This window comes from Pituophis catenifer, unplaced genomic scaffold (assembly GCF_029215685.1).
Source record: "Pituophis catenifer annectens isolate HBS135680 unplaced genomic scaffold, rPitCat1.0.hap2 SCAF_3, whole genome shotgun sequence".
Classification (NCBI taxonomy): domain Eukaryota; kingdom Metazoa; phylum Chordata; class Lepidosauria; order Squamata; family Colubridae; genus Pituophis; species Pituophis catenifer.
In genome coordinates this window covers 199,111,946-199,400,303 of record NW_027256883.1, presented here as the reverse complement: position 1 = coordinate 199,400,303, position 288,358 = coordinate 199,111,946, and the positions used below count along the sequence as shown (strand labels likewise).

General features: G+C 40.6%; 7 protein-coding genes and 1 pseudogene across 9 annotated transcripts; 2 read left to right on the top strand and 6 right to left on the bottom strand.

The window, feature by feature from the left end:
- Positions 1–49,117: 49,117 nt before the first annotated feature.
- Positions 49,118–114,733, bottom strand: RTF2 (replication termination factor 2). Its single transcript, XM_070940068.1, has 9 exons — positions 114,620–114,733; positions 109,950–110,044; positions 109,765–109,858; positions 108,789–108,928; positions 103,484–103,562; positions 56,820–56,933; positions 52,943–52,997; positions 52,076–52,162; positions 49,118–50,046 (listed from the first exon to the last, which is right to left on the bottom strand). The coding sequence occupies exons 1-9, from the start codon at positions 114,686–114,688 to the stop codon at positions 49,859–49,861; spliced, it is 921 nt and encodes a 306-aa protein (XP_070796169.1). The 5' UTR covers positions 114,689–114,733; the 3' UTR covers positions 49,118–49,858.
- On the top strand, positions 70,212–82,235 carry LOC139314442 (beta-1,3-galactosyl-O-glycosyl-glycoprotein beta-1,6-N-acetylglucosaminyltransferase 7-like). 2 transcript variants are annotated; one of them, XM_070940067.1, is made up of 5 exons: positions 70,212–70,277; positions 75,316–75,466; positions 76,726–77,777; positions 80,588–80,683; positions 81,304–82,235. In XM_070940067.1, exons 3-5 carry the CDS (start codon positions 76,808–76,810, stop codon positions 81,498–81,500), a joined length of 1,263 nt encoding a protein of 420 aa, XP_070796168.1. In that variant the 5' UTR covers positions 70,212–70,277; positions 75,316–75,466; positions 76,726–76,807; the 3' UTR covers positions 81,501–82,235. The 2 variants fall into 2 exon arrangements, with proteins under 2 accessions (XP_070796168.1, XP_070796167.1); XM_070940066.1 differs by lacking the exon at positions 70,212–70,277 and having other exon boundaries at positions 75,064–75,466.
- Positions 114,734–120,003: 5,270 nt separating the features above from the next.
- CASS4 (Cas scaffold protein family member 4) lies at positions 120,004–174,814 on the bottom strand. The gene is made up of 7 exons (XM_070940064.1): positions 174,746–174,814; positions 139,524–139,949; positions 133,717–133,821; positions 129,921–130,070; positions 125,150–126,472; positions 123,533–123,601; positions 120,004–120,417 (listed from the first exon to the last, which is right to left on the bottom strand). Exons 1-7 carry the CDS (start codon positions 174,812–174,814, stop codon positions 120,004–120,006), a joined length of 2,556 nt encoding a protein of 851 aa, XP_070796165.1.
- Positions 174,815–181,085: 6,271 nt separating this feature from the next.
- CSTF1 (cleavage stimulation factor subunit 1) lies at positions 181,086–195,021 on the bottom strand. The gene is made up of 6 exons (XM_070940063.1): positions 194,918–195,021; positions 189,485–189,680; positions 187,138–187,415; positions 185,411–185,608; positions 184,358–184,748; positions 181,086–181,726 (listed from the first exon to the last, which is right to left on the bottom strand). The coding sequence occupies exons 2-6, from the start codon at positions 189,651–189,653 to the stop codon at positions 181,467–181,469; spliced, it is 1,296 nt and encodes a 431-aa protein (XP_070796164.1). The 5' UTR covers positions 189,654–189,680; positions 194,918–195,021; the 3' UTR covers positions 181,086–181,466.
- LOC139315099 (uncharacterized) lies at positions 190,434–195,115 on the bottom strand (annotated as a pseudogene).
- Positions 195,116–198,688: 3,573 nt separating this feature from the next.
- Positions 198,689–211,542, top strand: AURKA (aurora kinase A). 2 transcript variants are annotated; one of them, XM_070941760.1, is made up of 9 exons: positions 198,689–198,713; positions 200,696–200,748; positions 201,271–201,526; positions 204,299–204,404; positions 206,133–206,324; positions 206,903–207,041; positions 209,325–209,473; positions 210,288–210,462; positions 210,776–211,542. In XM_070941760.1, the coding sequence occupies exons 1-9, from the start codon at positions 198,689–198,691 to the stop codon at positions 210,965–210,967; spliced, it is 1,287 nt and encodes a 428-aa protein (XP_070797861.1). In that variant the 3' UTR covers positions 210,968–211,542. The 2 variants fall into 2 exon arrangements, with proteins under 2 accessions (XP_070797861.1, XP_070797860.1); XM_070941759.1 differs by lacking the exon at positions 198,689–198,713 and having other exon boundaries at positions 200,698–200,748; positions 204,263–204,404.
- A 1,659-nt stretch (positions 211,543–213,201) lies between these two features.
- FAM210B (family with sequence similarity 210 member B) lies at positions 213,202–228,114 on the bottom strand. Its single transcript, XM_070941761.1, has 3 exons — positions 227,547–228,114; positions 216,207–216,379; positions 213,202–213,919 (listed from the first exon to the last, which is right to left on the bottom strand). Exons 1-3 carry the CDS (start codon positions 228,042–228,044, stop codon positions 213,703–213,705), a joined length of 888 nt encoding a protein of 295 aa, XP_070797862.1. The 5' UTR covers positions 228,045–228,114; the 3' UTR covers positions 213,202–213,702.
- A 55,599-nt stretch (positions 228,115–283,713) lies between these two features.
- MC3R (melanocortin 3 receptor) lies at positions 283,714–284,691 on the bottom strand. Its single transcript, XM_070940062.1, has one exon. It carries the CDS (start codon positions 284,689–284,691, stop codon positions 283,714–283,716), a length of 978 nt encoding a protein of 325 aa, XP_070796163.1.
- Between the last annotated feature and the right edge of the window lie 3,667 nt (positions 284,692–288,358).

Sequence of the window (288,358 nt, the reverse complement as noted above, 5' to 3'; positions counted from 1 at the left end):
ATTTTTTTTTTTGGGAGTTACTCTGATATTACATTAGATCTAATCAGGAATGGTTATCTTTCCCAAAACTATCATCTCCATCTTTTTGCAACATTCCTTTGCCATCCTGATCTAATATTGCACATCAAACAGTTGAAGGATAAGTAAACTTATAACCTATGCAGAATCTTCCTAGAACTGTTAAATTCCAACCACACAAGAACCTGTTTTTCCCCCCTCTGGAATACACTACATTGGCCCAGAGACATTCAGACTTTTGTGGCTGGCCATTGAATAAATCTGATTTAGGTTCAACATATTAACCATTACACCAATGTTATGCCACCATTGCAAACCCAAAATATTTTAAAGACTTGTTAGGGATACAATGCAAACTAAATTTTCTTGGAATTTTTCCCCTCTTACAAACCCTTAGTCAATTATGTGAGATGCAATTTGCTTCCTGGAGGAAGGGAATTGTGCAAAAACTATCACAGGTCAAGCATAGGATGAAAGTAGTGGTGAAGATATCAAGCCAGAAACTGGGAGATTGTGAGTTCTAATCTTGCCTTAGGCACAAAGCCAACTGTGTGAACTTGGGTCAGGCATTTTTTTTCAGCCTTAGGAAACAAGCAATGGCAAACCACTTCTGAAAAAAAAAATTGCCAAGAAAACTGCAGGGACTACTCCATGCAGTCTGCAAGAATTAGACTATTCTCCAAAGCACCTGAAGGCAGGACAAGAAGCAATGGATGGAAACTAATCAAGGAGAGAAGCAACCTAGAACTAAGGAAGAATTTCCTGACAGTGAGAACAATTAATCAGTGGAACGACTTGCCTCCAGAAGTTGTGGATGCTCCAACACTGGAGGTTTTTAAGAAGAGATTGGACAACCATTGGTCTGAAATGATATAAGGTTTCCTGCCTGAGCAGGGAGTTGGACTAGAAGACCTTCAAAGTCCCTTCCAACTCTGTTACTCTGTTATGATTAAATTGAAGAGAGGGGGGGAAAGCATAGGATGTTTCCATGAAGTTATGGGATAGACAAAATATGTGTGTGACTCTCTCTTTCTGTGTATGTGTGTATTCCCTCATCTTTCCCAATTTTCTGTTTTCCACTAAATTCCAAGGATAGACTTTAAGAAGGAATTTCTCCCATGGTGCTTTTCAATAGCACTGTTGGAGAACTAATGATATCTGACTTTAAATGGCTTGCCTTGGCTTGGCAAAAGCAGATGTCATTATTTTTCAATAATTCACTGATAAATAAGCATGCAAATGCAAATTCAGCTGGATTTTAAGAATTCAAACTTTGATTGCTTCTAAAAGGCGTCTTAACTACAAGCAGAATTGTATTCATTGAGTGGGTTATCTTCAGATCTAGCAAGTGATTGTGAATCCATTCAAAGTATAATACATTTATTATTTGTATAGAAGATGGAAATGAGAGCGAAACTGTAAACACTCATAGTGAAACTAAAACTTAACTATTTTGGGCACACAGTACAAAGAGAAGAGCAACCCTGGAAAATTTGAAAGCTAGCAATAAAAAGTTTGACAGAAGACATTTACTAAATATGTAGGCCATCCATTTTAGCATCAAGTGACTCTGAAAGATGTAAGTGTGTGTTATGAGAACTCATAAAAAAAGTTAAGGAAAGTCCTGGCAGAATAATGTCCATCAATTCACAAAGATTTGGAAGATACTGAACAACAATCATAACTGGATTATAATAATGTGGACAATCAAAAGAAGGTGGAAAAGTGATTAAGGGGAACTAATTTTTTCCCATCTAATGGTCTCTAATGATATACAGATGATACCAATCTAATGGCAGAAAGTGAAGAGGAACTAAAGAGCCCTTTGATGTGGGTGAAGGAGAAGAGTGCAAAAATTGGCTTGAAACTCAACATTAAGAAAACTAAGATCATGGCTCCCGGCCCTCTCAATTCCTGGCAAATAGATGGGGAAGAAATGGAGGAAGTGACAGATTTTATTTTCCTGGGCTCCAAGATCACTGCAGATGGGGACTGCAGCCAAGAAATTAAAAGACACTTGCTCCTGAGGAAGAAAGTTATGGCAAATCTAGACAGCATACTAAAAAGCAGAGACATCACTCTGCCAACAAAAGTGCGTATAGTCAAAGCTATGATTTTCCCAGTCGCAATGTGAAAGTTGGACCATATGAAAGGCTGAGCGCCAAAGAATTGAGGCCTTTGAACTATGGTGCTTGAGAAGACTCCTGTGAGTTCCTTGGACTGCAAGGTGATCAAACTGGTCAGTCCTAGAGGAGATCAACCTTGACTGCTTTTTAGAAGGCCAGATCCTGAAGATGAAACTGAAATATTTTGGCCACTTAATAAGAAGGAAGGACTCACTGGAGAATAACCTAATGCTGGGAACTACATTGAGGGGATTGAGGGCAAAAGAAGAAGGGGATGCCAGAGAATGAGGTGGCTGGAGTCACTGAAGCAGTAGGCGTGAGCTTAAATGGTCTCTGGGGGATGGTAGAGGACAGGAAGGCCTGGAGGAATGTTGTCCATGGGGTCATGATGGGTCGGACACAACTTCACAACTAACAACAACAATGGTCTCCTGGATTTTTGTAGCCAAATATAGTATCTTTCATTTGTTTAGTGCCTTTTAGTGAGTGTTGCCTGGACTAGTCCCTGCAGTTTTATTGGAAGCATTTTCAGACATGGTTTGTCACTGCCCTCTCCTTCCAAAGCCACCCAGCTGGCTTCATGCCTAAAATGGGACTAGAACTCATGGTCTTCTCATTTCTAGCCTGGTGCCATAATCACTCCACCAAATTGATATTTTTTTTAAAAAAAATGCCAATCAATTGTTTTGTTCATGACAGCAATTCTATGTCCTCAAGCATTTTGAAAGACATTTCTGCTTTTTTTCCCCCTTGCATTTAATTTTGCCCTTGGAAAATTAAATGAGAGCTGTTCCCAGTTGCAAAATTGTAGATGGTTACTGGACCATAACCCTATTTGTATGTACAATCAGGCAAACCTAACGTAGGAGCTTAGAGTTTTCTGGGGATTATGGGGGATAAAGGCCAAGTAATTGAAGGATACCAAGGGGAGGAAAGGCTGTTTTCAATGCTCAGCATCTTCCCCAAACACCAATCAGTGTCCATCTTCCTCGGGTACCACAAAACTGATACTTCATGAAGAGGAACAGCTGGAGCCTACCTGACTGCATGCGGCCAACAGCTATTTAAAGGGCGAGTGAGGTGCCAATATAATAAACAAAATCCAAACAATCCTGTGTGCAATCCACAGAGGTGTGAAATTGTGAGGGATGCAATAATTATTAGATCAGATTAAGCAGCTGCCTGAGTTGTTGAGCTGCAATTTTATAGATAATGAATAGGACTCATTTCTAGGTTGAAGGGTTTTCCTTTTATCTATGTTAATTTTCATTTGCAGCACTGTACTATCAAGAATATTCAAATGGAGGCCATGAACAATACCATTTATTTATTCATTTGTTTGTTTGTTGCTGGAACAATAAATTTATATAGCTCCATCACGGACTCCTCCACTCATAGAAGAATCATAGAAGAATCACAAGCTACACGCAAGTGAAAGTATTTGGTGCTTAGTCGCTTTGACTACAGGTAGTCCTCAATTTAGGGCCACAACTGAGCCCAAAATTTCTGTTGTTAAGTGAGACATTTCTTAAATGGGTTTTGCCCCAGTTTACGACTTTTCTTGCCACTGTTAAGTGAATCATTGCAGTTGATAAGTTAGTAACCTGGTTGTTAAGTGAATCTGGCTTCTCCATTGACTTTGTCAGAAGATCACAAAAAGGTGATCACATGACTTTGGGACATTGCAACCATAAAAATGAACCAGTTGCCAAGCGGCTGAATTTTGATCACATGATCATAGGGATGCTGAAAAGGTCATAACAATGAAAAAGGACCACCTGTATTTTGTTTTTTCTCCAAGTCCATCCAGCCAAAAACTTAAGCACGATTCTTTAAAGGGGAATCCATTGATTCCACAAGCTGAAATTCTTGATCCTTTAAAGGAGAATCCATTGATTCCACAAGCAGAAATTCTTCAGGGGCAAAAGAATGAATGATCAAAGGAATTATAGAGGGTGCCTTTCAAGCTATGATATTTTGCTGTATATATGTTAACATTGAAATCAGTTGAATGAAGAAGGTGTGTACATGTTTGTGAATGTTCACCAAACACAGGTGAAGGTACATCTGCTAACATGAAAGAGTGGTTTCAGTAATTTTATACATTTGTCTGATGTGCTATATATAATGTCTCAAAGAAGTGTGTGCAAGCAATATTTTAGTTACTGTTTTTATTTTATTTATCATATTTAGAACTGGTAAATCTCCCACACAGAGCAACTTTCTTCTTGTTACATATATTGTCATGTATTGTCAAATGCTTCCAAATTAGTGGCTATCATATAGAAAATGCTACTTGCCCTTTTAATTTTTCAATCCATCTTTTACTTGCCTTTTATTGATATACAGTATTGTCTATGGTTGCCAATGTATGGCTGTGAAAGTTGGACTATAGGAAAGGCTGAGCGCCAAAGAATGGAGGTCTTTGAACTATGGTGCTGGAGAAGACTCCTGCGAGTCCCTTGGACTGCAAGGCGATCAAACCAGTCAGTCCTAGAGGAGATCAACCCTGACTGCTTTTTAGAAGTCCAGATCCTGAAGAGGAAACTCAAATACTTTGCCACCTAATGAGAAGGAGAGGGCTCATTTGAGAAGAGCCTAAATTTGGGAAAGATTGAGGGCAAAAGAAGAAGGGGATGACAGAGAATGAGGTAGCTGGATGGAGTCACTGAAGTAGTAGGCGTGAGCTTAAATGGACTCCGGGGGATGGTAGAGGACAGGAAGGCCTGGAAGAAAGTTGTCCATGGGGTTGCAATGGGTCGGACACGACTTCACAAAAATTGTATATGATTTTTATGTTTTTAGTTGTATACCACTCAAAATAGGTCTGAGTGTAAGATGGGTGGTCTGTAAATTTGATTGATAAACACATATTAGGTATGATGGTTTATTATAGTGCTTTTAAACATAGCAACTTTAATGTGTATGGTCTTCGGTTTTCAGAATTCCCCAGCCAGTCCATGCAACTTGGCAAATTGCCGAGTTTAAAAAAACACTGGTTCATTGAATTGCTATTATTCAATAAACCATTGTTAAATAAATCATGACTTAAAGGGATATATGAATTAAACCAATCATGGTTTAATGCAAATCAAGCCACAACCCAAAAGGTAAAGCCAAACACTATGTAATTCTCACACACCCCAATCCCCATGAACAGCTATATTTTTTATCACAAGGATCAAAAGTCTATTATCTATTCCAGACGGAACTTTCTTAACAAGTCAAGAATAGTAAACACCAACAGAGATAATCTATCAAATTGGTTACATGAATTAGTTTCGATGCCAATGTACAAGAAGAGATATGACTTTAATCTTATCTTTTGGTTTTAAATATATAAATCTATTACATTTTCAATTAGGTAAATACACTAAAGCTGAAGTCTTTGGTGTTGTAGGAGGTTATTATTTTTTTTAAAAAATCAAATAAAGTCCAACAAGCACAGACAAAATTAAACTGGTGTAGTTTTGAAACGCCCAAACAAGAGAATTTAATTTTACTAATTTATGTATCTACTTCCCTTCTGACAGTGAGTCACAACTTAAAACAACACCTTGCAAGTTCAGGAATGGATAAGGATAGTCACTTTCATCTCACCCAAATACAGTTTGTATTTCCTGGGTTGAAAGAAAAGAATGAAAATATCTATAAGGGACAGCTTTGTCTTTTGGCTGATCTGGAACCCGTCTGTTTCACAACATTTCATTTGCATTGTGATTTCCAATCTCCTGCACTGGAATTCCCATTTCCCTAATGACACTACTTAGCTTGACATAGCTAACACAAAGGCCTTTACAATCAATGGAACTCACATTGACATATTTTTTTGGTATTCTTTGGCTTTCTCCAACATGCATTATCAAAAATGTCTCTAAAGCAGGGGTATAAAACTCGATTTCATTGAGGGCTGCATCAGGGTTGTGTTGGATCTTGGGGGGCTGGAGTGGGTGTGGCCAGGGTGAGCGTGGCCAGCTTGACATCACTCATGTCGGGGGTGCCTGTGGTGGCTCAAGCGCTCTGCCAGAGAAAACAGAGTCCATTTTTGCTTGTAGAGCGCTTGGGCCACTACAGGTGCCCCCGACACGAATGATGTCAAGCTGGCCATGACATGAGCTTTGTTTTCAGCTGTGACGACCTCTGCGGCCCTCTCAAGCTCCGTTTTCGCTGGCAGAGGCACCACGTGCCAGTGCTTCGCTGTTTCCAGGGCAGCCCCATGGACCAGATCTAAGCACTTCATGGGCTGGATCCGGCCTGCAGGCCTTGAGTTTGACACCTCTGCTCTAAAGGATGTGCTTGTATACAGTTTATAAAAAAAGCCATTTACTCTGCTGTAACATTACCTGCTAAAATTCTTTTTGTGATTTTAATATCCCAAAGGTGCTTTTTCAACCATGACCTGGATGACTGAGCATCTCCATAAACACCTGATTGTAACGTACTGACAATCACTCAGCTATAAACATCAATCTGATAAAGTGGTTTCTTAAAATCATCTAGGAAAGCTTATGTCTTACTAGTGAATATAACCATTCATTGCATCAAATGATGGTTTGAGTTTTGTTTAGCATGTATTCAAATTCAGTTATTACAGTATATAGGCTTATGAGTTATCACTTCCTGTAGGAACTAACTAATTCAATTTCTTCAACAAACCACAGATAAAATCTCCCAAGACTTAAGGCAGTGCATGGTATCAAATTTTATGCTACTTGTTAAGGTAGCTCAAAGCGTCTTTAGCTGCTTCTGGAAGAAGTTTTCATTCGAAGCCAATATGGTTGAGGTTTTTTTCACAAGTGAAGTTAGAGGAGATGCTGACATTTCCACTGAGCTGACATTAATAGTTCAGTTTCACCTTAGGCTGTGAACCCATTCAGGACCTTCTCACTGACCCATCGTAATTATTTAAACAAGGAATTTAATTTAAATAAATGTGAGAATGCCAGGAGGTCATGTACTTCAGTCTTATTCATAGAGTCAGTAACTCCTGTGTAATAAAGTCCTTGCTCAGGGAATATTAAAAAGGAAACGTAAAAAGTTTTCTCATTAGTGATTATCATTACCTTCTACCATGTTGGTTTTTCAAAAATGCATACCTTTACCTCCTATGTCACCAACAATCACCAGGTACATACTATCACATGTGGTGGACCTGTAAAAAAGAAAGGAAATTTTGGTTACAAATTCAGATGTGGCTAGAAAGAATGGTTGGACAATGTATAGAATTTAAACCAGAATTTAAACCTATTTCTTTTTTTTTTTAAATTATTTTATACACAAACAAACATTTAATACATCAGTCATTCCTTCCATGCGACATCTCGGTGTTTTTTCCATGACTTCATCTTTTTGTTGTTTCTTCTGTCTTCATTTTCACCACATCTATTACAGCATTTCTCCAAAAGTACAATATTCTAATTATACCATTTTCTTACATAATTATTAGTTTGCTTATCTATATCTCTTTTCTAACCAATGATAAAATTGATCCCATATCTTAAAATAGTCTAAATCCTCTCTTTCTTTGATCATCAGAATTAATCTATTCATTTCTGCACAGTCTAAATTTTTTTTAATTATTTCTCCTTCCAAAGGTATTTTCTCTGCTTTCCAGTTTTGTGCAAAAACAATCCTTGCAGCTGTTATTACATGTATAATCAAATAAATATTTTCTTTGCTAATTTTCTCTGGAAGAATACCTAGTAGGAGCAACTCTGGTTTTAAATCAATACGTTGTATCATTTCTTCCAACCATGTTTCAATTTTATTCCAATAGTTTTTAGCTTCTGGACATGTCCACCACATATGATAATAAGATCCTGGTAACTGGTGACATTTCCAACATTTAGCTGATTTATCTTTAAACGTTTTTGCCAGTTTCTCAGGGGGCGTATGCCATCTGTAAAACATTTTATATAAACCAGAACTATTTCTATTAGGCATTATAACAGATGGCTAGAGTAAAGGATCTATATACCTAATACTACACATCCTGATGGCAGTGAGAATGGTGTATGCACAGCAATGGAAAAGTGAAAACACCCCTTCAGAATGGGAGATAGTAAGCAAGAAATGAATATGCGCAGAAATGGATAGATTAATGTTAGAATTAAAAAACAAAGGAGAGACAGAATATTATGACACATGGAACAGATTTTATCAATGGCTGGAAACACAGGGTGGGAGCTGGAACACGAAACAATTAGGCTAAGTACCAGAATGAAAACGCTGGTCAAAAATAATTGTACAAAACTAGTGTAAGTAGTATATATGTTATTTGTCTTTCACTTTGGTTTTTATGACGGATGAATTGCCAGGATGGCCACCCTGTGTTCGATATACTTGTGTGTAAATAATAAAAATAATAAAATTACCTCCTATGTCAAATACATACAGCATCCTGGCATATTGGATTCTGTCACTATTCTTTTTTTAAAAAAAAATTATTAAATTTTATTAGAGCATCAAAAAGAAAAAGAAAATATATATATATAATAATTTTTCTATCACGGTGTAACATCGCCAAAATATCCATATATATATATATATACACCAGTATTCAGAGAGTAAAAATAGAGAATATTTACAGATTCTTGTATACAAATTTACCTTTCCAATACTTATTGATTACCATAAATATACAATCATCTATAATTATAAACCAACATTATCCTTTATCTCTCTCCCATCGTTTCTGGGTCCAATCATACCACATATTCCAATTACCATAAAAATCTGAGTCTCTTTTACCCTTGATCAGTTTTGTAAGTCTGTCGGACTCTGCACATTCCATGATTTTATAAATTATTTTTGCGTCTGTTGGTAAGTCCTCATTCTTCCAGACTCTGTCACTATTCTTAAAAGCCCTGGAAATTTCCTTCTGAGGGAGGATAAAAGTGACCTGGTGACCAATTTCTGGGAGAGCCAGACAGAAGAGATAATTACACCATCCATAGCAGTCAGGTGGACTCCTCCAAAGCTACTGCTGTGCCTTTAAAATGTAAATGCAGCTGTGTCTTTGTAAAAACAACACAAAATACCCAACCAGTGTCATTGAAATTTATTGTGAAATATTTTATGTTGCTAATTAGGTAATAATGATGGATGGAGAGAACATTTCCTGACTATTAAGTCAAACCCTTATGACCTTTGAGGTCAGTATCGGTTAGGAAGAAATTACTGCTTTTAAAAAGCGGTGGAATTTTTAAAAAAACCAAAACAAAACGACATTACCTTTTAAGGTTTTTGAACCTTGACCATGCTAAATTGCAAAAGATGTTATTTTGCAAGATACCCAATTATCTGACTTGCAGGTTTGTAATAGGATGGCGCAAAATACATCAAATAACGAATGTATCTTTTATTTTATGTACCCTGAGAGCATATGCACCAAGACAATTTCCTTGTGTGTCCAATCACACTTCGCCAATAAAGAATTCTATTCTATTCTATTCTATTCTATTCTATTCTATTCTATTCTATTCTATTCTATTCTATTCTATTCATACTAATAATAATGGGCATTGGAAAAATATCTTAGGGACAATAAAGAAGATGCACAGAAGGTAGTACACCGTGAAGGCTTGTGGAGTCTTGGGTAGATCAAACTGACCTACAAGAAAGCCCAACTAAATAAATAAATAAATAAGAAGACATGGGAAGGAAGAAGACATAGCAGGCAAAGTAAATAACAAGACCTGGCAATGGCTAAGAGCAGGAAAGATGAAGAAAGAGAGAGATGTGTTCTGGCTGTACAAGACCAAGCCTTAAGAAAAAATGCATACAGTATAAAGCAAGAAATGAGAAGACAGCAACAGGCAACAAATGCTGTGTCTGCAAAGAAATGAAAGAAACAGTGAACCGCCTAGTTATTTGCTGCAAGAAGATCACTCAAACTGACTACAAACAACAGCACGAGAAAGCAGAAACAATAGTGCATTGGAATATCTGCAAAGATACCATTTGCCTGCAAGTAAGAAGAGGCAGGACCACAAAACAGACAAATAGAAAACGCAGAAGCAAAATTGCTTTGGGACTTTAGAATTCAAATAGGCACCTGTCACATTACTCCTCAGGCTTCAAAATTGTTGCTAAGAAAGACAAAAAAAAAGTCTGGACAGTGAACATGACAACACTTGAGACAACAGAATAGCAGAGGAAGAACTGGAGAAAATTATAACATAAAGAAAAAGGAGAATAACAGTTGGAAGGGAACTTGGAGGTCTTCTAGTTCAGCCCTCTTCTCAGGCAGGAAACCCGACACCATTTCAGACAAATGGTTGCCCAATTTCTTCTTACAAACCTCCAATGTTGGAGCACCCACAACTTTTGAAGGCAAGCCATTCCACGGGTTTATTCTTCTCACTTCTCAGTACGAACCTCCTACAACATTTTTTCCAGTCCTCCAAATATCTTTGTTGCTCTGCAAATTGAAATAGACTGGGGCAAAAGAAAGCAACGATAGTACCAGTAGTAATAAGTATCTTGGATGCAATTCCAAAACAACTGGAACATTACATGAATAGCACCAGCATTGAGAAAATCACCATCACCCAACTGCAAGAAGCAACTTTACTTGGAACAGCTTACATCTTAGAACAGGGGTGTCAAACTCAAGGCCCGTGGGCCAAATCTGGCCCGTGATGTGGTCGGATCCGGCCCATGGGGCTATCCTGGAAATGTAAGGGACCGGCCCGTGTTGCTTTGGCCCGGTCTACCCAATGTGAAGAGGAAACATCGGGCCAGTGTGGCTTCGGTCCAGTCTACCCAGTGCGAAAAAAAAACATGACAGCAGTTTGGGGAGTGGCGTCAAGCTGACCAAGCCCACCCAGTTGGCCACACCCACCCAGTTGGCCATGCCCACCTGGCCCCCCAAGGTCAACCACAGCCCTGATGCTGTCCTCAATGACATTGAATTTGAGACCTCAGACTTAGAAAGATATCTTTAACACATCAAACAACGTCTGCCTATCCCAGGTCCTTGGGAAAGACTAGATAGGCTGATAAAAATGCCAAGTCTAAACATCTGGCTGGCTGTGCAAGGATCCAATCATATCCTTTCTTCTTAGATGTTTATGGAATCATTCACACCCAAGTAGAACATGTTTGCTCATTATGTGCAAGCCATATGGGTATATACTAAGGATTACCTTCCTTTAAGATGTTGAAGAAAGAAACCCTCTCAGTTGTTTTCCCCTTGCTCGGAATAGATTGTCCCACCAGATTAAAATGGTTCCTTCCCTGTTGCTTTTTCGGGAAGTCACAACTGCCTTTGGAGCAGGAAGTGAATAATCAGAGGTAGATATAGGAGAATGGATTGGTAGTTTGAAACCAGATAACTTTGGGTGAATGAATGAACAAATATATCCCAGCTTTTATTCAGGAGCTGAAGGAAGAATATGTAGAATTTTCTACTCTTAATTTTTCTCCACAGCTTTGTGTGGTGATTGGGCTGATTGATGATCAATCCAGGATTATTTGTGGCTGAGGCAAACAATAAACATGGGTCTCCCTGCTCATAGTCCAATACCTTAAACATGATTACACTATGTTTGGGTTAAATAACCATCCTAATTTTGCCTAAAACTCAAAAGAGATTCTTGCTCCAATCAAGAATCCTATCCCACTTTTTTCTACTGGGATTAGACTATATTACAATTCCATGTTGGGATGCTGTTCCCATCGCTTTTTGCTACACTTTATTTGAAAGGAGATGCCAGAGATCGGGTTTACAGTGTGGAAGTATGAAGTCCTTATTTCTAGGCTCTCAGCCTTCTTTTTCTTCTGGTCACCCTCCATTTTAAAGAATGGCCTTCATGAATCCTGTGTTACAATTATAGTCTAGATGAAACTGATGTTTCCAGATGTTTTGCATTGTAACTCAATTGTTATGATGTAACAATGGGAATTGTGATATAACATGGAAGGAAAGTTTTAGGTTACATCTGAAACTCTGACTTGTTCTTGATAGGGTCTTAGACAAGGAAACTTTTCTCTTATTATGTATTATTAGGAGCTGTGCAGGGTGGGTGTGGCCATGGTGGGCGTGGCCTAGCCAGCCTTCTGCACCACTGGGGGGGGGCATTTTTTCCCTCCCCAGGCTCCAGAGGCTTTTTTTGAGCCTCCGGGAGGGTGAAAACGGCCTCCCCAGGCTCTGGAGGCCCTCTGGAGGCTAGAAACGGGCCTGTTTCCAGCCTTCCCGAACTTCCAGTAGGCCTGTTTTTCACCCTCCCTGAGCCTTTGCGCATGCCCTGCATTTACCTGCATCCAAAACAGGCCTTATGGGGACTCCTAGGGAGGGGAGGGGTGGAATGGGAGGGCCAGCCAGGAGTGGGATTTGGGGGTTGTCCGAACTGCACAGAATCTTAGCTAGAGGTTCTTCTGAACCCCTGCGAACCCCCAGCAGCCCACCCCTGGAGCCATGTTAGTACAGTGGTTAGAATGCAGTATTATTGCAGACTAACTCTGTCCACAGTCTGGAGTTCAGTTCTGACAAGGCTAAAGGTTGACTCAGCCTTCCATCTTCTGAGGTCGGTAAAATGAGCACCTAGATTGTTGGGGCCAATATGCTGACACTAAACCACTTAGAGAGTACTGTAAAGCACTATGTAGTAGTACGTAAGTGTAAGTGTTATTGCTCTGTGAAATATGACTAGCACCTTCATTTTCTGGACAGACCTCTTTCATGATATTAAGCTAGGACGCTGATGTAGGACCCCTTTCCCACATCAAATTTCTCTAGTCTCTCTGACCATGCTGCCTGGAGAAGTAAGGAAGCTGAAATTTAACATTTCTGGAGATCTTCTAATTAGGAAAGACTACCTAGAAATAAAATGCATAATTTTCTGTTGCATCCCGAAGTCGGGTTGCCAGTCATTTTTAATAAAAGTTTGCTTAGGACTTACTGAAATCTACACATCATAGGCAGGCAGGTCTTTGACTATTTTCCAAGAAATTTTCTGCATAGGTAATTTTCTGAATGTAAAAAGAGAAAATAATAAGCAGGAATGTCCTTCAGAGGCACGTCAGAAAAAAACAATCTTGCTGACTCTGAGGAGTTTTAAAGGTGGCTTTAAACCTTTTAGGGAACAGTGAAAACAGATGCTTTGAGGGAACCGCATATTTGATTTTTGTATATCTGGGGAAGGGAGCAAAAACAGATCAAGTTGCTTTGTACTATCAGATTATTGGTCCATCTAGTTTAGGGATAACCTGTAGCGCACTAAATAATATTTAATAACAACTTCCAGCATCCTTCACCACTGGCCATGCTGACTGGTAACTCAACATTTAGCCTTTTGAGGAGGCTCACAAAATGCCTACTTCTGGTTTAAATTGTCAAGAAGTGACACACACAACCACCAGACTTGTTGCCTAATCCCACATAGATATGCCATCAATCAAACTTGAAATCTTCTGCATGTGAGGCAGATGTTCTGCTAAATTAATCATGTTGGCTGAACTCCATCAATATATAGTCTCTACTGGTTCAATTGCTCATTAACCTATTTTGTGTTGGTCCTTAGGCATGTTTGCTGTTCCCTTCTCCTCAGTTTCCTTGGCCCTCAGGCTTAAGTTGGTATAATGACCTTTGGCAAACATTTGTTCCTCACCTTCAGTTTCTGCTTGCTTCCCTTGAAACATGGGAGTAATAATTGGGGTCAACACCTCTCACCATCATTAAACCTGCTAATGCTTTGAGGCAGTGGTGAAATGTAAAATTTGTTACTACTGGTTCTGTGGGCGTGGCTTGGTGGGGAGTAATATGACTGAGTGGGCGTGGCCAACTTTTTTTTTTTTTACTTTTAAAACCATTTTTTCTACAACCTCTTTGGCAAAGAGGTTGTAAAAAAAATGCTTTTAAACCTATGACAATCCCAATTGACTTGCCTGATTGGCAGAGGCTTTTTTTTTTCAAAGCCTCTGATGATCCCAGCTGTCTTGCCTGATTGGCAGAGGCTTTCTTTTTTTTTTTTAAAGCCTCTGATGATCCCAGCTAACTTGCCTGATTGCCAGAGGCTTTTTTTCATTTTGAAAACATTTTTTCTATAATTCTTCGACCAAAGAGGTTGTAGAAAAAGTGCTTTTAAAAGCCTCTGATGATCCCAGCTGAGCTGCGCGATCATCAGAGGCTTTTTTTTTACTTTTAAAAGCATTTTTTCGACCAAAGAGTTTGTAGAAAAAATGCTTTTAAAAATAAAAAAAAGTCTCTGATGATAGCGCGGCTCAGCTGGGCAATGGGGGGAGGGGCAGGGATTTTTGCTACCGGTTCTCCGAACCACCTGCCCCCATCGCTACCAGATCAGGTGATCTGGTCCAAACTGGGAACATTTCACCCCTGCTTTGAGGGCACCTTATCTGGGCTTCATAGCCAAGCAGAATTGGACCTGGTCTGTTCTTGGATTTATTTATTTTATTTTATTATATTTCTATACCGCCCTTCTCCAGAAGGATGACGAACTAGAAGGGAATTCCAAGGCTATAGGTTAAAGTAGGATGTAAAAAAAAAAATACTGGAAGAAAGAGCCTGGTGGCGCAGCAGACTAATAGCCTGTTATTAACATCCAGCTGCCTGCAATTACTGCAGGTTTGAATCTCCCCAGGCTCAAGGTTGACTCAGCCTTCCATCCTTTCTAAGGTAGGTAAATTGAGGACCCAGTTTGTGGGGGCAATAAGCTGACTTTGTATAAATACACAAAAGTATGAAGGCTATTGCTTAACGCATTGTAAGCCGCCCTGAGTCTCTGGAGAAGGGCGGCATATAAATCAAATTAAAAAAAAAAAGCTTTATCAAGCCACTTCTGTATTTTTTTCAAGGATTTTTTGTATTAGTTTATAATATAATTTTAAAAAAAATTCAAAAGAGAATAGTGGGAAAGTAAGGAAGCAGGATGGGGAAAGTGTAGGGCAAAAGGAAAAAAGAAAGAAAGAAAAGGTATTGACTTACGACTCCCTTTGGTGCAGTAGAGTAAGATAATCGCATCAAACCTCAACTTTTTACTATTACGTAGTAATATAAACTAGCCTTTGCTAAAACAACAAATCTATCTAAGCGGTAAAACCCAAAACCAAACTTTCATATTTTTTCCACCTCAAGCACAAAGTCCAGAAGCGGTTTCCAAGTAGAAACAAAAGTAATTGTTGGGTTTTTTTCCCCTTTAATCAAAGCAGTCAATTTAGCCATTTCTGCTAACTTCATCGACTTTTGCAGCCATTCGTCCATTATGGGAATCGAAGTGTCCTTCCATGTTTGTGCCTAAACTTGCTGCCGTCAACATTAAAGTTCCAATTTTTTCCCCAAGTCTTTATCCATTTCTTTTATCCAAAAGAAAAATTTCTGGTTTTATCTTTATATTCACGTTGAGAATCTTCTGCATTAAGATGTGAATCTTATTCCAATATTTCTTTGCTGCAAGCCACTTGTGTTTTGTGACTAAAGAAAATTTATGGTTATATCTACAAAATGACTTGGAGCTGAACTCAACTCCAAGGAAATATTATCGTTCTTTTAATGGAAAATGAACCAAAGGGAACTACTAACTTCCTACCTTGTATGTGCTTTGCTTCTCTTTGTATTTTATGGTGAAGGAGAGTGAATGGACAATAACTCTGGGAAGCAAATACTGCTACCTTTATCTCCTGAGGTCTTCATCTGATATCCAGTAGCCATGTTATAGTGGTCAAATTTACAGCATTTATTATAAGGATTATTGAGATTGTATCTGCAAGGAATCTTGTGTGATGAAATGTAAGCTATAAATGCCAAGGATCTGAGGTTGTAACAATGCAGAGAGAATGAAAACCAAAGTTAGACCTTTCCCCTCCTATCCCCCCCCCTCACAAATGTTCAGCAGAAGCTCATGGAAATTCATGAAGCAGGTTGTGAAGGTATAAAACTGTCCTGTTTGTGAGTTGAAGGGAAGGTCCATGTTGATACACAGACAAACAGAAGTACATTTGAGTGAAACATAGATATACAGGATAGAAAAAAAGGCAGAAGATAGGAATACTTTTGTTATGGCGTTTCCTATGGCAAACAACTTTCAGTGTGTGATACAGTCATTCTCAAGCAGCCCACCTCAATGGAGGACAATATAACAATAAATTATCTACCTTTATTTATCCAATTTTGATGAATGGCACGGTGGCCTAGAGGCCTTCCCCCTCGGAAGGTTGAGAGTTCAATCCTAGGCAGTGACAGATGTTTCTCTATCAGGGCACAAAGAGAAAATATCTGCTGTGAGCTCCACATAGGCATCAGGAAGGGCATCCGGCCAGTAAACGCTCAGCTCCATTCAGTCGCCCTGACTCCACCCCAATAAAAAGGATTACAGCATCGTAAAAATAAAAAAATAAAAAAATCCAATTTGATATCTAATTTTAGCTAACTACAAATTACTTTACACCTGTCTTTAAAAGATGCCTCTTTCATTTCCTTCTCTATTCTCCAGAATAACTGCACACCACGGGACCAGAGAGATTGACAGAGGAGAGCTAAATTTGCAAGATGGCAAATTCCACATATAAAGGGGAAAGGGCTTTGATTGTAACATTGGTTGCTATCTTGCACATTCCCTCAGGGCAACAGGAGTGGTGGTGGAAGTGTGTCAAAATCTGCAAGATGGCAGATGCGGTATTGCAACTAAAATCTTTTTTCTTAAATCTTTCCTCAAAATTCATTTTTCCATCTAGAGGAGGGATGTCCAACCTTAGCAACTTTAAGGCTTGTGGACTTTAACTCCTAGAATTTTGGGAGTTCATGCAATCTGGGGAATTCTGGGAGTTGAAGTCTACAGGTCTTAAAGTTGCAAGGTTGGACATCCCTGATCTAGAGTTTATTTTGTAAATTCTTTGAAGCCAACATCTTTAAGGAAAACTTCTTTCCTGCTTGTACATGGGGTATATTAAAAAGAAATATATATTTGTTCCTGCTGCTGCTGAAATCATTGTCTGTTGTCTTTCCTTCTGTTTCTCTAAAATCTTTCCAGACGAAGATAAAAATGGAGCTCTCCCAAACTTTATTTGCTAATTAATTTTTTGCCATCAATTTTATTTTTATTCCTATGGCTGTTGCTGGATTGCTGGCCGATGTTTGGCCAGTTGTTGTAATTATCATATGTTTAGATTTCTTTATTTTAAGTTGGTTTATTTACTGTCGAAGTGTTAATTGTTAATTATACAGTGAAGGTTTTAATTATCAGTTGTAAACCGTGAGTCCATGGTGGATTTGGCAGTGTAAAAAATATAATAAAGAAATATATATTACTTTATCATCATTATTATTACTATTATCTTCTCTATTATTTTCTATTATATTATTAATCCTATTAAAAGTTCCTTGAAAAGAGCTCAGGAGTTCATACTATTTTTATCATCACAATTTATATAAAGGATGCTAGGAAAGCCATTGACTAGGGCAAGTTCTGTTTTCTATAAAAAACCCAAGTAGAATGATAGAAAGATGCTCCTGTCTAAACAAGCCTATGAATTGGCCTGGAGGATATAACTCTACTCTAAAAAGGCAACTGCTACTGCATGAATATATGTGTTATGGAGCACTCAGATTTGCACACGAGAGTTCCCATCGCAAAGTTGATGGAGCATGCTCTAAAAGAGTATGGCTTATTTTTCATTAGTTCTGAAACAGAGATTAAGATGACGCCAAAGCCTGCATCTTTCAGATCTCTACTATCACACCAAAAATGGTGCAATTGCCCAAGGTATCAATTTACCTACCCGTCTCTTACCTTTGCACACATTGCTACCTTCTCCAGAGAAGAAAACAACACCCACAGCTTCTAAGCAATGTTTACGGCAACTCCAGATCTAGCAACGATCACATTCCTGTAATATTTCTTTCTAAATAGCCACATCATAAAACTTGCAGCTGGACAGCTACTTTCTAGAGTGACAGTAAAAAATGGGAAGATATGTGGAAAGAATTTGTGGGGGAGGAAAAAAAAATTCTTTTCTGAACAAACAAGTCAATAGGTTGCACCTCTGACCTCTTTTCTCTTTCTTTTCTTGCAGGTTGAGGGGCAGGATTATTGTAGTGATATTACGGTCAGGAAAGGCAGGGCTGCTGGACAAACTAAGGGTCAGTCTGCAGCATAAGGAACAAGTCCCCCTTTGGGCCAGCATCATTTTCAACGTTGGCTAGTTGAAACACTGCACATTCAGACAGTTGGACTAGATATACAAACTATTATTATTATTTAAGATTTAATCTTCAATTTGATTCATAGTCTGGGACTGGTAAAAATTTAATAGTTCAAGTCAGCGTTGAAATGCACATACCTTCACTACCGGTTCGGAAATGGGAGCGTGCACGCCTCTTCTGAGCATGCACAGAGCCTTCTGCGCATGTGCAGAGGGTCAAAAACGGGACGTAATGATTTCCCGGTGGATGGGTGGAGCCTCCTGCCACCAGTGCTACCAGCTTGCGCGAGCCAGATGGATGCGGCCGGATTTCACCACTGATTCAAGTCCTAACCAAGGACTTAACAGCTATTCAGGTAACATCTGAGTATATAGGCAGTTCCGAGTAAGATGGTTTTTTTACACAGTCAGACTAGGTGTAATAAATTCTAAATTTCCATGTATCTAGGAAGTCCTTTGGGTATTGCTCCAAGGGCTCCTATTCCTATTGTTACAACCATTGATGCCTTCCTCCACAATTGCTCAACGTCGATTTGCAAATCATTTTTCCCTTCAATTCATGCATCACCTGGTATTATTATTATTTAAGATTTAATCTTCGATTCACACTCTGGGACTGCTGAAAATTTAACAGTTCAAATCCTAACCAAGGACCTGAGAGCTGTTCAGGTAACGTCTGAGTATATAGGTAATTCTGAGTAAGGTTGTTGTTGTTGTTTTGCAAAATCAGAATATTCAGGTCTAATAAGTTCAAAATTTCCATGTATCTAAGCAGATAATCACATTATGATTATCATTATTATTTACACAACAATGTAAAATCAAAGTTGCCAGTTCTTCGACTGGCATTATTCTTCATACACATCTGGTTCTTTCCAAGAACCTAGGATGGCAGCTGTGATTTACATTGTTATACAATATATATAGTAATAGTAGTAATTGATGGTCTTTGTGATCCCTTATAATTTTGTTGTTCTGTGACTCAATTAGAGCTGATGGGCAAGCAACAGCCTTTCTCCATTGTTTGCCTTCAGAAATTGCCTCTACACATGAAGATTCAAACTCCCCAACCACTTTCCCTCTTCTTCCTAATTAGCTAATTAGCAAGATACTTCCTAATGTCCCCATTTAACATCACCATTGTCCTAAGTAGTGCGGCACTCTTTCACACAAAACATTGGGGTGCAACCACCTGTCATTTGGGGTGGATCACTACTTGAGACTACCAAACTTTTAAAGAAAGAGATGACAGCACTAGAAAAGATGCAAAGAAAAGTAAAAAGGAAATCAAAATGTTTATACTGTAGAGCTCCTCTAAGATGAAAAACTGTAACAATTGGATTTCTCTAGCTTGGAATGAAGGAGATTAAGATGACAAAAGTGCCTACAATTAGACATGCATGTCATAGCATGAATAGAGACAAGCTTTCTTTCCTTCTTACATGTTGGAATTCCACAATACTTTGACACATGTGAAGATCTAACTCTAAAGAAGTTTCTAAGATGGAAGGAAAGAGAAGAGAAGAGGATAATCAGCAGCAAGGTGAATGGACTTAATTATAGTGACACTTTTGACACACCTGAAGGATCAAGTTAGGGATAAATCATAAAGGGGAAAAAAATCTATGTGGTCACTAAGAGTTTACAGCACATTGATGACACAAAATCAATCAATGTTGGAATTCAAGGTTATTCATTGCAATCAAATGCAAGGAGATTCAGGACAGATAGAAAGAAATGTTTATTGTTATTTGTACACAGAGTTAAAGGGTGGATTTTGTTGCCAGCAGGTGTGCGAATTTCAGGCAATCTGAAAGGATTTAAAAGGCGACTGGCATGAAGGATCAGGCTATTCTTGGCTACTAATTTTGATAATGGTTTACTGTCTCCTGTATTGTAGGCAGTAGACCTTAAATGCCGGGAGGCAACCCTTGAAGGGGGCTATTGCCCTTCAGCCCAGGCTTTTAAAAAAACAATTATTTGAATATAATTGTTTGGTTTATCTTTTAATGTACAATGGAAAGAAAATGAAGGGAAGGACCTGGAAAAGCATTCAAAAAATACACATTGTGCTTCAAAAATACTTAAAAGACTGATCACATGAAATAAAATCCTGTCAACCTTTCAGTCCTGTCATCACATCACTAAAAACTTAGGTCAGTGATGGCTAACCTTTTCCAGACCGAGTGCCCAAAATGTGTGTGCACGTGGATGCGTGCGAATCCCCAAATTGCAATGCGTGCACGGCCCCATGCATGCATCCCGCCCCCACACATGTGCACATGGCCCCCTGCACACACCCCATGCCCATGCGCACTCCATGCATGCACCCCTACACATGCGTGCATGCCCCACACATGCCCCCTGCCCCCGTGAATGCGTGGCAGAGACCTGAAGACCAGTTGGCCGGCAGGAGGCGCATGCACATGCGCAGCAGAGCTGAACTGGGGTGACGGTTTGTGTGCCATCAGAGAGGGCGCTGCGTGCCACCTGTGACAAGCATGCCATAAGTTCACCATCACGCACCTAGGTCAAAGCAGGTCAGAAACCATGAATTTCATGATCCAAAACTGTAAGTCTGGGGCAAGTTCATCTATCTAATGAACACTGAACTGAGCTCTGACCTTTTTTGCCACCCTTCATGCTCAATAAGTCCATCATTATTCATATCCTGAAAAATCCTGATATTTCCATGCCTTTAAATGTAATGCTCCTTGTAATGACACATTAACAATCCTTTTAAAAAAAATTTTTTTTTAAACTTTTATTAATTTAAGAAACCACATAATACATTTATAAATGCAAGTAAAACAATTTACAACAAGCATCATCTTAATGACATCTACCTATAATATCTGAATTGTTACAATATCAATATCCTATATTCTTCAGTATACATTATTTCTCTCACCTTATATAATGATATTATTTTATTGATATCTGGTGTCTCTTTCTTAAATTTCATTTGATGTAAAAATTTATTTTACTCTATTGATATCTTTTATTTAATTTTAATAACACATTAACAATTCTATTGATAGTAAGCCACAATGGAATATTAATAGAACAAATCCATATTATTTGCATAAGTCCATTTATATAAAAATGTCCATGTACAGTATGTAAGTTTTACACTTCCAAACCTAATAAAGCTGATAATTAGTCCTTTAAAAAACATTATCTGGAGAATCCAATAAACATGAATAAGTATATTTTGGGAAATCAACCTTATCTTAATATAAGGAGAAATATATTTAATATTTTCAAAAACTCTTTACCTAATATAGGATATGGGAACTCATTATTCTAAAGGTCTTGCAAATATGTAACTTATACTTTAGTATAACTTTGATTGTTCATATATAATATGGTAGGTTTAGGAGTTTCTAAATTATGCTCCAGTAGTAATAATAATACAGAGGTTTTATTGGTGCCAACTGCAAAATCAAGAGGTGTTTTAGAGGAATATTTTGACATTTTAGTTTACCTAAATTCTTCCTGCAATTGCTCTAGTGGTTTGACGTCTTTACAGGAAATAAACTGATCTAAGGGATATACCTTGTTGTTCATGACTCTTCTTCCACACCCAAATGTTTACCAGCTCTTTTTAAATGGTGACTATTCCAACATGTAACTTAATACCACAAATAAAGCTCAAAATTATATTTCCCCCCAACAATTTCCAATGTGCCCTGCAGCTTTTAAGGCAGGAAATACCTATAGCAAAAGCCAAGCACTTGCTATGATTTCAAAGGTTTAAAATAACTTTCCAACTCTGCCGAAATAGCTTTTAAATCTGAAATCTATAAGAAAAAAATTGGTAATAATCGTAATAGTCAAAGCAGTAGTAATAGTACCTCTATATAATAAACCTTCAATCAGGACAATTAAAGCCGTATGATAAAGTCATATGATAACCATAAAATAGTTAATCTAGGAGTTTTTCCCCATAAAACATTTTGTAATAACTTATCCAACTTCTTGAACTAAAGTTATTAATGTGTGAATACAAATAAAATAAGTTTGAAGTAATATGAATTCACAATACGATTTATAATATTTCTTTGTGTTGATTTTCATCTGAGAATTTAAAATTTTTAAGCTACTGATACATGCCAACTGTAATAGTCTATTCAGAATCTGCTCTAAATATAATTGATGATTGCGAATTCTGCTAATTTTTGATTTATATGAAAAAAGAGCAGCCCGTTTGCTGGTGTGCAGAAATAACATTAGGAAAAGACTAAAAAAAAAAGCCCTCCATCCTAATGTATTGAAAGGTAAAGTGGATTGAAAAGTAACAGTAATTCAGATGCTGTAACATTATCGTCACATCAAATGTCTTTTCCATATTTAAAAAACTAGTGCTATTGATTGTGTTTTTTCTGAATATGACAGTTCACATTATGAGATGCTCTAACCCTTTTATAGAACTCGATTGGGCAGATTAATAACTGAAGATGAAATCATCTTTAATTTACATGCCAGTATCACTGTCAATATTTTTAAATCAATATTGAACAAAGAAATTGAATGATAGCCTTGAACATAGTCATTCACCTCTGCATAGGTTTTTAAGATTTTTAATTTTTAAGTGTTTTTATAGTGATTTTTTGAGTGTATTGTGAGCTGCCCTGGGTCTTCGGAGAAGGGCGGCATATAAATTGAATAAATAAATAAATAAATAGAGTAAATATCCAAACCAGGAGTAATTTGCTTGCTGGTTGTTGTTTTTTTAATGAATATTTATTCTTTCTAGAAGATATAGACATTCAACTATAGAGGAAGTTTTATCTATGGTATGTCAAATGGGACTGAAATCTTAATAATTTAGAAAAAGGTGAGAAATTCTCTCTTTTACTTTTGTCTCCACTTTCTGGATTGAAACAGTAGTTCATCAGAAAAGTAATAGTACTTACAGGAAGTATTACCCTTGAGGCATTCCAAAGGATCTTTGAAGAAAGAAAGTTACAGCTACAATGACAGCAGAGATAACTGCTTATTAGGTGAATGCATCATTTAAAAGAGATCTGAAAGAAGAAATAAAACAATGGATGAAAAATAACTTTGAAGAATTTGCAGGACAACGAAGGGGGGAGGCAAAGCAAATGAAAATCAAGGTGGAACTATTTATTTAAAAACTAAAATAGAAAATAATAAAACAGAGGAAATACAAACAATATGATGGATTACTATTACATTTACAAAAGGAAGAATTCTATTTGAGACCAAGACTACTTATAGAACAATCTGGTGAAAATAGTAAGTCGAAAGCTGTTTTTACGTTAAAAAAAATTAGGATGGAAGGAAAAGGATATTGCTGGTGATCAAGATCTATGATAGCATCTTAATGTCAAATTAAGTATTAACAATGCTATTATATTACGTAACAGAAATAAAGACAAAATTGTTGTTTTAGTTGTCCTGCAGAGTCTTTAGTTATTTTTCATCCATTTTAAAAAATTTCTTCTTTCAGATCTCTTTTAAATGATGCATTCATACCGGTAAGCAGTTATGAGATAAGAAAATAACTATAAATAGAAATCCTTTTTAAACTTTTTGTTGAAAATGGATAGAACTGAGTTAATGATTTTTTTGATTTATCACATGACTATACAGTATTAAATACACACACACACACACACACACACACACACACTAATGCAATTTCAAAGGGGGAGGTATATTAAGTCGGTTTTTAATTCCTATAAAAAGATTAGAAGTCATTTCTTTTTTCTTTTCTTTTAACCATATTTTACTTTTTTCTATTTTCTGCATCTTCCTTTCTTTCTATTTTTCTTCCCTTTTTCTTTTCTGTCTTAATCTTATTTTATATTACATTTTACTATGATTAAAATCTTTAATAAAATTATTTTTTTATGTCTAGTTTAATCAAAAGAAGGAGTATGGGTGACATGATTAGGGTTGCCAGGTCTGCTTCCAAAAAATAGCAGACAAGCGGGGGGGGGGGGGGGGGTGTTTAAGTAGTAAAAAAAAAAATATTTTTACAACTAAATTATATATTTTCTTACAAACATTTTAACACATATTAAAATAATCACTTCAAAACTTTACTTAAAATTCAAAACATCAAATATATTATAATAATATGTAAAATATTAAATTACATTTTACTTTGCTGTCGTGTGTATTTTTTATTTGACTGCGCAGCTTTGATCAATTCTTTGTGTTTAAGGAATAATTCTTTAATTTCAGTACAACGTTGAGAAATATTAAAAAATATACAAAGTTCACTTCGAACTGATGGTACAAGCAGTCGGTTACGTTCATCAATCAACAAATTTCCCATGACACTGAAAATTCGTTCAATGTTTGCATTTGATACCGGAATTGATGCACAATACTGGAACAGTTTCAGTAAACTCGGAACTGTCTCTTTCCTGAAAAAGTACATCCACTTATCAAGGGATGAATCGCCCCGCAGATGAACATAAACTTCTTCTAAGGCAGAAATTTCATCGAAGAGAGTGTTGGGTGGAAGTTCTTCTCGCCATGGTGATAATAACCAGATGTTCGTCATTTCTTCTAAAGTTGGAGGATTATTGCGATCAATTAGATTGAAACAACTTAGCGTCTCATATACTGAATCGGTGAAATTATACCACTTTTCTAGGTACACAATGGCACTTTGATACGCATTGATGGCTTCTTTCTTGAACTTTTGCATGGCATTCTCAGGCAAATGTTTTTTATGTAAGGCAAATAAAACTTTCATTCCAAAGAACTGCTCATCGTATTTTTTGTCTCATTCTAATTTATGAAAAAAAAAGACAAAACGCGATTCTCCTATCCTTATTCTCTTAGACTGTACAGCTTTAGATTACGTACCATTTCATCATAAAGCTTTTGAATAAAAAAAATGTCCACTATTTTGTGAAAAAAAATAGTGAACATAATGTGAAAGAAGCGGACTGTCCACTCAAATAGTGGACACCTGGCAAGCCTAACACATGATAGCAATGTTGCAATATCTCAGGGGCTGTCACAAAGAAGAGGGAGTCAAGCTATTCTCCAAAGCACCTGAGGGTAGGACAAGAAGCAATCTAATCAAGGAGAGAAGCAACTTAGAAATAAGGAGAAATTTTCTGACAGTGAGAACCAATGGAACAGAAGTTGCCTGCAGAAGTTGTGAATGCTCCAACCCTGGAAGTTTTTAAGAAGATGTTGGGTAACTATTTGTCTGAAGTGGTGTAGGGTTTCCTGCCTAAGCAGGGGATTGGACTAGAAGACCTCCAAGGTCCCTTCCAACTCTGTTATTCTATTCTATTCTATTCTATTCTATTCTATTCTATTCTATTCTATTCTATTCTATTCTATTCTATTCTATTCTATTCTATTCTATTCTATTCTATTCTATTCTATTAAGAAACATGTCCCTTCTCTGTGAGCAATAGAGAAACACAACTCCAACCAATTCAACGAACATTGGAAGTGACAGGATCATTGAACTCAGAATCTTGCTTGTTCTCTATTCTACCAGAGGACATATAATTGTAATCTACACAAACCATGGACTAGCATGCTCTATCAAACCAGGCATAGACTAGATCTCTGTATTTCCAGCCAACTCTGTGAATGTATTTTATCATTTGCATAGTTGACTCACATCACCTGCTGTCAAGCCAACTTTGATCTTGGCTGCTTGAAACAAATGTTGCCATTCTCGATCAGACTTGCCGTTGACGCACAACTCATCCCATAAGACTTTGTATTCTTATTATAAATTGTCATAAGTCTCCTTTGTGATGTGCTGGAAATGTTCCCTGGGGGCAGAGTTTAAAGGTGTCATATATCAGAATGAGTATGGAGCCAATCACAGTCACCAGGGAACATCCAGCACAATTTGAAAAGAAATTCAAGCTCCTAAGACGTTCTCTAAATGAATACTTGATGCTCTGTAATGTCTGCACAAAAATGATGATGATGAAAAAAAATATAAATCACCTAATCCTCTCCAATCCCTTCTATTGTAGAATGCTGAAGGAGCATCTTGTTTTGTGATTAGATGTCTCTTAGCTAGTTGAGCTACTTAATGAAACATAGAAGCTCCCGTCTTACATATTACAGGTAGTCTTCAATTTATGACCAAAATTATTATTATTATTATTATTAATTAAATTTCTATACCGCCCTTCTCCAGAAAGGACTCAGGGCAGTGCACAGCCAAAGTAAAAACAGAGCATACAAAATTTAAAAACAGTATTAAAATAATTAAATATTTTGGCCATAAATTAAAACAACCCAATTTAAAATCAATTTAAAATTAAACTCAAGCCAGCCCAGCTAGTTGAAATAAATAGGTTTTCAGGGCCCGCCGAAAAATCCAGAGGTCTGTTATTGTACGTAACTCTGGGGGAAGGTTGTTCCAGAGGGTGGGCGCTGTCACAGAGAAGGCTCTCCCCCTGGGGGTCGCTAGCCGACATTGTCTGGCGGACGGCACCCTGAGGAGGCCCACTCTGTGTGAGCATACTGGCCGGTGGGAGGCTATTGGTGGCAGAAGGCGGTCTCGTAAGTACCCCGGCCCTAAGCCATGGAGCGCTTTAAAGGTGGTCACCAACACCTTGAAGCGCACCCGGAAGACCACCGGGAGCCAGTGCAGCTCGCGCAGGAGAGGTGTCACATGGGAGCGCCTCGTTGCCCCCATAATCCCCCGCGTGGCCACGTTCTGGACCAGCTGGAGCCTCCGGGTGCACCCCAGGGGGAGCCCCATGTAGAGAGCGTTGCAGTAGTCCAGGCGGGAAGTGACTAGTGCCTGAGTGACTGTGCGTAGAGAGTCCTGATCTAGAAAGGGACGCAACTGGCGTATCAGGCGAACCTGATAAAAAGCCCCCCTGGCCACGGCCGTCAAATGGTCTTCTAAAGACAGCCGTGCATCCAGGAGGACGCCCAAGTTATGAGCCCTCTCCGTGGGGGCGAGTGATTTGCCCCCAATAGCCAGCGATGGCGTCAGCTGGCTATATCGGGACGCTGGAAGCCACAGCCACTCGGTCTTGAAGGGGTTGAGTCGGAGCCTGTTTCTCCCCATCCAGGCCCGCACGGCCTCCAGGCACTGGGACATCACTTCAAGGGCATCGTTGGGATGGCCTGGGGTGGAGATGTACAGCTGGGTGTCATCAGCGTACTGATGGAACTCCACCCCGAAGCCACGGATGATCTCACCCAGCGGCTTTACATAAATGTTGAACAGAAGGGGCGAGAGGACCGACCCTTGTGGCACCCCACAAGCAAGGTGCCTCAGGGTCAACCGCTGCCCCCCCATCAACACAGATTGCGACCGGTCAGAAAGGTAGGAGGAGAACCACCACAGAACGGTGCCCCCTACCCCCAACCCCGCCAACCGGTGCAACATGATACCATGGTCGATGATATCAAAAGCCGCTGAGAGGTCTAACAGGACCAGGATAGAGGAGCAACCCCTATCCCAGGCCCTCCAGAGATCATCCACCAACGCGACCAATGCCGTTTCCGTGCTGTACCCAGGCCGGAAGCCGGACTGGAGCGGGTCTAGATAGACAGCTTCATCCAGGTACCGGGGAAGCTGTTGCGCTACCACACTCTCAACAACCTTCGCAACGAAGCGAAGGTTGGAGACTGGACGATAGTTAGCCAAAACAGCCGGATCCAGAGAGGGCTTCTTGAGGATTGAGCCCAAGACTTCTGTTGCTAAGCTGTCGTTAGGTGAGTTTTGTCACATTTTATGACTTTTCTTGTCACGGGTGTAAAGTGAATCACTGAATTTGTTAAGTTGGTAATTTGGCTGTTAAGTGAATCTGACTATTGTGGCCTGCCAGATGCCAGCGGAGCTGGTGGCAAACTCGGATAATGAGGAGGTTGGGGAGGAACTTGGGCCAGTCCTGGAGTCTGGAGAAGGCTCTAATGGATGCTCTGTGTCAAAAGCAGAGATAGAGCCGGGCCATCTGACATTTCCCAGCTGCCTTCGGAGTCGGAAATAAGTGGGGAGGAAGAATAGCTGGGGCCTGTTCCAGATGTGCCATTGCACAGAGCTGTTAGGAGAGGAGAACAACTGAGGACAAGGAGCTGACTCGGGAAGAAAGGCACATGTGGACGCTCCCTGGCTGGGGAATAAATAGAAGGAAAGGGAAGGGGTGGTTGTAGGAGACAACCGTTCGGATTTCTTTCAGAAGGTTTGCTTATCGTGGTTCGTGCCTCAGAGACTGCTTGCCAGAACTTAATTTACAGCTTTGCGACTGGAAGCTCCCAGCCTGGCAAGTATCCCAAGGAACTGATAAAAGGTCTATTACTGCAATTAACCCTCTGAAGGATTATTGCCTGGACTTTTCAGTGTGTGAATGCCAGTAATTCACAGGAGCTAAATAAAGAGGGGTTTTTCGGAACAAGGAGTCCGTTTCTTGGTTCTGCTAAGTCTGGGTCAGAACACTGGCTTCCCCATTGACTTTGCTCATTGTAAAAAGTGATCATATGAGCCTGGGACAGTTAAGTCCATGCAAGGCACAGTCAACTAGGCTCATACAATACTTGAACTAAAAACATATAAAACATATTATGATTTAGCATAATATATGAACTGAATTAGAGAATTGTTTCTTGGGAAATAAACCAACAGGAATTACTATATGTTCCTGAACTTGCCTTGAACACCTGGAAGAAAAAATGAGTATAAATCTAACACAAGGAAGGAAGGAAAGAAAAAATATCACTACTAGTTAGCATGGTCAATTATAGATTTATAAAACCCACACTTCTGGAGGATTACAATTTATCTCTAAAACTTAGACACAAAAGCTAAGCAAGGGAGCCCTTGGACAGAAGGGAGATATAGACTGCCCATATCTCACTGCCCATATCTCACTGGACGATGACTCCTATTGCCGTTGACCAAGCTGATAATGGGGTCCTCAATATCTGAACAACAAAGGTTTTGACCACCTTTCTAATGACATATATTATCTGATGTTCAAGAAGAAAACATGGTGTTAGGCAAGTGTTGGCCAGACCTTAAAGTATGTCCTCACCTCAAAATGACCTTGGAAATGCTGTGTTGAAAAAGTAACAGAGATGTTTGCTATTAAAAAGACTCAGAAAGCACAATATGTAATACTCTTTCAAAATGTCTATGGAAATTCTCAGTCATCCAAGTCATGGTTGTCCCAAAGATGCTTTTTCAAAAGGCAACTGGATTCTCTTTGTTTTTTTTCTTGAAGATATTTTGTTTCTCATTCAAGAAGCTTCTTCAGTTCTGGAAGAAGCTTCTTGAATGAGAAGCGAAACATCTTCAAGGAAAAACAAAGGAAGTCCAGTTGCCGTATGAAACAGCATCTTTGGGACAACCATGATCTGGATGACTGAGAATTTCCATAGATTTTCAGCATCTTTCAACATATTCTGAAACGGTGCAGGTAAGTGAGTACATGAGGCTGGACATTGAGTTTTCTATCACTCTTTTATCAACTTTAATTTTTACTGTGTTGGGGGAAAATCTCTTTCCTTATAACTAACATAGAAATATAGTAATAAAGCATTCATATAGGACAAGTCATAGTTTGTTTAATCATAATTAAATGATTAAACCTTTTAAATGAATGAACCACAACTGGCTAGGATCACACAAAATGTTAAGCACAAAGCAACCAAACCATAAAATGAGTTAATATGATGTGTGAATTAAGTCCCTGTTTCTTTGATAGTTACAGAAGTAACTTTGAGTCATGGTGGTTGATTATAATGGACATTTTAATACAACAGATCTCAAGGTCATTTGAAGAAGGTGACTTAGGTAAGAGGCATGCTATGTATTCTACTTTGAGAGTCTGGCAGAAATATAGGACACAAACCTTTTATTTAAAATAAAACATCTCGAATTGCTACAATAACCTGAAATCAATAAAAACTAGTGCCTAACTGAGAAATTATTTTTCTCTGGTAGTCCTCACCCAGTTTAACAAAGGACGATTTGCTTCAGGTTTGTTTTTGTTTTTTTAGAAGCAAAAGGCATTGACATTCTCACAAATGCAGTGTAGTAAGTTTGTCCTGAGTTTGGAAATGGCCAGGTTGTGTATGTATGTGGTGTGTGTGTGTGTGTGTGTGTGTGTGTGTGTGTGTGTGTGTATCAGGGGTGGGCTGCTGCCGGTTGTAACAACCGGTTCGTCCAGAACCGAAAATATGAGCGAAAATGTCTCGCTTTGCTTGTGTACGCGCCTTCCCCACATGCATGTGGCATTGAAAAAACAGCAATTATATAGGACGTGATAGTGCCAGGGTGGGTGGGTGGGGCCAGCCCTGGTTGGAACTATCGGCTCGCCCGAACCTGTCTGAACTGGCAGCAGCCCACCACTGTGTGTGTATACTGTATTTTTCGGAGTATAAGATGCACCTTTCCCTGCCTAAAAAAGGCTGAAAATTTGAGTGTGTCTTATACTCCGAATGTAGCTTTTTTGAAGCTTTTTTCCAGCCCTAATGATGCGCTAACGAGGTGCTAACGAGTGAAGCTTCCCAGCTTTGCCTGCTCCCTCAACTCTCACTGTACTTTAACGAGGCACTAGCGAGTGAAGCGATCTCCATGCTTTGCTCCAACTCTCAGCTGTTCTTTAGAAGGTTTTTTTTAAGGCCTAACTAGGCACTAGCCAAGTGAAGCGATCTCCCCACTCCCACCAGCTTTGCCTACTTTTCTCATTGCCGCATCCTCTCAGCTGTGCCTTAGAAGCTGTTTTTTATCCCCAAGCAGGGGATAAAAAACCAGCAAACTAATGTGCTGAAGCTGACCAGACTAAGGACACTAGCCCAATGAATACCTGGTAGGCAGATTTTTTTTTTCCTATTTTCCTCCCCAAAAACTAAGCTGTATCTGATACTCTGGTGCGTCTTATACGCCGAAAAATATGGTATATATGCTGCTTTTATTGTATAATCTCTCCAGCATTCTGAAACATTCCTGAGTTTCCAAACTTCTCTTAAATCACATGGGAAAGCAACATAGAGGGAATTCCTCTCATGAAGCCTTTTCACTAGTGGTGTCCTTGTTCACACCCTGAGGAATACCTGGAGAAGTTCTCTTTTTCTTGGAAAAAATGAGAAAAATACTTCACCCAACCTTGCCACCAACAAATTCAGAGGAGAATTTGAAGGCGAATAATAATAAACGTATTAATAATTAAGTTTTGCACATAAGTGAGCCTTGGGTAGCTTTAGACACAAACCTAGACATAGAAGAGATTGGGATGCTTGTTTGAGTATCTTCCCAGTATTTTATCCTGAGGACAAATTAGTTTCACTGCCCCCCCTCCTGCTTATGTTTCTTGAAAAGAAGATAGGTAATTACTTTTTGCTGATCTCTGAGTGGAAAAGCCAACATGAGTGTGAAGTATGATTATCCCATTTTTCCTCAATTTGGTGGCGCCCTTAATGAACATTTAATGAAGGCTGTGACATTTGAAATTGTCTGAAGCATCCCAGGATGAGCAAGATAACAGGGGCAGAACCAACTCCGGCAGATTGTCTGTGGTCTTTAATTAGAGCTAGTGTGTGTGTGTTTTTAATTCATTTAATTTGTACTCTCTGTTTAAATAACCCCTTGGCAACAGTTGAAAAGGATCACACTTCTTTTTTTTTTTTTTAATTTGAGGATTTAGGCAGAACCCAGTGAACACTTGACTTCATCAGACAAGAGTCACGGCACAATTTTGCAAGGCACTAGAAGTCCAGGTTCAAAAAGGGCAAGGGAAGGGTTGAGGAATTCAGGTCAGAAAAGTTGCTGGAACAGCTTTCCAGAGCTGGGATGACACCACTCAGAATGAACTTCCCTCTGTAAAGCCTCCATAGTCTGGCATCCATGTTTTAAAGACAGAAAAAGGAGAAGGGTGAGAGAATGCTACAACCTCTTTTCCTGCATGAAATGGGGAGAATCCAAGGGTTAACTCAGACATGATGTCCATCAGAGGTGCCAACTTGTGGCATGAGCTTGGGAGGTTCAGAAGAGTGATCCCCATACAAGGTTGGGAGGATGGTTAAATGCCAGGTCTACCAATGGAAAGGAAAAAGACACAAGAGCCTGACACACCCTGCAGAAGACTTCTCAGAAACTTTGGCTCCTGGTTGTCTCGGGGCAAGAAGCTACCTAAACATTTCAGATGATTGCAGGGATGTGGTTTTCTCCTAAACCTAATCCATGGTTTGCTTAATTATGGTTTGTTGAATGAGCCACAATGGACAGAATTCTTACCTTGGGCCAAGACTTAATCTTGGTTTGCAATCAAGAGTAGTTGGCTACACAGATTTTATTTCTTAAATTTATATGCCACCCATCTCATTGTCAAGTGACTCTGGCTATTTTACAATGCCATAAAAGAATAATATAAAACAATTAGAATATTAAATGAATCAAAAGACATTGAGCATTAAAATTAGGACATCAAAATATACCATCCCAATTCAAACCAAACCAAAACCATTTTATGACTTTGTGCTGTGTTTTTTGACATTAGCCACTTAAAAAGGTCTGGACTTCAACTCCCAGAATTCCCCAGCCAGCATGACAGTACGGCTATCATCATAGCTCTTTGCCAGGAAGGAAACCAGGTGAATATGCAGTGACGATAAAGAGAGGAATTTCTCCTCCTTGCAATGTTGGATTTTGAGATGAGGCTCAACCTAGTGCATTAAAGTAGCCCTATCCTACCTTCTGCATGTTAATTTATTCCTCATCCTCCAGTGGTCTTGGTTCTCAGTAGCCTCCTCCCATCCTTTTGAATCAGTTCCATGACTCGCTGGATGCCTATACTATACACATGGAATAATACCCTAGCCTTCTCAAAATATTACACTTGGAGTCTACATCAAGGAATAAAATAGAGCTTTGAGTAATTCCTACAACCCCAAAGCCAAACTGTAGCAGGTAGTCTTCCTGCAATTTAAGAAGCTTTTTCTAACTTAAGGCCACTCTGACTAGAAAGATGGGCCCTGAAAGCAAATAAAATCTGAAGGTTGCTGGGTTGGGAAAGATGTCTCTATCCCAGGGGCATCTATAGGGGCAGGGAATGTACAAAATCTTCAAGATGGTTTTCAAGTGAAACTTTGATCCCCAAACCATTCCTACCATCTTGTAGATTTTGCCTCATCCCCACTCTGGGTTGCCTCTTCTCTTTACACTCACTTCTGATGGAGCTTAGGCAGTGGTGGAATTCAATTTCTTTACTACCGATTCTGTGGGCGTGGTGTAGCTTGGTGGGCGTGGCTTCGTGGGCAATGGCAGGGGAAGGATACTGCAAAATCCCCATTCCCATCCCATTCTGATTAGCCAGAGGTGGCTCTGACTAGCCAGAGGTGGTATTTGCCGGTTCTCCAAACTACTCAAAATTTCTGCTACCGGTTCTCCAGAATCTGTCAGAACCTGCTGGATTTCACTCCTGAGCTTAGGGGTTCACAGCCCAAACTGCAATTCCTTATTCACAATTCTTTTGTTTCTTGCAATATCTGAGAGCAGCACCTGTGGAAGATTGGTTCCAGTGACCTGACAACTAACTTAAGAATCATCCTGCAGTTGGATTGGGGAGGAAAAATGCTTTAGATCTTTGTAAAGCAAACTTTGTTCCATCTTATCACTGTTTCTTTAACAGCTTTTTAATGGAAGAAATCAGCCAGGGAAGGACTTCACAACATGGTGATCATCATTATCACTCGCTAATGCCTGCAATGTTCAAGAGCTGTTTCAAAGGATTTGGATCAAAATTGGCATCTCTAGTTATAAAAGAAGCAATTTGAACAAAGCAAGAGTTTTTAAGCTCAGAAACAACCCAGCCTTTTAAGACAATAGACAACTGTGGGTGATCTTTATTTTAGAACTGTCTGATGTTTCTCAAATTACAAATTACTAAGACTACTAATTTTGGAAACAGTGGGGTATGAAAGCATTCATAACTATAATATTGTGGGAAAATTTGTCCCACCTCCCCTGCAGGACATGATGAAGTACTTACTCCCTTGCAACTATTCACTCTATAGGGCAGCATGATTCCTAGAAAATCAGGCTGAGAGCATAGTTGGATTCAGCATCCTGCTTTCAACAAACACACATCAGCTATCTATTACAGAAAAGTTGAGAAACAGAGCATGGAGTCAACTTGCTTCTGCTTTTCCGTTCCTCTTGCCTTTGATATTCAAGGAGCTCCAGGAAGTTCAAAGCCAGAGAGGGTATAAAACCCAGGGGCTCTCAGCATTTCTGCCATTTTCTGCTCAGGAACTCAAACCATGTGATCCCGTCCACCATTAAACCATCTTTCCAAGCGGTCTCCATGTTTCCAGTGTCTTTTTCCCCACTTGGAGCTGAACCCAAAAGGATATTTCTTCCAACACTTCCCACCAAAGTGGTCCCTACTTTTCTACTTGCATTTTTTTATGTGCTTTCGAACTGCTAGGTTGGCAGAAGCTGGGATACGTAACGGGAGCTCACTCCATTACGCTGAACTGTTGACCTTCTGATCGACAAGCTCAGCATCTTAGCCACTGAGCCACTGTGTCTGGTATACAACTACTTACATGTAAAAAACCATAATCGACCTATAAATATATCACTCTGTAGAAGTGACAGGGGAAGGAGTTTACCTGCCTATTATCAATGTGTAGATAGTCCAACTAGATGGACTACATCATCTACCCAAACGAGCTCTGCTGATATACTGGGATCACATTTGCCAGAAATCTACACCAGGCTAACTGCAAACTATCAAACTGGAAGATGTCAGACTGTGTGATGTTAGTTCTCACATTAGGGTAGTACTTTGGGCAAAAGTTTAGGGTCACAGTTGTATAAGAGGTGGGATGTCAAATATAGCAGCACTGAAGCACTGGAATAACAAAAACCATAGAGTGGGAATTAAATGACATAATTAAATCCAGAGCAGGCCCTTCCCTTTTAAGATCATGAAATCCTTATTTCCTGCTTTCTACTGTCACTTTACTCCAGACAGGTCCAGTCTAGAATTCAGAATCTAAAGTTCTCTAATGTCTCCATTGAGTAATTTTATTCATTTTAATTTTCACCCCACTCGCATCACTTCTGAGACTTTTATTTTGACTGATCTCTCCTCACAAAACCCATTTTCCCAAAAAGGCTGTGCTGAGATTGCCATCATATGGACAAAGCTAACAACTGCAATTTAGCAGTATTGGGCCAGTGCTCTGTGCTAAAGAGATGCATATTTTGAATTATGGAAATTTGACCTCCTTAGCCACAGGTTTAGTTTCAAAAGCTAAAATGAATTTGGGCAAAAGGTGTTAGCAGAGTTTCAAATTTGTGTACACACATTCACTCCAACCCATAAATCAGCATTTGGAGACAAGCCCCACCCCCACAAGTCACTTCCTACAGTCTTTCTTTCAAGCCCTAATTTTGGATTAAAACCATTCCTAACGCTACCATTGATTACAAAATGCAATCACATGAAAAACAGTAGGACTGCAGGAGCTACAGAAACCTATGAAAGAAATCAGTTTTGATGAATGTAACAAGAATGGAAACAGTGCCCTACAATTAAATTGGAAAATGGTTGAGTTCATTAAGCATGGGCAAGAAATAGATGCATTGCTTATCTCTATATATAAAAGCGAAAACCACTCATGCATTAATCACAAAATCTCCAGAATCGTAAAGCCTACGAACTTGAAATTTGCCATGTATGTTCCTCTTGGCTTCTAGGTGCTCACTAAGAAAGGATTTTTCGAAATGACCATCAGAGCATTAGTATTTCCTATATTATTATAACACACTCTGATGCTAATTAGTTAGACGTTCTACTCCCCCTCCCAACTTGAAAATAACTCTGGAGAAAATGGGATAGCATAGGACAGGCTTCTATGGGGCAAGCCTCATGGAGAGAAGGGGCTAGAAAGCCTGAGGGAGAGAATGGGATAGGATAGGAGATGTTTCTATGGGGCAAGGCTGAGGGAGAGAAGGGGAGAGGATAGGGGATGATTCAAGCTGTAAGTGTCGATTTATCAAACCCGATCACATAGTTTCGTAGTAAAGCACGGGGATCCAGCTAGTTTTCAATAACTACATTTTAACATTCAACTGATAGAAAGAGATAACTGCTGAGGGACCACAGACGGGTCATTTTCAGGAGAATCTTCTGTTTTCATGGAAGAGACATTTATACTTCCTCAGCTCTCATCTGGCAGGAATAACCAGTCTAGCTGATCATCTTCAAGCTTTATTGGAGAGAAGAGTTATGGACAAGATGCGGGAGATGTTGAGTCCATACCAGATGTTGGAAGGAGGGTGGACTTGTAGCGGGAGCCTGTCAGAATGTGCTTCCAGAAACGGTGGTATTGCAAACTGGGGGGGGGAAATGCCCCCTCAAATTTGTTTGTGCCCTGACAGTGGGCTGGAATCCATAGTTTGAGACACCCCCAGAGGTAGGTTTCACATAATTTTACCACCGGTTCGTCCAGCACCGGAAATGTGAGTGCGTGCGCGGCATCACAAAACACAGCAATTCGCTCGCACGTGCAGTCCACACATGCATGCGTGTGATGTGTGTGATGCATGAAACCTGATGAAATCCAGCAGGTTCTGACAGGTTCTGGAGAACCGGCAGTGGAAATTTTGATTAGTTGGAGAACCGGCAAATGCCACCTCTGGCTGGCCCCAGAGTGGGATGGGAATGGGGATTTTGCAATATCCTTCCCCTGCCACACCACCAAGCCATGCCCATCAAGCACATCACGCCCACCAAGCCACGCCCACAGAACGGGTAGTAAAAAAATTTGGATTTCACCACTGATGCGACGTGAAAAACACAGCGATATAGGATGAGATTGCGCCTGGCCCACCCGCAGGTCGTCACTGAACCGGCTAAATACCACCTCTGCTCCCCTCCCCCAACAAAGCTTATTACTAGAAAGAGCATTGAAAGTTAGTTTGGAGGTAGGCATAGCAAACTTCCCAGTTTGAGAATTTTTTTAAAAAGAACATGATCAGAAGTGAACAGGGGTTTATTATAATATTCTGTCAATTGTTCCAATGTATTTATCTACTGCCCATGAAAGAAAATTGTCTCTGGAATTCGTAGCTGACATTCAGATGAAATCTGTCACGACAAAGTCTCATGGAAACAGATGGAATTTTCAGGTGGCCATGACAATCTGCCTCAATGTTTACAACAGGACTCCTCTAGAGTAATTTCAATCAATCAGAAAAGGGACCTTGGAGGTCTTTTAGTCTAGCCCCTTGCTCAAGCAGGAGACCCTATACTATTTCAGACAAGTGACTGTCAAGTCTCTTTTTAAAACCCCCCAGTCATGAAGCATCCACAACTTCTGAAGGCAAGCTGTTCCACTGGTTAATTGTCCTCATTGTTAGGAAGTTTTTCCTTAATTCCAGTTGCTTCTCTCCTTGATTAGTTTCCATCCATTGTTTCTTGTTCTGCCCTCTGCTGCTTTGGAAAATAAATTGATCCTCTCCTCTTTGTGGTAGCCTCTCAAATATTGGAATACTGCTATCATATCCCCACCCCACAGTTCTTCTTTTCTCTAGACTAGCCAAACCCAAATCCTACAACCGTTCTTCATATGATTTCGTCTCCAGGTCTTTAATCATCTTTGGTGCTCTTTTCACTTTTTCCAAAGTCTCAACATCTTTTTTTTTTTGTAATGTGGTGACCAAAACTGGATGCAGTATTCCCGTTGTGGCCTTAGAATAGAATAGAATAGAATAGAATAGAATAGAATAGAATAGAATAGAATAGAATAGAATAGAATAGATTTTTTTTATTGGCCAATATGATTGGACACACAAGGAATTTGTCTTTGGTGCATATGCTCTCAGTGTACATAAAAGAAAAGATACGTGCATCAAGAATCATAAAGTACAACACTTAATAATAGTCATAGGGTACAAATAAGCAACCAGGAAACAATATCAATATAAATTGTAAGGATACCAGCAACAAAATTACAGTCATACAGTCATAAATGGAAGGAAATGGGTGGTGGGAACGATGAGAAGATTAATAGTAGTGCAGACTTAGTAAATAGTTTGTCAATGTTGAGTGAATTATTTGTTTAGTAGAGTGATGGCATTCGGGAAAAAACTGTTCTTGTGTCTAGTTGTTCTGATGTGCAGTGCTCTATAGCACCATTTTGAGGGTAGGAGTTGAAACAGTTTATGTCCAGGATGTGAGGGGTCTGTAAATATTTTCACAATCTTTTTTACTAAGGCTTTATAAAGCAGAACTAATACCGTACTTCATGTGATTTTGATTCTGTGCCTTCGTTTATACAACCAAGGATTGTATTAGCTTTTTTGGCTGGTGCTGCACACGGCTGACTCATGTTTAAGTGTTTGTCCACTAGGAAGCCAGGGTCCCTTTCACAGTTACTGTTTTTGAGCCAGATTTCGCTTAATCTGTACTTGTACTTCTGGTTTTTTTCCTGTCCAGGTGTAAAACCTTGCTTTTCTCCACATTAAATTTCATATTTTTGGATAGGGCCCATTGTTCAAGTCTGTCAAGATGTTTTTGGATCCTAAGCTTGTTTTCTGGGGTGTTGGCTATTCCTGCCAGCTTAGTGTCATCTGCAAATTTGATAAATTTCCCTTCTATTCTCTCATCTAAGTCATTGATGAAAATATTGAAAAATATCTTAACATGAATACTGTCCTAATCCATTTTTTTAAAAGATTTTAAAAATCTTTTTGTGGGGACAATAAGCTGACTTTGTAAATAAAAGAACACCGCTTTGGGGGGGGGAGCGAAAGCCCTACTAAGCAGGTATATACAAAAGTATGAAGGCTATTGCTTAACGCATTGTAAGCCGCCCTGAGTCTCTGGTGAAGGGCGGCATATAAAAATCAAACCAATAAATAAATAAACTTTGAAGTCCACTGTTAAAAGATTGGCATTATTGAATAAGAATATCTCTGCAAGTCATACAGATGTTAAATGTCTTGTGCACCTATGGTTCCACAAAATTGCAAATAAAAGGAACACTATATATAATCCTACAATGATTTCCACAGCAACAATGATTTGATTAATGTATTGGATTAACCAGTGTGAATTGGCTTGTTTTGATTTATTGCATTGTGAAGTGCAACAATTGTGGTTTGTAATCTATCTGTACCATTATGGATCCGAATAGCATCCATTCCGTTTCTTTAAATAAAACATAGTTAAAATAAGTCAGTTTTAGTATGATGTGTGTTATCGAAACAAATACCGTGAAGTTCATTACACAGATATTAATGAGGAAAATTGGGGCACAAATAGGATAAGGATTTCAGGCCTTTGTTTTTTTTCTTCTGTGTCACGATTATCTTTATTATTTGTTATTTGTTGTTGTATGCTGTCTGGAATCAAATTGTTTAAGTTGGATGGCCTTATACAGCTGGTTAATAAATAAATAATAAATAATTTGAAAAACCTTTTAACATTTTATTTATGTCACCCTTTCACTTATGATTTCCCTAAATAGAGTACATTTTATTTTTATTTTACTCTAATCGGGCAGTGTTCCTATATTTCAGGGGCTGCCACAGAGAGAAAGGGGGTCAAACTATTCTCCAAAGCATCCAAAGGCCAGGCAAGGAATGGAAACTGAACAAGGAGAGGTTCAACCTGGAAATGAGAAATTTTCTGACAGTGAGAGCAATCAGCAGTGGAACAGAAGTTGCCTTCCGAAGTTGTGGGAGCTTCATCACTGGAAGCTTTCAAGAAGAGACTGGACTGCCATCTGTCAGAAATGGTGTTGGGTGTGCTTGGGCGGGGGGTGGGGGGGACTAGATGACCTACAAGGTCCCTTCCAACTCTGTTAATCTGTATCTTAGACAATGACTAGTGGAGTAAAATCTGCAGGGATTCCTTTACCTTTTTTTTTTTTAGTCTACATGTCTTTAATTTTAACTCCAATTTCACACATTCCTTGCAAAATGGAGAGACCGGTAAGGATTTAGGATTTAGGATTTATTAGATTTCTATACCGCCCTTCTCCCAAAGGACTCAGGGCAGTGTACAGCCATATTAAAATACATATAAATATACAAAATTTAAAACAATTTAAAATTGAATATATAAAAATTTGGCCCATAGATTAAAACACACATACACCCATTCTAAAATTTGTATTAGGCCAGGCCGGCTTGTTGGACCAAGAGGGTCTTCTAGGCGCGGCGAAAGGTACGCAGGTCGGGGATGAGACGAATCTCAAGGGGCAGCTCATTCCAGAGGGCTGGTGCTCCCACAGAGAAGGCTCTCCCCCTGGGTGTCGCCAGTCGGCATTGTCTGGCCAACGGCACCCTGAGGAGCCCCTCTCTGTGGGAGCGTATTAGCCGGTGGGAGGCTGTTGCTGGCAGCAGGGGGTCTCGTATATAAGCAGTTATACAATAAACTCAATAAATCAGAATAAGATAAACTATAGCTTATAGAATTATCCCAATTTGGGACATCTGGTACAATCCACTGACCTCTAACTAGGTGAGCTAAATTTGCACAATGAGCTAGGCTAAACTGTAGGTGGCTCATTGTTGGGGCTCAGTTTGTCATGCAAGTAAGTAATTATATACAACTGGGAAAAAAGCAGTCAGTATTAGTGGAACTTGCAAGTCAGAAAAAAGAAATATTTTTTTTTTCTGGTTTGCTTGCCTGCCCCTCCCCTCCAAATATGTGAACAAGCTCAAAGTTTGCTTACACCCACATCATTCTGTCCAAGAGCTCATAACAGAAAAGTGCTTATAAGATTTAAACCTGCGAAAGAATATTAAAAGATAATTATCCCTTTTCTTCCAATTAAACTGAGCTGAGCTGAGCCTCTTAGGATGAAAATGTGACACTGGGAATGGGAGTTAAGCTCCAGCAGGTGTCTGCTCTGTTTCGAGGGTTGTTTGAAAGCACAAGAACATTTGCTCCTGAGACAGTCCAGACACACAGCTTAAGGCAAAAATCATATTTCTCACTCCAACTTTCCATACAAGATAATTGCTAATGAGCAAAAGGTGCAGTCACAGCACAACTATTCTACATCAAGTTTGATTTCCAGTGGAACCCAGGGTTTCAGTTCCCAGCATTTGTATGTTTGTGTGTGTGTTTAATTCTTAATTTTAAAGAAGGTGTTATGTCTACAATGCAAACCATCTGGGAATTCTCTCTTTTTTAAAAAAAGCTTTTTTAAAGCTGAGACAGTAGTTGCCAACAACCAAACATGCTGTCCCAAAGATGTTTGGCCAAGGGAGAACCAAGTTGAATCCCTGCTTCAGCCATGGAACCTCATTGTGTAAATGTGAATCATTTTCTTTCCATCCAATCTATCTCACAGAGAATTATCATACAACAATTATCAATTCAATTCAATTCAAACTTTTACTGTCAATGCACAACATGTGTACAATGAGATTGGATGAGCCTTCCTTAGTGCAGCCCCCCCAAACACCTCAATAACTCATAAGTAGAAGAAAGAAGGGGGAAAAAACCTAACCCAGATCAATTTCCCCCCACAATAATAATAATTGTATGATCTATTGGGTTAGGGTTTTTTTTCCCTTTCTTTCTTTTACTTATGAGTTATTGAGATGTATTCTGTGTTTGGGGGACTGCACTAAGGAAAATCTCATTGTACACATGTTGTGCATTGACAATAAAGGTTGGAATTGAAATGAATTGATAATTGTATGATAATTCTCCGTGAGATAGATTGGATGGAAAGAAAATGATTCACATTCATGCAAGGAGGTTGTATGAATTCAACTTGGTTCTCCGTTGGCCAAGTTCAATAGTTTAACCACTCACTTCACTAGCTCTCTTGTTCATTTTGCTGACTGGGATTTTGGATTGATACCCCTGAATCCTGTTCTGATGATTTCACTGGCTGGAATTCTGGAAAAACTTATAGAGGCCAACGTGAGAAGCCTATGTGAGCCTGTGTGAGAAGCCTCCACCCAATTCAGTGTGTTTAGTCTTTGACTTTCTTTGAGCTCTGCTCATTTCCAAGTATCATTTGGAGAGCATCAACCTTCCTTGGCCTTCTAAATGGTTTATGATTGGAGCTAACAGTTTTGGAAAAGAAATGGGTAGGATCAAGTGTCTATGGAGATTCTCAGACAACTGGATTATGCTTGTCCCAAAGGTGCTTTTTCAAAAGTCAACTGGACTTGTTTTTCCTTGAAGACATTTTGCCTTCTCATCCAAGAAGCTTCTTCAGTTCTGACTGAAGACTGAGTCAGAACCGAAGAAGCTTCTTGGATGAGCAGTGAAATGTCTTCAGGGAAAAACAAGTCTAGTTGGATCAAGAAAAAAAAAATCTTAATTTTTATCTTTGTCATTTCGTTCATGTTTCATTTATAAGTTTACTAAAATTGAATGTAGCTGACTTGCAATACTGCATTTAGGATATATATATATATATATATATATATATATATATATATATATATATATATATATATATATATATATATATATATATATTATTTATTTATTTATTTATTTATTTATTTATTTATTTATTTTATTCAATTTGTATACCGCCCTTCTCCTAGTGGACTCAGGGCAGTGCACAGCCAGAACTAAAACACATAACAATACAAAATTTAAAATTATTAAAAGAATTATATACTTTGGCCCAAATTTAAAACAATTTGAATTAAAACCCATTAACAGATTAAAAGCTAAACAATTAAAAAACTAAAAAAGGGGGCGGGGTTCACGCCAGTGGTTTTTGGTAATAAATGTATTAATTTAAATTTAATTTTGGGAAATATTGGGTGGATGAACCCAAAGATTTTAGGGTCTACATGCAGCTCTTGAAGTCCGGATAGGATTTCTCTATTGTACATCATTGTTGCTTTGTTCTGTTTGTGAATTCCGCCCACACTGTTAACTAGCTTCTGGCTCCTGTTTTATATAAACTTGGATTTATAGAATACAAGCAGCCCCCTTTTAAATTGTTGCCTGTCATTGAACTGAGTAGGTGGATGAGCCTGTTACAGTTCTTCCATCCCAAATTATGCTGACAGCAACTGGCGCCTCAACATTGAAAAATTAAGCCACGCCACTTATGAAAGAAGTAATGTTGATCCTATAATCCAGCTAAGAACGTGACAATGAAAGGAGAAAAACATTCATCTTGCTATATTGGAGATGCATTTGACCTTGTGGGGATCTCCACCACTCACAGAAATCAGTAAACTGTACGCTCATAAAATTGTCTTAGACCCCATCCACACATCCTCTAGCATTGACTTGAACGTGTCTCAATAACAGTTCTACAGGGGCCCGTCTGTTATGACCCTTGTCTTTGTCCCCAGACATAGCTGAGGACAGCTAACATAGGGCATCCCTGAACTGATGTGGAAGGAATGTTTCCTATCTTTTCCTCACACCACCTTTGCAAAATGCATGATTTGCGTTGCACTGATGGTAACAGAAATGATGAACTAACTGGAACTGGAATCTATCCAGTTTCTATTGGCTGCTTCTCCTTTCCAGTAGCTGATAACTTTCTTTCACGACTATTTTGTACTTCCAAACTAATAGAAGGAACAGCAGGACCACCAATGTCACTTAAAAAAAAAAGTGGTAGATAGGGACAACTTTAAGGTGACTTGCCCATTAGACTGAGAGGCAGATCGTTTAGACCAGGGATCTTCAACCTTGGCAACTTTAAGACTTGTGGACTTCAACTCTCAGAATTCCTCAGCCAGCTTTGCTCTTAATATACACTTTTTAAGATTTTCTGGACATCTGCTTCCATGGTTGGGCAAGAGGTTATAAGCAAAACTCATCCTCCATTCCACTTAGTTGCCTTAAAATTTATTAATTATGGATTAACCTAACTTTGAAATTAACACTTCTTAGCAATGCATAGCATGATTTTGTAACAAAGCTCACGGGTGATGAAGTGTTGTTGTTAAGAAACAGAAAATTTCTGGCTAAGCTGCACTCACTACTCAGATGGGCTATTGAGAATTATGATCCAACAATATCTGAATATTCCTATGAACCAAAAGGTAGCTAAGTCAGATATAAACAGACATTTACATTATTTCTCTAAGATTAACTGCCTCTTTCGAGAAAAGCTAAGGAGATGTTGTCAAAACATATCTATGCTGTGAATCAGACTGTCATATTCTGCCTTCTATAATGAGAAATTAGCTTCTGTGCTTCACAATCGAAAAGAAAAAAGGAAGAGAAGAACAAAGAGGAAAAGGTCAAACACTCATTTATAAATAGAATAGAGCAGAATGAGGAAGCCTCACAATGTTTTGATCTGGGAGAAAATTCTCAAGGACGTAAAATTGTTTTTTATGGGTTAATAACTTAGAAGAAAAAATATTATGCAAATGATATGACAAACAGAGCGTGAAAAATATGACTAATTATGTATATAAAATGGGAAAAAATCTTGCAGCTACTGAAGCTGGTACTTGTATAGTAGGAATGTTGCTCAAATAGTAAACACAGTTGTCTGATTTTGTACTCAGATAAAAGGTAAAGATTCCCCTCACACATATGTGCTAGTCATTTCCGGCTCTAGGGGGCAGTGCTCATCTCCGTTTCAAAGCCGAAGAGCCAGCGCTGTCCGAAGACATCTCCGTGGCCATGTGGCCAGCATGACGAAATACCAAAGGCGCATGGAACGCTGTTACCTTCCCACCAAAGGTGGTCCTATTTTTCTACTTGCATTTTTTTACATGCTTTCAGACTGCTAGGTTGGCAGAAGCTGGGACAAGTAACGGGAGTGTAGGAAGTTAGCACCCACCCCTTTCCTGGAAGAGTGAAATATTTTAGGAAATATGAAAAAGGCAGAATATTATATTTCCCTGGGATAAGCATGTTTTGAAGACCCCCACCCCCTGGGAGTCTGACAACCAATCAGGATACTCTTTCGGGGCCCTAAGAAATGCAGAGCCAGAGAGAGCATAAAAACCCGAGGATTTACTGTATCGGCCCTTTTCTGTTCAGGAACTCAAGCCATGTGATCCTGTCCACCATTAAACCATCTTTCCAAGCAGTCTCCATGTCTCCAGTGTCTTTTTCCCCACTTGGAGCAGAACCTAGAAGGAGATTTCTTCCAACAGGAGCTCACCCCATTACGTGGCACTAGGGATTCAAACCACTGAACTCCGGACCTTTCAATCGACAAGTTCAGTGTCTTAGCCAATGAGCCACCGCGTCCCTTTTGTACTCAAGTTAGTTTTAATATTAGGGGAAGAAACACAAAAAGCATCTTAAGGCAATATCATTGTTAGTAACATCTCAAATGTCTATGAAGATTCTCAGTCATCCAAAGGGGCTTTTCAAAAGGCAACTGGACTTTCTTGGATGGAAAGTAAAATGTTTTCAAGGAAAAAAACCCAAGCCCAGTTGTTTTTCAAAAAGTACCTTTCTGATAACATCTCAAATGCCATATAATTGCACATGCTTTTAAAAATGCCGGAACTTGTGACATTTGTTTCCCCCCCAGTTTTTAACTATACAAAGAATCATCGCTAGGCAGTCCAAAATTCCTATTTGCATTAATCTTGCATTAATTTTCAAAAACTCTTTCTGGAAACCAACACAAGGTGGCAGTACTGTTTCTGTCTGTATTGGTGCATTTGTCTGTATTTGTGCTCTTCAAATGTATAGGAGTTCAGCTCTCATCATCCCCGGATAGCATGGCCATGTTGCGCTGGAAGGCATTGTGGAAACAGGACATAATGGTCTGCTTTGTCTTTTTGGCAAAAAGAGGTGATGAGTTAATTCATCTGGAAACTTAACACTACTGAGGAGCAACTGAGGAAGTACTGCCAAATTAAACGGAATCAGTTTTTGAAAAACTCCATTTCAATTGCCCTTCGGTCCTGACAAAAAATTGAGCAGTGCTAATCCAAGATCAAGATAACCTGGTTATGATAGTAATCCATAGCTGGATATCTAGTACTACTGTGATATTAATGCAGTAAAAATGATTGTTGGGAGGTGGGGGGGTGGGGAAGGACTAGAATTTTATGTACTCTTTCTCACTCTTCCTCTGTATGACAATAGTTTATTATTAACAATTCTTTTCAAATGCATTGTGTTACTTTTAATATTCAGGCATTTCTTTACAGGTGTTGTTGGTTTGCATTTTGACTTTCTCCTTTCTGACTCACCTGAATGTTCTTTGATACACTCAACTCAGCTACTTATATTGGAAAAGAGCAAAATAATACTCTTGTGATGTTTAGGAATTTCAACAGTTTTGTCAAACTGTCTTTCCTGATCTCTGGCCTATCCTTTCCAACTGAAGTATTCTTTGCCACTAGTTAAGCTGTTCTATAGATGTCTCTCTCTGATTCTGCTTGACCACTGAGTTCTCAACTGCAGATTTCTCCTCCAACTATACCTGGATTCACAAAAACACCCTCCACCCCCAAATACAACTCTAGCAATGTCTATGAGTCAATCAACATTTCCTTCTGTAGGAAGTTAGCAATCACTCCTCTCCTAGAAAAATGAAATATTCTAGGAAATATTAAAAAGGCAGAATATTTTATTTCCCTGGATGAGAAATGGAGAAACACGTTTTTAGGCAGGAAACAGACTCACTCTTATTTATTTATTTGTTTGTTTGTTTTAATTTGTATACTGCCCTTCTCCAGCAGGACTCAGGGCGGTGAACAGCCAGAATAAAACAGAACATACAAAATTTAAAAACAGTTTAAAAATAATTAAATATTTTTGGCCGCAATTTAAATCAAACCCAATTAAAATCAATTAAAATTAACCAAAACTGTGGGATCAAGCCAGCCCGGCTAGGTGAAATAAATAAGTTTTCAGGGCCCGACGAAAAGTCCGGAGGTCTGATATTGTACGTATCTCTGGGGGGAGGTTGTTCCAGAGGGCGGGCGCCACCACAGAGAAGGCTCTCCCCCTGGGGGTCGCCAGCCGACACTGTTTGGCGGACGGCACCCTGAGGAGGCCCTCTCTGTGCGAGCGTAATAGCCCCCACCCCCCTCAATAGCCCACAGCAGATGTCCACACTTAAGAGATAAAGAGATAGCTAGGTCTATTCATAGGCAAATGCCCTCACCACATGGAACCTGGGAAGATTACATCGCCGAGCAAGGCTCAACCAAGCTTGGGACTCAGGACAGCCTACAGAGTTGCCCCTGCATGGCCCCATGAGAGTCTGAGAACCAATCAGAATACAAGCTCTAATTCAAAAGCCCAAAAGAGGGCATAAAACCAAGGCATCTCAGCATTAGCCCCTTTTCTGCTCAGGAACTCAAGCCGTGTGATCCTGTTTATCAATAAACCTTCTTTCCAAGCAACTTCCATGAATCCAGTGTCTTTTTCACCACTTGAAACTGAACCCAGATGGACATTTCTTCCAACACTTCATTGCTGAACAGTTCTGTCCTTTGTAGCCTCTCCTAAAAAGGAGATGTTGCTTAGGCAGAAACGTAAATGTCTATGTGACTTTTTTCCAGGAGCTGGCAAACGAGCAGTGGACAACTGCTATCTTTTAATCTGGAGATCACTTCATGATCAGATCACATCATGCTACCATGGCACACAGTGAAGCAGTAGTTCTCAAGTTCTCTAGAACAGTGGTGACCAACTGGTGGTCCGTGGACCACTGGTGGTCCATGAGAAAATGTTGGTGGTCCGCAGAAAAATTATTTGCATTTTTTATATTGCACTAAATCAGGGGTCTCAAACTACAGCCCCTGGGCTGGATATATGCAATGAACGTTTGTGTTGCTGCAGAGTCTCCCACTTCAGGGTCTTTTGTGTGGGTCAGAGGGAGGCAGAAATTCTGACTTGGGGTCTGCTTCAGCCTCCTGGTGTGGGGCTTTGGGCGAAGGCTAGAAGGAACTGCTGCTGGTGGTGAAGAGCTGGAGGACTTTGTTTCAGTGGGACTGCATCATGGCCTGGAACTGCTGATCATCTCATCCTGCTGAGCCTCCAAATGCCAGTACCTGGCCTTGCACTCCCGCAGGTCTTCCCTCTGCTTGGAAAGCCTATGCTCCTAGTCCTCAGTGGGGTGCTTCTGCTGAGCCTCCTTCTCAGTCAGATCCAATTTGAACTGAGCCAGCTGTTTTGCCAACTCTTTCTCATGATGGCTGCTTAGCTCCAGTGACTGCTTCCTGTTGGGGCCTTAAGGAGCCCAGGTGGGGAGGCAAGGAGTGGCTGGCAAGGCACCCCTCAACATGAGTGACATTGAGTTGGCCATGCCCACCCAGTCATATGACCACCTAGCCACACCCACCCAGCCGGTCATTAGGCAGGTCCCTGAGATCCGAAAGTTTGGTGACCCCTGCTCTAGAAGAAATCTTGAAAGTTTATACACTCACTTGTGCATTCTTGGTTGTCCTAATAAAGGCCTTAAAAATCAATGGTGTGGTGTTTACTTTTCATGGAATTACATTGGGTGTTCCAATTTCTCAGATGGAGGGGAGAGGATGGGACAATCCTCTAGAGCAGGGCTCTCAAACTCACAACCCGCGGGCCAGATGCATCTCAACGCTGGCCACGGCCACTTTAGCAAAGGGGGAAAAAGTTGTGATATGTCACGTGACCACGTGAGTTTGACACCCCTGCTCTAGAGACTCCAATGCTCTGGAAAATACTCCCTATTGCAGCATTGATGAAATACTGTAAATACTGTAAATAAATAAAATAAAATAAATAAATCCAACTTCTAATAAATTATGGTCCTACACTTTGCAAATTCTAGATTCCAGAAGAGTTCGGAAGTCACAATGATATTTTCTTTTTCTGATTGCAATTCTTTTGATCCAAAAATCTAAAAAAAAAGTTGTGCTGAATTTCATAAATCTGGATCACATACTAGACTGCAAGATAAATTATTCAATTATTGTTTTATTTTAACATACAAGGTGTCAGAATGTTACAAAACATTGTTAGCTCTTTTTTAAAAACTGCAGAATTAAGGTGATAATTTAATAATCAGCAATATAAGAACTCTTAGATCAATAACAGCTACATCATGAAAGATGAACAAGCTAGAATAAAGACTGCAAAAGTGTAACTGTGCCTCATCACTCCACAAACATTCTTGGACACGTCGTTCATGAATCTGCTTCAGGATTAAGACCTATTAAATTAATGTCAAATTTGGACCACAGGATGGGGAAATGTCTCAACTGGCATCTGTTACAATCTACACAAAAACTGAATAGGATGATGTAATCTATCTTTCTACTCACAATTTTGACATTTCCCACTATGGTAAATGTATAGAAAATACTTATGAGACACCAATTGTGCCTCTGCACTCAGATGCAGCCTAATTATTCAGATTAAACAAACCTAGTTGAAGTAAACAGAGTTCCCCACTTCGAAAAGGACATCAAGCAGTCATGTTATGATGAGTACTTACTCAAAGTAGATGTCCTTTAAAACTTAAAGTAAACTTCAGCTACCTTTTTTTTAAATTATCTCCTCTTCAAAACTGTTGGGTTGTTTTCAAAGCTGTTTTGTTGTTTTAAAAGCACTATTTCCTATAGCAAAAGCTTCTCCTATAAAAAGAAAGCAACAGGTGGCAAAAAACAGGGCGCGCTCAAAATCATACAATTTTCTATTTCAGAAATAGTATGCGGTGTGTGTGATCCAATTGGAAGACTCTTCCTTTGAGCGTTTGGCCGAGCTGTGGGAAGTAAAAATAGACTTGTACGCTTCTGATTTCTCCCCACTGGCTACAGAGGGCCTCTTCACAGGTTCAGGTGCACCTTTGATGCTTTTTTCGGAGAAAGATGGCGCTTTTTCATTGACTGCCATAGAACAGAGGACAAAGAAAATAGGCTGCATGAGTCCTCCATTGATAAAGTAGCATGTACATACAAATAAACAATATATTTCTTAGTAAATAGTCATACCCCAATTTTTAGCTTAGTTGAAAGTATTAGTTTTCCTATTTTTAAAAAACATTTTTATCTAAATATTATTATTTTAAGGGCAGAATAACTTTTTATTCAAAAAGTTTGATAATCATGTAAAGATACATAATAATCATCACCTCTGTAATTATTTAAATTTAATTTAAATTATTATTTAATTTAATTTAATTATTTAAATGTGGATATACTATACCTGTGATGGCGAACCTATGGCACACATGCCAGAAGTGGCACACAGAGTCCTCTCTGTGGACATGCGTGCTGTCGCCAGCTGCTTTTCTGGCCAGTTGGTCTTCGCGGGCACCAGAGCGCTGGAAAATGGCCCAAAAACAAAATGGCCTGAAAATGGCCAAAAAACCGGCCTGAAAGTAGCCCAAAAAACAGCCTGAAAACGGCCCAAAAACCAGCCTGAAAATGGCCAAAAAACAGGCATGCACACTGGCCAGCTGGTCTTCAGGTTTCCGGCGTGTGCATATGCACGTGTGTTCCGGTTTGGGTACTCGGTGACGAAAAGGTTCGCCATCACTGCACTATACTTTTCACAGAAATATTTACATCCCAAAAGTTTGGTCCCCTGAGGAATAAGAGGGAATCCTTCAGGCATTTCCTGCATCAAATGAGGAGAGCACATATTTCTCCTTCTGTCGTGGCCATTTTTTACAGAGGCACGATTGAGAGCGTTTTAACAAACTGCATCACTGTTTGGTGCCTCAGATAGAAAGTCGATACAGAGAGTGGTAAGGACAGCTGAGAAGATTATAGGAAGCTCTCTTCCCGTTATTCAGGATACTGCTTATAAAAGCTATGTGCTTAGACCTCAAAGCATTGTTAGAAACTCCACACACCCACTTTACGGTCTGTTTCTGTTGCTCTCCTCTGGGAGGAGGTTTCAAAGTATTTTTAGCAGGACTACCAGATTCTGTAACAGCTTTGTTCCCTATGCCATCCATCTGGTAAACTCACAAGATCCATTTTTCTCGTTATGTAAATGTACACATCCGAACTAGACTGTGTTGTTTCTCTGTCTCATATAATATATGTGGGTATATGCATAATTTTGTATTTATTTATTAATTTAGTTTGTCATGTTTATGTAGTGTATAGTAGAGGTGGTGACCCTTTGAGAGCTGTACGTAACAAAATTTCATTTTAATGTATGCCGATTAGTATACATTCAAAGTGACAATAAAGTTAGTCTAAATCTAAGTCTATTGCTAACTTAAAGAAAACACAGCAGCTTAATAAATCTGCCAAGAACCAAGTCCAAGCAAGCATAGTTAAATACTTCATTTTCAATTTTTACTTAAGCTGGAAGCCTGGTTAGTTTGCGTATGTTTAAAACTCAACACATAATACTTAACCATGATTAACAGCAATAGGGAAAGTACTCTCAGTAAGAAAGGAGCTTAATTCTGTAAACTCCGATCTTTCAGTTTACGGAAGTGAAGAAGATGCTTGGCTGCAAGAACTTCATCTGTACTATGGTATTGAATGGAGTACAGGTAATCCTCGAGTTACGACTACAATTGAGCTCAAAATGTATGTTGCTAAGTGAAACATTTGTTAAGTGAGTTTTGCCCCATTTTACAACCTTGATTGGTACAGTTGTTAAGTAAACCACTTCAGTTGTTAAGTTAGTAACATGGTTGTTAAATGACTTGTCAGAAGGTTGTAAAAGTTTATCACATGACCCCAGGACATTGCAACCGTCATAAATATGAACCAGTTGCCAAGCATCTGAATTTTGATCATGTGACCATGGGGATGCTGCCATGGTCATGTGAAAAACGGTCATAAGTTACTTTTTTCAGCCACACTGTAACTTTGAACGGTCACTAAATGACCTGTTATAAGTCAAGGACTACCTGCATTTATAAATTAGGTTTGGAAATATTACACCAACCTGAACTCTTGCAGAAGGCAATGCTCCTCTTTTCTCCAGTTTGTGTAGCATCCTTTGCAGTATTTACTTGAGATGGACTCTGTGAATCTGTATAATGGGGGGGGGGGAAGGTAAAATGGTGCAACATGGATTAGTTTTATTATTGAAACTCTTTTTTCAATTAGATTACTTTGTGACACAGGAAGACAAGCTTCCATCAGGCTATTCTTGAGAAGCAATAACTGGCTGAATTTTGAAATGTTTGCCTCCTTGTTTTTTGCAGAATGAAGACATTTGTGTTAAGTTCTAACAGCGCAAACATTGCACCTACTTTTTTCCAATCTCATTACTAGAGATTCAACTATCACATTTTAACAAGCACATTGCACCTAGCACTAATAAATCAGAAAGGATGGGAAAGCTAAAGACAGAAATATTTGTGCAACTTGATAATCTTTGTGGTAACCTTGGTTAATCTTCTTTGGCGTAGCCATGTGTAATAACCTTCTGGTTAATTTATGATTCAATATACTCTAAAAAGCCAAAAACAATCACTTAATTCAATAAGAAAGTTCTGCAGGCTCACTCAAATTGTTCTGTACTGAAAACAATGTATGAGAGTGGAGGCAAGGCGAATTAATAATAACTTTTATTAATAACAACAGCTAACATCAGACCTGCTCGCTGCTGAGGACCTTGGAGAGCGGGCAGCTTCTGAGGCACTGACAGCTCTTACAATATATCAATATATAGTTTCCATACAATAAAATAGCTCACAAGCCTTGCAAATAATAACAGAATAAAAACATAGGTTTTATTTATTTTTGATTTATAAGACCTGTAATCTTTTCTCCGCATTAATAACTGAACCCAGTGTAAACAATTCACCTTCAGCAGCTTCTGATTTCACAATGGTCTCTGCTGCCTTAATTTTCTTGGATTTCTGAAACAAAAGAAACAAACCAGAAATGATTTAAGAAGCTCAAAGACTAGCAAAATCCAAACATACATATGATAACTAGGAATATACTTGACTTAAGAGTGCTTTATTCATCCTTGCTTTTGACTTACAAAACTACACACTCTACTCAGCTAAAGGCAAGGCTATATATTTCTAAGTCCATTTTTATTTTATAATATTGAAAGGCAAGTATATAAGTAGGTATTGGAAAAAATTATGAAGCAAACATGCTTGTCCTAAGAGAAAATTTGTATCCTGAATCCAGATGTATCGTCAATATGAACTTCTGGCAGGTATTCCATAAGGCAGGAGTGTCAAACTCAAGGCCCGCAGGCCAGATCCGGCCTGCGGGGCCACCCTGGAAACACCAAAGGACCAGCCCTCAGTGCCTCTGCCAGCAAAAACGGAACTTGGCCCTCAGTGTGCGGCCCTCCCGAGCTTTGTTTTCACTGGCAGAGGATTGCAGGAGGCCGTCACAGCCGGAAACGGAACTTGGGAGCCCATTTTCACTGGCAGAGCACTTGGGCCACTACACGAGTGACATTTTTTTTTTCAAAAAAGTTTTTTATTTTTATTTCTCACAAACACATTTACATGTACAGTCATTTATCCATCATTTTTCATTCATCTTATCTTTTAACTTTCATTTTTCATTTTTACTTTTTCGGGGCTGCTCTTTTACTATTTACCTTTAATCCAACCTTTCTTCTTCTCTTCCCCTTCTCTTCCTTCCTCTTTCTCCTCCAACTTTCTTCTTTCTTCCTCTCCTTCTCTTTCCTACTTCCCCTTCCCTTCCCCCACTCCTCTCTTCTTCCCCCTTCTAACCTTCTCTTCTACTCCTCTTTCCCCTCACTTTTCTTCCGCTCCTTTTCCCTTTCTTCTTTCTCTCCCTCTCCTCTCCTCTCTTCTCCCTTCCTCTCTCTACTCTTCGCCCTCTCTCTTGTTGTTTCCCTTTTCAGTTCAATCTAAAGTGGTATTCGAACAGCCCCGATTTTCTAATTATCTTTATTCTCATTTCAATTTCTTATTCAATTAATATTTATTTTTATTTCATCATTTGTGTACATTTTTATAATATCTCACTTTTTCCCTCTTTGCCCCTCCCCCTTCCTCCTTTTACTTGGCATTATCTATTTTTAAAATTGTTTTCTCCCATCTGTTCTCTATACCCTTATTCATATTTCCTTTCTAATCAATCATAGAATGTTTCCCATGTCTTGAAATACACGAATGACATTGAAGTGGCCACGCCCACCCCGGCCTCCCAAGGTCAAACATAGCCCTGATGCGCCCCTCAATGAAATTGAGTTTGACATCCCTGCAGTAAGGGGCTCATAGGTCTACTGAGCAAAGTTAGCATGAAAAGTATGCAGTCGACTTCATTTTCTGGGCCAAAGAAGGGCAGTTGCTATATCTGAGTTTGGAAATAAACAGAATTGTCTCTTATATGAGGTTTAGGTTGTCTGAGTTTTCAAAAAAGAAGAAAACTACTCAACAAAATCAAATGTACCATAACAATGCATCGGAAGTACACACAGAAATATGTCAAAGAAGTTTAATTTTGAGAGATGGACAACCCTGTAGGTTTGTATCACTGGTCATCCACTAGATGGCATACTACCTTTTCATTCTAGAGAAAAAAATTAAGAGCAGATGGCTTTTGATTAAAATCCTTTTCTCACTCCTGAGTAGGTCGATAATTGACCTTAAAAGGTATTATTGATTGAACTCAGTGTGATCACTAAGCACCTTACAGCACCTTGAAACCTTAACAAGATTCTTAAAAAACTTGTATTTTGAAATAACACAAAACAATTATTTGCTGGAGTGGGTCAACTGCAAAATCTAAGACTAACTTCACCAGTCTCTTCTAAAATTCAATAGGGAAATGAAACATAATGCCTATCTAACGACCTACAGGCTGCAAGAAAACAAGCAAGCTCCAAGAGCACCCAGGATCCCAGAGTCCCCCCTCCTCCTGCTCCCCTTCCTCCCTTTCGTTAGATAGGTAGTGTGCTAAAGTGTTTTTCTTTTTTTAAAGTTGCATGCATGAAAAGACCAGTAGTAGAGAGTGAATCAGTATTATAGTGAATAAACTGCCTGCAATTTGGCAGATTGAATCTCACCAGGCTCAAGGTTGACTCAGCCTTCCATCCTTTCCAAGGTGGGTAAAATGAGGACACAAATTGTTGGGGGCAATATGCTGATTCTGTAAACCGCTTAGAGAGGGCTGGAAAGCGCTATGAAGCGGTATATAAGTCTAAGTGCTATTGTTATTGCTAAACAATGCGTCCATCAACACTTTTAGGCTTCAAAACCAGGATATTACATACAGATATACACAGTCTATATATGGCTACCGTGTTTCCCCCAAAATAAGACAGGGTCTTATTTTCTTTTGACCCCTGAAATAAGCGCTTGGCCTTATTTTCGGGGACGTCTTACTTTTTTTGAGGTGCAGGAGGAGCGAGCTCACCATACCTGATGGGTGGGTGGGTGGGTGGGTGGGTGGGGGCATAGAGCTGCAACAATTGGAGCTGGCAAATTGAACGATGAGCAAGATGGTGGTGGCAACACACGTCAGGACAGCGCCAGCCAGCTGCTCATCAGCAGGCCGCTCTCCTGGCCGGGTCTGGCAGCATGCGGCACCGGCAGGCAATGAGGAGCGCAGCCGGAATGAAGAACAGGGAGGCGGCGGGAGCGACAGGACTTCCGGCGGCAGCACAACAACTGCACATCAGCTGTTCACCCCTGCGGCTGTGCACGCGCTTCCAGCCATGCTTCTCAGGACTCTGCACCATGCCGTCAGCCTGGCCACACTGCTGGGTTTGCGGGAGCGGCCTCTGCGAGGCCGTTCCCTGTGGATGGCAGGTGTGGGGGGCATGTTCCCCCTCCTTATCCCCCCAAGGAAATGGCGGGGGTCGACTGTGCAGGTGCTTCAAATGCCTTATTTTCGGGGGAGGGCTTATTTTAGCGCATGCGCTCAAAAGCCCGATTGGGCTTATTATCCAGAGGGGTCTTAGTTTTGGGGAAACCCGGTAGTATGTTGTTTGGTGGCATAATCCAAGACTTTATAAATTATTACAAGGCAAGATATTAATTCAATGTTCTTTCATATTTAATATTGTAAATCAATGTGAAACTCATCCTTCTTTTGATCAGTGATAGAATGGGCTGAAAACAACAGAATGGCTTCTTAGGGTAAAGTTGGCCTAATCAGAGTGGGGTTAGGGGACCTTCTGAAAAGAATGGAGCTGGCTACAGACATGGCTCAACTCCATCCATATTTTTTTCCCCCTTCTCTCCCCACTGTTCACATACCATTTGGTCTTATTGCACATTTTTTGGAAATTCAGAAGCGGGCACCATACAGCTTACTGAAGAGTTCTGTCTCTAAATAGAGGTCAGATTTTTTTATGATAATCAACAGCTGCTACATTCTTTATGGACCAAACATTGGAGAAAATGTAGTCAAGGATCTAACAGGTTGTGAACTTGTATTGGCTGAAATCCAATGAACCATGTTAAGTGTCTTGAACGGAAGCCAATGTTTTCAGCACGTAAAATTGCTTATTCAACAGCTATTGTGAAGCCATTTATATTACGCCCTAGTGTTCTGTTATGAGTTCCCCAGGATACAGTAATATTATTGGGGAGCAGAAATTATTTGAATGACATTTATTATTGTAAAGACCGAAGTGTTCCAGGTAACCCCCATTGCTCCAAAACCAAGAACTTCCAACCCTGTCCTTATTTTATCCTTGTTATCTGCATATAACTTCAGAAAATGTATTGAGACCTTACCTTCCCTACTTTACTTTTCAGCCTTCGCTCCTCCATTCTTTTCTTTAGCATCTCTACGTCCTCTTTACTGCCATTAAGGACAATCACATCGTCATCTTGAAAGGGGATCCCACACTTTAATAACGGGGAAAAAAAGAGACACTGTTTATGATGCAGTACACTTCCAAACAGAAGCACTAGAAAGTAAAAGACATGTTATTCATATTGCAAATATTTTATTAACCAAAAATCAAAACTAGATTTAAATGTGTACCTTGTACTACCCTGTTTCCCACAAATTAAGACATCCCCTGATTATAAGCCCAATCGGGCTTTTGAGTGCATAGCAATAAGGCCAAGTGCTTATTTCAGGCTTCAAAAAAATATAAGACAGTGTCTTCTTTTTGGGGAAACACGGTACATATCTGTAAATCAGGTGTCTGCTTTCTCTGCCATGATTAATTCATCAGACGGAGCCACATAACTTTTTATTCATTTTCATTCATTAAGTAAGGATGTTTAAAAAGAAATACCTATAGGGTTGGACCAATATTCTTCCCTCCCCTCAAACTTTATTAAAATTCTACTCCTAAAATACATAACAAACATAATTCTTCAAACGAAGTCACTGGGGAAAACTGAATCCGTTTAACAACAATGTGATTCACTTAATGACTGTGACGATTTGCTTAATGACCATACCGAAAAGGTAGTAAAATCGGGTACAAATCATTTAATGACTGCTTCACTTAATGACAGAAGTTCTGGTCCCACATGTGATCATAAGTCAAAGACTACCTGTAGCACATAAGTAGGACCTAATGAAACATGTCAACATATTTTTGTTGTGGCCCGTACGCGGCCTGGGCAGCTAGTAACTGATTCAGATAGCGAGGAGGCTGGTGTGGTGCTGCGCCAGCAGTCTGTGCAGCTGGCACTCGAGTTGGACAATGAGGAGGCTGGAGAAGATGTGGTGCCAGAGGCAGGGATTCAGCCAGGGCCTTCAAAACCTCCAGAAGCTCCCTTAAGTGAAGAGGACGAAGAGGAGGAGCCTCTTCTCAATGCACAGGCACGCAGCGCTGCCAAAAGGCAGGAGTGGCTTCTCAGGAGGAGGTCTCCTCGAGAGTAAGGCTTGGGGTTAATTGGCCACTCCCTTAGCCTATTTAAGGAGGAACGCCGACTGAAGCAATTTGCAGGGAACAACTTAGTTCACATACCTTCCTGTCTTGTCTTGCTTATCTTATCAGCTTCCTGCAAATTGCTTCTGGGCATTCTGCCAACCATAGTAAGTTTTCAGTTATTATTCTTTGAATTCTTGGTGGCTGTTAATGCAATTAATTAACAGCCGGTGTTGTAAAAGACTGGTTTATTCAGTAAACTAAGGTTTGAACGGACTTTGTGTGTGCTGCGTTCTTTGGGTTCCGTAGCTGGGGCAGAACAATTTTATAGAACTAACACGACTTAAAAAACAGTCTGCAGCTTTACTTTTTCTGGGACTCAGCATCCCTCCTACCAAAGAAATATATTAAGCTACCTTATCAGCAGATGAATATGTTTCTTTCTCCAACAGTTATTATAAATCTGATATAGGTAGTCCTCGACTTACGTCCACAATTGAGCCCAAACTTTGTTGCTAAGCGAGATATTTGTTAAGTGAGTTTTGCCCCATTTTGCAATCTTTCTTGCCACAGTTGTTAAGTGAATCCCTGCAGCTGATAAGTTACTAACCTCGTTGTTAAGCGAATCTGGCTTCCCCACTGATTTTCCTTGTCAGAAGGTCGCAAAAGGAGATCACACGACTTATGACACAGCAACAGTCATAAGTATGAACCAATTGCCAAGCACCTGAATTGGGGATGCTTCAAAGGTCGCAACTGTGAAAAACGGTCATAAGTCACTTTTTTCAGTATTGTTGTAACTTTGAACGGTCACTAAATGAACTGTTGCAACTCGAGGACTACCTGTATTGGAATTTCCAGGGGAAAGTACTTGTTACTAAAAAAAAAAATCTCCCTGAAAAGGCTAAAACCAGCTCCTACAGAGGAAAAAAGAAAGGATTAAAACACTAACGACATTATTTGGAGGTGAGTGAATTACATTCCAAGGAGGAATGAAGAGAGAAGGCACGTATCTGAACAATAAGGAAATTGGCTAAGAAATCGGCATTACCAAATTCATCAGCATTGTGTACTGCGAATTGGCAAGCTGTAAATTGTATTTCCTGTTCTGGACAGGGTTTCTCCCTATTCTCTCAAACTGTCATGTTGCTGGGAAATTGGGGGAGTGATAAGGAGAGCCTGAAATTGTTGGGCATCTATCTTATTACATCAGGGAAGTTTTGTCGTTGCTAAAACTCAGGGACTTCCTCTTTATTTCTCTTATTTGCTTAGAGAATCCCATGGTTTGTTGTATACAGGATTTCCTTTAATACATTCTTTGCCTCCTTACCAAAGTTGTGCAACAGAAAGCTTTTTCAGGAGACGCTATCTCCTGTGTGAACTGTTGATCAAAACAAATTGGAAAGGCTTAAAGAGGAAAGTGAAGGTCTGTAAGTGGAATCCATTAAATGGCTAAGTTAAGAGTTATACGACACCCGAATTTTCCCTCTTCCTTTTTAAAATGGTGGGGCCCAGCACTGAAAATAACCTTCTATGTGTATGCAAATAATACACAAATTCGGAATGACTACTAATATGATTGCATTGTCCAGAAGTATCAGATACCAATACTCTTCAACATCTTCATGAATGATCTAGATGTATGAAAGGGAACTCATCAAATTTGCAGACAACACCCAACTGGTGGGAATAGCTAACCCTTTATATCAGGGGTATCAAACTCAAAGGCCCCGGGGCCGGATGTAACCCATGGGACTGCCCTGGAAACTGCAAAAGACCAGCCCTGCTGCCTCTGCCAGTGAAAACAGAGTTTGGGAGGGCCGCCTGCAGCCCTCCTGAGCTCCGTTTTCGCTTGCAGAGGGTTGCGGGAGGCCGTCGCAGCTGAAAATGGAGCTCGGGAGCTCATTTTCGCTGGCAGAGCACTCAGGCCACCACAGACACCCCCCCCGACATGAGTGATGTCGAGCTGGCCATGCCCAACCCAGCCATGCCCACCCTGGCCACACCCACCCGGCCCCCTGAGGTCAAACACAACCCTGATGCGGCCCTCAATAAAATTGAATTTGACATCCCTGCTTTATATGATAGACTCAACATTCAACTGACTTGAACACTGAGCCCTATCCAACAAAATGTAATTCAGTGGTGACACATAGGCATGAAAAACCAAATGCACTGATACAGAATGGCTCAACAGTACCAACTCTGAGAGGGGATCTAGGTGTCCTAGTAGATCACCACTTAAGTATAAGCCAGCAGTGTGCTGCAGCTGCCAAAACATCTAATGCATCAACAGAGGGATAGTTTCAAGATCACATGAAGTATACTAGACCCTACAAAGAATGTAGAGAAGAACAACAAAGCTAATAACAGGTCCGGAGGCTAAACCATACAATGAACGAACGAAGGCAAATATACGTGTCACAGGATAATGTTGCAGGATCCAATCTGAGTTGGTCACTAGGACCAGAGGTTTAGTTTTCTGAGCTTTCGGACTTGTGCTGGAGCCCATCCTCAGGGAACTCCTCTCTACCAGAATGTGTATTGGTATTAATTAAACAGCACATTCAGAGCTGTTGCTTGTGGCTTTCCGTTACTTGATTTATTGTAGCCTTAAATTCTGTTTTTCCTGTTCTAGCGTGTCCGCCTTGCTATACAATTGTGGCTGTGGTCTATGTGCAGCAAACCGTTACAGTGGATTTAAGATTTTTATATCAGAATACTGTAAGCAGAGTGCTGGAGATACGCTGAAGGATAAAAGAAGTGATGAATTTCTGGTATAATCTTCATCTGAAAAGAAGAAACACCAAATATAAAACAATCCCTCCTTCCCCACCCACCAACCAACCCACAAAAAGAGATCTGGGAAGAATAAACAGACAAACAAACAAACAAACTGCTTCCATTATCATAACTTCATCAGATCTAATAGAATGGTCACATTTTAAAAGTCTTGGGAAAAATATCTGGTTTTTGTTTTGATGGATAAACAGTAGTAAGAATACAGAAGGATGGATGAGATATCAAGACAAAGTGAAATGAGGTTCATGCAAAGAATAGCTATGGCTTCTGTCAACAACAGAACTCACTTAGTGTCGGGCCTGCCTGAGCTTGATCCTCAACTCCATTTATTGAGAAAAGGTATCGTTTATTAAGAGGTCAGATGAAACACAATAAGACAAAGCCAGAACTGAAATCCCCAAGTGTAACTCTTCCCTCTTCTAGGTTCTTCCCATTGCTTGCCCCCATTGTCCAATCAAATTCAAAGAAAATGTTTTTGGAAAGGTCACTAGATTTGGTATGCAGCTGTACTGTTCTCAGCCGTTTGACCTTGAAGCTCTTCTTGGAAAGATGCAGATAACTTTCATTTCCCTTGAAGCCTCCTCCCTCGTATCTGACCTCCCTTGAGTTCGTGGTAGCTGATACTGAATGATTGGAAAGTGCAAGCGTGAGATGGAAGCTGACACTCAGGCTAAATTATATTTGGAATGTAAAAAAAAAATAAATGTCAGAGCCAAAAGGCTTTAACAAAAGACAACCCCATTAAGAAAATAAAAACCAATAGCTCCTAGATTCTTTGCTATTTTCACCTGTTTTGTTCTCGCTTAGGAACTGGTTTCTATTTCATTCATGGTCAACATTTTGGAAATACTTGAATGCCTGCTATAGCTGAAAGGCTGAGAACTAGTGAACTAGTGTACTTCTGTGGAGAGCCAAGGAAAAGACAATGATGGGGGAGATCAAATAACCCATTATGGGGTTTGTGCTCATCTTTCTGAGCTTACTTTTGCAAATACCCCTTCTTTTGATTGCCTGTGCAGCGAGTAACATGGTCTGATGTAACAGGAAGCCAGTACAAGAGAACTTTGAAGTGCGGTAAGCTTATTTCCTTTTATTGTTAATGACCGTCTTGGGGTAAGTGTTTCTCTGCGAGATTTTCTAATGAACTTATCTCTATGTTTGATTTATTTTGAAGTAAGCATGCTGCTTTGTTTGTTTTATCACAGAGCAGTAGAGTTGGGAGGGAGAATCCACTAGAAGACCTTTTATTTATTTGATATCCGTAAAACGTATTTTTTCTGGCCCCGGATTGTGGGATACGATACCAACGGTAGAGTCATAGAACAGGCAAAAGAGACCATTTGCACAGAATAGACAAAAACCTGGGGAGAAACGTTATTTTCTCCCATGAGAGCTTATTCAGATTCAGTGCACCTTGCGTATCTTTCGGTTATACAATTTGTTCCGTTTGAGGATTTTGCTTGGTGACGTTACGAGCTGCTGAGAATAGAGAAGGATGCAGAGAGTGAGTGATTTATACAGATCCGCAGAGCAACCGTAATGGGAAATACAGTAGGTTAAGCTTGCCAAGTGCTGTGCATTCACCATTGGGAGTTTATAGTAACAATTGCATGGTTTTTTGTATATCTTTTTGTTTACTATTTTCAGGCTCCTAGGCGGTGTATCTTAAAAAGCAGTTGCTAACTTAGGGATAACAGTAGAAGAGACACTTCAATCCGTGCGTTTGAAAGCTTTGCCAATGTTATCCGGCTGGTCATTTTGAAGGATTCTAGGATTAGATGGATCAACTGGCCTGAACAGGTAAGGCTCAAAATGTTGTGTTCAGGATCGAGCTGTAAAGACACGGTGTGTCAAAATGAGACAGGAAGCAACCATGCTGACTCTATAAACTGCTTAGAGAAGGGCTGAAGAGCAACATGAAGCAATATATAAGTTTAAGTGCTATTGCTGTTCACTTTTTCTTCATTTGTTTAAACATCTTGCACAATTTTACATCAGTTGTTACTCTATGCCAGTGTCATTTTCTCAAGCTCCATGCTATACAGATGCCCTTAGTGTAGCATTTTACCCAGCTGGGAAGGTAAAACTAGATTATTCTCTCAATAAGACCCTGTCTTTAACAATAATCTTAGACCACATGGGCCTGATGCAAACCTGAATAGGCCAGGTCTTTGTTCTTGAATGTACATTCTCATTTAAGCAATTCATCAAATGAGAAAAATATCTAATCTTCTTTTTAAAAAATGGTGATACCACAGCTTGTAGCAAGAAAACTAACTGAAAAACAGTTGAGCTACTACAGTTAAAGATTAGAAAATTGCTACTGCCAGGTAGGTTTTTTCAAATCTTTTTGAACTGCTTCATATGAATTATAATCTGCTTCTCTCTTCTGAAAACCTACAATTTTCAACTCTTGTTTTTCAGATTCTGGTTATTTAAAAATATGTACATGTTTTATCTGAAATATGCATTTTATATACATGCAGACATCACCCTAAATTACACCATCAAACCTATTAAAGCTTCTTCAAAAGAACCTAAATAAATTCCTAACTAAAGTCACAATATTTTTGTATCACTTTTCCTAATGGTAGAAGTAAGGAAGGAAGGAAGGAAGGAAGATAAAAGAGAAAGAATAGAAAAGAGAAGGGAAGGGAAGGGAAGGGAGGAAGGGAGGAAGGAAGGAAGGAAGGAAGGAAGGAAGGAAGGAAGGAAGGAAGGAAGGAAGAGGACGAGAACAGGAAGAACGTCAGAGTCTGTTTCACTCATACTGTATAAATAACAGTTTTTGATTATGTGTCATCAAGTTGTGCTTGACTCATTGTAACCACAGATTTTCTCTTATTATGATCTGTCCCTAACCTGATCTTTTAGATCTTCCAATGCTGCACACTCGCCACCTCTGTAACTAAATCCACCCACCTTTCTGCTTTTTTGTCTTCTCTCTTTTCGTCTTTCTCAGCATTAGGGATCCATTTATTTGCTTTCTTGCCTGTCCACATTCTCCAACACAAAAGTCCATCACTATTTTTCCCATTCTAATTTTTCAAAGTCCCAACTTTGACTTCCATAGGGTAGCACAGAAAATACCACAATTTGCACCATTCTGCTCTTTGCAGGTACCTATAATTCCTAAATATTATACTATTACAATTGCCAGTGCAAATCACTAGAATGTCAATAAAAGGAATTTGCTTTTAAAAAGTTTGGAAATCCAGGAAGAGCATATTTATCAAAAGCATACTTCAGAAATTCTACTCAAGTATTTTAATGTATTTTTTCTGGAGTGGAAAAAAACTTTAAACCAACTTTTATGAGTCAGGTTTTCTTTCCTTTTTAATTTGTTAAAGTCAGAACTAGAGCTTCATAGATTGGTGGTTGTTTTGGAATAAAACTAAAATAGGTTGTAATAATGCTACACAAATCAAGTCTCATTACGGTGCCTACAAGAAATGAAACTAAAACAGAATGATTTTAGGTAAGAGTTGGCCAATAGCTCATTTGTTGTTTGCATAATGAAGGGGGTGGGGGGAGCTTACTTTTCTATTGTCCTGTTCTGAAATATACCGGGTTTTGTACTCTCACAATAGATGAAACTTTCTAAAAATGAACAAGGCCAAGGCAGAAAGAGAACAGAAACATGGTAAAAAACCGGGTGAAGCTAATGATCAGTTGTGGTATTTCTCTATCAAATCTAAGAATATTAGTCACACTATTCATAGCTAACATATACTGTACTTAATACAATACATAAATATACTGTATTAAGTACAATATAATTACAATTGAAACTTGTAAACGTTTCATTACTGACTATCCCTAGTAAGCCAGCACTTACCAGTGCATAATTGCTCTTTGTTTTATGTCTGCCATTCAGTACTGTTATTGCTGTTATACAAATTACGCAATTGTTGATACTTTTCTATTGAAAAATGAAGCACTGTTTTTTTTTTTTTTTTAAATTTGATTTATATGCCGCCCTTCTCCGGAGACTCAGGGCGGCTTACAATGCGTTAAGCAATAGCCTTCATTCTTTTGTATATTTTATACAAAGTCAGCTTATTGCCCCCACAAACTGGGTCCTCATTTCACCTACCTTAGAAAGGATGGAAGGCTGAGTCAACCTTGAGCCTTGGAGAGATTCGAACCAGCAGAAATTGCAGGCAGCTGTGTTAATAACAGGGTGCATTAAACCACTGTACTATCAAGGCTCTTGTTAAATGCTATTGCCAATTATTTTGCCAAACAAAATAGCTTTCATTTCGGCTGAAGTTAATTCATCAGCTTTGAAAAGCACTCTCTATGCGCCTCCTTATCAACAAAGGTTCATCGTGTTTGCAAGCTGCAGGTAAGTCCATCAAGAATGCTGCCAGTGTGTCCTTAAATGGAAGCTTATCTGTAGTTTCCTCCAATTCTTGACTTATAACTGATTGTTTAACAACTAACAGCCGTGGTGGTGTAGTGGTTACAATGTAGTATGGCAGGACAACTCACTGCCGACTGCCAGCAGTTCGATCCTGACCGGCTCAAGGTTGACTCAGTCTTCCACCCTTCCAAGGACCCAGATTGATGGGGGCAATATGCTGACTCTGTAAACCGCTTAGAGAGGGCTGTAAAGCCCTGTGAAGCGGTATACAAGTCTAAGTGATGTTGCTAGTCAAAGGTATAACAGCTTTGGAAAAGCACTTCTTCCGGCTGCTTTAAAATGCCATACTGAACCCTGCGCTGTGGTGACATGAACACAATCTGGGAGTTTGGCCAAGTGGTTTTGTGATTGCCATTTGCAATCTTCTCTGCCGGCTTCTTCAGAAAGTTAATGGGGACGCTGGCAGGGAAGGTTGTAAGCTGCTGCTGCTGCTGTCTGCCAAAAAGGACTCCCTCTTGTCTCTGGGCCTGGCTGAAAAAGGGAAACTGGACTCTTTCGGTGGGGTGCAGAAACGGAGCAGAGTTTGCAAAGATTCGAGCTCTGTACCCACTGCCTAACGGAGTGGTGTCCTTCCACACAAGGAGGGGAACCAAACTCCCCTGGTGGGCTGCACAGACCAGAGCTCTGATCCCAAAGATACGGGCTCCATTCCTGCAGTCCACCAAAGCAATTCCCTTCCGAGCATTGAGAGGAACTAGGCTCGGCAGGCAGCTCTTTCACTCTGTCCATTTAACAACCTGGGAGATTGCTTACCGATGGCAATTGGGAGTGCCAGGATTGAGGTTGTTGAGCAAAGCAGTCATCTGGGCATCTCACTTAACCACCACTTCATTCAATGAGCAAGAATTTCGCCCCAATTGTGGTCTAAGTTGAGGATTACTTGTAAGAAGCAGAATCAGGCAAAAAAGTCCAAAAAAGCAATTTTGGAACTCAAATGTCCCAAAGGTGCTTTTTCAAGAGACAAACTGGACTTTCTGGTTTTTCTTTGAAAATGTCTCACTTCTCATCAAAGAAGCTTCTTCAGCTCTAAAGCTTCTTGGATGAGAAGTGAAACGTCTTCAAAGAAAAACCAGAAAGTCCAGTTGCCTCTTGAAAAAACACTTTGGGACAACCACAACCTGGATGACTGGAAAATCTCCATAGACATTTGGAACTCAAATGTTACCTAATGTGACAGCAAGATGCAGTAACAATCCAACATCATTTTACACATTGAAACCCAGAGGTTGCCCCTGACAAAAGCTACAAGTTGTAAAATAGTTTGGATTGCGTAAAAGTATCTTAGAATTGTAGAATGTAGCACATGAAGGCTGTGAACTGCCCATTTTCAGCAAAACTAAACAGCATTTCACAAATGAAGACAAATATATGTGTCCCAGGATCAGGGGTGAAATCCAGCAGGTTCTGGAGAACCGGTAGCGGAAATTTTGAGTATGTCAGAGAAACAGCAAATATCACTTCTGGCTGGCCCCAGAGTGGGGTGGGAATGGAGATTTTGCAGTATCCTTCCCCCAGAAGTGGGGAGGGAATGGGGATTTTGCAGTATCCTTCCCCTGCCATGCCCACCAAGCCATGCCCACCAAGCCACACCCACAGAACCGGTAGTAAAAAAAAATTGGATTTCACCACTGCCCAGGATAATATTGCAATCTGGGTCAATCACCGGAACCAGAGATTAATTCAACATTCTTCCATATTTACTACTGTAAATCACTGTGAAACTTGTGTTTCTTTTGACCAGTGATAGAATGCAGGATCCAATCTGGGTCGGTGAGAGACACATTCTGGTGAGAGAGAGAAGTTCCCTGAGGATGGGCTCCAGCAGCTCCAAAAGCTCAGAAGAGTCCAAAAGATCAGAAGACTAAACTTCTGGCCCTGGTGACCCGACCCAGATTGGATCCTGCAAAACATCATTTAGTCAAAGATAAAGTAATCTTATTTTAGGATATAATGATTCTTTTACTTCTCGAGGGATGCACACATGAAATTGGGTACAAAAATCACACCATCCTTGAGAAAGCAGTTAATTAGATTTTTATCACATATAAACTGGTTTATGATCAGTGGTGGGTTTCTACCGGTTTGCCCTGGTTCGGACAAACCGGTAGCAGTGGCGGCGGGAGGCTCCGCCCACCCATCCGGACATCATCACAGACGCTCTGCGCATGCACAGAAAATTCTGCGCATGCGCAGAAGCACCGTGCATGAACGAAGCAAGCACGCACGCTCACAATTCTGAACTGGTAGTGAAGGTAAGTGAAACCCACTACTGTTTATGATGCAAATTATGTTTTAAAAAAATGAAGTCTGCTTTGTATATCTGGAGTTTCCTTAATCCAGCTCTACAAAGTGGGGTAGATGAAAAGGAAAGAACAAAATAAGGGAGGGACCTGGAATCATTCTTAAACTAAACTGCACCTTGGTGGCGCAGCAGACTAAAGTGCTGTTAAGTAGCACCAGCTGCCTGCAATTACTGCAAGTTCAAATCTCACCAGGCTCAAGGTTGACTCAACCTTCCATCCTTCTGAGGTAGATAAAATGAGGAACCGGATTGTGGGGGCAATAAGCTGACTTTGTATAAAAAAGAACACCGCTTAGGGGGGGCCGAAAGCCCTACTAAGCAGGTATATACAAAAGAATGAAAGCTATTGCTTAACACATTGTAAGGCGTCCTGAGTCTCCGGAGAAGGGTGGCATATAAATCGAACAAACAAACAAACAAACAAACAAACAAACAAACAAATTGCCTCATATGGCTTCTACTCAAAGGTATCTCACCCAGATTTAAAACTATCGGAATCTTATTATTATTCTTTAAAAAAAACAAAACGGTAAAATGAATGAGAGGAAGGAAAGGGGAAAAACAAAACAGAAAAAGCAAACCAGTAAGGAAGGTTAAATCATTCATATCTGGAGTCATCTTCATTTAATTTTGCATTCAAAAATCACATGGAGGGGATGTCATGTTAGAATAGGTATAAAGAAGTTAGTAAATTGTAAACAATTCCTTGTACTGAACTTAAAAAATTGCACATTTTTTTGCAACTTATTTGCCACCCCCTCCCAAAAAGGGTCCCCTAAACTACCAATTTTCTTATTTTTTTTTCTCTCCAGTACATTGATAAAAATTTATCCATGTTGTGGATATGAACTGTAATTACAGGTAGTCCTTGATTACAATGAAAATTGGGACCAGAATTGCCATTGCTGAGTGCTACAGATGTAAAGTACAGGTAGTCCTTGACTTACAACAGTTCACTTAGTGAACCATTCGAAGTTACAACGGCACTGAAAAAAGTGACTTATGATTGTTTTTCACACGTAGGACCGTTGTAGCATCCCCATGGTCACATTCTGATGCTTGACAGCTGATTCACATTTACGACGGTTGCAGTATCCTGGGGTCACGTGATGACCTTCTGACAAGCAAACTTCAATGGGGAAACCAGATTTACTTAACAACTAATGTCACTAATTTTTACAACTGCAGTTGTAAAATGTGGCAAGGAAAGTCGTAAAATGGGAGAAACTCACTTAACAAATGTTTCACTCAGCAACATAAACTTTCGGGCTCAATTGTGGTCGTAACTCAAGGACTACCTGTATATCACCTAACTGGGCCACTCAGTCATAGCAATTCTGGCATGCTCAGCTGCCATTGATAAACGAAGACCTCATTGTGACTGCAACATCTGACTTCCTTGCCAGCTTCCCCCTTGACTTTGCTTGTGGGAAGCTGGCATGGAATCGTGATTGATGGCTCGCTGGAAGCCAGGTGCTGAGTGCCTGGATTGCGACTGTGTGACTGTTAGGATGCTTACAACAGCCAGAATTCTGAGGACTGGTTAGAACTCATTCGGTGCCATTGTAAGTTTGAATGGTTGCTGAACAAGTGATTGAGGAAAAACAAAAATGATCCAGAGAGCAGACTCTGTAATCAAAAAAGATAAATTTCCTGGTTCCTGCAAGATGACATTGTTTAATTGACAGGACCTAGATCTAATCTAATAAGATCTCATCTTATTAGATCTTTGCTAGATCTAATAAGATGAGTAGAGACTACTGGAGAGAGAAGTTCTTCAAGTATCTGACCCCATGCCATGAAGGGCTTTATAGCAGTGGTGAAATCCAATATTTTTTTTACTACCGGTTCTGTGGGCGTGGCTTGGTGGGCATGGCAGGGGAAGGATACTGCCAAATCTCCATTCCCTCCCCACTCCTGGAGGAAGGATATTGCAAAATCTCCATTCCCACCCCACTCTGGGGCCAGCCAGAGGTGGTATTTGCCGGTTCTCCAAACCGCTCAAAATATCCGCTACCGGTTCTCCAGAATCTGTCAGAACCTGCTGGATTTCATTCCTGCTTTATAGATCAGTGCCCCCAACCTTTTGGGCGCCGGGGACTGAATCTGTGGAGAGAGGTTTTTCTGTGGACCAGAGGGGGCGTGGTTTTGTGTGCCACCTGCATCCCACTGATGGGGCTTTGCTTGTTTGCACGACCAGGTTTCTGGTATACTGGACTGTGGGTTGGAGACCCCTGTAATAGATGACAACCACTACCTTAAATTGCACTTGGAAATCTGCTAGGAGGCAGAGCAGCTTGAAAAATAAAGGTATAACGTGGGCAAAGCAGGAAATGTTCATGAGTATTCTCTTATACAAATCTTTTAGCAGTTAAAAAGTTCAAAGAGAAAGAAGAATAATGCAGGATTATTTTTCCCCGCAATGTTGCCTATTCGCTGCTGAAAGCCTAATGGCTGAAATAAGCCTATTTATAATCAACAGCCCAGTACTATCTACACATCTTGTTTTCCCAAAGCTGGTTTGCTTCCTTAAAAGGTCATCAGAATGAGAGTGGGGAAAAAAAAATCCAGAAAAAAAAAATCAGGTTTCAATATCATTATTTGAATTGATATTTTTGCTGGATGCCCAAACGAGGGACATAAGTGGTTAAGGAAAACCATCACAAAATGCTCACATTTCATGTTAACAATTAACTTCTTTCATGTGACTGAAACCACTTATAAAATGGACAAGCTTAAAGGCTGAACTTGCCTGAAAGGCAATGGATCCTAAAAACATTTCTACCCATTTCTTAAGTTTGGCTCCAAACCATCTGTCTTCGCAATACTGGGTGAGTGCGTGATTTCTGAATTTTTAAGAATGAATTCTTTTAAAATTTAAACCAGCTGTAACATTACTAGAAATTCTGTGGTACGGTCATTTACTTTGGCAACAAGCCCCACTGAACTCAGAGGAATTTAGGGCTGATAATTGCATTCAAAACTGGTCTATATCCAGATTCAATCATTCTCTACTTAATTGCAGTGCAAAACATTTTGCTGAATATAAGTGTTTTCAAAGTACTCCTCTTTAGAAAAAAATAAATTAAATAGAAGAAATATGTTTAACCAAATTATAAGGATTTTTACTGTCTACAATCTAGATCCTTGAGAAGAACTGCTGGTTTGTAAATTCCTCCCTTTTTAAGCTCTTCCAAATAAGGAACTCCTCTAAGTTGATAGATCAAATGTTTTAAATACGATTTTATGATCATTTATATTGGGAGTGATTAAATGTGAGTGGACCCTTCCCAACTTTCCTAAAGGTCTTGATGCCTAATTTCAATTTTATTTTTTATGAGAGAGGGAGATTTAAATAATAAGCAAAAGTATACTACATTGGTGGTCATCACTTCTGTTGAAGAACTTGGCAATTCTTATACATCTTTTGTATCAAATAATTTTCTGTACGGCAATGATTTCTTTTTTAAAAAAAATTTAAACACTTTCATTTGCTCCAGAATTCACTAATTCAGCTCACCAATTATAGAACAGTGGAAGTATTGTTGCTTATAACACCAGTTTCTCAACCAAATTCTGTTTGGAAAATTGTTCACTGTTAATCCCAATTTAGACTTCATGCTAAATGATACTTGTCCCATAATTAAATATTATGGGAATACACCAAGAAGCTCCCTGACTCTGAACTGGGCCATCTGTCTGTATGTTCTAAAATATGTGTAATCAAAATTAAATCTCAATCTACATATTTTATACAAAGTATTATGCATGTATAATGGTAATAATAGTCCAAAACTGATTATGTACCATATAAGGAAACTATAAATATATACTTATGATACTTCCCCCCTACCCCATTATTATCAATACATGGAGTTACTCTGTATTGCACTTTTAGATTTTTTTTTATTTAATCCAGTACTGTTTGTCCTGATTAGCAAAAGCCTTCCAAAGTCCTCCTGAAAAATTATATAACGGTATTGTTTATCTGAAACTCTAAGAAGCTGTGAATTGCAGTCTGTGATTTTCTGCATAAATCCATGCTTCACCACTCACCTTTGAGGTTTTTTTTTTTTAAAAAAATGTTTATTTGTATTCCACCTTTTATTATTTTTACAAATCACTCAAGGCAGCCAAAATATCTAACACATTTTCCACATATTTTCCCCACAACAACCCTGAAAGGTGGGTTGGGCTGAGAGAGAGAGTGACTTTCATGGCTAAGGTTTTTCTCTTTAATAACAATTAATGCAATCACTGAAAGTTCTGATAGTTAAGAATGAAGGAAATTAGCACTTTGTTAAATAAAAGTTTGCTTCTCTGAGAAATCCTGTCCCCTTCAATACTGCCAGCTGTTGGGCTGTGCCGATTTAGTGCAAAATTATGGCAGGCAACTTGTATGGATGAAGCTTTTAAAATGTTCAGCTCTTTATCCATTATCTAAATATCAATTTATCCATATGAATTGATGCAGGAAACATATCTCATTCTGGCATTGAAGGATGCCTTAGTTGACATCCTTCCTAAAGGATGGGCTTTAAACTCAACCATCATCCCAGTCAAGGCCATATTGGCTGTGAATGATGAATATTTAGGTCTGACACAGCTGGAAAACACTAACTATTCAAACACAATTATATCTTCTAGCACATCTTTCTGCAAAAGAATTAATATTTTTGTTTTTAAACCCCCCCCCACCCCCCGTGACTTATTATCAGCAGTTGTTGGGCAGAAAATAGGTTAAGAAACTAAATAGTAAGTGGAGAAATCCCAGGATTAACTACTAGAATCAGACAAAACTAGTTGGGCCTTCATCAAATCCAAAAAAAGACTCAGCAAGCGCTCCTCCATTACAGATAAAGAAGAGAACAACAAAGGTAGCAATGTTGAATTCATTCCATACGTTGCAGGAATATCTGAAAAGCTCAGGAGGATTTTCAAACAACACAAGATGCATGGTACACTTTAAACCCAAGAATACGCTAAGGCAGAAGCTTGTCTACCCCAAGGATAAAACACCCAGACAAAAGCTGAGCAACGTGATATATGCAATACAATGAGACATGTGCAGATCTGTACACTGGCGCAACAAAACAACTACTTCACAAGCACATGGCACAATATAGGAGATCACACCCATCGGGACAAGATTCAGCGGTCCATCTGTATTTGAAAGACAAAGGTCACCCTTTTGAAAGCAGCAAGGTCCACATTTTGGATAGAGAAGACCATTGGTTTGAGAGAGAGGCAAAATAATCCATCTATGTTAGAACTGAACAACCCTTCCTCAACAGAAGGGAAGGAATAAGACACCATCTATCTCCAGTTAACAACATAGCCCTTGCAGCAATTCCAAGGAGATTCCACAATTAACTGCACTCTGATTCAGGTGACCCTGACCCACACGTTGGCTCAAGAGCTCTCAGAGAGAGTGCTAATGACCAGATGACTGCAAAGAAATTCCATCCCTCTTGCCCCACCATCCAGTCTCAACTGTCAGTACCTATCCTTCCATTCCCCCACCATCAAAACCACTGAAGCTTCTTGGATAAGAAGCAAAATGTTTTATTCTTCCCTCAAGGGGAAAAAAACAGTTCAGGTGTCTTTTTTGGTGGTGGTGGTGGGGGAAGCACCTTTGAGACAACTATGAACTGGATGACTGAGAATCTCCACAGACATTGGTTGGGCAGTTAACCTACTAAATTATTATGATGAAAGGTCCCTAAAAACAGAGCTCCAGTGCTATTACAGTTTATTATAATTGAACCCTCCACTCTTATATTATGGGATAGACAAGATGTCCTACGCAGGTATAAAGTTTGGATCAATCATTTTCCTCCTCCTCTGTTTGAATATTGTATAAAAGGCTAAGGTGACAAGCAGTGAGTGTACAGTCTTTATTGCTGCAGTAACCAACAAGTTGGCTTGGATTTCTCTTGTCCTGTGTGTTATTTAGAACCCCTCATGATGGATCCTCGTACTTATAACGGTTTTATGGCCAACACATAAAACTTCAAGAATACAATATTTATTTATTTCATTTAAATTATTAAATTTGTTTGCATGCCCATGTCACTAGGAGGTGACTCTGCCTTAACATAACAGTGCCTTAAGAGCTAAGAAAACCTTCTGCAATTTATTTTTGGGGCTATTACTAGTGGAATACTAATAAAGGTGTTCTCATTTCCACTTCTGAAATGATGAAGACTGTCCAGTATTATTGACCAGCAAAACTCCAGGGATGTAATCCATGCCCCACCAAAGTGTGTCCTTAAATGCATTGATTATTCTCTCTCTCTCTCTCTCAAGTTCTGGCTTTATTTTCCATTTTTAACTTTTCATAAAAAAAAAAAAAACCCTGTCCCTTTAAGCTATCAAACTGATGAAAGGTTGCGAGTCATACAGAGGATTGACAAAGGCATGTGGGGGGAAAAAGATAAGACACGAATTCACACTTCTGAGTTGCACAGACTCCTTAATGACGAAAGTGCTGAGTACAAACTCAAGACGTTCCAGGTAGCTTGCAGGATATTCACTCAGGAGCTGTGATATATTTTAACAGAAGCCTAGCACTCTGACAAATCAGCCATCAACAGACACATAGACATTAGCAACGTCTACAGACTACGCAAAAGAGACTATCAACCAGCCCCAAAAGGAACAAAAAGACTCCAGCACCTCTCTAACAGCAATCAGCACTCAGATCAGCATAGATTAACTCCAAGATTAACATCAGACCAACAATCAAGCAAACAATACCTGATCAAGAAACTGCCAAAGAGCATCAGTAAACAGCCCAATTGAACAATCTGTTAAAACCGCCCCCACCCATACCTACAGGCAAGCCACCAGAATATAAACTGACAGCAAACAGCACTCCTTCCTAGCACTGATGAGGTTACCTACTTAAGGTAATGAAACGTCTGCAAGAAAACAAGCAAGCTCAGAGAGCACCAAGGATCCCTCGTGTCAACCCTGAGCTACAAACATTCTCCTTTACTGATAAATGTAAAGGTAAAGGTTCTCCTCGCACATATGTGCTAGTCGCTCCTGACTCTAGGGGTCGGTGCTCATCTCCGTTTCAAAGCCAAAGAGCCAGCGCTGTCTGAAGACGTCTCTGTGGTCATGTCACCGGCATGACTAAACGGCAAAGGCGCACGGAATGCTGTTACCTTCCTACCAAAGGTGGTCCCTGTTTTTCTACTTGCATTTTTTACGTGCTTTCGAACTGCTAGGTTGGCAGAAGCCTTTACTGGTACCTCTTAACAATTCAAACTGTTTCCTTTTACTCTTTCAAAGTAAAGATTACAAATGGGCTTGAAGCACGGCATTTGCTGCCCTTTTCGTGCTCTTATCTCCCCAGTGACAGGCAACAACATCGACCGGCAACAACAAAGACTGCAGACCTTCTACAGAGATCATTTTTTTAAATTATTCGCTGTCACACAGCCATTTTTGACCGGAGCCAGTAATACACAACTATTCTTCTCCCCTCCCACACACAGAGCTCTTTTTCAGCTCCTAACCCTCATTATAGTGTAAGCAAGGTCCATTATATTAATCTATTCCTGGCTGTGTTAGTCATTTTGCAGAAGGCGGCAGTTCAAGAGCGTGATTCTGCTTTCCTCAGAAACCTTTGCATTCACCTTCCAAATCTTGCGTTCTCCCCCCACCTCCTTTTTTTCCCACATCAACGAAAGGCTGGTGAGGGAGCAGAACGCTTGCTGATTCAATGGATACTTACAGCTTGTCCTATTAAGAAGATGCTGTGTAGATGTTTACATACTAAGGCTAACTCCTATGAGCCTCCAGGCAAGAAGCAATTCTATTGGGAACTGATTTTCCTGATGTATTTTCTTCGACCTGCAGAAGCAGCAACACCGAAGAACGCTGTGGCTGGGGGAAAAAAAGGGATCGGGCTAACCAGCAAAATGAATGCATCCTTCTTCTAGCCCTCCACACACAGCAGTCAGCACTGCGAACAGGAGAATTTTCTGACTTGAAAGCCCAGGTCTTAGCAGTAAGGACAATGAACCACATTCTGTATATTATTGCATTGTTATTGTTGTTGTTGTTGTTTTTATAACTGTACGAGTCAAACGGGAGCATGTTGTTCTTGATGTGCCAGGTTGAAAAAAAACGTGATCTCAACTAAAATGAAGCTTTGAGATGTATGGGTGCGTGGGGTTGGCAGGCAGACACATCAATGCATGGTCAAAATCATTTAAGAGAGATAGATTATTAGAGGGTTTTTTTGCTACTGTATGTCATATCGTGAGATTAAAAAAATCGTTCGAGTTAAGAAGATAAAGACATGCGTATAATGAGTTACACATCATATGCGAGCATAATCTCTGCTCAACAGGGTGGTTGAGTGTTTGTTGTAGCAGGAAAAATCAATACAAAATAATTGCTGGTTTGAATCTCAGTATTTCAACAAGCTGTCCCTTTTCCTGCATCTTCCCCCCTCCCCCCCAGGGCTGCATATACTTAGCATCTAAGAATTCAAGGATGAAGACTTTATTCCTGAGCTCTAAAGAAACATACTGCTATACTGAGGCACTGCTAATATTTCAACAAAGCCACACTTGTGGGAAAACATATTCAGAAAGGTAAAAATATGCAACTGTATTCCCCCACCCCCAAAACTGCTCTGAAAGCCTCTTTAAACAGCAGTGCAAGGCAATGCAGTGTTGCTAAGGTCACAATTTCTTCCAAGCAGAATAAATATGAACTGCATTCAAGACCACTTCCTTTCTATTTTATACCATGCGTTTGAAAACAATACTAATTCAGGCAATTCAAAGAAAAAAAACAAAACAATTTATGGTTTAGATTTTATGATGATGATGATGGTAAAAACTTCAGTCTTTTCTGACGTCTCCCCATAAAATCAACAGTTAAAAAAAACAACAAACCACACTAGATCCAATTCTGGTTATGCTTCAAATATATTTTTGAAATCCATAACAAGGTTTCTATCTAATCCAAAAGATTATCAGCTAGTTGTATGAAAGAACAGTTTATCTCTATTCATGTCAGTGAAAGAGAGAAAGATTCCATAATCAAAACCACAAGAGGTAAAAGCAGATTAATTGTTAAAGCAGAGTTAAGCCAGTCTTCAAGAACACCTGCATTTGTAATATGAAACCTTAACAGCAAAGCAATGGAAGTATTTTTTTTTCCCCTTTCAAATTGAATGAAGCATCGACTGAACTTCATTTAAATTTAACGATTAAAATGCTGTTGTTGTTGTTGTTGTTTTCTAACCTTTCCTAGGTAATACAGTTTCAGGGAACTGTGGCCAGGAGAAAACCGCAGAGAACATTTGGAGCTCCAGAAAACATCTGGAAAGCCAAAGATGAACCTACTTGAGAAAGCCAAATCAGGGTTTCTAGTGTGTATCGTGGTTTGCATTTTCCTCTTTGGTGTTTTCTATCTACGGAATACAATCTTCAAGGCAGACAAGGAAAAACTCATCTCAAAAGAGTGTGGCTTTTATCCAGATGAACTATGCTCGGCCCTTTTTGATGGGAAACGAGTTGCTTTTCACATTGGCCAGCTGTGCCAGGAGGCTTTAAGGGGAAAAGACATGTCTCCCTGCATACAAACACCGTGCAACTGTTCTACGCTGCAGAAGAAGCTCCACTTCATTACAAGGCCATTGTCAGAAGAAGAAAGGAATTTTTCCTTGGCTTACATCGTCACCATTCACAAGGAACTGGGCATGTTTATAAAACTACTCAGAGCCATTTACATGCCTCAGAACGTTTACTGCATACACGTTGATGAGAAATCATCAAAGGATTTTAAGCAAGCGGTCCAAACCTTGGTCAACTGCTTCGAAAACATTTTTATTGCTTCAAAGAGAGAGAACGTTGTCTACGCAGGATTCTCCAGGCTGCAAGCAGATATCAACTGCATGAAGGACTTGATCCATTTAAATAATCAATGGAATTATGTTATTAATCTCTGCGGTCAGGATTATCCCATCAAAACTAACAAGGAACTTATACACTATATTAAAAGCAAATGGAATGGTAAAAATATAACCCCAGGAATTGTTCAACCACCTCATATGAAATACAGAACTAATTTCATTTACCAAGAATTAGTACGTTTTGGAAAATCATTTGTCTATCCAACTAATAATGTGAAAAGTGAACCACCCCACAATTTGACTATATATTTTGGGACTGCGTACTATGTACTCACAAGAAAATTTGTAGAGTTTACACTGACTGATGAACGTGCAAAAGATTTGCTTGAATGGTCAAGAGACACCTACAGTCCAGACGAGCATTACTGGGTCACCCTGAATCATATACCAGGTAAGCAGAATTATAGAATTATCTTGTCTACTGTACATTGTTCACAAAGATTGCTTATCAGACAACCCATGATCCCTTGGCTCCCCCTTTCAGAAATATTTCATTACCAGATTCTCAATGCCTTCAACAATGACAGAACTTTTAATGTACTGCCTTCACTGGAAAATTGGGTTACATTCAGACATGCATCTGCTGTGAAAATAGACCATGTTGAACTATATGAGCGGTGGTGCAGTGGTTAGAGTGCAGTACTGCAGGCTACTTCTGCTGACTGCCGGCTGCCTGCAATTTGGCAGTTCAAATCTCACCAGGTTCAAGGTTGACTCAGCCTTCCATTCTTCTCAGGTGGGTAAAATGGGGACCCAAATTGTTGGGGGCAATATGCTGACTCTGTGAACCGCTTAGAGAGGGCTGTAAAGCACTATAAAGCGGTATATAAGTCTAAACGCTATTGCTATATAGCAGAGTTAATTAGCAGAGAAAATGTTTTATGGCATTTTTGTATTTATTATGTCATATATATTTTAATACTTTCAATGTCATAACTTTTTTAAAATAAAATTTGCCAAATTTCAATTCCATGGGAGCATGGGTCCCATATTTTGGTCCCATTCTGTAAGTTAGCCCATTTGAGGTACTTTAATTCAAAATTGTTGCCCTGTGATGCATTGTTTTGTCCACTTAAAGGTTTCAGGAATAAGAGGGTTTAGTAATATATTGATAGATGTAAGCTAAGGAGAATCTAATGGAAACCATTAACCAAATTCCAAAATCTATTTTCAGTCTGCCTTTCAGGTTTAGAAAATAATAAATTCACAATACACCATGAATTGGAGGACTTTTCCTTAACCTGTGAGTTAAGTCGGGGGTGGGTGGGTGGGAAATAAAGAAAAGCAATAAAACAAACCAAAATAAAATTAAGTAAAAAAGTAAGATTTCACATTGTTTCAATCCCTATGGTTTAAATTATATACCGTATTTTTTGTTCCATAAGACACACTTTTTTGTCCCACAAAAGTGGGTGGAAATGTCTGTGCGTCTTATGGAGCGAATATTGTGTCACAGACTGGGCCGCAACCGGGGGAGGGGGTTGGTGCACTGGCTGCGACAGGCAGCAACATTGAACAGCTGCCTATTGGCAGTTGGATCAGCCTCCCAGAATACCACCGATCAGCTGTTCCAGGCAACAGGGATCACCGCCGCTCCTGTTGCCACCGCCGTTGTTTGTGTGCTGATCCAGGAGGCCGATCCAACCACCAATAGGCAGCGGCAGATAGGTGGTGGCAAGTGGCAATCCCCACTGCCTGAAAAATCAGAAGACACCAACAGCTTGGCTACCCATCTCACAGAAGCTATTCTACATGGCTCACAACAAACAAAAGCATAACTAAAATGACATTAAAGCACAAGAAGAAATCCTATTAACAACAGCAGAGATAAAAAGGCCATAAGGTTGCCTTTATTGGGCTTCACCTTACTGCCTGACTCCTAGTCCTAGGAAAGTTTTTCGGTCTTTGAAGGCGAAATACAACCTATTTGGTTATTGATATACTAGCTATCAACTATGCCGTTATATGTTCCAGACTTTTCTTGGCAAATATTACATTCCCACCAACAATGAGTTTCACCCACTTTTGGCGGTTTGAGAAACATATGATCTGTTACCCAAATATCATGTTGACATATCTAAAAGTTGAAGACTGGGACTGGACAGGTTCTGACCAGTTGCGACTCACAAGCATACAGTAAATGATACAATTTGTTTTAGAATGGGGGAATCTGTTTCAGATATGGTTCTGTAGCCTGAGTTTGGGAAAGTGGGTTGGAGATCCTCCCATATCTGCAGTTTCTCAAATTCTCAATGATTTGCCTACTAACCTGACTGAAGAAATCACAGAGATAGCAGTACTCATCTGCATTGCATCTACTAGAGTTCCTTTGTTTTTTTCTTCCAAAGAACACACCCCAAAGAAAGTAGTTAGTTTTTATAATAGAAGGCATTAGCTCTGCCCTGAATCAGTTTCCCTAAGGGCAGGTATCATCAAATCCTTGTGGATTGAATCTGTATTGAGAATTTGCATTCTTGTTCTTATTTTAAAATAGAAATGTACTTTTATTCCAAATCAAAGGCTTATTAGCTTTGATTGGTGTGCCAAAGATTGGACTCCAAAATGTAGAGAAACCAGAGCAATTTAAATTTGATATTGATTTGTGCTAAATCTTAACAAAAATGCAATTTTGTAGTAACTTTTGATGGGGTTCAGGGGACTTCACCCAAATTTTTTTAGAGGCTTCAAAGCCTACACTTCATTTAAAAAAATAGCACACTCATATTTGCACACTTTCATAAAAAACTTTCTTTTTGTATTGCAACTGTAAATGCAACTATAATTGTGTTGCAACTGTAATCACATCCTTTAGTAACCACAACAAAAACTTTACGGCATCTTAAACACTAACACATTTATTACTGCAAAAACTTTCATGGCCCTTAGTCTGCTTAAAAATAGCATCTTCATAAGTGGTCTTTTTTGCTTCACTGAGATGAACTAGAATTAATTTCATTTATTAATGGTTTTAAGCTGCCACTTACAAGTTCACAAAGTAATGATTCATAGATATTGCTTTAAGAGGCAGTACAGTGACATACTTAAAAATAAGTAAAGGCAGATGTAATATGTTATGGGGAACTCACTACTATTTGTTACCCTGGGAACAGCAATACTAGAAGAGTAATTCATACATCCAAAGCTAAATATGTTTTTCAAAATGCAAAACGTGTATAACAAGCTTTCCAATTGGTTGTACAGATGCTCCTGGCGCTACACTAAACACAACTTGGCAAGGAAATATACGAGCAATCAAGTGGAAAAATCAAGAAGGAGAAGCCCACAATGGCTGCAAAGGTAATTACTGAATATGACACAATCCTAGTTTAGGAACCACTGAGAAGTCATCACCTGTCAGGTGCTCAACTATGCATGACATTCTGGTCATTCTGATGGGAATGAAGGGATAAAGTCCACAAAATCTCACTGAAGCAATGCTAAGAAATCTACTGTATTAGACGACACTAGATGACTCAACAAGCTGCAATACAGAATAATCCTAATTGTGAATTTAATTACAATGTGGGGCACAAAGAATTTGCACCTACAGACATTTCCAATACAAATAATTGACTGAGTTTTATCCAACTAGTCAAATTTTGTGGCTCCTTTTTTTTTAAAGCAGCTTTATTCTTCCCAACTTCTTTCAAAGGAAACAAAAATATAGATTTTTCCTTCTTATTCCCCCATTTCACACATATATGCCATGTGTGTCCATGTCACATATGGACGTATCTGTGATCAAAAGCAAAATTAGGGTAAAAAGTAACTAGTCTTTATAGGTTATTACGTTAAAGGGCCGTTCCTTTCCTTTCTCCTTCCCCCAATTCTGATCTATGATTCCTACAGCGTATTTCATTTGCTGAATGGTATCCAGCCTGGGATTATCAATTTACAGTGCAATTTCTCTTTTGTAGGACATTATGTCAGGGATATTTGCATCTATGGACTTGGAGATTTGGAGTGGATTATTAACTCTCCACATTTATTTGCCAATAAATTTGAGCCAGCAACATACCCGCTTGTCATGGACTGTCTAGAAAGGCATTACAGAACAAAGCTGCTCCAGGAAGCTGAAGTTCCTTTGGAAGCACACTGGCATTTGGAAGAATAGACTGCTCTGCACATCTGGATTAACCATAATCTCTATGGAGGGCAAAGCAGAACCAAAGACATGCTACATTTCAAAATATATGTTCCAAAGATGGGATACCACATCATCAGTATTTAGCATCTTGGACCTGAGAACAGAAAGGAAAATTCTGAACATGAAGATTCAATATGCACAGCTCCAGTGTCTTTACGAACATTAACTTCTCTGGGCCTGATTTTTTTTTCCTCCTACACAGTTGATCTGAAACATATAATTGATGTATATTGTCTTACATACTTGGACAATAGTTTTCCGTCCTTGTTTAGCAACTGCTGGCAGTTATGAAGATGATGTAAAAATAATTTTATGACCAATTCTTGCATTTACAACTTTGGCAACTTTATAAAGCAAAGAAAAACTGCAGTAAAATGATAAGCACAATGGCAATTTACTTAATGATGACTGCTTCGCTTAACAACTGAGTTGTGGTCAACAAAAAAGGACTAAAAAATACTTGTACTCTTTCGCATAAATCTTTAATAGAATGCTTGCTCTTTTAAATGGACTGTGTAAAAATAGCCTCCTGACTTAAGTCTGGACCGCACCCTCTGAAGTTAAAGGCACCTAAATGAATCATGATTAACTTGTCCCACTTGGTCTAATAAGTATATCTAAATCCATATGTAAATATAATTCATACATTGTTTATCCTTCTTTAACATCATTTTTCTACGTGCAATTTTATGTAAAATTTAATTAATAAATTGCTGAATAAAAAGTCATAAAATTAATCAAAATAAAATTCAGGATTCCATAAATCTTAATTCAGACAGAAGAGAAAATGAAGTAAGAAAAATTAGGTAGACAAAATTAAAAGTATATGGGACACTGAATTAAATCTTTATACATCAACAATCCAGATTTCACTTGAATCTGTATGTCCTGAACTGAAAGTTTATACACAGAACAGTATTAATGAAAATATGCTGTATATTATTAATTTACCATTTGAGTTCCTCTATAGGTAAAATAATATACAGCATATTTTCATTAATACTGTTCTGTGTATAAACTTTCAGTTCGGGACACACAGATTCAGGTAAAATCTGGATTGTTGATGTATAAAGATTTAGTTCACTGCCCCATATACTTTTCCATATTTCCATATTTAATGAAAATATGCTGTATATTATTAATTTACCATTTGAGTTCCTCTACAGGTGAAATGGGGATGTGGTGGCTCAGTGGCTAAGACGCTCAACAGTTGATGAAGATGTTAAACAACTGTTCAAACTTACTATCGGTACTGAATGAGGGCACTTAGGACCTGTGCCCAACGTTATGGCCGTTGCAACCCCCACATGACCAAAGTTTGCTTGCTTGGCAGCCTGCCAGCACTTATGATTGGCCACAGAGGTGCTGAAACTCCTCCCATCTGCCTATCTCCACCCCCCAGCTCCACCCTTAAATGTCGGGAAAGTCCCAATAGCGCAGCACAAAGCAGCCACACTCCCAAGAGACTTCAGTGGTTCAAAGCAATCACTTGTACCCATGAACCTCCCCAAAGGCCTGGGAAGCTCCAGCCAAGCTGCTTTTGCTGCCCTGCCTTGCAGTCATAAAGTTGAGTCAGTCACCTGCTAATCTGCTTAATGGGTGCAACGACTTTATGACTAAAATGTCAGGCTCAATTGTGGTTAAATTGAGGACTACCCATATCCCAAAGTGTAATAGCTACTAGCTTAACCAGCAACAATCTACCAACATATTCCATGTACCGCATAACTGTTTAACACATAACTGTTTTGTTCCAAGTGATGGCTGGAGGGGGCTTCAGTATGAAAAAAAACACTCCGTATCATGGTTTACATTTGCTTCTGTCAGTACTTTTTACAAATTTAACTTGAATTTTTAGAAAAGAGGCCCATAGGTCAAATAAAAGTCACAAAAAAAAAATAATTTATTCTCAATCAAGGTGTGGCATTTCCCGTACACTTCTAAAGGGAAATTCTTTACAGATTTCTTAAGCAGATGAGCTCAACTTTTAATGCTATCTGTCTCTTAATTCCTCTAACAAAGACTCGATCATTTAGATATATGCAGGTTTTGTTAAGTAAGGTGGCACTGGGCTGGTTTGTATCTTAACAATGAAGGGCAAAATATTTCTCTTTTCCCAAGAACACAGAAGGTAGATGTAACTGCTCTCATGTGATTTGGTTACATAAGTAAAATGGGCTCTTGTCCCTAAAAAGACTTTGGAAATTAGGAGCACTACATGGGATAGTCAGAAAACAATTTGATTTGCGCTTTAAAAACTCTGTATTTACTGTACTTGAGCCAACTGGGCTTTTGTTCATTTCCAAGCAAACTAAAACTTGTGGGATTGGATTTATAAAATTCTAAAGTGTGCAAATAGGATACCTGAAAGTCTGCCTCCTCCTCTACATGTACCTGTTGCAATTTCTGAAATGAGGCTTTATTTTAATTCTAGAAAAGTTGGTTTGGGTTCCTCTCCACTGAGTTCTTAAGGGGAGGAAAAAAATTCAAAAGTTTCACAAAGATTGTAATGGCTTCAGATGGATTTGATCCATATACACAATCATCTCACTATTCCCTTCCAAAATATGTAATGTTATGAAAAGCACAGAAAAAAGACCAAGGAGTGTTTTGCAAAGGGAATTAAAGGCATTGACTGGAGAGAGAAAAGAAAATCTAATTAATAGTATAAACCAACACCACTCACTATCCTCCATAGCAATAGCACTTAGACTTATAAACTGCTTCACAGTGCTTTACAGACAAATGGTTATCCAACCTCTTCTTAAAAACAGTGTTGGAGCATTCACAACTTCTGAAGGCAAGTTGTTCCACTGATTAATTGTTCTGTCAGGAAATTTCTTAGTTCTAAGTTGCTTCTCTCCTTGATTAGTTTCCACCCATTGCTTCTTGTTCTACCCTCAGGTGCTTTGGAGAATCGCTTGACTCCCTCTTCTTTGTGGCAGCCCCTGAGATATTGGAACACTGCTATCATGTCCCCTAGTCCTTCTTCTCCTTAAACTAGACATACCCATTTCCTGCAACCGTTCTTCATATGTTTTAGCCTCCAATCCCCTAATCATCTTTGTTGCTCTTCTCTGCACTCTTTCTAGAGTCCCAACATCTTTTTTACATCATTGAGACTGAAACTGGACGTAGTATCCCAAGCATGACCTTACCAAGGTATTATAAAGTGGTATTAACACTTCACATGATCTTGATTCTATCCCTCTGTTTATGCAGCCTAGAACTGTTTTGGCTTTTTTGGCAGCTGCTGCACACTGCTGGCTCATGTTTAAAAAGTTGTCCACTAGGACTCCAAGATCCCTCTCAAGAATTACTACTTATTGAGCGAGGTATCACATATACTGTACCTGTGCATTTTGTTTTTCTTGCCTAAATATAGAACCTTACTTTTTTCACCGTTGAATTTCATTCTGTTAGATAGCACCCAATGTTCAAGTCTGTCAAGATCCTTCTGTATCTTAAGCCTATCTTCTGGAGCGTTGGCTATTCCTGCCAGCGTGGTGTCATCTGCAAGCTCTTTAAGTGGTTTACAGAGTCAGTGTATTGCCCCCAACAATCTGGGCCCTCATTTTACCGACCTCTTAAGGATGGAAGGCTGAGTCAGTTATGATCAAACTTCTGGCAGTGGGCAGAATAGAGCCTGCAATACTGCATTCTAATCACTGCATCACCACAGCTCTATAACTTTTTATCTTTGCAAACCATTCCACCTATCTATTCTATTTAATACATTGCCTTTAAACTTTAGATTTCCCTCTCTCTGAAGTTCTCATTAGATCCTTACAGTCATGCCTTTCTCATATTTCTGCTTCTTCTCAGCCTGTTTCTCAGAAGAGAATAAGCGAGCATGATGAAACAGTCTATGGATTATGATTAGCAGGACCCAGGTTTTGGTGGTCTTCTGCTACAGATGCTCACTGGACAGTCACTTTCTTACTCCAAACTGCCTCACAGGGGTATTCTTGTAGCAAAAACAAAAAAAAGCACTATGGAACGTCCTTGTACTTCTGAAGAAGAATACATACGGGTAGGAAGGAGTACTAGGTATATGCATCGCTTTTTTATTTTATTTATTTAAATTTATTGGATTGTTATAAAGTAATACCGGTGGGATAAAAATCAGCTAACTAACTAAACAAACAAACAAACAAACAAACAAACATTTATTTTATCATTCAACACTAATTCATTCTCTCTGTATGAGTAAACACAACAGTACATTTATTTATATTGGCCATTGATTTTAATAATTACTCCATGTTTATTCTTGAAGTAACAGAAAATAAGCAACTGATGTTGTTGATGATGATGATGATTAGTGTATGGTGTTGTTACAGTAGGCAGGAGACCACAATGCTATTGCAGTAGACTGGCTTGCCAAGGTACAGCCGTGTTATAGGAAACACTTGCATCCTTCCCAAGGTGTGCCACAGAAGGGCAAGCTGGCTTTGCACCAGACTGAAAGACCAGTGGTCCTTCCTGCAGCGTCACCCAAAGCCCTTCCCTTCCCGGAGCTGCCTCGCAAGCGGGCACCACAACAGGGAAAGTTCAGAGCCATCAAAAATCTGACTGCCTGCATGGAGCACCAGCTTGTCTCTCCGTTGAAGTGGTACCTATTTTATTTACTCGCATTGAACATGCTTTCGAACTGTTAGGTGGACCGAAGCTGAGGTGAATGATGGGAGCTCATTCACTACACAGAGCTCCGGCTCAAACCGCTAGAGCTGAGACCATCTCCTTCATCATTAAGCCACTGAGTCAAAGTGCCTCTTCATGTTGCCCATCCCGGATTTAGACCGATTCATAATCAAAGCAATACAGCTATTAAAGCAATATCAACCAGATGAAGAAGGGAAAATGCAGTCTGTTTTTACACTCAGGCTGAAATGGCATTCAACTGAATCAAATTCTTCTTGCCTTCCTTTGTTTATGTTGAAGGAAGGATATCATTTTGCAATTCAATAGACGTTGCTTCTTGCCAAACATTGAAGAATTGTTCTTTATTCCTCATACTTGCCCCACTGTGTATCAGTAATGAAGCTTATCCTACTTTTATAACTGGACACAGCATTATATCTTTTCAATGGGGTTCATTCACAGCTTGAAAATATCTCATTACGAGAAAGATGTGGAAATGCCTTGCCTAACGTCCAGTAAAACAGTTCATCGGCAGCGAGAAGTTGATTAAACCTTCCATTTCGGTTACCTCTGGCTTAGTCGAAAGGCCATTAATTATTAAACATTTTCCCACAGCTATGAGCATTTTCTTCAGCAGCTGTGCTTATTTTAAATAATCTCTAACCTTACTATTGGTCATTTGTTCCATTATTTATGTGAGAAACTAAGTCCAAATAAACTTCAAGGAAAGGAAAGTCGTTATTGTTTTTCCAAGCATAAATTGTCTACTTCCTCCCATCATGGAACTGTAGACATAATTTAGAAGGATTTTCTTCATGAAAAACAATGGATGGCAATGATTTGTTGACTGGGTTTATGTTACACAAACTGGCTGAAAGCTGATATTGCAATGGAGAACTCTTCTGAAGTGTAACGGTAATTTTGAAGTCATTTTCATAGTAATATAACCATAAAATATCAGCAATGCTTTTGACATCATTATACTTTTCAAGAAAATACACATGATGCAGGCTTTCTTGAGAGGGATCATGAAAAAGAATAGATAATGTTTATTTTTCAAGACCAAGAATTTAGAACAAAGCAAACAGAAACATTAGAGGAATAGAGAAATATTGATCAGGATGAGGGGCTCTGTTTATTTTCCTCCTCTGAAGCAAATGGTTATGCTTTTAAATTATCAATTTCTAATGGCAAAGTGTATTTTAAAAATCATTAGTACCTTTCAGTATGCCTAACAACGTCTCTGGGTAAAGCTCAACAATTAAATTAGAGATGTTGTTTAGTTACTTTCAAGCTAACAATGCATTTCCAAGATAAACCTTGATTACCAATCCCCCCCCCACCTATCTAAATTGGAGTTCAACAACTATATGTTTAAGTTTAAGTTTAAGTTTTAAGTTTTATTAAATTTCTATACCGCCCTTCTCCCGAGGGACTCAGGGAGGTGTACAGCCATATTAAAACACATGAATTTATAAAATTTAAAACCAATTAAAATCAGATATATAAAATTTGGCCATCAATCTAAAACACACATACACCCATTTAAAATTCATATTAGGACAGTCTGGCTTGCTGAAACAGGAAGGTCTTTAGGGCACGGCGAAAAGTACGCAGGTTGGGGCTAAGACGAAGCTCTAGGGGCAGCTCATTCCAAAGGGCTGGTGCCCCCACAGAGAAGGCTCTTCCCCTGGGTGTCGCCAGTTGGCATTGTTTGGCCGACGGCACCCTGAGGAGCCCCTCTCTGTGGGAGCGAATTGGCCAGTGGGAGGTTGTTGCTGGCAGAAGGCGGTCTCATATATACCCCGGTCCTAAACCATGGAGTGCTTTAAAGGTGGTAACCAACACCTTGAATCGCACTCGGAAGACCAGCGGAAGCCAGTGCAGCTCACACTGGAGGGGTGTTACGTGGGTATGCCGAGTCGCACCCATAACCATAATATAATTATATTTATAATTAATGTACTAGGGGAGAGGAATGGTAGGTGATACAATTAACCCTCAGGATATTTCACCTATAATAACACACTTTTCTAATATTTTTCCAAAGCAAAGTAAGCTGAGTGCATAAATTAAGAGTTCAACAACTATACTTATCCTTAGGAGAGGAATAGGCAGATGATACAATTTATCCTCAGGAAATATTGCATACAATAATACAGTTTTCTACAATTTTCTCAAATCAAAGTAAGTTGATTTAGGTTAAAAACAATTGTGACAGAACAACTATTAGCTTGTTTTATTTAATTTACTTATCAAATTTATAGTGTTCCTTTGACAGACACGAATTTGTACCAATTAATGATTGATATGTAGTATATCAACATTACTATTATCTACTATTAGACAGTTGGTGTTACAACGGGCACATTGACAGCATTGGACTGAGGTTTAATGGAAATTTACCTCCAAAATGTACATAGAGCATTGAGCTGCCTATTCCTGCTACACAGGCATTTGTTTTTGATCAAATAGAGACCAGTCGTGTTTATAGAACATGTCGCTGACATAAATAGAATATTAGAACATTTCCGTTTCTATTCCCCGCACAAGAAATATGGCATAGAATGTCTACCTGCAAAGCAAAGCTGAGTTGATTTAAGACTCCTTGCCCTCAGTAAACTCAGTGGGACAGACTATAATTTTACTTTTGCTAAATCAGCACGCAGTTCATACGAAAAAGTAAAATTCAGAATAAAGATCTTGCAATATCTGAAAAGTGCACAGACTATTCTGCATAGGAAGCTAGAGGTGAAAATCTATTTTAGGGGGGGGGGAAACGCTGTACTGTATAGGACCTTATTATCACAACAGAAATGAATCTTTGATGCCTGTAATACAGTAATATTAATCTGTCATTCTACCATTAAAAGTGGCATGTCACAGTCACCATGCCTGAAATTTTTCACATGTCAGCACTCCTCATTAAAGTGTGACAAAGATTCTTGTTTGTTCCATTGGAAGAGCTGTAGAACAGCATCTCAAATACTTTTTGATAAAATGTTTTATAAATAACGTGGAATGAACAGAGGCAATACATGGACCATATGAAGAGTAAGTAAGCAACAAACTCATATTAATGATTGGGAGATATTATTTGTAAATGTTTATGAATGGACAGTTTGGTTATTTGCATTTATTTATTAAAGACATTTCTATACTGCTTCCCCTAAGATGTAAGATGAGACTCCACAGCCATTTGTCTGAAATGGTATAGGGCAGTGATGGTTAACTTTTTGCCATCGCGTGCCAAAAGCAGGGGGAGTGCGGGGTGGTCGCGCACCCGCATTCCCACACCCATAATTCAATGCCTCCCTGCCCCCTGTGCATGCGTGCGTGACCCCCCCCCCGCTACGCCCGCTTTTGGCACACGATGGCAGAAAGGTTACCAGTGGGCCCAGTAGGCCCGCTTTTCACCCTCCCCTGGCTCCAGAGGCTTTCTTAGAGCCTGGGGAGGGCGAAAACGGCCTTCCCCACCCCCCTGGAGGCTCTCCAGAGCCCAGAAATGGCCCATTTACTGACTTCCGGTGGGACCAGTAGGCCCGTTTTCCACCCTCCCCAGGCTCCAGAGGCTTTCTTGGAGCCTGGGGAGGGTGAAAACAGCCTTCCTCACACACACACACACCCCGGAGGCCCTCTGGATGGTGGAAATAGCCCATTTCCCGACTTCCGGTGGGCCTGGAAGGCCCGAAAATCAGCTGGCTGGCGCATGCATGCATGCTGGAGCTGAGCTAGGGCAACGCTTGCGTGCCCACAGATATGGCTCCGCGTGCCACCTGTGGCATGCCTGCTATAGGTTCGCAATCATGGGTATAGGATCTCCTGTTTGAGCAGGGGGTTGGATTAGAAGACCTCCAAGGTCCCTTCCAACTCTGTTATTCTGTTACGAAAATGTAAAAACAACCACAAGATTAATACTCTGCAATTCATTAGAACCTCTCTGAATCATGCAGGTTTTTAATGAGGAAAACAATTTACTAGGTATTTTAGTCTAGATTTTTTAAAGGTTAATAATAAAACTGGAAGCTGGCTTCAGCAGAGGTATTAAAAAAATGCAGATGGGTCCTGCTCAGACACCTGACAACATTTTGTACCCAAACAAACAGAAAGATTGCCCCAAATACCACATGAAACACCCAACATAAATATTATAAAATACAAAGTATAAAATTCAAACAAAAAACAGGAAATAGAAAGAAAAACGAAAACACAAAGCAAGATAGCATCACATATAAACTTAAGAAAAAACCCTCTGAAATAATACAGTGTTTAATATTTTCTGGAAAACCAGCAGGGGAGGGGCACATGATCTCTGCCAGGAGTCTGGTCCAAAACATTGGCACTCTCACATAAAAGCTGCATTTTCTCACTTCAGGGCCCTCAAACGTCTTGAAATGCGGGACTGTTAGTTGTCTCCTCCCTGGCTGTTTTAATAGGTCAGGCTGATGCTGATTGGGGCGGTCCTGAAGATATCCAGGCACCCAGCCATAAAGAGATTTATAAGTCAAAACGAGCATCTTTCATTTGTAATGGATTAACTATCTACTTCTTTCTTAAACAGTTTTATATAGCCTCTCAACTCATACATACGTGATTTCATGTGATTTACAAATTTTTTTAAAATCCACCATACAATAAAATCCATTACAAAAAAAAAAAAAAAAAAAAAACCATACTCCCATAGCAGCAACAGCACAATCAAATCAGCCACTTGATCAGTTCTGTCTCCATTCATGGTCCCTGGCCTGATGTTGTGGCCCGCCAGTGGCCAGCGGAGCTGGTGGCAGACTCAAGGACAGTGAGGAGGTTGGGGAGGAACGTGGGCCAGTCCTTGAGTCTGGGGAAGGCTCTGATGAGTGCTCTGTGTCGGAGGCAGAGATGGGGCCAGGGCTGTCCGACAGTTATCAGCTGCCTTCAGAGTCGGATATCAGTGCAGCAGAAGAACAGCTGGAGCCTGTTCCCGATGTGCACATTCGCAGAGCTGCCAGGAGAAGGGAACAGCTAAGGAACAAGGGCAAAGTCAGGAGTAAAGGCACAGATGGACGGTGAATGGCCCCTCCCATAGGGAATAAAGAGGAGCAAAGGGGAGTTTGCAGGAGACAATTAGTTCAATTCATTAGGGTGAAGATCTGTTCCTGACTTCTTGCCATGTAATTGCTGGTAGTTTGGAAGGCATTGGCCTGGCCACTCTCCAAGCCTGATAAAGGTCTGTAGTTGTGATATCTCTTGAAAGACTGTTTGCCGAGACTTTGCTGGACAGGAATTCCCTTTAATCTAAATAAAAGAGGTTTTATCGGGATGAGGAGTCTGCTTCATGATCTTGGGAGGCCTAGGTCAGAACACCTGATGACGAAACCACGTTTTAAGGGCCTTTTGGAAAAGCAACAGGCTCAGAGCTAACCATAATTCAGGGGGAATGATGTTCTGTACAGAAGAGGCCACCACCAAGAAGGCACTTTTTCATGATCTGGCTATGCCATGGCCCCGTCGGAGCCAAGGTCCTAGGAAGAGGAGGAATGGGAGCCTGGGCCGATGGAGTGGGATGGTGGCACAGTCTCTATGGCCCATGAGGAATGACTTGGGGATGAGGACGAGGCAGTTCCAGGTCCCTTGGGCCTCGGAAGAGTAGACAAGGAGGGTGCAGGCTGACCGAAGGGGGGAAGAGATGGAAAGGGTAGGCAGTGGACCACAGGAGCGGCAGAGCTCCGGAGACAAGCAAATGCCTCCCCCGCTTGATCCCCGAGTGCGGAGAATGGAGAGGAGGCAGAGTCAGCACAGGGCAAACCGACTACTTGGGAGGAGGGTGCCCCGCCGCTCCTCACAAGGTTCACCTGGAGAGTAGAATTTAAGGAGATGCCGCGAGGAGGGGCTTTTGCCAGGAACAGGTGTTTGTTTCGGATTATACTCCCCCCGGCTTTGATTCAGACCTTTTGCCTTGCTTTGAGGACTGTCCTTGTCTTGCCTTAGCCTTGAAGACTTTGCCTCTGGAACTGCTTTTGCCTTGCACCCCATTTTGCATTATGGCCTGCTGTTTGTCTTGCCCTAGCCCTGAAGACTTTGAAACTGCCTTTGTCTTGTGCTTGGACTTTTTGCCTTGTGTGCTCTGAGGCCTGCCCTTATCTTATGCTTGGAGTTTTGCCTTGTGAAGTTGCCAGGTAATCTATGGGCTGTTGTTTGGGGGTGAGCCTTACTGGTCAGTGGAGGGCTATTTGTTTAACCATTCCCAAGAGAAATAAAGAACTCTCTGGAAGCCTGCCTAACCATGACCACCTGGGTCATAACAGGTTAGATGACTATCCCTACACTGAGGACACCCATAACGTACTCTGCCTTACCATCACTGGTGGGCTGAGTGGATGAAATAGGGGAGAAGCAGTCTTTCAAATAATCTGGCCCAAAGCCATGTAGGGCTTTAACGGCGATAACCAGCACGTTGACTTGTACCCGGAAGCAGACTGGCAGCCAGTGCAGCTCCTGCAGAAGAGGTGACACACGCACAAACCTAGCCTTGCACAAAAATGTCCTAGCTGCTTCATTCTGAACTGACTGAAGCTGAAAAATCATGAAGAATCAGTAAAAGAATCATGGAGAAGATAAGGAAGTTAGCAAAAACGTGATTTAAGCCTGGGACAGAAAGAACATTTTAGGAACTACTCTATTTAGTATAACAGGGAAAAGGGAAGATGCTGTCAGGTTTTCAAGATTCTGTTACAACAACACAAACGTAAAAAGGGTGGCCTTTTTACGACCCTGTGTAATCCCTTAATTTGGAATACAGTCGGGTTGACAGGATGGAATTGAATATTTACTATCCAGATGCCCTTCCTGACAACACAGAGTTGCAGGAAATCTTGTGGAGTCTGTTTCTTGTACGCAGAAGCCAATGAGTGCAGGGCCTGCAGAATCAGTATTGTATGCTCCCTGCAGCAGGAGCCAGTACACACACAGGCTGCAGTGTGGCAAAATTTAATCTTAATTTATTAGCCTTCATCTAACTATAATCATTGCAGCCAGTTGATAGTTCAGGGCATAGGCACAGCATGGATAGCTTCGAATGATTCAGATTTTATGGCAAGTTAGAGCTGGATGCCATCAGCATAATGAAGACCAACCCCAGATGCTTCACACAGACATTAAAGAGCATTAAATAGCACACTGTGGCAGGATAAAGAGGCACAACTGAAACTGTCTTTGTAATTACCATGTTTCCCAAAAAATAAGAGCCTGTTTTATATTTTTTTGAACCCTGAAATAAGCGCTTAGCCTTATTGCCATGCACTCAAAAGCCCGATTATCGGGGGGGGGGGGTATTTATTTATTGAGTTGTCTTATTTTGGGGAAAACAGGGTAGGATTGAAATCAAAGTAGGGCAGCACTTCCAACCTCCAGCTCACGGAGACAACTCAAGAGGGATTGTGTAGCTGATAGTACCAAAGGTCCCGAAATATCTCACAGGCTCAACAAAATTCCATTTTGTTTCTTCTTTTCTTTGTTTTTCTTTTTTTTTTTTGCGGGATAACAGCCATGAAGCAACCAAAGTGATTTATTCCCCAAATCGCCAGGCTGGAAAACTCCTGCTTCAAGCCTCAGTTGGTATCAATTAAGCAACATTTGTATGGTTAGGCTAGGAGGGGAGGGGAACACAATGATATGATTCAGATTCAACAAAAATGATGATAAAAAAAAAAAATACAATGGAGATCCAAGGCAAACAATACAAGCGGAGTGGAACAATTTAATATGAATGTGTCAGAACAGCGCTAAATTGTGTAAGCCCAAGGATCTCTAGTCCACATCTCCATCAGTGTAGATAGAGGTGATAAATAAATCAAGAGCACTTAATGATCCTCTAATATCGGAGTTTCTCAATGTAGCTTTGAACTAGTGTCAGTAAGTAAAGTTAACGTCTAACTTAATTCTAAAGGATGCATAATTTTTAAATAAAATTAACCTCAAGACTGAAGAGATTGGAGATGCAGTCTACAAATGGTGGTAGCCCTCGACTGATGACCACAATCGGACCTAAAATTTCTGTTGTTAAGGGAGATGTTTGTTAAGTGAATTGTGCCCTGCTTTACGACCTTTCCTGTCATGCTTAAGTGAATCACTGCAGTTTGCTACATTAGTAACACGGTTGCTAAGTGAATCTTGACTTCCCTCTTGATTTTGCTTGTCAGAAGGTCGTGAAAGGTGAGCACATGGGCCCAGGACACTGCAACGGTCATAAATATGAGTCGGGTGCCAAGCATCTGAATATTGATCACGCAACTACGGGGATGCCACAACTGTTGTAAGTATGAAAAATGATCCTAACCCACATTTTTCAGGGCCGTTGTAACTTTGAACGGTCACTAAACAAACTGTTGTAAGTCGAGGACTGCTTGTATTATATATCGTATCCAATAAATGAAGGATATCTAAAGTGCGTGTACTTCATTGCGGTGTGGCAAGTTTTTTCTCTTTTCTTAACAAGTTCAGATTGGGCTGAGTAAATGTCTTTAAAGATTTCAAAGAGATAGCACACTTGGGGAACACTGCTAATTGCTAATAAAAAACAAACAATAACTACCAGAAACATAGCAACCAACTCCTGCAGGACACATTTGTCTCACACATATGTCAGCAGTCTTACTTTTGTAGATAACTAGTGGTTTGTTTTCATCTTAACAGAGCAAAAAAAAAAAAAAAAAAAAAATCCAAACAAATCAAAACAACCTCATGAAATTACAAGTATTTTGATTTATTAATGCGTGCATTTGACGCCTTTGTCTGCATTCCTCTGAACCAAAGAAAGCCTGTTCTTTGCCAGGCCAACCATGAAACATTCCTTCCACCTAAATAAAGGATCGAATCATCGAATCATAGGCCTAGAAGGGACCTTGGAGGTCTTCCAGTCCAAATCCCTCCCTGCCCAAGGCAGGCTCAAATTCAAAAAAAAAAAAAAAAATCCATGAAGTTCCCAAAAAAATGAGGATACTCAACTTGGGCTGTGTTTAATTGCAAATGTGTGTCCGTCCTGCGCAGTGTAAACCATTGGGTAATGAGAAACCTACTATTGTTGTTTATTCAAAATCATTCAATAAATCATAAACATGGTTTATTGTGATGTGTAAATCAGAATTTTGCTTTCAGTTAAGCAAGTTTCTGAGCCTTTTGAAAAGGGGTTTTGGTTACATAAACAACATCTTCATTTGCCCTTAAATTCTAATTATTGCTATTTATTCATATTTGTTCTCTTTTATTCTTTAAACAATTCATTCTTTATCTTAATATCTTTATATTTGTTCGGGGTTGCCTTTCTTCCATTTCATCTTTTTTATTGTACAGCAAACTTTCTCCTCAAGCCTACCACCTCTCTCTTTTCTTTCCTTCTTACTTTCTCTTCCCCCCCCCTTTTCTTCTCCTCCCTACTTCCTCTTCCTTTCTCCTTCTCCTCCTCTTTCCCTCCCTCTCTTACCCTCACTCCTACTCTAATTTCCCTTCCCTTCCTTCCCTCTCTCTCTTTCCTTCTCTCTTCCATCTCTCTTCTCCTTCCTTCATCCCTCTCTATTGCTGTATTCATTTTCAATTTTATATTTTCCACTATTTATTTCCACTGTTTATGTAAGCAAGCATAGAAATATTGAGACATGATAAAAGAAAAGGGAAAAAAAGATTTTGGCAAAAACTGTAATTGAGTAAAATGTATTTGAATTTGATTAATTGTATAAGTTAAGATATGGCCAAATACTCTGTTCAAAAAAAAAATGTGGCTAAATGGGGGGGGGAGGGGCAATAAAACTTGTTTTTAAAAACAGAAAAAAGAAAAGGGGTTTTGGGACAACTGTATTGAACTACACAACTGTTGTTGTTTTTTTAAAAAAAAATATCTACTGGCAAGAGAAAATATATTAAATTAATTAAATTAAATGAGCCCACCTCGGAATTTCTAGTTGAAGCCCACAATTACATTAGGAATTATGACCAGTAGGCTGTTTTTAGTCTGAAAGAAGACCATACATTTTTCTTTGATTTTTTTTTCATTTTAAAAGAATTTACAATTAATCTACTGCCAATTAAGTATTGCTGACTTTCTTTAGATAAAACTAGTTTCAACTTACGCCTTCTCGCATAAGGTGGCTGTAGATAGCATGGCCCTTGAAAATACTTTGGCTCATGGGCGTGCAAATGCCTGACAATGTGAAGGTATACATTAAAGCACACAGCGAATGTCCTGTACAGTATGGCTTCAGAGATGTATACTTCCCCAGGCTCAATTGATCACATCCCAGTACAGTGCAGAATGTACAAATCTTTATCACGGTTATCTCTGTGATACTTTTTCTTTAGCTTCTTTGCTTTTGCTTATCAACTTTTGACTTTGTGATGTTAGATTCAAAGAAACAGGGAGATAGGGAAACTTCTGTTTGCTCTACTTTATCTCATCCTCTCTTCATCTCACCAAGTAGGCAAGCTGTGAAAGTTAGCCATAAGAAAGGCTGAGTGCCAAAGTATAGAGGCCTCTGAACTATGGTGCTGGAGAAGACTCCTGCGAGTCCCTTGGGCTGCAAGGCAGTCAGTCCTAGAGGAGATCAATCCTGACTGATCTCTAGAAGGTCAGATCTTGAAGACGAAACTCAAATACTTTGGCCACCTAATGAGAAGGAAGGACTCACTGGAGAAGAGCCTAATGCTGGGAAAGATTGAAGGGAAAAGAAGAAGGGGACAACAGAGAACGTGGCGGCTGGATGGAGTCACTGAAACAGTAAGTGTGAGCTTAAATGGACTCCAGAGGATGGTAGAGGACAGGAAGGCCTGGAGGAATGTTGCCCATGGGGTTGCGATGGGTCGGACACAACTTCGCAACTAACAACAAGGCAAGCCTACATTACAACACATAGGGGAAAAAATGATATAGTCACACTGCCTTCAAATGAACCAATATTTATTCACATGCTACTGTGTTAGTCAAGCAGTATCTCAATTAAGGGAAACCTTACTTTGGAAAGTTAGGAATGAATCAACTCATATCTGCTTATACTAACACAACTGGTTTCCCAGCATCCATCCTTCCGAGGTCTATAAAATGAGGACCCAGATTGTTGGAGACAATATGCTGATTCTGTAAACCAGTTAGAGAGGGCTGTAAAGTACTGTGAAGTGATATATATATACCAGGTAAGTCTTATTGCTATATCTTAATGACTAAATGACTTAATGGCTAAACAATTTAAAATCTGCTTTAACAGATTTTTATATGTCCTTGTCTGACCATAAGACTACATAAAAATGTTAATATCCAGAGTGGTTTTTTTCTCTCTCAGTAAGATCAAGCTGTTGCACATAATTCTCATTTTAACCTTAAATACTGTAAAATGGTCAATTCTGCTTTTTAGGCTGCTTTTACAGTCTATTCCTTCCGTTTGTCTTAAAATAGATTTTTATGTGAAAATGATCGTTTGAAACGAATCATCCGAACTCCCACTCCGTGAGGATGTTTCGAGGGAAAAAATGATCTTGCTGCCTTCCAGATACCAAACATTACTGCAAGATTTTATAAAATGAGAGCATACATGAAAATGTAAACAAACACTAGGAAGTTTACAGTAGAAGACAGCACGTCCTTGCATATGTGCTGGAATTCAGAAATGTTTGAACATTTTTCCCACACTTAGTGAAAACACAGATATATCTAAAAGAAGACAAGACTCCCAATTTAACTTAGAATGCGTTCTGTTTAACGGAATCCAGAAAGATCTGGATCATTCCTCTGCCTATTGAGAACATGCCTAATCTTCAGAAGGACACGTAAACCCTATCTGAACTGATGCAGAAGAGAAAAAAAAGTTCCTATAGATAACAGTTTTTTTTGTTTTAGAAGAGAAGCTCCCAAGTTGCCAAAATGTTATAGGACCATAGCAAATTTCCTTAATTCTCAACAGACTCTGCTGCCAAGCAGGAAGAAGCTGAAGAGAGACGCCTGGAAACATCCAGAGGTTATGAAAAAAAAATGAAATCCACAGTTAATGGACACCTGACAGAGCAGCAGTGGTGAATGGAGGCAATTTATTAATACTAATAAGGGCTAAGACATAGATTCTCAGTCATCCAGGTCATGGTTGCCCCAAAAGTGCTTTTTCCAGGAGGCAACTGGACTTTGTTTTTTCATCCAAGAAGCTTCTTCAGCTCTGACAGGATAGTGGAGAATTATATTCCTTGCAGACAGTTGGCCATTTGCATCCTTTTAGACCAGGGGTGTCAAACTCAAGGCCCAGGGACCGGATCTGACCTGTGGGGTTCTTAGATCTGGCCCAAGGGGCCACCCTGGAAACAGCAAAGGACTGGCCCACAGTGCCTCTGCCAGTGAAAACGGAGCTTGAGAGGGCTGCGTGCGGCACTCCCAAGATCCGTTTTCCCTGACAGAGGGTTGCAGGAGGCCGTTGCAGCCGAAATGGAGCTCAGCAGCCCATTTTTGCTGGCAGGCCGCTCGGACCACCACAGGTATCCCCAACACAAAGTATTCCCGACACAAGTGACGTCAACCTGCCCATGCATTTCTTCGAAAGATAAATTAAAATGATATAATTTTTTTTCTGAATTATTCTAAAATAGATGACGCTTCTGAAAGTATTACCTACTCCTTTATTTTTGCATTATGTACCATGTGTTTTATTCTACACATTAATATATTAAACTTTAATGAAAAGAAGAAAGACAAAAGGGGGGGAGGGGCAGGATCTTATGCCTGAATGATATAACAATGAATGGATGGTTGATAGCAATAGCAATAGCATTTAGACTGATATACTGCCCCATATCGCTTTACAGCACTCTTTGGGCAGTTTACAATGTCAGCGTATAGTCGCCCTCCTCCAACGATCTGGGTCCTCGTTTTACCAACCTCAGAAGGATGGAAGGTTGAGTCAACCTCGAGCCCCATCAGGATCGAACTCCAGACTGTGGGCCGATTTAGGCTGCAATACTGCATTCTAACCATTGCGCCTCCAGGGCCCTTGATGGTTGTTTTTGTATTAGATTTCATAAATTCTTATGCAAGATCCTTTCATAAGCAGCTTTGAGAGAGCCTAGGGCTATAAAATAGATATCAACTTTTTAATTTAAAAAAATCGTACTACCCCAGTAAGGTTTATCTCTCACAATATTCTTCTGTGAAATGAAGTTTTGACTGGGGTCCACAATCAGCTGATTAAGCAATCAAAAGTAATACAAGCTGTAAAAATTCAGAAATGCTATGTACTAAAAACAAAAGAGTTGTACCAATATCCAGATGTTTCAAATCTGGTCCCTGCCCAGCAACCCTAATCTAAAACAGCAACCATGCACACTATATTTAATCTTTTTTTTCTACCCCACAGAGATGCAATCAAAGTAATTTGTTAAGTTTTTTTTCTTCCAAATGGGATAGCAACAAGCTTGAGCAGACCATCCCTTCTGCACATACCCCCTTGCATACAGCCAAGGCAAGTGATTAAAGAGAAGGTTCTTTCAATGGTTCAAGGGAGCTTGTTATTAGGGCAACAAGATAATTTGGGGGGAAATGGGGAAACAAGAGAGAGAGAGAAAAATAATTGCCTTTACTCCATATGTACAATATACTGCCAAAGAGCCATAGTAAATAGCCCAACCAAAGCCCAAAAGAGAAAAAGACTCCAGCTCCTCTCCACCAGTAATCAGCATCTAGATCAGCAATATACTGTATTTTTCGAAGTGTAAAATGTACTCCCCCCCTCCAAAGAGGATGAAAAGAGTCTTATACACTGAATGTAGCCCCATCCACCGCTGGCCCACATCCTTTGGCCTCTGCCTCCTAGCAATTTACCTCCTTGCAGCAAACAGCCCGTTTCAGCTTCAGCACAGCCTGATTAGCACAAGCAGCTGATTGTCAGTTGGATCTGCCTCCCGACCCTCAGCTGTTTCAGGCTACAGGGATTGCCATTGCCTATTGCCACATGGGACTCCTGCAAGCAGGCAAATTGCTGGGAGGCAGATTTTTTTTTTCCTTCTGCTAATCAGGCTGTGCTGATTATTTTCAGGCTGTGCTGAAAATAAAACTAAAGCAGGCTGTTTGCTGCAACGAGGCAAATTGTTGGGAGGCAGAGTTATTGTGAGTGTTTTATGAGCCTTATTTTCTTCTTTGTGTCCTTTTGTTGTAAAATTTCTGTCTAGAATCAACGATTAGCTGGAATTTAAAAAGCATTTCACTAACAAAATGTTACCTGAAGGAAAATAAAGAGAGGGGGAAAAAGCTTTACATCTAACAGATTGCTTGCTGAATAACTTACTAATTCTGATTACAATATCAATCTATGCAAAGAAAAAAACATAAAACAGTTCCAAACTGGTAAAATTTCATATTTCTTCCCATATTCATGCACTAGCGTATATCTTGTTTTCCTCCCCAAAAAAGGTAGATGTTAGTCCAGAGCATCTTATACTCCGAAAAATACGATACTTACTCCAAGGTCAACTTCAGACCAACAATCAAGTAAGCAATACCCCAATCAAGAAACTGCCAAAGAGTCATCAGTAAACAGCTCAACCAAAGAATTTCAACGACCGCCTTCACCCAAACAGACAGGCAAGTCACCAGAATATAAACTGACAGCAAACAGCACTCCTTACTAGCACTGATGATCTAGTTTGAGTAATGAAACGTTTGCAAGAAAACAAGCAAGCTCAGAGAGTACCAATATTCTCCTTTATTGGTACAATATACTTACTCTGCATCTGTGATCATCAATGTGCAGTACAAGAATGATGTGCATCCAAATGCTACCGTGAGGATGCAAAAATATAGTCTAGGGCTAAGCATAACTTGATATGCATAGGGTGCATATCACCCTTTGATGGCCCCAAGAGTTTCTTCCGCAGAACATCTAAGATTGACGCTTTCAGTCGTCTTCTCTTTTTCGGTTACGGTGGAAAATGAGTGCTCAAAGCAAGGGAAATGCTTAATATTTGCATTTGATCCTTAAAATCCCCCAAACAAAACAACATTAAACCTAATCTTGCTCACTTTTGAAGTAAAAATTTGGTAGTTTGGTATGTCACACAAAGTGTTGAAGTTATAGGAGTTCTATACTTTTTTGCTGCAGTTTCAGTTATTCCTATTAGGTATTGCATCTAGCCATCCATCCATCACTGTCTTCCTTCCCATTTTTCCCAGGGAAAACAACTGTCCCAAAGCTCTAGAAGACATGTCCATCAGCATGCCCACCAAAGCATGTCCTTGCTGTGAAGAAATTGCCCACTTATGTATTAGAACAAAGGAGGGAGACCCACAGTTTCACGAAAAGCCTTTCCATTTTCGCTATCTGCCTCATCTCAGGAAAACAGAATATTGGGGGGGGGGACTCTCAATAAATTACTTAATCAAGGGCAGGGGAGTAACAGAGAGGGGTGTCAAACTGGTGGCCCACACAGCCAGCATCCCATGCAGGCCACACCCACCCCAACTCCACGAAGGGAAAAAACATTGTGATACGTCACGTGACAGCAGCGTGACGCCGTGGGTTTGACACCTGTGCACTAGAGTCTAGACTGACAACACTGCATAAAAGGGAACTAAAGAAATTGCAGAGCTCAGTAATTTTATACACATATACTCTACAGATATTTATGTTTAGCAATTCTTTCACAGACTTTGAGACTGGATATTGATGTCTGTCAAGCCACTCTCCTTCAGATCTAATTTTCGTTTAAAATGTAGGCATTGATCAGAATTTGAAAAGAATTCTGCAACACGCAAAATGATCATTACAAATGCATTTAATGATACAAAGAACGTTCATAATCTCTCTTTCCAAGGAATATTTTAAGATGATTTATTTCACCAGGCGGGCCTGGCCTAATCTTTTCCCTCTTTTTAATTTTAATCGGTTTTTAAATGATTGGGGTGTTTTAATTTGTCTGGGCCAAATTGTTTAATTCGATTTTACTTTGTTTTTTAAATTTTGTATCTATGTATTTTTACTGTTTGGCTGTTCACCGCCCTGAGTCCTTCGGGAGTAGCGCGGTATATAAATCAAATGAATAAATAATTCAACAATGTCTGTCACTCTGATTTCTTTATCTCAATCACCTAACAATCAAGTAGCCTCAGTGAAGAGGACAACTGTAAGGATGTTTAAGCTTGTTTTGTGAAGGATCACGAGAAATAAAGACAAGAACCACTACAGCTAAAGGAACCATTTTTAAAGAAATTCAGTACAATAAACAAAACCTAAAATACCAATACATCATTGTCTATCGACATTTGTATTTCAAACTCAAGAAGCATCACCATGTCAAAGCTCTGCATTTACTGCAGTAGTAAAAAGGAAACAAATTTAGAAACCACACTGTTCAATGCTCTGTTCATTTTATATGTGGACAATCACAGAATTTATGTTACTACGAATAACTATGAACCATGAAAAGCCAAGGCTGTCCATATTGCAAGGTTATTCAGTGGGTTGGTTATGGGTTTACAGCATAGGGTTTATTGTCAGGTGCAAGCAACTAGATCCACACATGCAGAGTTTAACCTAATATTTCATTATATTCTGCCTATTACACAGAAATATTCCAGACTGCTTGCTTTCTCTTGGGAATAGACAGATAAGACTCTATGGAGCTGGGGATGCAAGTGGACCTCTTGTGGTTGCACAATGATTCAAGGCTAATCTCCCATTTGAGTCCTCCTGCCTGCCTAGTTAGGCATTTCCTGAAACACAAAGGAACTAAAACTTCAAAGACCTGTGAACTCAAAGTGACACTAGAACTAGTTCTATAGCAACCATTCATATTACCAAAAAGTAAGTATCTAGATTCGGGGGTAATACTGAGATCTTCAGAATGAAGAACAGAGCAATTTTGTCAGCAGAGTTCCTTAAAGAGTAGAGCCGAATAAACGAAACTGGAAAAAAAAACCAGGAAAACAAAATCCCAGTTCTAGAGACAGATGTCAATTTGGCTAAAAGTAAAAAGCTTTGCGCTTGAATGAATTTTTATTGGGCTGCCAAGACAAAAGACAAAGATTCCCATTGAGTAAACAACCAGTGTCCTTTTTTCAATAACCACATGCATCCAAAACCAAAAGGAGGAAGTGAGGATAAGTATTTCCCTAACTTACAACTGCAGTCTAGTTAGCTAATATAAAAGCTTTGTTAAAATCCACAGGATTTAAGACAGTGTTTCTCAACCTTGGTAGCTTCCAAGGTTGAGAAACACTGATTTAAGATAAAGGAACACAGGACAAAGTTATCCTAGAATAGTGCGTGAGAGAGAGACACACACACAGGGAACAATCGGAGGAGGTAACGTACCTTGTGACAAGTTTCCATTTTAATTTCTTTGAGAGCACGTTCAGAAAACACACACCCACAGTTGCGCAGGAAGCAAAAGCTGAGAAAAGCAAAGGAAAAGAGATTTAGTAAATTGAACACATAACTCTTAGTGCAGCTAAAGCAACTCTGATTAGAACAGTAATCCTATACAGGTAGTCTTTGACTTATGACCACAATTGAGCCCAAAATTTCTGTTGCTAAGCGAGACGTTAGTTCACTGAGTTGTGCCCCATTTTACAACCTTGCTTGCCGCAGTTGTTAAGTGAATCACTGCAGCAGTTAAGTTAGTAACATGGCTGTTAAGTCAATCTGGCTTCCCCATTGACTGTGCTTGTCAGAAGGTCAGAAAAGGCGATCCCGTGACCCTGGGACACTGCAACCGTCTTAAGTACGAGTCAGTTGCCAAGCATCTGAATTTTGATCACGTGACCGCGGGGATGCTGCAACGGTTGTAAGTGTGGGAAATGGTCATAAATCACTTTTTTCAGTCCTGTTGTAATTTTGAATGGTCATTAAGGTTGTAAGTCAAGGACTACCTGTATATTTAAAGCTAGTAACAAGACCAACAGAATTCATGTATACTTATTTCTGTGAAAACATATATAGGATCCCGCTGTAGGTAATGTTATTCAGGCTAATTTTTAATCAATACACTATTTGTTTCAAAGGTAACCTAGTTGCAATGTTGCACACTCCTTGTTAGGAATTAAATCTCTTTGCAAGGCCAGATTTTCTAAGCAAATCTCTGACTAGCAACAATTTGCAGATGGAGTAGGGAAGTTGTATCCTGTTGCAGCAAAAAATTTTTTTCCAGAGTTTACTGGATAGACAAAACAAGGAAATATTACTCTCATGCTCCATCTGATCAACTCGGAAACTTCTACTTTCAATTTGTCTTCAGAAAAAAAAAAAATTATATATTTTTGGCAAAACTGCCAATTGATCATCCTGTATTTCCCGGAACGACTGCGTACTTAACATAGATTAATATGTTTTTTTTCTTAAAATGTTCATTTTAGCATTTTAAGAAAAAACATTTTAAGAAAAAAAAACATTGCAAGGCTACAATATTTGCTATTACATTTCAGTAAACTAATAAACATCAGTATCTCTTTACTTCCATCAACATGGGTGTTTCTTAGATTTAACATTTTCTTCACCAATTGTTAAAATATTGGGTTACAGGTACCGTGTTTCCCCAAAAATAAGACATCCCCTGATAATAAGCCCAAACAGGCTTTTGAGCACATGTGCTAAAATAAATCCTTCCTGAACATAAGCCCTCCCCAAAAACATTTAAACGCATGCGCAGCCAATCCCCACCATTTCCTCTGGTTAGGGTTAAGGAGACAGAGCTGGAAATCAGGTAAGACAGCAAAAGGAGTCCTGTTTTGCTCCACGTGCCCCAAAACAATAAGACCTCCCCGAAAATGAGGCCAAGCACTTATTTTGGGATCCAAAAAAATATAAGACTATAAGGGTCTTATTTTCGGGGAAACACGGTAGATCCAGATATTTCAGATGTAAGCCTGTAAGTCATTCTTGGATGAGGTTCACAAACATTCATCAATAAGATTGATTTCTTTGATAATGTAAAGGTAAGAATTTTGGTAATTAATATGTATTTGCAACAAAGTCTTACTGAATACATTGAGAGCTAATTGTACAAATTCTAAGGCTGCTGTAAACAATCTACTGTAAATACTAATGACTGCGTAATCATATGTTACGTTTGGCTTACTGTGAAGGAAAAAGGGAGGGCTAACAAGGATCTGAATGAAATAAGGAAGAGTCAAGCATGACACATTTTCCAGGACCTAACAGTAAAACCAGTGAGAATAGTACTTACTGCTGCGTATATTTATTTCTTTAAAAAGTGTATTCAAAAGAAATTGGGTATCTGGCAGTTCCTTATGTTTGTGAGAACAGAAAGATGCAAGAAGAAAGGGAAAAAAATAAGACCACCTTCAGTGTGTATTTTCTGTCTTGTTTGGAGTTTCTATTTTGTATCTACATTACTCTTTTTCATTTTAACACACAATTGTATAGTTAGGGCAGGTGTCAGCAACCTGCAGCTCCGGAGCCGCATGTGGCTCTTTGGGACCTCTGCTGTAGCTCCCTGTCAGATGATCCCACCACTGGCTGGCTCCACCCCTCACCCTCCCCTCCCAGTCACTCCTCGCCTGGCCTGAGAAGGCAAGGGCGACTGCAGGGGATGGAGAAGTGGCCAGAGCAGGGATAGAGAGATACAGAGAGGGTGGGGTGGGGAGAGAGACATAGAGAGATACAGAGATGGGGGGGGAGAGAGAAGGAGAGAGAGGGGGAGAGGAAGGGGGAGACAGAGATGTCAAAAGGATTTTGTGGTTCCCGGTGTTTTTTAACAACCGGTTCTCTGCCCTAATGACCAGCTGGATAGGGGGGGTCATGTGACTGGTGGAAGGGAGTGACATCGAGTTGGCCACGCCCACCCAGGTTTTGTGGCTCCCAGTGTTTACTTTTCTGTGGGAAATGGGTCCAAATGGCTCTTTGAGTGTTTAAGGTTGCAGACTCCTGAGTTAGGGACTGTGGATAATCAATTTCATAATTTATACTATTGATAATAAATTATCTGCATTTGCCTTGAAGCCATTTGATGTTACATCACAGGGTTTTTTTATGAAAAAAACAACAACTATGCTCCAGGGAGTTCATAAGAGACTAAAGACTAAGGATGAAAGAAGAAGAGTTCACTCAAGTACAGCCAATTTTCCATTTTTAATAGAGTTTTGCTCCTTCACTAGCAGTTCCAGAATTCTTTTTTTAATATAAATTCTTAATTAAAAAAATAATCCAATAAGAACTTAAAACCCCTGTCACAGGGTATTGCAAATATGGTCTTCATTGCTGTGACATACTGAGTAATAAATCTGCCTGGGTAAATATGCTTGTATGTGGATTTCAGACTGGCCTATGTGCTGCTTCTCCAACCTTCAAACCACAGCATAAATAATTCTAACCTGCTCAGAACTATTTTTAAAAAATCACATGCTAAGTAAGAGCACAAATAAACCTTTTAGTCCCATCTAGTTTAAGCTGCAACTTTAATCACATTGGCTAGGAAACAAGTAACATTGGATTTAACATATAAAAACATTTTAGGACTAAATATTCAGCTGAGTTCTGTCTATATATGGGTGTTTTTAAAAAAACTTTTCTTTGATTTGCTTAAGAATTTGGATTTACTAACTCAATGTCATCAAAGGTTTCTTAGCCAAGGAATCTTGTACAGCAGGAATAGGAAAAATTTCAGATGCCAGAAGCCATCACAATGGAGCAAATACTGTAATATAATTGGACTTTTTAGCATTCATGAAGTCTTGTCAGATTTCAACAATCTGCTGGTTGGCCTGAAGTCCTGAAGTACTTTCACTTTGCTTAACCTTCCATTTTGTGGGATTCAGCCGGTTCGGGCGAATGGTAGTTCCAACGATCAACTGGTCCTGCCCACCCACACCCACCCTATCCTGTCTTATATTTCCTTCTTTCTCGCTCAGCTGATTCCCGTGCCTCTGCTGTTCTACTTACCGGGGCTGCCATAGAAGATAAGCATCTGAGCTTCAAATTGCTGTATTTTGAACGCTGCGCACATGCGCGTTAGACACAAGCGCAAAGTACGTGCTCACCGAACCGATGGTTAAACCGGTTGCATCCCACCACTGCCTGGCATCCACCAAATGGAGGCCCCTACCTGATCGTACATACAGCATGTCTCTTCTGCCAGATCTAATGGGACAGGCTGAAATAACTGGAGAGGCAGTCCCTCAGACACCTGGTCCCATGCCATGAAGGACTTCAAAAGTCAAAACCAGCACCATGAGTTGGAGCTGAAAGCAAACTGGCAACCAATGTAGCTCATGGAGCAGAGGTGTAATGTGTAATGTTCAGGGGCAGGTTTCAAAACCCGTCGCTACTGGTTTGCTTGTGGGCGCGTGCGCAACACTTCTGTGCATGTGCAGAAGCGTCCGGGTGGGTGGGCGGAGCCTCCCGCCATCGCCACTACTGTTTCGCCCAAACCGGGGCAAACTGGTAGCAACCCACCACTGTCTCTGTTGTAGAGACATGTACATGTAGTGTATGTAGTCCAATTTGGAGGTGACTAAGGCATGAGTGACTGTAAACAGAGTCTGCCAATCCAAGAATGGCACAAAAGAAGGAGCTGTACAAAGGACCTCCTAGCCATGACTGCCACCTGCTTATCGAGCTGGAGTCGAACAGAGTAGTTAAGGAACAGCACTGTGAGTAGGCTTCCAGGTGCTTCTGATAACATTTAAAATGGACCAGGAACCAGAAACCTTGGTATGTTTGAGACAGATATGACTGTCTCATATAGTGGGAGGTCCGTTATTTCGTGGCATCAAATGTTGTTGAGTGGTAACACCTGGGGCAACGGTAAAGCAAATGTTTCATTGGGAGTGATGACAGCAGCTGTTACTTACTGCTTGGTGATGGCAACAATCAAGATATACTGGCCTTTGTATTCCAAATAGAGTGACTTGATATTGCTAAGCAGCAGCAGTAAGTAGGAGTAGGCAGTATCTGAGTACGGGCCTGAATCCTGTGTCTGCAATGGAATCCATCAACCTGGGCAACAATTGCAGTATCTTGCCTCTCTCATATTTTATGAAGACTGAAGCAAGCGAACAAATGGCTATTTAGTGCAATCACTGACAAGTGTTTTTTGTTGTGAACATTAGAGGAATCTTTACCTGACAGAATTACAACATTCAATCTTCGTTCGAAAATATCATGGTGGATGTTTTCTGGAGTGGAAGAGAGATGGAGGGAGGCAACTGTGTCCCTCTCAAATCATCCCACTCTGTCCTTGGTGCCTGAGTTTGGTTGTTTGTTTGTCTCTATCTTTTAGTCACGATTCCACGCATCATTCAAACAAATCTTACCAAAGATTTGTACATAAATAATGTCATATTAACAGTTTTCTTTATTTTTCTTAATGATATCTGACATGGAATATTGTTTTTCACAGGGATATTATTTTCACTGAGCTATTTGTTACTACCTCATCAAATATTGGAGTCACACATAATTATAACTTCTTGCACTGTAAATCATACATCTACTGAACAGTTTTTATAAAGCTAGCATTCAATATCATTTTACGAATTCTATTTTCATAGTTTGGAAAGATTATGGAACACAACAAGCAATCTTTTTATGAAAAAGGCCATACTTGAAAAAAGACAGCAAAGCATGTTATTTATAACCTAATTAAATTGGAAACACTTACCGATGCCTTCCATTCATTTCCAATCCAACCACAGGGCAAATAAAACGTGCACTTTGGATGTCAGCATATTTATCCCCTTTTGTATTACCCTTGTCACCAGTCCAAGCTGGATTGTCTGAGAGATTCAATTCTATGACATTCTGCAAGAAATGAATCATACGTTACGTAAATTGATTTGACACTATGATAAAGAAAGTATCACCTAAATTGGAAGACAACAGTAGGGTATGAAAAATACAAATATTCTAGAAGGAAATCTATTTGGTCATAGGGTGTAGATGCAAGCAGGAAGTTTCTGGTGATAAAAGCATTTTTCTCAAATTAGGGTAAACAACACCAATGGACCTTTATAAGTTTAAAAGCATAAGGGAAGGAGAAAATCTCTCTTCTTTATAGGAAGAATTGTGACAGTGTTTAGGCATAAGAAGCAAAAAGGAGGCAGTATAGGCAAAAAGAAGCAGTCTAACAGCATATATTTATGTCACAGAAGCAAAAAAGAAACATGTTGGTGTTTGCTTTTTGGAAGAAAATGCATTTCGCGTATCCCCAATTTTTTCTTTAAAAAACCCATACTGTGTAAATTTAAATTTTACCGAGAAATAAATTTGTCGGTAAATTTAAATTTAACACAAAATAGTTTCTTGCGGAAGCAACTGCCTGCGAAGGCTCCTGGATTTATTTATTTATTTATTGAATTTATATCCCGCCCTTCTCCCCGAAGGGACTCAGGGCGGTGAGGATTGGGACTGAAAGATGAAAGCGGAAACAGTATGCTCCGTCCCGTATTTGGGTAGACCAGGTTGCCCTGATAGACGGGTCTCACTGGAAAAACACTTCATACTGTGTAAATAAGATGCTTCAAAGTTTCATTAATATCAAGGAAGTTTATGTCAAGAAAATAAAGATAAATTTTGTAACTCTCCGTTTCACTTGTGTACTATAATCATTAACATGTATTGTTAATAACTTAACATACCTTAATACTCTTGATATGGGATGCAGCCTCCACAAGGACTTTATCAGAAGATTTATCCAGCAAAAATTCAATGACTGCATCTTTGTTGTACAGCCTATAGCAAAAAATATATTGTGAAAAATAGGCTAACTTTCCAATTCAAATTTATTCAAAAATTTGAAAAAGAATTTAAAATGTAATCTTACCTGCCAAGTTCACAAGCTACTATAGGTCTGCTTAATTTTTCTTGACTTAGAGTGCAATAGTACCATTGGGCTACTAATTCTGCATTTTTGTCAACCTGGGGAATGTAACAAATTATATACAATTTTAGAAAAAGAAATAATAGTTAAAATCAAAATCTTTGTACTTACTTTCTATGCTTTTTTTTTTTTGACCCATTTCAATTTGCATAGATATCCTATAGTTGGTCAACTAAGCTACATACGTTCTCCTGTATTGGAGTCTACGTAACACATGTAAATATTACTGTGTGCCATGATCTATGTAGATGTAATATTTTCTTAGGCTATGCTGGCTTTTTTAGTTACAGCATCACATCACACCAATTACTTTCAGGATGCTACATTTCTACTTTATAGGTTGTTTTTATTTTATTATCAAATGTTTAACCTCCTTATTCCTTGTGACCCTGGGCAGCACCCAGATAAAAACATAAGAGAGCAATAATACTGTAATAAGAACAAAACAAAAAATGGCACAAACCAAGCAACAACCAGCAAAGCCCTCTACCAGAAAAGGGCTTCAATCACCTTCACAAAAATAATAATAACTTTATTGTCATTGTACATGTATACACAGTATATCCATACAACGGTTGCAGCCCTTCCTGGATCGGGACGCCCTGCGCACGGTCACTCACGCCCTTGTCACCTCCCGACTGGACTATTGTAATGCTCTCTACATGGGGCTCCCCTTGAAGAGCACTCGGAGGCTCCAACTGGTCCAGAATGCGGCCGCGCGGGTGGTTATGGGTGCAACTCGTTGCGTCCACGTGACACCCCTCCTGCGCGAGCTGCACTAGCTCCCAGTGGTCTTCCAGGTGCGATTCAAGGTGTTGGTTACCACCTTTAAAGCGCTCCATGGCATAGGACCTGGGTACCTTCGAGACCGACTTCTGCCACCAATAGCCTCCCACCGACCAGTCCGCTCCCACAGAGAGGGTCTCCTCAGGGTGCCATCGGCCAAGTTATGTCGGCTGGCGACACCCAGGGGGAGGGCCTTCTCTGTGGGAGCCCCAGCCCTGTGGAATGAACTGCCCCCGGAAATACGTAAGATCTCCGACCTCCGGGTGTTTCGCTGCGCACTGAAGAACCTGTTGTTCTGCCAGGCCGGGCTATTAACATAACGATTTTTTTTTTTTTTTTTTTATTAAATTTTTATACTGCCCCCTCTCCCGAAGGACTCGGGGCGGTGAACAGCCAAAATTAAAAACACACAATACAAATATTAAAATACATTAAAACAGAATTAAATTATCTTAGGCTTCTCCAATTTAAAACCCCATTACCCATAAAATTCACCAATTAAAACTTTTTTAACCCAGCCCGGCTTGCTGAAATAAAAACGTCTTCAGGGCCCGGCGGAAGGTCCGGAGATCCGGGATTAGTCGTATCCCTGGGGGCAGCTCATTCCAGAGGGCGGGTGCCCCCACAGAGAAGGCTCTTCCCCGGGGGGTCGCCAGCCGACATTGCCTGACAGACGGCACCCTGAGGAGACCCTCTCTGTGGGAGCGTGTTGGCCGGTGGGAGGTTATCGGAGGCAGAAGGTGGTCTCGTAAATAACTGGGTCCTAAGCCATGGAGCGCTTTGAAGATGAGAACCAACACCTTGAAGCGCACTCGGAAGACCACCGGAAGCCAATGCAGCTCGCGCAGGAGAGGTGTCACGTGGGAGCGCCATGCCGCCCCCATAAGTACCCGCGCGGCCGCATTCTGCACCAGTTGGAGCCTCCGAGTGCTCCTCAAGGGGAGCCCCATGTAGAGAGCATTACAGTAGTCAAGGCGGGAAGTAACGAGGGCATGAGTGACCGTGCATAGGGAGTCCCGATCCAGAAAGGGGCGCAACTGGCGTATCAGGCGGACCTGATAGAAAGCCCCCCTGGCCACGGCCGTCAAATGCTCTTCTAAGGACAGCCGTGCGTCCAGGAGGACACCCAAGTTACGCACCCTCTCCGTGGGGGCCAATGTCTCGCCCCCAATAGTCAGCGATGGCACCAGCTGACTATATCGGGACGCCGGCAGCCACAGCCACTCAGTCTTGGAGGGATTGAGTCGGAGCCTGTTCCGCCCCATCCAGACCCGCACCGCCTCCAGGCACCGGGACATCACTTCAAGGGCATCGTTGGGGTGGTCTGGGGTGGAGATGTACAGCTGGGTGTCATCAGCGTACAGATGGCACTGCACCCCAAAACCACGGATGATCTCGCCCAGCGGCTTCACATAAATGTTGAACAGGAGAGGCGAGAGGACCGACCCTTGTGGCACCCCACAAACCAAGTGCCTTGAGGTCGACCTCTGCCCTCCAGCCAACACAGACTGCGACCTGTCGGAGAGATAGGAGGAGAACCACCGTAAAACAGTGCCTCCCACTCCCAACCCCTCCAACCGGCGCAGCATGATACCATGGTCGATGGTATCAAAAGCCGCTGAGAGGTCTAATAGGACCAGAACAGAGGAGCAACCTCTGTCCCGAGCCCTCCAGAGATCATCAACCAACACGACCAATGCCGTTTCCGTGCTGTACCCAGGCCTGAAGCCGGACTGGAACGGATCTAGATAGACGGTTTCCTCCAGGTACTGGGGGAGCTGTCGCGCAACCACACTCTCAACAACCTTCGCCAGAAAGCGAAGGTTGGAAACTGGACGATAGTTTGCTAAAACAGCTGGGTCCAGAGAGGGCTTCTTGAGGAGGGGCCTCACCACCGCCTCTTTCAAGGCGGGAGGCAAGAACCCCTCACTCAAGGAAGCGTTTATAATCCTCTGGAGCCAGCCTCGTGTAACCTCCCGGGTAGCCAGCACCAACCAGGAGGGACACGGGTCCAATAAACATGTGGTTGCGTTCAACCTCACCAGCATCCTGTCCACGTCCTCGGGAGTCACAGGGTCAAACTCATCCCAGATAACCATCTCAAGACAGACCTCGGACAACCCGCCCGTACCTACCCAGTCGGAGTCCAAGCCTTCCCGAATCTGAGCGACTTTATCGTGCAGATAATGCGCAAAATCCTCAGCACGACCTTGCAAGGGGTCTTCCCGCGCTCCCAGATGGAGAAGGGAGCGAGTCACCCTAAACAAGGCAGCTGGGCGATTTTCTGCCGACGCGATAAGAGCGGAAAAGTAATTACACTTCGCCGCCTTTATCGCCACTAAGTAGGTCTTGATATAAGACCTCACTAGTGTACGGTCAGATTCGGAGCGACTGGCCCTCCAACTACTCTCTAGGCATCTTTTCCGGCGTTTCATCCCCCTCAGCTCCTCGGAGAACCAAGGAGCTGGGCAGATTCGGCGCCGGGTCAGAGGCCGCATTTTAAATTGGGGTATTTTAAATTTCTGGGATTTTAATTGGAGCCTAATTATTTAATGATTTTAAATTTTAATTGTTGTTTTGTTCTGTGTTTTTAAATAGGCTGTACACCGCCCTGAGTCTATTATTATTATTATTTATTATTATTATTATTATTATTATTATTATTATTATTATTATTATTATTATTATTATTATTATTATTAACAAAATTCACTTAACACCCAAAGACCAGGTCCAACACACATAACAATCCCCAAACACACTCCCACCCACCACAAATTCCCCACCCCTAAACCACCCAAACATCCACATAACAGTCCAAATAATGCTGTCCAACAGCTCACTGATGGTGGCCCTTTAGTTCATTGTTCAGTGCAATTATAGCTCCGGAATAAAAATTGTTCAGAAAACGTATCTCCTGCCAGAAGGCAACAGTCAAAAATGAAGTAATCACAGAAGCAGGTGCCCACTTGCTGGGTGTTTATTTCACCATGCTTATTCACCACTGGAGTAAAAACTGAGTCTAGTTGTTGAGACAATGACAAGTATATGCCCATCTGGATATTTCTAATGTTGAAGAGCAAGTTGTAATCCCACATATATATCTAAAATCAATCACGTAAAAACACAGTACAATAATCTGATCATGATGGAAAATATGCTCTCCTGACAGCCTGAGGACAGCAAATCCCACCCATGCAACCCCATTAAAAAGAAACACTTGCCGTTTTAATCAAACCGATTCCTAGCTGCCTCGTTACTCCTGGAATTACTTCTCCCTAAGCGGGTTAACATTATGAAATTCGATGAAACTCTCGTCTGCTGTACAGGTAGTCCTCGACTTACGATCAAAATTGAACCCAACATTTCTGTTGTTAAGTGAGAAATTTTTGTCCCATTTTACGACCTTCCTTGCCACAGTTGTTAAGTTGTTAAGTGAATCACTGCAGCGGATAAGTTAGTAACCCGGTTATTATCTAAGCCTTCCCATTGACTTTCCTTGTGAGGTCACCAAAGGTGATCACATGACCCTGGGACACAGCAACGGTCATAAATATGAATCAGTAACCAAGCACTTGAATTTTGATCACCTGATCATGGGGCAAGCTGCAAAGATCATAAGGTGAAAAACGGTCATAAGTCACATTTTTCACCGCCGCTGTAACTTCGAACGGTCACTGAATGAACTGTTATAAATCGAGGTCTACCTGTACTTGCAAAAAGGACCCAAAACTCAGGTAGTGGATCTATTTGGACCACCATTTCTCTGTTCCAGAACGGAATTCCCCCCCCCCAGCCTGAGCTCTCCTTTCTGAACCCGGTCTCACCTTCTCCACCTTACGAGGGCCCTTCACCAGCTCGTGCCGTTTCGGGATGGTTCCTCCATCGCAACCCATTTCGCCTCCAACTATCTTTCTGGAAGTTCCGGGTTGCCAAGGCAGAAAGACTCTTCCGGTCAGGTGACCCAAGCTCTTCCGGCGCAGACCGAAGAAATAGGGGCAAGGAGTGATGACGTTTGCAGTTACGTCACTCGGGTAACCTAGCAACGAAGCTGCTTTCCCAAAGGCGGAAGTGTCTCCTTAGGGCTGTATTCGCACTGCAGCAGAGGTCTCCAACCTTGGCAACTTTAAGATTTGTGGACTTCAACTCTGGGAGTTGAAGTCCACAAGTCTTAAAGTTGCCAAGGTTGGAGACCCCTGCACTGCAGACTGAGACATGAATTAGGCAACCACATGTTATCTCTAGGGCGGCGTTTCTCAACCTTGTCCACGGGAAGAGGTGTGGACTTCGGCTTCAAGCCTGGCTGCGGAATTGTGGGAATTGAAGTACAAACATCTTCCAGTGGCCAAAGTTGAGCAAACGCTGCCCTATTGCCCTGCGCTCGCTCAGCCGGTAGGTGGAGTTCAGGAATCAGCATTTGGTGCGAATTCACTAACCTGCGTTTTGTGGCTGACTCAGTATGGGGGTGATGATGTGAAACTAATGCACCAAGACAAATTCCTTGTGTGTCCAATCACACTTGGCCAATAAAGAATTCTAATCTATTGTATGTGAAACTCAAGATTCTGACCCCAACTACACTTACTAGGCAAATTTGACCCAATAACAGAGTTGGAAGGGACCTTGAAGGTCATCTAGTCCAGGGGTGGGCAATTGTGGCTCTTTTACAACCTGTGGATTTCAACTCCCAGAATTCCTGAGAAAGCCATGCTGTCCACAGGTTGTAAAAGAGCCACAATTGCCCACCCCTGATCTAGTCCAACCTCCGTTCAATCATTAATGTTGCCAGGTGTCCACTATTTGAGCGGACAGTCCGCTTTTTTCACATTATGTTCACTATTTTTTTTCACAAAATAGTGGACATTTTTTTATTCAAAAGCTTTATGATGAAATTAAAATGTAATTTAATATTTTACATACTATTATAATATATTTGATGTTTTGAATTTTAAGTAAAGTTTTGAAGTGATTTTAATACGTGTTAAAATGTTTGTAAGAAAATATATAATTTAATTGTAATTTTTTTTTATTTTTTTACTACTTAACCCCCCCACCCCCCCACCCTCCACCCCCACCCCCGCTTGTCCGCTATTTTTTGGAAGCAGACCTGGCAACCCTATTCAATCTGGAAACCCTACTACACCATTTCTGACAAATGGCTGTCCAATTTCTTCTTTAAAATCTCCAGTGCACCTTTAACTTCTGAAGGCAAGCTGTCCCACTGATTAATCATTCTAATGGTCATGAAGTTTCTCCTTATTTCTAGGTTAGTTCTCTCCTTCATTACCTTCCATCCATTGTTTCTTGTTCTGCCTTCAGGTGAGCCCCGTGGGACTCGCAGTGGAGGAATAAAATAAGGGAGGATCTGCTGGTAAGATGGGAATTGCTTGGTGAATTTAAACTTCTGTGTGCAGTTTCTATGATCTGTAAACTTCAAACTTTAGAAAGAACAAAATATTTAATTTCTGGCGCTCAGGGTTTGGTGCTGAGCTTGGTTGTTTCCTTGAAGATGTTTTATTTCCCAACTAGATAACATCATCAGTGCCAGTGAGGGTGGGGTTTGTCCCTGTTTATATAGCAATAGCACTTAGACGTATACCTAGTTTGCCCTGCCAATGTTGGTGGGAACATGGTTTTTTTATATCCCAATCAAGAAACTATCAATCAAGAAACTGCCAGAAAGACTTCAGTAAACAGCCCAACCAAAGAATCTCTAAGACCACCCCCACCCACACAGACTGGCAAGACACCAGAATATAAACTGACAGCAAACAGCACTCATTACTAGCACTAATGACATTACCTAGTTAGGGTAATGAAACGTCTACAAGAAAACAAGCAAGCTCAGAGACCACCAAGGACCTCTCTTTTCACCCCTGAGCTACAAATATTCTCCTTTATTGGTTTTCTTTTTGATAGTTCCTTGATTAGGATATTAGATGATTCATTGTTTGTGTGGTGTTGATCCTTGCTTATCTGAATATGGGAATGTGTCTAGTCTTTTTGATTCAATGTTTTTTTTTTATTTACTCTTTTGAATAGTGTGTAAATGTGGCTTATCTGTATTGAGACTAGTATGTCTACACGTCAAGCTTCCTAGAATTCACTGGCATTTTTGGTTTGAGCTTGATCTAAGATGCTAATAGTAGCCCAGTTGAAACTCTGATTTGTTCTGTCTATTATTTGTTGTGAGATGAGTTTTCATTATGAAAGGAAACAACCAAGCTTAGAGAGCACCAAGAACTCCATAGTTCAACCCCCTCAGATACATATTAAATAGCACTTAGTCTAATAAGCTTGAAAAGATTTATGTTCACTGTAATGAACAGATTCCTTTAACATCAGCATGTGATATTTTCTGACAAAGCTTTTAATAAATATTGAACTTTTTAAATTAATAGCAGAGTAAACTAAAAATCTTCTATTTTATCTTCTAAAAGTTTTCTATTGAAGATGGAAGGAGCAGTGGCAAAGGGGTTACAAATGAGTAATAGCTTTTCCTTTTAAAATATAGTGAATTAGAAAAGACTTGTTGCACAACAAAAGATGCCTCTTCAATACTCTGTATTTATATTTACGCAATGTATTTCCATAAGGGCAGGTAATACCTTAATGGACACAGTCATATAACATAGTAAGTTCAGTTAGTGTTAACCTTGGTAACATTTCTTGTATGTTAGTGTGTTCAGCATAGGCCATTTTGTTTATGGTTCAGTGTAAAGCAGAGGTGAAATCCAAATTTTTTTACTACCAGTTCTGTGGGCGTGGCTTGGACATGGTGTGGCTTGGTGGGCGTGGCTTGATGGGTGTGGCAGGGGAAGGATACTGTAAAATCTCCATTCCCACCCCACTCCAGGGGAAGCATACTGCAAAATCCCCATTCCCTCCCCACTCCTGGGGGAAGGATATTGCAAAATCTCCATTCCCACCCCACTCTGGGGCCAGGCAGAGGTGGTATTTGCCGGTTCTCCAAACTACTCAAAATTTCTGCTACCGGTTCTCCGAACTGCTCAAAATTTCCGTTACCAGTTCTCCAGAACCTGTCAGAACCTGCTAGATTTCACCCTGGTGTAAAGTTATGTAAAGCCAGAAAATGGGTTAATTCAGTAACCTGATAAAATAACATCCTGCCTTTTGCCCTAAAAAGAACTATACTGTTGCTATGTATACATGCTGGGGGAGGGCTGAACATCATTTTATGAACTTCTGCTTACTCCTCATCACTATAAGAGCAAACTCAGCTTTTCTCAAAGACTTCCTCTTGAAGTTCATTGGGCTTTTAATACTGGTCTTCAAATCCATAATTCATGATATCTACCTTTTTTATGTTGAATATCCTAAAAGCAAGAGACTAATAGTTATTTTGCAAACATTTACATTGATTTTTACCTATTATAGAACAAGTAAATCCTTCTTGGGCTAAACAACCTTACATACACAAGGAAGGATTAATTTTACCTAGTACCTTCTTTTTACATACATACACTTACACATACGCATACACATATACACACATTAGGCAGTCCCTTGGAGGTTGTAAGGGTCTGGAAGATTCCCTTTTATTTGTTGTCTGTTACTTTTCCTTTTTTTTAAAAAAAAATCTTTCATTGTACAGTCCCACAGAATGATGTCTTTTCTCCTGTTTGTGAATAGTGCTCCTGTTTGAACTGTAAGTAAAATGCATGTTGTTGATATTAAGATAGTGTAATTCTTTAAAAGGAGCAATTGTCTCAAGAAGGAAATGAGAAGAGAAATTAAGACAAATAACAGACCTGAGACCAATTAGTAATCACGAGACTGTTGAATAATTTCTATTGTTTACCGTGCTTTTTGCTACATAAATAATTCATACTATACCATTACACCTGAAATCATGGTTAGTCACAGTAGCATTTGCACCATCTTAAAGAGTCCACCAGAGTTTGTCACACCAAGTGAATGGTTGCAAGAATGGCTAATAGCCTGAGCAGTATTGTAACAGTTCATAACAAGTCCTCTAAATAGCCCTAATCTTGTCATATCAATTTACTGCTAGGTTCTTCTTAAATGTATATCTTCTCACCCCATATCTCTATGGGGTAGAATGCTACAGTACAGTTACCTTCAAGCAGTCAGACGTACATGCTTTGTAATAATAAAAACCCTAACATGTCTAAAAATCCGACACAGTTTTTGTGAACACGCTGTTGTGGTCCGCCAGCAGCCTGTGGAGCTGGCAGCAGAGTCAGACAGCGATGAGGCTGAGGAAGAACAGGGGCCAATCCTGGAGGCTGGGAAAGGCCCAGATGAGGGCTCTGCGTCAGAGTGATGTGCGGCCACCGGGGAATGATGTTCGGACTTCGGAGCTTCCAGAGGCTGACAGTAGAGAGGCAGAGGAACAGGAGGAGCGTGTTCCTAGTGCACGTATGAGAAGAGCTGCCAGAAGACAGGATCAGATAAAGCAGAGAGGATGACTCGGGAGTAGGACAAGAGATGATTGGCCCCTCCCATAGGGCTTAAAAGACCAGCAATGGCTCTTGGCCTCTTTGCCGGAAAACAACGTTGAGAGAATTGCTTCTTGTTTCACTGTATTCATTTCTTGTCGGCGTCTTCTGCTTCTGAACTTTTGCCAAGAAAAGCCTTTGGCAGCTTGCCTAATTATCCCAAGGTCGGTGATAAATTGAGGAATGGTGTTTTGAAGAATTTGCTTTAATTTAGTTTGGACTACGCTGAGAATGAGTTAATTCTGAGTTAACAGCTGAGTTAATTCTCAGCTGTTCTAATAAAGTCTGTTTGTTTTCGAACTGTTTGTATTTAATACTAACTATTTGGGCCTGGGTCACAACACACGCTTAGAGTCTTAATGAAACATTATGCCTCAACAGAACACACAATTTAAATGGAGTTGTATAAACTGAACCTTGACCCCAAGCTACCTATGATCAAGGCTGATGTCTGTACAGATGTTCAGGATAAATGTCAAGATGATACAAAGAAAAGCTTCTGCTCAGAAAGTCTTTATATCCGGATTCCTGACAACGGGAAGAATTTAATCATGCTTAAACATTTGAGAGAAGACACTCTTGGAGGCCTCTCGCTCAGCATTGCCTGAAGTTGTATTAAGAGACACAGAGAGGGGAGTCGACATACATCCCCACCCCCACATGGGTGTACTTTACCCCGTCCAAGCACTAACATCTAAATTTGCCTTTTGAACTGTTCCAGTATTCCTTCATTCCATCGTATCTCGAAATTGCTGTGTGAATTGAGATAATTCATCGGCTTGATCCTGAAGGTCTTTAACTGCCTCAGGATTTGGATATTTCATTGCGGCATTTTTGGTTGCAATTGCCAGGCTTTTCAGCAAGCCACAAAATGTGCTACTGCCACGCAAGACATCATTCCGGTTAGTTTTTTCAAGGGCTTCCTGACACAAGGTGTCCACCAACTTTTGGCCTATCATAATGATCAGCTTGCTCTTGGCAATGAAGATTTCAGGAGTCCGGTTATCACTAAGAGTTTTGTGGAAAACACCAATGGCTTTCTGGACAGCTCCAAAATACAGTCTGGAGAGGCTGGAGAGTATCATTCTGTTATCTGGATCTTGTTTGCTGAGAGTCCTTTCTTTCATTATAGGTGGAGAACTCTAGAGAGAAAATGCAAAGAAGAAAAACGTTGAGAATTCCTACTATAAATATTGTGTAGCTTGTCCTGGAAATCCTATCAGTGGTTGTGCTGGCTGTAGGAAGATCTTTTACTCTAGTACAGGGGTGTCAAACTCAATTTCATTGAGAGCCCATCAGGGTTGTGCTTGACCTCGGGGGGCCGGGGTGGGCATGGCCAGCTCGACGTCACTCATGTGGAGTGTGCCTTTGATGGCCTGAGTGCTCTGCCAGCGAAAATGGGATCCCGAGCTCCGTTTCTCAGCTGGGACAGCCTCCTGCAATTCTCTGCCAGTGAAAATAGAGCCCGGGAGGGCCAAACACAGCCCTTGTGAGCTCAGTTTTTGCTGGCAGAAGGCACCATAGGCCGTTCTTTCGCTGTTTCCAGGGCAGCCCCGCTGGCCAGATCTAACCACCCCACGGGCCAGATCCGGCCCCCAGGCCTTGAATTTGACACCCTGCTCTAGTATAAGGGCATCAAGATGAGAAAGGCTGTTTAAAATGCTTCCTCTCATCAGAAATATGAAGTACATGGAAATACTGCAATTAAGAAGGTAGAAAAATGTCTTAGTGATAAGGCTATTTGTCCAACTAGCCCAGTGTGTTGGCAGCAGGTCTCCAAAATGTCAAGGAACTGTCCCTTGCTTGTGTGGGAAGAAAAATCCAGGCACCAGAGACAAAATGGAGGCAGAAGGGTAATTGGAAAGAGGGCCCATTTATTGATGAAGCAGAACCACATGGGTTTGTGGTTTTGGGCAGCTGACAAAATGGAGTTGAGAATGGATGGCTTTTATACCTTCTTTTTGGCTTTTCACTTGAGCTTCCTGTTCCTGTGCAAGAACATGTATTCTATTGGCTGTCATCAGACTACGTATGGGTTATGTAGGGGTCATAACTGACTCTATAGTGGGCTGTCAAACTCGCAGCCCGCAGGCTAGATGCGTCACGCACAGACCACACCCACGCCTGGTTTAGCAAAGGGGAAAAAAGTCCCGATATGTCACATGCCGATGCTGTGACGATGCAAGTTTGACATCCCTACTCTATAGGCAAAGTACAAATCCTAGGTGTTTGTCTGAGCTAAGTTTGATTGAACTTTGGACTGCTCTGAGGGTGATGCAATGAAGGGGCTTGTGTTCCGAAAGGGTGTTGGGTAATTCCTATTGTGGCTTAATGGCTTACATTCTGTTTTGGCTCTTGGGTGAGGGTATTTGCTTATGAATAGAGCTATCTAGATACTTGTCATCTTTCAATAAGCTCTTTATCTCTTAAATGTTGACGTTTGCTATGGGCTATTAAGGAAAGTGGGGGCTGCTTTCTGCCTCTAAAAAAACATGTTTCTCCATTTCTCCCTTTGGGAAGTATAATAATCTGCCTTTTTTAGTATTCCTCAAAATATTTCATTCTTCTAGCGGTGTGTGTGTGTGTGTGGCTTCCCATACTTCATAAGTCAGCCAGGGACTTTTCTCACCATCTTTAACTATCATTTGGCTACATTTGAAATGATCTGTTCCCAGCCTGATAAGGATTCAAGAGATGGCTGGGAAAGGTGCCTGTGTCATCTGGGAAATGGGCCAACAGCCTGCTGATACAGGGAAGGTGTGAGTGAAAGAAACCAAAGAAGACTCTGCACTAGCAAGATGAAAGAGAAATTTAAGTTCTAACATTAAACTAATCCAGTTGTTGGAATTTCTGTAATGGTATCCCTTTCTCAATAAATCTCAATAAAAAAAGAACTTGGTGAAAATCTTATTTTTAGCTACCAGAAGCCCCGGATGAAGTTGTTTGTTTGTTTGTTTGTTTGTTTGTTTGTTTGTTTGTTTGTGTGTGTATGATAACATTCTCTACAACATGTAGACTTTTGAATTGGGATTCCTTGTAAGGGTATTTCTACACTGGCTCCAATTCAGCGCTCTTGAAGCAATCTCCCCTATTCACTCTCCCATGTTACTTTAAATGGAAGAGGAAAGAACTGGAAAGCCTGATTGATCTTGCAAACAGAAAGGGAGAAATAGACAAAACTGTGGCAAATTTTGCTCGGATATGTCCAAGTTTTTCCACTGGAACTCAGGAATTCCAAAGTGGGATAGAGCAGAGGTGAAATGTTCCTGGTTTGAACCGGTTTGTCCAAACCGGTAGTGATGGCGGCCGGTGGTTTAGGTTTAGGTTTTAGGTTTAGGTTTTATTAAATTTGTATACCGCCCTACTCCCGAAGGACTCAGGGCGGTGAACAGGCACAGGATAAAATACAGAAATACAAAAGTTAAAAACAATTTAAAACCAAATTAAATAATTTGGCCCACGACAATTAAAATCCCAATAAATTTAAAACAAATTAAAATTTCAATTTAAAATTTAAAAGAAAGGGGAGAAAAATTAGGCCAGGCTGGCTTGCTGGAATAAGAGGGTCTTAAGAGCTCGGCGGAAGGCGTGCAGATCCGGGATCCTCCGTATCTCCGGGGGGAGCTCGTTCCAGATAGTGGGTGCCCCCACAGAGAAGGCCCTCCCCCTGGGGGCCGCCAGTCGACACTGCTTGGCTGACGGCACCTGGAGGAGCCCCTCTCCATGAGAGTGTACCGGCCGGTGGGAGGCTATTTGTGGTAGTAGGCGGTCCCGTAAATAACCAGGTCCTAAGCCATGGAGCGCTTTAAAGGTGGTAACCAAAACTGGTTCGGAGAACCAGCGATGGTGGCGCGAGGCTCCACCCACCTGCCCGGTCGTCATTACATTACAAACAACAGCATGACAAATGCTTGCTACATGAAGCAGCTTCTATGTGGTTGAATTCAGATAGTAACCACACTATAGGTTGAATGTATAAAGCAATCAGTCATTGTCCGAGATGACTGTGGTGGATTTAAAAGATTTTCCATGTTTTTTAATCTTCTTTTCCCAAATCAGCAAGGGCCAAATGACAGAACATAATCCTGTAAAGTGCCTATTCAGATGTAAGTACCAGTGAGTTCAATGAAAAATTCTTAATACAAATTATGAATACACAGGCAGGCAGCTAATATGTTTTTTCATCACAAAAATCTAATTTCCAAATTTTAGGTAATGATTAAATTCTAACAATTTCAGTGTTACAGTATATTTTACCTTTAATTTAAATTCTTCATGCTTCTTTGTCTTAGACGTTGGCTGTGTTTGTTCCATTTGTAATGGTTTCTGCAAAAGGGAAGGCAGCTATAATACTCAAAAAAATTAAAGGGTGGTCATCCTTAAACAGATAAAGATTATGGGTTATATGATCCAACATTTTGCTTCCAAAACATTGGAAACGCTGCCTACTTCCATTCCTAAAATTGGTCAGGAAAATTCTTAATTATATGGTTTGTTCTCAAGAACCTCAACAGTTTTTAGCGAAAAAAACCCTGAAATTTTCTGAGCACTAAGAATGACAAAATTCTCTGTCAACAAAGAAGTGACCCTAAGAAAATTTATGTTATTACTTAGGCTGGGTTTCCCAACTACTCAACTTCATCATCTCCAGATTGGCTTTTCCATTCCCAAAGGAGCCTTGGAACTCTGGGAAAAGAGACGCTGTCTATGCTACTCTGGGTCCCGTTGCAATTTCTTTTCAGGATGCCTCAAAGAGCATAGGCAACATTCATCTCAGTCACTGATACTATTGCGTCTCTGAGATTATGTTCCCAGTGGGGTATTTGTGCAACTGTTGGTGGACTTGCATGGTCTTAAGCCAGGAAATGCTTTAGAAGAGACAAAATCATCATGTTGAATTAAATCCGTAAACAATCCATGTACTAGTGCAGCGGAGGACACACTGGTAAAAATCAGCTGTAAAGCTCAGCTATACAGTAAGTTTTCCTGAACGATTTATTGGTCTTCCAGGCTATTAGTGTAGCCAAGCTCTAACTGAATACTTTCACAATCTCAGAATACTTAGCAGAGCTGCAGGCAAATAAGCAATCTATAATTGTCCTAGGCCCGTGATGGCGAACCTATGGCACACATGCCAGAAGGGGCACGCAGAGCCATCCCTCCGGGCACATGAGCCGTCACCCGTTGCTCTTCCGGGTTCCGGCACACTGGCCAGCTGGTCTTCACATACATGGGAGCGCCAGAAACTGGAAGATGCGCACTGGGAAGATGATCTTCCAGTTTCCTGTGCGCGCATGTGCACCAGCCAGCTGGTCTTCACGCGTGCATGTATGCCAGAAACCGGAAGACCAGGAGGCCGGTGCACATGCGAGCGCCGGAAACCGGAAGGTCATCTTCCCGGCATGCACATGAGCACTGGATGGCTGCTCTTCTGGTTTCCGGCACATGCACTCCCCCCATTTCGGCACTCTGTGCCAAAAAGGTTCACCAATACTGTCCTGGGCACTCAACCAGTTCCCATTATCTATCCCATTGCATTACTCCATCCCTAGCCATTGCAGGTGTGTGGATTCAGTCACATGTTTTTTTTGTACCTTAAAGTTAATACTGACTCCTGCCAAATGTCTGGACAAGTCCTTGCATTTTTCTTGGCAAGGTTTTCAGAAGTGGCCTACTATTTCCTCCTTCCAGGGGCTCAGAGAAAGTGACAGGCCCAAGGTCACCTAGCTGTCTTTATGCCTAAGGCAGGACTAGAACTCATGGTCTCTCAGTTTCTAGTCTAGTGGCCTTAACCTCTACACCAAACTGGGTCTCGGCCACATATTAATCATTTTAAAATGTTGTCATTTGTACAGTAATTCCAACCACACCAACCTGTAGATGAGTAGAGCAGTCTTCGGGGACAGAAACAGGTGAATAGAGATCGTTTTCTTTTGCTTTGTCCAAACTACTGATTAGAACAGAATTATTTTCTCCTGGCTTTTCATGACCAAATTTCTTCATTTTAAGCTCTACGCCAGCTTTAGAATCCTTGCTATTTTTATCTTTGCAGCTCTTTTTGAAAAGTAGCTTCCCATTAGCTATAATAATAGATGAAAATCTTTTAATGTCATCAGGAAGGGTACGAGCCACCATAACAAACTGATCCAGATAATCTGGGTTACTCTGAGGTTTCTTAATAGCTAGAATCTCAAGTGTCCACTTGCATTTGTTTAAAGCATCTCTGGTTTGTACCAGAATCTGAAAGGAATCTGAGAGAACATTCAGCTGTTTTTTAATTCTTTCCTGAAGTTTATTGTCTGATCCCAAAACTGCATTTCTTTCAATAGTTTGAGCAAATTTCAAAAACTCTCCCAAAGACACCTTTATGTGATCGATTGCTCGGTGGATTTCCTCAATGTTTCCTTCTAAATATTCTGGGTATCGCCACTTACTGCTCACAAAAATCATTAGACTTGCAACGGAACTGGACACGCCATGCTGTAGTTTAGTCAGGGTGTCTATAGCCAACTCAAGCTCCATAGTTGTCTCTTTTATGTGTTCTTCTGAAAACGCTGATGAAATTGAAGATGAAAAGGACTCGGTAGAAGAACTTGACAATGTGGAGATGGTGCTGGTCCTGCTATTTTCACTTGAAACAGACAATCTATCTTGGTCCACATTGCATTCTGTGGATGATGGAATAGGGATGATGTATGGGTTATCTCCCAAATTATAATTATTTTCTTTCTGTGGTGCCAAAGCAACAGGTGTTCCTTTTGGAATATCATAATGAGTCAATTTTTGGCTCTCCTTTTCAATCCTGGTAGACAAAACTTTGGAAGGAACATCATAATTGCTGGCTGGACGCTGCACAAATGTATCGCGGGTGGATGGTACATCATAAAGAGGAAGCTCCGGGCAAGTTAATTTCCTATGTACAGGTGGAATATTATATGATTTCGGATCTATTGATTTTCCTTTATTATTTATTGGAGATATTTTTGGGGTATTAGAATTGAACCTGCTTGGGGGTATATCATAAAGTGCATGTTTCTGTGGGGAATGATTCTGAGAAGTTTGTATTAATTTTGCTTTGTCTGGTGCCACAGGTACATCATAGATCCATTCTGATTTCCAAAGGTTTGGTAACGTTTTATAATGCTTTTCTGCAGAATTAGCAATGGGTTTAGTTGACAGTGTGGGGATGACATACACCTGGAGAGGAGAACAAAATTTTTTAGATTATTTCTATAATTAATCTCCTTCTTCATTTCTGTTCTCTTCTTCTCTAATATTTATATTCATATATATTCATACACACACACACACACACACACACACACAGTATTTTTCGGAGTATAAGACGCACTGGACTATAAGATGCACCTACATTTTTGGTGAGGAAAACAAGAAAAAGAAATCTGCCTCTGCCTCCCAGCAATTTTGCCTTGTTGCAGCAAACAGCAAACAGCCTGCTTTACTTTCATTTTCGTTTTCAGCATAGCTTGATTAGCACAAGAAAAAAAAAATCTGCTCCAGTTTACATCCTTGCAGCAAGTAACAGAGGCCGTCGCAAAACAGCTGAGAGCAAAACAGCTGAGAATCGGGAGGCCGATCCAATCAACTTGTGCTAATTAGGCTGTGCTGGAGCTGAAAGGAGCTATTTCTTCTTGCTGTTTGCTGCAAGGAGGTAACTGCTGGGAGGCAGAGGCCAAAGGGTGGGGGCCAATGGGTGGGCGGGGCTATATTTGGTGTATAAGACACAGCTAAATTTTCACCCTCTTTTAGGGGGGAAAAAGGTGCGTCTTACACTCCGAAAAATACAGTTTATATATATATATACTGTATGTATATACTCCCAGTCACACCACTCCAGGTGCAGGCTGAACGTCCTTGACTCTCAGAGAAAAGAACATTGTTATGGCTAAATACTTCTACCAACTCCATACAAACCCCGCTCCCACTTTCTCACAGCACTAAGTGTAGCAGCCCTGAAGATCCAAGAGAAAAGATGGCCTCCGGGGCTGTCAACCTCTTGACTACCAAGGTTTCTGTAACCTATCCCCTGTGATTCTACCTAGAAGTATGGTCAGGATTTTGACCTTTTCCAGATCCATCCTGCTCAAAGAAAACAAATAGGTATCTTTTGCTGTTTCTGGTCAACAGCTGAAGATAGAGAAGTGTCAACTAATCATTGCTGAGCTATTAGCAAGTAAATGACTCATTCTCTTTGCCTCTCAGTTTTGCACCTCAACATACCCATCTTAAAAAGTAGCCACGGTGGATTGTTCCTACATAGCAACATTACTCCGTTGTGTTCAGATTGGCCTATCCTGGGTGATGGCTTTTTATTACTCCAATATTACAGGATCAGATTGCTTGTTCAAGTATCCCCTTAGTATCTCCATCACAAGTATCCCCATCACAAACTTCAGTGGATTTTAAGATTTTCATTCTTGCAGGAAACAATGTTCCTTGTTGAAGATTTGAACCCGCACTGCATATCGGACATAAATACAATTGAGAGAGTCCAGAGATATTTTACAAGAAGAGTTCTCCATTCCTCTAACCGCAATAAAATACCTTATGCCAGTGGTCCCCAACCTTTTTATCGCCGCGGACCAATCAGCCTTTGATAATTTTACCGTGGCCCGCTGAGCGCGCGCAGGAGCTTTTGCGCACGGCCCAGGAGCCTTTGCGTTGCAGCGTTCATGTCCCCCGGCCGCTGCGCGGCCCGGTGCCAGGTACTCCACGGCCCGGCACCGGTCCGCAGACCGGGGGTTGGGGACCACTGCCTTATGCCACCAGATTCCAAATTTTGGGCTTAGACAACTTAGAACTACGCTGACTTCAGTCTGATCTAAGCATAATACGTAAAACTATATGCCACAATGTCCTTCCTGTCAACGACTACTTCAGCTTCAACCACAACAATACACGAGCAAATAATAGATACAAACTCAAGGTAAACCGCTCCAAACTCAATTGCAGAAAATATGACTTCAGTAACAGAGTGGTCAATGCCTGGAATGCACTACTTGACTCCGTAGTTTCTTCCCCAAACTCCCCAAACTTTAACCTTAGACTGTCTACTGTTGACCTCACCCCATTCCTAAGAGGTCTGTAAGGGGTGTTAGGAAATGGTTATTTGTTGGACAGGCAATATATAAACCAACAATGTATGTTTGCAGTCAGAAAGGTATTATATAGCTTTAAGACTGTATTGCATCATCCTGTATCCTGATTGGCTAAGCTCTGTAGCCAATGTACTTAAGGGAAGTCAGGATCATGGCTTGTGTGGATATTACACCATTTTACCTGCTTATTTGCTGTAACTCTCTACCTGATCTCTCTGCATGATCACTGTTTGATCATAGCTACATGTTGCTTTCTACTATTTATTGAATATTGAACTTGTTCCTGTTTTGAAACTCAAGAAGAACTGTTATATTGTGTATGACTACAATTGGTAAGAAGACTTTGTACTTAAAATATCCCTGGATTGATCTTTTAACTCTCGTCTTATCTGTGCATGACTTGGATTGTTTTTGGACTTTGCTTTACTTTTTTCTAAAAGTAAAAGACTACAACAACTCAGTATGTTTGTATTTTTAAGTGTGATTGTTCACAACCACTCCCAGTTGCTTTTCATGCGTTTACTCAAAGGGTACTCTGCTCAATAACCCACAACATCTGTTATGAGCCAAGAATATCCTTAACAAGGGGCGTGCATAAGTGCACCAGCGTGCCTACTGTCCCTGTTCTAATATTCCTTTTTACTTACTCTTTTCATGTATTTAAATTATGTTTATACTTTTATCTGTTATCTTATATATGCTTGACAAATAAACTTATGATTATGATTAAAATTGTAGAATGTTAAACACTCAGTTGTGAGCTTATATGATCAGTACGGAGTTTAGTTAATCGGGTCTGCATCACTTCCTGGAAGAGTCCAAAGTCCAGAGAAAGTCCATATACCATAATGTGTTTGCTTGTCTTTAAGAAGAGAGGAGACTTCAAGTTTTGTTTCGAGAAAAACAGCTTTTTTTATCCTTTGTGTTATTGATGTTACACTTCACTTCTACAATTACAGTCAATCCTGTGTTAACGGGCACTAGGAAGCATTTAGACGAAGAACTGGTAGCGGAAATTTTGAGTAGTTTGGAGAACGGTAAATATCACCTCTGACTGGCCCCGCCCCCAACTATTCTCTGCCTCCCGAGTCCCAGCTGATCGGGAGGAAATGGAGATTTTACAGTATCCTTCCCCTGGAGTGAGGAGGGAATGAAGATTTTACAGTATCCTTCCCCTGGAGTGGGGAGGGAATGGAGATTTTACAGTATCCTTCCCCTGCCCCACCCACCAAGCCATGCCCACCAAGCCACACCCACAGAACCGGTAGTAAAAAAATTTGAATCCCACCACTGCTTCCCTAGCTTGATATAAATCTAAGTTTATACCCGACTTTTGCAGTTCAGATTTTAACTGCTTGCTCCTACTCCAAATCCTAGCCCTTCTTAAATTCAAGAGCTACACTCACTATATACTGTAGATCTGAGTTCCCCATAGGTGCCACGGTATGCCTCTTGAACAATTAACAGAGCTTCACATATCTGTATGATTCAGAACAACATATTTGTTTAAGTATGATCAAACTTACATCTTCCACTACAGAGTCTTGCCATGGGCAAGATCTTGGCTTTTCAGGGTTTGATGGGATATCATAAAGTTGCTGCACCTTTTCTGGGCACCATTCCATGAAAGGAAATGTTCTGGAGTCCTTTCTAGAAGATGGTGGAGTGGCAAGATCCTAATGAAAGAGTTCAACATAAAAAAAAATCTGTTAGTAGCCATTCATTTATATGTTTCCTTTAGCTGATAAACAACTTATACAGAGTTTCTTTGATTTGGCTCTCTTTTGCATTCTTAGATGAACGTTGGAATGAGAGCATGGATATCTATGACAACTACAACAGCTTTCTCCAGCCTGACCTCTTCTTGATGGGTGAATTTGCACATCTATCAATCAGAGTTGATTGATGTGCAAGAGTTGATAGTATCAAGTGAGGAAAGATGATCCTTTGGTCACTATGTGGGACTTTTCTAAGCAAGTTAAGTTGGAACAGGATTTAGCAATCCAAGTATGAAGTTGAAGTTCACCAGGCAGTAACATAGGACAACAGTGGAGGTCAGAACTCAAGCAAGGGCCAACAATTGTGGCATTATTTTATTTCCATTTCACTTAACTATATCGCTTTGGGTCACTATGGAAACCTAAAATGGAAACCACTGTCACCGAATACATTCAGAGTGGAAAGACTGGCATAGAGGAACTAACCAGAGGCTGCTGCCCTAGATACCACTTAAGCCTGGAACTGGCTTATTAGGGACTGCTAAACTGAAGCTTAGAAGGTTAAAAGAAGATTTAGTCCAGTGTTGTTTAAAATTTAGAATGAGAAATAAACAGCACTGTGAAATGTTAGCCTACAAGATTGGCAGGAGGTGAATTGGCTCAATAATCTCATTATACTGTACTTCACATTCCATGGTGGGTGGATGGTGGGTTTTGTAGTTTAGTGAACCACTCTGGAGTTGTGTGAAAAGCATCATTGTGAAGCATCTTGGTTCTAATGTCAAGCAAAATCCAGCTCTTAGTACAGTACATTTCAGCAAAATAACATGTTTAATCTTTAGGAGATTAAAAGTTTTCCCATTCCTAACTTAAAGAATGTGTACCAAAGAGTCTGAATTCAGATATGCATGTCCAATTGTGGACTGGCATATTTCAAGTTCTTCAATTTCATCCTTTTGGAACTAAACATAAATGTGCTAACATACAAAGATACCCAGAGAAAAGCTAAATAGAGGTCTAAGCACATATTAAGGAAAGAGCCCTGAGGCTTGCATAGCTTAGTATATGACCATCTTCTCTTTGTCTCGTCTAGATACAGTACGTGAGCTGCACCTGCCTCATCTCCATCCAGAATCCAGGCTGGAGAAGGCTACTAATGCACTGAAAGAATATGGGCACTAGATGGCAGAGTATCTTAAAATAAAACAAAACAAAAAATGAACCTTGACGAACCCAAACAGATTTTGTAAGTGAAGTGTTACAAAAGACACATTCAAACTCTAAAAACAAAATACACAACTTTAAGGAGCTTGTCCAAAATTAGTGCAAATGTAACATGTTCATATGTTACAGCACCAAAGATGTCACAGGTTGTCATGAATAAGTATACATGATCAAAACATACGAAAATGGAAGCAGGAATTGGGTATGGCCAGTCTAGAGAAAAAAATGACTATGGGTGACATGATATCAGTAATCCAGTATTGAAGAGAGAGGGGGCAACTTATTTTCCAAAGCATCAGAAGGCAAGAAAAGAAACAATGGATGGAAACTAATCAAGGAGAGAAGCAACCTGATATTAAGGAGAAACTTCCTAACAGTGAGGACAATTAATCAGTGGAATAGCTTGCCTTCAGAAGTTGTAGGTGCTTCATCAGGTGGAGGTTTTTAAGAAATGACTGGACAGCCACCTATCTGAAATGATATAGGGTCTCCTGTTTGAACAGGGGGTTGGACTAGAAAAGGGGTGAACAACCTGCAGCTTTGGAGCCGCATGTGGCTCTTTCATCCCTCTGCTGCAGCTCCCTGTCGCTGGTTGGCTCCACAATTGATAGGGCTTTTGGTTAGGGCAGGTAGAGGAAAAAGGATGCCATACTAGGAGGAGACTCTATGGTGGGGGAACTGGACTTCGGTCAGCAGAGGAAAAAGGACGCTACGCTAGGAGGAGACTCTGATGGGAGAACTGGAGTTCCGGTCAGCAAAGAAAAAAGGGCGCCGCACTAGGAGGAGTCTCTATGGTGGGGGAACTAGACTTCGGGTCGGCTCCAGAATTGAATGGGTGGCTTTCGGTTAGGACCTTTGTGGTTCTTTGAGGTTGCGGCTGTTTAAGGTTGCCGACCCCTGGACTAGAACATATCAAACTTGCCACGTCACGTTGCCGTCACATGATGTTTCGGGATGTTTTTCCCCTTCGTGGAGCTATGGTGGGCATGGCCTCCCCTTGACACATCAGGCCCATGGGCCGCCAGCTTGACACCCCTGGACTAGAAGACCCCAAGTCTCTTCCAATTCTATTCTGGCTGATGGATTGATCAGGCTACTTGTTCATAATATGTGTCAGTTGTTGTGGAGAGGCAGGAGGCTGTAAATTGTTATAAAGGCAGGAGTTTGTTGAATTCTGTAGTGATATTTCCCTGTACTTGCTATGGAACAGTGCTAGATATGCTTACACCAGTGGTGGGTTGCTCCTGGTTCTGTCCGGTTCTATAGAACTGGTAGTAAAACCGGCAGGAGACTTTGCCCACCCGCCCTGACGTCATTAAGGGTGATCTGTGCATGCGCAGAAGTGTGAGTGCACGCTCCCATTGTGAACCGGTAGTAAAGGTAAGTAGAACCCACACCCCTGGCTTACATAATTTAGAAAGGTTATATTCCAGTAAAAATAAGGTTGAAGTAGCAACCTACAAACACAGGAAACAATTACACAATAAGGTTTGATTTCATGATTCTCATCTAAGAGTTTCAGCAGTATTGAGCAAAAATAGTTCAGACTGAAGTGGTAAGCAAGGAACAGGCTGGCACACCTTGGGGAATAGCAATAGCACATAGACTTATATACAGTGCTTTACAGCCCTCTCTAATTGGTTTACAGAATCAGCATATTTCTCCCAATAATCTGGGTCCTCATTTTCCCGATCTCAGAAAGATGGAAGGCTGAGTCAACCTTGAGCCAGTGAGGATGGTGTAAGGCAGCCTTTTTAGTGGCAGCAATAATGCTAGGGCTGAAGTGGTGCGGTGACCTAGACATGGAGCTCTCGGCTCACAATCAGGAGGCTGTGAGTTCAATCCTAGGTAGAGGCAGATATTTCTCTCTCTGGGCACAATGAGAATGTATCTGCCGAAAAAAACTCCGTATTGGCAACAGAAAGGGCATCCGGCCAGTAAACACTCAGTTCATTCAGTTGCCCAGACTCCAACCCGCAAGGGATCATGGGGTCATTAAAAGAAGATGAATAATGCTAGGGCTGAAGTGAAAGCCTGGGGCCTCTACTTCAGGCCCAGCCTTAGCAATGCTATTAAGTGCCACTATTCAGGGTACCCTACAGGGGAAACATAGAGAATTGTTTCTCTTTTGTTGGTGGTGTGTGTATGTGTGTGTGAGAGAGAGGGAATGAGACCCAACATGCCAGCAGAGTCAAGTTAGGAATTTTCCAGATTTTTGACATGCTGAGCTCAAAAGAGATCGCCCATCCAAGTTATAGAATAAATCTATATCTACCCAATTTTTCAGATTTCCTCCATTTTCTTTTCTGATAAGTGCCAATCAAGCAATGATGGCAACTATTCTCAACTATCTGCTTGCCACGTCCACCATTATGCCCACCTGAGTCAACAGGGATCCAGGATGCTGGGATGTTGGAATGTCATAGACGTCGTTTCTTTTCTCTGGAGCTGATGCCCAAATTGCTCTCGGAAGAGTGAAGAGGTGCTTGGGAGAAGAAGGGGGAAAGGATGAAATCAAAATGACACTGATATTACCTGTGAACATTTTACGAGCTGCAGTTCTTTCAAGTTGATGCTGCATCGGTATTTGTTAACCATTTAATAAAAAGGCGCTTCTCCTACAGACAGTTATTAACCTTGAAAAGAGTTTGTTGTTTGCTCAGGAAATTGCTAGTTTTTTTAAACTAACCTCTTAATTGCTGGTGAATGAAATTAAGGTCACACAAAAGAAGCAAAATGTCCTTTGTGATTATTGAATAGTGTGTAAATTAGAGAATTCAATCTAGTGAAAAGGTAACCAAAAATTTATGCTGTTTCATTTTATCTAAGTATTTGGCTGATCCATCAAGGAAACTGGATAAACCTGAATTTTTTTTTTTACAATTAGGTTTGTTATTGATGGCTAAAGTTTGCTAGCTGTTTAGAACAAAAACATAAAATCAATTTAAACTTTGTTAAAGTTCAAATGATCAACAATTAAAGTCTTTTACAAAATGATGTGTTGGAGTATTTTAAAAGGATGGCTAATGGATCAATTTTATCAATTTTTGACCACAATTCAGCCCAGAATTTCTGTTGCTAAGTGAGACAGTTATTAAGTGAGTTTTGCCCCGTTTTATGAACTTTCTTGCCACAGATGTCAAGTGAATCACTGTAGTTGTTAAATTAGTAAGTGGGACGTTAAGTGAATGTGGCTTCACCATTGATTTTGCTTATCAGAAAGTCGCAAAAGGAGATGATATGACCCCAGGATGCTGCAACAGACATAAGTACGAGTCAGTTGCCAAGCATCTGAATTTTGATGATGTGACCATGGGGATGCTGCAATGGTCGTAAACAGGGATGAAATGCTCCCGGTTCGGACCGGATCACCTGATCCGGTAGCAATGGAGGTGGGTGGTTCGGAGAACTGGTAGCAAAAATCCCTGCCCCCCCCCCCATGCCCAGCTGAGCCGCACAATCATCAGGGGCTTTTTTTTTACTTTTAAAAGCATTTTTTCTACAACCGAAAAAATGCTTTTAAAAGTAAAAAAAAAAAAGCCTCTGATGATCGCGCAGCTCAGCTTGGATCGTCAGAGGCATTTAAAAGAAAAAAGCTCTTTTTTTCTTTTAAATGCCTCTGACGATCCAAGTTGAATTGCCTGATCGCCAGAAGCTTTTTTTCTTTTAAAAGTTGCACGATCATCAGAGGCATTTAAAAGAAAAAAAAAACCTTTTTTTTCTTTTAAATGCCTCTGACAATCCAAGCTGAGTTGCCTGATTGTCAGAGGCATTTAAAAGAAAAAGAGCCTCTGCCGATCAGGCTACTCAGCTGGGATCGTCAGAGCCTTTTGAAAGCATTTTTTTACAACCTCTTCACCGAAGAGGTTGTAGAAAAAATGGTTTTAAAAGTAAAAAAAAGAAAATTGGCCATGCCCACCCAGTCACATTACCCCTCCCCACCAAGTCACTACCACAGAACTGGTAGTAACAAATTACACCACTAGTCGTAAATGTGAAAAACAATCTTGACATTTTTCAATACCGTTGTGATTTTGAATGGTCACTAAATGAACTGATGTAACTTGAGGTCTACTTGTACATCAGATTTCTTAAATGATCTTTAGTAGTGTAGAGATTCACACAGAAAAAAGTTATTCCTTTAACTAGGTGACATAAATAACCTATAGCCGCTCATATCCCTTTTCCATGACCAAAGAACAGTAAATCCATGCTTTCTTGTGTAACTATAGAAGTACAGGTTTTAAAATGTAAAAGACACAATTCCCAAGTGAGTAAAAGTAAAGGTATCCCTTGTGCAGTTGTTTTCAACTCTAAGATGTGGTACAAATCTCTATTTCTTATTCAAGGGATCTAGCATTATCCAAAGACAATTTTGGTGGACATGTAGCTAGCATGACTATATGCTGAGGCACACGGAACACTGTTACCTTCCCACTGAAATGGTACCTATTTATCTACTTGCATTTGCATGCTTTCGAACTGCTAGGTGGGCAGGAGCTGGGAATTAGAATTAGATATCCATAAAAAAAGAATCTGGAACAGAGTTTTCATAAAATATTATTGGGAGAGGAGCATAAATGCATAACCAAAATGTATGCACAATTGCTTGAGAGAATGATAGAGGAGGTTGTAAAAGATACTATGATTGCCTGGGGGAGGAATTTTGGGTACTTGATTCCTTTAGAAAAATGGCAACAAATGTGGGGGGAAAATATTAAAATGACTACGGCAACGTCTTTCAAGGAAAATGTATATAAAATGTTGTATAGGTGGCACCTCTCACCAGCAAGAATTGCTAAAATGTGTCTGGGTGCATCAGAGTTATGTTGGAAATGTGGGAAAACCAGAGGTACATATTTCCATCAATGGTGGACTTGCATAATGGCAAAGAAGTATTGGAGAAGGATTAGGAATTGGATTAAGGAAATTACTAATGTGGACCTCCAATGGAAAGCTGAGATATATTTTCTAGGTATTCGCCCAGAGGGGCTGAGTAAGAAAAAATGGTATCTCACTCTACATATTTTAGTCACAGCTAGAATAGTGTTCGCCCAACAGTGGAAAGAAAAAGAGATACCGGCTAGTGCCCAAATTATAAATAAAGTATTAGAGTGCGCTGAGGCGGACAGAATGACTTATATATTGAAAGAAAAAGAGGATTCTGAATTTTTTCAAAGTTGGGACAGTTGGTATCGGTGGTTGAATAAAAGGATTGAGATGAAGTGAGGGCCTAAGTCAATATGAGGAGAGATATTCTTATCTAGATTGAAAGATAATTGTATGAAAACCATATTTGGGGATTATTTACTTTATTCTGTGTTGTGGGCGTAATTATTTATTAATGAGAGCAGGAATATTATCTGCCAGGATAGACGTGTTTGTATGTTTAGTGTTATGAATGGGGGAGGGAGGGAGGGGAATGTATGGTTTTTGTTTTTATCTATAATCAATGTTTTTGTCTCATGTTGATTTTAACCTGGAAAACTTAATAAAATTTATTTTAAAAAAAAATCTTTAGTCACTTTTTTTAATTACAAAGAAAAGGAAAGGAAGGACAAATACACATTTCTTGATTTTAAGTATCCACTTCCTTCTGCCCCATTCCAAATTAAAATTGAATGCGGGGAGATATTGCAGATCTGAAACTTATCATTCTTTGAGGATAACAATGTCTATATAATTCAGTAATGCAGGGAAACCACAATAATCAGCCAAAAAACCCTATCATGATGAAGATGGGAGAGGCAGTGATAAGAGAACACTGTCAAGAAAATAGATTGTGTTGGATTGTGCATCAGTGATATAAAAGTTGCAACACTGAGGAAAGAGTAGCCTATCATTTATTTCATGAATGAACAGAGGTTTAAACCAAGATCTCCTTGAACTTATTCTAGTACTCTTAACTGTTGTACCACTTTGGTATTAAATACTAGTGATTCTTCAAAGCTAGAATTTGAATAATTCTCAGATACTCCAGCTTCTTAAAATTTTGATTGGGCTAAGAAATCTGATTTAAATAAATGCAAAGGTTACACACTAGCACTCAGCCTTCTTTCATCGCATACAAAAACAGGCATGAAGAAGATATCAATCATTTCAAGCAAGGGTCTGAAGAATAGATTAGATGTACAGATGTTAATTTTACAGGTGTTTAATAGCTCAATTATAAAGAAGTGGCTGACTAGGTACCCTAGTACCCTGACTAGGTGGCTCAGTGGCTAAGACACTGAACTTGTCGATCAGAAAGGTTGACAGTTCGGCGGTTCGAATCCCTAGTACAGGTCTCCTGCGTGAGCAGGGGGTTGGACTAGATGACCTCCAACGTCCCTTTAACTCTGTTACTGTTACCCTCAGAAAAATTTTCAAGTAAATGGGGTTTTTGGGGGTGGGTAGGAAGCACTGTGTTGTGAATTATCTACTGTTTAGTAGGAAATTTCAAAGAAACACTAAGGATTGAAGCATATGCCAAATGTCATTTTAGACTCTAAAAAAGATGGATAGCAGTCTATCCGGTTGTCAGCAACAGCTGATGCTACTACAGCTGACTGTGTGATTCTAGCCTACTACTCTATTTCTATTCCTGCACTAGCTGGGCATTTCATCACATGTGTTTTTTAAGCATATGCGTTGTGGTGAAGAATTGCCACAGGACATTTGTTCTCTGTGGAAACAACTGCAGTCATAAACCAGATGTAGCCTGAGAAAACTTTACGTCCACAGGATTAACATTTGAAAGTTTTTTTTTTTATCACTTCTTTCACAGAACTGGTAGAACTAGTTATAATTACCATATTTTATCAGCCTTATCAAGTGCTTAAGATCATGGATTTATCTTATCAGATCAGCCCCAAAATGCCACCTAGCTTGCCATTCTACTTCCAATAGTGATTTAGGTAAATAATAATAATAATAATAATAATAATAATAATAATAATAATAATAATAGTAGTAGTAGTAGTAGTAGTAGTAGTAGTAAGTAGTAGTAGTATAAAATAATTTGTGATGCATTTTTGAATATTCAGTTGACTGAATTTCATGTTTGATGAATAAAGTATATATAAAATAATAAAAATAAAAATTGTTAGGGCAATTTCTTTCACTCTTGGTTTTGGTTTTTCTGGTGTTCTTAAGTAACTTTTCATTGCAATTCTCATATCATTATATTGCCCAAAAAGTCTATGGAGTTTATGGAAATTATATTCCAAACCATCTGGAAGAAATTAGGCTACATAATTCTGTGCTTTTTTTTAACTCCCCAAGTTAAATTTTATTGATGTAACACTATTTATTAATTCTATTTATATTAACTTTAACTAGCTAAATTTATATTTAAATGTATATTAAATTTATATCAGTAATTATGTTTTTATTACTATCCATTCTATCTAACTTTATTCACTCATTTTATTAACTTCTACAATTGATTCAACTATCATTAATTTTGGGGGGGGGAACCCCACCAATTCTGTGTAAAGTAGCTCAAAATTAATGATTCATTGGAAATTCTGAAGTGGTCTATCAGTGGACTGCAATTTCTGTGTATAAGTACATTGTTTATATATCTAACACAGCCTTCTTCAACTCGGTGTCCTGTGGATATGTGGGATCACAACTCCTTAGTCCTCCAAACGTCATGGACAATGAGAGTTAAAATTCAATGTTTTTAAACTAAGCAGACAGACATAAATTTCTGTTTCTTTGTGTATGCCTACAAACAAAAGGGAAACAGCTGGAGAGTTGATGTAAAAGAAAGATTTAATCTATTCCTTCCTACCTTTATTACATTTTTCCATTTGACAAGTAGGAAGCACCTATGGGATGCAGTGGCTCAGTGACTAAGATGCTGAGCTTGTCGATCAAAAGGTTGGCAGTTCAGTGGTTCGAATCCCTACTGTTGCGGAATGGGGTGAGCTCCCGTTACTTGTCCCAGCTTCTGCCAACCTAGCAGTTCGAAAGCACATAAAAAATGCAAGTAGAAAAATAGGGACCACCTTTGGTGGGAAGGTAACAACGTTCCGTGTGCCTTTGGGGTTTAGTCATGCCGGCCACATGACCACGGAGACGTCTTCAGACAGCACTGGCTCTTCGGCTTTGAAACAGAGATGAGCACCATCCCCTAGAGTCGGGAACGACTAACACATATGTGCGAGCTGAATCTTTACCTTTATCTTTATGTACCTTTACCTGATTTGATGAAGTCTCAGTCTTTTCACTGAGCAGCTTGGCAGCCAGAGCTGGTCCTTGGTACCCTTCTTGTGTTGGCGACAATAAAGTAGAAGATGAAGATGAAGGCGGATTAATCCAGCCATCCATTTTTTCATAGACAGCTAATGGGGCAGCAGTTCCATGTACTGAAGGAACCTGGTAGGTAGTCCAAGGGTTGGTTGGCAGTTCTTGAAAATCTTGTTCAATGGAAGGAACCTGTGATGAAGTAAGAAGCTGGAGGCGATTGGCTGGTGCCAAGCCCTGCTTCCCATGAAGTGAACATTTCCACCAACCTTCACTCCCAAGGAGATTCTGTTCAAGAACTACAAGAATGTCTCCTTTGCGAAAGGCCAGCTCATCTGGACACTCAGCTTTGTTGTCATATAAAGCCTTGGCCAAGGTATTCTGAAGAAAAACAAATGAAAAGTAAGGGAAACTGCTTCTTTTCATAATTACTAAATTTATATTTAAGTCGCAGTAAAAGTTTAAATGAGACAGGGTTCAATTCCATATTGTTCTGGAAGTCCTCTGTGCCCCATTATTCACTTAAGATTTAATCAAGTTTTTTGGGGGTTACATAAATTTTGGGGTTTCAAAGCTGCTAATTGCCATTCTCATTCAATTGCAGATGCAAGGCTGATAGAGATGCTCTCACAAGTAAATGATCTTCTGTTACAAAAAGCACATTGGGCTTTCTGTTTTAAATGTACAGTAATGGCAATACTGCAATGTGTTTAAATAAATCTGTAATACACACTGAGCCTGCACAACTTATGTGCTGTGTGTGTGATCTATTAGATTTGGCCTGATCCACAAAAGCTTTTTCTTATCATCAGTTGTATTTTCTACTCCTATTTTTAAGAGGTAACTTCCAAGTATATGGAGATGCGAATATAATCACACGTAAAAATGAATAGGCAATGTCTGCAGAAATCCTTCGTTTTGCATTATCCCATACATAAATGTTTAAATCTAACTTCATAAGAGATGCTCTAAAACCACATGTTTTCAAAGACTTTGTGGCTTCCCAGATCTTGTTACATGCACAATACCAATTTGTAGAAGCAGTTCTTTTGACTCGGCATTCCCTAGTTGCCTACATAAATGAGGAAATATTTCTTGGTTAGTTTCTACGTTGCCCATAAATACCTTGTCTTTCTTTTATGTGGGACCTTTTGAGAAGACCATGAGAAATCAAAAATAAAAGTTACTATGACAATAGAAGAAACACAGGAAATGGAGATATTACTATCTAACGTATCTTGAAACCAATGTGAAAACCCCAAAAATTGATACCGATCAGACTCCCACAAAGAAAGAAAAAAAAATCTTAAACTGTTAGAAATAGAATTTTGTTAGAGATAAAATTCATCAACCATATACAGAATGTGAGAAATGAGTAATGGGTAATTAATATCGTAGAATGTGAACTTCAACACATAACCTTTATTAGGTACTAAACTTAGTATTAAAATATACCAATGTGGGAACAAGTCACCCTTCGTATCTTTTCCACAGGGCTATCTAATCTTACTAATAAACAGGATTTTTTCACTTGAATGTGTGACGGCAACTCTTAAGGTTGTGTGCAAGGGTACAGCTGGTTGAACAAGTTACACATTGCTCATTTTTTTCTACAAATGTATTTATTCCTTGATTTAGAGAAGAACCTGTTCACTAGTTTTATTTATTTTATTTATTTATTTATTTATTATATTTCTATACCGCCTTTCTCCCGTAGGACTCAAGGCGGTGTACAGTCAAGAAAAATATAGACACACAAACATCATAAAATTGCTAATTAAAATTGTTACTTAGTTTGGTCAATTAAATAAAACCCAGAATTAGATAACATTTAAAAAATCATTCGCATGTTTGTATGTTTAGCCCTGCCTGTTGGAACATCAGGGTTTTGAGGGCACGGCGGAAAGCACGGAGATCAGGGATATTCCGTATCTCCGGGGGCAGTTCATTCCAAAGGGTTGGAGCCTCCACAGAGAAGGCCCTCCCCCTGGGAGTTGCCAGTCGACATAATTTGACTGACGGTACCCTGAGTAGTCCCTCCCTGTGAGAACGAACTGGTCGGTTTTTCAGTTTTCAGTGTAATGAAAGAAACTTTGGTTTTGAAATTCTACAAAACGAGAAGGGAATGTTGGAAAAAATATTGGGATTGATACGGTGTTGGTGGTACAACCCTTACTTAGTTACCTCAGTTGTTAAAGAGCCCTCGTTTTCACTGAAAAGTTCTCTCTTGGTTTTCACCAGCTTTTCCCACATTCCTTAAATTCTAACAGAAGAAATCAGGAGGTTGCTCCTCCTATGGGATTTTTTTCCCCAAAAGAAAAGTATGGACATTCTAGAATGGCTTTAGAACAACACAAGTAAATATGGAACAGGGAAAAAAAATGTTGTGCATAGCAGGTGGAAAACACCCCATCTCTGACGTATGGTATATAACAATTGAGTTAGATGTAATATTTCCTTGGGTTCTTCCTAAAAGAAACTGTATTTTTATGTCTCGTATCTGTTTGTCATAGAGAAAACTATGTTGTCAATAGGAGTCAACAATGACTTGATGGCTTAGTCAATTTCATATCTTGTTTTTGAAGGAATGCATTTGCTTTTCAGATAGGGAAGAGAGCTCCTGGCTTCCTAACTGGATGATTGAGAACTTCAGCAATGGAAGGTTTACAGAAGACCAGCCAGCTAAATTTGTTTTCTATTGGAGACAACTTGCAGTCTTGGCCAGCTATTGTAGGGGTAGAATGTCAACCTTGAGAAATAGTTGGACAAATGTCTTCCTTCCCCTGGAGAAATTCAAAGAAAGCTTCCAGCCAACCTTTTCCTCTCCACAAATTTGGGAGAGGATTTCAGATCTGCTACCTACAGATTTTCTTTAGCCCAGGCTGTCCAAATGACAAGGCTGCCATCGACAGCAGGTGCTGTGGATGAGTCCCTTAAACCAGCCAGCTGCTCTCAGGTTTTGCTGGGATTAAATAAGATTTAATTATCAGACCGACTGGCTTCTATCAACAATAAAGAGAGGAAGATAGTCATTTTGATCTTGTCTTCAAACTGGGCCGACTTTACCTATGAGCTATTTTTATTTCCAATTAGCAATGAAATCTACAATAACATAGTGGAAGATGTTGACACAAGCAGTAAAATCAAGGCTTTTTAATTTGGGATCTACTGTGGCAGCTCATGGCTGAAGGAATCACTGTTGATCTCTTTGGGAGCTGGATTTGGAATGGAGGGAGTGCATTCTGCAGTTCATAACAATGAAACTTTGACCCAATCTGATCAGCTCTGCATAACTATAAACCTAGGACTGACTTCTCAGCCTGAACAACTCATCTTATTGAGTTACCATGAAGATGATCTGACTTCATTTCCCATGTTTGGCTTCAGATGTCTTTACTTGACAATATGAATACCTGCTCTCACATAAGATATGAACATGGACTAACCAGAATCATTGGCTGTTGAAATATGCTGTTTGCCTCAAGTACTGATTAAAAACATGAAAGAAACATCTAGGACTGATCGCTAATCAAGGAGAGAAGCAACCTAGAACTAAGGAGAAATTTCCTGATGGTTAGAACAATAAATCAGTGGGACAACTTGCCTCCAGAAGTTGTAAATGCTCCAACACTGGACGTTTTTAAGAAGAGATTGGATAACCATTTGTCTGAAATGGTATAGGGCCGTGATGGTGAACCTATGGCACGCGTGCCACAGGTGGCACGCATAGCCATATCAGTGGGCATGCGAGCTCAGCTCCGGCACACATGCGCTCGCCAGCAGGCTGATTTTCGGGCCTTCTGGGACCACCAGAAGTAGGGAAATGGGCTGATTTCTGCCTCTAGAGGGCCTCCGGGGGAGGGGGGAGGCCGTTTTCACCCTCCCCAGACTCCTAGAGAGGCTCTGGAGACTGGGGAGAGCAAAAAATGGGCCTTCAGGTCCCACCGGAAATTGGCAAATGGGCCTTTTCTGGCCTCTGGAGGGCCTCCGGGGGGGGAGAAGGCCATTTTTGCCCTCCCCAGACTCCTAGAAAGGCTCTGGAGCCAGGTGAGAGAGAAAAATGGGTTTACTGGACCATCGTGAGCCAGGAGCAGGGGGAGCGGGGAGGTCGCGTGCATGGGGACGGGGTGCATAGAATTATGGGTGTGGGCACACATGCGTATGACCCCCCCCAGCCCCTCCTTCCTGGCACACAATGGCAAAAAGGTTAACCATCATTGGTATAGGGTTTCCTGCCTAAGCAGGGAGTTGGACTAGAAGACCTCCAAGGTTCCTTCCAACTCTGTTATTCTGTTGACTTCTATTACAAAGTATTATTCTTTCCTATTCACAATATTGTCAAGAGCCATTACATCCATAATCATCATGGGCTTTGAAGATTGAGGAAGGAAATTCAAGAATTGGGGAACTCAGGCTTTCACCCATTCTTTCAATTTATAGAAAAAAAGAGTGGGTGGAAAGCAGAATTCATGAAAAGATTTGAGTTCTTGCACCACTATCAGCTTTTTATGTCTTGGTGGTTGAAGGTCTGGAAAGAAAATGTCTAGCAAAGACATCTTGACTTAGGGCTTCAAATTGAATCTCATGAGGATTGGAGATGAAGATACTAAAATAACAACTTCAAACCAAACTTTGATTGTTGTAAGAGGAAGTGAGAGTGTTGCTAAGTGGGGGGCCTAATAAGTTACTTAATGAAAAATCAGGAAGATCATTGACTCATAAAGTTCATGACCTTGGCTGTCCATACATTAATGCAGAGCCTAAGGAAAATAAAAAGATGCACTTTAATTTTCAACAAAGAATGCAAATACACCTTTATAGATGTAAGAGAGAGTTGATGGGTATCATAACTGAAAAGTACAGTTTATTAAAAAGAACGGAAGCGATAGAAAGAGAGTAATGGCACTACATGTTAAAATATCTGCACCTATTCAGATGCAGCTAACATGGTGTTATTGTTAACAGAAACAGATGTTTATTAAACCAGCCCAAGGTTTTCTGGAATTTCTATAACCCTGAACTTAGAATAACTTTATTGTCACTTTAATGTACACTGATCAGCATACATTAAAATGAAATTTCATTGCATACAGCTCTCAAAGGGTCACAACCTCCAATATACACTACATAAACATGACAAAAAATATGCATATACCTCAGTGGTGGGTTCCTCCTGGTTCAGGCCGTTTCAGCCGAGCCGGTAGCGGTTACGATATGACGTCACCAAACCGGTTCTCTTTGTCCAGGAGCTGGGCCCTCCCGCCCTCCCACCCACCCCCGTGTTATTCCTACCTTATATGTCTTTATTTTTAGCCCAGCTGATAGGGGCGGCAAAGTGAATTGCCACACCTCAGCTGGGCATATTCATAACGCACTTGCGCAGAGCACAATTTTGGCGCGCATGCGAGGGAAGCGAGTATGTGTGCAGCGATCAAGCGTGCACGAAGAGAACCGGTAGTAAAGCTGGTTAGAATCCACCACTGATATACCTACATACCCACATATATTATATGACACAGAGACACTACACAGTCTAGTAAACGTGTACATGGTGAGAAAAACGAACCTTGCGAGTTTACCAGACTGATGGCATTGGGAACAAAGCTGTTACAGAATCTGGTAGTCCTGCTAGAAATGCTTTGAAACCTCCCCCCAGAGCAACAGAAATAGACCATAAAGTGGATGTGTGAGGTCACTAACAATGCGTCGAACGCTAAGAAAAGGATGAAATTAATTTTTGTTTAAGTAGATTAGCGGTTATCTGAAATACTGTACCTCAGAATTGAGTTATTATTCTTTGGATTCTTGTCGGCTGTTAATGTAGTTAAATTAACAGCCCTTGTTCAGAAAAGACTGATTTAAACTGTACTTGTGTTCGAACAACTACTAAGAAAGCTCATTAGTAGTCTTTAATTAGTAAGGTTTGTACGGACCTTGTGTGTGCTGCGTTCTTTGGGGTCCGTAGATGGGGCAGAACAAGACTGGAGGCTAAAACAGACTTGAAGAGATTCAAGCTGGCTCCTCTCTGACTCATTGTGGAGCAGGGCAGGGCGAGGCTGCGATAAAATACAAAACGAAGGTTCTGTTATTGTAGCCTATCTCAATAAAGGAGGGGTGTCAAACTCAAAGCCTGCTGGCCGGATCTGGCCCAAGGGCCTGTCCTGGAAAATTTAAGGAGCCGGCCCACGTCACTTCGGCCTGGTCTACCCAATACGGCTTCGGCCTGGTCTACCCAATGAAAGAGGAAACATGCCAGCAGTTTGGGAAGTGGCATCAAGCTGGCCACGCCCACCCAGTGGGCCACGCCCAGTGGGTGGCATCAAACTGGCCATGCCCAGCCAGTCAGCCACACCCAGCCGGCCCCCCGAGGTCAACCGCGGCCCTCAATGAAATTGAGTTTGACAACCCTGCAATAAAGTATAGTTGTGGTCCTCTTATGGAATTGGTCTCTTGATCTGGTCTATCTTGTAGGACTGACAGAGGCTGAAAAAAAACCAGAAGCTAAGAGACAAAGGGCAGGGCAGGCAGACTTTCCAATTCAATCAACAACGAAACCAGGCACTCACAACCATAATGAATAAACATCATGGAAACACATTTGTCAGTTTCTAAAATAAGAGTGTGCATTCGTGGAAAAACAACCTGCTTTGCTTCGAGTTTCCTTCAGTTTTCACTGTAGTACCTCTGGTTTGATAACAGCTCTTTGCGACTAACCTCAGCAGGGGTGTCTTCCACTTTGGCAGCCTCCTCTGCTGATATGGCTGAGCAAAAGCTCCATCGTTATTTCCAGTGTATTTGATTCTTTTCCCATAAAGAAAATTGTTGCACATAATTTGCCTGACTACCTACAAAGGATTGTCCAACGTAATCCATGCGAGTATTCCACCGAGATTAGAATTTCATGCCTTCTTGGGCTGTTTGCCCTTTAGATATCTGTGGCATGACAGTAGCATCAGTCCTAGAAGCAGTTCAAAGGGATGTAAGAGGACTTCAGGGGACATCTCAATACTGGCCGCTCTCTTTTCCCCAACGGAAGAATTAACAGTATGTAAAGCATGATAAGATGTCTCGGAGGTTTGCTGAGGACAACTGGTTAGAGAAGGTGGTATTGCTAGAACTTCTTATTGTTACTGTGCCAAAGCCTAACACAATAAAACACATTAAAAGACTGAATATTGATGCAGAGAAGCAGGAAAAATGGAGGCAATGCAGCACTGCAGACCTGCAACCAACAAGTTAATTCAGGGATGTCAAACTCAATTTCATTGAGGGCCACATCAGGGTTGTGTTTTGGCTGGCAGAGGCACCACAAGCCGATCCTTTGATATTTCCAGGCCAGCCCCACAGGCCAGATTTAAGCACTCCGGGGGCCAGATCCAGCCCACAGGCCTTAGTTTGACACTCATGAGTTAACTGCACAACAATCAAAGCATTGGATACGTCATTCCCATCCACCAAATCGATTCCTTCATGGCGCAGAATCAAGGAGTGAACACTTGGCATCCCATCTGCTATCTCTTTTCTATAAATTCTCAGCTTAAAACCAAAAGTGGGACCAGAATTTCCATTGCTAAGCAGGGCGTTTATTTAGTGTTTATTATTTAAAACATTTGGTTTTACAACCTTTTTTTGCCCTGGTGGTTAAAGTGAACCACTGTTAAGTGACTCATACGTTTGTTAAGTGAAACTGGCTCCCTCCGTTGACTTTGCTTGATGGAAACCAACTGGGAAGGTCATACATGATGATCACACAAAGCCAGGACACTGCATGCCATTTGCCAAGTGCCCAAATTTTGATCATGTGACCATGGGAATGCTGCCACAGACATTTGTGTGAGAACTGTAATTTCAAACAGTAACTAAATGAGTGGTTGTAAATCAAGGACTACTGCAATGTTATGCAGTATGCATAAAAAAGTTCAGGTTGTAGTATCCAAAGGCCATTCCCTCTGTGACAGTCCAAACTAACTATCCACAGTATGGTTTCCAGTGCCTATGAGAAACTCTCTAGCTTTTGACATGGGGACAATGTAAATAATGTAGATGCCTGTGGTTCATCTCTTAGAAGAGAATATTTGCAGTTCAGGGTTGAACTGTGCACGGTGCGCTGAGGGCTGTCAGCCCTGGAGGCCATCTTTTTCTTTGGATCTTCAGGGCTGCCACACTTAGTGCTCTTGGAAAGTGGGAGGGGGTTTGCATGGAGTTCGTAGAGCTATTTAGCCATAACAACATTCTTTTCTCTGAGAGTCAAGGACATTCAGCCTGCACCTGGAGAGGCTTGACTGGGAGGCATCTCAAGTTGGATTGATTGGACCACGTGATGGACATGTGGGTGCAGGGGAAGGGACTTTGACTTTCTTTTGAGTGGGGAAAACCCAGGAACTTTCAGATTCGGGTTTTTCCCAGATGTGCCAATATGACATCTCTAATAACATGGTCTGCCTCGGAGTCTTACTTGGTTGGGGGTGTTATTTGGAACCCTGACATTGGTATTACCTAGTTTGGTAATGAAAGTTCTGCAAGAAAATCACCAACCTCAGAGAGCACCAGTGACCCCAGAGTTCATTTCCTCATTGTCCAGGTACCTATCTCTACTTTGTTGCCCACCTTTGGCCTTCTTTTTGCCAGTTAACTATTTTTTTTTATGCTTGCTAATATTTAAGATATAAACATCAAGTCATATTTTTTGCTAGCTTAGCTGAGTGGCATGTCTGCTTGCTCTGATCTGTGTGTTGCCTATAAACTAAATGGGAAATTACTACCCACTTGTTCTTCCAACATCGCAGAATAGGAATGCCTGTCTTAGCAATTCTTAGTGGTTTGCAACCATTTTTAACTGCTTCCTTTACTGCTTCCTGGGGCAGTGAGGTGGGTGAGAGCTTGCTGTAGATATAGGAGCTGCCTGGTTATGGCATCATCTTTATTCCAGTATCACCATCCAAAATAGGACAGCGTGTGTATATTAGGGCTGAATTCCAGGACTTTCTAAGAAAAAAAAATAGAAGAGCTTTCTACTAAACCAGTATTTAAATAAGAGTAAAGCATCACACAAGTTCTGTTGAGATTGGTAGTTTGCATCAGAAGCACACGGCTTATATTTTTACCATCACATTTGCTGAACAGGAACAGCTGCTCTAGTGAATTAAGAGAAGAAATGCATTTGCCAGCTCAGATTGTATCAGTGTCCTGTTGTTGATAACATCCATTTCGTCTGCTGAGATGGCTTAGAAACAATGAGCTCCTTCTTCTCCCTGCTTGATCATCTCTCCCTTTGCCTGTCATAACAGCTGCCAGAGAAGGACGACAGGCCTGCTTGCCTCATGGAATAATTATTTTAATCAAATTGAGGTGTTCCGACGAATACGTCATGCTAACATTCTATTTTTCCAATTCCCAAAAAAAAAAAGCCTTGATCTTGCCAAATAGCGCAATTGCTTTCTGACGAACCCTTCATGCACATTGCACTGCGGAAATGAAAAGTTACATTTTTAATGTCAGAATTAATTTTTTACAAGGGTCAGGTGTTGCATGAAGATACGACATTCTCTGGTTATTTGGATAGGTAATGAAATGTCGGCCAATGAAAAAATCAAGCGAAGAGAAATTCTACAACCCTGCATGCCAACCCTGAGCTGCATACAAATGAGATAAGATAACTTTTATTGTCATTTTTATTTTTACTGTGAGCACACTGGCCCACATTAAAAATGAAATTCTGTTGCCAGCTTTCAAGAGAAAGTATATATCTGACCAAACACATAGATAACACACATATACAACATCAGGGGTGCTATTCAGCAGGTTCTGACAGGTTCGGGAGAACCGGTAGCAGAAAGTATGAGTAGTTCAGAGAACCGGCAAATACTATCTCTGGCTGGCTCCAGAGTGAGGTGGGAATGGAGATTTTGCAATATCCTTCCCCCAGGAGTGGGGAGGGAATAGGGATTTTGCAGTATCCTTCCCCTGGAGTGGGCTGGGAATGGAGATTTTGCAGTATCCTTCCCCTGCCACGGCCACCGAGCCATTCCCACAGAACCGGTAGTAAAAAAAATTGAATTCCACTGCTGATACACATTCTATATACATATGGTACATATACATACAGTACATAAGTATATACCTGCACGTATATATACTTTTTCGCACTATATATTTCGCACCCGCAATATTTCGCAATATATATTTTTCGCACTATAAGATGCACCCGACCATAAGACGCACCTAGGTTTAGAGGAGGAAAACAAGCAAAAAAATACGAATATGGAGCGCCATCTCACTGTGAATATGGAGCGTCGAAGCAGTGTAGTGAGGGCAGGAGGCAGAGCCTGAGAGGACCACAGATAGGTGTCCTCTTACGTGCCAGCTCTGCCTATTGACTCCTGCACTCCTGAGGCGTTCAGCACTGTAAAGGGACCCCACCGCTGCGGCCTAGCGGTGATGTTCGCTCCATAAGACGCACAGATATTTCTACCCACATTTTTTGGAGGGGGGGAAAGGTGCATTTTATGGAGTGAAAAATACGGTATATATATTAATCACTGTCCATTTCGAATACGTAGCAGAAAGAGGAAACTTGAGCATTCTCAAAGTTGATGCTATATGGAACAAAATTGTGACTGAATCTAGATGTTCTGTTTTGGATACCACGAATCCTTCTCCCAGAAGGTAACAAGGAAAACAGGGTGTGAAGAGGATGTGCAGTATCCCAGACAATCCTGTGGACTCTGTTGAAGCATCGCTTATATGAGCTGAATACTAAAACCTTTTTTTTTTACCCCAGGGTTGTCTAAAGAGTGAATTAACATAAAGTTAAGATGTAAAACACAAGTGTACAATCAAAGCTTTCTCTGTTTTTTTTTTCTGTGTGTGCAACAGGGGTCGGTTCTACTTATGTTTACTACCGGTTCACATCGCGCCCACGCATGCTCTTCTGTGCATGTAGCAGTAGCAGTTAACAGAGTTGGAAGGAACCTTGGAGGTCATCTAGTCCAACCCCCTGCTCACGCAGGAGACCTGTACTAGGGATTCGAACCGCTGTACTGCCGACCTTTCTGATCAACAAGCTCAGTGTCTTAGCCACTGAGCATGGGCAAATCACCTATGATGACGTCCGAGTCAGTAGGCGGAGCCTCCCGCTGGTTTTACTACCGGTTCTTCTGAACCGGTCCGAACTGGGGGCAACCCTCCACTGGTGTGCAATACCACTGTGGACAACCGTGTTTAACCAAAGGCCTGGCAATAAAGTTGACCAGGCCTTTACTTCTCATTATTGGTTTTTCACGAGTGCTTTTAACTCTTCCTTTAAAATGCTGCCATTTTTTTTTACTACTGCCATATCAGGACTTTAAAGGATGTTTTATAATGGCCCCTTGGTTGAAAGTTCCATTCCAGTCCTCTTTATAATCTTATATCTGACACAAAAGCTAAAATAAGTAAAGTAAAGGTGCATGCTTCAAAAATGATTTGGAAAAAAATGCTTTTCATGTGAATTCAAGGTCTCTCTGCCAGAAAAGCTGTTCCCCCCACCTCCAAATTTCTGCAGCAGCCTAAAAAGAAAAGAAAAGATTCGGCTGCTTTAAAAAGTCAGTGATGCAACTCTTAAAAGCAACCATATCTCTTTTTTTTCCCTAGTTGATGTAGAAATGTGAAAGAAGATTTTTTTTTTTCTTTGAGCAGCAATAGAGAATTATTGCACGTTTGCTCATGAGAGGTCCAAAGCCAAATCATTCTTTAACCATGTACAATTCTAATGTAAAGTCTATACTAGACCAGGGGTGGGTTCTACTTACCTTTACTACCGGTTTGCAGTGGGGCCGCGCCTGCACTCTTTTGCGCATGCGCAGAAGCGTTCTGATGATGTTGGGGTCAGTGGGCGGAGCCTCCCGCCGGTTTTACTACTGGTTCTATAGAACTGGTGCGAACCAGGGGCAATCCACCACTGTACTAGATCACTGTTTTTAAAGTAAAGCAACTGTGCATCAGCAGTAATTGCTTAATTCTGGATTCCAAATTTAGCATCCTAATGTCACTGACACCATTGGTTGAGGCATGCTTCTAAAAATCCAGTTTGAGAAGGGAAACAAATGGTCTCATTACAATGAAAAAGTTGCAATAGGACCCTTGCTAAAAAGTATGGAAAAATAATGTACTTGTGATTTCTGTGTTCAATTATTAGAAAGGATAGATTATAGAAAGAAGGAAGTTATACCTCAGAGAGGATAATATTTATTTGAATGCACTTTTAACTGCTGTAAAGAAGATTGGACGCCATCTCTTGGCATTTTTTCTTTCATTTCTTTTTCTTTTCTTTTCCCAAAAGTGCTTTTCAAAAAGGCAACTGGACTTTTCTTTGTTTTTTTCAATGAAGCTGTTTTTCTGAAGAAATTTCTTGGATGAAAAGCGAAAAGTCTTCAAGGAAAACAACAAAGAAAGTTCAGCTGCCTTTTGAAAAAGCACCTTTGGGACAAACATGACCTGGATGACTGAGAATCTCCATAAACATTCTACATCTCTACTTCCTTTTTCATTTCTAATTCCTTGTATGTTCAATCACACTTGGCCAATAAAGAATTCTTCCTTCCTTCCTTCCTTCCTTCCTTCCTTCCTTCCTTCCTTCCTTCCTTCCTTCCTTCCTTCCTTTCCCTATCTATCCATCCATCCATCCATCCATCCATCCATCCATCCATCCATCTATCTATCTATCTATCTATCTATCTATCTATATCTATCTATCTATCTATCTATTTTTATTTTACTTTCCCATATTTTCTTTTTTCATCTAAATGTTTTTATTCTGTAAAACATTCCTTAATGAAAATTAACTAAAAGGAAAATAAAAAAATTTAGAGAGAGCAATGTTCCAGAATTTCTGGTAAAGTTTTGAAAAACTATTCAGTTATACTCACTGGAGCTTATCAAAACAATTTGGAGAAGCAGATGGCAAAAGCAATGGGCATTTTATGAAAGGTTTTTTTTTACATAGGACAGACTTAAGACCTTGCCCTGGATATGCTCTCAATAGAAGTTCATAGCACCAGATCTCTGTAAGGCCAAACCATTATGCTGCCTGAAAAGATATTCAGGTTGGTTCTTATCCCCCACCTCTTTCCATAAACAGAACAAATTATACAGACCCCTCAACCACACCAAAGGCAATTGCAGTCCGGAGATAGGACACACGGAATGCTTCCATCTTTACTACCTTCTCATTTCTCCAGAAATTGCTTGTTTCCATCTCTTGTGACAACCAGTTCATTTTACCTAACAGATCTGGGATGAGCCATCTATTTCTGCCATAGCATAATCAATTTTTCCTCATGCTCAAGACTTCCTATCCAACACCAGCCTATTATCTTATGAAAACATAACTTCCTCCCCATTGCCAGAGGGTTCAATTTTTAGAATCTGCAAAAAACAGACTCATTGCTGAGTCCTGCAGGGTAAAAAAAAAAAAACAATGAAACTGTAAATCCAATAGCTTATTGTGGCTGAATTCCTCTCTACCTGTGATGAATCCTGAATGGTTGATGCTTTTACTACCTACAAGGATTCAACAACTATAAGCATGGAAAAAGGGTCGTGGTGGTTCAGTGGTTAAGATGCCAAGCTTGTTGATCAAAAGGTCGGCAGTTCAGCAGTTTGAATCCCTAGTGCCACATAACGTGGTGAGCTCCCTTTACTTGTCCCAGCTTCTGCCAACCTAGCAGTTCAAAAGCACGTAAAAAATGCAAGTAGAAAAATAGGGACCACCTTTGGTGGGAAGGCAACAGCATTCGGTACGCCTTTGGCGTTTAGTCATGCCGGCCACATGACCACAGAGACGTCTTCGGGCAGCGCTGGCTCTTCAGCTTTGAAATGGAGATGAGCACCATCCCCTAGAGTTGGGAACGACTAGCACATATGTGTGAGGGGAACCTTTACCTTTACCTTTAAGCATGGAAGGCATATTTGCCTTCTGAGCCATCATCCCCATTGACTGGCTGGGGAATTCTGGGAGTTGAAGTCCACATGCCTTCAAGTTGCCAAGGTTGAGAAACACTGCAGACATTGGCACATTATTACCTTCTCCAATTCTCTCTGGCCAATTGCCACCAGAAAATGTATTTGTGCTTACAGCTATTTAAAATAAATATGAAAGCCAACATAAATTGAAATGCTACAGGAAGCCTTTAAATTCCACAGAAATATAGTGTCCTGGCAGCTTACTTTCTTTTTAGTAAATGACCCAACATGCATGCATACAGCTTGAACTGAAAATATGGATACTTGTCATTGAACATTTTATTGGTTGTTCCTGTGGAATCCAGCATGAGATTTTTCTTGCCTGAGGATTTAGTTAGAGAGAAAGTTATTGCTTGGATGACTTTCTAGCATTTTACTTTTCTACCATTCTCTCAAACCCGTAGAAATCATGTTCATTCAATGAGCATTCAAGGTTTTTCACAAAATCAAGAGTAGCCTGCAGAATTTGCTGCCGCAAGAGTGGTTGGGAGAACCACCAACTAAGATCCCTTTAAATGAAATTAAATCATATGAAATGAAGAATCAAATGAAGGAAACTTCATAGCATATGCCGGAAATTGTTAACTACTGCTTTTGTTGTCCTCTTGACAAATCATTATTAAGATTCCTTCTCTAATCATTCTGGGAAAGGAGCCAAACTGACTTTAAATATTTTAATAAAATATTCCATCAGGATAAAAGTAGCAGGTTATAATGACCTACTACTGAGCGTTAAGACAGATGTCTATTGGACTCTCTTCTCCGAAATAATTAAGCATTAATGTTCTTTTTCTAAAAACTTCATAAGGAATCTCTTCCTTTCCCTTCCCTTCCCCTCCCCTCCCCTCCCTTCCCTGAAGTATCAATTAAACTAAGGGGTGGATTCAGGGGTGAAATGCTCCCGGTTCGGACTGGATTGGCCGATCCAGTAGCGATGGCGGCGAGTGGTTCGGAGAACCGATAGCAAAAATCCCTGTGCGCCCCCCCCCCCCAGCATACCTAGCTAAGCTGCACGATCATCAGAGGCTTTTTTTTTTAACTTTTAAAAAGCATTTTTTCTACAACGTCTTCCGCCGAAAAAATGCTTTTAAAAGTAAAAAAAAAAGCGCTCAGCTGGGATCGTCAGAGGCTTTTCAAAGCATTTTTTTCTGCAACCTCTTGGCCAAAGAGATGGTTAAAAAAATGCTTTGAAAAGTCTCTGACGATCCCAGCTGAGTTGCCTGATCAGCGCTGGCTGGGGGATTCTGGGAGTTGAAGTCCACCCATCTTCAAGCTACCAAGATGGAGAAACACTGCTCTAAAAGGATGCAAATGACCAGCTGTCTGCAAGGAATATAAATCCTTCCATTCCCCACTATCCTGTCAGAGGTGAAGAAGCTTCTTGGATGAGAAGTGAAATGTCTTCAAAGAAAAAACAAGAAAGTCCAGTTGCCTCCTGAAAAGGCACCTTTGGGACAATGGTAGGATCACCCCCAAGCCTTATTACCAGAGGTGTCAAAGACTACAAAGTCCAGCTGGTGATTGTGACCGTATAACTGGAACTCTACCCGTTTTTAATGTATTGATTGCACTGTTGCAGCCATCAGTGACTTTTTTTTTTTGACTACATCCTGAGGACATCCCTGCTCATTCTGGGATAGATTAGAATTTGGCAGTTGGATAACTACAAATTGCACAGATTGTTTTTTTTTTTTTTCCTATTGAATGAAGGCAAGTAGGAATGCCCACCAACCTGGCTAGGAGAAAAAGTCCAAAAATGATGTTCACAGATCATGATCGATAGAAAAATGTATACCAGGCGATGCTTTCGTTCTGTGGTTAGAAGAACATTAACAGGATCACAGAGGTGTTTTTACCACATTGTCGGAGAACCATTTTGAGGTGTACAGGCATCACACCTGGAAAGGAAATGGCAATGTTGTTGCATTCTGGAAAGGAAGACTCGGTTTCACAACCTACCTGGATCACAAAAAACCTTCCACATTGTCATTCTATTAATAAGAATGGCAAGTTAGGGCCTTTTTCTTCCTTCCTCTCCCCAACCCCATTTCCTATTCCGCTTGACAAAATGACTCATCACAGGGTGACCAGAAAGAAGGAAGGCAAGAACAAAAAAATAGGTTCATCCTTTGGAGTACAGATCTTCTGCAACAGACTGACTCAGCTGTGGAGCACAATTAAGATGCAACTTCAGCAATGTCATCTGTTAGGCACAAGTTATTTAAAACCCACTTTTCTTTTCTGGTCTCAGCAACTAAGCAGGATTAGGTCTGTTAATGCATAGATGGGGACTAACTTCTGGGCTGTACAATAGATGCGAAAGTCAAAGAAAAATTCCAGAGGAAGATCATTCCCTACAGCTGTCAAGAAAATTGTATGGATGGGTTTACCTAGTCACCAAGAGTTGAGCCAAACTTGAGGGTGTTTTGTCTTTCTTTATTCACATGCTATATACAGCAGTGGTGGGATTCAAAAATTTTTACTACCCGTTCTGTGGGTGTGGCTTGGTGGCCGTGGCTTGGTGGGCATGGCAGGGGAAGGATACTGTAAAATCTCCATTCCCACCCCACTCCAAGGGAAGGATACTGCAAAATCCCCATTTCCTCCCGATCAGCTGGGACTCAGGAGGCAGAGAATAGATGGGGGTGGGGCCAGTCAGAGGTCGTATTTACCGGTTCTCCGAACTACTCAAAATTTCCGCTACCGGTTCTCCAGAACTGGTCAGAACCTGCTGAAACCCACCTTTGATATACGGTGTCTGTTGATAGATTCCTTACTTAGTTCCTCCTCCCCCCCCACCAAAAAAAATTGGAAATTGATTTTGCTAAATTATAAGATGGGCCTTTAAGTTCATCAACTTTTAGTTATTTAAAGGGCCAATCAAATGGCTTTTTAAATGTTTCAGAGTATATAAAATACAACTGAACACAGATAGAATACCGTAACTGTACAGGTGTATTTAATATAATGAACTGTTCTTATAAAATATTTAGTTATTAATGTCTTCTATTAGTAAGTACAATAAATTTCAAAATCATGCAGGAAATTGTGAACTTATTTTGCCTGTTATTGATTTTTATCTACTATAAATAATATAAAATCAGAAATAGGGGAGAATTGGAACAAAATTTCATGCGTATAAATCCTTTGGCTAAAATTATTACACCTAATTCCAAATGTTTGAAATTTGAGTTTTTCAAAGCATTTTGAGTAGTTTAGGTTCAATGCTCAAGGAAAGCCAATTAGTGAACTTAGAATAGAATAGAATAACAGAGTTGGAAGGGATCTTGGAGGTCTTCTAGTCCAACCCCCTGCTTAGGCAGTAAAGCCTACACTACTTCAGACAAATGGTTATCCAACCTCTTCTTAAAAACTTCCAGTGTTGGAGCATTCACAACTTCTGCAGGCAAGTTGTTCCACTCATTAATTGTTCTAACTGTCAGGAAATTTCTCCTTAGTTCTAAGTTGCTTCTCTCCTTGATTAGTTTCCACCCATTGCTTCTTGACCAACCTTAAACAGTGCATTACAGGGTAAAAGTTTGCCAACCAAGGTACTTCAAATGTGTTAATTTACAGAATACATCCAAAATCTGGGTCCCAAGTGGTATCTTTTCAGAGTGAGAAGCTTCAGAATGAACCAAAAGCATGTCAGAAAAACCAGTCATAGTAGCATCTTCGAGCAGTTCCAGTAACAAAGTTAGTACAACAGGTACATTAAAGCAAGATTCCTACTAATAACGTATCATATAATGCTTTAGAGAATCATCCAGCCATAACGAAAATGGATTTTTCTGTCACCTCAAGAATTACTGGATGAAGCTGCTACAGTCATTGGAGAGAAATGACCATCGGCGAGAAATTAATTTAGATCATAGATAATTTTACATCAGTTGAAAAAACTGTTCTATAAGGAGAAAATAGGATTAGGGAACATGAAGAGTAGATTTTGAAACATACACTAACAAAAATGGAGCTCAAAGAGTAAAGAAAACAATTCCTGATGATTCCATAATTTATCTGACCAATAAATATGGTATGTCCTTCAGATCGTTACAGAGACCATTTCTGAATTCAGAGCAATCATAACATGCATCCCTTTACATGATTTTTAATATGTCATGACTGATTTCTAGCATCTCCCATTTATTTCAATCATCTGGATAAAGATATGCTTACTGTATCTGTGTTGAGTTTCATATATCTTGCAAAAATCAAAATAAAGTCTCTTTGGGCTTGACTTCTTAGCATGTGGTCTGATGATAATTCCTGCAGTTTACAAACCATGTTTCTGTCTATGGAGATTCTCAATCATCCAGATCATGGTTGTCTCAAAGGTGCTTTTCAAAAGGCAACTGAACTTTCTCTCTCTGTGTGTGTTTTTTTTTTCCTTGAAAATGTTTCGCTTCTCATCCAAAAAGCTTCTTCAGTTCAGAACATGCAAGAAGGGACAGGAAAGGAGAAAGGGAAAGAGGAAAGGGAAAGAAAAAGAAGAAAAGATGGGAAGGGAGCAAGGAAGGAAAAATAAGGAAAGGGGAAGGAAGAAAAAAGGAAAATGAAGAGGGAAGGAAAAAGAAAAAAAGGAAGGAAGGAAGAAGGGAGGGAGGGAGAGAGGGAGGGACTGTAATCCACAAAAACATTTAGGCTCTGTTATTCATGCCGCTATCCTTCTAAAACTGGTAGAAATAATACTAGCATAGCTTATCATCTGTGAGCATGTAAACACATCTTCAGTGCTTGTTGAGGTCAAACTATGTTCTCTGGGTGAATCAGCTAGAAAAAAAAAATCCCGAATAGTAACAATTTGATTGAACCATTCTCAGTTAAAGTCAGATTAGCAAGTGGCTCTTCAGTTTTATGAGTCAAAGAAAAGGCAAAGAAGGCCAGGAGAGATGGATGGAAAAAACAGATCATCACTTAAATGCCTTTCCACAGAAATCCTTCATTAGCAATAACTTTTATCTGTGATAATATCACATGATATTTCCTTCTTCTCATATCCAATCCGTAAGTAAAATAAACTTACATCTTCTTTAGCTGTGCTGGTCATTGTACCATCCCCACATTCATAACCAGACACAAAGTCTGCTTGGCAGCTGCAATGCCTGTACCCACCATCAGTCAGCTGGTTGGAGTTTGCATACTGTGGTACCCTATGTGTACCAACCACCAGCTGATGATTCTTACTTCAGCCTGTGTGTGTGTGTGTGTGTGTGTGTGTGTGTGTGTGTGTGTGCACGCCAGCGATGAGTTTCACAGATTCTTACCACCAATCCCCTGCGCATGTGCACGCTTGCTTCATGCACACGTACGCCTTTCACGCATACACCATGCAAAAACATGACTAAATAGGATGACATTATACTGAGGGAGGAGGGGGGGAGGGGGCAGGGGTGACCCACAGAACCGGTCTGAACCAGCTGAATACCACCTCTGGTGTGTGTGTGTGTGTGTGTGTGTGTGTGTGTGTGTGTGTGTCCCTAATTGCCAGCTTCTGTCAGAGCCATGGTGACGTAGTGGTTAGAATGTAGCATTGCAGGCTAACTCTGCTCACATTGCCAGGAGTTTGATGCCTTTGATCCTGAGCAGCTCAAGGTTGATTCAACCTTCCATCCTACCGGGATCAGTAAAATGAGGACCCAGATTGTTGTGGGGCAATATACTGACTCTGTATAAACTGCTTAGAGAGGGCTGTAAAGCACTGTGAAGCTGTATATAAGTGCTATTACTATTCTTCAGGAGAATGGCTCAGGAGCAGGGGTAAAATGCTCCCGGTTCGGATTGGATCGCCTGATCCAGTAGCAATGGTGGCGGATGGTTCGGAGAACCGGTAGCAAAAATCCCTGCGCCCTCCCCCATGCCCAGCTGAGCTGCGCAATCATCAGAGGCTGTTTTTTTTACTTTTAAAAGCATTTTTTCAACAACCTCTTCGGCGGAAAAAATGCTTTTAAAAGTTAAAAAAAAAAGCCTCTGATGATCACGTGGCTCAGCTGGGATCGTCAGAGGCTTTTAAAAGCATTTTTTCTATGACCTCTTCAGCCGAAGAGGTTGTAGGGGAAAAAAATGCTTTTAAAAGCCTCTGACGATCTCAGCTGAGTTGAGCCTTGGTAGTACAAGGGTTTAAGGCACCCTGTTATTAAGCTGCTTAAGACCAGCTGCCTGCAATTACTGCAGGGTTCGAATCTCGCCAAGGCTCAAGGTTGACTCAGCCTTCCATCCTTTCTAAGGTAGGTGAAATGAGGACCCAGTTTGTGGGGGCAATAAGTTGACTTTGTATAAATATACAAAAGGATGAAGGCTATTGCTGAGCACATTGTAAGCCGCCCTGAGTCTTCGGAGAAGGGCGGCATATAAATCAAATTAAAAAAAAAAAAAAAAAGCATTTTTTCTGCAACCTCTTCGGCCGAAAATGTAGAAAAAAATGCTTTTAAAAGTAAAAAAAAAAAGAAGTTGGCCATGCCCACCCAGTCACATTACCCCCACCACCACCAAGCCATGCCCACAGAATCGCTAGTAACAAATTTTAGATTTCACCCCTGCTCAGGGGCAGAAAATTCTTCACTGAAATATAGAAGGGATTCAGGAAGACTACAGTTCAGAAAACCATGAATGGTGAAGAAGTCTTGAGGGCTGGGCTAGATGGTATGGTGATCTTGCACAAGTAACCCAAGAAGTAACCCAAATAAGAAAAGCATTGATGAATGTTTGAAAAAAAGAGATTTATTGGAACTAAAGATCTGCCGACTTGAGCCCTTGGGTGCTCAGAAAGTTTTTTTTTTTCTCAAGAGCATTCTTAATCAGAAAGCGTTCTTATTACAGCACATGGCATATGAAATAATTCAAGACGCTGAGCTTGTCGATCGAAAGTCCTGCGTAATGGGGTGAGCTCCTGTTACTTGTCCCAGCTTCTGCCAACCTAGCAGTTCGAAAGCACGTAAAAAATGCAAGTAGAAAAATAGGGACCACCTTTGGTGGGAAGGTAACAGCGTTCCATGCGCCTTTGGCATTTAGTTATGTTGGCCACATGATCACAGAAACGTCTTCGGACAGCGCTGGCTCTTTGGCTTTGAAACGGAGATGAGCACTGCCCCCTAGAGTTGGGATTGATTAGCACATATGTGCAAGGGGAACCTTTACCTTTACCTAACCCTAACAAACCCACAACACAACACAAGGTATTAGTTTAAACAGGTGTCCTTTTAGTTTAAAAGGACCTTTTTAAAAAGGAGAGGGTGGGAAAGCATACAAAAATTCAACTGTAAGTGTGAACTAGGATGATGTTAAGAATGTAGAGAGGGGTTTTTGTTTAATCTGAAAGTCTTCTAATATTCCAAATGTTTATTTAATGGTTATGATTGCAGAAAGTTTGACAAACCCTGATAGAATTTGTTAGATTATGTCCTCCATTACTACCTGCTCCAATGACTGTGTTGACTTGAAACAGGAGAAACAGAATTGGAGGGACATTGGCAATGGAAACAGCAAATTTCATACCAAAATAATTTCTGCTGATTAAGAATGGGTGAATAACAGTACAACTCACTGTGAAGGAAAGACCCTAAATCGAATGACACCAAATAAAAACAATATCTTAAATGCTTATTATGGCCTGAGTTTCCTGAAAGGATTAGGAGTGACATGATAGCCGTGTTCCAATATCTCAGGGGCTGCCACAAAGAAGAGGGAGTCAAGCTCTTCTCCAAAGCACCTGAAGGCAGGACAAGAAGCAATGGGTGGAAACACATCAAGGAGAGAAGCAACCTAGAACTAACTGATAATTAGAATACTTAATCAATGGAACAACTTGCCTCCAGAAGTTGTGGATGCTCCAGCACTGGAGGTTTTTAAGAAGAGATTGAACAACCATTTCAGACAAATGGCTTGAGCATGGGGTTGGACTAAAAGATCTCCAAGGTCTCTTCCAACTCTGTCATTCTGATTAATGCTTAAAGATGCTTGCTGTATTTTGTAACTTCCTTTCTTACACATTTAGCTCCACAACTTCTCATGTAATCTTTTAAAAAGCAGTAAAAGTAATAAAAGTATTTTTTCTAATGTCTAAATTTCAAAACAACCACTACCATAAATAATGTGGATCTGAGACTTAAACATATGGATTCAGCCACGTTCCAACAGAGCTAAGATTTTTCCTAGTTGACCAATTCAGAACGAGAATTTAACTTCCATATTTTTTTTTCTGAAATAATATTTGAAATATTCATTCAGCAAAAAAAGATTAGAGATAGGTCTCCATGCTACTGTAATTAATACAATGTTTACTACCATAGATTACGGTTAAAGTGATTGAATGCATCTTTTTGCCAAAAGAATTGAATTAAATGGGCTAACTTGAGAAAACTAAGTGGGTTAGTATTAGAATAGCGATGCTAACTAGATAGTTTGCTGAAATGCAACTTGTTCTTGCCATTAAGCTCTTACTTTGAAAGACATGTTGGGCTTTATAAAAAAAAATTGACTGAAGAGTATTCTGCCCCATCTAATCTCCTCTAATGTCACGAAAAAGAAGAGTATTACGGTAAATTGAATGTAAAGCTTTGAAACAAAAGAAAATTCTCTTTTAATACTGGAATTCAGATTCATGCCATAGAATCAATTAGTGACCATGCATATCCGATCAGGGACTCTTTGTTCCTTATGGGAAAGGCTGCAGATTTGTTTGAATTGTATAAAAACACACGAGACTATATTTGCCTAGGAATATATCACTGTTTGTTGAATTAAATATGCCTACGTGCATAAATAACATCACAGAGGATATATATATATCTGTGGCTAAAATTACCTTTGAGTGTTGTGGAGGCAATATAAATCAAATGAATAATGGCCTCTAGAACGGATGTGTCTTTTAATATGAATTCTGGTGTTATTAGATATTTTATGCAAGCAAATTGCTGAGAAAATGTTTGTGGCAAATCAAGGTCCCTTGACAGTCTTTGCCAAACTGTGGCTTTAACCTATCAGATTTTCAACTTTATGACTGGAGTTTTAGCATCCATATTTTTTTCTGGAATGAGAATCTTGGTGAGTATAGGATTATTTACCAAATTTACTCTTTGGGATTATTTACTGACCTCTTTTAAAATCTTGGCAACTCTTAGGGTGAATTTATAAGGGTTGCCTTTCTCAGTCTTGAAAGCTGCTAGATATATTTGCACCTTAATAGGCCGGTAGATAAATTCTGAACGAGCTTGAATGAGAAATTGTAGTTGCAAATTAACACCAATTTGGAGATAGTGGAGAAAATGTTTATTGGAAGTTGTGGGTCAGCGAAACCAGTTATACCTTGAATTAACTGATTTATAATGCCCAGTTTAAGGCTTTTGAGAGCATGTGTTCTGAATATGAATCATCTGCTGAACAATATATACAATGAAAGTATGTACTGATCAAAAAAATATATCTTGGATCCTTTGGCAAGTTTCAGAGACACACCCCAAATTTAAGAGATGTTATGTCTGAAGTAAAATGAACACTGCAATTTTACACCTTTTTTTTTTAAAAAAAAAGCAAAACAAAACAGGATGAAGGTTAATATTGGTCATACAAAATGTGAAGTAAGGTACTGGAATATCCAATTTTGGAAAAAAAAGCAACCAATTTAAATTTTAAGGAATGTAAAATATACATCTTATGATTTAGAGATAAAGTTAATTCAACAAAAAAATCTTCTGCATTTATTGGATGCATCAAAGATTGCATTTAAAGAGTTGGAAATCAGATTTCCTATATTGGTATATTGCAAAACATTTGAGGAGTCTCGGAGTATGGATTTAGTCATACTTTCCAATGGCTCTTTTTTTTTGGCTTCCAATGGTTAACCATTGGAAGCCAATGTGATTTAAAAAGAGGAAAAAGATACAGTTGTAATGAGAAATGTAAATATGATTATTTATCTCCCGAAATAATGGGTGTGAAAGTTGATGAAGAACTCTTGTCCCTTCCAAGCATGAGAGTCAGTAAAAATTACTTTATGAAGATTGGGTGGGAAAATTATTCCTGAATTTAACAAGTAGATTGAAGAGAGGTGTTCCTATCAATTTTTGAAATGCTTTTATATTGTGAAAATGATACGATGAAGCAATGTTTCTGTATCATCTGATTTAATAATATGGTATCAGAAACAAGCTAGTTTTATAGTAATGCAATATTATACAGAATCTCCCCCCCCCCTTCACTTTCAGTTCACTTCAACTGCTGTTAGGTATTTCTTTACTGATGGCATAATCACAGTGGTATCATTTATCCCTGTTATGTAGCTGTACTTCACCAATTAAAAATGACAGCTGGGATTGGTGCATTCTGCATAGAATCTATTTATTTTATTTTTACAAGAGGGAAAACAAAACGAGATAGCAAAGTTCTCCTGCCCCACTTCCTGATATATAAGCTTGTTGCCTTTACGCTGACTTCCAGAGGAAAGGTAGAGAACAATGGAAAACATTTATACTTCAACAATATTCACATCTGCTAATAAGAGCATGCAGTTAAGACAACTGCAGTTCCTACAAATGAGAGCCCCCTTTCCCCTATACTGCTTACTTAGATGTAAACCCATCCAACAGATCAGACCTCCAGGTAAATTACACGTGGAAGAATTGTATAAATTTTGAGGCAGTTGATTACACTTATATGACTGTCAGTGAATATTTTCGGGCAGGCTTAACAATTCAATCAAGCAAAGCAAAAGGTGGAAAATATAAAGTGCCATAAGGAAAAACGTTAAAGAATTTTTTTTTAAAAAAAAACCCTGCAACCTAAAAGAATTTTCTTACACTCTTTATATCAAAATAAATGCGTGTACACCCAAACGCAAATGTACCGTAAACCTACTGATTGTCTCTAATGAATAGATAAAATAAATGTATTTTAATAAAACACAGCCAGAGCTGCAAGAAATGCCCAATACTCACGTTGACTCTCATCTTGCTTGGATCACTTGGCACCGCTGTCTCCCATCACTTCAAAGTCCATACGCAAACCGGCTTTTCATTTCTGCAGCCAGTCACACCGTTTAAAAGTCTAGTGGTGAGCCTCAGCTGTCTAATTCTGCCCTCCTTTTGCAGCACCGATAAGTCATTTATTTATTTATTTTCCTGAGTGAAATGAACAGCCTTCCTTGGGGTGGGCGGAGGGAGGACGGATTGAGGGGTGTGTGTGTACGGTGTGTCCAAATCACATCACCCACTGAAATTCTCCCCCAGGATTGCAACTGGCTTGCAGATTTCTTTCATGCAGATGAAGGTCTCCCCAGGAGGTGCTTGGTGTCTCCAATGTACGAGGCTCCCACTCTAAGGATCCATAAATGGGGGATTCTAAAAGCCATGCAGAAAAGCTGAACGTGGCTAAGGAATACGGTCTTCGAGACGTACTTCAGAGCAGCCTTTCTAACACTGCAGCCAAAGTTGCCAGTTTTCTGGTTTTCTGAGGGGTGTTTTTACTTCTCTTTTTTTTCAGCACTGCTGCCTCAGGAGTTCCCTTTCAAATTCCAAGTAGAGGCTGAATAAGAACATCTTGAAACAGGGCGGGGAGGAGGGGCGGAGAGAGAATATATATCAAAAGGAACAAAGCCATGACAGAGCCATTAAAAAAAAAAAAATACTTTCACTGAGGCCTGCCTATTCAAATGGGCCATCTGTCCTGGACTGGCATCTGCAATGTAAATCACTTTTAAAAAAAACGAAAGAAAGAAAGAAAGAAAGAACCTCAGTCACATAGTGTGGGTTGGAGGCACTTTCCTAGATCTGGAAAGTCCTTTCAAGATATCACCCACTTTCAAAAACGGGACTATCTGAGCAAGGGAAAAAGGTTCCATGCTATGGACGATGATTATTGATGATGATATCCATTCAGTCGTGTCCGACTCTTGGTGATTTTATGGGCCAGGTCTCTTCGCATTTTCTGATCTTGCACTGCTTCTTTGAAGCTACGGAATGAACCTTCAAAGGTGTACATTTGGGGGTCCCTTCTCCTGCTATTCGGGAAAATTCCAAAACCACACCTCTTTCTCTTTTATTAATTGACGTAATATTTTCTTGATACTGATTTTACATTTTAAAACATGTACGGCTCCCTAACTAGAATAGTGTGACTCTTGTTGGCATATAACCTCTTTGGTTTCTTGACGTAGGGGACCCAAAACCTGCAATCATTTGGTCTTGGTAGAGTTGAGCCATGGCCTAGTCTTCCCCGTCTAGTCCTCCACAGCTTCCAGACATTGGACAGAACCATGACAGCCTCCCTTGATCACAAGAGCCAGAGAGATATAATTGAATATCATCAGCATACCCTACCTCAGCAGCTTCATGTAGATGTTAAAAAGAAGCTAAGAGAAGAAGGGGTCTATGATTGGAGAGCTTCCCCCACCAAAACTGACTGGAACTGGTCTAGAGCAGGGGTGTCAAACTCAATTTCATTGAGGGCCGCATCAGAGTTGTGTTTGACCTTCGGGGGCCAGCGTGGGCATGGCCAGCTCGACATCACTCGTGTCATCACTCCTGCAGCTTGACATCATTCCTGCAGCCCTCTGCCAGCAAAAACGGAGCTCACGGGGATGCACACAGCTCCCCTGGGCCCCATTTTCAGCCATGACAGCCTCCTGCAGCCCTCTGCCAGCAAAAATGGAGCTTGGGGGGCGTGTGTGCCTCCATTTTTGCTGGCAGAGGCACCACAGGCCAGTCCTTCACTATTTCCAGGGCAGGCCCTTGGGGCAGATCTAAGCACCCTGCAGGCCATATCCAGCCTGTGGGCCTTGAGTTTGACACCCCTGGTCTAGAAGAAGGAAGAGAACTACCAGAACTAACACTATGTCTTCCTCTCGCAAACTCATGAGTCCACTTTCTGGACTCACTCAGTCCACAAAGATACTGTCACCGTTTGTAGCAATCCGGCCTGCACTCATTATATAGAAGAAACTTCTTTATATACAAAAATATAAAACATGATGCATGTATACAATACCCATGCAACTCTTGTTAGAGAGAAGAAGAAGAAGAAGCAAGTACTCTCAAGTAAAGACAAATGAACTCTCACAGCACAGAACAGTTAAGCTAAGCCACACCCAGGCTCCAAGCCATCTCTCATGGCTCACACAACAAATCCTGTGTCTCAGTCACCAAACAGTTCCCATTGGCTGACTTGTTGCTATGGCTATTCCAGTTCATAGATTCTTATACACTGACAGATACCATGATTGATGGAATGGAAGGCCACCAAGAGGTTAAGAAGATCCACAATGGATGCATTGCCCCATCTCGAATCTGTCTCCTCCGGCACAAAACAATGAAGAACCATCCTTTCTTATGGTTTCTGGCATTTTGCCAGTTGTGCATCTTTCCATCTAGAAACATGCATGAGGACCAAATTAGCAGGAATCTATTTTCAGTGGGAATAGGCCCTTGCCATATCCTTCTTTCCTCTGGAAGAAAGGCAAGAGTGTGAACAAAGTGGAGATGTTCTGACTAGCATTCTTGCCCATGGACAATAAAAGACTTTAGGAACAGTAGAAAAAATGTTGCTGAAGCCTTTCATGCTGGATCCCTTGACTCTTTGGACCAGGTTAGGTTTACAGGTGAAAGTTTCCCATTCCAGGAACAAAATGGTTCCAGAACAGGGAATGGTTGACAGCACAATATTTATAGATCACATTTGTACCCTCTTGATTTCTTTAGAACAGGGTTCCCGAACAGGGGTGGGTTCTACTTACCTTTACTACCGGTTCGCAACGGGACCGCATGCGCAGAAGCTTCCTGACGACGTCCGGGTCAGTGGGCAGAGCCTCCTGACAGTTTTACTATTGTTTCTTGTGAACCGGTCCGAACCAGGGGTGACCCACCACTGGTCGCGAACCCCAGAGCCATGGTTCACGAGTCATTCAAAACCACGCTGCAGAAGTGGTGAGCAAGCATGTGCATATACATACATGTCCTCACATGTGCGAGCAGCGGGTGTGTGCCCACTGTTTGCACAAATGGAGCTGCATGCATGTGTGCACTTTCCCGCCCTTGTGTAGAGCCATTCCCTCCCCCATATTCACATTTTCAAAGAACCTGATTCCCACTACAAAAGAACACCGCCCCCCACACTTTTTCCAAGAAAGAGCAAGATCTCAGCTGGGATTAAAATGTCTGCAATATTTAATGCTTTTCAATAAAGTCAAGAAATGTGATTCTGTATTTTGTGTTTTACAAATCTAGTCTAGAGGGCTATTGTGATGACGAGAACAAGTAAAATGTCCATGTGTTACCATCTTGGACTACCAAAGTAAAAATGCAGCAGAAGTAAGAGTAAGAGTTGCAGCTCAAAATAACATAAGTAGCTTCGTCTTTCAGTTTGGTCTAGTGCAGGGGTGTCAAACTCAAGGCCCTGGGGCCAGATCCGACCCGCGGGGTACTTAGATCTGGCCTACGGGACCGCCCTGGAAACAGCAAAGGACTAGCCCGTGGTCCCTCTGGCAGTGAAAACGGAGTTCAGGAGGACTGCGTGCAGTCTCCCGAGCTCCGTTTTCACTGGCAGAGGGTTGCAGGAGGCCATCGCAGCTGAAAACAGAGCTCAGGAGCCCGTTTTTGCTGGCAGAGGGTTGCAGGAGGCCGCCGTAGCCGAAAACGGAGCTTGGGAGCCCATTTTTGCTGGCAGAATGCTTGGGCCTCCACAGGCGCCCCTGACACAAGTAACGTCCAGCTGGCCCCGCCCACGCTGGCCCCCCCAAGGTAAAAAACACAACCCTGATGCGACCCTCAGTGAAATTGAGTTTGACACCCCTGGTCTAGTGGTTAAGACACTAGGCTAGGAGACAGTGAGTTCTAGTCCTGCCTTAGCCATGAAATCCCACTTGGGTGACTTTGGTCTCTCTCTCTCTCTCTTAGCCCAACTTACCTCACAGGGTTGTTGTTGTGGGGAAACCAGGAGGAGGAAGGACTATGAGGTATGTTAATTGCCTTGAAAATAATGAAGGCAGGGTTAAAAAAAAAATCTAAAAAAAAAAAAAATTGGAGTGCCAACATAACCAGCTTTCTGGGAAATCACAAATAAGAACAGATAGAAACCCAGGGCCGGAAGAGAACGTTCAGGCCAGTGTTGAATAAGCTACGTTCCTGGTGCTTCAAATGAGGAAACCATACTGAGCTCTCACAGTGGAAAAAGGGGACAAAAGAGGAAACATTGTAAAAGCACGTAGCCTATTGAAAGTTTTACACAGTTGTTGCATATATTTTCTATGGTTGATTCCAAAAAGAAAATAGGAAATAAAGAAAAAATTTGCATTTTACAGTCTTCAAGGGTAGTTGTGGCACGAACTACTGTTGAATGGAAATAAAGAAAATCCTATTGTGTCTGATATGCAAACAAATATAGGTTTTGCAGTTTAGTGACTTATTTATTTATTTATTTTTATTTTTATTAAAATTTATATGCCGCCCTTCTCCCGAAGGACTCGGGGTGGCTCACAAGTATAAAATGACAATAAAAACAATATCACAAAATAGCATTAAAAGTCCAATTTAGAATCCCACAGTTAACTAAAAGACCCAACCAGATCAGGTGATTTGAGTAAAAAGACTTAAGACTTAATAGGCATGAAGAACTAAACCCAGGTAAGGTTTAGGTTAAGGTTGTACAGCTTGGTGGTGTGCATACAGAAAGTCCTTGACTTACAACCATAACGGATCCTGCCCTTGTAAGTCGTGATGGTCGTAAAAGAAGGTCATCACACAGCTGATCCAATTTTATGACCTTTTTTGCAGTGGTTGTTAAGTGAATCACCATGGTTGTTAAATGAATTCATGATCGTTAAGGAAAGCCATTGTTTGCTATACGCTGAACTGGTTTCCAGGAAAAGCGTAAATCACAGTGATATGATTTACATGCAAATGGCTGTAAATGTGGACCAGTGGCTGAGCAGCCAAAATGTGGTTATGTGACTGTGGGGGGCAACCATTGGAACTTCAGAAATGGGTAGTAAAGTACCTTTTGTGGGGTCTGTTGTAACCAGTCATAAATCCAAAACTACCTGTCATTGTTCAGCTGTAAGATCTGTCATATTTTCTTTCTTTTTTTACGACCCTATAATCCTTTAATTTGAGGTAGAGTGGGGGTGATTGAATGGAGCTGAGCATTTACTGGCCGGGTGCCCTTCCAGATGCCTATGTGGAATTCACATCAAATATTTTCTTTTTGCATCCTGATAGAGAAACATCTGCCGCTACCTAGGATTGAACTCTCAACCTTCCAGGTGGGAGGCGAGTGTCTTCATCATTAATCCACCACACTGCTCCATCCATCATATTTAATAAGGTTTATTTATCACAAATCAGCTTCCTTGTTAGAAAAAAATATTTTAACAACTTACATGCCTCAACATCTCAGAAGAGCTTTTTCTAGAGCTAGATTTGAACTCCCTAGTAAGACAAGGGAGGTTTCATGGCATCCCAATTGGAGGAAGATTGCCCATCTGTGGAGGTCCAACCACTCAAGACACTGGACACATTCTTGTCGACTTGCAAATTGTACTTTGCAGAAAGGGCCACTTATTTAGACCCTTAATTTAAAAACTAAAAAAATATTGGGAGGTTTCTGGGAGAAATAGTCTTACTTATTGCAGGGAACAAACCTGCCCATCATCAATAAGACTGCACTCTTCATTGCAAAGTGTTTTTGTTTTTCAAAGTGTTTTTGTATTTCCAAGGCCATCTCAAAGAGGACAGAATACCTTGATCAGATTGGAGTTAACCATAGACTAGGGGTGACAATGTGTTATGAAGTTTTTTTTTTAACTGTCTGCATTTTTGTGTCAGTTTTATGTATTTAATACAGTCAGTTGACTTAATTAGTAAAGTTTTCTTCTTCTACCATATTTTACCTTATACCAGTGATGGCTAACCTTTTCCAGACCTAGCACCCAAAGCACCCAAAGCGCATGGGAGCAAATGTGCATGCGCCCAAACCAGGGATGGGTTCTACTTACCTTTATTACTGGTTTGCAGCGGGGCCACGTGCGCACTTTTCTGCGCATGCGCGGAAGCGTTTTGGTGACTTTGGGGTTGGTGGGCAGAGCCTCCCGCCGGGTTTACTACCAGTTCTATAGAACCGGTGCGAACCAGGGGCAACCCACCACTGGCCCGAACCCTCAAAATGCAATGCGCATGTGGCCCCTGAGCATGTGCCCTGCACATGTGTGCGCACACCTGCATGGGGCACCACATGCACACACATGCACGCGCCCCCTGCACGTGCCCTATGCATGCATACATGCCACTGCATGCACACCGCCCCCCTGCACGCATGCCCCCATGCATGTACAGCAGAGACCCAGAAAGCAGCTGGCCAGCAGGAGGCATACACGCATGCACAGCAGAGCTGAACTGGGGCGACGGCTCATGTGCCATCAGAGAGGATGCTGTGTGCCACCTCTGGCATGCGTGCCATAGGTTCGTCATCACGGCAAACTATTTCTACTATTACTATTTTATCTTACTTTTATTTTATTTTATTCTGCAGCTGTTTTATCCACTTCATTGGATTTTATGTCATTTTATTGTATTTCACTATGGCTGATGTTTTATGTTTCATATCTTCAATTGACTAATCAATCATGTATATCATATCATATCATGGCTTACTTGATACATATTATAATAAGGCTTACTGTCAGGTAAGAGGTCACAGGATTGCAGTCTTAAGCACCTAAGACATTGTTCCTATTCTTTTCCCACAACAGCTGACCAGAAAAATATTTGACAGGCCACAAAAGTAGAAGAGGTATAAAATAAGCACCTTATTCTTACTAAGAGGTGTTCTGTCTCTTATACTGGACATAATATATAGGCATCGCGAATAGGAGCTACTGATATTTTTACAGTACGCTGTACTGGACAACTCTGTTACTAGTTAGATCATGCTTTGAAAAAAAAGTGGTGTAGTCTGATATGGGTGGCATGGTGGCTCAGCAGTTAAGACACTGAGCTTGTCAGCTGGAAAGCCAGAAGCCCAAATTTGAAATCCAAGTGCCACGCAACAGGGTGATCCCCTGTCCTCACTCCAGCTCCTGCCAACCTAGCGGTTCAAAAGCATGCAAATGCAAGTAGATAAATAGGTACCACTTCGGTGGAAAGATATATTTAGTCTGCTATGACCAAAATGAACATTAAATTTTAAGCTGACCATATTTTTTTACTCCAATGCTGGACAGTCTTATGATCAATTAAGAGTATATATCATACATTGAAAGACAATTGTAGTGTCAACTTCGTATTGAACCTGGCAGAAGCCATTTTTCTATTCCACACAAAGGGGGGAGGGGAAGGAGGATGAAATACGTTGCTAGACAAAACACAGAACTTTCTCATTGGAACCAAGGTCATCTCTACAGGTGGTGGATAGAGACGGGGACGAGTGCCTGGAGAGCCCGTAAATCGACCTAATTGATCAACGTGACCTGTGACTTTTGGGGAGGGAGTTATTTCCTATTTTAATTATACTGAAACTGCAGGAAACATTTAGAGTTGGTTTTCCATTTGATCGTGCCGATATGATGGACCCCATAAAGAAGTTCTTAGAGGAAGACCCCAACCTCAGAGTTCTGATTTGCTTGGGTTTGTTAGTCAGGATCATGACATGTAGTGACAAATAAATCAAAATCTACCTACCTACCTAAACAAATAAACAGAATGACGATGAGCAGGCAAAAAAACCCGGGAAAATGGGAGAAAAGTCCAATTTCCTGCTGGGTTCCCCAATGACTTTACTTGTGGAAAGCTATGTAATGGAAGATACAACTGACCTTGGGGAAAAGGGGAAAGAGATGATGTCTAGGAAACAATCAGGTAAGAGAGGGAAGAGCCTGCAGTTCTCTTTCAGAGAAAGAAACTTAGGAAGGAAGGATCCGTCCTAAAGGATCAAGCAGTTAAAAATGGAGGTGGGACATTTGTGCTTTCAGACTTGCAAAATTCTTTTTTTTAAAAAAAATATTTTTATTATCCTTTTTTCTTTATAATACATCACATTTCCAGTTTTGCAACGACAATGTACTGGCTGTATCCAGTCCTTTTTAAGTATACATAGTATTATACACCCTGGTTATAACCAGTATTCTCTTAATCATATGTTATAATCTCTTTTAAATGCGTAATGTTGTACGTCATAGTTATAACCATTATTCTCATAATTATACCATAACCTTCTATATAGTGATCTCTCTATACATTTTAATCTATAGTCATGTACAGTCCAATAGTAATCTTTCTTACAATATATGTTCTTACCGTGTTTCTCTGAAAATAAGACAGTCTTATATTTTTTTGAACCCCGAAATAAGCACTTGACCTTTCTATTTCTATTTTGTTAATCTTCTTTCGTTATTAAATTACTAATCTCTGCACCTGTTATCTAACCATTTGTACAATAAGTCCTATATTGAATAATACTCTGAATCTTCTTTATCCTTAAGTTCCATCGTTAACCTGTCCAATTCGGCACATTCTAGTATTTTCTTTATTACCTTTTCACTTATAGGTATATTTTCATTTCTCCAATTTTGTGCATAGAGGTTCTAGCTGCTGTTATTACATGTAACATTAGTAAGTGAGTATTTTATTGTATTTCCCCGGTAGTATGCCTAATAAGAGTAGTTCTGGTTTTAGATCTATTTGCTGTGCTATCATCTCTTCTAACCACCTTTTTATCTTTTACCAATATTTTTTTGCCATTGGACAGGTCCATGACTTGCAAAATTCTTTTAACATAGCTTTACAATAAAGCAGAATTAGTTCATCTTGTTGTATTTGTTGTCTGGGATACTGGGTATGTAAAGAAGCTGTTAGGAAATTACCATTAACTGAGCTATTGATTGGTTGACAGATTGAGTTTTTATACCATGTAATAACACCTAGTCTTCCCCAGTCATCATAATATAAAACCACAGTTAGAAATCATGCAAAAAATCTAGCCTCAGTTTCAGGAAATCCAACTGGACACAGGAGTTCTATAGTTAGACAAGAGATCCAACACCAAGTTCTAACAAAACAAAAAGCTGCTTTAGAAATTAATCCAATAGAAACCTTTGGATTCTAGCAAAAGGCAATTCTGGTCATTTGTGTGACCAGAATTGCCAACTCCTCAAAAGTCCTATTCTTCTGCTGGGTATGCCCCAAAGTGTTTTGCCACACTCTGGTTTCATCATGCATGCATCCTTTGGTCAAGTGGACACTGGAATCATGAAATGTGATTTTGGAGAGTGCATTTCTAACGATGGCTCAGTGGCTAAAGACGCTGAGCTTGTCAGCTGGACAACTGACAGTCCGAGTTTGAGATCCTGGTGCCACACAATGGGGTGAGTTCCCTTTCCTTGTCCCAGCTCCTGCCCACCGAGCAGTTTGAAAGCATGCAAATGTGAGTAGATAAATAGGTACCACTTTGGTGGGAAGATAACAGTGTTCTGTCTGCCTTTGGCATATAGTCATACCTGCCACATGACCACAGATAAAGTCTTTGAACAATGCTGGCTCCCTCACCTAAGAAACCGAGAAGGGCACCGTGCCCTATTGTCAGACATGACTGGACAGGGAAACCTTTACCTCCAGTTTAAGACTTGATGAAGACAACTGTTTTCCTAAAATATCCAAGTCAACATACAGTAGGATGGTGAGATTTAAGTTATCTTCTGAGGACAACCTCTACAATAAAATCTTCTATGTCAATAGAAGCATCTATGTCATCCATTTAGAAACATCCATACCATGCAAAACAAAATAAAATCCTCCATCAGCCTTTTCCTAACCATTCAAAAGTACAGATAGTTAGATCCTGTGCCCAGTTCAGGTCTGAATTTTATTGTTATTATGTTTTTAGTTCTCCATTGGTTCTTCAATACTATTTTAGATTTCTCCAAAAAAGCCTTATAATGTTTATAGTGCAAGCCTATAAATAAGTACAGGAGTGCTACAGAAGAATTTTAGTCTCTGCAGATTTATTCATAAACTACTCTAATTATGTCCAACAAAACTTATTGAAAGTTTAAGTTCCCTTAAACTGCTGTCATATAGACACGCTTCTCTAGAATTAAGTCCCGATGATGTCAATGATGTTTTGAATATCTGTAGAAGACTGGAACACACCTCTCTTAATTCACGTTTCAAAGATTTCTGCTATCAAAATCCCCCTGAATTTACCTTTGCAAATGTGCCGAATCCAATTTTTCTATCCATAGTTGTAAGAGGTACCATTTCCTGAATCATCATCAATCATCAAAGCAGGACAGCTGAGTTTTGCAAGAAGGCTGAGGTCAGAAGTGTTTTGAGAAAAAGGATCTGAAATCATATCCCTCTAAGGGCGTCCCGTTCAGGGGAATTTCTATCTCTTTCAGCTAAGCTGAACACCATCGGTGCAAAACGATCAGAACAGAGGCGGGAGTCTAATTTTAAAATGAGTTGAATTCTCATGACTGATTGCAGCTTTATTTCAAATAACCACACACAGGAAAAAAAAACTTTTTTGCTTTGCTTCATCTTCCTGTAGTTCCTATTTTAGACAAGTAGGAAGGACTGTAAGGCTTGCTAGCTGTAAACATATTGCAAGAAGCGGTATCTTTGCTTTCCTAGTGGGAATAATGCTTTTAAGAACCACTGGGATGAAATGTCATTGATAGTTCTGATCCAGTTCTGAAATTATCCAAAGCTGCATTAAGACTTGGAAGATGGAGTGTAAGGTTTCATGCTTTGGGTTTAAAGAAGGCTGTTAGAGGCAGCGGATTAGGCTGTGTGTAAAATGTAACATGTAAAATGTAAAATGTAAAGAGGGACGTGGTGGCTTAGTGGCTAAGACGTTGAGCTTGTTGATCGAAAGGTCAGCAGTTCAGCGGTTCGAATCCCTAGTGCTGTGTAACAGGGTGAGCTCCCTTTACTTGTCCCAGCCTCAGGCAACCTAGCAATCCAAAAGCATGTAAAAAAATGCAAGTAGAAAAATAGGGACCATCTTTGTTGGGAAAGTAACAGCGTTCCGTGCACCTTTGGCGTTTAGTCATGCTGGCCACATGACCACGGAGACTGTCTTTGGACAGCGCTGGTTCTTTGGCTTTGAAATGGAGATGAGCACCACTCCCTAGAGTCGGGAACGACTAACACATACAGTATGTGCAAGGGGAACCTTTACCTTTACCTTAAGATGTAATACCACCCATCATGATTATGTCTACGCATAGGGAAATCCTAGTGCAATTCAGTGGAATCGATTTTCTAGGAAAAAAGGCGTCTATCTTACCAAATTTATTTTTATTTCAAAAATGCCTATGTACCCTTCAAAACAAAACTTTCACCGAGTGCCTAAAATGAAGTAAAAAATTAAAAACATAACATATAAACATATAAACCAATAAAAGAAAGCTTTTTTTTCCAAAACATGCATGTAAAATATTAACATATATAAAGACCCAGAACGGTGGAAAGACCATTTTGTTCTGGAAAGACAATAAAGTCTGTGTCAGACATACCTCACTTCAGATGTGGGGATCACCATTCAGGAAACTTCAGCAGTGGAAGCTGTTTGGAGTATGTCTCCGAAATCTTTAGGAAATACGTAAGAATGTACCGTATTGAAAGAGACATTCCTTCAGATCCTTTAGACCACAGTTTTTTCACACTTGTCAACTTGAAGATGTCTGGACTTCAACTTCCCCATGCTGGGTGGGGGAATTCAGAGGTGAAGTTCACAGGTATTAAAAGTTGCCATATTTGGCAAAAGCTTTAGGTATTAAGACTGTAAAGGCAAAAAGTTCACCGAAGACCTAGTTCCAGTTAAAGAGCCTGTGTGGTATAATGCTTAAGGCGTTGGGCAAGGATGGGAGAGGCATAGGTTCAAGTCCCTGCTCAGCCATTGGGTGACTTTGACTCAGTCCAAACTACTCTGCAGGTTTGTTATAGGGATGAAGTGAAGGTCCCATGTAATAAGCTTCTAGAAGTTTCTTAACCTCAGAAACTTGAAGATGTTTGCACCTCAGCTTCCAGAATTGAACGGGGAGCTGGCTGGGCAATTCTGGAAGGTGAAATTGACACATCTTAATGTTGTTGAATGAAAAGCATAAGGAAAATGACCTTGATGGAGATATGTAAGCTCGAGCAGATGGGGGTAAAGCTTACTTTAAATACATAAAGACAGAAAATATTCGGAAGTGGATCAGACAGACAGCTCACTAATTTAAGAAGTACAATATTGTAAGAAGCTAATTTATGAAATTGTAAGTAGGGCACAGACTTAAAAGATTCTGTTACTATAGCCCATCTCAATAAAAGTAGTTTGAATCTTGCTGTGGAGTTCATTTCTTGCTCTACTCCACCTGGACAGAAATGCAGATATAAATCTAACAAATAAAAATATACGTTTCTTTCTGTATTTTATACTAACTGAAGCTGTTGAATTGTCGTTAAGGGCAACCCCATTTAGAATGCATTGCAGTAATTTTAAATGGTACATTACCTGACCCTGGTGAGGGTATTTTTAAGTAGGACTGCTTGTAAAAAGCTTTTTGTATCAGAAAACACATGTGTTTTAATTACACAGATAAAATCATAGAGTAACAAAGATGGAAGGGAACTTGAAAGTCTTATAGTCCAATTCACTGCTTTAGCAGGATACTCTATACCAGGGGTGTCAAACTCAATTTCATTGAGGGCCACATCAGGGTTGTGTTTCACCTTGGGGGGCCAGGGTGGGCGTGGCCAGCTCGATGTCACTCGGGTCAGGAGCACTCTGTTAGCAAAAATGGGCTCACGAGCTCCGTTTTCGGCTGTGATAGCCTCCTGCAACCCTCTACCAGTAAAAACAGAACTCAAGCGGGCTGCACACAGCTCTCCTGAACTCTGTTTTTGTTGGCAGAGGCACCACGGGCTGGTCCTTCGCTGTTTCCAGGGCGGTTCCATGGACCAGATCTAAGCACCCCCCAGGCCAAATCTGGCCCCCAGGCCTTGAGTTTGACACTCCTGCTCTATACCATCCTAGACAAATGGTTGTCCAATCTCTTTTTGAAAACCTCCAATAATAGAGCACACACAACTTGCAGAGGCAAGCTGTTCCACTGACAAGAAATTTCTCCTTAATTCTAGGTTGGATCTCTCTACAATAATCTTCCACCCATTACTTCTTATTCTGCCCTCAAATGCTTTGGAGAATAGATCAACTCCCTTTTTTCTGTGATAGCCCCATAAGTATTGGAAGACTGCTGTCATGTCCCCCAGTCCTTCTCTTTGCTAGACTAGACATACCCTCCCCAGGATACATACGAGACCGCCTTCTGCCAGCAACAACCTCCCACCGGCCAATACGCTGCCATAGAGAGGGGCTCCTCAGGGTGCCATCGGCCAAACAATGCCAACTGGCGACACCCAGGGGAAGAGCCTTCTCTGTGGGGGCACCAGCCCTTTGGAATGAGCTGCCCCTAGAGCCTCGTCTTAGCCCCGACCTGCACACTTTTCGCCGTGCCCTAAAGACCTTCCTGTTTCAGCAAGCCGGACTGGCCTAATATGAATTTTAAGTGGGTGTATGTGTGTTTTAATTGAGGGCCAAATTGTATATGTTTTAATTGGTTTTAAATTTTATAAATTTTATAAATTTATGTGTTTTAATGTGGCTGTAATGAGTCCCCTGGGAGAAGGGCGGTATAGAAATCCAATAAACTATAAATAAATAAATAAATAAATAAATAAATAAATAAATAAATAAATAAACAAACAAACAAACTATAAACTATAGTTCCTGCAAACGTTCTTCATACGGTTTAGCCTCCAGTCCCCTGATCATTTTTGTTGTTCTTCTCTGCACTCTTTCTAGTCTCCATCTTTTTTGCATCGTGATGACCGGAACTGGACACAGTATTCTAAGTGTGGTCTTATTAGTGCAGTATAAAGCAGTACTAGAGTATTAATTTGACCCTTTAGAATGAGTGCAACCTTTTCTAAGGACAGAATGATAGCTTATCTGATCTGATAAACCATTTATTAATACCTCCTTTGGTTTTTTTCCTGAACTGTGCTTCAATTCTATGACATAGGAACTCAGCCATATTATAACAGTCCACCTCTATGCAGTTTTCTCAATAGACATTGTCAGTAAATCCACTAATCCCCATCCAAATGTGCCAAGGACTGCAGCACTTGGCAATTGTGTTTGCATTACCCATCCCAGACTACAAAGTCATCCTCTACCACCAGGCCATTCTCATCGAGACAAGGCCAAGAGTAGGTGATCAATCAAGAAGCGCTTCCAGCCAATTCCCACAGGCTCCATCAAATCTTTCCCCTTCTGGCCAGTTCCCCTCCAAATATTCTGTAAAGCTCACAGTTCTCCCAGGGCAGCTGATCCCTCTCTCTCTCATACACTTGGGCTTGAACGGTGGAAATGGAGGGTGTGATTGTGTATCACATTTGTTTAATTATTAATTGCATTTTTAACTTTCCCCACCTCTTTAGCTCAATCTGTGGCTTATTTTTCCCTAGGCTTATTTTTCTCTCTCTCTGCCTCCACATCTGCTGGGTATGCACTGAAAATAAGAGTGGGCAGGTAAAAGGAAAGCAAATCAGCTGCAGATGGTCCCCTCCTCATCTTTAATTTATACCCAACAGGGGCACTTAGAGCTGTCATCTAGGGCTGTTTCTGGAACAAAGGGGTTTTTTGAGAAATGACTTCCAATCCATGCATTTGTTTCCTGCTTTACTCACTTTCTTGGTATTAAATGATTTAAATATTATTTCCTGATTGTTACTAACTGAGTTGCTTAGTCATTTTTCTGGGGCTAGCCAGTTCCAGGCCCCGTGGCCCTTGAATAAGGTACCCTTAAAAGGGCCTGTTTGCACACTATTGCCATTGCTCAATCCCTTGTTTCCACTATGTCCAATTTAGAATACTCTCCAAGGGGGGGGGGGAAGTATCTAGAGGGTATTGCTGCTTCTTGTTCCAAGTTTCATACATTAATTTAATCCTGGTTTACTCAACACTTTCCCTGGTTTTCCTGAAATGATGGAATACAAATTAACCACACATTTGAACAGCCCACTAAGCTAAAATACGGCTGGCTTGCAGCTCAGATGTCATGCAAACACAACCATTTGAGGGTAGACAACCAGGTCCTTCAACTCCCCTTAGAACTAGCCAGCAGTCATTAAGATGTGACAGTTCTAACCCAGTGGTGAAATCCAATTTTTTTAACTACCAGTATTGTGGGCGTGGCTTGGTGGGTGTGGCAGGGGAAGGATACTGCAAAATCTCCATTCCCACCCCACTCAGGGGCCAGCCAGAGGTGGTATTTACTGGTTCTCTGAACTACACAAAATTTCCACTATTGGTCTTCCGAACTGTTCAAAAGTTCCCCTACCGGTTTTCCAGAACCTGTCAGAACCTGCTGGATTTCACCCCTGTTCTAACCCCAAGTATGAGAATTGTAACTCCAAGTATCCACAGGTCCGACAGTCCCTTCCTCTTTTTGAATTGTTTACACAACATTCAACGGGTTTACTTCCTGTTACAAATAAATTCTATTTTAGTGTTTCTCAGGAATAAAATTACTTTTGTCAAGACAGTTTTAAAAGCAAGACTTTGGGAAGCTGAAATGAGTATTGGTGGTGTTTTACTGCCCATTTTCAAATTTGCTATTTTGCACTAAGCCAACTGTTTAATTTAGCACCTTGTGGGAACTTAGCCACTGTGGTTTGTAAAATGTGTTTGTTGAAATCTAACTAACTGCAGCTTATTAAACTATATCCTAGTGTATTATTGAGCAAAATTTCATCCCATACAAACCAACTGAGCCTGGTGGCGCAGAAGACTAATAGCCTGTTATTAACATTCAGCTGCCTGCAATTACTGCAAGTTCGAATCTCCCCAGGCTCAACGTTGACTCAGCCTTCCATCCTTTCTTAGGTAGGTAAATTGAGGACCCAGTTTGTGGGGGCAATAAGCTGACTTTGTATAAATATACAAAAGTATGAAGGCTATTGCTTAACGCATTGTAAGACGCCCTGAGTCTCCAGAGAAGGGCGGCATATAAATCAAATTAAAAAAAAACAACAAAAAACATTATTTCTCAATGGATACAAGGAAAATGACTTGACTCTAAATGTTCCTATGTGAAAATCCACTGTCTGGAAAATAAAGTATTTACGTTGGCTGAATATTTAAGAGTATGTCTGAACAGCTTATCTGTAAATGGAGATGAAGATGGACTTATTTTAATAGGTTTTTAATTATCTATGCTGTGTTTCCTAGCATATCATTCATTTCAAGTGTTAGAAGAGATTAAATTCCAATTTGCAGTTTGTCCATTATGTATAGTTTGGTGACGAAATTTCACCTTCAAACCAATCTTAGCTCAGAGAAGGCATATGATTAACCAGAACTTCCTAGATGTATTTTGTAGTCATAACATGTGTTCCTTATTTGGGATTATGATGTAGAAACAGGAAATGGTTAAGTCTGAGAAAACAAAGACACGCTGCTGTAAGAATTAGTTTTAATTAGGGAACTGTAGGCTAGCAGATGTAAATCGTCTAAAGAATAACAAATCATTAAAGCATAGTATAAAATTACAAACCAGGACTAGGCAATTAAATGTATATACAAGGAAATAAAGATTATTAAACGTTTTGTTAAAAACACAAAAACAAAAGACCAACTTTAAGTAGTAAAAATGGGCAGACTCGTACACTTAAGAAAAAAATTAAATTTATGGGTTCTATTTTTTTAAAAAAAATATAAGACCACAACTTAAAAAAATAGCCTTCAGGTAGGGCTTGTTTCTTTCTTACAGGTGATTCGTTTTCAAACTTCTGAAATAAATCATAATAAAAACAGACTTAGCTGTAAAAGAAAATGGAATAAAATCTGAGCGAGCATTTCAGAACTGCTGTTTTAATCTGTGGTTGATCTTCGGTACCAGAATCGAGCTCTGTAATCATCACTGCAAGTCATGAATCCAGGATTTGTAGGCGAATGGACAATGCAGCGAACGATGCTATTATGCCCCAAGGAAAGGAGGTTTCTTCGCTCCGCCGTTCGTGAATCCCAGCAGCAAAGGCTAATGGTCCTTTCATCTGGAAGGAGCACATAGTCTTCGGTGTGATTAAAAACAGCCTGTGTCCTATGAACCTGGCGTCCACTCAGGCCAGCTCCTGCAGGTTTAACAGCATATTGCATACAATTAATTATATGGTATTCACATATGCCAGTGATGGCTAACTTTTTTGTTGTCGTGTGCCTAAAGCACCCTTGCGTCCCTGCACCCATAATGCAATGTGCGCATGATCCCCTGTGCATGCGTGCGCAACCCCCCGCACATGCACACACGACCCCCCCATGCCCCATTTTGGGCCTAGTAGGCCTCCCTGCAGCCTCCTGGGAGCAAAAACAGGCCGCGGGGGGCCACACCGCACCCCCCATGCCCCATTTTGTGCCTAGTAGGCCTCCCTGCACTTATAACTCATAATCTAATGTGTGTGTGACCCCCCTCTCAGAGTTGAGAGGGCTCTGCGTGCCACCTGTGGCACGCGTGCCATAGGTTTGCCATCACGGACATATGCCATCCTTGGCCGAATGGATTCAATATTTTTAAGTATTAAAGCCCAACAATAAGAATGTCAAATCTCCTAAAATAGGCAACAACATATTCATTAGTAAGGTCAGCAAGAATATTCACAGAAAAGAGAACCCTCAGTGTTTCCCGAAGTCCAGACTAGTTCATATTGTTTGGGGTAGTGTATATGCTCCTTCAAATTCATAGTACTTGGAAATAGGACTTCATTTCTCACATGGCCATCACTGAATCCAGAAGCTAAACAGGATCAGGCCTGGATGGTACCTGATTGGACGACTTTACTAAATACTAAAGCTGTAGGCCAGACTGAGAGATTGACATAATAATCCAGAAAGCAATGATAAACCGCTTATCTATTGCTGCCATGAAAACTACCTTGACCATATCCATGAAGGCATCAGCAGTCAAGCTCAACTTAATCTTTCAAACCTTCTGAGTGTAAAAGGATATAAATTTCCTCTATTATAACCATTTATCACAAACAATGGAAAATTGCTATAATGCCAAGTCAGCTGTTATTTCGAGAGTAGAATGAAACTCGGCCATTGGAGCAATAGCTTAACTCCCAAAAGAATACAAGAAAAGAATATCATATTCACTTAGCTTTTCAAAAATAGCCAGAATTTGAATTTTGCCTTTACTGATTAAGGAAATTGGTATTGTTAAGGGAAGACTATATGCTATCTTTCATCTACATCTGATTTTTTAAAACAGAAAAGAGAGAAAAAAAAAACCGGATTGCTATTCAATAAAACTTCTAGTTTATATCAGTAAAACAGTGAACTAACATGTAATTTTATCATTCATCTGTAATCCATGTTTAATTAAATAAGGCTTATTTCATTGAATTAGAGCTAAGAGCAGGATTAGACTTAAATGAACTATAGTTACGAAAAATAGGGAGACAACACACAACATAGATATAGTTTTCAGTTTACTCAGTGTTCGACTTCATTACAATGGAGTATGGCATCAGTCCTTAAATTTCTACTGACAACTTTCAATATTTCAGAGAACTAAAAGAGCCAAAATATGCTTTTTAGAATTTAAACACTATGTTGCACATATAAGAGTTTATATTTATCAAGTAGATGGCTTTACTAGTCTAAATAAAAATAATCACTATATATGGAACCTATAGATTTTTTGATTATAATACATTAGATATATTCTGTTCTAATGACTAACACCTACAAATAAATTTTCTGGGTTGAGGGGCAGTGGTTTCTACTCAATTCATGCCAATGTGTACTGGGGTGGCCTTAGGCCCAAATTAGCCCTAGTGAGAGTGGGTTTAGAATGGGGTAGTGTAGTGTTTGTTATGCATCTTGTGTTAGGCAGCTGGCTTGTCTGGATCTGTTGTAATTACAGCATGTGTAGTAAAGAAGGTTCTCCAGTTTTATTTCTTAAAAGAAGTATAGTAACACCCAACAATTCAGCACGTCAAATCTTGGCTGCACCCTGCTGGCTTAATGTATTATAAAGTGAAACTTGAAATGGCAAGATTAATCTCAGAAGATGGATCTGTTTAAATGACTTCCGATTATTCTTTTAGGAGTTTTACACTGTTTAAAAATATTTCACACTGAAGGTGAAGGGAAAAAAAGCATTGAGCAGAGAAATGCCAAGCTTACATTTTGTGTTGCATTTGATGACAAACTCTATGAAGACGCAATCTCATTTTAATACCAAGTATTATTTGAAACATATGTGTTAATGCATGAACCTACCTGGGATTTTTTCTTAAAAACATTTGCTCTCTAGGAAATAGCAATTCAGAAGTACAAAGTACATTCCTGGCAGATTTGCAAATTATACTCTGTGAACCATAACTTGATTAGGAGAAATTCAGAGTATATTTTGCACACCTGCCATTATAGAACAGGAAAAAATGTTTGAAGTCATTTACAAAATACTTTCTACAGACTTTAGATTGTTCAGTTACTTAGGATAAACAAAGAAAAATTCAGTGCACTACTGAATTTTTCTTGAGGTAAAACAAAATATTCCAGATTCACAAAGTAACTTAATTTTACACTTATTGGGCAAGTGAAAAATTGTGATTACCTAACAAGGTTTGTATTATGCATTGCTAAAATCCAGGTGTGTCCATGAATACACATTGCTTAACACAACTACTTACAGGATTCACTACGAAAACCAAACCAGAGAAAGTCAGATTATATTGTTCAGATTAATTTTCACCTACCTGTATATTTGACTAGTGTCCTTCCTGTTGATATCTCCCATAGTTTAGCCACAGAATCCTTTCCACTTGAAAGTATGTACTTGGAGTTCTTAGAGAAAATGGCGGAACAGACTTCAGCACCATCGTGTGCCTTCTCAAAAGTGGTGATACAACGATTAGAAACTCCATCCCACAATTTGATGCATCCATCTTTGCTGCCTGTTACATACATGTTAGCACTTGCATTGTAATTAACTGAGCATATAGCATCTGTATGTTGATCTTGAGGATTGCAAGACACAAAGCACTGGAAAGTATTCACATCATAGAGCCGCAGGGTAGGATGCTGTGTCCCAACAAGTATGAAATCCCCAGAAGGATGGAAAGATATAGAGCGCAGCATTTCTGCTTCCTGTTTAATTGGAAATTCAACAATTAACATTAGAGTGCACTATCCTATAACTGTAACATATCTAAATATCAACCACTATGCTAATAAATATATTAAATATAAAATGAATTCCTATCCAGAGAAGGACACTGCTATCTGAACAAGTCAGACAGAATATAAGACAGATTGTGAACAAGAACAAGTACATATTTGATAGAGATTTGAAAAAAAAAAAAAAGAGGGGGGGAAAGAATCTTATTTTTCTCCTTAAAAATGCATGACTATTATTTTAAAAAAATATTTTTAAGGTTTTTTAAAAAAGGATACTGATTATAGAATACAGACATTTCCCACCAAGCAACTTGGAATAGTAATGATGAGCTTTCAATAGAAAAAAAAAAGTTTGAGAGAAAAACACTAACATAGTCTTTGCCAACTATATCATTGTTCTGTGCTCATCAATTTTCAATGTTCCAAGTATTAAAACAAACTACAGAAAAAGTACTTGTTATCATGCTTGACCCATAATTTAAGAACTAAAAAAACTGTCCGAAAAGCTATATCATCAAGTATCATTTATACCCTTATACCTAAAAATTATATTCAGTAACACCAGCAAGACAAATCTTTTCTAAGTTGCTTATGATGATATTTCTTAGAAATGTACGATTGGAGAACCTGACCTGAATATATTTGAAAGCTCTCTTGGCAGATGGTTTTGAGTAGTCGAACAATTTCAGAGTGTAGTCTCTGGATCCAGATGCAAGGATTTGTTCATTTGGATGAAAAGCTAAACAGGTGACCTCATCTACATGATCGTAAAGGGTCCTAATAACGGGATGGTTCTCCATGTTCTGCTGAGCTGTTTCATTCATCATAACCTGTAAAAATTAAAAGTACAGCATTTAAATATAGTCTTTTAAATATATAAAATAAAATGCATGTAAATACACAACTAATTTCCTTTCCAGAGAGTTTAAAGAACAAACAGCATCTTTTCAGAACTGTTAATTCTCTTTCATAAAGAACCTAACAATTATTTAAAGTAAGATAATGCAAAGCTGTTATAGGAAAAGAAATGGAAACATACATTTAAACTCTCACATGGCAGATTGTGGCCATGTGAGCATTTTTCAAAATCTTGGCAGCCCACCTACTACCATGTACAAATGATTTATATGGTAAATAATATAAAATATGATTATTTCACATATTCAGAAATCTAATTGTCTAAAATGCATTGCAATAATATACATTTTCCCCCGAAATAAATTAGTTTTGGGGGAATTTTTCTCTGTTATTCCCAGAGCAGAAGCTATAATATTTATCAAATTAATCTTGAGTTTGAGAAGTTTGATTGAACTCGCGAGAAGACTTTCTTTTACAGCGTGTTTCCCTGAACACAACGGCGAGGAAAGCGATGGAGTTTGAAAGGTAAGACCTGTGTTCCACTTCTCACCCATCCCACCTGCCACCCCCAAATTGCATTTCTAAAGGGGGCAGGTGGCTAAGCAAGGGGCAGGAGTCCTGTCATGCCCAGCGAGGGTGGGAGAAGAGATGGCAAGGGGAGCCAGGTCTCACTCCACGCGTCTCGCTTCTCCCCCGCCCCACCCCTCTCGATAAAGAGACGGTGGGAAGGGAAGCAGCTGTTGCCATTGAGGTGGGACGTGTTGGGCCGCTCGGCCGGCGCGAAGAACAGGGAGGGGAGGCGACGGCAGCGACGGGACATCCAGTCCCACGCTCACCGCCTCCTTCATCCCCAAAATAATAAGACCCCCTGATAATAAGGCCAAGCCTTATTTAGGGGGTCAAAAGAAAATAAGACCCAGTCTTATTTTCAGGGAAATACTGTACCATTGTGACCAATTCTACCTAGATTCTGAAATCGGCCAAAAGCTATTAGATGCTACCATTTGGGTAAATTCAGAGCATATTTTAACTAATTTGAAAACAAGCTTTGTAAATCAAAGTTCTCCCAAAAAAATTGTACAAAGAATTTCCTGTGAAGAACAAAACTGGATTGCAATAAGGTGAAAGGAACAAGGGAATGGATAGGGAAAAATAAGAAATAAAGCTGTTTAGACATTACCAAAAAGATTAAAATTCAGAAAGTGAACAACAAAGGTGAGCTTCCCACGTCCCAGCAAAAGTGAATTTCCAAAGACAATCCACAACCACATCTGCAATTATTTGTATCTCCTACAATAGTGTTTATATAAACTAATAGACTTTCATTGAAATTTAAAGAAAATATGTATTTTTAAATTAAATAACCAGAGCCTGAATTCTGAAGGTCGCCAGTCTCTCCATGTAGAATTCAGTATCTCTTTATGTATCTTTTTATGAAAACAGCAGATGATCAAAAAAGACCTGAAGCAACAATATGGATTCATACTATTTCAATATTTACCTCAATGGGCATAGCACTTTTTGCTAACATTCTTTCGGTATCAAGTATTTTTATTGATGCATCAGCTGATCCTGTAGCAATTAACTGTCCATCTCTGCTGTATGTAGCTACACGACATGGTCCTTTGTGAGATGTGACATAACATGTCTCATATTCAGACGCTTCTGGGGACATAGTCTGTACATCTGCATCAAACTCCAAGTCAATTCCTGTTCCAGGAGCTACTGTATCAGAGCGTCCAATTGCATACTGAACTGCACTATCATCATTTTCCATTCCTGGAGGAGAGAACACACCAAACTTAATTTTTTTAAAAATATAAACCACAGTTGATTCAATAATGTACCATGTGGCTGTACAAGAAGCAAATGCATCAAATAACTGTAGATTGCAAATTACAGGAAGCTTATTTAGGAATAGAATAGAATAGAATAGAATAGAATAGAATAGAATAGAATAGAACAGAACAGAACAGAACAGAACAGAACAGAACTCTTTATTGGCCAAGTGTGATTGGACACACAAGGAATTTTTCTTTGGTGCATATACTCTCAATGTACATAAAGAAAAGATAAAATATATTTGTCAAGAATCATAAGATGCAACACTTAGTGATAGTCATAGGATAGTAATAAGCAATCAAACCATACTAGGAAACAATAAAAACAATTTAAGTTATAAAGATACAAGCAACAAGGTTATAGTCATAAGTAGAAGAAGATAGGTAATAGGAAAGATGAGAAAAATAACAGTAATGCAGTCTTAGTAAATAGTTTGACAGTGTTGTGGGAATTAGTTGTTTAGCAGAGTAATGGCATTCGGGAAAAAACTCTCCTTGTCTTGTTGGTCTGGTGTGCAGTGGCCTACAGCATCGTTTTGAGGATAGAAATTGAAACAATTTATGTCAGGATATGAGGGGTCTGTAGATATTTTCATAGCCCTCTCTTTTTGACTCGTGAAATACATAGTAAGTATAAAGTTAATGCATAGAAATTTAATATCTATAGACAAGCTGAATAGAGAATGCTTATGAAATAAAAATGATTTGTCTCCTAGCACTGATTTGATTCAAACATAAAGCTAAGCCTTGCTTTAGAATGTATGAGCACAATGTGCTTTGTGTGCTCTTTCCTTCCTTTCCCACCAGTCAATTACTTTCTTCTCTTTATTGTGCAAATCACGATACGTCATTCATTTCCATGCGAATCAAAATTTTAAACCTATAAAAGAGAAAGTCTGGGAATGTGCGAAACAGTCGGAAAAAGGAAGGTAAAGGAGAGACCTTTACAGTGATGTCAATGTATAGTTCGATAGTGCAGCTAGACTGGCAACCATTTAAAGTCAGAAGGCTAGAAACACCTCAGAAAAAGTTCTAAAAGTCCATTAGAATTACACCGTTACTGGACAATTGACTGGAATATTGCTCAACATTATTTTAGAAGGCAGAACCAAAGACTTGCTTCAGTCTGGTGCTCTGGGTGTCTGAGAGTGCCAATCCCTTGCTTAAATTAATGGTGGGTTTTAGGATTCCTGGCTGCTGTGAATTTTAACTTTTTGCATTGCTTTTGTTTTGTATTGCAAGCTGCCCAGAATCACATGAGATGGTGGTTCAGTCAATCAATCAATCAATCAATCAAATAAGCAAGCTAGGTGTGCAGAGATCTAGATTCATATGAATTCAAAGTGTGTATATATAGAACCATTGGGAAGTATCTTAAGCAGCTGCAACTTTTCCTGTCACCTACAGCTGAATTACATTTTGCTCTTTGACTCCAAATCTCTGCACAGCCATATTTAATTAATGGTATGTGGAAGAGGTCATATTAAAATAATGGCTTTCAGTGTGGAAATTACTATAACCAAATTTAGGGCACACCAGAACAACTAGACACAAGAACAGTTTTTTCCCAAACGCCATCACTCTGCTAAACAAATAATTTCCTCAACACTGTCAAACTATTTATAATCTTCTCATCGTTCCCACCACCCATCTCCTTCCACTTCTGACTGCATGACTGTAATTTTGCTGCTTGTATCCTTACGATTTATTGTTCCCTGATCGCTTATTTGTACCCTATGACTATCATTAAGTGTGATAGTCATAGGGTATTATGATTCTTGACGAATGTATCTTTTCTTTTTATGTACACTGAGAGCATATGCACCAAGACAAATTCCTTGTGTGTCCAATCACACTTGGCCAATAAAGAATTCTATTCTATTCTATTCTATTCTATTCTATTCTATTCTATTCTATTCTATTCTATTCTATTCTATTCTATTTATTCTATTCTATTCTAAAATGATATTACTGTTAACATTTTTGTTTGCTGATGTTTCAACTTACCTAGTTTAATAAGATGCAACAGTTGTTCAGAGGGTGCACAGACAGACTGTGGCTTTACTTCATTTATCAGACCATTAGCAATATTGATATATCCATCATATAACAGCTGACTAATAATAAGCCTGTAAAGTTGTTGCCGGTCTTTAAGGCTTACTTTTGGCCTATACATTGTGAACAAGGGTTGCCTTCCAGGTATCTAGAACAAAAATAAAATGATTTACATGTGTGACAAAATGAAAACAACAACCATGTATCTACTTTTCTGTTTTCGGGATAATAAACTACTGGTAAAAATGAACTAGGTGACAAAAAGAACCATGTCAGAAAAAATATATGAACAAGTACAAAATATATGGGTAGTGATAGAATATTAGAAAGGAATAGGAAAGATTGATTTTTCTACTCAGAGAGAAGTCAAGACTGCAACAACAGAGAAACTTTTCCCCCCACTTTTTTTTCACACATCAGGTACTGAAGACAAGACAGAGTTCCATAAATGATTCAAGCAGGGGATCTTACTTACTGTAGGAAATGCACTAGGCCTTTAGACAACCTTACCTGCCAGCTATTTGCAGTCAAGTCTAATAATAAACTGATATTTGGTTTTTTTAAACTGGACACAGTGGCAGGAAAAAGATGCTTGGATATAAGAATCATATTAATAAGAATTCTTTAAGAAGAATTTACATAGTAAAAACTATCTACCAGCAGCTAGTTTAGAATATTTAGAAACCTCTTTGACAATTAAATAAAGAAAAAGGATAGAGAAGGAATTATTTGTAAAACATACCATTAATGTCCCAAAGGTGCTTTTTTTTTTTTTTCTTCAAGAGGCAACTGGACTTTCTGGTTTTTCTTTAAAGACATTTCACTTCTCATCCAAGAAACTACTTTAGCTCCGACTGGATGGTGGGGAATGGAAGGATTTATATTCCTTGCAAAGGGCTGGTCATTTGAATTCTTTTAGCAGGTCGCTGAGGTGACTTTGAGATTTATCTGTGTCATCAGAGTCACCTGTGTGATGCAAATTGGTGTGGAACCTTCTTGGAACTGTTGAAAGGACTGTGTGGTAGATTGGAGATAGATGTTGTTATATCCCTCCCCCTCTGTTGAGAGAGGGCTGTTCAATTTTGACATAGATGGCCTCTTTAACCCCTCTTTCAAACCAGCGATCCTCTCTGTCCAAAATATGGACTTTGTTGTCTTCAAAAGAGTGGCCTGTGTCTTTTAAATGCAGATGGACTGCTGAATCTAGTCCTGATGTTTTTGTTCTCAATATTGTACCATGCGTTTATGAAGTGGTGGTTTTGTTTCCCCAATGTACAGATCTGCACATGGCTCACTACATTGTATTGCATATACCACATTGCTCAGTTTCTGTCCGAGTGTTTTATCCTTGGGGTGGACAGACTTCTGCCTTAGTGTATTCTTGGGTATGAAGTGTGCACGTATGTTGTTAGGTGAAGATCCTCCTGAGCTTTTCTGATATATCTGCAACGTACGGAATGACAACGTTGCTTTGTTTATTGTTCTTGTCATTGTCTGTTACAGAGAAGCTCCTGTTTTGAGATTTGATGAAGGCTCACTTGGGATAGCCACACGTTCTGTGGGCTTCCTTGATGTGTTTATGTTCTTTTTCTTTCCCATCTTTGCCCATCTAGGCAGGTTTTCAGCTCGGTGGTGTAAGGTTCTGATGACTCCCATTTTGTGCTCCAGTGGGTGGTGGGAATCAAAATGTAAATATTGATCTGTGTGAGTGGGTTTTCTGTAAACTTCAATGTTAAGGCTTCTGTCTTCCTTAATGTGTACTGCACAGTCCAGAAAGGATAGACTTTTTTCCTTAACATCTTCCCATGTGAATTTGATGTATTTGTCCACAGAGTTGATATGTTTGGTAAATGCTTCCACTTCCTCTGTTTTGATCTTGACCCAAGTATCGTCCACATACCTATACCAGTGAGTGGGTGGAATTCCTGTGAAGGAGTCTAGGGCTTTGGTTTCTACCTCTTCCATGTAGAAGTTGGCTACAATGGGAGACACCGGTGAACCCATGGCGCAGTCATGTTTTTGTCTGTAGAAACCTTAATAGTATTTAAAATAGGCAGTGATCAAGCAGAGGTCCAGCATGGCACATATATGTTCTGGGCTGAGGTTGGTTCTGCCACCAATTTATTAGCTCCTCTAGTTGGCAACCCATCCCATCCCAACTAGTCCATCACATCAATTCACAGGACTTCGCCAGCAAGGTTTGGAAATTAAAACTGGACCCGGATGAGACCATGGTTTCCTATGATGTGACTTCTCTCTTCACCTTCATTCCAACTACTGAAGCTGTCATGGTAGTGAAAAAAAATGACTGCTACAACACAGAACCTTGCTGGACCACTGCTTGATCACTACCAATTTTAAATACAATGAAGAAACTGAGCAACGTGGTATTTGCGGTACAATGCAGTGAGCCTTGTCCAGATCTGTACACTAGAGAAATGAAACAACCACTTCATAAACGCATGGTACAACATGGAGAACAAACACATCAGGACTAGGTTCAGCAGTCCATCTGCATTTAAAAGACATAGGCCACTTTTTTGAAGACAACAAAGTCCATATTTTGGACAGAGAGGATCGCTGGTTTGAAAGAGGGGTTAAAGAGGCCATCTATGTCAAAACTGAACAGCAGTCTCTCAACAGAGCGGGAGGGATACTACACCATCTATCTCCAATCTACAACAGTCCTTTCAACAGTTCAAAGGCTCCATACCAATTTGCACCATTCAGGTGACCCTAATGACAGAGATAAACCTCCAGGTGATCTTAAGGACCCCGCTAAAAGAATGCAAATGTCCAGCAGTCCGCAAGGACTATAAATCCTTCCATTCCCCACCATCCAGTCAGAGCTGAAGAAGCTTCTTGGGTGAAAAGTGAAACATCTTCAAAGAAAAACCAGAAAGTCCAGTTGCCTCTTGGAAAAAAGCACTTTTGGGACAGCCATGACCTGGATGACTGAGAATCTCCATAGACATATAACATTAATGTAATAGCAGGAAGGAGATACTACGTATTGTCTAAAAACAAGGCAATATATTTGTATAATTCCTTGTTCCAAGATGTAATACTAGTTACTTCTTAAAATAGATTCTAACAATTGAACAAAAGAACCACAACAGCTATATGGAAAGTTCAGAGATGGAATGTCTCAGTTTACAGCTTGTTAGGCTAAACTATAGTTACCAAATTTGTGGTTTGATTACTGTATTATAATATGCTAAATTTGTTTAGCTTTTTGGAGGGTTACTATGCTATGATAATCCAGAGAGTGGATTGTTGTTAATTTTTGATTCAGTGTGCTGTGTGAACAGTCAACAGGGTTAAATCTATAATCAGTGTTTAATAAACTATGGGGTTAGCATGTTGTGCAAATGACAGCACTCACACAATCTTAACTTTTGTTGTGGAATTTTTGCCAAAGAAAGGAGCACAATGCAGAAGAGAAATTGCCAAACTTTATTCAACAATCGATCACTGGGTGCCTGATTTGCAAGAAAGAGGGACACCAAACAATAAAATGACAGAGATTCTTACACATTTTGGGATTCAAAAGCGAGAAGATCCATGAGATTTTATTGAGACGAATGTTTTTGAGGGAGTGAGATACAACAGGTGTTAGGGAAAAAGTTTTTCTACTGTAAAACAAAAGTCACACTTCTGTGACAAGTGGAATTTTGAGATAGTCAGGTGCTCATGCTTTATTATGAGATTATTATGATTATTGATGAACCTTTCTGGACAAATGAGAGCTTTCTTTTCAAATGCAAGTGAGGGAAACAGGAATAGTAGAGAGAAAGAGTTTGCAACAGGAAAGGCAAAGGGGGGTGGGGGGACAGAAAGGAAAAAAAAGTGGCAAGGAAAGCCTGGAAAAGATCTTGCAACTTATTATTTTTCTGTCACACTTGGTACAACCTGCAAAAACAGCCACTATCATTACTTTATAATTTAGCGTGTTTTGTAAATCTGAGGAATTCAATTATTTCAGAAAGTTAAGATTAGAACTGGACAAGCTTGGTGTGCTGTGCTAGTGCCTGAATACTAGTTGCACATATCTACACAGCAAAGGCTGCACACAGTTCTTGTGAACTGTACAGGTAGTCCTCGACTTACGACCACAAATGAACCCAAAATTTCTGTTATTAAGTGAGGCATTTATTGAGTGAGTTTTGCCCCATTTTATGACCTTTCTTGCCACAGTTGTTAAGCGAATGGCTGCTGTTGATAAGTTAGTAACATGGTTGTTAAAGTGAATCTGGCTTCCCCATTGATTAAGCTGTAGTGGCGGAGTGGTTAAAATGCAGCTTTGCAGGCTAATCCTGCTGACTCCTGCTTGCCGGCAGTTCGATTCTCACCAGATCAAGGTTGATTCAGCCTTCCATCCTTTTGAGGTCGGTAAAATGCGGACCCAGATTATTGGGGGCAACATGCTGACTATGTAAACTGTTTATAGAGAGGCAGAGGTGGGTTTCAGCAGGTTCTGACCAGTTCTGGAGAACCGGTAGTGGAAATTTTGAGTAGTTCAGAGAACCGGTAGTAAAAATTCTGACTGGCCCCGCCCCCATCTATTCTCTGCCTCCCAAGTCCCAGCTGATCAGGAGGAAATGGGGATTTTGCAGTAACCTTCCCCTGGAGCGGGGTGGGAATTTTACAGTATCCTTCCCCTGCCACGCGCCACGCCCCACGCCCACCAAGCCACACTCACAGAAACAATAGTAAAAAATTTTGAAACCCACCACTGTAGAGAGGGCTGTAAAGCACCGTGAAACGTGGTTTCACGTGTTCATAAACGGTGTATGAGTCTAAGGGCTATTGTTATTTTGCTTGTCAAAAGCTTGCAAACACGGTTCACGTGCCCTTAGGACACAGCGACCGTCGTAAGTATGAGTCAGTTGCCAAGCATCTGAATTTTGATTACATGATCATGGGGATGTTAGGAAGGTCCTAAGTGTGAAAAACGGCCATCAGTCACTTTTTTTCCAGGGCCGTTGTAATTTTGAACGTTCACTGAATGAATGAACAGCTACAAGTCGAGGACTAGCCGTATAGCGTGATCTATACAACTGCCTAGTGATTAAATCCTGGCCTAGATAAGTAATATAGGGCGAGGGTGGATGGAGTTCACTTTAGGCAGGATCGGAGATCTTTCGATCCAAATCTTTTTTCCGTCTTTTGTTATTTTAGGATCTCCCAAACTACAAATCCCCCCCCCTCCAAACCCTCCTTCTCGGTCCCATCGCGCTCCACCTCTTTCCCGAGCGGCGGCTTTAACACCCACGGGGACAGGACAAGAGGCTTATCCGTCGTAGGGGAGGCACCACCTTCTCCCGCCTTCCATGTGCGAGAAAACGAATGGCTGACGCGGGAACTACCGGATCCGACACTTACGAGCCCGTCCTTCGTCCGCGATCGATCTCCGCTCAGAACGGCCGCCGGGGCCCCCACGGCGTCAAGGGGCGACTGGGCGGGCAGGTGAAGCGGAGCGGGCGGCGGCGGAGGCAGGGCGGGCGGCGGCGGCGGCGGTAGCAGCAGTCTGGCCCGAGGACCGCTCCGTCGAACAGGCTGCTGCATGGAACCCCCGCACATCGATTGAAGCCGCGGCTGGAAGAAGGCAAAAGCAATCAATCCCTCCCCCAACAAGAGCCAGAGATGGCTTTACGCAAACTACGCAACGTTCCGATGCTTGAAATAAAAAAGAGCCCGGTAGAACTTGGATTTTTCTTAGCTGAAACTGAGCCTGGGATCCAAGGCAAAGGGAACAAAGGGCGAGGGCTTCCTAGTGGCCGGTCGAAAACGATCCTTTCCCCTTTGCTCTGCCTCTTTTTTTTTGTTTTTTTTTTAAAGGGCAACTGGGCCCGTGAGAAGTGTTTTTAACTGGCAGAAATTTGACATTTCCGCATCGCTTCCTTGCGCCTGGAAAAAAACTTTAAATTTCTGCTCGACCGACAAGCTTTGACAAAAACAAAAACAACAACAACAAAAAAATTGAGGAGCAGCATCCAAAAGAAGTAAAAAAAAAAAAAAATTGGATCCAGGATTTTTACCTGGATTCAGTTCAGTGCACATGTCTGCACAACACAAGTTCAAAACTTTTAGGCACTACTGAGTCCAAATTGTCAAATTGAGGTGGATTTCATATTTTAAAAAATCATGGTATGTGCATGGACAACCTGTTCCCTAGCAAAAGGTCAGGTCAAACAATTCCTTTTCAATATTTTTAATTCATGATACAAGCTTTTTAATATTAATATTAACAGTAACAGAGTTGGAAGGGACCTTAGAGGTCATCTAGTCCAACCCCCTGCTCACGCAGGAGACCTGTATTAGGGATTCAAACTGCAGAACTGTTTACCTGATTGACAAGCTCAGTGTCTTAGCCACTTGAGCCACCCAGTCAGGCTTGAAATATATATCATAATATAATAAAATATGACATGCACTGTTCTGTATTTTGCTAAGTGAATTTGTATGCCAAAAACCAGAGTCATGTTGCTTGAACTGGGCAACTACATAAATTATATAAATATCACTGTAAAGGTCCTCAAGCCAATGATATATGTATTGTATACACTGGAGTTTTATTTCCAGCAGAAATGCTGGGAATTGTCTGTCTAATACATCTGAAAGTCATCAGCTTTGAACTTACTGTACTTTATGAAATGTTATGATTCTGTGTAATATTTATAATGTACAACGAAGGGTAAAGGGTGAGGAATAAATTCCATCCTCTTAAATAAAGGACTAATTTAAGGAAGAATTCCTTCTAGAAATTCTTATTCAGCGGCAGAATCCAATCAGTTTAATCTGGAATTTGACAGAAAAATGAAAACTTAGGTCTAGCTGCAAATCTCCAATTCTCTACCTATTTAAATGTAGATAAATTCAAATAAATCACTCCAGAGGTTTGCAATCTTGGAAAATTTCAGGGATGTGTATGGGTTAGGTTTTATATTCATTATATGGCATCTGTTAAACAGCACACCTTTCAGTATAATTTGCTGAAAAAGAGAAGATCCTATTAGAAACATGACTTGCTTAAAGCTTTTCAAAGGTATCTGTAGAATAACAATAATGGAATAGATGAGCCTTTGATTTGACCATTGACCTTCTCTGTGGTGGCCCTTTTTTTATGCATCATCATTTCCCGAGGTACAGTTGCCCCCCCCCCATTGATTTTATGAAAAGTCCTAAAAAATAATTGTTTTTCAGCAGACCTGGGGACCACAAATGGAGACAGAGTGGATCAAGTGGCTGATTTGATTGTGTTGTTGCTGCCATGGGAGTGGGATGGGTTTTTTTAAAAAAATGGGCATTTATTATATGATGGATTTTTAGAATTGTGTAAGTTTCCTGGAGCTGCCTATGTGTGAATTGGGTAGCTATATAAATTTGTTTTAGAAATGAATCTAGCAGGCTTTTTCTTACATTCTTCAGTATCTTATTTTATATTTATGGTATTTACACATCAACATGCCCCATTACACTAATCCAAAAGAACAATGCTACTTACATCAGCTTCAAGAAATGGTAATCGCATTGGCCGCAGTTCACCAGTGGGTGAGCCCATGCCAGTCATGCTCCATGGAAGCTGCCGCCTGTCACATGGCGGAGTGATACGACGACTTGACATTCTTTCTGAGAGAATAATATATCACACAATATTCACACTTCTGAAATCTGTTCCTTACTGTCCTCATAAATGAGCACATCAATCTACAACTTTCAATATGTTGCCTTTAAAGAGCATAGGGACTGGAGAATCTTTTCTCCTTTTTTTTGGTTAAGTTTATGGGTACTACTTTTAGAAATTGTTTTAGAGTACAGTGAAAAACTGCTAACTTGATATGACAAAACAATTGCAATATTCACTGAATTGGAGGTACTTGTTTTGGAACATCCAACGTAGTTCAATTTTCCCTCTTTTTGCTTTCAGAGGGAAAGTTCTTCGGCAGCAGAGTGTCTCTTGCTTGACTCAGAAACTATACAATCCAATTGTGTGTTACTGTTCAAATAAACAGGAAAAATTCTTCATGCATACCCTTCTTATTCCTTAACTTGTAAGGCTGGCTTTAACATTAGTGGCAAAAATTGCAGTCTTTTGAGCCCGTCTCTTTGTATTGTTCCTGTTGAGGCATATAGAGGAAAAACACATTAGGATTATAAAATGCAGGACAATGACAAGCATCTTTTTTTAAAAAATTGCAGTGTGTTATAGTGTCACACTGCACCCTTCTGCCTTTATTCTTGCTGCATTTTGTGGAGATCACACATAGTTAACACAAATGGCCTCTGACAATTGCAAAACTGGTGACAAATTCCAAAATAGACCTTCGCTCATGCCTGATCTAATCCATCCATGGCTTGTTTGACTCTCCTTGTGCTCAAAGGCAGCCCATTTTTATTAAGTAGTAAGAAATAAGGTGAAGCTGCGGCTTTACTGCCTATAATTAAAGCACTGCACCAGACTATTGATATCATCCATCATATACATCCAACCTGTCCTAATCATGACTGTGTTAATGGCTGATATGTAACCCGCAGCAGCAGCAGCTCTCAAGGGTGTCCACTCATGTAAAAGGAACGGCCTCATTCAAACTTTGCGGCAGCGGCTTTCGTCTAAAAGTGTGTCCGAGAGTAGGAAGGTAAGCAGCCTTCAGCACCCCACTTCAGTCCCGGCCTGACTGCTGCTGTGGACGCGCCGCCGTTAGAAGCCGGCTGCCGTTGCTTGAGAAACTACGCAATTTGCGTTGAAGAAAAGCGAGGCCGAACGCCCCCCGGCGGCGCGATGACAGGCAAACTCATGCGCCTGTTTCGGTAATCACCGCAGTGTACGCCTCTAACGTAAAAATGCCCGATACGTTTACGCTCCTTCTCGCCCCGCCCTTTCCAAGCAGCTAAAGCGACGGCGAGCTCGCTTGGAATGGGAACCGGTGCTCTCACTCAGCCGAAACGGTTAGGAAGAGGCGGGTGTTATCGATGGAGTTAGCCAATGAGCGGTCGAGACTCTTGGAGTGAAGGGGAAAGACTCGCCAATCAGAACGCGCAGGCGGTTTAAAGGGCGTTGAAGGTAGGCGGGAGGGCATTTGAATTCAAACGGCGGTGGAGTCTGCTAGACGGACTGCGGAGGTGAGGGGGCCTTCAAAGAAGGGCGGCTGGTGGATGGCGGGGCTGTTGGGAGTGCCTTGTAAGTGATGGCGGGGAGAAGCTTTTCCCCCCTAAGCGCTGGCGTCCACCCGTTTTGGTGGCTTCCTTGAGCGTTATCATAGAATAGGTGTGATGGCCGGGGAGGATGGGAGTTGTATTCCAACCGCTATAGGGACTAGTATTTTGGAACATCGTGGGACTGTAACCGTTTCGTTATTAAAACCATCACAAGGTGAAAAGTATGGCGAGGGCTGCGTGATGTTCTAAATCTGCCCTATAAATGACTTCCCAAATGATAAAACATCGGTTCCGTTGGAATAAGTGTCTTCAATTCCTTTAAAATGCTACATGAGACAAGGGTTTTTTTTTTCTTTTTTGCCTGCCCTTCAGCCTTTTTTGCTGTCTAACTTGCTTTTAACCCTGAAGGCAGGGGCTCTAATCCTTATTTAAACTTCCCTGGGAGTTGGTTATTAAAAAAAAAAAAGAACCAGCACAAAGGAGGGAATAATAAGGAAATAAACTGCAAATGCATGTTTTGATATAAATAAAAATAGAAGAACTCTTTGGGAAAACAATGGATTCTAATGCCTATGTTTCTCTGATGAGTATTGCATTTAGTGCCACAGGCTCTTCAGACAAACTATGTTTTATCAAAGCATTAGAGAAGGTGCTAGACAGTGTGTACTGAAATGGAGTGAGAGAGTCCTCATTCATTCTTTCATATAAATAGGTGTGTGCATTTAGCAAGTGGGAGATATCCTGCAAAGGATACAGCAAAGGGATTGTGGATAAAAGTTGCTTTAAGACTGGGAGAAAACTGCATTAAGACTGTTCGGCTTCTAGGTAGCTTTACATACTTGGTACAGGAGGAAAGCTGACCTCTATTTTCATCTATGTAATTGCTAATACTTAGAAGACAGTTGGGAATAGAGTATTCTTGTCACACATGCTTTTACAAAATGGTTCTCATGGAGGATGGCCAATTACAGGACTCTCAGTTGCCAGAAAGAAAACTAGTAACATTCCTTATTGTGTTGTGTACTACAATTGTTCCCCATGCACCTTTGTTTCTGAGTAAATGGGCGTACTTCCACAAAAAAACAACTGGACTGCAATTATCCACCATATTAATTTTATAAGAATGCCTCTGAAGTCTTTGTGGAACCCGGAAGCATTCTTGGGGGGGGGGGGAGAAATGGGGTTTTATTTTGCAGCAAGCTTTCTTTTTAAAAATGCTGAGTTCCAACTGAGAGATAATCAGTCCATTGGTACCATATTGTGGTTCCATGATGTAAAATATCTGAGAGACAAACACGATGTCTTTTCTGAAAAGTATATTTAATAAAAGTTATGTAACTTCATTCAGACAAACCAACATGACCTTTGTTGTTGTTAGTTGCGAAGTCATGTCCGACCCATCGCAACCCCAAGGATAATGTTCCTCCAGGCCTTCCTGTCCTCTACCATCCTCTAGAGTCCATTTAAGCTCACACCTACTGCTTCAGTGACTTCATCCAGCCACCTCATTCTCTGTCTTCCCTTTCTTCTTTTGCCCTCAATCTTTCCCAGCATTAGGTTTTTCTCCAGTGAGTCATGACCTTAGGCTTGTGTTTTTCAAATCTTTGGTACTTTGATGTCTCTTCATCTCATCTTTCTTGTTCCAGATGAAAACCTAAAAATTAATTTACATTACTATGAATAAGCATTTGCTTTTGTAACAATTATAAAGCTTTTTTAGCCAGTTTATGCTATTGAAATGCTTTCATAACGCTAAGAAAGAAACTGCATTTCTTTGCCTGTGTGATGTATATTGTATTGTGCATTACATAGATAAATTGATGTGTACTTCCTTGAGGTCAGAATTCATGCAGTAATGACTTAATTTTTCCAAGGGTTTACTAATATGAATAGGTTGAAGATATTGAAATGTCTCAAATACCATAATGGAATATGAGAGACAAAAGTTTTAGGTATTTTATGTTAACATGACGAATGCCTGGATTTTTTTGTTCCTCAATATAGTAATGGACAAATCGAGTAAAGAAAACCAGAATGGACACCCACATAGCAGCAAGGTAAAGTGACCCCTTGTGTGTATTGGATAGTGTAATTCTTGCCTTTTTGGATTTCAACTTTGCACTGCCCCTTGTAGTCAAGTGACCACAATTTGGATGCTTGTCAATGGGCTTGTATTTACAATCCATTGCAGCATCCTGTGCTCACGTGATTGCCATTGGTTAAGTTGAATTCGCACTTATGACCATATTATTCACTTACTGACCACATCATTAGCTTAAATACCACAGAAGCAGGACTTACAACCTTCATAAAAATGATTGTACAACCTGCTCTCGTGACATGGTCTGACCCCAATGATTTATGACTGAAATTCTGTTCATAATTGTAGTTGTGAGTTGACTACTTAACTTTTGCTATTTTAAACTACAGTATGAACTTTCAAAACTATAGGGCACCAATGCCCTATAGTGGTTTTATGTTGAAATAAACTGAATCCTAAGAAATTTTGCAACTTCTGTTTTTCCTTAGGTGTTTGAAACTGTTCAAAGTTGTGTGTTTATTTTTTATTTTTAAATCAGGTAGATGGTCCAAAGCGTATTCCTATGACTCAGAATCGGGCACTGAGGACTGGAATTCAACCACAGCGTGTTCTTTCTGCTTCAAATATACCCCAGAGAGTGCCTATTCAGTCTCAGGCACAGAAACCTGCTGTTGCCCATCCAAAATGTTCCAACTACACAAGTCAGCAGCGACCAACATCTGCAGTTCAACCAACATCTAGGAACTCAGGTCCAAATAAACCTGGTATAATCTCTCAGCAGCCTTCTGCATCCGGTAAGTACTACTGTTTCAGTTATTTCTAACTTTATAACAGTAATTATTCCTGTTTCAGCTATTTCTAATCATTGTAGAAAAATCTATTGATGGTTACGATACAGGTAGTCCTTGAATTAAGGCCACTAATTCGGTGACTGTTAGTAGCTGAATGAAAGGACTTGCAATTGGACACTAAAATTACTGACATTGCAATGCCCTCATGGTCACATGATCGCTATCTATGCACTTGGTGACATATTTCAACTTACAACTGGTTTCCAAGCACTCTACAATCATGGGATCTCCCTTGGAACCTTTCCCGATGGCTTCCTTAGAAAGCCAATGGAGAAGCTAGCATGGAAGCTCACAACTCACTGGGATAAGGCTCTGCCCACGCAGTTCCCCAGCTCTTCTATACTTGTGCCATGCTGGCCACTGACACCCTTCCTGAGCTGCACAGTGCTTCTAGACACCTTGCATCCCCTTTGTCTTCCCCACTCTCTTTATCACCTGACAGCAGCCACTTACCTGCCAGTCAGCTTGGGACTTGTAACTTTCTGCTGGCTTTTCCAGTGACTGATTCAAAGAAGCAGGTAGAAAGTTATCTCACCTAAAGACTGTGGCACTCATTCAGTGACAGCAACTGAGTCTTCAAGGATTCGCCTTGCTAACCAATGAGATTGTGCTTTACAACTATATCATTTAGCAATGAAAATTCCAGTCCCAATTATCCTAAATCGAGGATTACCATGTTTCCCCAAAAATAAGATCTGGTCTTATATTAATTTTTGCTCCAAAAGTCGCATTCGGGTTTATTTTCCAGTTAGGTATTATTTTGGGGTAGGATTTATAAGCATCCAGAAAAATCATGCTAGGGCTTATTTTCAGGGAAACATGTATCTATATATGATAAGGAGCAAAAAGAGCAGCTTTAAAACAGTATTGGAAAATATAGTGAATTGAAATTCAAATGAAAATCATCTGCAAAAATTTGACTGGTTATGGGTTGGTACAGGTAGTCCTCAATTTATGATTTTGTTTAGCGACCTTTTCAAGTTATAGCGTTGCTGAAAATGTCTGGTCCTTACACTTAAAACTGTTGCAGTACCCCTGTAGTCATGTAATCAAAATTCTGGGACTTGGTAAGCAGCCTGTATTTACAATGGTTGCAATATCCAGGGTTCATCTGATCAACATTTGCAACTTTTCCAGCTGGCTTCCAACAAAGTCAATGGGAAAAGCTGTAGTTGCTTGATGACCATGTGATTCACTTAACAAACACTACAGGTAGTCCTCGACTTACAAAAGTTCACTTAGTGAAGTTACAATGGCACTGAAAAAAGTGACGTGACCAATTTTCAGACTTATGACTGTTGCAGCATCCCCATGGTCACGTGATTTACATTTGGATGCTTGACAACCGACTCAGATTTATGACGGTTGCAATGTCCCGGGGTCATGTGATCCCCCTTTGCGACCTTCTGAGAAGCAAAGTCAATGGGGAAGCCAGATTCCCTTAATAACTGTGTTACTAATTTAACAACTGCAGTGATTCACTTAACAACTGTGGCAAGAAAAGTCGTAAAGTGAGGCAAAACGCACAACAAATTTCTCATTTAGCAACATAAACGTTGGATTCAGTTGTGGTCGTAAGTTGAGGACTACCTATATTTAAATATTTAATCATGAAGTTAAGTCTTAAAACAAGCTGTGTTCTCTTTTGTGGATACAGAAATATGAATATAGTAAATAGTGCTATCTCAGTAATGCATCTACTCATGTTGCAATATCGATTCATTTTTAAATGTGGACATTTATTTGTCTGCAAAATCATTAGTTAAAAGATTCTTAAAACTGCATGAATCGTGAAAACTGAATCCATGTAAGATCTTTGCAAAAGTGAATGGAAGGTTAGAGATGGCTTCTTGGATTGCTTACCAGTAGCAGGGAATCAATATTCTCCCAGTTGGTGCTGAAAATCTCTTTCAGAGTGTCACAGAATTTTGGCTGTGAGCATGTTTGAAATTCACATTTTCTCATTTAGAGGCAGAAAATGTTACAACCCCTCATCCATAACACATAAATACTGAAAGGGGAACAACTTATTTAGAAAAAGTAAGAAGCCTCAAGTACATCCATATGTAATAAAATCCTGTCCATTCTTTCTCATCCAATGGTAGTCCTTGGGCAAACATAGATGGTCCATACTTGATTTAATGCAGGATGCTATCTTCTAAATATAAAGTATTTCCTTCATATATCTAGAGCAGACGGAATATCTTAAATATGACTGATGGGCTAGCAAGAAACCCTTAATTACTTAGAATTAAGGGTTTCTTGCTAGCCCACCAGTCACCAGTCATATTTAAGATATTCCATCGGCTCTAGATATTCACCCAGAGCTATTTTGATTACAATATTACATAATTTCTAAAGATAAGTAGAATAGAGAAAAAATTGCCAGGCAAGAGAGTTAATTTAAAAGTATTCACCCTTACATAAAAATGTGTGTGTGTGTGTGTGTGTGTGTGTGTGTGTACACGCGCACGTGCGAGATAACAACAACCAAGCAATTTTCAGTGTCTTCTCGGTCACAAGATTTGCTTAGCAACTATATTTCTAGAATGTATTGCTGTGGCTAAACACGAAGAGATCATACATCTTTAATTTCTGCATCATCTATAAAGTGCGCACTCCAAACCTGCCACGGAGAGGAACAATTTAAAAGAATCTGCTCAATTTTTTTAACTTCAGAGCTTGCTTTAGAAAATTTAACTTTCCTATGTCCAGGAAAAAAGCCTGAAGCTGAAGATGTATCAGCTGTAACAACTGAGGCAAAAGGAGCTTCCGATTCAAAAAGTGAGAGCAAAGGGGCATCAAAAAGTGAAACTAAAAGGTAAGTTCTTATTTTGTTTTTGTGGGTGGATATATATATACAAAGGTATGTACGCTTCGTATTGGGAAATTCAGATGGATCCAAGCCTGTTAGCCTTATGTAAAGGATTGAAGACCTGGCTGTTTCCCTAGACCATGGGTCGGCAACCCATGGCTTCGGAGCCGCATGCGGCTCTTTGGGCCCTCTGCCGCGGCTCCCTGTCCCATCACTGGTTGGCCTTGCCCCTCATTTCTTTTTTTGACTCCAGCCCGAAGCGGCAGGAAGCAAAGGCTGCCTTATGTGCAAATGTGACGCGAAGGCAGGTACAGGGCAGCTTCACTCCTGCACTCTCCTCCCCCCTTGAGCCGGGAGCGTGCACATGTGCGAGAAGACCCTCCTCAAGCGAGCGCCAAAGTGCAGCAAAGATGCGTGCGGGGTTGGTGGCCGCTCGCTTAGGAGGGTCTTAACAGGACGTGGCTTCTCTCCTGCACTAATGATCCAGCCGTCGCCAGATCTCCTCCTCCCACTCTCATGACACCCTGACTGTGGCTGAGCTGGCCGCATGCGCACGTGTGGGGAAACCCTCCTCAAGCAAGCGCTGAAGCTCAGGAAATGTGCGTGCGGGGCAGGCAGCGGCTCGCTTAAGGAGGGTCTCCCCACGCGCGCGCATGCTCCTGGCTCAGCCACAGACGGCCAAGGCGTCACGAGAGTGGGAGGAGGAGGGGAGTGCAGGAGCGAAGCTTCCTTGGACCTGCCTTCGTGCCACATTTGCATGTAAGGCAGCTTTCACTTCCTGCCACTTTGGGCTGGAGTTCGCACCCTCCGCACTCAGCTGAAGAGCTGCTGGGGGTGGGGGATGAAACGGCAAGGTGATGGCTGGAGCAGTAGTGCAGGAGAGAAACCGCGTCCTGTTAAGACTCCTAAGCGAGCAGCTGCCCACCCTACGTGTGCTTTTGCTGCGCTTTGGTGCTCTCTTGGGGAGGGTTTCTCTGTGCGTGCGCACGCTCCTGGTTCAGCCATGGCCGGCCAGGGCATCACGAGAAGAGGAGGGAGGAGGAGGATGGTCGCTCAAAGGGAGTGGGGAGACACACACACACACACACACAGAGAGAGAGAGAGAGAGAGAGAGAGAGAGGAGTGAGAGAGGAAGAGAAGGAGATACAGAGAGAGAGAGACACGGGAGGGGGGAGAGGGGAAGAGAGACAGAATGGTTTTGTGGCTGGGTAGGCATGGCTAGGGGGTCATGTGACTGGGTGGGAGTGAGTGACATAAAGTTGGCCACGCCCACCCAGGTTTTGTGACTCCCGTGTGTTTCTTTTCTGTGGGAAACGGGTCCAAGTGGTTCTTTTGAGTGCTTAAGGTTGCAGGCCCCTGCCCTAGACATTTGAGTCAGCTGGTTAGATGAGCTCTACTCTTACTAATGTATTTTTTTTTCTTCTTGTCAGTGGGGTTCTTATCCTTGGGCACCTGTGATTTTATGTGGTGGGTTTAATTGTGTTATTTTTCAAGTCAGAACATTTGCACTCCTATAGACATTTATGTTAATTCAGTCTTGCTGAAAATGGTTTTCAAAGAAAGCATTTTCTTCTGCATTCCTCAGGAAACCAAGTGCTTTTACCTATCCCACTGTGCCTCTAAGTATCCCCAGAAAAAGTTTGTCCTTTAGAAGGATTTCCTATACAAACTGCAAGTTTTGAGGAGAGAACAAAGTGTTCTTATTTCATATTCTAATGCTTTTTTTTTTAATAGAAAACAGTGGTTCCTTGAAGACTTTGAAATTGGCCGTCCTTTGGGAAAAGGAAAATTTGGAAATGTGTACCTGGCTCGAGAGAAACGGAGCAAATTCATTTTGGCACTGAAAGTCTTGTTTAAAGCACAGTTGGAAAAAGCAGGTGTAGAACATCAGCTGCGGCGAGAAGTAGAAATACAGTCTCATCTTCGGTAAGGTTGAATAAAAATACAGAGGGGTAGCCTGGAGGCCATATACAGCAAACAAGGCTTACCCTGCCAAAATAGGACAGTAAAAGAGTAAACATTCAGTAGTACAATTATTGTTCAGAATTATAGGTAAAAAGTGGAAAAGGAGACCTCTGGGAAGGGATTCTAATTCTTCATTTTCTCTTACCCACACAGAGATGGCTTTGGAGGGACGTCTTTGATATATTTATCAGGTTTTGAAAGTAGGAATAAAAAGTAAAGGCCTTTAGGAGGCCAACTGCTCTCATTCCTAGATCATCTCTAAGTTACCCTGAAAAGTGGCCATTTCTGGCCAATGGAGAAGGTGATGAGAATAGCTAGTATTGCAGAGGCTTTCCAGAAGTTTATAGTCTCGTCAAAACTCTTTCAAATAGCTGAAAAAACTTGACCCAACTTTTTTTTGGCAATATATTGAACAGCCTGCTTGGCTTCAACCTCTCAATGTTGTTTATCGCTTGTATATAACAAGGAGGGAGTTATAGAAGTGTTTAGCTTATTAATAGCAACGGTCTTGTTTAAAAATCCATATGCCTCTTTTGTAGGCATCCCAATATTCTCCGGCTGTATGGTTACTTCCATGATGCAACAAGAGTGTACTTAATTTTGGAACACGCACCTCGTGGAGAAGTGTACAAAGAACTTCAGAAGCTTACAAAGTTTGATGAGCAACGAACAGCTACTGTACGGTTTGCAAATGGCAATGCATGCTTTTATGTATGAAATACTAAGGCTGTTTTTCCCTTGTTTGGAAATGGGTGCTCTGCTATGGTTATTCCTCTAGCGATTTGAATCTGAGTATGTTGAATGGCTTTGGTTTAAGAGAGAGGGGTTTTTTTAAAAATCATTTGGAAATTTTCATGTAGGTAGAAAAGTTCATAGCTTCTCTCTCTGAAGCAGATTGTGGTGACCTGGGGCATTGCATGAAAGCAACACAACCAGAGAACAGGTCTCACTCCCCTTTATTGCTCCAGCTGTGCCCCCAAACGTTCCCATATTCACTACAAGTCCTGGAGCAAAGCTCTCACACCCACCTTCAGAAGCCTCTGGCTGCAAGTAGTCCAATAAGCCAGGTTAGCTAAACAGTAACCAGAGGAAGAAGTTCAGTGAAGCAGGCAAACTGGCAAGCCCCACAAGACAGAGTACAGCAATCTCCAGGCTTTGGCCAGTGTCCACGAGGCTCCACAGATTCAATGATTGTTCCCAACAAACGCTCCTCCCACCGGCACCTCCTTACATCTCAGTCCCCAGATGTGCCTTGTGAAAGGGGGCGGGGCACTCTCCTTTGTAGTCGGCTCAATCTGTGTTGATCTCGCCGTCTCTCTTCCCTCCTTGCTCTTGGACCAGGAGGAGGGGGGTAGTCCTTGCTCTTCTCCTGAGCTCTCCCTGTCTGCAGGCCTTACTATTTCAGAAAAGCCTTGCCTGGACTGACTGCTCTTCCTCCAGGTTTACTCCAAGGCCAAAGGAGCTAGCCTCTCCATCTCAGGGGCATGACACAGATCACCACTTAGAGGCCAAGTGGGAGTACTTCACTGAAGCTGTTTTCAAATGAAGGGAAATATATATTTCTCAGTTTAATGTTGCAGGATCCAATCTGAATCGGTCACTGGGACCAGGATTTATTCTTCCAAGCTTTTGGACACATGCGAGAACCTCTCTCACCAGAATGTGTGCCTGTTTTGTTTAAAACTTCTGAAATTAACAGGGAAAACATATTTAAAGGTGCTCAGCTTTCATAGAAGAGAATGGAAGTTTAAAATAAAATGGCTATTCATTATATTTAAATTGTGGTGTCTCCATCTGGTGTCCTGTAAATGTTTTGGGATAGAAATCAATTACCAATGGCTGTGGATTCAAGATTTTTGTGCCATTTTTTTTTTCATGACTTAAATGATATCTGGGCAACTTTACAGGTTCATTCTTGAGCTGATTTAATTTTCCCTCTGCATTTCCAATTAATTGGCAATCTAGTTCATCTTATTATTTTCATGTAATGATGGGAATACTATGATTCTGTTGCAATTTTTTCCATTGGTCATCCGATTTGTATATATGCAAAGGAAGTACTGTTTTTCTTGTCCTTTATGGCATGATTAGGGATTGTTTTCTTTGAGAAAGACATTTGACATAGGGTTTCTAAAAATGCATTTGTTTTTAAAATGCTCTTTAGACTTTGGGACATTGAAAATAGAAATACAGCTTTGGAAAATAGGCATTTTTTTTGAAAGTCTCTTAAAAAATTAGCAACAGAAAAAGTGAGGCAACCTTTCTACAAAGAACTTGAGTTAATGGGCTGTTCCCACCCATCATGTGAAAGTGGCAATGAGTGGGGGAGTGGAATAATGCCGAGAAGAACTGTTGACCCATTTTCAGTAGCTTAAGGGAGAACAAGTACTACAGTTTTAGAAACTGTCTGTCAAAGATTCCAGAAGTGCATTCCATAAGTACACGCATCCTAGTCATTGATAGAACATTTAATATTGGAGAGATCTTCAATGTACCTTCTATGGTCTCATCAAATTTTGTTTAACGTGCTAACACCTGCTTGCCAGAAAAGTACAAAATAAGTACATGAATTTCTTTTTAATCTTTTGAGACAAAGTTACATGCATTTTACATGATGAAGGCCAATGGTTAGTAAGCATAGAAACCACTGTATTTGTATTTGCTTTTGTATTAAAGCAAACGTCCGTAATTAAACCAATGCAAGCAGAACCTTCCTGAAATTTTGGTAACACTTCAGGTATCTGACTATTAAGGGGATGGTGAGACCCATAACAGTTAAGGGAAACTTTACATAGTAGAGACTTGCTGTTTAGCCTAATAATGTAGTAGTTTTCCTGTTCTTTTTGGTAGTTATTTTTATCATATAATATAAGATGAATAAATACTCATTGGCCATATCAGCGTCAATTGCATTATTTGAAATTGTTAAGCCTTATTTGCAAATGTTGGTTTCTTCTACAGTATGTGACTGAACTCGCAGATGCATTGTTATATTGTCATTCAAAAAGAGTAATTCATAGGGACATCAAACCTGAAAACTTGTTGCTGGGATCAAATGGAGAGCTCAAGATTGCTGACTTTGGATGGTCTGTACATGCCCCATCTTCTAGGTAGGAGACTCTGTAATACTAAAGTTTGAGAGTAGAATTGGCTTAGAATTACTTGAATATACAACGTACTTTTCTAGAAGTAGTAAAATGTACAAAAAATAGCTAACTAACTTTCTGATTCTTTCAGTTGAGGATATAACTCTTAATTTGAAAATATGTTTAAAGTGGTACAGTTTATACTAATATATAACTATCTAAAGAAAATCATTTAATAATTGAATATATAAGAAAGTAGAACACTTTTAACTCAATTCAAGTCAAAATAACACACCAACAATCCTAGTTATTTTATGAATAAACCAACAGCAAGTTAGTTGTGAATGCAATAAACAAGAGAACACTGATAATATCCTAGAAACCAGGAAGTAGGTAGATGGGAAACAAGGTCTAATAAAGAAGTAAGGATGATGATATGTAGAGAAGTGTGAACAGTGGAGGACTTCATGTTCTACAAAGGAACTTTGGATTTGAGTTTGAGAAAGGATTGTTTCTTGTGACATCCAAAAATGTCAAGTACTTTGTGATAGTGATGGTAGAAAGATTTAGGGTTAGGTAACATCCATATACAAAATGTCTTAAAACATAATAATAATAAGCAGAGTAGCTTATCAGTATTATTAAATATTTATTTATTAGTTAATTTGGTTTAAAATAGGATTTTGTTGTACATGTTTTTAACTTGTGTTCGCCGCCCTGAGTCCTTCTAGAGAAGGGCGGCATATAAATACATGAAATAAATAAACAAATAGCATTTATTGTGGTTTTTAGATAAATAACATGGTTTGCTGACTGCTCTATACTTTGCTATCCCTAGGAGGTCAACAATATGTGGCACCCTTGATTACCTACCACCTGAAATGATTGAAGGGAGGACACATGATGAAACAGTGGACCTGTGGAGTCTTGGTGTCTTATGTTATGAATTTTTAGTAGGAAAGCCTCCTTTTGAAGCAGAAACGTATCAGGATACATATAGAGCCATTTCAAGGGTAAGTTGAATTTATCTGGCTTGGTGTATTTTATATTTTTGTTTTCTTGTAATCCATGACTCACTCTATATGAGTAACCTTTGAGATTTTGAGAAGCCTAAAACTACCTTAACAATTTCCCTGATGTTAATCACGGATTAGAATTTTTACTTATGAATTCAGGTTCAATTTCTGCACTATTAACAATTATTTGGATAGTGTCTTACATTGATATGCTACTGCCAAACTAAATGTTATTTTCTACCTGGACTCTACAATGGGAAGAAGTGAATGCAGTGCTTTGTGCGTAACTGTAATTTTCTTTGGTTTAAAGGTGGAGTACAGGTTTCCTCCTTTTGTAACAGAGGGAGCTCGGGATCTGATTTCAAAGCTCTTGAAGCATGACCCAAAGCAGAGATTACTACTGGAAGGTGTGCTTAAACATCCATGGGTTACATCAAACTCTACTAAATCTCCCAAGCATAACATGGTGGAAACCACTGTTGCTAATAAAACTCAGTCATAGCATAATAAGCATGGCTGATTGCATTTCCCAAGCAGCAGAGATGGCAACGAATTGTAAGACAACTGAGATAGGAAGCATAGAATTGGTCTCAAAAAGAAGTCAAAAGTTTCCTGCACAACGAACCTCTATGAACATGATGAAGTCTGAGCTGCAGTTTTCACAGGCATGCTGCAATGCTTGTAGTTCCATTCAAAGCAGTTTGTGGATATCTGGAAGACATACTTGAAATCTTCATGCATGTGATTCAAAGCTGCTGGGGCACATCTTGCTCAGGACTTTCTCAGATACGTAGCTCCTATTCTGTTGATCCTCCTTGCTGCTTGATATCTACATGAAGTTATTGGAACGGTGCAATAACACCCTAAGGTTAACCTGTGCAGTGATGTGACATGGATAGTGTCTGCTTCTGTAAATATGAGCTACTTGTGCGGTCGTTGTCCTGTCTTCAGATAGGAAATTCTTTGAAGTCTAAAGACTATAAACAATAACCCAGTGCTTTCAGACATCTTGTTTTTGGATACCTAACTGCTTTATTCAGTGGTCAGAGATTTCCTACTTCCTAGGATATCCTTGATAGTAAGCAATTGTTCAGTGTAAGTTCTTACAAGAAAAACTGTATTAACTACTTTTGATCAATTTTTAAATAATGTATTTGTTTAAGCACTAGTAAAACTTTATTGCAAAATCATGATGGTTCTGCAGCACGTATACTTTTGCATCTAATGGTACTTCACTTTTAGAATTTACATTTATCCAAACGTATAACACATTTCACTTCAAGCTACCTGTGTCAGCCCTGAAGGGTGTATTACTTCTGACAACCTGTACAGTTCAGATAAACTGAATGATGTTTGATCCTGAAAATACAAGCCCTCTTTTGGCATGTAGTGATTCCAGGCAATTCTGGAGTTATCCTGGGGTTATGATGAAAATTGGCACCAGGATTGCTGAAGCTAACTAAAGCGGTCATAAAAGTGTAATTTTGTGTGACAGCATCATTTGGTGATGGCAATCCCAGCACACCCTGTTAATGTAACCCCAGGACTTTGTGGGTTATTAAGCAAGGAGATGTGGGAATGTGTGGTTTTTGTAGCCTCTGGAAGCTTCTTCTGACTATAATGGTTACAAATCAAGAGCAGCCATTTTGCAGTAGGAAATATATAAACACTATAAATAGGCAAAAATACCATTTAAAGAACCAAACATTCCATATCACACCATACCAAACTCAAGAAAAATGGTGAATTCTAGCTTCTAATTGCCCCCTCCCATATTCTCAAATTGGCCACCTGCCCTATTATGTATGCTAATACTATTATCCACTGTCATTAAATTACTCAACCATTTTACTGTTTGGAAATCCTACCATGCCTGTAAACCAGGGGTGAAATGCTACCAGTTCAGCCGAACTGATAGCAGTGATGGTGCGTGGTTTGGAGATCTGGTAGTGGCAGCAGCGCAAGGCTCCGCCCACCCGCCCGGACATCATTACTTTCTGGTTTTAACCAGGAAGTAACCTGTTTTTGACCCTTTGCCCTTGCGTAAAGGGTCCAAGCACGCACACACTTCCGAACCAGTAGGGAAGGTAAGTAGATTTCACCCCTGCTGTAAACTATTATGGGCAGCAAGTATCCAATACAGGTACTCCTTGACTTATGGCTGGTCAGTGTTTGAAGTCACTCCAGAACCTGAAAAAAAAGGACTTAAGATTCAGATTCAAAGTTCTTGCAGTTATGTAACCATGATTTACTATGTTTTTTTCTGAAAACTCGCATTTCCAGTTTTCGGGTGGGGGGAGAGAGGGAACCCAAAACAAACTCGGTTCTTTAACAACTGCAGCATTTACTTAATGGCGGCTGTTAAAAAAGGTTGAAAAATCCAGTTGGTTTATGTGATCTGTTTTATAATCATGATTTATAACCAAATCGCAGCGGTATGGTGGTAGGACAAGCACTACATGTACTGCTAAAAACTAATTGCTACAATGTTATCTTTTGAAATACAAGAAATATAACTCCTTAGAATTGAGTACCATACTTATTCATGTCCATATTTGTGTTTCTAGTCTTGTTTAAAATTGCTTTAACTTTTTTGCAAAATCCTTGCACATGAAAGGAAGCAAAGTTTAAGTGGAATAATGCCTAATCTGCATTCTAAATTCAATCAGTTTATTTAAAAGATGAGTTTGCAGAGAATATGGAAGGCTTAGAATCAGAACTGAAAGCACCACTTAGTCCACAGAGTTTACAGCTTTATTCAGTTCAAAAATCAAAATATGCTTGAAAGCATCCCAGAAAAAGGAAATACGAAATTGGGTTTCATTGTCAAATTGTTTTTAGGAAGTGTTTCTAGTCCTCAACTTGAACCTGCCTTCTGATCATTTATGCCTGTTTTTCAACATTTTCCACTGTGGGACAATCCTGAATAGGCCCATTGTTTAAAAAGTCTTCCTGCTCCATACAGATAATAGGCTCTAGTGGTGTGATCTGACATGTTTATCAGCGTACCCAATCCATAATTCTTCAGGGCATCAGTAAACAAACAATGTAGCTGAGCCACATAGACAGCAATGTTTTCGAAGCAGTTACTGATTTCAGATAAAGCACATTCCCATCCTTTTGAAGAAAGAGATGGGGGGGGGCAGATTGCAAACAGACAAGCCAGAGAGCGCATTAGCTGTTGAATGTTTCTAGGAAGAAACGATGGAGCGTCCTTTTAAATTCCAGGGAATAATTTTATGGGTTTGGAGACGGAGGCTTGAAAAATCCTATCTTCCGAAAGTAGCGAACGAGAAAGGGCACCGAGACTACGGTGATGCTGATCCGGACAGGAGCAAACAGTTTATGAATAGCGTAGGCCAATACAAAAGTGCTTGTTCCAGCAGCTAGCTTGGATCGCACAAGGGTTTCATCAAATCCCAGCTTGAAGAGAATAGTGGTCATGTCCACTCCACTAAAAGGGAGAAGAGGAAGAAACAGACAACATATTAATAGTGTGAAAGTGAATGATTTTGATGGGGTTTGTTTTGTTCGATTTTTTGCAAAAACTATATACAGGTACTCCTCAACTTAACCATTTGTTTAGTGATTGTTCAAAGTTTACAGTGAAACTTGAAAAAACTGACTTACAAGTGGTACCTGCACTGTAAACTGTAGACTGTAAACCACCGTCCTGTAATCAATTTGGATACTTGGTGACCGGGCATATATTTACAAAGGTTGCAGCATTCTGTGATCATGGGATCACTATTTACAACCTTCCTGGCTGGCTTTGACCAGCAAAGTCAATGGAGGAAGCTGGATTCGCTTAATGACTCTCTGATTCACTTAACAACTGCAGTAATTCGCCTAACCATGGCAAAAAATATCATAAAATCAGGCGTGACTCGCTGTACAACCACTTTGCTTAGCAACAAAAATTCCAGTCCCAGTTGTGGTTGTAAAGGAAATTTTGGCTGTGTTCCTGTTCAAGTTCATCCAATCTGAAACAAACACTTCATAGGTATGGGAGAAAACTATAGATTCAGTGTATCCCTCAGGCCTGGAGAAGACTATTCCATGGATCAGATGACTACAGGTAGGCCAGATTGAGCCTCCTTTATTTTCATGCACCTATGAATATGGGGACATACGTCTGCCCTATCTCTGATTGAATTGTGAGATTTGTGTCCTGGTTTGTTAAATAACCTGAATGAGAAGAAAACTGGTGATGTGGAGTAAGGTTATGGCAAGCTTCAGAGAGCTAAGCTAGCCACTCAGTCTAGCTAGAAGTGTTTCTCAATCTTAGCAACTGGGGCATTCTAGGAATTGTAGTCCACACATCTTAAGAGTTTCTGAGATTAGAAAATATTCCTCTAGAGCAGGGGTTGGCAACCTTAAACACTCAAAGAGCCACAAAGGTCCTAACCAGAAGCCCCCCATTCAATTCTGGAGCCAATCGGAAATCCAGTTCCCCCATCATAGTCTCCTCCTAGTGTGGCATCCTTTTTCCTCTGCTGACTGGAAGTCCGGTCCGGTTTCCCCACCACAGAGCCCCCTTCTAGCGTAGCATCCTTTTTCCTCTACCTGAACTAACTGAAAGCCCTATCAATTGTGGAGCCGACCAGCGACAGGGAGCCGCAGCGGAGGGATGAAAGAGCCACATGCGGCTCCAGAGCCGTGGGTTGCTGACCCCTGCTCTAGAACAGGCTGTCAAACTCACAGCTCATGAGCCGATGCATCATGCACTGGCCATGCCCATGCCCGGTTTAGCGAAGGAGAGGAAAGTTCTGATATGTCATGTGACACTGCCGTGACAATGTGAGTTTGACACCCCTGGTTTAGAGCCTCCTGTGAGTCACCTACTAGACGGAGGCAAGGGCTGCAGAGATAAACACTGTGTTTGTAGCCCTTATTATTACTACTAATTTGAATTTATTAGCTACCCAACCCCAATGGTCCTTGCCAAAGGCAGAAGTTCAATGATTTTGGTATGAGCTACTGTAAAGGGATTCCTGGGTGGACAAAACTGGCTTGAGTTAAAAGCCCTCCAAATTGGGTGGTTCTGGCTAGTGCTACAGGCTGTCCAATCTGGTAGCAGTCAGGGATGGAAGAGAAAATTGAGAATTCTCAATAGTCCGAAGTAATTTGGAGCTGCCCAAATTCCAGCAGGCCTAAATTCAATGTTTAAGATTATTGTAAACTCACTGAATGTTTTGGCATGGCCCAAAGTTACAACAGCACTAAAAAAAGTGACATGACCATTTTTCACAGTTACAACTTTTGTAGCATCCCCCATGTAGCATCCCCATGGCAACGTGATCAAAATTCAGATGTCTGGCAACTGGTTCATATTTGTGATAATTGCTGTGTCTCGGGGGTCTTGTGATCACCTTTTGCGACCTTCTGATAAGCAAAGTCAATCGGATAATCCGATTCACTGAACAACTGAGTTACTAACTTAACAACTGCAGTGATTCGGTTAACAACTGTGGCAAGAAATGTCGTAAGATGGAGCAAAACTCAACAAACGTCTTGCTTAACAACAGAAATTTTGGGCTCAATTGTGGTCGTAAATTGAGGATGACCTGTATACTGAAGATAAAATTCAGCTTAACAGTTTTTAAATTAAAAAAAAAAAAAGACCTCATTTTCTCTTTGTAAATGCGAGAAGATCAGAAAGGGAGAGCATGCAAACCTGATTTACAGTATAGTGATCAAACTTCTAATGCACCAATAACAGCAACAGTCATAATACTTACCTTGACACAATGAGATAAAACATCCCCAGAGATATCAAAGAAATCCCAATATGAAACGTTACTCCAACAGCTCCATATTCCTTAAAAATTTTCTTCAACTGATGTGATTTATTTGGCTTCTTCCCATTTTCCTGACTGGGATCTGTGACATTTTCCGGAGATGTACCTGTAATCTGAATATTGGAGGTAAGTAAGAGAGAAAGAAGACTGATTGTTATTACCATACAAATAAGCCATTTTGTTTCTAGAGTAACTTATTTTAGAGCATGTTTATTTCATCATTAGGGACGCGGTGGCTCAGTGGCTAAGATGTTGAGCTTGTCAATCGAAAGGTTGACAATTCAGCGGTTCGAATCCCTAGTGTCGCGTAACGGGGTGAGCTCCCGTTACTTGACCCAGCTTCTGCCAACCTAGCAGTTCAAAAGCATGTAAAAAATGCAAGTAGAAAAATAGGGACCACCTTTGGTGGGAAGGTAACAGCGTTCTGTGCGCCTTTGGTGTTTAGTCATGCCGGCCACATGACTACAGAAACGTCTTCGGACAGCGCTGGCTCTTCGGATTTGAAACGGAGATGAGCACCACCCCCTAGAGTCGGGAACAGCTAGAACATATGTGTGAGGGGAACCTTTACCTTATTTCATCATTTGGATCCTGTAATTTATGGTGCAGTTTATTCAAACATATTACAAACCGCTGGTATATAACAGTTGGCTCTTTTACCCTGCCTATAGTATTCCTGTTTATCATATACCGACTGTTAAAACTGAGCTGACATAAATGGTCATTATTAGCCCCTATCCCCAAATTTCAACCAGCATTACAAGTGGTCCTCATTTATACTGACTACCTTGTTTTGCAACTGTTTGCGGTTACAATGGTTATGAAAAAGTAACTTGACAACCAGTCCTTGCACTTACAACATTTGCAGGTCTAGAAAGGAAAGGAAAGCTGAAGGAAGATCACAAGCACAGTTGTGGATTACTTAGCAACTATTTTGGTTAGTGACCGAGTTGCCAGTCCCCATTATGGTCACTAAATGAGATCTACCTGTATTTGAAATCAGTGGCTAAAAGTAGGAGTAGCTATGGTTGCAGGGTGGAGATATATTTCTACTATTTCTTCCCCTTGGTTAAGGATGCTGTTTTCTCTTTGGGTTTTTCCTTCATTTTTATGTAAAATCTATTTGAGAGCTAATACTTCAGAAATGATGGGAAAATTCCAGCAATTGGAGGACAATGACCTTCAGAAAGATTGCTGTGAAAGGATACAAATAGAGATTTAAGGTCACAGAAAGGAATACTTTGTGCCTACTTCAATTGAGGTCTTTAAGGAGTTGTTGGTGGTTCCTTACTTCCCAAACTCACTGATCGCCAGTTTAACTCATTTTTGTGTTGACTTGAAGTTAATTTGTTTTATTGTTTTTATAGTTTTGTAACTCATCTGTAGGAACTTTATCTTACGAAGTTTGGCCTCTACAGGTAATCCTCAGATTACGACCACAACGAGGCCCAAAATTTATGTTGCTAACTGAAACATTTGTTAAGTGAGTTTTGCCCAATTTTATGCCTTTTCTTGCCACAGCTGTTAAGTGAATCACTGCAGTTGTTAAATTAGAAAGTTGGTTGTTAAGTGAATCTGGTTTCCCCATTGACTTTGCTTTATATATATATATATATATATATATATATATATATATATATATATATATATATATATATATATATATACATACATACATACATACATACACTACACACACACACACACACACACACACACACACACACAGCTCAAAAAAATAAAGGGAACACAAGCAGAAGACATCCGAGATCTGAATGAATGAAATAGCCTTATTAAATACTTTGTTCGTTACATACAGTAGTTTTGTGTTCCCTTTAGTTGTTTGAGCAGTGTATACACTACTGTATGTAAAGAACAAAGTATTTAATAAGGCTATTTCATTCATTCAGATCCCGGATGTCTTCTGCTTGTGTTCCCTTTATGTTTTTGATACACACACACGTACACCTTTGCAAATGTATTTCCTCTGCATGTACATTTAAAGCACCAAAATCGTGGAGTATTATAATGCATGGTTCCAATTTTCTTTCCTGATTATTCCAGAGCTGATTGCAAGTAGACAGCTAAGAACCTGAGTCTAGGTCTAGATCAGGGGTGTCAAATTCGATTTCATTGAGGGCCGCATCAGAGTTGTGTTTGACCTCGGAAGGCCGGGGGTGTATGGGGGTGTGTGGCGTGGCGTGGCGTGGGGGTATAGCCATGGTGGATGTGATACAGGACTGCACCTCTGCACACATGGTTTTATACAATTATAAAAATAGGCGTACATTATTGTGATTTTGTTTTTTTAATACATACTTGAGCTACTTGATCACCCTATGAGAGAGAGGCCAGATCAAGAAACTGACCCCATAGGAAGACTAGAACCATAAAGGCTACAGAACCATAGGCTACAGAAGCAGAATTTTGCAAGCCTGAAAGATAAAATATTTTACCTGTCCTCCCTTTTATAACCATCTGAGTCAAGGATGGCCTTCTGCAGCACTCTGGTAGCCAAAATGGGATGTGGGGGCCCCGCATGCAGGAGGCCGTCCAGGCCCAGAATGGAGCATGGGCCCCATTTTCAGTAGCAGAGGCACCACGCGCCGGTCGTTTGTTATTTCCAAGCCGGCCCCGTGGGCCAGATCTAAGCACCTCGCCGGTCTGATCCAGCCCGTGGGCCTTGAGTTTGACACCCCTGGTCTAGATCAAAAGAGTGTTTTTTTCCCCAAAGAATCTGCAAATCCTGGGAGAAGAAAGGGACTTCTGTACTGCTGCAGGCAACGTGCACAGTAATGCTTGTCACCGCTTAGAGGACGCTGGTGTAAAATAACTCTTCTGGGAACAAAGCTTTGGCTCTCCTGCTGCGTAATGCTCGTAACAAAACATGGCAGATTGTGGAAAGGAAATGGTTGGCGATAACTTGCAGACAACACTCTTTGCTAGGCAGCTGAAGAAATAAAATGTTACATGGATTTCACAACAGCTCGCTGGGGTCAGAGAGACAGCAACTATAGCATTCATCCTAGCTTTTTAAAGAAAAGTTTGCAAATCAGCCAAGCTGCTGTTTTAACATTAACACTGAGTCAAGTACTCTGGGAGCCTACAAATTTGAATAAATTTTCCCAAAGGTCATGCCTACATTGAAAATCAATTAAATTATCTCAATAGTAAATAATGTGTGTGTGTGTGGTGTGTTAAGAAACAGGAGAGGCATTGAAGAGCAAAGAGGAATCTGGGAAAATAGGAAATCTAGCAGAACCTGGTGCATATTGTCCCCCAACAGTTCTTCCATAGATTTCAATTTAAAAAAAAAGCTTAGGAGAGTGATTTGAGCCATTATCATGGATAGTAAGGAAAGATGCTTTTAAGAAATATTTTAAATGTGTTACATTGCAGGCTTATTTTTATTTTAGAACATTTATATTGCTGCCCAACTTGTCCATGGCGACTCAAGACAGCTTATACACAATATAAATAGTTTGAAAACTATTGTTTTGCATTATTTATTTTAATACTGTTTTTTAAATTATTTTTAAAATCCTGATATCCATATGATATAAAACTTGATGTTCAGGGGTTCCATGGACCTTTTAAAATTATAATAATTTATTTTTTAAAAAATGGTTTCACACAGGGGTGGGCTGCTGGGGGTTCGCAGGGGTTCGGGAGAACCTCTAGCTAAGATTCTGTGCAGTTCAGAGAACCCCCAAATCCCATTCCTGGCTGGCCCTGCCCTGCCCAGCCCGCCCAGCCCAGGAGTCCCCACACAGCCCGTTTTGGATGCAGGTAAGTGCAGGGCGCACACAAGGCTCGGGGAGGGGGAAAAACGGGCCTACTGGAAGTTCAGAAACGGGCCCGTTTCCGGCCTCCAGAGGGCCTCCGGAGCCTTGGCAGGCCGTTTTCACCTCCTGGAGGCTCGAAGAAAGCCTCAGGAGCCCAGGGAGGGCAAAAATGCTCCCCCCCCCCGCCGTGGTGCAGGAGGCCAACTAGGCCACACCCACCATGGCCACGCCCACCCAGCAACCGGGCAGAGAACCCCTTGTTAAAATTTTTGAAGCCCATCCCTGGTTGCACACTAATATACACGTCAGCCTTTCTTATCTTCCATCACAACGGAAGCTTCACAAATTTCCCAGCTATAGCAGCCAAGCATCACGCTGGCTGGAAACGTGAAAATGAAAAGTCTCACACATATGGAGGGCACTGAATTGGAAAAAGCTGTTAGACCTGCCTGATTGGCACAATTTACAATCCATAAAATGAGTCAGCTAAGCAGAAGAAGTGATAGACATAATTCTTTTTTAATGATGCGTAAAGGCAGGTCTCCCTCTGTGCTAGGTAAGTGGCTGCAGACAAGGATAACCTGAGATCATCACAAAGCTTTGGTATACAGAAAGCAATTGAATGTGGATTTTTCTTTGACAAGAAAATTCACTGTTGTGCTGCAGGAAATAGTAACATAAACAATTACAATAGTATGTTTCTAATTAAGGTCAGCACAGATCTCTAATTCATTTCCACTTCGCAATAGATATTAAGTGAAACTAGTGCATTTTATTTTATTTGTTAGATTTTTATCCTGCCTTTATTACTTTATTTGTAACTCAAGGCAGTGAACATACCTAATACTCCTTCCACCTCCTATTTTCCCACAACAACCCTGTGTGGTTCTAAACTAGCACCTTAACCACTATACCAAAATAGCTCTTATTTTGCTATTATCCCATGTTCAGGCACAGTGTCATAGGCCTCTGAACATCACTCTTTATTCCTTTATTCAGTTCATAGGCTGCCAGATTCCCAATGACTCTGGGCACCTTACGATTACAAATAATTATTAGTTTTTATCCCAGAGCTATAATTGCACTCAACAATAAACTAAAGGGCCACCATCCGTGAGCTGTTGGACAGCATTACTTGGTCTGTTGTGTGGATGGTTGGGTGGTTTAGGGGTGGGGAATTTGTGGTGGGCAGAAGTGTGTTTGGGGATTGTTATGTATGTTGGACCTGGTCTTTGGGTGCTAAGTGAATTTCATTGTATGGGTATACTGTGTATACACGTACAATGACAATGAAGTAGTCATTATTATTATTATTATTATTAATAATAATAATAAAACACCCCTCCCCCCAAAAAATACATATAAACAAGGAAAACCCATTCAACAGGGGTTCAAACATCACTCTACCCCACACTGGGAAAATAGACAGGCCTTTAATAGCTTCTGAAAGTTTTTAGGATGGAAGCCATCAAGAACCAGAAATTAATCCACACATAGGAGAGAGAAGCAAGTTTGTGGGAAGAGCACAGAGGTGGGTTTCAGCAGGTTCTGACCAGTTCTGGAGAACCGGTAGCAGAAATTTTGAGTAGTTCAGAGAACCAGTAGTAAAAATTCTGACTGGCCCCGCCCCCATCTATTCTCGGCCTCCCAAGTCCCAGCTGATCGGGAAGAAGTGGGGATTTTGCAGTAACCTTCCCCTGGACTGGGGTGGGAATGGAGATTTTACAGTATCCTTCACCTACCATGCCCACCAAGCCACGCCCACCAAACCATGACATGCCTACCAAGCTACGCCCACAGAACTGGTAGTAAAAAAAATTTGAAACCCACCACTGGAAGAGCATATTTAAAATGTTCAGAAGCTATGGCTTGCACACCCATAGAATGGCTTGCTGTGGCAGAGTTGCAAATTCATAAAAAGCTGTAGATTTTGATATGGAACAATATTATCCTCTAAATCATCTGTCAATTGACTACATGCTGAGAGGCATTGCTGGTCTCCTAAATTCTCTCCTATCTACTGTAATATAATTTGTAAAATAGCACAACTGATGAGAACTAAACTGCATTTTTATCACTCTACTGAAGATGTTAAGTTTAGTCACCAGAGATTTATTGATTTGCTGACTAGATTTAAGGCAGTGGAGAGCATTGGGCTTGATCTTGACAAAACAAGAGTTTTCTTAAAAAGGATGCGGTGGCTCAGTGGCTAAGATGTTGAGCTTGTTGATCGAAAGATCGGCAGTTCAGCGGTTCGAATCCTTAGTGCCACATAACGGGGTGAGCTCCTGTTCCTTGTCCCAGCTTCTGCCAACCTAGCAGTTCGAAAGCACGTAAAAAATGCAAGTAGAAAAATAGGGACCACCTTTGGTGGGAAGCTAACAGTGTTCCGTGCGCCTTTGGCATTTAGTCAAAGCCACATGGCCACTTGACCACGGAAACGTCTTCGGCAGCACTGACTCTTCGGCTTTGAAATGGAGATGAGCACCGCCCCCTAGAGTCGGGAACGACTAGCACATATGTGCAAGGGGAACCTTTATCCTTTACCTTACAATGCTCTAGTCTACATTCAGTAGAATTGAAAACTCTGTGAGACAGAAAAAGCAAGGAAGGTTTGACTACTAATGTGCCAGCAGGAGATGATTTTTTTCCAATTATTCTTCCTACAATACGCTGAAATCAAAATGTTATTAAAGGGTAACTTGATGTTGACTCATGGTAACCCTATGGATAATTGCCCTGAACTGTGTTCCCTCTTCAGTTGGGTGGCTAATGGTAGCTAAAGTGGCATCCATAGCTACAATTCTTCCACTGCATTGACTCTTCCTCTTTAATGCTTTCTTCAATATATTTGATTATTATTATTATTTTTTACATGGCATAACCCCAATACAAAAGTTGTGATTTTAAAATTCTAATGAAAGCTCAGGCTTGATTTCTTCCAAAATTGATTGATTTGTCCATTAGGCAATCTAGGGTACCCACAATAGCTTTTGTCAGTATTACAATTCAAAGGTATCTATTATCTTCCTGTCTTATTTCTTGATGGCCAAACTTTCACATCTATCGAGTGACTATTTGCCATCAAGTTGCTGTAAACTCTTAGCAGCTATGTAGATTCTCTCCATGTCCCAGAATGGTGAGAACGGGGACAGAGCAATGGTAGAGTTTAGTCTCCTTGAATTTTCTCAAGGTCTTAGATGACTCCAATTTTCTGCATTATTATCAGGCAGTGAAAAAACAATTGTCCAGCTGGAGATATGCTTGCTACTTTGGGGTGAATGTTTTTCAAAAGAAGATATTCCTCATTGTAAAAACTTTGCAGAAATATTTTTTTTACTGTTTGCTTCCAGATTAGATTCTGAGGGTTCTCCGGACAAGGCCATCCTTTAGGTATTCGAAGGCCCTTGCTCTTAAACCAGTCACTTCCCTAACACAAGCCCAGAAGAGGAAAGGTCAGAGCAAGGCAAAGAGCCTGTGATGTTGCTAGACACAAAGCAGGCCTGTGATTTGGGGAAGAGGGTATAAGGAGCCTTGGTGGCACAGCGGACTAAACTGCTGTTAAAGTAGCACTTAGCTACCAGCTGCCTGCAATTACTGCGAGTTCAATTCTCACCAGGCTCAAGGTTGACTCAGCCTTCCATCCTTTCGAGGTAGGTAAAATGAGAACCCGGTTTGTGGGGGCAATAAGCTGACTTTGTATAAAATAGAACACCCCTTGGGGCGGCCAAAAAGCCCGACTAAGCAGGTATATACAAAAGTATGAAGGCTATTGCTTAAAAGCATTGTAAACCACCCTGAGTCTCCAGAGAAGGGCGGCATATAAATCGAACCAATAAATAAATAAATAATAAATAATTCAGTCAGAGAGAATATCTAGACTTTCTAGAGCAGAGATGGCAAACCTGTATATGATATTTTGGATGACAAGCCAGTATTTATCAATGCCTAACAATTATTCCCAAAAATCTGCCTTGTTCTTGCACATCTGTCCCAAAGGTGCTTTTTCAAGAGGCAACTGGACTTTCTGTTTTTTCTTTGAAGATGTTTCACTTTTCATCCATGAAGTTTCTTCAGCTCTGGCTGGATGGTGGGGAATGAAAAAGCACCTTTGGGACAACCATGATCTGGATGACTGAGAATCTCCATAGACATTGTTCTTGCATAATTTTCAGAGTCTCTGAAGGCCGCATGAAAATGGACGTGCTCTCCTGTGGCTTCTGGAAGTCACACAAGAATGGGGCATCCTTTCATCTGGTTTTTGGAGGCTACAGTGGCCATGGGAGAGCATTCTCCCAAGACCTTGTGTGTCCCAGAGCAGCCTCAAGTAGGCTGCAGGGGTCCGTCAACAGAGAGAACATTATCTGAAGGTAAGCAGCGTGTGGCAGATCCTGGAGAATGCCAAACTGCAGGGGCAATCACCCCATTCCCCAAGTCTCGCATGTCTTGGGGAATTTATTTATTTATTTATTGGTTCGATTTATATGCCGCCCTTCTCCGGAGACTCAGGGCGGCTTACAATGCGTTAAGCAATAGCCTTCATACTTTTGTATATACCTGCTTAGTAGGGCTGTGAGGCGGCCATTTTTGAAGAGCAGTGGTAGTGCTAGAGACGAGGTTGAGTTCTGGGCCTCTACTGCAGGCCCAGGCTCGGTGCCGCCGCCGAATGCTGTTGTTCAGGGTGGCTTAGATGGGGTGCATGTGTAGATGATTGTTTCGCTTTTGTTTAGGTTGTATGTGTACATGTCATGGTAGCAGAGTCAAATTAGGGCACTTTCTGAATTTGTGATACGTCAAGCCAAAACGTTTGCCACCACTGTTATAGAGCCAAAACATAAAGTATCTTAGACAGCAATTCCTCCTCCAATTTAGCCAGTGACTGGGCTCAGTGAGCTTCCAATGGCTGAGAGTTGTTTTGAACCGAGTCTCTTCCATCCTAGGCCCGAGCTACTACAGCATACTGTACTGCCTTTCTCTCGGGATACACAAGGTCTCGGGTTCAAGAGGTGGTTTCTAGAGCTGAAAGGATAAGAAAATGGTGCTGAGGGTAACTTTGGCCCAAGATCCTGCAAAAGGGAAAAGGCTCAGCGAAGCCTGAGTTCCTTTCTATAAGTTCACACTTACAGCCAACATTTCTTACAAGAGAAGCCAAACAGCTAAAAAAAACCTCCCTCATGTAAAATAGATCTCTCTGACCAACTTTATTAAACTAATCCTTGGATATCTCCAGAAGGTAAATACAAGCCCTGTTTCTTCCACTGCTCCTCCTTATGCACAAAGGAATTTTAATTAATTAAATTGAATCTTTTTCATAACAAATAGTTCTCAGAAAGGCTGACATTAAGATATATTTAAAAATAGTAAATTATAATTAAAGTCCAGGAGTTCATCCGGTCTTCTAATATTGCTTTATTGCATTTTTATGCTGTCAAATCCATTTAGATTTCGGCATTAGCTGAAAAAGCCAAAAGCCTATCTGAATAAAAACATTTTTCTCCAAGTTTTGGTGCTGCTTTCTTATTATTTTTGTGATGCTAGATTGCTTTATTATCTATTGTTTTATTATTTATTATTTGAGTATCTATCTATTGTTGGATATCATTTCAACAGTAAAGCAGGTGTTTTAAAAAAAAACAGTGGTTGCATCCCACAGTATTCTTAACCTGGTTTCTGAATTACTCCATCACCTGTGTTTACACAATCCAATGAATTGTAAATTCAGTGGGTTGATTGGAATGTACAGCATGTTTCCAAAAATGCAAAACAAAATTACCACCAAGCTAACTTATCATGTTACTTCAAATTACTCTTCTAAGCCTTTATCCGATTGCTTAAACATGTAGCAATTGCTTAAACATGTTGCATGTAAAGTAAGACAGAAGGAATTTGTTGTTTTTTCTGAAACATATATATTGTAAGATGACTGTAAAAAATAAGCAAACACAAAAGTCTTATAGTGCAGCAGTTTTGACAACCTTGCCCCACACTGATAATTGTGGCCTATAACCTAAATACATAAAATAATGATGGAATTGTAATTCTACCTCTTTCTGGCAGGCACCAGATAATAGAAAACTGGTGTAAACTGTGAGTTCAAGGCAGATAAGTGACAATTGCCCTTCCCCCCCACCCTCTAGTCTCACACTTTTATCTGTAGCATGCACACAAGGCAAACCTCTCCCAAAGGATAGCTGAGCTGACTAGGGAGATGCAGCAGAATTCTCCAGTTCAAACCTGCTAAATATTATTAAAGAGAAGGGGAGTTAAGTGCTAAATCATGTTTTACTCGAGTCCAAATCTACTAACATAAAAAAAAAGTTTACATTAAAAAAAGTTGTTTAGAAACCTGCTGTCCAATACAGCATAATATTATAATATAATATAATTAATATAATAATATAATATAATATAATATAATATAATATAATATAATATAATATAATATAATATAATAATATAATATAATATAATAATATAATATTATAATATAATATAATATAATATAATATAATATAATAATAAATAATATTAATAATATAATATAATATAATATAATATAATATAATATAATATAATATAATATAATATAATATATAGCATAGCATAGCATAGCATAGCATAGCATAGCATAGCATAGCATAGCATAGCATAGCATAGCATAGCATAGCGTAATAGTCTAACTTGGTAGCTCAGTGGCCAAGACAGAGCTCCTCGATCAGAAAGGTCGGCAATTTGGAGGTTTGAGTCCCTAGTACAGGTCTCCTGAGAGAGCAGGGGGTTGGACTAGATGACCTCCAAGGTCCCTTCCAACTCTGTTACTGTTACACTTTCTGAAGGTGCTCAGAAAAATCTTCCCGGGAAATTTTCAATGAAGGGAAATAAAATATGTGCCCTTGTTTCTCTAATAATCTCTTATTATTATTGTGACTGAACTAACAACACACGCAAACCAGTTGTTGACACTTCCACGTTAAGCCAGCCCAAGTCCCCAAGGAATAGACATCCCAATCCCCGAACTACACAAGTGTCACCTACGCACCACTCTCTGATCTTAAAAAGTGGCCGCTTCACTTGTACCGCGGGCGAAGGCAGCATTGTGGGTCACCCCAGTGGTGGAATACAATTTTTTTTACTACCGGTTCTGTGGGCATGGCTTGGTGGGCATGGTGTGGCTTGATGGGCATGGCAGGGGAAGGATACTGCAAAATCTCCATTCCCACCCGACTCCAGGGGAAGGATGTTACAAAATCCCCCTTCCCACCCGACTTCTGGAGGAAGGATATTGCAAAATCTCCATTCCCACCCCACTCTGGGGCCAGCCAGAGGTGGCAATTGCCGGTTCTCCGAACTGCTCAAAATTTCTGCTACCGGTTCTCCAGAACCTGCTGGATTTCACCCCTGGGTCACCCTGATCTCCAGCCCTAAGGCTCCACCGGGGACCCTTTTATGCCAATGCAAGCGCGCATTTCCCACGCGCGGCCCGTCATTCACCCACTTTGGGAGGTGCGAGGTTGCCGCGGGATCCCGCGCCGCGGCTCTCCTCTCCGCTGGCAAGGAAGTCGCCCTTCGCCGCATGCCAGGCTATCTCGGGGCTCAGCAGGTTGGGATCCACCGACGGGGTTTCCAACTGACCGTACGGGCGGCGCAGCGGCTCAGTTCCGCTGCGGAAGGGACCACCGGCCGCCGCCGGGAGCGCAAAGCCAGCGGGCTGCTGTAGCAGCAGCAGCAGCCCCGATTCCCGCAAGAGACGGCGCAGGAGCCGGAGACCGCTTGGCTGGTGCCCTGGGCCGGGAAGCGGACTCTCCTCTGCCCAGCTGAGGTGTGCCTGGCCCGGCAGGAACCCAGGCGCAGCGCCGCCGGCCCCAACTGCCCCCGATCTGAGGCTGCCTCCCGTGCCAGCTGCTTGATCCAAAGCAAAGCGCCCGCCGATGGCTTGGAAAGCTCCCCTGGGCAAAAACGGAGCCAGGGCGCAAGGCTGGCCTAGCCAACGCATGGCAACCGGAGGTGCTGACCCGGCGCAGCCCTCCCTGCCCTGCGCTTCTGGAGCGAGGAAGGCGGCACCTCAACCCCGAGAGAGAAGGGAAACAGCCACCCACGGCCCTCCCTCCTTTAAAGGGCCAGCGGCGGCTTCCCGCCTGGATTTCGCCTTCCAAAGCAAATCCACTAAGGAGACACGCCGGCTTTCTGGCTTGGTTTTTTTTTTGCACTTTTCTCCGCTGCTTGCCGGCTGCGTTCGCACCTGGGGTTCTTTACCCGAAAGGGGTCGGCTCTATTTTGCCTTGGCGAACTGGGTGAACCACAGCTAATGGTTGAGGCTTCCCAGCCCATCCTCCCTCGGTATTTATTACGAACTCTATGAAGCAAATCCTAGCCAATCATCATAAGTGGATAAACGTGTTCCTTTTTTTTTGTTTCCCTCACTGAAAGGGCCCTTGGTAAACCCTGTCCCAGTTCAGGAAAGAGCCTCCTGCGTTTGGGGACCCTGAGAAATTCCAGGGTCAACACAACCCCGGAGCAATTGACAAGTTTTACTACTAATTACACCACACTATCTATTCATCTGTTTTATGGACACACAAACCATAAATATTACCAAGAAATCAAGCGCTAGTTGACAAGAAATAAGTGTTTCATTTCTTACAAGATATCTGACATCTCATAATGCTGACCACAGCTGACCAGTTGGAAAGAGTTGACAGATTTCCCTTTATTTCGAGGCCCTTCCTTCCTTCCTTCTAGGCCCTCACTCCATCCTGTGGCTATCCTTTTAATTTCTAGTCACATTTGGATTGCTTGGGGTCAAGAAAGGAAATTAAAATGGTAACCATAAATTTGAATAGAATAGAATAGAATAGAATAGAATAGAATAGAATAGAATAGAATAGAACAGAACAGAACAGAACAGAACAGAACAGAACAGAATTTTTTATTGGCCAAGTGTATATATCCGTATCTGTGTTTGTATGCATATAAAAAGAAAGAAAGGGTCACCCAGGGACACTGGGGACACTGCAACCAGCATAAATACTGGTTGGTTGCCAAGTGCCTGAATTTTTATTATGTGACTCCAGGGACACCAGGAGAGTTGTAAGTATGAGGATGGATCATAAGTCACTTTATTCAGTACTATTGTTACTATGTATGGTTGCTAAATGAATGTTTGTAAGTTGATGACCTGTATCATGTTTTGGAGCAAGGAGAGGAGATGATATCAATAAAGTTTCTGTTTTTCATCATAAAGCTGACCCTAAGTGTTGGAGCTTCAAGGAGCTCCACTTCCTTGCTTAACAATAGCAGTTCCAATTGTGGTCATAAGTTGAGAACTACCTGTATACTTTAATGTCTATGGAGATTCTCAGTCATCTAGGTCATTATTGTTCAAAAGGTGCTTTTTTCAAGAGGCAACTGGACTTTTTTGAGCACTTTGAAAACATTTTGCTTCTCATCCAAGAAGCTTCTTCAGTTCTTCTGAAGCAGCTTCTTGGATGAGAAGCGAAATGTCTTCAAAGAAAAACAAGAAAGTCCAGTTGCCTCTTGAAAAAGCACTTTTGGTAGGGGAAAAAAGAAAAAAAAATGTTACTACCCTTTTCCCCCAAAAATAAGACATCCCCTGATAATAAGCCCAATCGGGCTTTTGAGTGCATGGCAATAAGGCCAAGTGCTTATTTCAGGGTTCAAAAAAATATAAGACAGGGTCTTATTTTCGGGGAAACACAGTATATAAATGTACAATTATGATGATATATGTGAAATCAGTAAAATAGAAAAGAAATTGAAAAGAAAATATATATGAATAGAAAATCGGGGTTGCTCGGATACCAATATGGAAAATATTGAATTGAAAATAAATACGACAATGGAGAGAGAATGGAAAGAGGAGTAGAGGGTTAGATAGGAGGGGAGAAGGAGAGAGAGGAACAGAAGAAAGGGAAAAGGAGAGGAAGAAAGGGAGGGGAAAAAAGAATAGGAGAGAAGGTTAGAAAGGGGGGAAGAAGGGAGGAGTTGGAGAAAGGAAGGGGAAGGAGAGGAGGAAAGAAGAAAGTAGAAGAGGATAGAAGAAGGGAGGGAAAGGAAAGAGAGAAGAAGGAGAAGAAGGATTGTTGTAAAACAAGGGAGAAGGAACGGTAGAAGAGCTATCCCGAATATATTTAAATTTTTTAAGGATGAAGAATGAATTAATATGAAAGTGTAAAGAGGATATGTATGATTAATAATGGATAAGAGACTGTACATTTATGATATCTTTATGAGAAATAAAAATAAAAAAGTTTTGAAAAAAAAGAAAAAAGAAAAAGCACCTACTTGTACGCTTATTTGAAGACTTCTCTTTGAATTCCCTCAGCATGCCTGAAGAACATGGGATTCTTAAAACCCATGGCAATCTTTCTAGATTTATGTGGTGGTATCATGAACTTCTTCCTATAATTCTACTCAAGTTATGTATGAATATATATGCTGCGTTATCATTTGGTCTTTGATTACTTACTCTTTCTTAGACATGTCTTGTATACCAGGCGTCTTTACTAAAAAAAAAAAAAAAAGTCTTAATCTACAAGGCTTTCCTACTGCTTCAGATTATAATAGCCTTACAGAGATCAGGACAGTCATCTGTCCAGCCAATATGGGGAAACATATGATATCTGTGCGCGTTCGGTACATTAAGAGTATAAATGCATTCCGGAACAGAGATTTCCTGAAGAGGGTCTTCAAGGAAGCTTTATATTCATTAAGTGGGAAGTTGAGAGCACTGAATGAAGGCTTTGTGTTTTGAGTATAATTCTAGCTTTCAAAATCCAGATTCTTTATAAAGAACGTGGGAGAGTTCCAAATAGGGTTTCAATTGCTTGCATCCTTGACATTTTTATTTGTTAAAAGACTTTTCATTAATGCAGATTCCCCCAACTTAATGTGCCTCGTTAATAAACATGATTTCACAGTAATCATGCCCTAGTTTTCAAATTTAGAGCATTATGTAATACAGTTGTGACATTGTTTTGTTTTGTTTTTTCATTTATTGGTGGTTGATGAAGTTTTGCCTGGCTGTAGGAGAGCTAAACTCACTGCATTGTAACTAGTGAGCGTGTTGGGTGATAACAAACATGCTGAGTGCATAGATCATTCTGACTTTAAATATTGCAGGTAAACGAATATAAAACAAAGATATCTCATTACTGTGTATACAGTTGCAGAAGCTTAATATTGTAGATAAATGCACCAAGTGTTTATCCCAGCCACAATCGGAGCCATTTATAAAATGCATTATTTATGAAATTGATTAAGAAATTGAATCTACTGCTGAGTTATATCTGAGTAGTCAGTCTTTTAATATCCCCTTATGGCATTTGAAATCCATTGGGTAAAATGTTAGAATTGGGGTAGAGTTATAACACATTTACAGTAGACTCACACATTATGCTAACCTAAGCCATATGGTAATGTTTCATTTTGATACCATGTGCGGTGTGGAACAAGTTACTGTAGTCCTTAAAATGATTTACGAGTTACTAGAAGATATAAATTTGCCAAAGGAGGAGGAAACAAACCAGGGCCAAGTACAATATGGGGGGGGGGGGGAAAAACAACCTTTAAAAATGAAATTTGTCCTAAGGCTAATGCAACTGTTTTTGGAAAATAGTCACCAATGATATAAATACCTTGCCTCTCACAGACAAAATACAGGTAGTCTTCAACTTAAAACTAGTTGCATAATAGACCCAAAAAAGGCTATTTGTGACCTGGATTTGAATTCCCAATAACTGGGACTCCCTCCGTTCACATAACTCTATTTGGGATGCTTGGGAACCAGAATGTCAGCGTTCCAAGTAATGCACCTGCCAAAAGCAGAATTCCGAGGCAGGTAGATTCCTCAAAGAATATGTTTATCAGATACATCTGATACATATCGGCACAGCCAACTCTAAAAGTTCCCGCAGGTTTTTGCCTAATTAAAAGAACAAATGGTTCCCTCCCAGATGTCACCGATCACATTGTCCAATGTAAGTAGCTGGCAGGCTGCTTTGTCATTCCTCTCTTTCCCCCAACTGCCACCTGTTAGGATGACCTTGGTTCCCACAAGAAAACTTTTTTGTTTTGACTGTTAGCCAGTCTATCTACTTCCCCCTCCCTTCCCCCTTTCAGAGTTCATGACAACTATGAGGCAGCAAAGATGGCTTCAGCCAGGTTCGCTTCCGAGTTGATACCGAATTTATGATGGTTTAGCTGGAAAACAGCATTTACTTCTGTTTTCTGGCAAAACCTGCCCCACTGCAAACAATGAGTTCGTTTAACAACAGCAATATTTGCTTAATGACCATAGGCATTTGTTTAATTGTTGTCCCAGAAATTTTAGGGGAGGGGTGTCTTTTGCCTTTTTCTTCATAATGACTAGAGTGTAAAAAAAGTTGTAAAAATTGGGCACGGTTATGTGATAGCTTTATGACCCTCACGACTTACAACTGAAATTGTGGATTTAACACGGGTTGTTAAGTTAGAAACTACCTGTAAAAAGCTTTAAAGGAGCCATTTAAAATAATTTTAGGAATCTTCTCAAAGGTATTTTGAGAAAATTCTCAGTATTTTATGCTAATTTTGAGCTGTTCTCTGTGTGTGCCTTAAACCTTGCTTTCTGTGAGCAGGCATATATAATCAAGGTTCCTAATGAATTCGTTTTCTGACAACAACCCACAAAACCATCGTTTTATGTCACAACAATTTTTTAAATAGCACTTCACAGAAGCTTGGTCTCACGCCTCCTCAACAGCTGAAATACTTGCAGAACAAGATGCTCAGGTTGCTTGTACCAGATACCGAAAAGAAAACCCGCACCTCATTAAGCTACAGAGAGCAATATCTTACTCTTCAATGAGGCGGTTAAAACCATTCATATTTAATTTCTGTTTAGCTTTTTATGTGGCTGCCTTGTGTCCAGAGATTTTCTTAGACTTGTAAAGCATTTAATGGGCTTAGTGCAACCATTCCCAGAGGGAAACATGAAACTTAAAGTTCAGACTTAGTGTTAAATATTGTAACTGACTGGTGAATATTCATTAAGACAACCTTCCTCTGGTTCCTGGAGGTGAAATCGTAATAGCCCCAGTTATTCCCATATGTTTGGAAATTGGAGAGTTAAATGCATAATCCGTGGGAATCAGTTGTAGGGAAAGCTGCATGCAGCAGTTGCTGTGGGGCCTTTGCTGGCTCTATTAGCCAGGTTTACTTTCAGTATTGATGGGCAACAATGATTTCACAGAGCTTTCTCTTAACTTTTGTTAAAATGTGAGCTGTATGCATGGTCACGTATTATAATTATTATTTACTTTATTCATTAAACATGAAACTCAGTCAACTGAACATTCAAAAGTGCATCACAAATACCATTGACTGGTGCTAATGGTTGATATGGGTTGCTGTCAGCATCCTAGGTATCAACCTTCTTAAGATGTATGATGTTCCAAGTAGCACAGTTTTTTGCAGTTCCGCTGGTGTTATTGCAGAAAGCTGCAATTTGTTGATGTATCTTATAAAATTCTTGGACATGGTACCAAGTGCCCCGATGACAATGGGTATCACTGTTATGTGTTTCATCCATAATCGTGTAGTTTTGATGGCCAGGTTGTCATATTTTATGATGATGATGATGATGATGATTATCAACTCTTTGAGGTGGACTAGACTTGGATGCCCAATTACGAATACTAAACCTCCTTTTATTATAGGATTACAGAAACAGAATCCTGCAAATCTGAACGAGTCTATCCCCAGTGAGAATCAAGACAAAGGAGCTGCCAACATATATCCAAATGGGAAGTGATATGTTATTGACAATTGTATATAGTCAATATCAATGCTATGGATATTTTAAGTCAAATCAGCTTTGGAGCATAGAAGTCTACGCTGTGCCAAGGGATAATGTCAAAGATCATTTACCCTTTGACAACACATCTCGGCTTTGATTTATGAATGTTTGGTTGTTGCGACCTTGGTGTGCCCTGCCTCTTAGCCCAACATGCAATATTGTTACATGCAATGAGAAGGGATTCATTTTTCCATTGTGTGTTCTTTGGTGGGGAAAGGTTAGATGTTGAAGATGAACAGTAGAGGAAAGAGAATGGATGAAAGAAGACAACTGGAAATGCTTCATGTAAAAGAACCGAGGTGGCGCAGTGGTTAGAGTGCAGTACTGCAGCTACTTCAGCTGACTGCTAGTTCAGCAGATCAGTGGATCAAATCTCACCGGCTCAAGGTTGACTCAGCCTTCCATCCTTCCTAGGTGAGTAAAATGAGGACCCAGACTGTTAGGGGGCAATATGCTATTTAGTATACTGTCTTTGGTGTAAGCTGCCCAGAGTCCTCAGAGAGTGGGTGGCATAGAAATATGACTAATAAAATAAATAAATAAATAAACGTGTTACAAAATCAATATTAGAAAGTGATGAGCATAGATGATCTCAGTTAAAACTATGTTGGAAGGAAAATTAGGGCTCTTCCAAACTGGGTTTTTTTGTTTTTTTTTTAATTTGATTTATATGCTGCCCTTCTCCGGAGACTCAGGGCGGCCTACAATGCGTTAAGCAATAGCCTTCATACTTTTGTATATTTATACAAAGTCAGCTTTTTGCCCCCACAATCTGGGTCCTCATTTTACCTACCTTAGAAAGGATGGAAGGCTGAGTCAACCTTGAGCCTGGGGAGATTTGAACTTACAGTAATTGCAGACAGCTTGGTGGCGCAGCAGACTAAAGCACTGCTGCACCACCAGGCTCTTCTGTCTTTCAGGTTTGAAAGACACAGGCAGTCACTTGAAGTAGAGGTGAACTTTATTTCCGAGAATATGATTCAAGTATGGTATCAGCTGAGTGGAGGTGGCTGCCCTTAAATCTTGTCCAAGTTCTCTTTCTATAGAAACTCCTGGCCTTTATCTTATTCTACTGCACCAAAGGGAGTTGGGAGTCAGAAGTCCACACTTTTTCTTTCTTTTTTGCTCTTTTCTTTTCCTCTTCCCTTCCCTTTCCCCTCCCTATCTTTCCTACTATTTCATTTTGCATTTTTGCATTTTATATTATATATAAAAAGGAACTCCTTGCCTTTGTTCCATAAAAGCATGCCCTTCTAAGAAAACACATTTACAGAAACCAGTTATTAGAACAGTACCTTTGCAGTTCAGGTTTCTTGCTGAGGTAAGCTTTAGCAGGGGTGAAATGCTCCCGGTTTGGACCGGATCACTCGATCCAGTAGCGATGGTGGAAGGTGGTTTGGAGAACCGGTAGCAAAAATCCCTGCACCCCCCCCCCCCCCCGCCCCATGCCCAGCTGAGCTGCACAATCATCAGAGGCTGTTTTTTTGGCCAAACAATGCTTTTAAAAGCATTGTTACGGCTGAAAAAATGCTTTTAAAAGTAAAAAAAAAGCCTCTGATGATCGCGTGGCTCAGCTGGGATTGTCAGAGGCTTTTAAAAGCATTTTTTTCTGCAACCTCTTCGGCTGAAGAGGCTGCAGAAAAAAATGCTTTTAAAAGTAAAAAAAAAAAAGTTGGCCACACCCACCCAGTCACATTACCCCCCCCATCAAGCCACGCCCACAGAACCGGTAGTAACAAATTTTAGATTTCACCCCTGCATTTGTTGATTGTGAGCAGTGATTTTGTTTTGGGGAAAAAGAAAACCTGTTCTCTTCTTGCAATCTCCTCATGAGGAGCAGCTGTCTGGAGCCCTTGTGTGTGATCTCAAATGTCTGGAGAAGAATTATTGAAGAGCTGGTCTACTTTCCCGGCTCTCTATTCCACCATGGTCCTTAGCTCTGCTTTTCACAATGCTGTCTTTAAGCTGTCACTTCTTCCCTAGAAGTTGTAAAAGCATCACTCCTTTTCAAAAGCATTTTACTCCACATCTGTTTAAAGAAGTAAGAGGATATAATGAAACTGCTCATCAAAAGTTAATCCCCAGAGCACAGACTTACACAGAGGTGGTTTAATTTACTTGTTTACCTGTTGAATTGATTTTTATGGCTGGCCATTTTCCTTAGCAATATTGGAAAATGTAAAAAGTGTAAGCTGTAACACTATCAAAACTGACACCAGAGCAATCTTGCACCATGCAAGATTGGAAAATGTAGAGAAATCTGAATCATCAAGAGTTGGACATGATTGAATGGGCAACATCAACATCATCATCATCAAAAGCTGTAAGACAGATTTGCCAATCTAGATCCAGAAGTGGGTGAATGAGCATTTCACTCACTTTCTAAGAAGTTTCTTATACAGGTAACCCCCGAGTTACGAGCATTCCCTTAGTGAACATTCAAAGTTATGCGATCAGTGCCCCCTAGTGTTTATGAACAAGTCCCGAAACTATGAATCTTGCAGCTGTTGTTTACCCTTACAAAAAACTGCAGAGGCTCTGCAACATTCGTCCTGCACTTTGCTGGCCAAAACGGAGCTCCGTTTAAGCCTGTGCAGGCCTCACCTAGCACTTTGCAGGACAAAATGGAGGTTCGGAGGGGTGAGCCCGCCCCTCCGATGCTCCGTTTAGGCCTGCAAAGTGCTGTGTGAGTCCTGCAGAAGCCATTATGGAGCTGCAGAGGGGTGCGCACAGCTGAGAGGCTGGTGAGGAGACAGCTTGCTTGATCTTTGCATGGTAAGTGATCCGGCGTGGCAGCTTAGTTGGTGGGGAAAGCAATTCTGGGGAGCATGAGGTATTTCAGTGGGTCAGGAAGGCCTTGGGTGGTCTTAAGCAGGTGGCCTGTTCCATCACTAGCCCCCCCCCCCATGGCCTTCCCCACCCTGAAATACCTCATGTGCACTTAACGAGCCTCGCATTCGATTATTAAATTCATGGGGGAAAGGAGGGGTGATCATATTCAAGGTACAAGATTCACTCCCATGAATCCTCGGGTTACAAATGGAATGGGCAGTTTCCATTACATTCGTAACTCGAGGACTACCTGCAGTGGTGGGATTCAGCCAGTTCACACCACTTCGGGAGAACTGGTTGTTAACTTTCTGAGCAGTTTTGGCAAACTGGTTGTTGAACGAAATCATTAGGGCAGAGAACTGGCCAAAATTACTTGAATCCCACCACTGCCTACCTGTATTCTGTATCTCTTATTGCAGCCCTGAAGTCTTTGCAGGCCAGAACTTTCTTCTCTGCCAGAGCTTGTGGAACAGTCGAGGGACTACATGGCCTGAAGCACACCAGGCTTTCAAAAGTTCAGGATGGAAAAGATGTCCCAGCCTTCTTATAAATTTTTTTAAAAAATAAACCATAAAATTTACCTGGTCTCAGTTTCCTTCACAATAATGGGAATCATTACTGTCCATAATAATTATTTTCACATTTGTAGCACCATGAATAAATTAGGACATGTCATTTTTCATTATTGTTTTTTTAAGATGATGCATATTTTCCTTTTCATCAATGTGCCAATCAATACCCTAAACTACACACTATAAAGAGTGTTCTGGTAATTCAACTAGTGATATGTTGGTAAAAATTATCAGTTTTGTTTCTGATGTTTTCTCAGAAACACGTCGCATTCAGTACAGTTGCTCTAAGGAACAAATCCAGGACTACAATCTTGTGTGTGTGTGTGTGTGTGTGTGTGTGTGTGTGTGTGTGTGTGTGTATCAGTGAGAAACTGATAGAAAAAGGAAAGTTAGGAAGAAATGAATATATTAAAGGAATCAAAGTAGAGGACAGGTGGCTGCAGGAAAAGTATAAAACCCAATGGGCAGTGTGTCTTATATTTTCAGCTGGCATTTCAACAAAGAAACATAGATGAAAAATTGATGGGGTCTTCTGGTCACTTTGAAAGCCTTCAGGCTAGCAATGCAAATAACTGAGAAATCGCCTGAAGATGAACCGAGAACTTGTTTCAAGGTACATCTGAGCTGATCCCACAGCGCAATTAAAAAAATAGTTGCCAGAACTGTTGCAACAAAACCACAATTTTTAGCTTTCCCAGGAATAAGGCTATCTGAAGGGGGTGGGTCAAGAGAGTCAAGGGGGGCACGTATGACCATGTGACAGAACTCCCGCCTCATTTTATGTGTGTGGCGGATGTGATATACCTAAGAAAAGGGGTAGGGCTTTTTGACCCCCTCTGTGAGGTAAAACAAGAAGTTGCAATTCCAGCATATGTAGAAGAATCCAAAATGGGGAACACCATAGCAATATCAATATCAATATTCTTCCCCCACGAGTGGGGAGGGAATGGGGATTTTGCCGTATCCTTCCCCTGGAGTGGTGTGGGAATGGAGATTTTGCAATATCCTTCACCCAGGATTGGGGAGGGAATGGGGATTTTGCAGTATCCTTCCCCTGGAGTGGAGTGGGAATGGAGATTTTGCAATATCCTTCCCCCAGAAGTGGGGTGGGAATGGAGATTTTGCAATATACTTCCCCAGGAGTGGGAAGGGAATAGGGATTTTCAGTATCCTTCCCCTGGAGTGGGGTGGGAATGGAAATTTTGCAGTATCCTTCCCCTGCCATGCCCACCACACCACGCCCACCAAAACACACCCACAGAACAGGTAGTAAAAAAAAATGAATTTCACCACTGAATCAAAGTAACTAAATCCTTCCTTGTCTTTCAGAGATTTAGAAATATATCATCTTCGGGTTCTTGTTGCTTGATTATCTTCTTTTTATAATACGAGGCAGAAAGCTAATCAGGCTGGAGGAATTCAGGTGAGTCACACACAATGCGTACCTGGCCTAAAGATGCAAAAATGGGACTATCTAATTGCTTTTCATTATTGCTCTTTCAAAGCCAAAATGTTGTCATCTTATTCATCCCTGCATTTCTAGTAATTACCTGGCCCCATATCTGTGTTACAGAAGCAAATTAATATTCATACTGCCTCCGAATAATTGGCACTAGGGTTGACAGGCTTAATTCACATGTGCATATATCTCTCCAATTCTTTCTTAGAGCATAGAGTATGCAAAAAAAAAAAAATACAGTAATAAAGTAAAATAATTGGCTGGTCTCTCGAATTGTGCGGCTAGGAGGAAGTAAATGGTAGTCTTCACAGCTTGGTGACTTGCAGAGGTTGAGAGAAAGGGTGCGGTTCCAATCACAGCCAACAGGTGGCAGGATAGCCTCTGATTTAGGCAAGTAATTGAGGGCTGGAAAAATTAGCAGTAAGGTACTGGTTGCTTAGTTTTGAACAAAAACCCTTTTCAATTCTGCAAACTGCGCAAACAGATTAGAGGATTATTATTATTATTTTAAAAAATAGGTCTTTAAGAAATTGTATTTGTGTTACAAATATGTGCCAGAAGATGTTCAGTCAGTCAAAGGTAATTTTAGTACTAAAAATCAAGGACCACAGTGAAAAATGGGTCTAAAATTAAATATAGACTAAACGAATGATAACAGGTAGAACAGTCAGACTTAAAACTTACAAAGAAAGTATCAAAGTAGTGGATGTCTTATCTAACTTATCTTGATTTTCCTCTTCTTTCCAGTTCAGTGCTGAGTCTACAGACACATAATGAGTAAATTCAGCCTTCAGTATTCACAGGCACAACTTCTTATTTGTAGCTGTAGATCAGTGGTGGGTTGCTCTCGGTTCGCACCGGTTCGCAAGAACTGGTAGTAAAAAAATTTAGTAGTTCGGAGAACCGGTAATAACATTGGCTGGCCACGCCCCCGAACCGGTCCCCGGCCCGGTCGCCGCTCGCTTACCCCGCCCACCTCATCAGAGGCTTTTTTCTTTTTTACTTTTAAAAGCATTTTTTTACAACCTCTTCGGCTGAAAAATGTTTTTAAAAGTTAAAAAAAAATCCTCTGATGATCGCATGGCTCAGCTGGCATCTTCAGAGGCTTCTGGAAACATTTTTTCTGCAACCTTTTCAGCCGAAGAGGTTGTAGGAAAAAAAATCCCTTTAAAAGCTTCTGGCGATCCCAGCAGATTTGCCTGATCGTCAGAAGCTTCTAAAAGCATGTTTTCCTGCAACCTCTTAAGGTTGTAGAAATAATGCTTTTAAAAGTAAAAAAAAAAAAAAAAAAAAAAGTTGGCCACGCCCACCCATTCACATTACCCCTCAAGCCACGCCCACAAAATAAGCCATGCTCACAGAACCGGTAGTAAAAAATTTTAGAACCCACCCCTGCTGTAGATGTCCCTCACCTTGGGAACTCTGAGTCAAAGCTCTAGAACCGTGATGGCGAACCTATGGCACGCGTGCCACAGGTGGCATGCGGAGCCATATTAGTGGGCACGCCAGCTCAGCTCTGGGGCGCATGCGCGCGCCGGCCAGCTGATTTTCGGGCCTTCTGGGCCCACCAGAAGTAGGGAAATAGGCTGTTTCCTGCCTCTGGAGGGCCTGGGGGTGGGGGTGGGGAAGGCCCGTTTTTTTTTCTTACCTGCTCCAGATCCTCTCTGTGTATCTGGGAATGGCGAAAACAGCCTTTCCCACTTCCTTGGAGGCCCCATGGAGGCTCAAAGGGCCCATTTCCCCACTCCCAGTGGGACAGGAAGTGATGTTTTTTCCTGTCCCCAGCCTCCAGAGACTCCTAGAGAGGCTCCTAGAGACTCCTAGAGAGGCTCCTAGAGACTCCTAGAGAGGTTCTGGAGGCTGGGGACAGCAAAAAATGTCACTTCCTGTCCCACCGGGAGTTAGGAAATGGGCTTTTTCAGCTTCCGTAGGGCCTCCAAGGGTGTGGGAAAGGCTGTTTTCGCCGTTCCCAGATACACAGAGAGGATCTGGAACCAGGTAAGAAAGAAAAAGGGCCTACCAGGCCATCATGTGCCAGGAGCGGGGGGGAGGGGGAGGGGGTTGCGCACACATGCGCATGGGCACGTGCGCGTGCGATCCTCCCCCGCCCCCCCCTCTCCTGGCACGCGATGGCAAAAAGGTTAGCCATCACTGCTCTAGAAGAACAGAATGTGTAAAAATTATTATCCCAAGGTGGGAAGATGGCTAGAAGGGCCCATGAGGGTAGATTTCCTTTTTCTTTTCAAAAAGCCACACTTTAAATATATATAAAAATTAGCACCTGAATTTTTATTTGCTGCATGTTTTAATACACAATACGATGGGATATTGGAAGAAGAGATTATTTGTTGTATAGTAAGAGAAGGTGATGAGTTATCAAACTTGTTTATACTTGTGATGGGCAAATCATTTTAAATATATTTTCTTTATTCTTCTTTTCTCTTTCTCTTTTTCATTTTCTGCACTTTTTGTTTAAGTTTCTTTTTTTTTAGTTTGTATTAGTTTTCATGTTCCATGTAATTTTTAATAAAACTTTTATTAAAACAAAAGTTTCAAATTCTTGTCAGTTTTTGTGATCTGAGAGAATACTGACTGTTAAAAAGTTAAACACACCTATATTACTTTTTAAAGATTTTTTTGGATTCCATAGATACCATCTGGGAACAGGCCATCCCTTCCCCTAGGCCCCCAAATACTGTATTGCTAATGTGACAGTCCTTGGAAAGTTTTGATGAGAAGCTTAATTTTTTTAAAAAAAAAAACCTCATCCAAAAAATGAAAGAAAGATGAAGCAGAAATACATAATAAATGAGGATGGAAGCATACCCAAAAATCATAAAATAAAATGAAATAACACCACCAATTCAAAGGTTAGAGTTAACAGTCAGCTGGGATGGATCATAAAATGGTGATTCACTAACACATAACAAATTCCCTTGAAATGGTAGAGAGGAACAAAATTGAGAAAGAATGCTATAAAAAAATTAATAATGCGCTGTCTCGGTTTTGAAAGAAACCTGATGAAAATTTCAAAATCACAAGAGGAGACTTTAGAGTAGAGTATTTCAGGTCCCATTAATTGAATGTTGTCATCTTGAGGGACTGAAGAAATCTGCCTTCTTTGTCACAGCCTTTGCTATCTAGAACACCATTTCCCCAAAGATACGTACAATGCTTGCTCTGCGATGGTTGCAGAAATCTCTTAAGACTTGGTTTTGTTTCCAGGCCTGGGACTAGGGAGTCCGTGGACCTCCACTGAGTCTTTATTTTTTTATTTATTTTATTAGGTTTTTTTTTTTTTAATTTGATTTATATGCCGCCCTTCTCCGGAGACTCAGTGGCGGCTTACAATGCGTTAAGCAATAGCCTTCATACTTTTGTATATTTATACAAAGTCAGCTTATTGTCCCCACAAACTGGCTCCTCAATTTACCTACCTAAGAAAGGATGGAAGGCTGAGTCAACCTTGAGCCTGGTGAGATTCGAATTTACAGTAATTGCAGACAGCTGGTGTTAATCGCAATGCTATTAGTCTGCTGAGCCACCAGGCCCCTGGTGAAGTGAGGTCCATGGTAGACAGTTTAAGATTGAAGCTGTGAAGGTTTGAGGATATAACAACAGAGTCGGGTAGAGCATTCCAGCATTGACCACTCTGTTGATGAAGTCATATTTTCTGCAATCGAGTTTGGAGCGGTTTACCCTGAGTTTCTATCGATTGTTTGCCCATGTATTGTTTCTCACATGCCAAGGAGTTTTGTTGTAGACTTGGCAGGCATAAGTTTTATGTTCAGTTGTACTTCTGTATTGAACATACTGTAATCTGTCCAGACTCTTTTAGAGTTGGGTGGCCTTAACAGTTACAATAAATCAATAAACAATACAAATAGAAGCACTTTTAATGGAAGAAAGAAGTGATCAAACATAGATAATTTGCAAAGAGAAAGAAAGAAAGAAAGAAAGAAAGAAAGAAAGAAAGAAAGAAAGAAAGAAAGAAAGAAAGAAAGAAAGAAAGAAAGAAAGAGGAAGGAAGGAAGGAAGGAAGGAAGGAAGGAAAAGAAAGAAAGAAAGAAAGAAAGAAAGAAAGAAAGAAAGAAAGAAAGAAAGAAAGAAAGAAAGAAAGAAAATAAAAGAAATACATTGCTTCCTTTTTATAGCTCTGCTCTGTGAATGACAACAGCTCTCAGTTGACCTCCAGATGCAATTTAGTATGCTGGGTATCAGATTATTTGCACAGTGTATCTCTCAATTGTTTTTATAGCAATAGCAATAGCACTTAGACTTATATACCACTTCATAGTGCTTTTACAGCCCTCTCTAAGCAGTTTACAGAGCCAGCAAATTGCCCCCAACAATCTTGATCCTCGTTTTACCCACCTCGGAAGGATGGAAGGCTGAGTCAACCTTGAGCCTGGTGAGATTTGAACTGCTGAACTGCAGCTAGAAGTCAGCTGAAGTAGCCTGCAGTACTGCACTCTAACCACTGCGCCACCTCAGCTTTATCCTATCATTGGGCCTGACAGGAGACTCATGCTGTGTATCTTGTGAAATAAAGAGTGTCACTTAGTATGAGCTCAGAAGTTAGACTTTTTCTGTCCTTACATGTGTCTTTTTGATTCCCTCTCCCTGATATTAGGCTGATTCTATCCCTAGTGGGGGTTTTTTTTGGAAATGTTTAAAGCCTTGGCTGTGTTCTTGGGCAGAGGATCAGGAAGTTGCTGCAAGGAGGTAAACTGCTGGGAGGCAAAGGCCAGTGGCTGGGCGGGGCTACATTCGGAGTATAAGACGCACCTAAATTTTCACCCCCTTTTAGGGGGGAAAAAGGTGCATTTTATACTCCGAAAAATATGGTAAATAAACATTTAAATAAATATTTTTGTAAAACCCAACCACAGAGATAGAAACCTATTTTTATTTTATTTTAAACCTATTTTTAAAGCAAAAAAAAAATCCCAAGGACAAAAACCTAAATCACTGGGAATAAGATTTATAATATTTTGCTTTATTATTTTTTTTAAAAAAATTCCAAAACAAAACAAAACAAAACAAAACAAGCAAGCAAAAACGCTTGGGACTTGAAGAATACTTCCATATACATGATTCAGCGAAATGAATGTAATAATATTTTGGCATTTATACAGTTACATTCAGACCTTTGCAAGACCTTTGCAAGAAGGTTAAGGCAGCCCTAGGGTATTTCTCGTTTTTAAAGTCCTTAGCCGTAACGAAAATAAAAGCTGACAATAGATAAAAAGCTGACTGGAGCACAAATGTTTTAAGTTAAAAATCTGCCCCAGAATAAAAGAAAGGGAAGAAAATAAAACACTAGCCTGGTAGGGCAATAAGAAAAAGAAAGATTGAGTGAAAACAAAAAAAATGTACCTTTTTATAAATATGCGGTTGTCTTTTGAATTTGAAGCCCTGGTTTTGTTCTGTTCAGTGGTGGGATGCTGCTGGTTTAACAATCGGTTCGGTGATCGTGTGTCTAAAGTGTGCTGTGCACGTGTGCGCAGTTTTACAAATACTAACCTTCTGTGTTACCATTTGGGAGTAACACAGCTGAGGCACGGCAATCCGCTGTACCGTGCCAATCAGCTGAGAAGATAAAGGTAAGTAAAGCGCAGGGGTGGGCGGGTGGGTCAAACGGATCATCGGTGTGAACCAGTTCGCTCGCAGCTGGAGCTACTGGTTTTCCCAAATAGATCCGAACCAGTAGAATCCCACTGTTCTGCCCCAGCTATGGACCCCAAAGGACACAGTACACACAAAGACTGTACAACACTTAAATTTACTAAAATAACTCAGTCTTTTTCAAACAAAGGCTGTTAATAAACTTTTTTAACAGCCTACAAGAAAACAAAGATAAAGTAATCACAATCTTACTATAGTTGGTAGAAAGCCCAGAAGCAATTTACAGAGAATCCAGATGCGAAGGAGAGTGAACTAAAGTTGTTCCCTACAAATTGCTTCAGTCGGCATTCCTCCTTAAATAGGCTAAGGGAGTGGCCAATTAGCCCCAAGAGTTATTCTCAAGGAGACCTCCTCCTGAGGAGCCACTCCTGCCTTTTGGCAGCTCTGCGTGCTGCCTCTTCTTCATCCTCTTCACTTAGGGGAGCTTCTGGAGGTTCTGAAGGCCCTGGCTGAATCCCTGCCTCTGGCACCACATCTTCTCCAGCCTCCTTATTGTCTGACTCGAGTGCCAGCTGCACAGGCTGCTGGCGCAGCACCACACCAGCCTCCTCGTTGTCAGAATCAGCTACAATCTGCACAGGCCGCTGACGGGCCACAACACCCACCCCGATTCTGTTCCTTTTGAACATGATTCATGAAGAACTGTTGCAGGAACTGGGCATGGCTAGTCTAGTGAAGAGAAAGACAGAGGTGACATGATAGCAGTGTTCCAATATTTGAGGGACTGTCACAGAGAGGAGGGGGGAGGTCAACCTATTTTTCCAAAGCAATTGAAGGCCAGACAAGGAACTATGGATGGAAATTGATCAAGGAGAGATTCAATCTAGAAATAAGGAGAAATTATCTGACAGTGAGAACAAACGGCCTTCAGAAGTTGTGGGTGCCTCATCGCTGAAGGCTTTTAAGAAGAGATTGGAGAGCCACTTGTCAGAAATGGTATAGGGCAGGGGTGTCAAATGTGCATCATCACGGCGTTGTCACGTGATGCATCATGACTTTTCCCCCCTTTGCTAAACCGGGTGTGGGCGTGGCCAGTGCGTGAGGCATCTGGCCCGCAGGCCATGAGTTTGACACCCCTAGTATAGAGTGTCCTGCTTCAGCAGGGGGCTGGATTAAATGACATCCAAGCTCCCTCTCAAACATTATTCTGTTTATTCCACAGTGAGTGCAATAAATAAACTACGCTGAACCAGTATACTAGAGCTGTAGAACCAGAGGTGGGATTCAGCCAGTTCTGTCCAGTTCAAGCAAACTGATAGCGGCGACTGCAGGAGGGTCCGCCCACCAGCCCAGATGTAATGTGCGAGCACTGTGCATGCGCGGAAGGCCATGCGCATGTGCGGAGGCAGCACGTGTGCTCACATTTGCGAACCAGTAGGGAAGGTAAGTGAATCCCCCCTCTGTGTAGAACCCACCCTTCTGTTAGCAGCCCATGCCTTTTAACCAGTGGTGAAATCCAATTTTTTTTACCACCAGTTCTGTGGGCATGGCTTGGTGGATGTGGTGTGGCTTGGTGGGCATGGCAGGGGAAGGATACTGCAAAATCTCCATTTCTACCCTACTCCAGGGGAAAGATACTTCAAAATCTCCATTCCCACCCCACTCTGGGGCCAGCCAGAGGTGGAATTTGCCGGTTCTCCGAACTACTCAAAATTTCAACTACCAGTTCTCCAGAACCTGTCAGAACCTGCTGGATTTCATCCCTGCTTTTAACTAGCCTGTCAGATCTGTGATGTTCATCTTCCTGCTCCTGAATCACCATTAGGATGAAGGGATGAACTTTTGAGTCTAAGAAATTGTCAGTTTGCAGCTGACAAATGTCTTGGGAATTTGCTGGGACTGCAAATGCCAAAGGAAAGCTATTGGCTCCAGTACTGTGGAATATTCAATCACAGGACTGCTGTTACCATATGTCCCTGGCTCCATATCCCCTCCCCTATCCTCCTTATCTGAAAATGTCCTCCAGAAGGACTGGAACAGCAGTATAAATAATCCTCAATTTACAAACGTTCGTTTAGGTTACAACGGCATTGAAAAAAGTAATTTGTATCCATTTTTCACATTTACTACCATTTTAGATCACCATGGTGTAGAAAGTTAGCACCCACCCCTCCTAGAAGGATGAAATATTTTAAGAAATATTAAAAAGACAGAATATTATATTTTCCTAAAGGAGAAACATGCTCTTGGAAAGCAGCCCCCACCTTTCATAATAGCCCCAGCAGGACTGGGCCAGCCTATCTACAAGACAAAAGCCCTTCAGCTCTAGGGTGATGGTATTAAAACATGACCCCTCAGGACTAGCCCTCTACCATCTGGCAGCAGAGCTTACCACATGGTACAACAAGTCTCTTCGTTGCATCACCCAGTAATCTTCAACCAAGCCTGGGACTCAGACAGTCTACAAAGTTTTTTTTTTTTTTTATTTGATTTATATGCCGCCCTTCTCCGGAGACTCAGGGCGGCTTACAATGCGTTAAGCAATAGTTAGCAGTGATCCCTACAACAACCAATAGGATACATTTCTTGCACAGGAACAGGAGGTTCAAGGGCAAAGCCCAAGAGAGGGTATAAATAACCCTCACTCTCCACTCCATGTGGTCAGCTGCTCAGGGCCTCAAACCCATGTGGTCCTGTTCACCAATAAACTATCTTTCCAATCAGCTTCCATGTTTCCAGTGTCTTTCTCTCCACTTGGAACAGAACCAGATGGATATTTCTTCCAACAATGGTCACATGATCAACATTCAGATATGAAAGAAAGTAAACATATGTGGCCCAGGATAATGTTGCCAGATGCAGTTTTTTATAGTTTTAAGATGTTTCTCTTGTTGTTATTCAAGCCTGAGTTGGCTGTCACTCACCTGGCTTCAAAAAAACCTCCATTCCGTTCCTCTCTTCTTCCAGCTCTACACTTAGTCCGGTTGTCCCAGCTTCATGGCAGCCGCCGTGGTTGCCGCCCTCCGCTGCCGACTCACAGAGAGTTCCCTCTGACCTCCGAGGAACTTGCCTGTTCCTCTTGGTCGTCCGTGGTGCCTCTCTTTCTACCCCATCCCTGCAGAATGGTTCCGGTCTGAAGACCCATCGGCAACGGTTCGGCAGCCGGGGTTTTTGCGGCGCTCATCAGAGCCTGCTATTTCCCTGACTGTCTTGCCGCGACACCAAACCAAAAGTCTGCCAGATGCAGTTTGCGTCAGTCACTGGGACCAAGATTTATTCTTCCAAGCTTTTGGCTCGTGCTGCAGCCCATCTCAGGAAACCTCTCTCTCTCTCCAGAATACATGCACTGGGATGTTCTACATGTTGTATTTATCTGGTGCCTGGCTGTATGTAGCTTTTAGTTGTTAATTATGGGGTGGGTGGCTAGCTATGAAGTCATTGATTATTGTTTCCTTGTGTTGCTTTGTCCTCCTCCTTGTACCTGATAAGCTGATAGTAAATCAGCACTTCTGTTGACTGAGTGACCACAAGGAGCCGTTTCCCAGGCTTCAATCATTTCAATCAGAGAAATGATTGAAGCCTGGGAAACATGCCCATTGTCAATCAACAGGGGTACCGATTTACAATCAACTTATCAGGTACTTGGGAGCCAAAGGAAACAACAATCAATGATTTAATGGCCAGTCATCAACATTCTAATTAACAACTAGAAGGTACACACAAGCAGGCACCATATAAATGCAACAGGTAAAGTAGCCCAGTGCACATATTTTGAAAGCTTGGAAGAATAAACTTTAGTCCCAATGATTGACTCAGACTGGATCCTGCAAAATTCAGATGCTTGGCAACTGGCATGTATTTATGACAGTTGCAATCTCCTAGAGTCATATGATCATCTTTTGTGAACTTCTGACAAGTAAAGTCATTGGGGAAGCCATATTAACAACCACGTTACTACAGTAACTAAATAAGTGCAATGATAGACTTCACAACTGTGGCAAGAATGGTCATAAAGTGGGGCAAAACTCAATGTCTTGCTTAGCAATGGAAATTTTAGGCTCAATTATGGTCGTAAATTGAGGACTACCTGTATTGTTTATATGCCCATGTCTTGTATCACTGTCTTTGGGTGATGAAGCAGCAGCGGAGAAAAGCATTGATCTAATGGGACTTAAGGGACCTGGGGGCTCAGTGGCTAAGACGCTGAGTTTGTCGATCGAAAGGTCGGCAGTTCAGCGGTTCGAATCCCTTGTGCTGCGAAATGGGGTGAGCCTTGTTTCAGCTTCTGCCAACCTAGCAATAATGCAAGAATAGGAGAAAAGAAAACATTCAAATCAGTATTCTCCCGTTGTGACAATGTTCTTGTCAGCATTCTGATGCTGCCATAAAAAGACGAGGCTTGACTTTTCACCTATTTATTTTCTCTGTAGATAATATCCCCTAGGAGATGGGATGGGAGGGGGAACATTCCTGTGGGGTGAGGTCAGAAGCTGGGGAGACTGACTTGGAAGATGGCCAATGAGAAGATGAGAATTAGGGAACGGAAAGGGAAGGGTTTGGGGGTCAGAGGGTTAGTATCGGCTACGACGAAGTCGGGGCCAGATCTGTCGTACTCAATAAATGGAATATTTCAGCAAAGATTAATTGTTTGGGAGTGCAATTTATTTGAGATGACATCGAAACCTGACAGTTCTATTATTTGTGTTATTATTATCATCCCCCATAAGTAGCTGATTTACTTGCCAGGACAAAATGTGACAATAGTGCAGATGAATGCACACACATCTTTGCACCCACACAAAAAGTTCTACCTACAAAAGTTGACGGAACATTTACAACTTTCTCAAATAAAAGTCTGCAATCCAGGTAGCTTTCAACACACAATGGCCATTGGGACCTGAATTTCCATTGCTAAGTGATGGGGTTATAAAGCAAGAGTGCGCAGGAGGCACTAGCTGGGAAGGGACACCAGTCATAAGCATCATTCAGTGCCATCATAACTTCAAATGATTGCTGAATGAATGGTTGTAAGTTGAAGATTACCTGTATCCTCCCCATTGCTCCCCGATCCCAAAACAGTTCTGCTTTCTCAGCTAAACTTAATAAATAACCTCTGGGGAATCACTTTGCACTACAGTATGAAAAAAATATATGAACAAAAATACACCAGGGACATGGTGGCTCAGTGGCTACGACACTGAGCTTGTCGATCGAAAGGTTGGCAATTCAGCGGTTCGAATCCCTAGTGCCGCGTAATGGGGTGAGCTCCCGTTACTTTTCCCAGCTTCTGCCAACCTAGCAGCTCGAAAGCACGTACAAAATGCAAGTAGAAAAATAGGGACCATCTTTGGTGGGAAGGTAACAGCGTTCCGTGCGCCTTTGGTATTTAGTCATGCCGGCCACATGACCACGGAGACGTCTTCGGATAGTACTGGCTCTTTGGCTTTGAAATGGAGATGAGCACCGCCCCCTAGAGTCGGGAACGACTAGCACATATGTACCAGGGGAACCTTTACCTTTACCTTAATGGGACTTAAGGACAAGATCCTTAACTGAATTTTGGGCTGGAGTTTTAGCTAGGCAGGTCATATGCAGGTTATTTTCTATCATTATGGGTGAAATACTGATTGTACTAACCAGGGTGCTTATGGAAGATGCAGCCAGAAACCTCATGTGTTTTTAATTTATTTCTAGGAAAGAACAAATGTTCTTGTGAATCAAGGCTGTCCTCAGTATATGAATATTATGATTCCCTTCCTTTTGTGACTTCCCCCATAAAATAATATTCAGATCTTCACTTGGGACTAAATATGATAATTAAGTGATTAACCTAAACTTGATATTGTTGGAAGAAATGTCCATCTGGGTTCAGTTCCAAGTGGGAAAAAGACACTGGATTCATGGAAGTTGCTTGGAAAGAAGATTTATTGATGAACAGGATCATATGGCTTGAGATCCTGGGCAGAAAAAGGGCAGAGATGCTGAGAGTGCCTGAGTTTTGTGCCTTCTGTTGGGCTTTGAATTTGAGCTTGTGTTCTGATTGGTTGTCAGACTCCCATGGGGCCATGCAGGGGTAACTTTGTAGGTTGTCTTTTGAATCCCAGGCTTGGTTGACTCTTGCTGGGTGATGATATAATGAAAGGCTTTGGGCAATTCCCAGTGTGGTTCTGCCTGAAGGAGGTAGATCTTTGTTGTGTAGAATAGACTGGCCCAGGCCTTAATGGCCCATTGACAAAGGTGTGTGTGTGGGGGTGTTTGCTGAGTTTCTGCCTCCCTTTTAGGGGAAATATTCTGCCCTTTTAATATTTCCTAAAATATCTCATTTTCCTAGGAGAGGGGTGGGTGCTAACTTCCTACAATATGATTATACCATACCTATATGAAAAAAAAAAAAGAACCTTGGTCGAGTGGTTAACAATCTCCCACAGATGCTGAAACATCTATTATACTTCCAGATGTACTCATAGTTTTGAAAATTATGGATGCACTTTGTTGAGAAGGTTAGATTTCCTAAAAGTTCATTGACCTCATGAGGTATCTTGATGTCATGAGCTGTGGCAGAGTGGTTAGAATGCAATATTGTAGGCTAATTCTGCTGACTGCCGACTGCCGGCAGTTCGATTCTCACCAAGCTCAAGGTTGACTTAGCCTTCCATACTTCCAGGGTCTGTAAAGTGAGGACCCAGATTGTTGGAGGCAATATGCTGACTCTGTAAACTGCTTAGAGAAGACTGTAAAGCACTGTGAAGCAGTATATAAGTCTAAGTGCTATGGCTATTGCTATCTCAAGCAAGATTTCACTGCATTTAATAGGACAACACCCAAACATTAGAGTTTTACGAAGTTTCCGTTGATTTTATTTGGGGGGAGTGCATAGGCCATTATGTGAGATTACACAATGGTTAGGTGGTTAGGGTCAGAATCAGTAGTGAAATTCATTTTTTTTTTACTGTGGTTCTGTGGGCGTGGCTTGGTGGGCATGGTGTGGCTTTGTCGGCATGGCAGGGGAAGGATACTGCAAAATCCCCATTCCCTCCCCACTCCTGGGGGAAGGATACTGCAAAGTCCCCATTCCCTCCCCACTCCAGTGGAAGAATACTGCAAAATTCTCATTCCCTCCCCACTCCTGGGGGAAGGATATTACAAAATCTCCATTCCCACCCCACTCTGGGGCCAGCCAGAGGTGGTATTTGCCGGTTCTCCGAACTACTCAAAATTTCCGTTACCGGTTCTCCAGAACCTGTCAGAACCTGCTGGATTTCATCCCTGGTCAGAAATACTTGTTGACGTGCAGTATAAATTTTTACACAGATGTAGTTGGATTGTAGTTTGAAACACCCTTCTTCACTGATTATGTTGGAAAGGTGAGGACAATATCTGCCATGGTCGGAGGAAAATAATTTGAGCCAGATTGACCATTGACAAGGCATGGATGTCCATCACTCCTCCTGCCCACTGTGCTGTAGCTCTCAGTCTGTTATATCACCCATGCAGGAAAAAAAAAGATACAAAAAGTAACCGTTGCTTTCACTATAAATAGGGCTTGCGTTTTATACTTGGCTGGAATTCTTCACTGGCTTTCTTAGTTCTTCCAATAAATCTACTTAATCTCTGCTTACATGGTTTTTAATCCAGTGTAAAGTAAAGAATGGCTGACAATGAGGACTAATGGAAGTTTGGACATCCCTTCCCTGAAGCTATAAATGGCTTAATGCCTGGTTATCTGTCAAATCATCCATTGTAAATCTGCCCAAATGTAAAATCGATAGAAGAACATCTTTTAAAGGCATTCTTCTTCTTGTGCCATATCCATCATTGGATGTTGGTGATTATGTTGGCGATTCTATTTTTATCAACAGCCGCATGAAAAAGTGCTGTTGAGTTTTGTCCAAACCAGTCCCTTAGGTTTTGAAGCCATGATGTTCTTTTTCTGCCTGGACCTCATTTGCTTTCAATCTTTCCCTGGAGGATTAAGTGAAGTATGCTGTATTTTTCCAGGTGTCGCATCACATGCAGTGGTAGGTTTCAAAACTTTTTACTACCGGTTCTGTGGGTGTGGCTTGTTGGGCGTGGCTTGCTGGGCGTGGCAGGGGAAGGATACTGTAAAATCTCCATTTCCTCCCGATCAGCTGGGACTCGGGAGGCAGAGAATAGATGGGGGTGGAGCTAGTCAGAGGTGGTATTTACCGGTTCTCCGAACTACTCAAAATTTCCACTACCAGTTCTCCAGAACTGGTCAGAACCTACTGAAACCCACCTCTGATCACATGTCCAAAAGATTCTAACTTTCCCTTTTTTATGCTTTTGATGATTTCCCTTGGCTTTCCCAGGCGGCTTATTACCTCATTTCTGATTTTGTCAACCCAATTTATACGTAACAGCCGCCTGTAAATCCACATTTCAGATGCTTCTAGTCTCTTCAAGTGGCTTTCCGTCAGAGACCAACTCTCCACTCTGTAGAGCAGGATAGAAAAGATGGAGCATCTGACAAGCCTGATTTTCAATTTTAGTCTTATGTCATGACTACAAAATGAAAAGACCTTTTTCATTTTGAAAATTTTAAAGGCATCCTTGAATACAAATGCCTACTTACCAGGCATGTGAGAAATAGTCTTTTCTGGCTTCATTTTCAATTTGTTGAATGTTTATCCTTTGGGATTTCAAATGATCCTAACTCCTTCTCTGTGTGATTTTTTTTAATTTCTAAAAAACAGAATTACATTTTTTGGATATATTACAATTTTTATGTTTCCAATTATTATATTGTCTGTAAATTGTAGCTTTGACTAATTTCTTGTATCTTATATAGATTATCTGTTGTTACTAGATGTTACTACTTTTTAAAAACTGTGAAATTATTTAGTTTATTTATTTATTTGCAGGCATTTTTATGCCACTTCAATAAGGAATGAATTGTATCTAACATGCTCTTTCATGCTTGCTTTCTCCCAAACACTCAAATAAATCTTTCCATATTTCATGAAATGTATCTGCCTCCTATGTAACTGTACTTGGCTATGAACTTTCTGATTATAGAATAGTTTTGCCAGATCTACCATCCTGCCAAGCAATTAAGACGATTTTGCTATCCATTCAAATAGTACCATAAGACGAGAGCTGGGTTTAGGGTTCCCTTATAATTGACTGGGCTACAGCTCCTAGAATATATGCACACTAGTTTGCTGGTTCAGTTTTATTCCTTTATAAATTGTCCTCTGCATATGACTATAATTAAATGCAAAATTATTGTTGCAGGTCATGGCAGTTGTTAAGTGGGTCACCATGTCATAGAATCATAGAATAACAGAGTTGGAAGGGACCTTGGACATCTTCTAGTCCAACCCCCTGCTTAGGCAGGAAATTCTGTACCAATTCAGACAAATGATTGTCTAATCTCTTCTTAAAAACTTCCAGTGTTGTAGCATTCACAACTTCTGGAAGCAAATTGTTCCACTGATTAATTGTTCTGACTCTCAGGAAATTTCTCTAGGTTGCTTCTCTCCTTGATTACTTTCCATCCATTGCTTCTTGTCCTGCCCTCAGGTGCTTTAGATAATAGCCTGATTCCCTCTTTGTGGCAACCCCTGAGATATTGGAACACTGCTATCATGTCACCCCTAGTCCTTCTTTTCATTAAACTAGGCATACCCAATTCCTGCAACTGTTCTTTATATGTTTTAGCCTCCAGTCCCCAATCATCTTTCTTGCTCTTCTCTGCACTCTTTCTAGAGTCTCAACATCTTTTTTGCATCATGGTGACCAAAACTGGATGCAGTATTCCAAGTGTGGCCTTACCAAGGCATTATAAAGTGGTATGTCATTGTATCCAAATTTATGAACTTTTTGGCAGAATCATTAAGCGAACACCATAGTCATTAAATAAATACCATAGTTGTTAAGCAAACACAGCAATTGTTTAAGGAAACCCACTGCACCAAAATCACAGTTGCAAATGTGGACACATGACCATGGAGTGCTGCAAATGACCATTAAAAAATGTGACCACTGGGTGTGCATATAGCTATCTGGAACTTCAAAGCTGGGTCAAAGTAGCATTGGGGAGGACTTTAAAAGATCGCTAAGCAACTGATCATAAGTCAAGGACTACCTATATAACAGTGGTGGGATTCAAATAATTTAACAACCGGTTCTCTGCCCTAATGATTTCTTCCAACAACCAGTTCACCAAACTGCTCAAAAAGTTAATAACCGGTTCTCCCAAAGTGGCGCGAACTGACTGAATCCCACCACTGCTATATAACATGTTTGGAAGGCACCATGCTACCTCTTGCTAAGCTGCAAACAGTGGTGAAATGTAAATTTTGTTACTACCGGTTATGTGGGCATGGCTTGATTGGGGGGGGGGGGGGTTAATAAGACTGAGTGGGCGTGGCCAACTTTTTTTAAAAAAACTTTTAAAACCATTTTTCTACAATCTCTTTGGCTGAAGAGGTTGTAAAAAAATGCTTTTAAAGCCTCTGACGATCCCAGCTGACTTGCCTGATCGGCAGAGGCTTTTTCTTTTTTTCCTTTTAAAAACATTTTTTCTATAACCTCTTTGGCTGAAGAGGTTGTAGAAAAAATGCTTTTAAAAATTAAAAAAAAAAGCCTCTGATGATTGCGCAGCTCAATTGGGCAATGTGGGGGGGGCAGGGATTTTTGCTACCGGTTCTCCGAACCACCCGCTTCCATCGCTACTGGATCAGGCGATCCGGTCCAAACCAGGAGCATTTCACCCCTGGCTGCAAAATGGTGATCTAGATGGATTCCTAACTGTCCATCCATTCTGCTGCCCATTTCATGGGATGTTAGATGAGCAAGAAAAAGCAGAACTGTTCTGTTCTGAATGCACCAGTCTATTTTGAATTAGGCAACCTCATCTTCATGTGCTATAATAATACACCAGAGACTAATGTACCAGGAAAATGCCTTGATGTTCCTGCATGAAGGAGAATTATTCACGATGTCAGTCAATGATATGATATGATCTAGGTTTTTTCAGCAGCCCAGCTCAGCTTTGAATTTAGAAAGTGTCAGAATGTGGATGACAGCTCTTGTAAAACATAATATGATATATAAAGATACATTACATATTGTGTGCGCTGTTGGGAGACCTGAAAGACCATGTTAGGAACAGATCATCACGGAGAAAAATATAGGTGGATGCTATGAGTCAACAGCAACTTGATGGCAAATCAACCAATCAATCAAAAAAATCCACACTACAGAAGAATGTCTGAAAAATTGTAACTGAGTTGACAGCTTAAAAACAACAACCTAGGGAAGCTTGAGATAACTTAGGATAAGGAGGATCCATTGCCTATAGAAGCTGAAAGTTTTACCACGTTCTCTCCTCCCTTCCAGTGACAGCAAGACAACCATTCATTTACCTGTTGCCATAGATACCATTCTGAAAAGTTCCTCAGAGGAGAGTATTAGAAACAGTAAGGAGGAACATTGGTAAGAACATGGGTGACAGTGAATTGTTCTCAGGGTGAAAAAGAGATCAACCTAGGACTAAGGAGAAATTTCATGACAGTTAGAACAATTAATCAGTGGAACGACTTGCCTCCAGAAATTGGGGCTGCTCCAACATTGCAGGTTTTTAAGAAGAGACTGGATAACCATTTGTCTCAAATGGTATAGAGCAGGGGCGTCAAACTCGATTTCATTGAGGGTCGCATCAGGGTTATGTTTGACCTTGGGGTGGGGTGGGTTGGATTGGGGGAAGTGACCAGGGTGGGCATGGCCAGCTCAATGTCACTCATGTAGGGGGCACCTGTGGTGGCCCAAGCACTCTGCCAGTGAAAATGGAGCACCGCCTTCCCAAACTGTTTTCGCTGGCAGAGGGATTCAGGCCACTGCAGCCGAAAACGGAGCTTAGGAAGGCCCTCCCAAGCATCATTTTCACTGGCAGAGGTACTGTGGGCCGGTTCTTTGCTGTTTCCAGGGTGGCCCCCCAGGCCAGATCTAAGCACCCTGCGGGCCAGATCTGGCCCATGAGCCTTGAGTTTGACACCCCTGGTATAGAGTGTCCTGCTTGAGGAGAGAGTTGGACTAGAAGACTTCCAAGATCCCTTCCAATTCTGTTATTCTGTTAGTCAGATCATTTCCTTAGCTTGCCCAGCATACAATCCTTCTAGCTCCTTAAGTAAAATATTTATATGGATTCATAGTACATAGCTTTTACATCATCACTACTCTGTTCAGCTTTTCTCCCTCTATAGTTTTATTTTTACAGCAAACCAGAATAATAATTCCTTGATTAGAGGCAATAGTAACTTTGAGCAATCAATCCACACTGCCACTAATTCTCAAAGCAGAGCTGTGTGCATGGACATTTGTGAGCAATATTTGACTTGTTTGTAATCAATGTCATTTGCTTTAAGTGCAATGAATAGCTTGTATTACTTTATTAAAAAAAAAGCCTTGTATTCCAAAGACATGACCATTCTTTGAGTTTTATACAAGGCAAAAGAGACCTAATGGTCCTGTTTTTGCCATGTGAATAAATAATCAGTCTTGAGGAGGGGACAATCCTAAATGAAAAGACTGGTGCTGGTTAGTTAGCAAGGTTGGGTTTCCCTGCATGGATGGGAAGGGCAAGATCAATCCGTCAAGTCTTGTTATGGCTGTCAACTCACTGCAATACAGATAGATATTTTTGAAGCTAATGGGAATAGCTTGGAAGACAATAGCTTGGGCTATAGTGCACGATTGCCCAGCAGCAGGTAAATTTGGATGCTTCACTGAACAAATAAAATAGATTTGTTTGGATAAAGTTTCTTGCAAGTTTCTTAAAACTTCTTTCATGTACAAATAGTATGTTTTTTACAGTATTTTTTTTCATAGGTAAAGGTAAAGGTTCCCCTTGCACAAATGTGCTAGTTGTTCCCGACTCTAGGGGTGGGGGTGCTCATCTCTGTTTCAAAGCCAAAGAGCCAGCGCTATCCGAAGACGTCTCCATGGTCATGTGGCCAGCATGACTAAATGCCAAAGGCACATGGAACACTGTTTTTCTACTTGCATTTTTTACGTGCTTTCGAGTTGCTAGGTTGGCTGGGAGAAGCTGGGAAAAGTAACGGGAGCTCACCCCATTATGCAGCACTAGGGATTCGAACCGCTGAAGTGCCAACCTTTCGATCGACAAGCTCAGTGTCGTAGCCACTGAGCCACCATGTCCCTGGTGTATTTTTTTTCATATATTTTTTTCATACTGTAGTGCAAAGTGATTCCCCAGGGGTTATTTATTAAGTTTAGCTGAGGAAAGCAGAACTGTTTTGGGATCGGGGAGCAATGGGGAGGATACAGGTAATCTTCAACTTACAACCATTCATTCAGCAATCATTTGAAGTTATGATGGCACTGAATGGTGCTTATGACTGGTGTCTTTGTGATTCCCTTCCCAGCTGGTGCCTCCTGCACACTCTTGCTTATAACCCCATCACTTAGCAATGGAAATTCAGGTCCCAATGGCCATTGTGTGTTGAAGGCTACCTGGATTGCAGACTTTTATTTGAGAAAGTTGTAAATGTTCCGTCAACTTTTGTAGGTAGAACTTTTTGTGTGGGTGCAAAGATGTGTGTGCATTCATCTGCACTATTGTCACATTTTGTCCTGGCAAGTAAATCAGCTACTTATGCGGGATGATAATAATAACACAAATAATAGAACATTGTCACAACGGGAGAATACTGATTTGAATGTTTTCTTTTCTCCTATTCTTGCATTATGCTTTGCTTTGTTACATTATTTCTTCCGGTTTATAAGGTTTATTTGAGAAATTCATTTCTACACTGCCACAATCAAAACAACTCTTGATGGCTTAAAGAGGAGAACTACAAATCAAAACATTCATGGTAAAAATAAAAACAACAAGAATACAATACAACAGTACAGAAATAAAACTGTAGAAAATACAATAGGAATAAAGATGAAGGTAGAGATGATGACTTCAAATTAAAGTTCTACAGAACAGCTTGCTCTTCAAAAGCTTCTAAAGTTTCTAAAACATCAACAGAAAAGCAGTACCATCTTGTCTTGATCCCCTAAAACAGTGGTCACCAACTGGTGGTCTGCGAGAAAATTTTGGTGGTCTGCAGAAAAATTATTTGCATTTTTTATATTGCACTAAATCAGGGGTCTCAAACTACGGCCCCTGGGCCAGATACGTGCAATGAACATTTATGTTGCTGCAGAGAGTCTCCCCCTTTGGGGTCTTTTTGTGTGGGTTGGAGTGGGACAGAAATTCCGACTTGGGGTCTGCTTCAACCTCCTGGTGCGGGGCTTTGGGCGAAGGCTGGATGGAAATGCCGCTGGTGGGCCTTGTTCCAATGGGACTGCATCATGGCCTGGAACTGGCTGACCATCTCAACCCTTTGAGCCTCCAGGTGCCGGTACATGGCCTTGCACTCCCTCTTTCCCTCTGCTTGGAAAGCCTATGCTTGTAGTCCTCAGTGAGGTACTTCTGCTGAGCCTCCTTCTCGGTCAGATCCAATTTGAACTTGGACCGGGGTATCTACGAGACCGCCTTCTGCCACCAATAGCCTCTCACCGATCAGTATGCTCCCATAGAGAGGGTCTTCTCAGAGCGCCGTCGGTCAAACAATGTCGACTGGCGGCCCCCAGGGGGAGAGCCTTCTCTGTGGGGGCACCTGCCATCTGGAACGAGCTCCCCCCGGAGATACGAAGGATCCTGGATCTGCGCACTTTCCGCCGCGCCCTCAAAACATTCCTATTCCAGCAGGCTGGTCTGGCCTAGCCTTCCTTTTTAATTGTTTTTAAATTGGTTTTATAATTGGGGTGTTTTAAATCTGGCCAATGTATTTAATGTATTTTAAAGGGTTTTTAACGTTTGTATTATGTATATTTTACTTTCTGGCTGTTCACCGCCCTGAGTCCTTCGGGAGTAGGGCGGTATATAAATTTAATTATAAATAAATAAATAAATAAATAAATAAATAAATAAATAAATAAATAAATAAATCTGAGCCCGGGATTGAACTGGTCCGCGAGATTTAAAATTATGAATTTAGTGACCCCTGAGGTCTGAAAGTTTGGTGACCCCTGCCCTAAAATCTTCTGAAAAGTATAGGATTAGTAGCAGTTTCTTCCTGGTTGAATCAGGCCAATACTGATTGGAGTGCTCACTCCTGCAGGTATTCAGGTGCTGAACTATAAAATACTTCATACATCATACATCAAAACAGCATCTTGATTAGAGTTGGAAACCAGTGAGCAACCAATGCTGTGTCCACAAAACTGGTATAGTATTCTCCCAATGCCTGGAACCTGGGCATGGCTTGGTGGGCGTGGCAGGGGAAGGATACTGCAAAAGCTCCATTCCCACCCCACTCCAGGGGAAGGATACTGCAAAATCTCCATTCCCACCCTACTCCAGGGGAAGGATACTGCAAAATCTCCATTCCCACCGCACTCTGGGGCCAGCCAGAGGTGGTATTTGTCAGTTCTCCAAACTACTCAAAATTTCTACTATCGGTTCTCCAGAACCTGTTAGAACCTGCTGGATTTCACCCCTGATTTGAAGGCAGGACAAGAAGCAATGGATAAAAACTAATCGAGGAGAGAAGCAACCTGGAATTAAGGAGAAATTTCCTGACAGTTAGAACAATTAATCAGTGGCGCAAATTGCCTCTGGAAGTTGTGAGTGCTCCAACACTGGATGTTTTAAAGAAGAGATTGGACAACCATTTGTCTGAAATGGCATAGAGTTTCCTGCCTGAGCAGGGAATTGGATTAGAAGGCCTCTAAGGTCCCTTCCGACTCTGTTATTCTATAGACAGAATCTTGCCAGACTAAAGCAACTATCTGCATAATTATAGAAATAGAGCCATTTTAACTTTCTACCTGCTGACCAACCTTTCAAAGCTCTGCTGCCTCTTTGCCCTCTGGAAAGCAGCCTTTCCTTCTGGGAATCCAGGCTTCAGTCTGCCACAGTCTGCCTGGCTGATGATAAGGGCATGAATTAATATTGCCAAGTTCTCCTGCCCCAGGTAATGCCACAACTGGCACATCAGCTGAAACTGAGCACAAGCTCCCTGGCATCAGCGTTTATCTGCTTATCACTGGAGCTGAAGAACCCCCCCCCCCAAGTCACAATATTGCTCCTTGATGTCCAGGACAGGCCCATTGAGGTATAACTCTGGCATTGACAGAATGGCCAGCAATTCCAATTTGAACAGCAATTCCAATTTGAACAGCAATTCCAATTTGCCAGAGCTCAATGTCAGTCTATTTCCTTCCATTCAGACCCTGAAAATCCCCAGGCACTATGTCTATGGAGATTGTCAGTCATCCAGGTCATGGTTGTCCCAAAGGTGCTTTTTCCAAGAGGCAACTGGACTTTCTGGTTTTTCTTTGAAGACGTTTCACTTCACAAGCTTCTTAGATGAGAAGTGAAACATCTTCAAAGAAAAACCAGAAAGTCCAGTTGCCTCTTGAAAAAAGCACTCCAGGCACTATGAAAGCATATCCATAAAAACTTCCCCACAGCCTAGAATAGCGATGTGCAATATGATATCATTGGCAAATTCTGCACCTTTGTGTTGTGATATTGTCAGTTATATTGTCACTACAGTGGCTCAGTGGCTAAGACGCTGAGCTTGTTGATCGAAAGGTCGGCAGTTCAGCGGTTCGAATCCCTAGTGCCGCGTAACGGGGTGAGCTCCCATTACTTGTCCCAGCTTCTGCCAACCTAGCAGTTTGAAACCATGTAAAAAAGGCAAGTAGAAAAATAGGGACCACCTTTGGTGGGAAGGTAACAGTGTTTTGTGTGCCTTTGGCGTTTAGTCATGCCGGCCACATGACCATGGAGACGTCTTCGGACAGCGCTGGCTCTTCAGCTTTGAAACAGAAATGAGCACCGCTCCTTAGAGTCGGGAAAGACTAGCATATATGTGCGAGGGGAACCTTTACCTTTTTATTGTCAGCTTGTACAAAAAAAAGGAATGATTTCCATCATGGCAGCATGATGTTTCTGTCATTTTAACAAACAAAAATCTTTGGATTTTGTGGACATCTCTGTGCCATTCACCCACATTCAATGCTCTCTAGCCTGTTCAAAAATGCTCCAAACTGCATTTCTATCTCAACTGATCGTGACTGCTTTACTAAATCAAACTCATCTACTTATTTATTCATATATTCTTGTTTTACTTTAGGAAAAACAGACTTTACTATAAAGCTTTAATTTTTTTAAAAAATATAAGTCTTTGTTGCCTGTGCTCAGACTCGTATACAATTAAACTGATCAGCAGCATTTTGTCAGTTTTACCAAAACATGTAGAGAAAAAAGCCTCTTGGGTCTCTACTTGGAACAATTTCTTCCCTCCCAGTAGACATTGAATTAGAATGTGATATCTATCTAGGCTAGAGGAAAGTGAGGGACTCAGGTCTCCTGATATTTCCTTTCATTTCAAAACTTTCTGAGGTGGTTTGCTCACCTCCAGCTTGAAAACTCAGCATAAAAACAAGATTGCATCCAAATCCTTGAGTTCCTCCTAAGGCTTTAAATCAGGGGACCGGATCCCCCGATCTGGTAGCAATGGAGGCAGATGGTTCGGAGAACCGGTAGCAAAAATCCCTGCCCCCCCCCCATTGCCCAGCTGAGCCGCACAATCATCAGAGGCTTTTTAATTTTTAAATCAGGCAAGTCAGCTGGGATCGTCAGAGGCTTTAAAAAAAAAAAGAAAGCCTCTGCAGATCAGGCAAGTCAGCTGGGATCATCAGAGGCTTTTAAAAACATTTTTTTACAATGTCTTCAGCCAAAGAGGATGTAGAAAATATGGTTTTAAAAGTAAAAAAAAAAAGTTGGTCACGCCCACTCAGTCATATTAGCCCCCCCCCGCCAAGCCACGCCCACAGAACCGGTAGTAATAAATTTTATATTTCACTACTGCTTTAAAGAGTATACCAACAGGTTAAAGTGCAACATGTGTTAGCATTCTCTCATTTAATGTGAGTGCCTTTTGCCATATTTGATAGAGTTCCTAAAACCTGAATTTTATAATCATAATAAAAGGTGCTCTTTGAACTTGGTTATTTTCTTTAGCATTTCATTACCCAACTAGGTAATATCTTCAGTGCTAGAAGGGAGTGGGGTTTGTTCTCATTATATATATATATTGCCCTGTCTGTATTAGGAAAAGTGTTGTTTTCTTCTTGGTAGGTCCTCGATTCGGCTGTTTTTTGTTCTTAGATTGTTTGTCTAAATTCATGGTTCCTTAATTGGGGTATTGCTTACTGCATGATTGTTGGTCTGGTATTCATCCTGGTTTTAATCCCTGCTTATTTGGGAGTTTATTGCTAGTAAGGAGGTGTTTTGGTCTTTTTGTTTCCTTTTCAGCTTTTTGATTGTCTCTTTTGAATGGTATATAAACGTTGTTTATCTCTGTGTGCGTGTTGATGGTTGATTTGTCTGATTGTCAGAGCTCCCTAGTGTTTTTGTACTTAGCTTGGACTAGGCTGCTCACAGGGACTAGGCTGCTCACAGTTTCCTAGTTGAAACTATGTGTTGTGAGATGAAGGAATTTTCATCATGTCTATTGACTGCTAGTTGGTTTCATGGATGTGCTCTGCAAGTCTAGAATAGATTTATGGAAATTACCGCTCTTAAAAATCAGAAAGGTCCTTCTTGCTGGAAACAATGGCAGAAGAGCAGTAATTTTCCATCTCCCGCTTGCAAATGTTCAGAGATATCTGGTTTACCACTATCAGAAACAAAATGCTGGGCTAAGATGGCCTTTGGCTTGATCCAACAGCAGATTTATTCATATATTCTTAACATCGTCTGAGAAGGTGATCCATAGCTTTCAACTTATTATTTTTCTCCTCTTGTTTCTGCCCAGTCAGAAATGTCTGGCCAAGTCAGTTTGATGCAGAATAATGTCATGTTATTGGTGGCTGAATCAACAACTAATACCAACCAAAGATAATTGTTTTGCACTGTAGCACATATGGTACAAGTATTTTTCTTGCCTACTTGGGCAAAGGGCCCTAATGCAGTATGTTGATAATGCACGGAAACTGTTTATGAAACCAAGCACAAAAACAGAAAAATGGCATATAAATAACCCTCTTCCTTTCCACTTAACCCAGGACTATCCAGCACAACATCTGCTGGTAAATTGCCAATTAGTCTTGTTGACCAAAAGCCATATTGAGATGACTTTAAAGTGCTAAATTGCGGTTGATTATCCACTTATGAATGCAGGCTGATTCATGGTTATGTTTTGATGAAGCTTCTTACTATTGCATTCAACAAGATACACAGAAAAACAAGAAAGCTAAATAATGAAACCAGCAGCAAAACATTGTAGAGTACATTATCTTTACCATGTTCATTTATTCTCTTCTGAGTGGCTTTCTCAATAGATATACCAGCTGTACCTCCTCCTCTTCCTCCTTTCTGACCACAAGAACTAATTCAAACAGCAAAGTGGAAGCAGAAGTGAATTGATCAACTGAAACAAAACTTTTACAGGTAGTCAGTCTTCAACTTACAATATTTCGTTTAGTGACTGTTCAAAGTGACCACGGCATGAAAAATGTGACTTATGACCATTTTTCACAGTTATGACCTTTGCAGCATCCCCATGGTCATCAGAACAAAATTCAGATGCTTGGCAACTGGTTCATATTTATGACCGTTGCTGTGCCCCAAGGTCATGTGATCCCCTTTTGCGATCTTCTCACAAGCAAAGTCAATGAGGAAGACAGGTACATTTAACAACCGGGTGCTAAGTGAATCAACTGCAGTGATTTGCTTAGCAACTGGGGCAAGAAAAGTCATAAAATGGGGCAAAGCTCACTTAACAAATGTCTCACTTAGCAAAATAAACTTTGGGCTCAGTTGTGCTCGTAAATTGAGGACTACCTGTATTTAAGATAATTGTTTGTATTTTTATAGATTGAGAACTCTTTCCTCATATTCTTCTGTCTGCCTTTATTTTCAGCGGCTTACCAAAATTCTACTCCATAACTCAGAAGGGGAAGGGGAAGGGGAATGGGAGAGGAAACAAATGAGGTTTTGTAGCCAAAACAATAAAGTTTTCCTGTGGGAACCAAGGACATTTTCCTCTGGCTGGCCAGAGGAGGAGCAAGTATCCAAGGAACCCGCCACCACCTGGATTGGACAGCATGACCAGTGACTTGGGGGGAAAAGGGAAACGTTTACTTTTAATCAGGTGAAAGCCATGGGAAATTTCAGAGTCAGCTTTCAGCAGTTGTGCCAATATGAAGTATCCAATAAACTGTTCTTTGAGGAACCTGCCTGCCTCGGAGTTCTGTTTGGAACTTGGAACGCTGACCACAGTTTTCTTGGCAAGGTTTTTCAGAAGTGTTTTGCCATTGTCTTCTTCCAAGGGCTGAGAGAAAGTGGCTGGTCCAGGGTCACCCAGCTGGCTTTGTGTCTAGGGTGGGACTAGAACTCACAGTCTCTCACTTTCTAGCCTGATGCCTTAACCACTACCCCACAGTAGCTCTCCAGCATTTCTTAAGAACGAGCATATTCAACCTGCATTAAATTATTCAGTGCTTATAACTTCTCTTGAGATGTGAGCGATAGTAATGGTGACGATAGTGGTATTCTCCTAAATATATTTTGCACTTAACTACAGACCTTGGGTTTTTTCCCATAGAACCACTAATACCTTTTATAAGAATGGTTCCAGAAATGAACAATTTAACAATTTGTACCTTCTGAAGTATTGGATGTGTAATCTTTCCAGCCTCTCTCAAAATTGCCATTTTGAATTTTTAATGTGATGGAACCATAATTACTTCCCACGCTTTTCATATTAACTGCAGTTAATTTGACTTAACTTCAATTACATTTCTATTTCATTAAGTCAAATCTGATGTTGATCCTTAGCCAACACAGCTCTTTATCCTGCTTCTTTTTTGTAGTAGAGCTGCTGATCCCCAAAGTTGAGCATTTCTGGTTTCAGAGATTTCTATCTTATTCTTCAACTGAAAACCTTTTCTGCATAGCTAAGACAAAGACTGTTGAATTAACCTCATGGCCTAATAACTAAGTGAAAATGTCAATGATGTTTTCTTACCAACAAGACGGACTTGATTTTCCATTATTTTCTACCAGAATGTTGTTTGTTTTGAATTTCCAATCTAGCATACACCATTTTTCAAAGATGGTACAAAAGAAAGAAAGTAATATTCTGTTTTTAAGAGAACAACGGCCACTTCTAGCATTCCAACAAACAGGGGAATAACTCAAGAGCACTACGTGAAGAAGAAAGAAGCCTATGTGAGTCGTGGTGGCTTAGTGGTTAGAATGTAGTACTGCAGGCTGCTTCGGCTGACTGCTGGCTGCCAGCAGTTCAACAGTTCAAGTCTCACTGGCTCAAGGTTGACTCAGCCTTCCATCCTTCAAAGGTTAGTAAAATGAGGACTCAGATTTTTGGGGTCAATATGCTGACTCTGTAAACTGCTTAGAGAGGGCTGTAAAGCACTGTGAAGTGGAATATAAGTTTAAGTGCTACTGCTATTGGCTTTGATGGGAGAAAGGCCATCCACTTTCCCCTCTACGCTTCATCCTATGGAGTTTTCCTCAGAAAGAGCAACATTTATGAATAGAATAGAATAGAATAGAATAGAATAGAATAGAATAGAATAGAATAGAATAGAATAGAATAGAATAGAATTCTTTATTGGCCAAGTGTGATTGGACACACAAGGAATTTGTCTTGATGCATATGCTCTCAGTATACATTAAAAAAAGATACATTTGTCAAGAATCATAAGGTACAGCACTTAATGATAGTCATAGGGTACAAATGGGCATCATTCAAATGATTTTCATGGATATTTTGACAACCGAAGTCCTACTCATACATAAGCTAATTATTCACACCAAGCCTGCTAGAATGTGAGATGGAAAATCAGGTGCTGCCCTATCTTGATTTTGCAAAGTGATGATTTTGCACTAGATGTATTTTGCAGGATAATGCCTACAATTGGATGAGAACAGATGCTCCAGAATTCATCGCATGACATACCAATGATGTGTATGGTTCTTCTTGCTAGAGGTTTTGAAGATGGATATAGATCCAGTGTTACTCTGGATTTCCTAAAGTAGGGAGTTAAGACACCTAGCTGAGTCTCATGTGACTTTAACACATGCTTTCTAAAAGTCTTCTTCTAAAAATAAACTTAATATGGCAGCAAGTTTGGATGACAACTGGAGACTCATCTGGAAAGGTTTGGCGATTGTCATGTAAACCAGTACACATTTTACACAGGCAAGCAACCATCAAATGGCAGCTGATACTGAACAGTTCTAACAAGGACTGCAATTATATTCAAAAAGGATCCATGATACATGTGAAGTGAATAAATTTGCAGCTGCCTTGCCTCATTTATAGAATCCATTAGCAACATTTTGTCATAAGTTGTGCATAAAAACAGATTTCTCTATGGTTCTGAAATTGCAGTAATGGTTATTTGTCATCGTATAACAAATGCCATATAAAAGCCAACTAGTTATGGACAGCATGGTTTTGTTTTTACTCTTCCATTCCTCATCATACATGGGACAAGAGGTTGCACAATTGTAGATTCCTATATGAAACTTACAGGCTGAAATTCTACCTTCTGCAATAGCGGTGAATATCTGTAGCTCAGGTGTAGTATAATGGTGAAGGTTCATTCTCCAGGCCTGGGGGTTGATTTCCAAACACCTTGTTACCAGCCTTCTGTTGGTATCTGTTGCTGTCTTCTTAATTCTGGCTTTGTAAGCATAAAATTCCTGAGGTTATGGGCAGGGGTGAAATCTACTTACCTTCCCAACAGGTTCGGAAGTGCACATGCTGTGCACATGTGCTCGCTTTGCTTGCGTGCATGCATGCGTGATGTGCACACACAGACCCTCTGCACATGCACAAATCCTTCTGTGCATGCGCAGAGGGTAAAAAAACAGGTTACTTCCTGGTTTTAACGGTTTTAACGACAACTGGGTGGGTGGGCGGAGCCTCGCGCCACCATCGCTACTGGTTCTCCAAACCACCAGTCCAAACCGGGAGCATTTCACCCCTGGGTGTGGGGGTTGCCAGCACTGCCATGCTGCTTTCAGACAACCATACTTAGTAATTGGAGTAGATCTACCTTAACTACTAGACGTTAATGAAAAGTCAAACTTTTCTGTATCTTTGTTATTTAATGGTTGTCTGGGTTTTAGCAACTTAACTATGGGATATGTTGAATGGAGGGAAAACCTTTGGGAGAACCATGACCTGGATGACTGAGAATCTTCATAGACAACGGAGGGAAGAGAATATGTATAAGCCCTATGCAGTTACTCTAAAGTGGAAGCAAGCTTTAATGGTTATTTCTGAGAAACATGTAAATACAAAGACAACTATACTGGGAAAAAAATGCCCCCCAAATGATTAAAACGTACCTTTTAGGATCAAATAGATGAAACAAAAGGATGAAATCTTTTTCAGAATATCAGGTTGGGAGGTAGACCAAACACTTGCCAGTCACAGCTATGTAGTCCAGAGCCTTGGTGGTGCAGTGGAGTAAAGTGCTGTTAAATAGCACTTAGCTGCAGCTGCCTGCAATTACTGCGAGTTCAAATCTCACCAGGCTCAAGGTTGACTCAGCCTTCCATCCTTCTGAGGTAGGTAAATTGAGGACCCGGATTGTGGGGGCAATAAGGTGACTTTGTAAAAACACTGCTTATGGGGGGCCAAAAGCCCTACTAAGCAGGTATATACAAAAGTATCACGGCTATTGCTTAACGCATTGTAAGCCGCCCTGAGTCTCCGGAGAAGGGCGGCATATAAATCGAACCAATAAATAAATAAATAAAAATAAATAAACTGACAGTCTGATCAACTGCTTATTTTCTTTAAAGAAGATACTATATTTGAAATCTTGCTTTGTCGTGGAAGGCAAGTGTTTTTTCTCTCTTTTTTAAAAATATTTTATTAAGTTTGTAAAATACATTAAGTATCATTTCTATTTACATCAGAAGTGCAGTGTTTATACATATATACATATACATAAGATATGCATCTGGTATTTCTTAAGCTACTTATTCCTTTTATTAGGCACATCTTTTTCTCCTTTTTTTTATTTTATCGTTTATCCAGTCATACCATCTTCCCCAAACAGTATGGTATTCTGAGTTTTCATCCTCATTTATTTCATGTGTTAATTTGCTCATCTCTGCGCACTCCAGTATTTTCCTAATTATATGTTCTTCTGTAGTAGTAAAGAAGAATTATGGAAAGAAAAAGATATATTTAATTATACATATCACCACTGCTGCGAGACTGGCATACGCACAATACTGGAAAGAGAAAGATCTGCCAACAGAAGTGTTTTCTCATTTTACAGAAAGTTTTTATTTGGCTCATCCATTAAAAAACACAATTAGCATATGAACAAAGAGAGATAGCAGTGAAAGCCTCAACATATAACTGTCTGCATATCTCTTTCTTTCTCTTTCTTTCCTTTCTCTCTTTTTTCTGTTTCTGTTTCTGTTTTTCTTTCTTTCTTTCTCTTCCTTTCTCCTCTCCTCTCCTTTCTCTTTATCTATCTATCATCTATCTAATCTCAGTCCTTAAAATCACCTCTAATATATTAAGCTCATGAAATCTTAGATTTGATGCATGGAGTTTAAGCCAAGTGCTATTTTACTGAGATCTTGCCATCAGGCAATAGCTATTGTCTGTAGGATACTTTACAAGATTTGAAGGCATGCTATTCCGTTTGATAGCAAGTGCTAAAATTGAGGAACTGCCAATCGAAAGAGAGGATGAGTGATTGCTGAGCGGCTACTGCCAGGAACAATGAGCATTTTCCAAGCCACCATCCTGTTCAAATAAGGCGTCATTTACATTGGATTACTACAACTATGGAAAAAATGTGCCAGATGGTTGTAATAGTTGCAGTCAAGAGAGATCACTGGAGGGTGGTTGGATAAGGGAAGCATTTTAAAGCAGTTTCAGCTCTGTTCTGATTTTTCATAAGATGTTCCTTTTCCTGCTTATCATTTTATCTGCTTTGTTGTTTGAATAAACCCTCTCCCAGAGTGGGTTTGAGGCTGAAATACACACCTTTCATTTCTTCTATTATCCAATGCTTCTTCCCTCTGAAAGCTGTTGACAGGTAACCATTGATGGTGAGTAGCTTTGATTTGGTTAATCAAAGGGATAGCTTGGTTAAGTGTGGTGTAACACACCTGGAGATGGTCAAAGGCTCTAGTGAATCAAAATTATATGAATAATTTTGCAAAAGAACTGATTTTGGAAGGATTACTTTGGAAGGAAGATTTTCCCATAGAAATAGACTTTAGCCTTTTTATCATAAAACAGGGACACCAAGGAGATAAAATTGTCGTTTTTCTATGTTAAAGCTACCAAATCTAAGAAACAAATCTCCAGATTATTAGTAAATTTCATAAAGGGATAAAAGGAAAAAAAAAATAGTTCTTTGCTCCCATCTAGTGGTAATCTGGATTTTTGCAATTCAGATCTGGTAGCCTATGTTATTCAGCACATTTTGCAATACCTGACTTAAATTATTAAATTTCTCCCAAAGTGGTTATAAAATTAGAATTCTAATTCCAAATTAGAATGTGTCGAATGCATGGAGATTTATCATAATTATAGATAAAAGGATACATGGAACTAGTGTTAAAGGTTTGAACTTTGGGATCTTACGCAGGAATGAAAAGCACAAGGAAATGAACAGCGCACAGAGTCCATTTCATCCTGCAGTACGTAAGTTGCATTAATTACTATTGCTTTAGTGTTACCCTCCCACACTTGCACACAAGTATATATACAAGTGATCTATGGCAGGCCTGTGAAACTGGTGGCCTGCAGGCCGGATATGTCATGCGCAGCCCATGCCCACCCTGGCTCCTCAAAGAAAAAAACAACAACATTGCAATATGTCACATGCATCCCGTGATGTGATCGAGTTTGACACCCCTGATCTATGGAATGCTCTGTAGATGACAGTTGCAAATATGGATTACGAGATTCCAAACAAATATTTGTCTAGCCTTCCTTCTATCCTTTGCTAGTGTTTTTATCCATCACGTGTCCCTTCAGGTTGTCCTTTTGTTGACCATTAAAATAATCTTTTGGTCCTTTTGTTCCATTACTTCCAGTGTTTTAGTCCCTGGAACATGTTCCTTTCCCAGAAACCATTTCTGACAAAAGGTATAGCACATTCACAAATTCATATGTACTAAGAACATTCATAATGGTAAAATTGCTTTGGGGCACTCTTGCTAATTATTGCAGTTATACAAGGATTATTATTGCTGATTATTATTATTGAGATTATACAAGGACATACCAATTAGAAACATCAGGTGGTTAAAAAAAAATGCAATAATTGGTTAAATGCTATTTCAAAGTTTTAAAACATGATGGTGAAACATCTTTATGTATCAGTTGTTGCTATTTTTCTTTAGGTAACCAAAGAATTGTAAACAATAACGTGTGTTTCTTATCAGGGTAAATGCTACCAATACAACAAACCTGTTCTATCTGCTAGTCAAATATTTATCATCCTAGTAAAATAATATTTCACTATAGCGATGAACCCATTTGTACTGAAACGTCAGGCTATATTACTCTGCGATGTTATGATTTTGTGGTGGCTTATCCTTAATAAATTTACCATTGTTTGTTTGAGTCTTATTTTGAACAAAAGTCATATTTCATGTACTAGTCACTATGAATACAGAACCATTATACTGTAAGAAGTTATTGTTTCCATTTAAATCTAAAAAACCATTTGCAATAAGCTTTCCCCAGGTCCCCATTTAGGAGCCCCCACCCCAATAAACAGAAATGCCAACATTTCTTTATGACAATCTTTGAAAAATGGAACAAATAGAAAGCAAACAACAAAAGTCATAAATTATCATGGCTTCAGCATTATTTATTTCTTAAATTTATTTCCTGCTCATCTTGCCATGGGGCTACTACCCATACCTTACCCCTGTCCACTTCCTTAAGAACAAAAGGATCAAACTGTTCCTAGATCACTTAGTAAGTCTGGTCGCCATGATGTAAAAAAGATGTTGAGACCAGTGGTGAAATCCAAATTCTTTTACTACCGGTTCTGTGGGCGTGGCTTGGTGGGTGTGGCAGGGGAAGGATACTGCAAAATCTCAATTTCCACCCCACTCCAGGGGAAGGATACTGCAAAATCCCCATTCCCTCCCCACTACTGGGGGAAGGATATTGCAAAATCTCCATTCCCACCCCACTTTGGGGCCAGCCAGAGGTAGTATTTGCCGGTTCTCCAAACTACTCAAAATTTCTGCTACTGGTTCTCCGAACTGATCAAAATTTCCACTACCGGTTCTCCAGAACCTGTCAGAACCTGCTGGATTTCACCTCTGGCTGAGACTCTAGAAAGAGTGCAGAGAAGAACAATAAAGATGATTAGGGGACTGGAGGCTAAAACATATAAAGAAGGGTTGCAGGAATCAGGTATGGCTAGGTTGATGGAAAGAAGGACTAGGGGTGATATGATAGAAATTTCCTGACAGTTAGAACAATGAATAAATGGAACTACTTGCCTCCAAACACTGGAAGTTTTTAAGGAGATTGGATGCCTTTCCCCAGGCATCTCACAAGGACTTGTACCATGCTTGGGATCCAACTGGGAATGAATCTGAGTGATTTTATCTGACAGATGTTCAACAAATTTCTCTGCATGGCTCTGAAGATGATTATCTGTGCCCCCTTTCCAGCCCAAGAGGGACTGAGTGATTCAGCACTGGGCCAGCAGGCAAAACTTAGCAGATGCAATAAGAATGGAGACGTAATTCCATTTTGCTGCTCTTCTCACCATGTGGTAGGGCTTAATAGTGGCTCTATGTCATGTCCATTCAGAGTCATCCTTCAGTTTTCTCCAGTGGTGGTCTAGGCATCTCTTAATCCTTTTTAGAGCCTGCAGCTCCTCCATGAACCAGTGATGGGTCAAGAGAGATTGCATAGGTGCGATCCTGCCCAGACCCTCAACCGCCTGTGATTTTAGGCCAGGGGTGTCAGACTCAGGGCCTATGGGCTGGATCCAGCCCATGGGGTGCTTAAGTCTGGCCTGTGGGGCCAGCCTGGAAATAGCAAAGGACAGGCCCCATGCAACACTTTGCCAGCCAAAACAGGGCACGGGGGGACCATGTACTCCATTTTGGCCAGCAAAATGTTGCAGGGGGCCATTCAGGTTGAAAACAGCACCCCCCCATGCCCCGTTGTGGCTGGCAAATAGTTGCAGGGGGCTGTCCAGGCTGAAAATGTGCCCCCCCCATGCCTTGTTTTTGGCCAGCAAAATACTGCAAGAGACGTCTGTGCCCCCTCCCCCTCCCCCACCCTGGCTGGCCTGCAGAGGAGAGCTACAGGCTGTTACCAAGACTTCAATAGAACTGTGAAACAAATCCTCTGGAACTGGATATCCTCCAGTTCCTCTGGAATCCATTTGGGATCATCAGTCTTTGGGGGCAGACTGATTGAATGGGTCCATCCTCCCTGCAGAAGAGGGAGGCATAAGAGATTCTCAGTGCCACCAGGGTATCTCCGCATGACAGGGAAGAGAGATAGTGTTAGATTCCCCACCAGATCATGCTGGAATTGGTCTGACTCCCACAAGAATATCATATCTGGCATATGATCACTGTCTGTTAAGGATATTCTTGGCTCATAACCGATGTTGTGGGTTATTGAGCAGAGTACCCTTTGAGAAATGCATGAAAAGCAACTGGGAGTGGTTGTGAACAATCATAGTCAACATACAAACACACTGAGTTGTTGTAGTCTTTTACTTTTAGAAAAAGTAAAGCAAAGTTCAAAAACAATCCAAGTCATACACAGATAAGACGAGAGTTAAAAGATCAATTCAGGGATATTTCAAGTACAAAATCTTCTTACCAGTTGTAGTCATACACAATAAAACAGTTCTTCTTGAGTTTCAAAACAGGAACAAGTTCAATATCAAAACATTCAATAAATAGTAGAAAGCAACATGTAGCTATGATCAAACAGTGATCATGCAGAGAGATCAGGTAGAGAGTTACAGCAAATAAGCAGGTAAAATGGTGTAGTATCCACACAAGCCATGATTCCGACTTCCCTTAAGTACACTGGCTACAGAGCTTAGCCAATCAGGATACAGGATGATGCAATACAGTCTTAAAGCAATATAATACCTTTCTGACTGCAAACATACATTGTTGGTTTATATATTGCCTGACCAACTAGTTAGATAAATAACCATTTCCTAACACTGTCCAAAGTCATACCCTTGATTATCCACATGCATGCATAGATTGACTTGCTCTACTACACCATGGCCAAGTGAGCTATGGAGACTATAATTGTAATGAGATAGGCAAACAAATTTAATAAATAATAATTGTCCCACCAACCCAGGGAATTCTAGGAATTGAAATTTCATACAACTGAAAGTGTCCAAGGTTGAAAAATACTGCTTCTTCCCTTACCTATCCCCATTCCTGTAGCTTTGATCATTTGTCCTCGTCCCCCCCCTCCCCGTCCACATGTAACGCAAAATAGAAAATGTCACTTTTACCCATGCTTTTGCTGTTGGAGAGATCGGTTCAAATTTGTTGGTATGAGCTCTGGAATCAAAAGTTAAGCCAGAATTTCATTCAGCAGAAAAAGGGCCCATCCATGAATTCTGCAGAAAAACATCAGCATTTCAAATTGTAAGATCAGTTTCTATGAGCCGCAGGAAAGATAACCATAGGAAACCGACATATACTCAGCAGTTGAATACAGGTGAGAGCATGAGACAACGGAGACCCATAGTTGATTTTGAAATGTGCTAAGACGGCATGCTGAAGTGTTCTATACTACAAACAACACACCAACAGCAAGAAGTTGCTTGTTGGTGAGAAAAGGAAAAATGGGTATAAAGGTTGGAAGAATTATTTGCAGCTACTAGCCATTGAAGGGGAAACATGAAATGCATTAAATGAGCTAATTCTGAGTTGGGATTGGAATGCCTATCCTAATGTGCAAAATATAAGTTTCATTTAAACAAGCATTAATATTCATGCCAAATTCAACAGGAGTGAGGTGAATATTAATTGACTGTTTCTCTTCATGTACTGGAGGTACTTTGGGTTGACCAGTGTTTTAATATCCCAATCTTTCTGAATCTACTTTAAATTCATATGAGACTGAAATGGGTCTTATAGCCTATTTCCTACAGATAGCAAGACATTACAAGCAGGAGTAAAATCTCATTTTTTTCCCTACCGGTTCTGTGGGCATGGCAGGGGAAGGATATTGCAAAATCTCCATTCCCACCCGCTCTGGGGCCAGCCAGAGGTGGTATTTGCCAGTTCTCTGAACTACTCAAAATTTCTGCTACCGGTTCTCCAGAACCTGTTAGAACCTGCTGGATTTCACCCCTGATTACAAGGATAAATGTTTACACATTTAAGGGTCTAGGAAACTGCCAGCTATAGAGTGAATGATATTTGGGGTCAATATCTGAACCAGCAGCTATTCAATGCTTGTTTGTCAACTTCTATGTCTCTTTCTGCTCCTGACAACCTAACAGAATAACAGAGTTGGGAGGGACCTTGCAGGTCTTCTAGTCCAGGAGTGTCAAACTTGTGTCATCACGGCATCATCATGTGACGTGTCACGACCTTTTTCCCTTTTGCTAAACCGGGTGTGGGTGTGACCAGCGCATGATGCATCCGGCTAGTGGGCAGCAAGTTTGACACCTATGTTCTAATCCAATCTTCTGCTCAAGCAGGATACCTATACCATTTCAGACAAATGTCTGTCCAATCTCTTCTTACTCATAACATGATGTGACAGATTGTTGGTGTTAGATCGGCGCAGAGAAAAGAAGACGTGACTCAGCAGAGGTCCATTCAGCACTTTAATCAACTCATACGGAACTGCCGGCTGAACTGCCGAGCCCTCCTTATATACAGCTCCGGCAAACTAGCCGGCCAATGACATTTATTTAAACTTCCCGCCGGTGGATTAGCCAACCACCGGCGGATGCCCATATAAGGACACAACAGTTGGGGGAAGCTAGGAAAGAAATGGAAGGAACAATAGACCTAAACATTGATGTGTCAGTGAGCAAATCAGTTGGCAGATTATCCCATAAATAGCAACCTAGCTCAGGTGACAATAAATAAATAAATAAATAAATCTGGGGAGACATGTTTCAAACTCTTCAAAGATATTCTACATTAATTTACATGCTATAGAAGAAAGTAAGTAATTCCTCTTGCAGTTTTCAGTTCCTTAAGGGGAATTCCAGCCATGTTGGCCTCAATGCACAAAAGTGTTTTGTGATTCAGCATCTTGGACTAACGCAGCTTCATCTGTTTGTCAATGTTTCAACATATTATAAACCTAGGAAATAGGTTAGGTCGATGTTTCTCAACCTTGCTAAGTTTATGCTGTGCGGATTTCAACTCCTTCAATTCCTCAGTCAGCACTGAGGGAATTGTGGGAGCTGAGGTTCACACAACTTAATGCTGCCAAGTTTGAGAAACACTGGGTTAATTCATTAGGGAATAGGTTAGGTGTGTAACTGGGATATTTTTCTGTGCTGAGTTGTAACAGAATACAAATACTGTAGAATAACAGTTTAACAGAGTTGGAAGGGAACTTGGAGGTCTTCTAGTCCAACCCCTGCTCAGGCAGGAAACCCTATACCATTTCAGAAAAATGATTGTCCAGTTTCTTCTTAAAAACCTCCAGTGATGAAGTACCCACAACTTCCAGAGGCAAGTTGCACCACTGATTAATTGTTCTAACTGTCAGGAAATTTCTCCTTAATTCCAGGTTGGTTCTCTCCTTGATTAGTTTTTATCCATTACTTCTTGTCCTGCCTTCAAATCAGGGGTGAAATCCAGCAGGTTCTAACAAGTTCTGGAGAACCAATAGTGGAAATTTTGAGTAGTTTGGAGAACTGACAAATACCACCTCTGGCTGGCCCCAGAGTAGGGTGGGAATGGAGATTTTGCAGTATCCTTCTCCTGGAGTGGGGTGGGAATGGAGAATTTGCAGTATCTTTCCCCTGCCACTCCCACCAAGCCATGCCCACCAAGCCATGCCCACAGAACCGGTAGTAAAAAAAAATGAATTTCATCACTGCTTCAGATGCTTTGGAAAATAGGCTGACTCTTTCTTCTTTTTGGCAACTCCTTAGATATTTGGAGGCAAGGAATTCCATTGATTCATTGTTCTGTCAGGAAATTTCTTCTTTGTTCTAGGTTGCTTCTCTCCTTAATTAGTTTCCACCCATTGCTTCTTGTCTTGCCTTCAGGTGCTTTGGAGAATAGCTTGACTCCCTCTTCTTTGTGGCAGCCCCTGAGATACTGGAACACTGCTATCATGTCACCTAGACTCCTTCTTTTGATTAAACAAGACATACCCAATTCCTGTAACTGTTCTTCGTATGTTTAGCCTCTGGTTCCCTAATCATTTTTGTTGCTCTTCTCTGCACTCTTTCTAGAATCTCAACATCTTTTTTTATATCATGGCAACCAAAAATAGACACAGTATTCCAAGTGTGGTAGAAAAGTATTGTCTTGAGGAAGGATACAAGAATGGTAGTATTGGAAGTATGTATTACTACCCCAAATGGCAGAGGGTAGCAGGTCTTCTAGTCCAGGGGTATCAAACTTGTGTCATCACAGCATCATCACATGACGTATCGCGACTTTCCCCCCTCTTTATGTACACTGAGAGCATATGCACCAAGACAAATTCCTTGTGTGTCCAATCACACTTGGCCAATAATACACACACACACACACACACACACACACACACACTCTCTCTCTCTCTCTCTTCTCTTCTCTTCTCTTCTATTCTATTCTATTCTATTCTATTCTATTCTATTCTATTCTATTCTATTCTATTCTATTCTATTCTATTCTATTCTTTGCTAAACTGGGTGCGGGCATGACCAAATGGAAGAGGGGCATGGTAAGCACAGTATCCAGTGACCTGAGAAAGATTAAATTTTATTTGAATTTCTCTATGAGTTGGTTTTGCAGACAAAAGGACAGAATGGCACTCTACTTCTTTGGGGTTGCTAGCAGAGGTGGGTTTCAGCAGGTTCTGACCAGTTCTGGAGTACCGGTAGCAGAAATTTTGAGTAGTTCGGAGAGCTGATAGTAAAAATTCTGACTGGCTCCAGCCCCATCTATTCTCTGCCTCCTGAGTCCCAGCTGATCGGGAGGAAATGGGGATTTTGCAGTAACCTTCCCCTGGATGGGGTAGGAATGGAGATTTTACAGTATCCTTCCCATGCCACGCCCACCAAGCCACACCCACAAAACCGGTAGTAAAAAAAATTGAAACCCACCCCTGGTTACTAGCAATGGAAGGGGCTAAAGTTTTCCCCCCTTCTTTCTCCTTCTTTAGCCATTGTTCTATTTTATATAAACAGTCAATAACATTCTGTCTAAGATGGCTTCATTGTTGATGGAATCCCAAAATCTTTATTACTGCAGTATAGGCTTCTCTCTTGAATCTGTTCAATTTGTTAGGCAACTTCTACTTTTATAAGGAATGGAGCAAAACTATGTGCACTCTCTAAATTTTCTATACTGTTTGAAGAGCTTTATAAACCTCAGTGGAGAAGAATAACATGTAGGCTTATCTCCCTCCGTCCCCTGATGTACTGGTGAGTGAAGGATGGAGGGATTTTAAGGGAAAAATAGGATTCTCCTATGAACTGCAATATTTTCCTACAACCTCAGATTAAAGAAGCATGTTTGTTGAGGAACATTAGGAATAGCAGCTGAATATAATCCAGACAGCCCTAGTTGAATGACCACTCATTCAGCGGCTGTTTCCACTTATGTGCATGATCCTACTTAATATGTCTGATGGGTTTTTCTCAGTAGCAGCCCTATTAAGAATGGGAAGATTATTTTTTCCACCTGATAGTTTCAGATGCAGAAGCTTGACTAGAATCTGAAGAACAATTTCAGGGGGTGCATAAGAGTAGTTTCCATTGCATCACTGACACTCAACCAATCTCATTGTACATATGTTGTACGCTGACAATAAAGATTTGAATTGAATTGAAAGAAAGAAGCCATTAACCCCCCACCCCATTTTGTGTGCCGTCTGCTCAATGGTCCTCTTTTTTTTCTGCCATCAGTTCAGGAGTGAAATCCAGCAGGTTCTGACAAGTTCTGGAGAACCGGTAGTGGAAATTTTGAGTAGTTCGGAGAACCAGCAAATACCACCTCTGGTTGCCCCAGAGTGGGATGGGAATGGAGATTTTGCAATATCTTTCCCCCAGGAGAGGGGAGAGAATGGGGATTTTGCAGTATCCTTCCCCTGGAGTGGGGTGGGAATGGAGATTTTGCAGTATCCTTCCCCTACCACAACTACCAAGCCACGCTCACAGAACCGGTAGTAAAAAGATTTGGATTTCACCACTGCATCAGTTTTCTATGTTTCTGTGTTTCTCTTCCTCCCCTCTGATCCCATTAGCTGATATTAAACAAAGGTTTTAATGTGTACGAGTCATTTGGTCCTTGAACATGCTTCAGTATTTTGCCACACCACTTTCAACTCCAAGACATCCATCATTTCCATTATGCTGTTTTTAAACAGAATAATTGTTGAAGGAAGATTGCAAAGAGGCTTTACAAAACCTGAAACCAAATAGAAATGTTTCAAGGGTTAAAGTGGCCGTAATTGGGTTCACTCTGGAAGGATTCAATGATTACAGTACTTTCCTCAGCTAATCCATCCATTAATATCTTATAAAACAGAGAACACTGGGCAGGTAATTGCAGGCCCATTTTATTCAAGGCATTACTATTTCTTCAGCAGAGCTGTTTCAGAGAACATTCAGTGCAATTAATTCAAAGTTGTGACAAAGGCAAATAGAAGTGACAACTAGAAAAAGTTAAGAACCTGAAGCACAACATCACACTAAGTGGACAACAGTCAAGAGTAGATTACAACAACAGAAACTTTTAAGTGACATATGGTGCTCAAATACACTTCACTCTTTTCTTGTGTGGAATTTTCTTTGGTGCTTTTTCCAGCCAGAAGTAAGGATACAGTCACTAAATCTGAAATACCTTGGGTCAAAGTAAGTGCTCTAGAACAGGGGTCTCCAACCTTGGCAACTTTAAGCCTGGCAGACTTCAACTGACTACTGCAACACTCTCTACATGGGGCTCCCCTTGAGGAGCACTCGGAGGCTCCAACTGGTGCAGAATGCGGCCGCGCGGGTACTTATGGGGGCGACATGGCGCTCCCACGTGACACCTCTCCTGCGCGAGCTGCATTGGCTTCCAGTGGAGGCCCTATCTGTGGGAGCGTATTGGCCGGTGGGAGGTTATCAGAGGCAGAAGGTGGTCTCGTAAATAACCGGGCCCTAAGCCATGGAGCGCTTTGAAGATGAGAACCAATACCTTGAAGCGCACCCAGAAGACCACTGGAAGCCAATGCAGCTCGCGCAGGAGAGGTGTCACGTGGGAGCGCCATGTCGCCCCCATAAGTACGCACGCGGCCGCATTCTGCACCAGTTGGAGCCTCCGAGTGCTCCTCAAGGGGAGCCCCATGTAGAGAGCGTTGCAGTAGTCAGTTGAAGTCTGCCAGGCTTAAAGTTGCCAAGGTTAGAGACCCCTGCTCTGGAACTCAGTCATTGTAACTTATGAACCTTTGAAACAACCAAATTTACATTTATTAGCATGAACACCACACAGGTTTATCCTCAACTCAAAGGATTCTAAAGTCTTCTAGGACATACATATCCTTCAGGGCGGTGAACAACAATTAAAACCAATGGAAAATTAAATTCCCTTAAAAGAATATAAAAGTAAATAGATACAACAGCTATATTAGTCGTAGAACTAATGCTTTCCTAGATTTTGCCAGATATAATTATTCTGGTCATCACAGTAATGGTTTACAGGCTGTTTTCCAGAGAAACATGGCATACCAAAAACTGAATAGAATGGAGGCTCTGTTCTAGAACTTCATTTAGAGTAATATTTCTGTAAAAGACCACTGGACAACTATCAAGGATCTTCCCTGCAAACAGCATATACAGTGGTGCTCTCTGAGCTTGGCTGTTTTTTTAAAGACATTTCATTACCAAACTAGGTAATATTATCAGTGCATCATCAGCAAGAAAACAAACAAACAAACACAGAGTGTATCAAGGACCCCACAGTCCAACCCTGAGTTACAAATATTCTCTTCAAAGCATATACAGATTAACTTTAGAGTCCTTTGTATGTCACGATCTGTAGGACTACCAATATTATCCCAAAATTAGTTTATTTGAATCAACCAGTTGGATTGATTCAATATGCCACACTGTAACAACAACAAACTACATTTAGACTTAGCACGTTGAATGAAATGGTGACATGTTTGAAAAGTATTATAGTGGTTTTCAAAATTAATGCAAGCTATCAAACAAATATAAGCTATTTCCAGTTGATTGTTCTCGTTGTTCTAGAGACACCCTTATTAAATGGTGAGATAAACGGTGATGATAATAACTCAAGTGTACACATCACACAAAGCCATTCATCTGCATGCTCTTTAGAAGCTTGGATTCAATTATCCACATTGGCTTTGCTGGTGAAGCATTATAGGAATAGAATAGAATAGAATAGAATAGAATAGAATAGAATAGAATAGAATAGAATAGAATAATAGACTTGAAAGGGACCGTGGAGGTCTTCTAGTCCAACCCCCTGCTTAGGCAGAAAACCCTACACCACATCAGACAAATGGTTATCCAACATCTTCTTAAAAACTTCCAGTGTTTGAAATTCATATTTATGGAGATAGATGTCCTTAGGTCCTGGTTTTCTTAACAGAGGTTTCTTGTGAATTTACCTTAAAGAAACTAAGTTATATATCTTAGTTCCCCAAAGACAATAACACAGTGTGTCATACATATCAAAACAAAGTTTACTTTATAGGATCTGTGAACCCACTCTACCTATATGCCTGAGAGCTGGAGGAGATCTCTCTGGATACATTTATTATTTATAGATCCATTTTCCCCAACCTGTTAATCTCAGATGGGCTGGACAACATCTCTCATCCTCAGGCAATACATCTGGAAATAAGTCATAATAAATTTGATGAAGTCGATCATAGAGCAGACAGGCATATTTTTGTCCATAATATTGAGAGCAACATATTTAGAATGGGAACAGAGTCACCAAAATTGAACCCATAGAGTAACCAAGGAAACGTTGACACTGTATATAGTATTTGATATCACCCATGAATCTTAGAAGCTTTCTTGGAAGCTCTTTTCTGCAAGTCCATTTTGAGATCCTCAACAGGTTGTTTTTCCATGGATCAACCTGGCTTGCAATGGACAAGAGACCACCAGGACATCCCTGACTATATAATAAACTGGGAAACAGAAAATCATCTCAGAAGGAAGTGACTGCCATCCATTGCCGTGTCTTGCCTTGAATGGACTGTCAGGTAGTCAATAGTCCAAGTTCCACCCATCAAAGTCTTTTATTTTTTTTTTTAAGAATGCATTTGTTATTAAATCACAATTGTGAATGTACACAATAAAAGAAATCCAGAAGCTGTAACAGAATAACAGAGTTGGAAAGGATCTTGGAGATCTTCTAGTCCAACCAACTGCTCAGGCAGGAAACCTTGTACCATTTGAGACAAATAGTTGTCCAATCTCTTCTTAAAAACTTCCAGTGTTGGAGCATTCACACCTTCTGGAGGCCAGTTGTTTTTTATTTTTTTTAATTTTAATTTGATTTATATGCCGCCCTTCTCCAGAGACTCAGGGGGGCTTACAATGCGTTAAGCAATAGCCTTCATACTTTTGTATATATATATATATTTTACAAAGTCAGCTTATTGTCCCCACAAACTGGGTCCTCAATTTACCTACCTTAGAAAGGATGGAAGGCTGAGTCAACCTTGAGCCTGGCAAGATTTGAACTTACTAATTGTTCCACCGATTAACTGTCAGGAAATTTCTCCTTAGTTCTAAGTTGCTTCTCTCTTTGATCAGTTTCCACCCATTGCTTCTTGTCCTGCCTGCAGGTGCTTTGGAGAATAGCTTGATTCCCTGTCCTTTGTGGCAAACCCTGAACCCACACCAACAAGTAATGAATGACATTCTTTTCCATCGCTTCAAATGAAGAGAATCCAGAAGGCAAGGAAAGTCGGACTGGAGGATGCATGAAACACACTCAGAGACACACACAGAGAGACACACATAAACAACTTTTTTCTCCCCAGGCTTTATGAGGTATGAAGCACCCGGTCCCCTGATCCACAACCCGAACCCGGCAGGCTCCTTCCAGTTGAATGGTGAGCCCGGGAAGAAGCTGGGGCAGGGCTACTTGCGCGTCTCATTCTCCCCCAGCCCCCGAGAACAAAATCAAAACGCTCCGTAAGAGATGGAACTTAGTTCCGAAACTCTTCCGCTGCCGATTTCCTTGCTTCTAACGAAAAAAGATGCTTAGATAAGGCAGAGCGATGCTGGTGACAGGCGCTTCAAATAATCACAATGCAGCGGTTTGCAGGTGAATAATAATAATAATAATAAAATGATTAAAGTGCGGTCCTAAACAGAAGATCGCCTGATTTCTGTGAGACTTAAAGCCAAATAGCAGCGGTCCTTCTAAAATGTCGAGGAGCTTATTCGTAGGTAAGAACAGAGCTTAACACTCGGGAGTAGCAGCTTTATAAAATAAACCAATCGTCAATTAAAACATTTCTATGGAAAGCGGCAGGTTTTCTGTCTCAGACCCACACTCACCTATAGTTTGAGCTAATTATGTAGAGTTCTCTACCGACAGCTTTCCAAGCTTATGTTATTTGGTTGAACATCTTCCTCTTGTATAGTCCTGTTCAAAATGTTTTTTTGGGGGGAGAAAATTATGGACTTCCTTTTAATGCAATAAGGGAACCTATCTCTGTTCCTTCCCAGTATTTCTGAGTTTGATGTCCTTTTTCTAACCACTGCCAATAGTAGGAGACATTCTTGTGTGCTGAAAGACCACTGGAAAAAGAAGGGAAGGGAGAAGAAAAAAAAAAGAAAAGAAGAAAGTATTTTCTCTCAGTTTTTCTTCCTTTCTTGGATCACAGCTAGCAACTGGCAATTGGAGGAAGAAAAGTATTAGGATTTTTGCATCAGCGTTTAACCATTTCATGTCTTCACTTTCCCCAATATTGCACTTTCCGGACGGGTCAAACTGCAGCCGTGTTCACTTCAAGCAATCATCATCTGGAAAGGTGTGAAGGTGAGTGTAGGGTTGAGTTCAGAGCATGCATTGCCCCGTGCTGTAACAGCCACAAGCCATTTCCTTGAAAGTCTTTCTCATCTCCAGACTCCGGAAAGCATATATAAGAGGATCAATGACCGAGTTGCACATGATAAGAACCAGGTAGGTGTTGAAGTGAGAAGCATAACAAAGGCAATGCGGGTTGGTGGGGCAAGAAATGATGAGGATAAGATGGAGGAAAAAGGGTGCCCAGCAAGTGATGAAGACACCCAGCAGAATAGTAATTGTGACAGCCCCTTTTATGCAGGTGCGTTGGTGGTGGGGGACACCATCCACCGGGAGGGCAGCGATGCGTTTGACATGTAAGCGTGCAAACAGGAACATGTGGATATAAAGCAAGGCCATGAAGAAGAGCATGGTGAAGAACATGGCGATGAGGCAGACGATGACCGTTTTGCTCTCATAGTAGGCAATGAACATGATGCCGCAAAAGACACAAGCAGTCCAGATGACCCCAATGAGTGTCAGAGCCTTCCTCACAGTCATGATGCTGTGGTACCGGAGTGCGTAGAGAATGGTAATGTACCTGTCAATTGCTATGATCAAAAGGTTGCAGATGGAGGCGATCAAAGAGATACAAATCATGGAGTCAAAAACGTTGTCCATGTTCTGGATGAAGTGGTCATCGATGGTTAAGTAGCCCCCATTCAGGATGGCAATCATAAGGGTTTCCAAGGCATTGGACATCCCCATGAGTATGTCTGCCACAGCCAAGCTACAGAGAAAGAAGTACATGGGGGAATGTAGGTTGCCATTCTTGATCACTGCAAGGATGACCAGGACGTTCTCAAGAAGGCTGATGATTCCAAGGATCAAAAACACCTCGGCTTTGATGAAGACTTGCTCACAGAACTCATGACCTCCTGTGCTGCCCAAAACTGAATGGTTGACTTCTTCAGTGGCATTAAACAAGACGGGCTGGAACCTCAGAATCCAGGGTGCTGTGGTGTTCATCGTGAAGAGCAGAGATTCAGGTTTACATGCATTTATGGGGGGGAAAAAAACCTCTTAAAAGATAAAATCCACCAGAAATCCCACTGTACCCTTTATTTGAATGAGATCAGTTGTGAAAAGAAAAGAAAAAAAAAAGAAAGAAAAATTCCTTATTCGATGCGGAGTTCTGAATCCATCAATCCAAAGAAGTTAGTTCCTTTTTGTGCCAGTAGAATCTGAGCAAACAGCAAATGCAGGAATTTGAGGAAACATCACTTTAAAGAAGAGAAAGGTAGCAATTAGGAGTTCCTTTCAAAGTGGATTTAATATGATGGGCTTTGCAATCTTGGGACTTTGTCTTGGGACCCCCCCAGTTCAGTCAAGACAGATCTTCTAGCTTCATAGAGCAGGAATAGGAGACAGAAAGATAAGACAGGAAGGCTTGCATTGGATTTTATACTTTCATCAATGGAGAGGAAACACTCCTACTTAATCATCTGTGACTCGCAACAACCACTAAAAAGCAACTTCTGGCTTGATTGATGGTTGCCATCACAGACTGCATAATCCTGATTGCTCTCCAATTCAACATTACTTAGTGCCCTCTGGAGATCAGAGGGAGAATATGTGTAAAAATGATTGTTTTAGCCCTGTAGGAGGAATCTGTTACACAGAGAAAAAACTCACCATTATAGAATATAAAGGAGGACATGTGGCAAATATATATAATTAACAGATAAACATCATCTGCTTGTCAGATGGAAACACTCCGAGGGGTTGCCAAATGTGTGAGATAACATTGCAGCTGCCTTGATGGCACAAGCACATTTGAGCAATCACAACGAGCTTGGTCATTGATATGCTAAACAAAAATGCATCATTTCCTGATACTGCAGATTGTATTTTCTGTAGCCCTGTGAATTTTCTAGCACCATTCTCCCTCTCCAATTTCATCCCCCCACCAGCTCTATTGTGCTTTATTTTTATAGATGCATTCAGTCAAGGCCATTTGATGTATCAGATCTGCCTTAATCACATATTTCCTTGGATACATCACAATTGATGCTAATTTATGTTTGACTGTCTATTGTCTGTGGGATGATGGTTTAGGCCCTGGATTTAAAAGAAAAATCTGATCTCTAGCATTTGGGAGAGAGAGAAAACAAAAATCCACTTACTAATATACCCAGAAATGATACTTTTGAAAGACATCAGCAAGGCCATTGATATTTATTTACTTCAGTACCAAAACATTGACATCAACAAGAACATTATTGTAATTGGATTTATTATAGCCACTCACTCCAAAAGAAGGATGGTTGGATGGTTTACAGCATCCGATATATAATTTAAAACAATGAAAGCATCTTAAAATAACCAAGGCAGGGATGGGATTCAGCTGGTTCTAACCGGTTCGGTCATAGCTCCAATGATCAGATGGGCCTGCCTGCCCCTGCACTATAACCTACCTATATTTCTTTTGTTTTAAACCCAGCTGATAGGCATGGTAGAGCGGATTGATGCGCCTCAGCTGTTTTACTCACTCTGGATTCAGTAGAAGGTAATTTTCGATTGTATTGAGCATGTGCAGAAGCACGAGTGCGTGTGCGTGCGTGTGCAGTGAACCGGTTGTTACAACCGGTGAATCCCACCACTGAGCTAAGGTTGAGCAATATTGTTCTAGAATTCAAAGAATGTGGGTGTATACGTACTGCATCTGATTGAATGCTTTTCTTCTCTGTTCCTTCTGTTTCACGGGAACATATTTTCTTATTTTCATGAAATGTTTACTTGAAAGGACCTGAGGTGTACCCACTCACACTTCCAGAAGGTTCTGGGAGAAATGTTTGGAGACAGGTGGTCCTGCAGAAACCAGGCAGTAAATGTGATGACCAGCATCTTAAATTGGACCTGAAGCCAAGTGGCAAAGGAGTCATACTCTTTTGTGGCTGCCCTCAATTTTTCCTCCAACACCAGATCATGCTGCAACTTTCAAGCGACAAAAAAACAGATCTAATGTAGGATCACTGGTATGTATCAGGTTCTCTCATTACGGAGACTTATGACCACAACTGAGCCCAAAATTTCTGTTGCTAAGTGAGGCAGGTGAGTTTTGCCCAGTATTGGAATCCAATTTTTTTTACTACCAGTTCTGTGGGCGTGGCTTGGTGGGCATGTTGTGGCTTGGTGGGTGTGGCTTGGTGGGCACGGCAGGGGAAGGATACTGTAAAATCTCCATTCCCTCCCCACTCCTGGGGCCAGCCAGAGGTGGTATTTGCCGGTTCTCCAAACTACTCAAAATTTCCACTATTGGTTCTCCAGAACCTGTCAGCACCCCTGGTTTTGCCCCATTCTACCACCTTTCTTGCCACAGTTGTTAAATCAATCATTGCAATTGATAAATTAGTAATACAGTTGTTAATCTGGCTTCCCCATTGACTATGCTTGTTAGAAGGTTGCAAAAAGTGATCACATGCCCCTGGGACACTGAAACCGTCACAAATATGAGTCAGTTGCCAAGCATCTGAATTTTGATTATATGATCGTGGGGATTATGCAATCCCCATTTTTCATAAATATGAAAAATGGCCATAAGTCACTTTTTCCAGTGCCATTGTAACTTTGAACAGTGACTCAATGAACTATTGCAAGTTGAGGACTTGTTGCCATGGAAACCTGACCATATTGATGCAATGTTATCAGAGTTCTTGTTTTTTTCCTTTGAAGACGTTTCTCTTCTCATCCATTAAGGATGCAAATGACTAGCTGTCTGCAAGGAATATAAATCTTTCCATTCCTCACTCTCCTGTCAGAGCTGAAGAAACTTCTTGGATGAGAAGCAAAACGTCTTCAAAGAAAAAACAAGAAAGTCCAGTTGCCTCCTGAAAAGGCACCTTTGAGACAACTATGACCTGGATGACTGAGAATCTTTACAGACCTTCCCTTACCTCCCTATGCTGCTGCCTCCCTCATTGTCCAATCAAATTCAGAGAAGATGCTTTCCAAATGGTCACTTCAAGTGTGGGTTGGTATGCAGCTGCCTTCCATTCCCAGTTGGCCAACCTTGAAACCGAATCTCAGGGAGATTCAATGAACTTTTCATTTTCCTTGAAACCCCTACCCTCCCATCCAGCCCCCCTATAGTTCACAGCATTGAGCAATAGCAAAAGGCAAATAAGAGGTGGCAGCTGACACCTAAATAATAAACTATTCAATTGGATGATTGTGCTAGAGCAGCAGCGGTGAAATCCTCTGAAGTTTGCTACTGGTTCCATGAGTCTGCTACTGAGTTCGTGCTTTGCGCACACATGCATGTGTGAGGTGCCCCCTAAAAAAGGAATATTTTGGAGCCTTCTGATTCTGCAAAGGTAAGTAGAACACTGAGGGGGGGGGAATCCACTGTGTCACGCAATTTAGATTAGCTAGAAAGCAGGAAATCTGTTGTGGTCTGCCAGCAGCCTGAGGAGCTGGCAGCGGAGTCGGATAGTGATAAGAACATGGGCCAGTCCTGGAGGCTGGGGAAGGCCCGGATGAGGGCTCTGTGTCGGAGGCAGAGATGGGGCCAGGGCCATCTGGGAGTGATGTGCAGACTCTGGAGCCTCCAGAGGCTGACAGCAGAGAGGCAGAGGAACAGGAGGAGCCTGTTCCTAGTGCACACATGAGTAGAGCTGCCAGGAGGCAAGAGCAG

Coding starts and splice junctions, on each gene's coding strand:
- LOC139314442 (XM_070940067.1), top strand. CDS start 76,808: ATGAACCTACTTGAGAAAGCCAAATCAGGGTTTCTAGTGTGTATCGTG. Junction 77,778..80,587: donor CACCCTGAATCATATACCAG/GTAAGCAGAATT, acceptor TTGGTTGTACAG/ATGCTCCTGGCGCTACACTA. Junction 80,684..81,303: donor AGCCCACAATGGCTGCAAAG/GTAATTACTGAA, acceptor TCTCTTTTGTAG/GACATTATGTCAGGGATATT.
- FAM210B (XM_070941761.1), bottom strand. CDS start 228,044: ATGCGTTGGCTAGGCCAGCCTTGCGCCCTGGCTCCGTTTTTGCCCAGG. Junction 216,380..227,546: donor GCAACCTCGCACCTCCCAAA/GTGGGTGAATGA, acceptor TCCAATATTCAG/ATTACAGGTACATCTCCGGA. Junction 213,920..216,206: donor TTTTATCTCATTGTGTCAAG/GTAAGTATTATG, acceptor TCTCCCTTTTAG/TGGAGTGGACATGACCACTA.
- RTF2 (XM_070940068.1), bottom strand. CDS start 114,688: ATGGGTTGCGATGGAGGAACCATCCCGAAACGGCACGAGCTGGTGAAG. Junction 56,934..103,483: donor AAATGGAAACTTGTCACAAG/GTACGTTACCTC, acceptor CCGTTATTAAAG/TGTGGGATCCCCTTTCAAGA. Junction 52,998..56,819: donor TGAAAAGTAAAGTAGGGAAG/GTAAGGTCTCAA, acceptor CTTTTGTTTCAG/AAATCCAAGAAAATTAAGGC.
- MC3R (XM_070940062.1), bottom strand. CDS start 284,691: ATGAACACCACAGCACCCTGGATTCTGAGGTTCCAGCCCGTCTTGTTT.
- AURKA (XM_070941759.1), top strand. CDS start 200,698: ATGGACAAATCGAGTAAAGAAAACCAGAATGGACACCCACATAGCAGC. Junction 204,405..206,132: donor TCAAAAAGTGAAACTAAAAG/GTAAGTTCTTAT, acceptor TTTTTTTAATAG/AAAACAGTGGTTCCTTGAAG. Junction 206,325..206,902: donor GAAATACAGTCTCATCTTCG/GTAAGGTTGAAT, acceptor CCTCTTTTGTAG/GCATCCCAATATTCTCCGGC.
- CASS4 (XM_070940064.1), bottom strand. CDS start 174,814: ATGATGATTCAGGAAATGGTACCTCTTACAACTATGGATAGAAAAATT. Junction 139,950..174,745: donor GATTCGGCACATTTGCAAAG/GTAAATTCAGGG, acceptor GTTTTTCTTCAG/AATACCTTGGCCAAGGCTTT. Junction 130,071..133,716: donor CTGGATCCCTGTTGACTCAG/GTGGGCATAATG, acceptor CTCTTTCATTAG/GATCTTGCCACTCCACCATC.
- CSTF1 (XM_070940063.1), bottom strand. CDS start 189,653: ATGTATAGGCCAAAAGTAAGCCTTAAAGACCGGCAACAACTTTACAGG. Junction 187,416..189,484: donor GTTGCATCTTATTAAACTAG/GTAAGTTGAAAC, acceptor TCTCTCCTCCAG/GAATGGAAAATGATGATAGT. Junction 181,727..184,357: donor GACACTAGTCAAATATACAG/GTAGGTGAAAAT, acceptor TTAAACCTGCAG/GAGCTGGCCTGAGTGGACGC.